The sequence below is a fragment of the Schistocerca serialis genome, chromosome 3 (assembly GCF_023864345.2).
Source record: "Schistocerca serialis cubense isolate TAMUIC-IGC-003099 chromosome 3, iqSchSeri2.2, whole genome shotgun sequence".
NCBI lineage: Eukaryota > Metazoa > Arthropoda > Insecta > Orthoptera > Acrididae > Schistocerca > Schistocerca serialis.
Window position 1 is genome coordinate 313,153,733 of NC_064640.1, and position 280,816 is coordinate 313,434,548.

Sequence of the window (280,816 nt, forward strand, 5' to 3'; positions counted from 1 at the left end):
AGTTATTTGTATGTTTGGTTCAAAATTTAGCTAAAACCTCATTCCTACAGTCCCATTAGGTTTCACATTCTCACATTAGTGCGCTGACACAAGTAGTATGACAGGGCGGTTTCCAGGACATCTTTATCTAATTTTCGATCTTCACTCACGACCAGTGATAAGATATCAACTTAATTAATTGCTCTCTTGCATAATTGGGCTTTGTCTGTCGCTCCCTCCCCCACTCCCCTTTCCTAGTGTCTTTTTTTTTTGGGGCGGGGGGCGGTCCAATAGCGTTTGAGTGTCGACACCTTTCGGCCAATGGGCTCCCGAGACCGGGGACTACGTGTGGAGTAGCATTTCATATTATCAAATGCCTGAGCAGCGCCAGCGCCAATAGTCCGCCAGCAGCATCATCAGCGGCAGCAAGCGGCCAGTGTGTGTCAGCAAAAAATATTGGTATTTGCCAAATATTGATATTGTGACAAATATATTGTCACTATTATAATTGTTTATTTCAGCACCTGTACATCGTGTGTTAGGATGAGGAGAGGCTCGTGTAGAGCAAGGAGGAATTCGACCAGGCCGTTTGTTGAAAAAGTCAAGCACAAAAATGTGATCACAGCTCTTTACATCGAGAATGGAAGGACATGATAGTGGCGGAGTGTAAGACCGCAGGTAGGCAAAATATTGTTCTGCAAATAATGGACATGCAGCAGAATGCCAAGAAGCTGCATTACGTTACCGACACACTGTGATGCACATGTTGAATTTGCAGACCCTTCTCATTTACCGACCAAATATTAGAATCCATGAACAGAAGGATGTCTCTTATTGGAATTTTGTGGTCTAAGGTCTTACACCATGTCAATCATCAGATTGTTTCATGAAAGGCACAGTTTTATGGGTTAAGTGGTCAAGCTATGATGTCGATTCACTCCTTTCTGACTGGCAGGAAGCAGACATCATGAAAGTAATACCTTTCTCACGTACATGGGACTCCACCAACTGTGCATAATCCCATCCTGTACCTCACCTTTATTAATTACCTCTAGTGTCAATGTGTACCTGTTTTGAGTCTTATTTTATGCTTTTTTCTGCTGTCAAGATCACTATGATTAACAAAGCAGCCACTGTAGCTCTGGTTAAATGTAAAAAAAAAAAAAAAAAATACCTCTTGGCGCATCAATCTCATTGAAGAGTTCTAGTTACTGTTTTTTGAAGTATTAGATATTAGGTGTAGGCCGTATTACCTTGTCCAAAGTTGTCGTAACCAAGGCTCGTACTGATTGCTAACAATTATTACCACTCCAGTCTCTTTTTCTGCCTTTTTAAGATATCAGTTCTTCGGTAGAGGACATTTTGGCTTACTTGTTCGAGAACATCTCATTCAGCGTATTCTGCACCTCAGAAAAGCCTAATGACTGATAAGATAGATGGCTGGGTGTAGTTTATTCATAAAATATTCTGTTTTTCTGCACTGTTTCCTTCGATGGGTCTGATATTCCCCTTCTTCAACTTGAATGCAAACGGCATATATCACTCACGACAACACTTCTCATTTCTAACATCTAACCAAAAGCATACAAGCTTGTAGTTACAGGGTATTGTGCCTATAGTATTAAGTCACATTAAAGTAAATACGAAAAACTAAATATACAAATATCTCAACATGTTACAGTTCCAACAAATATGCGGGTGGTGTGTGGAAATTCCTATTCTGTCATGTGGGCAGGAAACTGATCTTTACAAAAGCCGACAGCCACTCAGTGCGACATTCATGTAAATGAGAAATAATTATATGAATTATTATGATAACATTCTTTAAAACTAATTTCCAGTAACTGACGGAAAAACACCAAAAAAATGATACTGTTCCGAAACTCGGGAGGGAAAAGGGGAGATGGTACTGGGTTAAAACCGTGTATGAGACCTTGAAACGTGCTCGAATAGTTCAAGTGAAGGAAAGCTCTTTACCAGGTGCAAGTATCCGTGTTGGAAACCTTGTGCGCTAAATAGTTTCAGCCTACCGATAAGTTAATGTGAAACATAACACTTCAAAAGTACCGCGTACCTGGCGAGCATGCGCATTGCAATCCACATGCTGCAGAAGTATCTTCAGCTGACCTTTGTTGCTGATGAAGAGCGATTTGATTGGTCCACAACACCCAGCCGCTATTGGTCGCCTGAGGTATACTGGGATTAAACTATTGCATCATATGCGTATCTGAAGGTTATTAAAATCGAATGCTGTCCCACAGTTCAGTACGTGCTGTCGCGACGAATATACTATGTGAAAGTGACAGTCGGAGAAAGTAGGTAAGTTAAGTAACGTTTTACATGAAGCAGTGTATTCTTGTTGTACTATAATAACATCGTAATCCGTCTCTAGATTTTATTTAACGTGGAATTATTCGCAGCAAATAAAGGAGAACGGGAAACACCTCCGTGAGTACTGTTGCGTGGTGACAATAATAATAGTGTATAAATTTGTAACACGTTCGATGACATGTAATTAGGAATAAATTGTATCAGACGTACTTCTGAGGCAGCTGACGGTGCGTCAAAAAAATAAATAAACTGCAATGCGTGTTTTGATCGAAGTGACAGCTTGTACTTGCAGCAATAGTAGGTGTAGTATAAGCTGTACTAAGACAGGAAGAGCGTGCCCTCGAGAAATATAAAGCAGATTATTTCTTTCTGCCAACAGCAAGTGCTAGTGTCACATCATCGTTTCTTACGAAAAATGATTGTTACGAGTTTCATGAAATCTCATCACCCGCTGTATATACAAAGACAAATTAGTATCAGATATACTCTCCTGGAAGTTTAGCGAACAGTTTAATTGATTTTGTGTAACTGTTTAACTTCATTTTGTGTGAAGGTTAACGTCATCCCCTTTCAAAGGTAATGTCATGGTATCTATTGATTTTTTTTGTAACATAGTTCAGTTATTTTTCTATAACATTAGCCATTTGGTTGGACTGGTGCAATCCTCCCCCACCTCCTCTGTGGTGTCATTTTGATTTCGTTATACATTTTAAAGTGAATTGTTAAATACAAAGTATCAGTCATTTCAGTGTTTACATAAGCCACAATGTCATCCAGCCTTGTTTCCTCTAATGCCTTCAAATTGAGAACGACTCCGGGCAACTTTCTGATACACGGGTTACAATGCCACAAAGACTGAGACAGTTCCTTACATACACATTGTTTTACTCAGTAGTCCATCCGAGCTTGCTATCTGTCAGCAGAGTGATAAATAACTAATATCCACTGTCCTGTCATATTGTTAGTCTCAATAAATGACTCCCTTGATTTAATGCCATTGTTGGTTACTAAAGCATCTGTCAGTCCACAAAATTTGTTTGTATGGCATTCTTTTAATTTATATGTATTGATTATGTGATTCATTTACTACATAGTGAGTCACATCATTTTGATCTCCGAACTATTTCCATAACTTGTTGCAGCAAATGTCGTTTGAAGGTGTAATTCACATTATTTTTTTAGATAGGGTATGATTATGAGAAAAATGCCAACTCAGAAGTTTTTGAGTAACAGAAAAATAATATATATTTGTCCCCACTGAATTTAAGAAAAATTGATGTTTCTCATTGGCTCCTGTTATCTCAAATGCATATAGGTGGTCTGAAGTGCTCTGTAAGTGTATGCAAACTTTTCCTCTTTCATCGAATTTGCTCTTCTCTTGTACTTTTTGATGCTATAAATGTATTCAGGATGTCATTTTAATTTTGAAGAACTCTCCTGCTTTGTATACTGTATTTATTTCATTATTGCAAGGTGAAGCTGTTATTTTTCCCATGTGTTGCATAATTTATGTGGTTAGTGATATCTTTCTAATACATTCTGTAATTTGGCTATTGTTTTTCAACTCTATCAGTTTGTAGATGGTCCCTACTAATTTTCTTATAAATGAATAGTGTTACTCATTACAATGCACACTTTTTCAGGTAATCTGGTGTAGGAAGTTCTTGGAATCCAAAGCGGTCTTTGGTACCCAAACTTTTCATTTATTTTATGACCAGTTTCGAACTGTTAAATCATCAGATGTGTCTACAAAAGGCAAAAAGAATGTGCAAACTTATCAATGAAAGCATTACAGTAGGATGTAACAGTAATGGCAGTAGTGCTAACATAGATCACCTCAGATGCAGCTTTACTAGTTTAGGAAGTCAGGTATGTTGGCTTTTAGCTGCTCTACAGATCATGTATGTTAACACTTCTACCAGTACCGGTACTGTTTTATACCATCACAATGATCTGGTTGGTGTGGTTTCCACATTCTTTTGCTATTTCCTAGACATGTCTGATGATCATCTGACAGATTGAAATCAGTCATGAAATAAAAGAATAATTTTGCAGTTACACTGTTTTGCATTCCACAAGATCTTAAAGAGTGGGTCTCTTTATACATCAATGGATTGTCACACTTCATTATTAATTTGGTTTTCGTCCTTTTTTTATCTTAGGCATGTTCAGAATGTCAAAGGTAGACTTGAAAAATTGAAGAGATATAAATTGTTTTTGTTACTATGTGAATTGTAGGTTTACAGATGCAATACAGGAAATAGTGGTAGATCACACAATTATGAGAAAAGGTGTGGCAACACAAAACTCGTGATTTTCATTTTATAGGTGGTGGGGGGGGGGGGGGGGGGAGGGGAAGGGGCAGAAGCAGAAGCAGCAGCTCTGGTGGGAGATAGACTGATGGGTTAATGGAACACCCAAACTTAACTTCTCACCTTTACTGCATGTACTTTGCATTCTGTAAGTCTCACCTTGACTTTTCATGTATTTGTAAAACTGATAGGCCTAGTACTTTTATTGTTAAATATATTTTACATCATTAGGTATTCTGAGGAAAAAAAGTCACATCACATATGAATAAATAAAGAAATAAGTAAACAGTAGAGCTTTGATGTTTAAGGGCCTCATTTTTCTTCTTCTGGTATGTGACAGAAAGAACACGAGAAACTTTTAATGATATTTCTAGACAGGAGGTGGTAATGCATGAAGAAGGATATCAGAAGTTGACAAAGACAGCTAATGTTTAGTATTATTTTAATACTATTAAGCTTGTAAAATACTCAGTTGTTCTCTGTGCTGAGTGACATTTGTTTCTCTGATGCCTCAGCAAGATCCATAGCTTAGTTTTTTATGCTTAAGTGCTGCACATTTATTAAATTATTAAGCAAAAGCAATTTATTTTCCTCTCTGCTGAAATTACTAATTGCAAAAGCAAGTGAGAGACCACGTTTAAAAATATTTTTATTGTGAAACTGTCACCAGGACACAATGATTTTAAGAAGACATTGCTTGCTCTTACCATTGAAAATGGAATGTAATACCTTTCTTTTTCTACAATTAGTTTGGTACTGTTCTGATTTTATTATTTTGCATAATGTTAATAAACATACAGTGTGTGTCCTTACCGTCAGAGTATTAATTTGTGTGTGTGTGTGTGTGTGGGGTGGGGTTAGAGAAGCTCCAAACAAGCTGTTTTTTGCACTTTTTATTCTGTCTCTTTATGGTATAATAACAACTAAAACTCTCTGTGACTATGTATAGAAGAAGTCAATCACGATGTGCTGTTAGGTTCTGGTGTGTAGATTGTTGATTAATTTGCAATCTTGTACTGGTCAGTTCCACCTAGCGTTACTGTACATCGGGCCTTATACCTGCTGTCATAATGTTGTGATATGTGATACCATATGTGTGTAAACTGAAGTAGAACAGAACACTGACAATATTTATGTGCTTCCATTTTTGATATGTAGGTTGGGGGAACAGCTGATATGTAATTTGCAACATGAAAGTTGGGTTGTGATTTGGCAAAGCCAATGAATGTAATGTCATAGTAATAATTATGATACTTGTTATATTGCAAAATTGATTTCCTTGAGTTCTTTAAATTTTTATTTTTATTTATTCTTTTCTACTGTCACGCATCGGAGAAGATGAGTGCCATTTTTAAGTTATGTACTTCTATAGAGAATTGTCTACACAACATAGAAACTATTGTCATGAATGGTTAATTTATTTTCTGCCAATAGAAATTAACTATGCAAAACAGGGTTAAGAAGTGTGGAGTTGTGTGAACAATGCGAGCCTTAGGTATATTCTTTGAAGTGTACTGTCACGTGTCATGTAGCTGGCATCTGGGATATTTTGGTTAGTATGTTTCATCTGTAAATGTTGCTCATGGTTTTTTGTTTATATGGTAGTATGCCAGTTAGTTTTTGTGGATTGTGGCTTATGTCACATTGTTCACTATATAGGTTTGTAGGAGATAGTGATCCATTGAAGGGAACAAGTTCTTGGAATGTTGTCTAGTGGACCTGTATGGACTCTTTTTGAAGTCGAGGTGGCAGACTGGCATCTAGGTTAAATTGGAAGGTGACAAAGTATGAGTTGGCAAACCCAACAAAAGTTTCACAACAAAGAACTGTCTTTGTTAAACAATATTTATCTGTGTAGTAGTCAAAGAGCAAGGTTGGAAGACGACAGTCTGGTTGCAAGTTGTTGGAGCCAATGAATTTGTTAAGACAGTCCTTTCTTTTTAATACACCTTGTACATTCCAAAGTTACATTTACATCCTTGATGAAATCTGCTATGTTTCCCATTGTGATCTGATATATTCAAGCTTTTAATATGTTTGGAGGCATTAATAGGAAAGCCGTACCCATCCAGAACCCTCTATTCCTATGAGGTCCCATTAATTTTCATTTTGTTAATGCTTTATGTTAGTAATATCATCCATTGCATGTATTTCAGCCATGATAATTGCATTGTTTGTCGAAAGAAGCAGTATCACATTAACTAATCTAGAGACGTGCAGTTTTTGAAAACTTAATTACAAAAAGTATATGAAATTAGTGTGGGGATACTCAAATAGTCAACTGGATGCTGATTGGGGGGGGGGGGGATAAAAATATTTGCCTTGTAAGTACTGATACATTATGAAACCTAACATCTCATTATGCTGCTGTTATTTTATTAATCAAATCCTAAGCATGAGTGAGAAATGGCACATTCATCTCAAAAGAAAAAGTAAATATGTTATATATGAAAAGGAAAGTAATAATAATGAGAACAGCCCTCTTAAAAACTGCTGTAAACTGTAGCAAGCTAGAAGCTCACAGACTGTAGATACTTCTTTAGATTCTTACTTCTGTAATTAGCAGTACACAGTCAGATAACAGGTTGACCAGATGCCTCTTGTGTTATGTATCCCTGAGTTTATAAAATGCTAACACAGGCACTGAGAAAAACCTCTGGTATGGTGCATGATACATTAGTAGATTTGAGAAATATATGCACATCCTTATGTCTTTAATTTTGTGGTATGTTGTTATATCCATTCATATAATGAGTGCCAGTTAATATATGAATTTAAATAAATAAAGTTATTGAAAATAAATAAGTAACTATTACTCTTATCATTAAACACTGGATTAGAAAATGCATTACTGTAAGTCTTAAGAGATGTTTGTGAATAATTTAGAATTTGAGCCCAGTTATTAATTTTTGTTTGCAATTTACAGTGCTCTGCTTCTTAAACATGAAGTCTGAGAAGATTTTGCTGTATTTTACACTAGCCTCGTTCGTACATTTTGCCTTAATAGCACCAATTACAGCAAAAGAGAGAGATTACTATGAAGTCCTTGGTGTCCAGAGGACTGCTTCAGACAGAGAGATAAAAAAAGCATTCCGAAAACTTGCAATTAAGTATCATCCTGATAAAAACAAAGAGAAGGGTGCTGAAGCAAAATTTCAAGAAATTGCACAAGGTTTGTTTTAAGGAAGTAAATTTTTTGACTAATTTCAGCTATAACAGTCAATAAAATGTATGTTGCTGTAATATGCTATATCATGTTGTTACTGTATTTATTTAAATGCCAGAGGATGCCTAAAATAAATTATATATATATATATATATATATATATATATATATATATATATATATATATATATATATATATATTGTTCTTTTTACAGCTTATGAAGTTCTCTCTGACCCAGATAAGAGACGAAAGTATGACCAGTTTGGAAGTGCAGCATTTGCAAGTGCTGGTGCCGGTGGTGGTGGTGGAGGTGGTGCACACCATTTCAATTTTGATGACTTATTCCAAAGTGACTTTGGGAGACATACGTTTAATTTCAATCCGCATTCACATATGTTTCATCATGAGCAGCCACACAACTTCTTTAGCTTCGATGACTTATGGGAAGAGGTATAGTTTCCTGTTACAATGATTCTAAATTAGATATAAAGTATAATTTATCGTGTAGCTGTGCTGCAAGTGTCAATTAGATTTAGTAGTTTGAAAATAGTACTGGCTGGACAATGACACCTTTGAAACTTCCTGGCAGATTAAAACTGTGTGCCCGACCGAGACTCGAACTCGGGACCTTTGCCTTTCGCGGGCAAGTGCTCTACCAACTGAGCTACCGAAGCACGACTCACGCCCGGTACTCACAGCTAAAGGCAAAGGTCCCGAGTTCGAGTCTCGGTCGGGCACACAGTTTTAATCTGCCAGGAAGTTTCATATCAGCGCACACTCCGCTGCAGAGTGAAAATCTCATTCTGGAATGACACCTTTATTTTGGCAGCTATGACTGAAACAGTCCCATTAACTGCTTACCGGTACATATAATGCAAATTTTGAAATGTGCAACAAAATTCAAAATTATCAACTTGTTATTCAAAGGTCGCTAAGTTCTCCCCACAATGTACAAGGTAGAGCAGTGCTTAGGACCCTGGACCAGGAGTCACTGGGTTTAATGAATAACCCAACCATCTCGGTTTTATGTTTTCAGTAGTAGTTTCCCAAATTCACTTTAGGTGAACACTGGGACAGATCCTTCAAAACTGCTTCAGCCAAATCTCTTCTCCACCTTGCCTATCTGAACTAGAAATCCAGTTGAAGTTTACTTGACACTAGCAAGATATTAAACATCAAAGTTATTTATTTCTAGTCTTCACCCTCCTCCCCCTCTTTTGACCATTTGAGTCCCACTTACAAATAAAGGTCTTTTGATGGGGGTAATGCAGGGAAGTTTCCGCACCAATCCACCTAGTGTGTGACTATCTGAAGCATCTTGTGTGTGTGTGTGTGTGTGTGTGTGTGTGTGTGTGTGTGTGTAAAATTAGATACACACAGCGTACATTGGTAGCCAGTCTTTGTGACAGGGTCATCAGGTACCTGCACAGTCAAAACGCAAGACAACACATGGAAATGTTTGTACCACAGTTGAAAACTGCCCATGCATGCCAAGGAATGTGTGCCTGTCAAGTCTGTGGCACGGGTCCTCCAGGTAGCTGCTGTTGCAGTTAGGTGGCACCCATAGGGAGAACTAACGCTTGGAGTGGGTGACTGTGTGATGGATTATCTGCAATAAAGATGATTAACTTTCTCATGCTGATGGTTGCAAGGCCTCGGCAGGCTCCCGAAGAGAACAGATCATTTCAATGGAGAAATGTGTGACCCAAGACTTTTCCTTCCCTGGCTATGCCATAGGTGGAAATCTGATTCAATACCTAGTTTGTACCTCAACTCAGTCTTTTTTTGTCACACACCCATTGATTTTTAATCACAAATCTGGTGCTTATTTAATCACAAATCCCTTGACTTTTCTTAATGAACATGTTGACAAACACTTCTGGGGAGCTAACCTCAGTTAGCAAAATGTGAAACTACCCTATCCAGATTAAAAGGGTGACCCCTACTCAGCCTCGGGCATTACTATTCTGTGAGAATCTTTGGTACTACTATCACCATCTCTCCTCTGAAAAGTCTCAAGGTCGTCTACACTATAATTTTCCATCATGATCTCACATTGCAAACAGATAAAGAACTGCATGCAAATTTGGAACAATGAGGTGTCCACAAGATAAAAAGCAGGCAATGGAGCTGTTATTTTTGCTTATCTATGTTACTCAAAAAGATAAAATTAATGATTCACCTCTTCCGTTTAAAGTTCTGAGTTCTATGTCTATAGCAAGCATAAAGACATCCAAATCTCCTTGAACATTGGGCCTTGGTCATTGTCTAAATGGTATCTATCTGTGAGGGGGACAGGATCCTCTCCACCCCTCTGTTTCTACTGCAACCAGATTGCTGACCACAACTCCAGACTCCTATCAGAAGAGATTCCAACTTGACCTTTCCAACCCGATACCTCCAGCACCCCCCCCCCCCCCCCCCCAAATCCCATCTCCAATCAGAGACAAAACTCTGTAAGGAGCATAAAAATAAATAGGACAGAATACAAGAAAGAACTCTGAAGATCTGGTGGATCCAGCAGCACTAGACCCCCACTCTCCACAAATGATATTGAAATTACACATGTCAATATTGTTTCTATTTAATGTGTGGTGGTGAGCAGAGGCCAAAATGTGACCTGCTATCTTGAATCCTTCCCACCTCACCTGGGCATACACACAGCCATCATTCAGCAGAACTGTAGCGGTTATTTTCACCACCTAGTGTAACTTGAAAAGCTGCTATCATTTTATGCAACAATATGTGTTGCCTTTCAGGAAACTTTGTTCCCTGAAATGTATCCTCAACCCTATGTATTTGCCACATCTATTTAAAAAAAAGAGTTGGCCCTGAATGAGCATTAGCTGGTGTCTCTACATTGGGCCTTCCTAACATTCTTTCTGATCAGTACTGCATTAGATACTGTGGCTGTTCACATAGGGACAACTATCTCTTGGAGTTCCCTCCCTGCAGGTCTGGAGGTTAGAACAGGCCCGAGGTATTCCTGCCTTCGTAAGAGGTGACTAAAAGGAGTCTCACACGTTTCAGCCTTTATGTAATGGTCCCCTGTCGGGTTTGACCTCTATCTTTCTAATTTTTCCAAAAGAGCGAGCCAGTTGGGGACGGACGCCTGAAATGGTGCATTGTGTCATTGTCCATTGAGATCTTTAGCCCACTTTCTCATAGTCGCATTGCAGTCCTGCTCATTCTCCATCTCTTGCGCAAGGACACCTTCCTGGGTGCATTTTCCACCATGCACTATGCAGTGTCGCTTTCTGTGCCAACGATGACCATGGACTTATTAGCACCTCATATCCAGCACTGTAGCCAGTCCGTTGAGGTGGGGCCACCGTGTATCCTGTTGGTTGTAGCCCCCTGACAACACAGGGATTGCTCTGTTGATGCATGCACCGTTAACTCCCCATGTGTGCCATGGAGTAGATGCCCATCTCCCTGGTGCATTGGGACTCCTGGCAATGACCATCCTGCCAGGTGGCCCTTGCTGAGGCTGGGTGGCACCCGTGGGTATGGCACCCGGTCAGAGTGGGTGACATCAGGGCGGATGGCACACCATGAAGCATAGTACGTCATCTCTTGCTGGCGGTCCACCGCCAACAGTCTCTAAGCAGGCGAAGTCTAACTTCAGTGCTAAGAAATATGACCCTAAATTGTTCCCCTCCCTGGCCACACCGCGAGAGGAATACCAGGTTAAGGATGGCAGTGAAGCTTATTCGCCCCAGTACCTCGTATGTACGAGAGTTGATGGGGAATTTTTCATGTCCATGAAGCCTCAGTTTTTTGTGGGTCATTTGGAGGACAAGTTGGGGAGGTGGAGGGCTTGTCCAAAATGCGCTCTCTGTCAGTCTTGATAAAAACAGCATCCTCTGCCCAGTCATGGGCATTATTCGCTTGTGACAAGCGGGGGGGGGGGGATGTTTCTGTAACCATCACGCCCCGTAAGAGCTTAAATATGATCCAGGGTATTATATTCCACCAGGACCTTCTTTTGCAGTCTGATGATGAGCTGCTTACCAATTTAGAGTGGCGAGGTGTTCATTTCATGCGGAGCATCCATCAGGGTCTGAAGGATAATCTGGTTGCCACCAGTGCCTTCATCTTGGCCTTTGAGGGTGACACATCGCTCGAGAAGGTCAAGGTTGTGACGTCAACCCATACATCCCTCCCCTGATGCGCTGCTTTAAGTGCTGGAAGGTCGGCCATATGTCTTCCCACTGTACTTCCAGCGCCACGTTTTGAGATTCTGGATGTCCATCACATCCTCCTACTACATGTGCCCCGCCTCCCATCTGTGTCAACTGTGGAGAGCACCATTTTCCTTGCTCACCAGACTGCAGGATTTCACAGAAAGAGAGGAAATTCATGGAATATAGGCCCCTGGACTGACTGACATACACTGAGGCTAAGAGGAAATATGAGCACCTGCATCCTGTGGCTATGACCTCCTCTTATGCCGTTGCTATGAGAACAGTTGTCACTCCGTCAGTTCCTCGCATTCCTATCGCCTCTCAGAACCAGCAGACTACACCTGCCCCTCTTGATGGTTGGGGGGGGGGGGGGGGCACTTCCCTCCCTGTTGCTCCCACACCACCTACTTCTGGAGCAACACACATGCCACCCCCCCCCCCCCCCCCCCCCCCCACTCCCTCCCAACCATCAGGGATATCAGTCACCACTTCTGAGTCGGAAAAGCATAGGTCTTCTTCGGCTCCTCTCGCTAGAAATGGGTCCCTTGGGTCACTCCCTTCCCAGGTTTCTGCTAGTGGGAAAGATGACACCCATCAGTGGCTGAAGAGCTCAAAAGCAGCTGGTTCTAGGGCTTCACGCTCATCCTAAATTCCAGAGACTGAATCAGTGAAGTCCTCCCAGCCAGAGAAACCCAAGGAGCAGCAAGAGAAATCCAAAAAGGAGGTGCCCAAGACCAAGGGAATTGCGGTGGCACCCACACCACCACTACCGACGAGCTCTGCGTCTGTAGATGAGTTGGAGATTCTGGCGCCCGCTGAGGACTTACATCTCGCCGGACCCTCACACACAATGGATATAGACTGCTCAGGCAAAAAGTTGGTGACAGCTGGTGACCCTGAGGCATAAACTGCCTCATAGAATGTTCCATGCCTTCCCAGTCTCACGATGACGTCATCCTCTAGTGGAATTGTGGTGGTTTTTTCCCACCACTTGGCTGAGGTATGGCAACTTTTAAGCTTTACACCTGCTTTCTGCATTGCCCTCCAGGAAACCTGATTCCCGGCAATGCGGACCCCTGACCTCCGCAGCTATAAGGGATACTACAGGAACTGTAGTGACTGTAATCAAGTGTCGGGTGGAGTTTGCGTTTATGTCCTAAACTCAGTCTGTAGTGAACCTGTGCTCCTTCAAACCCCTCTTGAAGCTGTCGCTGTCAGAACGATGACAACGCATTGTATATCTTCCTCTAGATTGTGCAATATCCCCGAATGTATTAACTGCACTGATTGATCAACTCCCTAAACCTTTCCTACGTTGGGAGATTTTAACCCTCATAAACCCCTTGTAGGGTGGCACCATGCTTAATGGCCGAGGCAGAGATGTCGAAACTTTACTGTCTCAGTTCGACCTCTGCCTCTTAAATACTGGAGCCACCACACATATCAGTGTGGCTCATGGTATTTACTTGGCCATTGATTTATCAATTTGCAGCCCAGGACTTCTCCCATCTATACACCGGAGAGCGCATCACAACCTGTGTGGTAGCGACCACTTCCCAATCTTCCTGTCACTCCCCTAGCGTCGGGCCCATGGACGCCTGCCCAGATGGACTTTAAACAAGGCGGACTGGGAAACTTTCACCTCTGCTGTCACCATTGAATCTCCCCCAGATGGTAACATCGATGTGATGGTTGAGCAGGTGACTACAACAGTCGTTTCTGTGGCAGAAAACGCAATCCCTTGCTCTTTAGGGTGCCCCCGGCGAGAGGCAGTCCCTTAATGATCTCTGGAAGTCGCTGAAGCAATTGAGGAACGTCGGCAAGCTCTCCAGCGGCATAAGCAGCACCCTTTCCTGGAGCACCTCATAGCCTTTAAACAGCTCCGTGCCCGCATTCGCCAACTTATCAAACAACGGAAGCAGGAATGTTGGGAGATATGTCTCAACCATATGTCACCTTCCCAAGTCTGGGAAAAGGTCAAATGTGTTTCCGGGTACCAGACCCCAACAGGTGTTGCCGGTGTTAACATAAATCGCATGTTATCTACTGATGCGAACGCGATTGCCGAGCACTTTCCTAAGCACTATGCTTGAGCCTCTGCATCAGAGAATTAACCCCCAGCCTTTCGCACTCTCAAACGGTGGCTGGAAGGGAAAGTCCTCTCATTCACTACATGCCACAGTGAATCCTATAAAGCCCCATTTACAGGGTGGGAGCTTCTCAGTTCTGAGTGCCCTTGCACAGCTCCTGGGCCAGATCGGATCCACAGTCGTATGATCAAACATTTTTCATCTGACTACAAGCGACATCTAGTCATAATCTTCAACGAGATCTGGCGCGATGGCGTCTTTCCATCCCAATGGCAGGAAAGCACCATCGTTCCGGTGCTCAACCCGGTAAAAACCCACTTGATGTAGATAGCTATCGTCCCATCAGCCTCGCCGACATTCTTTGTAAGCTGCTAGAATGTATGGTGTGTCAGCTGTTGGGTTGGGTCTTGGAGTCACATGGCCTACTGGCTCCATGTCAGGGCGGCTTCCGCCAGGGTCATTCTACCACTGATAGTCTTGTCCCCCTCGAGTCTGCCATCCGAACAGCCTTTTCCAGATGCCAACACCTGGTTACCATCTTTTTTTATTTATGAAAAGTGTATGAAACCACCAGGCGACATCATATCCTTGCCACATCATACGAGTGGGGTCTCCGAGGCTGCTTCCGATTTTTATCCAAAATTTCCTATTGCTTGGTACTTCCTGTGTCCAAGTTGGTGCCTCCCATATTCCCCCCCCCCCATATCCAGGAGAATAGGGTCCTGCAGATCTCTGTATTGAATGTCTCTATTTTCAGTGGCCATTAATGGTCTAGCAGCAGCTGTAGGGCCATCCATCTCACCTTCTCTGTATGCAGATGACTTCTGCATTTCGTAGTACTCCACCAGTACTGGTGTTGCTGAGCGGCGTCTACAGGGAGCCATCCACAAGGCACAGTCTTGGGCTCTAGCCCACAGTTTCCAGTTTTCGGCTGCAAAGTCGTGTGTTATGATGCACTTCTGTCGGTGTCATACCATTCATCCAGAATCAGAATTTTACCTTAATGACAATCCACTCACTGTAATGGAGACATATTGATTCTTTGGAGTGGTTTTCGATGCATACCTGATTGGCTTTGTTTCCTCACCTTCATCAGCTTAAGCGGAAGTGCTGGCAGCACCTCAATACCTTCCACTGACAGAGCAACACCAACTGGGGTGCAGATCGCTCTACACTGCTGCAGCTCTGCAGAGCCCTTGTTCAATCCCACCTTGACTATGGGGGTCTGGTTTATGGCTCGGTGGTGCCATCAGCATTGTGTTTATTTGACCCAGTGCACCACTGTGGCGTTCACCTAGCGACAGGAGCTTTTAGCATGAGTCCAGTGACCAGCACCCTTGGGGAGGCCGGAGTCCTTCCAGTGCAGGTTAGGCATGCACAACTGCTGGCCAGTTATGTTGCACATGTTCGTAGTTCTCCTGCATGTCCAAATGATCGTCTCCTTTTCCCACCCACGGTAGCCCATCTCCCGCATCAGCGGCCCAGGTCAGGGCTTCCAATTGCAGCCCGTGTACGATCCCTTCTTTCCGAACTGGAGTCCTTGTCTTTACCACCAATATTTGAGGTCCATTCACGTACACCTCCATGGAGTACGCCTAGACCACGGCTTTGCCTGCACCTTTCACATGGCCCTAAGGACTTGATTAACCCTGCGGCTCTTCGCTGCCACTTCCTCTCGATTCTTGACATGTACCGAGGCCACGAAGTGGTTTACACCGATGGCTCGATGGCTGATGCTCACGTCGGGTTCACGTATGTCAGTGGAGGGCATATTGAACAGCATTCCTTGCCTGATGGCTGTAGTGTTTTCACTGCAAGCTGATGTCTCTATCTCGTGCTCTTGAGCACATCCGTTCATGCCCTGGCAAGTTGTTTCTTCTCTGTACTGACTCCTTGAGCAGCCTACAGGCTATCGACCAGGGCTACCCTCGTCATCCTTTGGTAGCAACCATCCAGGAGTCCATCTATGCCCTGGAAAACAGTCCAGTCATTCAGTGGTGTTTGTCTGGACCCCAGGTCACATCGGAATCGCAGGCAACAAACTTGCTGACAGGCTGGCCAAACAGGCTATGCGAAAACCGCTTATGGAGATCGCCATCTCTGCAACTGACCTCCGTTCAGTACTATGCTGCAAGGTTTTGCGGCTTTGGGAGATAAAATGGCATAACCTCAGCATGGACAACAAACTGAGTGCCATTAAGGAGACTACAAATGTGTGGCAGTCCTCCATGCAGGCCTCTCGCAGGGACTCTGTGGTTCTCTGCCAGCTCAGCATTGGCCAGCTTAGGTGGCACACGGCTACCTCCTGCGCCATGATGACCCACCTCAGCTGGCTGGTGTGGCCGTGCAGTTCTAGGCGCTTCAGTCTGGAACTGCGAGACCGCTACGGTCGCAGGTTTGAATCCTGCCTTGAGCATGGATGTGTGTGATGTCCTTAGGTTAGTTACGTTTAAGTAGTTCTAAGTTCTAGGGGACTGATGACCTCAGATGTTAATTCCCATAGTGCTCAGAGCCATTTGAACCCATCTCAGTGTCGATGCGGCGCCCAACTAACAGTGGCCCATATCTTGGTGAGCTGTCCTTTTTTGGCTGCCCTGCGACGGACGCTTCAGTTAGCGGACTCATTGGCATTAATTTTAGCTGACCGCACCTCATCGGCTAATTTAGGTTTACGTTTTATACGTGACAGTAAGTTTTATCATTTTATATCAGTTTTAGCGCATGTCCTCTGTCCCTGTGTGTTCTCCATTCTAATGCTGTTAGGGTGGATGTTTTAATGGGTCACAGAGTGACTGGCTTTTCCTTTTTATTCTCATGGTCAGCCAGCCACAATCATCTGCTCTCTTGTTTTTACCCCTTCTACCTGATTCTTGCTTCTCTCTGTGGTTTCCTTTTCCTGTTTTGTCTGTGGTAGTGTTGATTGTCCTTCTGTTGTTCTTCTGGTTCTTCCTTTCTCCTATTATTGTGCTGTATGTCTCCTTTCATTCCTTCTCTCCCTTGTGTAATTATTTTAAAAGGAACAAGGGTCCGATGACCTCACAGTTTGGTCCCCAGTGCCCTTCAGAGCCTCCATGTGCTGTACACCATTCCGCTTTTAGTGCAACGGGTCCAGGAAAGCTGTTACTTGCTCACTCTTGATGGAGCCATTGTGATGTTCATGTGGGTTCCTGATCATGTCGGTCTGATGGGAAACGAGACCCCTGGCGCTGCTGTCAAGGCTGCAGTCTTCGTGCCTCGGCCCGCTAGTTCTTCCATTTTCTCTGAATATCTCTGTGTTGCCGCCTGTCAGCAGGTGGTGTCACTTTGGCATCACCAGAGGCCCTGAAGGGCACTGAAAGAATCTGAGCAGATGATGCAATTAAAAAGCCCATGTCTCCAAATGTAATGTGTGGCCTGATACAGGGTGAAGAGCTATGCTATAAATACTGAGTAGTGTTCTGGAAGCTGATACCAAAAATCATCAGTTCAGTTTAAGTGGTGCTCCCCCATCACTTTGTGCTCATTGCCCTCAACCTTTGATGGTCTGCCATTTCATGATAGAATGCCCTTTTTTGTAACCACTTACATTCTCATTTATGTTTGCCATCTGAGTTATCAGCCATTTTGGCGAATGAAGCATGAACTGTGGACCGCATTTTATTTTTTATGCATCATAGCAATATGGCAAAGGACATTTAATCTTTAGTTCAGGGCCCTTTCTCAAAGTCCCTTTTTCTATCTGTCATTCCTTCCGTCGATTGGGCATAACATGTAGTTGCTTTTAACTTTTTTTTTCTTCATGTTCTGTGGTTCTGACGTGGGTATGTATGACGCTAGTTATTTTTACATCCTAATACAAAACAAAACATAAGGACAACTATTCATTTTACTCCCTTTATTGTTTACCTTTCCCCCCAGATTGGGTGCAACCATATTAATATATTTAACGCTATACATCAGTTACATCTATCTTTCCTCCTCCTTGGATATTTAAATGCCCACAACCCATTGTGGGGTGGTGTTAGGACATCTGACTATGCTATCTAATGCAACAAGTAATCATGGATCTTGATTTATGTTTACTGAGCGATGCCACTCCAACTCATTCTAGTGTGGCACGTGGAACATATTCTCTCAGTGTGTAGCTCCTGTCTCCAGTCAAGCCAACTGATGTTACACAATGACATCTAAGATACTGATCATTTCCAGATTGTCATGTCCCTTCTACAGCATTAACCAGCTAAGTGCACACAATGATAGGCCCTCAAAAAAAAAAAAAAAAAAAGCTAATTGCCATGCTGTCAACACCACAATACTATCCAGTGCTACTCAACAAGGAAATGTCAACAATGTACTACACAATAAAACTACCACAACATTAATAGTAGCAGTGTTGTCTCGAATGCTTTGGAAACAAGTCAAATTGCCAAGACAATATAAGGTTGCAGGCAGGCACTTCAATGACATATGCACTGTCTGCCAATGGGAAACTGTATTGTCTTTAAAAAGCTCTGTGCTCAGCTACACTACCCCATCAAACATCAGAAAAAATGTTGGGAAAGTTATGTTGCTACCATTCAGACCCATACTACTTCTTCATGGGTATGGGCCAAGTTACAGTGTATCTACAACTGCCAGCTAGCAACCAGCATTCCTGATAACCTTCTGCAGCATAATGTTCATACTGTCCGTACTATTATTGCTGAACACCACGCACACCTTGCTATAGAGTCCAAACCATGACCTCTCAGCCTTCTGTGTACAAAAGATACGAGGGCTATCCACAAAGTACATTACGTTTTGGAATTAAAAATAAATAAAGTATTGGAATTTTTTTTATTATATACAGATGAAAGCCACACTTCAATACTACTTTTCTACATAGTTGCCATTTAAATTAAGGCACTTATCGTAGCGATGGACGAGCTTGGAAATTCCTTCGTCGTAAAATTCGGCCGCCTGCACCTTCAACCACATGGTACGTAATGTACTTTGTGGATAGCCCTCGTATTTAGAGAATTACAGCCTGTCCTTCACTACATTATATCTGGAACCATATAATGCTCCTTTCAGTGAATAGGAACTTCTCAGAGCTCGGGAGCTTGGCAACAATGTGGCACTGGGACCTGATAATATACACTATTAAATGCTACAATATGTATCCATGGATTATTGACCCCATGTCTTTGTGGTTTTTAATTGTATCTGGTATGATGATGCGTTCCCAACCCACCGAACTGAAAGCACATTTGTCCCACTCTTGAAACAAGGTGAAACCCCATGAGTTCGGCAATTACAGACCAATCAAACTTATGAATGCTCTATATAATCCACCCAAACAAATAGTGAACCAGTGACTGTCTTGATCGCTTGAGATTAGAAGTCCTTTATCTAATGCCCATTGTGGATTTATGAAGGGCCAGTATACAGCTAACCACATGATTTGCCAGGAGTCCATAATGATGATGGATTTTGTGTCACCAACAGCTCATCAAAGCCGCCTTTGATTTAAAAAAGCCCTATCGTACGTCTTGGCATTACCTCATCTGTATGAAACTATATGAGTGAGGTTTCAGAGACTTCTTCCCAGTTTTTTACCCAGAATTTTTTCGCTCTTCAGTTGTTATGCATTTGAGTTGTCCCATCCTACAGTACCCTTCACACACAAGAATGGAGTCCTACAAAGGTCTGTGCTGAATGTGACACTCTTCTGACAACTACCAATGGTAGAGGTGGTCAGTATATTCCTCAAGCTCATTCAGAACTCATGATCTTGGCAGCCGCTCGGAAGTGGGGCAGTGAGAATCTTGTGGTTCAGGCACAGGTGCTCATGAATGAGGCAACTCAGTCATTCTCATCCGGGAAGGGAAATCAGTAAAGTGTTACAATGAATGACCAGCAATGAAAACTGCAAACATAATATGTACACATTTAATGAATTCATTATTTCATCTTCACAAAGTTTTGATGTTTGCATTTTCTTGCTGTCTTGTTTAGAAACATAGCAGTGCCAGAAAATAGTATGTGCCAAGAAGTTAAACATTTCTCTACTGTAATCGAACTCAAATTATGACTGTTCAGTGGTGGAAATAATATTCTTTGTCATATTCAAATGAAAAATATAAATAAAAATGCAAGATAAATAAGTCATTAAATACTCAGTTATTTTAATGTAGTAGAGATTGAAGCACTGTAACATAGTATATAACAGCCTAGAACACTGAAAAACCCCCGAAGCTCACAACTCTGTAGCGAGTTCATGCTTGGCTACCACAGGGTCCCAGCCTTTGCAGCATCTTTCCTCTTCTGTGCTGCATGTCATGCTCTGGCTATTTTCCCCCCCCCCCCTCCCTTTGGGAACATACCTGGGATGCTTTTGGGAATGTGTTCTGCATTTTCAGTGGCCTGACATCGGAACACTCTCTCCACCTTTTCTTGTTCTTATTACTTTCTTCACTCTGCTTCTCCTATCCTTCCTCCACTTTGGCATTTGAGGTTCCTCTTTTTCTGTTTCCTCTGTGTGCAGTCCTGAAGACCGGCCCACTCATCTGATGCTAACAGGTGACTGGGTAACACATAATTCCCAGCCCTGGGTTGACAGGTAGTGTTCCTGGTACAGGCCAGGCGCAGGGAGGGGTGATGGCCTGCACTGTGACATTCCCAAATTGCTAATTGGTTCCTCTGTCGAGTGTTCGGGATGTGTGACCTGAGGTGTGAACAATCGCCTAAGGGAGGTGTGCCCCCTCTGAAGGAGTCTCCAGTTGGAAGGAGCCCGCCGTCGGTGATGTTGGCAATCATGGGGGATTTTATCACAATTATCCTCTTTACAGTCTACATCTACTAAACTTAAATGGAATGAGGCTAGCGATTCAAAGACCCTCCCAGCTGCACCACTGTTACTCATGCTTTCACGTACTCAAGATGGTCAGTCCTTTGCTACGGTTAAATCCATTTATTATTGAAAAAGTTGTTGTTGTAATTACCGGCCATGTGGAATTGTGCTCTTGTTTACACAATGGCACTTTGCTTTTGGAGGCTACTTCTGATTCTCAAGCACGATTACTACTTGCAGCTTTGCTCCTCCATGGCTATCCTGTTCATGTCGAGGCCCATCAAACACTGAATTCTTTGCATGGTGTTATTTACACTAGGTTGCGCAATGGTCTGACCAACACAGAAACCCAATCTTCCCCCTCTGATCAGTGTGTCATTGCAGGCAATCAGGTGATGAAAAAGATAGATGCATCCTTAGTGCCCACACACATTCTTTTTCTCATATTTGATAGAGTAGTGCTTCCCTCGAATGTCACAGCCAGCTATGAAGTTACCACAGTCAGACCGTACATTCCGAACCCGATGCACTGCTACCACTCTCAAATGTCCTGTTGACACCCGACCAAATGTGTAACCTGTGGTAGGGGTGCTCATGAGAGCTATTATTTGCTTCCTCCTCCTCCTCCTCCTTGCTGTATCAATTGCAATGGTGACCATGCAGCCTCCTCCCGAGATTGTCCCGTGTACCTCGATGAGCAGGCCATCCAGGAGACCTGGATGAAGGAAAAAATGCTTTACCCTGTTGCTTACAAGTTGTTAGTTAGTTGGAAACCCTGTGTTTTACCATCCAGAACTTACAGTACTGTTCCTGCTACGTCTCACTCCATGGAGGACATGGCAATGCAGACATGTGACCTCAAATTCAGCACATAGGTTGTAAGATCACTCAGTGTCACACTAGCATCTGTCTCTCCTCCTCCAAAATTTTGCCGCACAGGGTAAAGTCACCTGCTACACAGCTGGCAGGCTGGAAAGGACAAAAGGTATACTCCCATGAAGACTTCTTAAATCCCTCCAGGCAACAAACATCTGAGCCTTTCTCCACCAACCAGAAAGGCTCCAAGAAATAAAAAAAGGCAAATGGCCTACTCCTTCGCTGACTCAGGGACCTTGTTCAACCATGTCACCACGTGATACTCTCACCCAACTCGACTCCATGTCACTGGTGCACACCACCAACTGTTTTTCTGCCCTTGACTCTTCAGTTCGACAGGGGGAGAATGCTGACACTTCTGTAGATCTTGTGGAGCAGGATCCTACAGCCTCTGCATCCTGTAGGAGAGTGTCTTCGAAGGCTGGCACTTGGCAGCCACCAAGGCTACACCCCTTCATTATTTTCCATCCTCCCCTTTCCCTATCGTGACTTTCCTCCAACGGAATGTTCGTGGCCTTAGATCCAACAAGGAGGAATTATGGCTGCTCTTGGAATCAAAGCGTCCACTTGTTCTCTGCTTCCAGGAAATGAAATTGCGTCCTCATGACCACTTTGACCTTTCTAATTTCTTTCTGGTCCACTTTAACCTTCCATGCTAGGATGGCATCCCATCTTGTGGGGGAGTCGTGCTGCTCATCCAGGATGACATTCATAGTCAAACCACTTCCTTGAGCACCTGGCTTCAAGCTGTTGCATTCCACATTTTCCTTCCTCACGTCACCTTTTCCCTTCGTACTGTTTACATCCCTCCATAATTTAGTGCCACCAGAGCAGACTTCCTCCAGCTTATTGGGCAACTCCTCCACCCCTTTTTGCTGCTCCGTGACTTTAATGTGCACCATCCCCTTTTGGGGCTCTCCCAAAAACCTGTCGGAGAGGTGCCCGCTTGGCTGACCTTCTCAATCAACTCAACCTCATCAGCCTTAACACTGGAGCACCCACATTTCTTTCAGACTCCACACACACGTGTTCACATTTGGACCTCTCCTTTTGCACTGCCCACTTTGCCCATCGTCTCAAGTGGTCCGTTCTCTCTGACATGTACTCCAGCGACCATTTCCCGTGTGTTATCCATTTGCTGACTCCTATCCACCTATTTGCACACCCAAATCACAGCTTTCTAAGACCAACTGGAGGCTTTACTCTTCCCTGGTGACCTTCGACAAATGACATGTCCCCAGTTGCAGTGACCAAGTAGAATACCTTATGAACCTTACCACCACAGAATGTTCCATTCCTCGCACTTCATCTTTACTGCACCATGTCTCAGTCCTTTGGTGGACTGAAGCGTGCCATGACATAGTTCCCACACTGAGATGTGCTCTCCATGTTTTTAACCATCATCCTATGATGGTGAACTGTATATGTTATAAACAGTTGCATGTGCAGTATTGTTGCATTCTTCTGGATTGCTATCTCCGACACCTTGGGCCGGTATTTTGCGGAGATGTTGAGCTCCATCCACTATCACCCTGCCTTCCTCCATCAGAAACAAGTGGAGGCGGCTCAGATGATACATATTTCTTCTCAGAATTGCAAGTGCTGCAATGCCACTTTCACTATGAGGGAGCTAGATCATGCTGTCACTTCATCCCGATCCTCCGGTCCAGGGCCAGATGATAATCACAATCAGGTGTTGCAGCAGCTTAGACTTGCAGGTAAGCACTTTCTCCTTCAGGTGTATGATTGCATCTGGGCAGAGGGCACGTTTCAGAGATGGTGGCGTGAAGCCACTGTGTCATACCCATACCTAAGCCCAGTAAGGACAAAAACCTTCCTTATAGCTATTGCCCCATTTCTCTCTCCAGCTGTGTTTGCAAGGTGATAGAATGTATGATTCATGGCCAGCTACTATGGTGGCTAGAGTCTTGCAATTTACTAACCACTGCACAATGTAGATTTCGAGCATGCCATTCTGCAGTTGACCATCTTGTCACTTTGCCAACCATGTCATGAATGGTTTTTTGCAGAAATACCAGACTGTGGCTGTGTTTTTTGATTTGGAAAAAGGCATACAACACCTGCTCGAGGACTAGTATCCTCTGTACTCTCTACAGGTGGGGCTTCCGAAGCCACTTGCCCTGTTTCCTTCAGGAATTTTTAAAAGTTTTCAAGATATGTGTGGGTTCTGCCTTGCTGGACATCTTTGTCCAGAAAACTGTGTGCCTCAGGAACCTCTTTGCTGTAACTATTAACCACATAATCGCCTGTCTCCCACTGGGCATCTCTGGCTCCTTTGTGTTGATGATTTTGCCATGTACTGTAGTTCTCCACTGACTTTTGTCTTCTTGAGCGGCATCTTCAGCATTATCTCGATCATCTTTACTCGTGGAGCATCGACAATGGATTTCAATTTTCCACTGACAAAACTATTTGTATGAATTTCTGGCAGTGCATTAGGTTTCTTCCACCATCTTTTCATCTTGGGCCTGTTGCTCTTTCGTTCATTGAAACTACAAAATTCCTGGGGCTCATGCTCAATAGGAAACTTTCGTGGTACTCCCACGTCTTACCTGGCTGTCTGCTGTACCTGGTCCCTCAGTGTCATATGCGTCCAATCAGATCACTCTTCTCCATTTTTACCAGTCTCTTGTCTATTCGAAACTAGACTATAAGAATTTTGTTTATGCATCTGCATGTCCATCCCCCTTATGCTGTGTCAATACAATCCACCATCAAGGCACCAGTGCTAGCCCCATTGAGAGTCCGTATGCACAAGCTGCCGAACTACTGCTGTCATACCGATGTGTTGTTCTCCTGGAGTTTGCTTTCGGGTACTGCTTCGGCAGCTTCACTTCACGGTACCTGCTACTCTCCTGATGTGTGTGAACCCTTTACCATCTTGGCTTCGTGTGGTGGCCAGTGTTCACCTTGGATGTCGTTCGCTTTCTAAGGACACTATTCCAGACTCATTCTATCATCATATGTTCCTCGACCTTCACACGCGATTTGACGATAGTACCTTTGTGTACGCTGATGGCTCTCGGACTGACTGTGGTGACAGGTGTGCTTTCATCATTGGCACCAACGGTTTTCGGTTATCAGTTTCAAGAACACTGCTCAGTATTTACAGAGGAGCTGTTTCCCTTGTGGCAGTGCAGTACATCTGGCAACACAGGCTTTTCAATTGTGTCACTTGCTCAACTCTCTCAGTGCACTTCAGAGCCTCTGTGTGCTGTACACTGTCCATCCCTTAGTTCAATTGGTCTAGGAAAGCTGTCACTTGCTCACTCTTGATGGAGCCACTGTGATGTTTATGTGGGTCCCTGGTCATGTTGGTTTGATGGGAAATGAGGCCGCTGATGCTGCTGTTATGGCTGCAATTCTCCTACCTCAGCCTCCTACTTCTTCCATTCCCTTCGATGATCTGTCAGTAGGTGGTGTCACTTTGGCGTCACCACTGGTCTTCCCTTCATGGGGACAAGCTCTGGGTATTAAACCTCTCCCAGCAGCTTGGCTGACACCCTGTCAGCCCTCTGGCCACAAGGAGATTATTTTCTGTAGGTTGCATATTGGGCACTGTCTTTTTAGTCATCTCCATTTGTTAAGTGGTAATCCTCATTGTCCTCAACCTTTGATGCTTCGCCATTTCGTAATGGAATGCCCTTTTTTTAACCACTTACATTCTAATTTATGTTTGCTGACTGAGTTATCGGCCGTTTTGGTGAACAATGTGCAAGGTGTCAATTCTGTTTTACTTTTTATTTTGACATTCACAGACCATCCTCTATCATCGTCACAGCTCCGTAACCAATGGCACTCGAATGTCTGAGTCTTACGAGTGCAGTGGGAAGTAGCAGACTTATCGTGGCAGATGTTGTATCACTTGCTGTTGCCCCATTGCATCTTGTAGCTGTGAGTACAACTCAAGGTGGCGACTAGCTTGCAGGCGAGACTGAAAGCTGAGATGACTGGCTCTAATTAACGGCCTTGCAGGGGCCCCAGCACATGTAGTCTCATTGTTCCTGTGTGTTGATGGCTTTTGTACTTGCTACAGCTAGATTGGGAGTCTTACTGAGCAGCAGCGACAGTGAGCCTCAAGGAAAGTGCAATGCTGGACCCTCACTCATAAATTCTAGTATTCTACTGCCAAAACATGTTATTTATTAAGAGAGAATTTCTCTCCAGTACATACCGTCAGGAGATGAAATGACTAGTACTACCGATAGACATGTGTGAAAGTGTGGGATTAGGACTCTCTCATCCTGTGGACTGGGTGACCTGCCCTTCATTTTTAGCCTTCCTTAAGGTAGTCCTCACCCCTCCCCGACGTGGGACCTATTGGCTCCAAAAGTTAGGAGTGTTGCTGTTTTACTTTTACATGTGTCTATCAGCAGTGCTAGACATTTCATCTGCTGAAAGTAAGTACTGGCCAGCAATTCTGTTTCACAATTTTAGTTTTGTGGACTAAATTTTCCTTTGATCTGAAATGTATATTATGCACTTCTTCTGTCGCAGAATTGTTCATCCAAATCCAGAAGTTTTACCTTTGTAATGATCTGCCCGATGTGGTAGATTCAGCTTGTTTTTTGGAACTTTTATTTGTTGCCTGGTTGACATGGCTACCAAGTATTTGCCAGCTTCAAATGAAGTGCCTGTTGGGACTAGACACTCAGTTACCTTGGTCACACATCCTGGTGTGCAGACCAGTCAACCCTCTTGCATTTTAACAAAGCTCTCATTGTAACTCAACTGGATTCACAAGACAGGCTTATGGATTAGTGATCTCGTCAGCATTATAGCCACTAGATCCAGAGCACCATCACAGGATCCTACTTGCGACTGGCACCTTTTGAACAAGCCCTATGGACAGCCTCCTGGCAGAGGTTGGGATTCCTCCTCCATAGATCAGATGCTGTCAGTTACTATTATATTACACAATAATTTCCCACAGTTTCCCAGAATACTTGCATCACAGTGTCATTTTCCCCAGAAGGGGGATTCATCTTCTACAAACGCAATCAAAGACTGGTGTCCCCATGTCCCCATATCAATTTATTTTGAGTATTTCTGCTCTTTCCTCTTCCTTCGTTTTTGATTATTGAACCTCCTTGTCAGATCATCTTTGCAAACCACCCTGTGGTATGCACCTCATCTGAAGATCCTCCTGAACCTGTCGTGTCGATTAAAAGAAATAGTAGCCCCCCCCCCCCAATATGTCTCAGCATTTATTCGTCTCGGTTCTCGGTGAACTTTCTGATTTTTAAGTCATCTAGAATGATGGCTCAAAGGTTAACAATCACATTGGCTGTGCGTTCACATATTGTAGGGGTCACAAACAACACACTGTACTACAAGGGGTCAGTGTTTTTACAGTTGAATTAGCAGCCATTATTCAGGCATTCCCAAATACTTGGACTCAACCTCGCGAAAACTTCCTAATATACAGCTACTCTCTAATCACCCTGCAAGCCATAAACCAGTGCTGTCCTGAGGACCAGGTGGTATAAACATTGCAATTGTCTTAATAAGCTCCACAGAATTGGGAGCTCTATTACATTCCACAGGGTGCAAAGGCAGCTTTTGATTCCCAGGAATTCGCTTGCCGATGAGTTAGTAGCAGAGCCTACTAAGGTAAGAAGCATGTCATTGGGGTTACGGGGAGCTGACTTGTGGTCGTCATTGTGTCTTTGACTTGTGGAGGCTCTGAAGGGGGGTGGCATGGTGTGGCCACTACAGACAGAGTAAGAGCAATAGAAGGGTTCATTGCCACATGGCAGCCTCCAGTTCACACTTTTTACTGGCCATCTTCTACCTTTCACCAGCTTGGTATCAGCCACAACTGGCTGACTCATGGTCACATCCTTAGACAAGGACAAAGTTATTGTTTCAACACATTTGTCTGTGGCCCATATTCTGGTAGTTAACAAATTTCCTTAATTTGGGTTGAACGCTGAAGCAAGAGGACTCATTGCCTTCGATGTTAGATGTTGTTGTTGTTGTGGTCTTCAGTCCTGAGACTGGTTTGATGCAGCTCTCCATGCTACCTTATCCTGTGCAAGCTTCTTCATCTCCCACTACTTACTGCAACCCACATCCTTCTGAATGTGCTTAGTGTATTCATCTCTTGGTCTCCCTCTACGATTTTTACCCTCCACGCTGCCCTCCAATGCTAAATTTGTGATCCCTTGATGCCTCAGAACATGTCCTACTAACCGGACCCTTCTTTTTGTCAAGTTGTGCCAGATACTCCTCTTCTCCCCAATTCTATTCAATACTTCATCATTAGTTATGTGATCTACCCATCTAATCTTCAGCATTCTTCCGTAGCACCACATTTCGAAAGCTTGTATTCTCTTCTTGTCCAAACTATTTATAGTCCATGTTTCACTTCCATACATGGCTACACTTAATACAAATACTTTCAGAAATGAGTTCCTGACACTTAAATCTATAATCAATGTTAACAAATTTCTCTTCTTCAGAAACGTTTTCCTTGCCATTGCCAGTCTACATTTATATCTTCTCTACTTCGACCATCATCAGTTATTTTGCTCCCCAAATAGCAAAACTCCTTTACTACTTTAAGTGCCTCATTTCCTAATCTAATTCCCTCAGCATCACCCGACTTAATTTGACTACATTCCATTCTTCTCTTTTTGCTTTTGTTGATGTTCATCTTATATCCTCCTTTCAAGACACTGTCCATTCCGTTCAACTGCTCGTCCAAGTCCTTTGCTGTCTCTGATAGAATTACAATGTCATCGGCGAACCTCAAAGTTTTTATTTCTTCTCCATGGATTTTAATACCTACTCCGAATTTTTCTTTTGTTTCCTTTACTGCTTGCTCAATATACAGATTGGATAACATTGGGGATAGGCTACAACCGTGTCTCACTCCCTTCCCAACCACTGCTTCCCTTTCATGGCCCTCAACTCTTACAACTGCCATCTGGTTTCTGTACAAATTGTAAATAGCCTTTCGCTCCCTGTATTTTACCCCTGCCACCTTTAGAATTTGAAAGAGAGTATTCCAGTCAACATTGTCAAAAGCTTTCTCTAAGTCTACAAATGCTAGAAATGTAGGTTTGTCTTTCCTTAATCTTTCTTCTAAGATAAGTCGTAAGGTCAGTATTGCCTCACGTGTTCCAATATTTCTGCGGAATCCAAACTGATCTTCCCCGAGGTTGACTTCTACCACTTTTTCCATTCGTCTGTAAAGAATTCACGTTAGTATTTTGCAGCTGTGACTTATTAAACTGATAGTTTGGTAATTTTCACATCTGTCAACACCTGCTTTCTTTGGGATTGGAATTATTATATTCTTCTTGAAGTCTGAGGGTATTTCGCCTGTCTCGTACATCTTGCTCACCAGATGGTAGAGTTTTGTCAGGACTGGCTCTCCCAAGGCCATCAGTAGTTCTAATGGAATGTTGTCTACTCCCGGGGCCTTGTTTCGACTCAGGTCTTTCAGTGCTCTGTCAAACTCTTCACGCAGTATTGTATCTCCCATTTCACCTTCATCTACATCCTCTTCCATTTCCATAAAATTGTTCTCAAGTACATAGCCCTTGTATAGGCCCTCTATATACTCCTTCCACCTTTCTGCTTTCCCTTCTTTGCTTAGAACTGGGTTTCCATCCGAGCTTTTGATATTCATACAAGTGGTTCTCTTTTCTCCAAAGGTCTCTTTAATTTTCCTGTAGGCAATATCTATCTTACCCCTAGTGAGATAAGCCTCTACATCCTTACATTTGTCCTCTAGCCATGCCTGCTTAGCCATTTTGCACTTCCTGTCGATCTCATTTTTGAGACGTCTGTATTCCTTTTTGCCTGCTTCATTTACTGCATTTTTATATTTCCTCCTTTCGTCAATTAAGTTCAATATTTCTTCTGCTACCCAAGGAGTTCTACTAGCCCTCGTTTTTTTACCTACTTGATCCTCTGCAGCCTTCACTACTTCATCCCTCAGAGCTACCCATGCTTCTTCTACTGTACTTCTTTCCCCCATTCCTGTCAATTGTTCCCTTATGCTCTCCATGGAACTCTGTACAACCTCTGGTTTAGTCAGTTTATCCAGGTCCCATCTCCTTAAATTCCCACCTTTTTGCAGTTTCTTCAGTTTTAATCTACAGTTCATAACCAATAGATTGTGGTCAGAGTCCACATCTGCCCCTGGAAATGTCTTACAATTTAAAACCTGGTTCCTAAATCTCTGTCTTACCATTATATAATCTATCTGATACCTTCTAGTATCTCCAGGATTCTTTCATGTATACAACCTTCTTTCATGATTCTTGAACCAAGTGTTAGCTATGATTAAGTTATACTCTGTGCAAAACTCTACCAGGCGGCTGCCTCTTTCATTTCTTAGCCCCAATCCATATTCACCTACTATGTTTCCTTCTCTTCCTTGTCCTGCTCTCGAGTTCCAGTCACCCATGACTATTAAATTTTCGTCTCCCTTCACTACCTGAATAATTTCTTTTATCTCATCATACATTTCTTCAATTTCTTCATCATCTGCAGAGCTAGTTGGCATATAAACTTGTACTACTGTAGTAGGCGTGGGCTTCGTGTCTATCTTGGCCACAATAATGCGTTCACTATGCTGTTTGTAGTAGCTTACCCGTACTCCTATTTTTTTAATTCATTATTAAACCTACTCCTGCATTACCCCTATTTGATTTTGTGTTTATAACCCTGTAATCACCTGACCAAAACTCTTGTTCCTTCTGCCACCGAACTTCACTAATTCCCACTATATCTAAATTTAACCTATCTATTTCCCTTTTTAAATTTTCTAATCTACCTGCTCGGTTAAGGGATCTGACATTCCACGCTCCGATCCGTAGAACGCCAGTTTTCTTTTTCCTGATAACGACGATGACTATATCTAAATGTCTGATCTGTTTTTATGTTTTGTTAGAGATTGGTTTATTTACCCTGAGTTCACATTTGTCATTGTGGTCTCATCACATCTATTTACCATTTTAGGGTGCTCGCATTCTGCCAGTATTCTACACAGACTGGGGGACTGCCTGTTGGGTACAGAAGTTGACTTCCCACTGCAGGACTAGCCACAGGGAGTCTCCAGCTGCTTCTGGCAGGCCCTACTCACTGTACTTTATTACTTCCTTATGGTTTCTCTGATGAAATTCTGTCCACCATTTTTTCATCGTGGAAGGCTTTAGATGCTGATTATTAAAGAAGAGAGAAATGATTTTTACCTGTCTTATTTTTAAAATTTTCCAGAGCTGCATTATGTCCCTTTCAGGACTAGTATTTTTAAAGTTGTCTTAAGTGTAGTATATAATCAACATATCAGAAAGAAACTAGTGCAAACTGACAATGAAATAATAGGACCAATTGATAAGTTTTTGTTTTTAGGGCAGTTACAGGTAATGCCTGGAAAGATAGTGAAAGAAATTAACAGAAGAGTAAGAATATGAAGTACTTTTTATACATTAAATAGGTTTTTCAGACCTAAGCTTTTGATGTGCCAGAAACAGGTAGCTTACAATTGGTGTATATTATCATTACATGGACTTGTAATGGGAAAACCATGTGCAAACTCATGGTTGCATAGAGGGCAACAGAGAGATTGCTGAGAGGGTAAACTGATGACATTAGAAAACGTCCAGGAGAATGTGGGGGCATGTCACTGACTACTATAAAGCATGGAGGAGTAGTAGTAGTAGTAGTAGTAGTAGTAGTAGTAGTAGTAGTAGTAGTTCCAGTGTCGAGAATTGTCTTCCCCTGTAGACATTCTGTAAAGTCATTTGCAAGTTCATTTTGTATTGCTGTACTTGCAGCTTTGACCACACACATTCAAAGTAGGTGATTTTTAATACATCAAATCTACATCTACATCCATACTCTGCAAGCCACCTGACGGTGTGTGGTGGAGGGTACCTTGAGTACCTCTATCGGTTCTCCCTTCTATTCCAGTCTCGTATTGTTCGTGGATGCCTCTGTGTGGGCTCTAATCTCTCTGATTTTATCCTCATGGTCTCTTCGCGAGATATACGTAGGAGGGAGCAATATACTGCTTGACTCCTCGGTGAAGGTATGTTCTCCAAACTTCAACAAAAGCCCGTACCGAGCTATTGAGCATCTCTCCTGCAGAGTCTTCCTCTGGAGTTTATCTATCATCTCCGTAACACTTTCGCGATTACTAAATGCTCCTGTAATGAAGCGTGCTGCTCTCCGTTGGATCTTCTCTATCTCTTCTATCAACCCTATCTGGTACGGATCCCAAACCGCTGAGCAGTATTCAAGCAGTGGGCGAATAAGCGTACTGTAACCTACTTCCTTTGTTTTAGGAATGCATTTCCTTAGGATTCTTCCAATGAATCTGTCTGGTATCTGCTTTACCGACAATCAACTTTATATGATCATTCCATTTTAAATCACTCCTAATGCGTACTCCCAGATAATTTATGGAATTAACTGCTTCCAGTTGCTGACCTGCTATGCTGTAGCTAAATGATAAGGGATCTTTCTTTCTATGTATTCGTAGCACATTACACTTGTCTACATTGAGATTCAATTGCCATTCCCTGCATCTAGTGTCAGTTCGCTGCAGATCCTCCTGCATTTCAGTACAATTTTCCATTGTTACAACCTCTCGATATACCACAGCATCATCCGCGAAAAGCCTCAGGTCATTTATGTATATTGTGAATAGCAACGGTCCTACGACACTCCCCGGCGGCACACCTGAAATCACTCTTACTTCGGAAGACTTCTGACCATCGAGAATGACATGCTGCGTTCTGTTATCTATGAACTCTTCAATCCAATCACACAATTGGTCTGATGGTCCATATACTCTTACTTTGTTCATTAAACGACTGTAGGGAACTGTATCGAACGCCTTGTGGAAGTCAAGAAACATGGTACCTACCTGGGAACCCGTGTCTATAGCCCTCTGAGTCTCGTGGACGAATAGCGCGAGCTGGGTTTCACATGATTGTCTTTCTCGAAACCCATGCTGATTCCTACAAAGTAGATTTCTAGTCTCCAGAAAAGTCATTATACTCGAACATAATACGTGTTCCAAAATTCTACAACTGATCGACGTTAGAGATATAGGTCTATAGTTCTGCACATCTGTTTGACGTCCCTTCTTGAAAACAGGGATGATCTGTGCCCTTTTCCAAACCTTTGGAACACTACGCTCTTCTAGAGACCTACAGTACACCGCTGCAATGACTTCATACTCGCCAGTTCTTGAATACTATTATTTAAATTATTAACCATCTATGTTTTTGATTCAGCTATTGAACTGTGCAACATTTAAAGAAGTCCGTGATTATTTTTGCAGATTTCTCGCTGTTGGTAATGACCCTATTATAAGTGGTGGAACGTGATATCTATTCAAGATTGTTTTTTCTACTCTTACTCTTTCCTATCATTTCATTAATCAGAGTTAAATCCATCCACATCCCCTCAAAGACGCTACCACGATGTATGTAATCTTGATGGAGTCTGTCCAGTCATGAGTGGTAAATGATGCAGTTCTAGTAATAAAGCAATAAAAAATAATTATTTTCTGGAAGTATGAATTAAAAAAACACCTTCATACTTCTGGTTTATCGAATACAGTCATATTCGAAGCTGCAAAATATGAATAAAATTAAAGTAAATAAATCAATAAATAAATTAGTAAATCAGTTTGATCCAATCATGTTCCTGTTATTCTTTACATGTTGTACTCAGCTTTCCCTTAAATCCTTTGAGCACCAGGTTTCCATCTCAAAACATCATTTTTATTAATTTTGTTTTAAAGTATCAGTACCTTTTGCGTGAAACCACTGATGCTCTTGCAAGACAGACATCCTGTGGTACACTGAGGTACTCTCACAAATGTAGTGCATTGTAGCAGTCACATATAGCATTCAAAGCAACAATCAGCGGGGAGATAGTGCTATGTTATTGCTGGAGATGATGACCTCCCCTTTTTTTATTGTATTAGATCCTTGGCAAAGAAAGTAAGTATATCTGAAGTTATTGTAAAGTAAATTTGATTTTTAGTACTGCTTTTATCAGTGGTTTGGAAATGAAGCCACTGGAGCAGTATGTACTTTTGATGCAAATTTATTAAATTTTTTGACCAGTTTTGCTTGTTATTTAGGACTATAGTTTGTTTTACGCTTTATGAGTTCATGGAAGTTTCAAAATGTGGGATTGTGTCTATAACAAATGTAAAGTTGCTTGTCATATCACATGAACTGATGGGTCGTTGAAAACTGTAAGTCCTAGGTGTTCTAAAGTGAAACTACCTCCTTCAAAGAATTCATTGTTTATTTATTTTTTTTCTATTTCTGGTTTTGTGGATTCTTACTATTAAAAGGTTAATTTTGCAAAAAAAATTAATTTTTTCAATTGTTGGGATACAACGGGTTAATAGTTACCATGTTCCGTTTGAGACTGTTTATCCATGCAGCTTCATAATGCATACAATGTTTTATTGGGTGTTGCAGTATATCTTGGTTAGTTGCTCCCTAAGATATAATTAATAGCTCTCACCCAGCTTCTTAGCAGGCTCACTGTTTACAGCATTTAAATTTGTTTCTTATATAGCACTTGTGACATAATTGTAAAAATCTCAGCTTATTTGCTTCATGTTTACTTAAGTTATTGCTGCAGCACTTTGTCTTCATTACTGTCAAAGGAAAATACAGCTACATGGCACTGAAGCACCACCAAAGCATCCCACATAATATTGTTTAGTAACTTGCCCATAAAAGTAAACTAAATTTCAGGTTCTTCTCATGTTGCGAAATAAAATTAGTGCATTGCTTGATTATTATACCCTTCAGTATCATTGCTGCTCTAATGCACAATCGCTGGCATTTGGTCCAGATTTAGAGGGGACACAATTCGCCTTACTTTACTGTTGAAGTACTTTTTATCCTTCTGCAGTGCAGAGTACCAGCCAGTAAGGCGGTACTTATATTGTCCCAATAGTGGCAACACAGGTGCTAGGTGTCCAGTGCCTAAGTTGAACAGATTGCAGATGGGCAGATCAGTTCTTCATCCATGGAAGATCAACCTGGAACCCATCATCAGTCAGTTACCATTGTGACTGGCAGGAATATGGCTTCTAGGTCAGGAGTGCAGCAGTGGACCCCGAGGTGGCTGCAGCTTATAGACACCTTTTGAATTCGCCATAGCATCAGGTCTTCCATCAGTATCCGTAATTCAGATGGAGTGGCCTACCTCTGAGAATGAGGTTGAGGAGGACAGAGATTTTGTAATGGGTGATGATGTGATCTCCCCCTCCCTCCTCCCAACACACACACACACACACACACACACACACACACACACACACACACACTGATGACCGAATGTGCTCTCATTTTCTGAGCTTGTCAGTGCTCTCAGCTTCTCTAGTGCTCAACTTCAGGGTTTTAGTGTTCCTATATGTGAAGTTTGCATCCTGAAAAGTGTTCTTGTGATATCTCTGAAGTGAAGTTACTTATTTTAGCCTCATTGTGGTAACTTGTTCTGTCTGTTCTGCACTGTTGTTGGAGTGTTGAAGTGTGTTCTTGGCTTCTGTCTTGCAAAGTCTGATAAAATAGACTGCCCCTGTGTTTCTACTTCGGGCATACCTGTGTTGAAATTTGGTTTCATCACCATTGCATAGTCAGCAGACTCAACTCACTTGGCAACATATTGGTTGGTTCTTAACAAAATTTTATTCCTGCACTTACTAACTATTCTGCTGTGCAACATTCCCCAAGCCTTAAAAAATTCGTCCTGTATATTCATGCCTTTGTACTAGTCTACATGTCTTTTTAATCCCTCCGTCTTGGACTATTTCTGTTATAAAAATTGAAGTCAACATCACAAATCTTAATCCTCTTAAAATATTGTACTAATTCCTATTCAGTTCCTTAATCCTACTTTCTAGTGCTTAGACGTATGATTCGCTCTAACTACTCCATTGTGTTTCCTGTTATATTGCTAAACCAAGCAATAGGTAACTCATGCACAGATAATTCTGGGTGTAGTATAGTCTTTCTCATATCATAAATTACACAAATGGCAATCAGAATTGTTAAAGTACTAGTAGCTGAAATGCTTAAGTTTATAACCTGATTCTGCTGCTTCTTGTAGTACTGTTGGACGTGTTGTAACATCTTTTCTGCAGAAATACACTTTCTGTGATTCTAGTAGTTGGTCTACTAAGAGAAGAATATCTAGGTTTATGGTATCATTTAAAAATATCCTGTTTTGGCCTGGCAGTATTTCTCCCCTCTTCCCTGGCCAAAACAGCAAAGAGTTTGACAACTCGATTACTGCTGTACCTGTAATTGTTGCTGGTAAGCGAAATATTGTTCCAGCTATATTGCAAACCATTCCATTTATTAAGATTGTACCATTTTTTAAACTCTGTTTCGGACATACCCAGTGGCTTTCTTTTCTTATTATGATCTCCAAAATGTATAACAAATATATCCGGTGTGCATTTACTCCTTGGAAATGCACACAAGGGGTGAATACTTACCTCCGACACATTGTTGCTTCAGACTTCCCCAGGAACAATTGTACTTTACATGCGCATGTCTCTTGTGACTACTCTGGTCAGATTGACTGTAATATCTTCCACTGGAAGATCTGTAACTCTTCTGTGGACAACAGCACAAATGTTTCTCTGTTCTTCAAAATTATCAGTACTTAACAGTGCGTACTTGTACCCATTTTCTTACTGTGTTTCATTTCACGGTTTAATGGTGATAATACAATTTTGATGTCGGGTGTTTAAACCTGTTACCGGAAAATGTATTGACATGTGTAGTCGCACTACATCTGTTTTCACATCAGTTACTGACACGTAAAATATTGCTAAGTTGCCATAAGTTGGTTCTGCTATATGCTGTAACTCAGTTATAAAATCCTTTTGTGCTTCTTGTAGTGCTGCTAAGAACTGCTGTGGTTACAATATTGTTGTGCTTAGCTGTGCATTTATGGCACGAAAAACAGCTTCTTGCAATGTTTCTGTCACCAATCTTGTTTCATTGTAACTATCTGCCAAAATCCGTAAAAGTCTGGCTACAACTATTTGCCCATCTATTTCCTGTGGTTGGTTCTGTACCCTTCTAAGATTCATTTATAATCTGCTTAATGCTTCTGCTGTACTGCATCAAATCCATTGTCGGTTTCTGTACCACTCTTGTGTTATTTAGTACAGCTTGTTCCAAATTCCTCAGTCGCTTGGTATGCCATTCCACCAAACTCTTCATAATGCCTGCTACTACTTGTACCTGGCCTAGGGTGTTATTTAAATTTTGAATATCCTCATCATCTGCTGTTCCAAACACTGCTTTAAAAGTTTCCCCACTTGTGTTTATCCATCCTCTCTTTTTCCAAATCAATATTCTTGGCGCCAGTCAGTTACCTGCCTCGGTTGCAACCCGCTAGATTCCTCCTCCATCTCTGCTAGAATTCCCTTTTCCTTAGCTTCTTTCTGCAGTTCCCCAAAGGTATCTTCTAACTCTTGCACCTCATTACTCATTTTCCAAATATTCAGAGTTAAACCAAGCATTCACTTATGACTGGTTAACAGGATGTTGGGTCTTGAGAACATAACTGCAGATTTAAGAGGTTGGTTCTATCCACTGTACGAGATAATAGAAGCAGCAAAATCTCTGTATGATGAATGATGAATCCTGGCCACCTGTGCTAGCATACCACCTGAGAAAAAGGAATTTCTCATCATTTTCCCTCCCTCCTTCCAAAAGCTTTGGTGCATAACAAAATACTACTGAATACTACACAATATGAACTCATTAAACTATCCAGCATAAACAAGGGGGGAAAAACAGAAGAAAACAAATCAAATCCCACTGTTTGAAACAAAAACAAATGTGCACAGTTAACAAAAGGAAACTAAACGTGTGGTCTTAACGCATGTGGTACACTGCATGAATCCTAAACAGTTTAAATTCCTGGCTTCTTCACCTTCCTAAAGTTTTGACATCCTGTGATATTGGAATCTGTGGCAAAGTGTTTACCACTCCATTGTATAGTTTGACTCAGTTTACAGAAATGATCAATGTTTTCAAAAGAAACTGTATCTTCACGGTCACTGGAAATATCATCTCTCACCTAATAATGGACGCTGGTACTTAGTTAAAAACTTTTTCATTCTTCCTTTTGATGTGTATTAGTTACAAAAACCCACTGACCACCTTCATACCATTTTAATTTCCCTATACATTGCCCCATCTTCTCTTGATGTTAGAGTGCCTTTATATTCTATTGTTTGACCTTTTGCAAAACATATCTGATCTGTTTCACACAGTTCTTCACTGACTCCACATTTGCATCTATTTTAGGTTTCAGAACCTCGAAAGGAGATTGCATCTTTTTACTGTATACGACCTTTCATGGTGACGGTCCTGTACTACTGTGTATTTGTGAATTATATGCTTAGACAACATATTGCAAATATGTATCCCAATTACTGTGTTCACTTTCACATAATGGCTTATCCTCTTTGAAATCGTACGGTGGACCTGTACAGTACAACCATTTGCTTGTGGATGGAAAGGGCTAATATGTCAGTTATGAAGCAGGCGGGCGGCACATCTGGTTCAGAAGGTGTGGCACAAAATTTGTATCCTGATCTATAATTATAGTGTCAAGAATGTCAAATGTCAATATCCAATTATTAAGGATTGCATTAATGACTGTACTTGCTCACTGGTGTGAAATTGCTGCAATTGCTATGAACCAGGGAAAATGATCCTCTATCATTTGAATTGACTAGTTACTAGCTGCAATTCTATTAAAAGGTCAAAGATATCTAAACCAAATGTTTTAGAAGGTTGTGTCGCTTGTGGTAATCTTTGCAATGGTATGTGTCGGTGACTCAAATCTGCTCTTTGCACACAGAGCACACAGTCTTTCACATACTGGTCAACATCTTGCTCTCTGGTCCTCCATCAAAATTTTTCCGCTGTGTGTGTATTTGTCGTTCTATGTCCTTCATGACCTGCCAACAAACGATCATGAGCCTGTTGCAAAACTTCACATCCAAATGATGAAGGACACGCTACGCATGGTCCGTACTTCTGAACAGTAAACTGTCATGCATCACAAACTGTGGCCGAGACCTAAAAGCCCAACAGTGTATGTCTGTTGCTTCTGCTTTCTGCCACAAGCTTTTGCCTAGTGCTTGCAGAACTCCAATTTTTCTACCTAGCATATATGTGTTAATGTGCACTTGCCAAGGTGGATGCACTATCTCATAATGAAACTGTTTCAATGCCCTCCATGTTAATTTCCTGGAAGTTTTTTTTCAATCCCAATAGCCACTTAGGAGAAACATGATCAGTCACTACCTTAAATGTCTGGCCGTACAAATAACAGTGAAAGTGGGTAACATCGTAAATAACAGCTAACATCTCTTTTTCTATTGTTGAATAATTGCACTCTGCTTTATTCAACTGTCTCAATGCATAAGCCATTGGATATTTCTTATTATCCATGATTTGGCTCAGAACACAACCAGTTGTTGTATCACAAGAAAGGATTAACTCTGGTTCGAAGTTAGAAATACCTGCACAGGATTGGATCCTAAAGCATGCTTCAGTTTTTCTAATGGAGCTTGACACTCTACTGACCACTTGAAATTTACTCCTTTCCTTAGTAGACAGTTCAAGGGCTTAGCAATTTGTGCAAATTTCCTATAATATGACGTCTGTTCAAAAAATTGTGGAACTTTGTGGACAAAGTTCATCTATGCCTACCTTTTAATTATTTTGCATGATCTCCTTTGAAATACTCTGCTCCACCATTGATACACCATTCCCAACACCATTTCTGCTTCCAGAAGCAGTCTTTGTACGCCTCTTGCTGGTTTGTGCGGAGCGCTGTCTGCAGTTTTTCTTTTATCTCGTCCATCATTGCAAATCTTCATCCTTTCAAGGGGGATTTCAACTTTGGAAACGAAAGAAAGAAAGAAAAAGTCTGCAGGGGCCGGGTCTGGACAGTACGGAGGATTAGACAACATAGTGATTTCGTTTTTTGTGCAATAGTCACGCAGGTAACAGGGATGAATGTGTGAGTGCATTATTGTGGTGCAGGAGCCATGAATTGTCTCACCACATTTCAAGCCATTTCCTTCTCACATTTTCTTGTAGTCATTGCGACACGTCCTGATAGTACCATTGATTAACAGTTTTTCCCTGTGGCATGAGTTCATGGACTAATCCTTCAAAGTCAAAGAAAACTATCAGCATGGCTTTGACATTTGACCTGACCTGACAAGCTTTTTAAATCTTGGAGAACATTTCCTGACGCATTGTGAAGATAGGACCTTGGTTTCAATACCATAATTGTAGACCTGCATCTCATCACCAATTATGATTCTGTTAAGGAACATCTCGTTCTCATTTGCATTATCCAAAAGCTCTTCACAGATTGCAGGGCAAAGTTCTTTCTGGTCTTGACTCCTGAACCGTGGGACAAACCTGGCAGCAACACTGCATTCCAAGATGCTGTGAAAGGATTTCATGACATGATCCAACTGAAATGTTACATTCTTCTGCAATCTCTTGGACAGGCAGCCTTCGACTGGCATGCACAATTTCATTGACGTTCCTGACATGATCATTTTCAGTAGACATCAAATGATGTCCTGAACAAGGATCATCTTTAACTTCCATCCCGCCATTTTTAAACGCTGATTATGGCTCAAGTGCTCTTCACCATAGGCTTCTTGCATCATTTGGTATGTCTCTGTAAAGGTTTTCTCAAGTTTCACACAAAATTTAATGCTCCTCTAATTCTGCCACCTCAAAATATGCAAACTGTGTGACACAATTTTCTACTCTATACAGCACTGAACAATAACTAACAGACATGCAACAATGAAACTTCCAGCTGGTACACATTAAATGCAAGCATGTGCAGGGATGCCAACAGCATGCTGCATCAACACACTATTGACGTGAAAATACGATTGTTCTGGAATTTTTTGAACACGCCTCGTAATTACACAGGCCTAAAAACATTGTAACTGTTTTGTAGTTTGTATGGTACAAAATCATGTACTGCTGATAATAAATGTGGATCAACCTTTACTCTTTCTGGCTGATCACATGTTCTAGATAATTTACTTCCGTTTGAGCTAAATGGCACTTATCAGCACTGAGTGTTAAGTTGGCTGTTTGTAGTCATTTAAAGACTCCTTCCAATGATTTCACAAGTTCTTGCGTGTCCTTTGCAAATATGATTATGTCATAAAGATACACCATGCATTTCTAAGTTTCACTCTATGAAGCACTCCATCTAAGAGTTTCTGAAGTGTAGCTAGTGTGTTTTTTTTAGTCCAAGCTGTGTCCTATGATACTGATAATTTCCCTGCGAAAAATGCTGTCTTTGGCAGGTCTTCCAGAACTACCACAAGCTGGTTGTAGTCGCTCTTCAAATCCATAGTCGAAAATTATTTATGTTGAGCAAGATTAGCGAATGTTACCATGATACTTGGGATGGGATATGCATCTGCACTTAAGAAGTGATAATCGCAAGAGAACCTGTATTTTTGGGTACCATCCAATGACTTTTTGGGCACAATGACAATATTTACATTTCAGGGACTATATATCCTCAACGATTCCATCAGGCAACAGCTTGTCAATGAATCAGTAAATTTCCCATCACTGGTTGTAATTGATTTGGGACCCTGTATGGTTTCTTATATATGCTGGAGCATAGCTCCCTGTTGGTTCAAAACGGCTCTGAGCACTATGGGACTTAACTGCTGAGGTCATCAGTCCCCTAGAACTTAGAACTACTTAAACCTAACTAACCTAAGGACATCACACACATCCATGCCCGAGGCAGGATTCGAACCTGCGACCAAAGAAGTCGCGCAGTTCCAGACTGTAGCGTCTACAACCGCTCAGCCACCCTGGCCGGCGCTCCCTGTTGGTGTCCTGTGCTGTGTAATTGATGCCACCAGTAATGGACCCTCTGTATAGAACAAATATGTGAACCTAAACAATAAAGCTTCCATCCCTTCAATATCTTTGTGTTGCAAGTGTTAAACTTTCTCACGTAGTGCAGAATTGTTAACGATATGCTTGTGGCTGCAGCTGCCAACCAATCTGTCGGCATCATAACTGGTGACTATTAGGCCCATTGGAAAACTCACCTAGTTCGTGCCAAAATTGTCTAAACTCATAGTAACTATAAAGCTTCCGAGGTCTTGGCTGCCTGCAATAGCAGGGCTACGGAGCGGCGGCAGTGCCGTGGCGGCCCATGCGGACACGCGGAGAGCCACAGTAGTGGTCGCGAGCACACAAAGCAATGGCACGCCGCAGCCGGCTTCTGGACAGCATGGAAACAGTGTGACGTCACAGCCATCACCTGTTCGCTATTCGTCCGTCTCCTCCAATGGGGTGGATTAATATAAAGACCAATAGAAAACAGCTATTTCAGCCAATAACAGATAATAAAGGAAACACCAATAAAGCATACCTTTCACCCCTCCTCCTCCTCCTAGTACAGCCAATCAAGTAACGACACGGTTTTCTCGTGCAGCTATTTAAGGAATCCAAGTGTGTTCATTTAGCAGTTAACGTAAGGCCCTGATGAAGGCTAGCTGCAACGCTGGCCGAAACGTTGGCGCAATTTAAAATTATGACGATGCGGTCTGATACCCTGAAGAATTTTATTGAAGAGGATAAATTCTTTATCTATAACCGAAATACATACTATGCTCCTGCACACCATACGATGCGACTTATCTAACACTTCATTGCAGATCAGTGGTTCTACTATGTAGAACAGCTCCCTCAATAAGTCTGTACCCCCACTAAACCAGATCAATTTTCTTGTACCTGCTGGTACTTTAACATGCAGATTAACCTTTAGTGTACATATGCACAGTTTAGCTGGTACTGCCTTCATGACAGGTGCACCTTGCAATATTTTTTCACTGCAGCTTCCTCCCCTAACAGAAACAAAGTTCCATCAAGCTCAGTTGTGCGCCACAAAAGCTCAGTTATTGTGCAATGTTTATTCATAAAATCAAGTCTGAGGATTTCACAGTACCCCTTACCAACATGGGGCACCACCTCCAAATGCTCCTTAAACTTTTCAGCACTAATGCTAAAAGTGAATAGTTTTGTCCCCAATGATATTACTTCATTTTTACCCACTCTGTGCAATCTATATTGTGGAAACGAAGTCTCTTCCTACCTAAGAGGTCCAGACTAACAACTGACACATGTGCAACCTTGTCTATCAAGAATTTGTCTCTTATTCGCTACTATAGCAACTTAGCAAGTCTGCAATCATTCTTGCAATGCACTGTTTTATTGGGAATGGCCTCCGATGGTCAAGGCACTCCTGTTAGCATTTAACAAATGCTTCTTCTTCTTCTTGTGCTTCTCCTGCTTACTATTTTTGCAGTCACACAACTTACGCCCATCCTCACCAGATTCAGAGCACTGTGGTTGGTGACACTGCCTCTTCATGTGGTCCTTTTGTCAACATGTGTTGCATTTAACATCAGGGGAGAAAATACCTCAGTCACACCGGTTTTCAAGTTGCAAAACCTGTTTCCTCTGTGTGGCAATTCTGAGAGCAAACAACAAATCACTAGAATTCTCCATTCCTACCCTTCATGACATATCTGCTGAAATACCTCTCACAAATACATCAAAGGCCCTATTCTCTGCTCCCCACCTCTGCATTTTGCATAATTGTGTAAGTCTGTGAGTTCAGCTTAAGGATCATATCAGAGAATGCTCTTACTGATTCATTATGTTTCTGCATTAAATCCATGAGCTTTTCTGTGAACGGAAAAATCCAAGCAATATTTTGCTTACAATAGCATTGGGTTAGTCCTTCAGACCTCACCAATAGTTCCATAGCATGTGACATACATTTTAGCATCACCTGCTAACCGTAACTTAGCCATAGATATACATGTTGCAACGGACCAGTTCCCTAAGCAAGCTGCTTCCTTGACATCATCCAGAAAATCTGACGCACCCTCATATGTTTTCCCACAAAAAGTGTAATGAGACTAGCTACCATTGAATCAATAGATGGAATAGGGATGCTAACTACATTGTTGTTATCTCCTCCATGTGCTTGCATCAGCCCAGTTGCTGCATGTAATGTTTCTAATTCCATTGCATTTCTTCATTAGCATGGCTGTGTTCTGTTTTATCTCTGGTAAAGTGACTACCTGATTTTTCAAAACTTCAATGGTTTCATTCAAAGTTACTGAATGTGTTTGATCATTGTGTAACATCCATTTTAAACTACACCTCACAACACATGGGATCCCTTTATACTGACACATCAATAAGCAAAAATAACTATACTAATCTTTCCTAAGTTCCTTAGCTCAGCAAGATTCATTGCACTGCCATGCTTCATGACCAAATTGTCTAAAAGTTTCACATGTTACTGACATGGTCATAATATACAGTAGCTCGTGCCATGATAAATTACAAAACTGGCACCTAGTCTGGCGTAAATGTTCTTCCCTACAGGTACGCCTGGACTGTGATAGGTTTTCAGGCTGTTGTGGCCTATACAATGTCAATTTCAAATTACTATGCAGATCCTTCTGAATCAACATGGTCCCAAAACAAAAGAAACAGAAAACAGGTCAACAAAAATTTGGTCACTCAAAACCATGTGATGACAAATGCTGGCGGCTGTTAATGTACAGATGTGACTCATTGACGGTGGTGACAGCCAATGTCAGTGCCTCAGGCAATTCAATGTGTAGGACAGCAAGTTCTCCTGACACCACGTGGCATGTTAGAACCACTTTCTGATTCGAATTTAGTATGCCAGAACCACTGCTGACATCAGTGTCATGACCTGAGCCAGGATCGCATTGTTATCAGGAGGTTGACAGAGAGTGTGGACAAGTGGTCTTGTCAAGTGCCAGGATGCTAATGAAAAATCATTAAACATCATTCAATTAACAATCATTTATTGGTGAGAGTTTTCCAGCCACTCCATCTCCTTCCCAGCATTGCCTAGCAGTGACTGTGCTGAGTCTGCGTTGCTTGAAGCACGAGGAACTTGCTGAACATGGGTCCTCCATTGCCTGTGGTAAGTGCTGCGGCCCCGTCACAGGATGATGGAGTGGCTGTGTGTCCTCGCAACCTGGAATGGTTGTGGACTTCCGTAAGAGCCTCACCACTCCTGATGAGTGAGTGAAGCTGCACTGAGGATCGACCCTAGTAATCTGGTTGCCCCTGCTGCTGGTTGTTGAGAGAGACAGTATGCAGGGGGAAGACCCAGCAGCAACACAAAGGACAGCCCAAATGGCAGCCTCGACACCCAGCCAGTAAGGTGGTACAGCTACTGACAGAGTAGTGGTAACATAGGTGGCCCAGCACTTAAGTTGAACAGATTGCAGATGGCAGAATGGTTCTTCATCCACAGAAGATCAACCTGACTCCATTCTCAGTCACACACCATTGTGACCAGCAGGAATCTGGTTTGCAGATCAGAAGTGCAGCAGTGGACTCAAAGTAGGCAGCAGCTTGTAGACACCTGTTAAGTTTGCCAGAGAATCTTGTTACTTAATAGAGTGGGTCTTCCATCAGTATCTGTAATACAGATGGACTGTTGGAATGGCCTAACTCAGAGAACAAGCTTGTGGGGAATAGTGGGGGAAGGGTTGTGAACAGAGCAGAGGTTTTATAGCAGGTGATAATGTGATCTACTCCACACTGATGACCAGATGTGCTCTTGTTTTCTTAGCCTATCAGTGCTCTCGGTTGCTCTGCTGTTTAACTTCAGGGTTTCAGAGCATTCCATTATGCAAAGTTTGCATCCTGAAAGGTGTTCTTTAGCCTCATTACAGGAACACATGCTGTCTATTCTGCACTGTTGCTGAAGTGCTAAATCTGTTCTTCTTGTCTTGGTGTGCCTAGCTTATTTGTACTTTGGACAACTTTGTTGACATTTAGTTAAGACACCATTGTGTAGCCAGTAGACATGCCCCACTTAGCAACATCTCCGTTGTTTTGTAACTAAATTTTATTCCTTTACTTACTATTCTGCTGTGCAACGATGGGAACACACAGGGGTTGTCAGCTGTAAAGCCTCAAGTTCAACAATATATGCCTATGGTGTTCTCCAAAACATGCCGTTGTATTCTGTTGTCAGATCTGCCACAGAGCAGGCATTCTGTGAGGAAGTGTGGACATCCAACACCTTGTCACTTACTTATGGTTTCACCGTCTTTCCACCACTTACCATAGATACTGACAACAGCAGTGTTTGAACAGCAAACTAGCTTTGCCATTTCTGAGATACTACACTCCTGGAAATTGAAATAAGAACACCGTGAATTCATTGTCCCAGGAAGGGGAAACTTTATTGACACATTCCTGGGGTCAGATACATCACATGATCACATTGACAGAACCACAGGCACATAGACACAGACAGCAGAGCATGCACAATGTCGGGGGTACAGTGTATATCCACCTTTCGCAGCAATGCAGGCTGCTATTCTCCCATGGAGACGATCGTAGAGATGCTGGATGTAGTCCTGTGGAACGGCTTGCCATGCCATTTCCACCTGGCGCCTCAGTTGGACCAGCGTTCGTGCTGGACGTGCAGACCGCGTGAGACGACGCTTCATCCAGTCCCAAACATGCTCAATGGGGGACAGATCCGGAGATCTTACTGGCCAGGGTAAGGGTGGCACGGGATACATGCGGACGTGCATTGTCCTGTTGGAACAGCAAGTTCCCTTGCCGGTCTAGGAATGGTAGAACGATGGGTTCGATGACGGTTTGGATGTACCGTGCACTATTCAGTGTCCCCTCGACGATAACCAGTGGTGTACGGCCAGTGTAGGAGATCGCTCCCCACACCATGATGCCGGGTGTTGGCCCTGTGTGCCTCGGTCGTATGCAGTCCTGATTGTGGCGCTCACCTGCACGGCGCCAAACACGCATACGACCATCATTGGCACCAAGGCAGAAGCGACTCTCATCGCTGAAGACGACACGTCTCCATTCGTCCCTCCATTCACGCCTGTCGCGACACCACTGGAGGCGGGCTGCACGATGTTGGGGCGTGAGCGGAAGACGGCCTAATGGTGTGCGGGACCGTAGCCCAGCTTCATGGAGACGGTTGCGAATGGTCCTCGCCGATACCCCAGGAGCAACAGTGTCCCTAATTTGCTGGGAAGTGGCGGTGCGGTCCCCTACGGCACTGCGTAGGATCCTACGGTCTTGGCGTGCATCCGTGCGTCGCTGTGGTCCGGTCCCAGGTCGATGGGCACGTGCACCTTCCGCCGACCACTGGCGACAACATCGATGTACTGTGGAGACCTCACGCCCCACGTGTTGAGCAATTCTGCAGTACGTCCACCCGGCCTCCCGCATGCCCACTATACGCCCTCGCTCAAAGTCCGTCAATTGCACATACGGTTCACGTCCACGCTGTCGCGGCATGCTACCAGTGTTAAAGACTGCGATGGAGCTCCGTATGCCACGGCAAACTGGCTGACACTGACGGCGGTGGTGCACAAATGCTGCGCAGCTAGCGCCATTCGACGGCCAACACCGCGGTTCCTGGTGTGTCCGCTGTGCCGTGCGTGTGATCATTGCTTGTACAGCCCTCTCGCAGTGTCCGGAGCAAGTATGGTGGGTCTGACACACCGGTGTCAATGTGTTCTTTTTTCCATTTCCAGGAGTGTAATTCTCAGGTGCTTGGCCAAAGCAATGTGTCAGAATCACTTATGTAATTGATTTTCCCATTTGTAACCCGAATTGTCAGTAGAATGTTTCTCCATTTGTGTCTGCTCCGCCTATATACTCCCCTTACCGAGTCATGCACACGCATCACCACCAGGTGGCATACAACCTCATGATGAGCAGTTGTAATGTTTTGGCTCATCAGTGTATTATGTACACTCTTTGAGACATTATTTACATTACAGTACCTGTTTTCCACAATTATATTTACATGATTTCTGCATTTGAATTGTGTACAATCTTCAGTTACTGGATAGGGGGTGGGGGAGGCAGAATGTTCACAAGGACAAACGTGTGCAAGTAGGGCCTTGAGGTTGAATCTCTACTTGTTTATTCTGTACACATCATGTACCGTAGTATATATGGACCAGCTCTCACGTGCACTGTGTAGAGCTCAGACTTACCCAACGAGGGTTAAACTTTTAAGCTGTGGGTGACTATCATGACATGAGGTGTTACGTTATTCTAGAACTCAGTCTGTGAACTTATTAACAAATTATGCAATCTGATGTAAATGACTTTTACAGCCCCTGTTTATACACTCGTGCTGGCTTCCTACTCTGGAAGGAGGACATTCCCCAGTCTGTGATACTTGTGCCACGCAAATAACTGTGAGCCATAGTGCGATTTATATTTTGATGTGAGGGGAGAAGCAAATTTAAGTGAGGGCTTGCCTTCTGTTTCAGCTGCTGACAAGACAAGTGTAGTAAAATCTGTCAAAAAGAAACTGTGGAGTGGCTTGCTCATCTTATTTTTATTGCGTTGACCAGTTAGCAAAATGTATCTGTTGTACTATTTTAGATATTTCCATAGAATTTATCTTTTTGTCAAAAGTTGTAGACCTGACAATAAACATGATTTTATTTTTTACTTTCTGTTTGTATGCATCATCATCATGCTGTATCTTCAGAAATGTGCAGTCTAGAGTTACTGATCTACCTCCCTCATTGTGTTGTCATACCTCAAAGCATTGAATATCATAATCCGTATAGAAGGTTCTGATATGTGTAGTAAACAGCTTCATAGTCCTGGATTTTGCTGATAGTTTTTTTCCTGTGACAACTTCTGTCACAGTTTCCTGGCGAAATATGTGTATCAGGTATGCATGCATTGTTCTCCATGTTTGAATTGCATTCATCTCAATAAATGGTTACCAGTACTGTATATTTTGTGCACACTAATAAACTGGTAACACAGTTGTTTTCTGTTGCAGAAACTTCATATTTTGTTGCTTTTCTGTTGGAATGATACTTTGTGCACAACAAGCTATATAATATCAAACTCTTCTCAAATCTCCCCATTCTTGTAACAGAAAAAGCCCTGAACTTTTCTTCTAAACTCCTTCAGTTTCTTGTATAATGCATACACTGAAAGACTTCCCTGATGGATGCAGATAAGCTTCCTCTCTTCATGTTCTGTCATAGGTCCTGCTAATGTGTTTAAACAGTGTCTTTACTGACATATTGATGTTGCATTTTTTGGTAATGGCATTTTAATAGAAGGCTATTTCTTAAAAATATGGTCAAACTAGACAGGACAATGTATTTATTATTCAGGTGATGCATTTTTGTGGACACTGTTCGGACAAAATTTTGTCCAGACGTTCATCATTGGAGATGAAGCAAGACAGCTGCTTTGACTTTTAGCTTTTAACAATTTGCAGATTTTGGAAAAAAATTTGATGCATTAAGTTTCCTGTAATATGGGATATAATGACTGTAACAAGTTGCTAATTAAGTGTAATGGGTTAATGGTGAAAGTATCATTCTCGGAAGTTGTAGACAAGGCTCGAGGTCATATCCTGGCTTTTATGAAGCTCTTTGTTGCATAAAACTTATTTTTTTCACACAACATTCACAAATTCTCCCTATCAGACAAATAAAACTGTACACAATATTGAAATACTGTTTATTTTGTATAAAAAAAAGACGGCAAACAGAAATGCATTGTGGCTTTTGCAAGAGGAAGAACAACAATTTAAAAACATTATTAATTTCGTCTAAAATTTCAGCATACATATCATATGCTTATAAGTTGTTCGCACCATAATTATGTACAATGACCACTCTCCACCATATTAAGTTCTGTAGCAAATAGTAATTGTAATGAATTGTACTGAACCTTTCAGTATATAGTGTCTGAATAAACTACTTTTGGCACATGGCCAATCCCAAACCCATTCAACTCCTCAACAAATTTAATTAGTTCCTAGCTGCTGACATTAATATAATTTTGACATACTTGTTATAAAAATGGAACAGCAAAGAAGAAATTGTTTTCTTCAGGTTTTGAAATCTCTGCATTTCTAAGTCAGGCAGGATTGAAGCAGAAACTTGTAATGTATGTCAGTGAAACATAACAAGAGTACAAAATAAAACATTAACATTAGGAAACTAAGAACAAGCAAGCTGTTAGTATTTGAATTATTCCTGTATGGAAAACTGAGAAACTAAGATGACAGTCACAATTGCAAAATGTGTATATAATGGCTGTAGGGAAAGCTTACCAGGTATACACACACCTTCATGGAATCTGTCTTAAGGATACCACATTATTATGGTAACAGATATGAAAAGAAGAGAGGAAAATACAAAAGAAAATTTGAATGATGAGAATATTTACTGTGGGTATTAAGGTATGAAGAAGGTGAATGCATAGTAAAAAATTTAGTGGATTTCAAATCATTTGAAATGGAAAACAGTGAGAAATGATTTTATTAGGTATTGTATTTAACAGCTAGGGTTAGATATCTTCAGTGATTGATTTCAGATCAGTCATCTTATTTGAATGTAGTTCTTTAGTTTAATATACATAATTTAAAACTTTAAACATTGTAATCATCTAGAAAACAATAACTTTATGCTTTGTTGCAGGATGACACCCCTTTCTTCAGTCATACTGGATTTGACCACAAAGTAGGGAGCTCATTCTTTGGAACTCACTATGGTCACAATCAACAACACTCCCATAGGAGCCATTCAGAGTTTTCTGGTGGTCGCTGTAGGACAGTGACGCAGCGCATTGGCAATATGGTTACCACGTACACTCAGTGTTCATAAGTTCCTGTGATGTGCACATAGCAGCTGTAATTTATTGTTTAAATATTCTGTAAATTTGTTGAGACTTTTTATTATTATTATTATTATTATTATTAATATTATTATTATATTATTAGTATTATTATTGCTCTTCCTTGCCACTATATCACAGTTCCATTTTTTGCACAAGGACTGAAATTAAATTGTTTATTATTGACTGTGTATCATTCTTAGTAAAATAGAAGTATTACCATTGCATCTAAACAAGCATATTTGAAGTTTTTGATGATGTTTTGTTTTACAAGGAATCTTTATGTATGTGCCACAAATTGTGAAATTTGGTTGTATCACTTACAGGTGAAAGTGGAATGTTTCAATGAGAAGTTCCTTGAAAACAACTACAAGAGTATTATTTGTCTGCTTCATCATAATTAAACTGGTCTTTTTGTGTATATTATTGCACCACAGATTGTCAAAGGATTGACAGTAGGTTATTCATTGTGTATTGTTTTGTTTTTGAAGGAGTGAATTTACCATAAGTTAAAATTATGTGGAAGAAGTAACTAAAAATTCATATATCACTGTAAAGTGTGTGTTTCTGCAATGATGTAATTAAATGTTTCGTTGTTCCACATGGTTATAAATGCCTGTTAACTTTGCACACTATCCTCATTTTCCCCCCAAGGAAGGAACTAACAGTTCTGAAAGTTAGGAATAATTTTATCATTTTTAAAGGTGTTTCTGAACAGTACCAGAAATTTGCCACATGAAGGTAAGTAATGGCAGAACATTCTGTCTCACCATAATTTTATAGTTTGGCAGATTTTAAACTCTGATCTTCTTCCTTCAGAGACCATTTGTTCGAGAAAATACTCATGGTATTTACAATAATGGTTCCAGTTTCATATTATACATAGTACTTGCCTGTCCTGTGTTTTATACATTCGGTATAACATCAGAGACTGCAGTCTCTCTAGATTGGTGTGTTTAAGAAAAGATAGAAATCTCCCCAGATATGTCATGAAATAGCATAACGTGATTTGAGACAGGATAGCTTCAGTGAGTGCTCAGTCAATCTGTTGTATTGTCTGATTGTACTCACTGATTATTATGTGCCCAACAGCTGCACCTCTGCTCAGTGTGTAAGTGAGTTAGTTAAATGTTCCATTTATCATGTGCATGATAAATGGTAATGATGTAAAACAAGTTATTTTACATTCACATCATAAATTAATTTGTAAATATGGCTACATGCTGAACAGTTGTAAATTGACACTGCCCCACCCTCCTCTCATCCACCAAGGAGAAACTTTTTCAAATTTTAATTGCAGCATTGTGCACCACTTTTTGTGCTAAAAGCAATCTTAATGTGGAATAAAGTAATGAATGTAAATGTCCCTTCCGGTATTTTAATTATGAACATTGTTGTTTCCTTTTGAATTGCTATGGATTCTTAAAAAAAAAAAAAAATCCATGAGGGAATAAATACACCATGATGCAGCAGCCAGAATGCTCAACTCCTTAAACAGATGTCTACAGGACGAGTGTGGGTAAGCACCACATATTATTCTTAAAACACATTTTGAGCAACAGAACTTTCTTTCTGTAAGACAAGTTAACCCAGAACATTATTCCATATGTTGTTATTGAATGAAAATGTGCAAAATATGTCAAACAGCTGATTTCTCTCTTCCCAACATTTGCAATGATTCTAAGAGCAAATGAACTAAGTTGTTTAAGGAGTTCCAAAATGTGCTTCTTCCAGTTTAAATTCTCATCAATATGGACCCCTAAGAGTTTTGAAGTTTCTAATGTAGTTACACTTACCATTGGTATAGTACCCCAGGCTGTACAGAACCGAATAGGTTGTGACTTTTTAAAATTGAGAATAAGACCATTTGCAGAAAACTAGTCTACACTTTTAAGATCATTCTTTACCATTTCTTCTGTTTCTGTATTTTTGCTTGGATTGATTGCAATATTAGTGTCATCTGCAAAAAGAACTAATTCTGCTTTTTCTATATTAGGTGGAAGATAATTTACAAATATGAGGAACATTAGTGGGCCTAAAATTAAGCCTTGTGGAATCCCATATGTGACTTCTCCGCAGACTACTTTCTGCATTCTTTTGGTTAGACATCCATTGGCCGGCTATACCATCAGTCTCATAAAACTTTAGTTTATGTAGGAGGATCTTTAATGAACACAGTTGAATGCCTTAGATAGGTGACAAAAAAATACCAGCCATCATTATTTTATTATTTAATGCTTATAAAATTTGGTGAGTGAACATGGAAATGGCATTCTCAGTAGAGCAACTCTTGTGATTCAAACAGTGATTTGCTGAGGATACTATTGATGCTCAGGTGAGATACTATTCTAGAATACATCACCATCTCAAAAATTTTGGAAAATGATATCAGCAGTGAAACAGATCAGTAGTTATTGACATCTCTCCTGTCACTTTTCTTAAAGAGGGGTCTGAGAAAGCAGTAAAGCCAAGATTCATTTCAGAGTGCTGGTACTTCCTCATAAATGCTCCTCATGTGTTTCAGGGGAGGTTTCATGCATTCATTGTATTCAGTTTTTAAGTCAAAAGTGACATGAGATACCACTTCAGTATTCTCATCTTTTTGTGTATGGATTACAGGGTAAAGGGTTATACCATATAGCTTCTATTGTTAAATAAATAAAAATAATGCAGTGTATATATAAGCTGATATCTACTGTTAAACATTTACAAACTCATTCAAGCCCTTATTTCTGCATAGATGGTAGTAAAATCTGGCAAGCATTGTATTCAGTCAGTCTTTAAATCTATGTTTTAATTGTGAAAATCTCATAAGTTACAACAGAGTTTATGAATTAGGCTGCTGATGTATTCAGTCTAGAAAATCTGAAATAAGTGTCTTAAATGCTGTCAGGTGACAGAACAGATTGTGGTCAGCATGTAGTGAAAGGCGAATGGGGCAAAATTTTGCATGAGGCTTCTTGTACTTTTGCTCTAGAGTAGTTAGTTCTTGAGAAGAGTGCTGACATGATGGAGAATGCAATTTTAAAATAATATTTAAAGTATTTTGATTCAAATGCATTTGGTATTGGAGTGCAACAATTCTTGGCTTTAATTATGAATTTGTCCTCAAATCTAATTGAGTAACGTCTTGTGGTTGTATCACAGAATAAAGTTTGTGGTCATAGTTACAAGCCTGATGTGCCTCCCCTGCAAAATGAAAGAAAGAATGTCACTGCAGAAGTTGTGGGAAGAATGTATGCAAAAGAGCTAAGTGGAACAAGTTACTGTAAAACAATAATTAATATGTATACAATAGAAATCATTTGTTGGCTTTCCAAAACTTGCAGTTGAGCACTGTAAAGTAAACTGAGACAAACATATGATGATAATGTGACAAGACAGTAATCTTATAGCATGTGCATAAAGCAATAGATAATCAACTAAACAATCTGTTGAACTTCATACTTCAGGTTTCGAAGTGCTTAGTGCTTCCTTTTTCTGTGAGTGGCATTCTCTCTCTCTCATGCCTCTGCATACATTTCACCTAGGATTCATTCAGAGCAACAAACATGTCAACACCATAAACTATACTACAAAGTGACTATGCTGGAACCTGGTATTAGCATTTGGTTGCATATCCAGTTGATTTTCAATATTTCTTGTAGTTGTTGACTGAATTTAAATTTTCTCATCTAATCATTAAGTGATCTAATCCTATGTTAAAAACTTCACAATAAAACAAATACTAGAGGTAGAAAAAGTGTGTTTGTCTTGAAGCAGTGTAACTGAGTGCAAATACCAAGAATTTATTCATCCAGTATTTGAGAATGAGAACACTTAGCAACTTCCAATTTTTGCTTATATTTAAGACCTTTATGAAACGTTTTCTCACATACAGCTCCCCCCCCCCCCCCCCCCCCCCCCACACACACACAAAGGTTGAGATCTGTGAAGAGCTTTCTTTTGCTTAAAATGGAGCCCAGGTCACCACGTTTATATACTTTCAATGTTTCATAATTAGAGCACTTAGTGACTTCAAAAAAGTTTAAAGATAATTTCAAACCACTTCTAAACTTTTTCTTGCTTACATGCTTAATGTCAAATATTTAACACATTAACTCAATTGTAAAGTAATCAGATGTTTGAAGCTGTTTCGTACACGAAAGATAGTTTCTTTAAAGAATTGGGGGTTTACTGATATAAGCTAAAGGATCATTGTTGGAATACCTGTGCACCTTCCGATAAGTTTTTTCATTGTATCACTAACTGTTGGACACTCATGAGCAATACAGAAAAATACCTAGTAGAATGTAGCACCACTTTCCACCCAATGACATAGGCAACACGAAGTGGCATGATGCGAAGAGAGACATGAATCATTGGGGGGGGGGGGAGGAGGGGAGGGGGCAGCATCTTGATTGATGACTGCTCATCACCCACACATGGTTCATGGTGATTAGTCAAAGCTATTACAATTGTGCGTACATGTCTTTATTGTGCCCCTGATGCGTTCAGTAGGACTGAGCTCAGCCAATTTGAAGCAGAGGGTGAGAGTGACTTAGGAGAACCTGTTGTCTTTGGAGGTTTCCTAAATTATTTTGACCTGACGAAAAACCCCACACTTACATAATCACAGAAACCAAGCGTCCCATGTGGTGGGCATTTGCAGTCGGATGCACTGGTATTGCACTTCTTGCTGATTCAGTGCTGTACAGTTACTCTGACAGCCAGTACAAGGTCCAGTGACATTCTAGTCATATGACACATCACAAGAGCACACTGCATCCAACACAGCAGCCCCCCCCCTCTCCCTCTCTCTCTCTCTCTTTCTTTCTTTCTTTCTTTCTTTCTTTCTTTCTTTCTTTCAGTTCCTCATGCATGTAAAAGTACTGTGGCAGATGTCTTTGCTGATGCTGCATCAGGCTGCACAAGTTTATACACAATCTATTGGCCTTTAGACAAAATACTGAAATTATTACATTGTGTGTACTTATTGCTGACTCATAATGCAAATGAGAGAATGTTTGAAAATGTGTCTCAAATGATTTCACTGTACCCATCTACATTTTGAATTTTACACTCAAGAACAAGCAAAGTTGCATTCAACCAGGTAAACTGGGGAAAATGCTGTCTTTACTTTCATTGTAATGAGATCACTTCCTTTGTTCACAGTAATATAGTATATAAATAGTCTGTCATTAAATTTAGATTGAAGACAGGTTGCTGTGTATCTTAACCATTATTAATGGACACTTTTTACTTCTGGTTTGCTTTCTTAGGACAATACTGATACACACAAGATTATTACTATTATCATTATTATTATTATTATTATTATTATTATAACAAGTTTCTGTGGAATGGGTGAAGCTACAGAAGAAACAAGAAAGGAGAAGTCATGCCAGCTTTTTGTAAAATTGTGGAATTACCACTGAAACAGGAAATAACAACATGTTGCTCAAGATGTTAATTTCTGCTATAAATATTAATTACTCTCATGAGTAAATATCTAAATTAATTGTCTTTGCACAAAAGACCAAAGGAAGTTATTGTTAAGCATGTGAAACACAGCCAATGAAATAATCTGTAGGAAAGCTTTTTCAGTTAATCAGTTTTGTGAGTATCATATCTGAATCAGAAACAAAGTAAAAAGAAGTAAAGTATTTAATAAAGAAAATTTAAGGAAATGTTTGTTGCTTGTTGATGACAATGTGACAGGTAAATGAGTTCAAGAAATGCTCACTGAAAGAGCAGCATTTTTATGTAAGATATGTTTCTGGAAAAGGTCACACTTACAATTTTTAATAGAGAATTCTGGGGTAAAAGCTTTCTTGATGGTAAATATAGCAAGTGTATTACCATGAATGAAAACTGATTACATAATATTTGTAAGCTGGTCACTACACAGCAAGATGTTATGAAACAAGCCAGTTTGTATTCAACCTTGAGGAGGGTTTTATATAACAGCCAGGAGTGGCCAGCCAGCAGCACAGAACCCAATTACCAGTATGCAGTTTGAGTGGGGGAGAGAACTGCCAGCAGCGTTCTAGGTCTTCTCATGTTGGTTTCCTGTTTCACTGTGTGTCACATGGGTGTGCATGTCCAGCAACAGGACCCAGCTAGTATTTTGGCCACGAGTTGGCTCAATCGACTCAGAAGAGGAGAAAAGTAGGAGTGATAAGGAAAATATGAGTCGGGATAGGTCACCTGCAGATGAGGGTAGTGAACCAGAAAGTGAAGCTCAATTCTATTCATCTGAACCAAGTGAGTGCTTGTCTTTATTTCAGTAGTTATTAACCTTTTAACACCACCATATGCAGGTTTTTGAATGTGTGTGATCCAAAACAAGAAGTGACAGTTTGCTATAATAACAATGTGATACTAGTGACAGGATATTCTCTGCACATTCTGTTGTATCTTGTAATGTAGAAATGAACATTTTAGTTCTGGTGGTGGTTGTTGGGATCTTTAAGGGGGACTAAACAGCTAAGGCATCAGTCCCTTTTAGTTCTGTTTTTACTGCATTATTAGAATGAAACCAAAGTTTGCTTTCTATGCCAAAGTAAATAAGGGGGTGTGACTTGAAACACAATTTTCATGCTGTATTTCTTTTGACACACTGAAAGTTCATTTAAGTGAGAGTAATACTTAAATTATGGAAGGTGCTTTCTGTTGCAAATTACATTGATGCCAGTCAGTTGTTGGGGACTGTTTTTTTTTTTTTTTTTTTTTTTTTTTTATATAACAGGTTTGGATTGAATTGCTACAGAACAAGTGTTAAAGAGACTTTACCATTGCAGAAAACATTTTTAATTAATCCAGAACTGTAAATGATTTGTATTAGTGAGAGAAGTTAAAAGTACTTTCTCTGTGATGACACACATTTAACTGCTGGTAAATACTGTACAACTGATGCTTTAATTCTTCAGTTTTTGTCACATACAGTGACAGAACAATATTTAATAAGTGGACTGAATAATAAGAAAATATAAGTAGTTTCAGTAACTTGATAAATTCTGGAGTTAAATTTATTTACTCTGGTATTCAGCACAATTTCATTTGGAAAGTCAGATGCTACAAATTTTTCCTTTTAGTGTGTGTGTGTGTGTGTGTGTGTGTGTGTGTGTGTGTGTGTGTGTGTGTGTGTGTGTGTAAGGGGGGCAGGGGGGGGGGGTGCAGATCATTATGCAAGACCAGAAAGACTGAGAATAGTGTAGATTTCTCTTTCCTCTTGTTGTAAAATGTTATGGATATCTGCTACTGCACAGAACCATTATGTTCCTCCTCTGACGATGAATTTATAAGGCTTCAGCATGAAGTACCTTTCACGTCTGCAAATACAAACTATTCAGTACATTAATGTACAAGGTTCTAACAGTTTTTTCGGTGCATAATAACTACTATACTGATGACCATTTGCAGAAAAAGCCATTCAATATTAATAATTTCTTGATGACTTTTTCCTTAAGTTTTGTACCACGACTGACCCCAAAACACACATTTATAGATCCCACTGTATGGGAGCCTGTAGAAAATTTTTGTTGTTATCCACTCTATCACGAAAAAAAACTCTGTACTTCAGATTAGAGGGCTGGGTGGGGGGTAGGAGTGCCCCGCCTCCTGTGGATACCTGTGGCAACATGTGAAACAAAGATAAAAAGAAATACAGAATTTCACTTTTATCTCTTCTGCACTTCACACCTCATTGCGTTCTCATTCTGAAAATGTGTTCCTTCGTGCATTCCTTTCCCAAATGCTATGGTCTTTTTTTTTTTATTTTTTTTTTTTATTTTTTATTTTTTTTTAAATACTTTTGCCATTATTTGACTCTGATCATATTTCACCATCATATGCACAGATGTCCTAGCTGCGCACAGACAAGTTCAGAGATTTCCATACCATCAGTCAATAAGGCTAGGAGAGTGTGTGTACTAGTTACGCAGTTATTAGCATCTCACTTAGACCGTGGATTGGCATCACTTAGTTGCAGTAATATGGATATAGAGGAATTATGGGTAAAGTTAAAGCAGTTTGTAAATCGTGTTCTGGAGAGTTATGAGCCTAGTAAGTGAATAAAGGATGGAGATGACTCACCATGGTTTAATAATGAAATTTGGAGGATGCCGAGGCAGCAGAGGCTGTTGCACTCTTGGTTCAAAAGGGAATGCGCAAGTGACGACAAGGAAAGGTTACTAAACACTTGTGCGCCTATGAAAAGATATATGCACAAAGCCTACAACTACTACTACTGACACACCTTAGCAAAAGACCTGGCAGGGAACCTGAGGAAACTCTGGTCTTGTGTAAAATCGCTAAGTGGGTCTAAGGCTTCCATGCAGTCCCTTGTTGACCAGTCTGGTGTGGCAGCTGAAGGTTGTTGTTGTTGTTGTTGTTGTTGTGGTTTCAGTCCTGAGACTGGTTTGATGCAGCTCTCCATGCTACTCTATCCTGTGCAAGCTTCTTCATCTCCCAGTACTTACTGCAACCTACATCCTTCTGAATCTGCTTAGTGTATTCGTCTCTTGGTCTCCCTCCACGATTTTTACCCTCCATGCTGCCCTCCAATGCTAAATTTGTGATCCCTTGATGCCTCAGAACATGTCCTACCAACCGATCCCTTCTCCTAGTCAAGTTGTGCCACAAACTTCTCTTCTCCCCAATCCTATTCAATACCTTCTCATTAGTTATGTGATCTACCCATATAATCTTCAGCATTCTTCTGTAGCACCACATTTCGAAAGCTTCTATTCTCTTCTTGTCCAAACTATTTATCGTCCATGTTTCACTTCCATACATGGCTACAGAAACGACTTCCTGACACTTAAATCTATACTCAATGTTAACAAATTTCTCTCCTTCAGAAACGCTTTCCTTGCCAGTCTACATTTTATACCTTTGGCGGAGGGCACCTTACGTGCCACTGTCATTACCTCCCTTTCCTGTTCCAGTCACGTATGGTTTGCGGGAAGAACGACTGCCGGAAAGCCTTCGTGCGTGCTAGAATCTCTCTAATTTTACATTCGTGATCTACTCAGGAGGTAGTAAGGGGAAGCAATATATTCAATACCTCGTCCAGAAACGCACCCTCTCGAAACCTGGACAGCAAGCTACACCGCGATGCAGAGTGCCACTCTCGCAGAGTCTGCCACTTGAGTTTGCCAAACATCTCCGTAATGCTATCGCGCTTACCAAATAATCCTTAATGAAATGCACCGTTCTTCTTTGGATCTTCTCTATCTCCTCTGTCAACCCGACTTGGTACGCATTCCACACTGATGAGCAGTACTCAGGTATAGGTTGAATGAGAGTTTTGTAAGCCACCTCCTTTGTTGATGGACTACATTTTCTAAGGACTCTCCCAATGAATCTCAACCTGGCACCCGCCTTACCAACAATTAATTTTATATGATCATTCCACTGCAAATCATTCCGTACGCATACTCCCAGATATTTTACAGAAGTAACTGCTACCAGTGTTTGTTCCGCTATCATATAATCATACAATAAAGGATCCTTCTTTCTGTGTATTTGCATAGTTTCCCAGTTTGATTTTACAAAGAAGTACTCAAAGGCATTGGTCCCGTATCTCTTGCCCAACACAAAGTCCCAAGCGACTGGAAAGAACTATTGAAAAAATTTAGAGAACTGACATAGCTGACTGTCTGTACATTATGTGTAAGGACCACAAAGACAAGATAAAAGAAATTGGGGCTAATATGGAGGCATATAAACAGTCATTTTTCCCTCGCTCTATTTGTGAGTGAAACAGGAAAGAAAAGGTCTAGTAGTGGTACAGGGCACTCTTCTTCATCACTGTACAGTCGCTTGCGGAGTATCTATGTAGATAGATATAGATTTGGATGTAGATGTAAATGTAGATCTGTCTTCTGTACTGTCATCAGTGTATGCTGTCCCTCATCTCTCTCCTTGACTTTAACACTCTTCTCTGAACAATGTGGGAGAAACACCCATTCCCATCAGAGCAAAATTGTTTTCCCCACTCCATCATTCACCCACTTTCTGAAGTCCTTCTCAGTAATGGGAGCCCAACTCTGAAATCACCTCCCACATTATAATTAGATAACTGATTAACATCTCCAGCTTCAAAAGACACTTAATGACATGTCTATTGAAGCAACAATAATGACTACAATTGCCCCTGTATGCACTTGTTACCCCTGTACATCCTATTTTCTAACCAGTTCTCCCTCATTTCCCAGTATTCTTAGCTAGTCTCCTTAAGTTTTCATTCCTCAGAGCTCAATATACCAGAAAACATATATTTTGTACACCTTTAAACCCTTTTTATATCTACCATCACCAACACCACCACCACTACTGTTTGTTACTACTACTACTACTACTACTACTACTACTACTATTATTATTATTATTATTATTATTAGTGGTAGTGGTGCTGGCAGCAGGATGAGTAGAAGTACTGCCAGTATCAACTTCATTAGTTCATAATCAGTATAATTTACTCACATTGTATAGACACTCGAATCATTTTAATATCATCTGTCAAATTTAATTTGTTATTCCTTAGGTAACTGTGGTGTAAAAAGGTACTGTATGTGTGAAAACCTGGTCCAGAGTAAGAGAGGGCCTAACAACCCTAATCAGATTGGGTTAGAGAAATTAATAAATAATTTACTTTTATAGGTAATTAAACTAACATCCTTCCCCAATTTTTCCATGTTTGGTTCCCATTGTTCTGATTTCTGTTCCTCCAATGAACATACCCCCCTTCCGCCAATTGTTTACTATTAACAAGCTCTAAATGAACACAGCAGGTTGAAAAATGACACTTATTGAGGTGAGATACCAAACTGATAGCAGCTTGAAATTTTTATTTAAATACAGAGTTATACTACAGGTGGTTTCATGTATAATGCAAGCACTCTGGCAGTGCACTGGAACTAATACCCCCATAGATAGGCTGTGATCATAGCATTATGCTACAGCCTGTTATTTGGACACTGCATTAGTTAATAAACGAGATGAGTTAGGAGTGCCCTTGGAAGGAAATCCAATAAAATTTTTGCACCATTTAGCACTTTAGACACGTGTCAGTAGCATCTGCTCACAGAGCTGTGCACAAATTCAACATGAAACATTGCAAGTACCGGCACTGCATCAGTTCACCAATTAAGGTGGCAGTACTGTTGCTCAGTGTCAGCACTACAACTGACTATTGCAGGTGCTGTGTGATGGAGAGGATTATCCAGAAATGCTCATTTTCTGATGAAGTTTGAATGCATTTATCAAGGTATGTGAACTTCAGAACAATCATCACTGGAGTTTTCAAAATTCTTGTCCAATTCCTCATGAGCTGTAATTAATGCAGCCAAACTTTATCAGAAAAGCAGAACATTTCAGTGTCAACCTCTCCATCATGCATAAACTGTAATAGGAAGCTGAAGTGCAATAGTATCTGAATTCTTCAACTGATTCACTATTGTTATACAGTCTGAGTTTACACACAGCTCTATGAGCAAATGCTACTGATATACCAGTATGAAATGCTGAATGCTCCAAACATTTTCTTGTATTTCATTCGATGGAAACTCCCAGCTAATCTAATTTTATTACCTACCATATTATCTGAGCAACTGTCTGTAGCGTAATGCAGAGACCGGTCTGCCTATGGGAGTATCAGCTGCTGTGCAACACTGGACATTCTGGACTTGCATCACACATGAAAAACACTGCAATATAGGATAAATCTATACTTAAATAAATATTTCAAGCTGTTAGCATTTTCATTCACTGAGGTGACAAAAATCATGGTACAGCTCCTAATATCATGTCATATTTCCTTTTGTGTAGTGCAGCGTGGATTCCACAAGTTGTTGGAAGGCCCCTGCAGAAATATTGAGCCATGCTGTGTGTATAACCGTCAATAACTGCAAAAGTGCTCCTGGTGCGGGATGTTGTGCACGAACTGACGTCTCCATTATGTCCCATAAATGTTTGATTGGATTCATATTGGGAGATATGGATGTACAAATAATTTGCAGACTGTCCAGAATGTTTTTAAAACCAGTCGTGAATAACTGTGATTTAGTGACATAGTGGATTGTTGGCTATAAAAATTCCATAATTACTTGGGAACATGAAGTCCATGAATGGCTGCAGATGGTCTCCAAGTAGCTGAACATCGAGAACACAGAGTCCATTGCATGTCAACACAGCCCACACTGTTATGGAGCTACCACCAGCTTGCACAGTGCCTTGTTGACAACTTGGGTCCATTGCTTCGTGGGGTCTGTGCCACACTCAAATGCTACCACTGGCTCTTGCTAACTGAAATTGGGACTCATCTGACCCGGTCACATTTTTCCAGTCATCTACGGTCCACCTGATATTGTCACAAGCCCAGAAGAGGCACTGCAGGCGATGTCGTGCTGTTAGCAATCACACTCACATCAATCCTCTGCTGCCGTAGCCCATTAACGCCAAATTTCTCTACAATGACCTAAGGGATGAGTTGGCCGTACGCCTCACATTGATTTCTGCTGTTATTTCACGTAGTGTTGTTTGTCTGTTAGCACTGGTAACTCTACTCAAACACGTCTGCTCTTGGTCGTCAAGTGAAGGCCATCGGCCACACTGCGTTGTATGTGGTGAGAGGTAATGCCTGAAATTTGGTATTCTCGGCATACTCTTGATACTGTGGATCTCGGAATATTGAATTCCCTGTCTAGCTCCAACTACCATTCCGCATCCAGAGTCTGTCAGTTCACATCATGCGGCCATAATCACGTCTGAAACCTTTTCACATGCATCACCTAAGTACACATGACAGCTCCGCCAATGCACTGCCGTTTTATATATAGTGTACGCGATACTGACGCCATCTGTATTTGAACATATCGCTATCCCATGACTTTCATCACCTCAGTGTGTCTCACCACGATATTTTTATTTAATTTTTGGCCTGATTTGTTCAATTACAGCTTGTTATAAATAATTAATGGGACCAAGGGGGATATGTTGGGCGGAGGGTGAGGGGGACTGAAATCAGAAATATGTAAACCATTCACGGAGAAACTGGGAAAATATGGTAGTTTAAGCAAACAATTGCAACCGAGTTAATAAGGTATATGCTTTGGGAAAGGATACGCCTGAGACAACACATTATCATAATGAAGATGAAGTATACAACTACATAATAGCGAAATTGATGTTACCTTTACCCGCATCTCGTGGTCGTGCGGTAGCGTTCTCGCTTCCCACGCCCGGGTTCCCGGGTTCGATTCCCGGCGGGGTCAGGGATTTTCTCTGCCTCGTGATGGCTGGGTGTTGTGTGCTGTCCTTAGGTTGGTTAGGTTTAAGTAGTTCTAAGTTCTAGGGGACTGATGACAATAGATGTTAAGTCCCATAGTGCTCAGAGCCATTGATGTTACCTTTTTATCTTTGATAGTGGGGCTATCAATGTTGTTTTTTTTTTTCAGTCATAGTACAAAACTTAATAGAAAGACAGCAGGGAAGTATTAATGCTGAATTGCTTTTTCTGAAAATGGTCGTCAGAATAGTAGTTTCTATGCACCAAACGAAATTTTTAAATATGTGGAAACTGTTAGAGTTTTTTATGTTAATGTACTGAATATTGTTCGCGCATGCGAAGTTGACACTCGGCGCGGTGGCTGATGGGAGCGACTGTAAATGAGAAATGCCTTTACGGTCGCAGGCATCAGCCACCGCGCCTGAGTGTCAACTTCGATTGCGCGTGTGTTAGTGTGTGTTTACAAAACTTGGCTCGGCTCTACAGTTTGACAAACGTAACATCAGAAGAGGATCATAATTGCTGTGTCTGTTATTAGACATTACATAATATTTTGCAACAAGGAAGAAGAAAAATCTCCACTACTGTGTCTTACTTCAAAGCCACAAAATAAGTTTTCTGACTTGTGATACACTGGTCTGTCCTGCACACCAGTCTGTTGACAGCTATTTGAATCTGCTACGAAGGCACGCTGAAAAGGAATGACTTCAAATTTTCATGTCAAAAATCACAAAGCTTTTTAAATAAATATACAAAAGTTATTGACATTGTATATCTTTATTCTTCTTGTCTATATATTTGCAGCCTTCTGCTCCTAGAGGGCTCCGAACTGTGGCGTGTAACATGGCGATATGTAACGTAACTAAGTCGGTGCGTGAGAAACAGCATGCGTAATCGACCTCCGGATTCGAAGGGTTCATCCACACATGGAGCATCTTCTCTTCCAGCATGAGAACGTCAGACCACACACGAGCACTGTGACATCTGCATCAGCCCGACACCTTGGTTCACTCATCGATAATCCTCCAATACAGTCCCGACTAGACTCAATCCGATTTTCACATGTTTCCAAAATTTATAGAATACCTTTGAGGGCTTCACTTTCATAGTGACGAAATGGTGCAAACAGAGATGAGGTTATAGCTCCGTCAACAAAGTCAAACATTCTACAGTGACGGTATCAACAAACTGGGCTCGTGGTAGAAATGTGTTCGTCGCAAGGGCGAGTATGTTGAGAACTAAATATTTAGATATGAAGTATAGAGATGTAAAATGCTAATAACGTTTGTCTTATTTAAAAAAGCTTTAAGGGTTTTCTCATAAACAAATCGGAGGCATTAGTTTTCAGCACGCCCTCGTATTTCCGTCATCTGCTATACTTTGCACCTAAAATAGACAAACTTTTAATGATAGTATATGGAATTTGTCCAACAGAATCAAAACTACAAAGCAAAAATTTGTAATTATTGACTTTACAAATGAAATTGCGACAACAATACCGATACCGGTGAGTGTAACGTGTAACGTAATTTTAAAGTATTGAGGCACAATTATTTACCATAAATAACTGCTGGTAACTCGTCTAGTTTGTTCAAAGTTAAAACTAATGCGCCACTTGCGACACTGTCCAAGTAATGGCTGGAACGTCTTTCAGCGATCGAAACCTTTCTATTAGGGTACTGGCCTCCAAGCAACGCCAAACAAACTGTATGATATGTACCTGAAGCGTAAGCACACAAAAACGACTGGCATGCAAGTCAGACAGCAGATTTAAATGCTACCAAATTCCAAACATGCTTTGTTATCACCGACCCAGGAGCCAATTATATCGCACTTTTTGTAAAACGTTCAGTTTGTCACTCATATCTATGCAGTCTGCTAATGAAATACTACAAGCCAGTCACGTCTATTTTTATCTAATCTGCCGCCTTTGAATTAATTTCGACATATTGTCTGAGGTAGCTTGTTATTGTAACAATAGCTGACTAGTATGAGTGAAACCCAATCCCACTTACCTTTCTAAGGAAGACAACTGCAGCTGATGCTGCTGCGGGAAGCTAATATGTAGTGACGAGGAATGCTCACGGGGTGGGAGCATGGCAACGGTAATCAGTTGTTTGTTGCGCTTCGAGTGATTGTTATTAAGGATACGTTTGAGTAAGATAATGTTCAACTAAACACTGGATGCTAGTGTACATCACGTCAACATCCTCTCTCGAAGCTGTCATAATACTTCGTCAGGTATCTGGTACAGTAAGTCATAGGTCATGGTACACGAAGTGCGTTTCTCGAAGATGACGCTTGACAAGCAGAATGAGAAATGACGAGATTTTTCTAATTACCTCTTCGTTGCTCCATATTTGCGTAACACTAATTTACGGTCAACTGCCAGTTACAGTAGCTTATTTTTATTGTATGTATGATACACACGAGGATACGCATCGAGTACGTGGGTGTATGTACTGAACGACTCTCTCTCATATAAGCGCAGGTAGTTCATTAGTTGTTCTTACTGGAATGGCGATACTAATAAAACCGATATTTTGCTCCTCTTGCCCTAAGGTAATGTAATATTGAAAACCTGGATGATTTACATTGCACCTCAAGGGCACAGGCAGCTGAGCCATTACATGTTCTCGAAATGAACCTTGCGAGAGAAGAAAAATATGGAATGAAGCGGGCAAAAAGATTTGGTTTTATCCAGGTAATAACAGTTTTGGAGTGGTGAGTTCTTCTTAGTAGGACTTAATGTGCGACGGTCTCATGATGTTGTCACGGGAAGTGCGCATTAGTAAACTCATGTTAACGGTATGATGGAGAATATTACCACCAGAAACGATTTTGCAATTTTTATTTTTTTAGCGATAAGTTTCGATTGATGTTGTAATATGACAATGGAAGGAAACATAAGAGGAAGAGATATCCAGCGAGAGATCGGGTATCGTGAAAAGTGTGACCTCACAGTACAGGTGTCCGCCCCCGGTAGCTGAGTGGTCAGCGCGACAGAACGTCAGTCCTAAGGGCCCGGGTTCGAGTCCCGGCTGGGTCTGAGATTTTCTCCGCTCAGGGACTGGTTGTTGTGTTGTCCTAATCATCATCATTTCATCCCCATCGACGCGCAAGTCGCAGAAGTGGCGCCAAATCGAAAGACTTGCACCCGGCGAACGGTCTACCCGACGGGAGGCCCTAGTCACGCGACGTTTACATTTACAGAACAGGTGTGTCACTTAGCTGTAACTCATTCATTCCGACGAGTTCCGCATTATCATATTGTACTCAAATCTGATGAGATGGCTTGGGGCGCCAGGAGCAGCTGCGTTCGTGCTTATTGCAGAATTGTACAGCTTTCAACAACAATGACGTGAAGATGATCAGGCAGATGTGTAGCGTATCTCTTGCAGTTGTCTACAGAAGCAAGACAAAAGCTGGAAATCAACTCTTCATTCACCACAACCGAAGCAGAAAGCGATCTAAAAGCTATGTAGAGATTGAGTTGACCGATAGCGTCCAGAGACTGAAAATCACACTGCTTCCTAGAACACAACATTTAACAGTGCTCAGCTACAATCAGAGGAGAGCCACATCTTCACAACATCAGTTTGCATTTGATTTTCTCACTGCTACAGCTGGTTAGTTTGGGCTTTCAACGCGTGCAGTGATAAAAGGCTCGCGTCAAGACTCTCTGAAGACTGTAACTTCATCCTGTATGCATCATGTTATTGCATAAGGCATTCTATGATATCTATTATTAGTGTTTTACAAAGCGTTAGACTTATTCTCTCGATCCTGATGGGGAGGACTTTCGTCCCGAACGAGTGACAGCCGAGTAAAAGCTTGTGATAGGCTCGTGTCACATGTACTGAGGACAAGCAAAGATAGGCGCGCCATATATCAGTGTTGGGTGCTACTTGGAACATGCTTGCTGGACAAACATTTGCCTTGCGTCATTCCCTTGCCCTGTAACAATCACTGTTCATACTGGATTTGTCGTTGGAGGAGAAACGGAGTTCAGTTATTCACAAAGACCAAACTCTTAATAACTACCATTTATCTCCGTTTTTATTATTTCAACTTATTACATTTGTTCATTTGGAAGAATATATCTTGGACACTAATGGCCGCGCTGTTGTGCGCCCCAGTCTAAGTAACAACTAAGCTCATTGGACAAAAAATTAGTCACACCTACAGAAATCATTACGCGCATGATTTAATATTGTTGAATTCCACATCTGGAGTTGATAACCGCATGGATTCGGTTAGGAAGTGAGTCCACGGGGTTGTGCAGGAACGTCGCATCCAGGTTAAACCATTGGCTAAAGACTTGATCGCCCAAATCCATCAAATTACGGGCATGCTGATGTCGTCGTTCTACCCGCTGTTCCAACGTGTCTCACAAATTCTCTGTGGTGTTCAAGGCGGGTGATTTTGCAGGCCAGTCGAGATATAATAGGCTGGGGGAGTGTTCGGAAAACCAGTCACATATTCTTGCAGGCTGAAGAACTTCGCTGTTGTCGCTATTGTCTCTTTGAAAAACAGGAGTACCAACAGCATACTGATCATGCAAATGTTGTTAGAAAAACAACAACTGATCATTCACAGTGTTCAAATAAACATGTTGGTTCGTGTTAGTGGTCACCTCAGTGAGCAGGCCCAATTCATGATAATAAAAACACCCCCAAAATATCACAGGCCCGCCTCCGGCTTGAACCTGACCATGCACGCATTCGGAATGAAATCCTTCATTTGTCCTCCGCTCCACTTGACGACGTAAGTCATTTGAATGTAGGCAAAATGTGGTTCGTCAGGCCACACTACGTTCCGCCAGTCGGTTACTGTCCACGTTCGATGATACCTAGCCCATCGAGGACGCTCAGCTTTATGTGCCTATGTGAGTAACGGCCTCTTGCGAAGTGATTCCCTCTAAATGTTCTTTTCGTGCAGTTTCCGTCATAATGTTCTCTCGCAAACAGTTGAGGATGGACCTCCATTCACTTGCCTGCAGCAATTCCTGTCGGGTCTGGAAGCGATTTTAATTCACAAGCCATGAAACACATCTCCGATCCGTCTCAGTCAGGCTATTTTTCCGACGAAAATTTTGACTTACTCTTTTCTGGCCACGTGTCTTACACCACAACTTGTAGACACATTGAACAGTTCGCAGCCAAACACCGACGAAGCCAGCAAATTCACAAACCGTATGGCCAAGGGTACGGACAAACACAATTGCCTCTTTTCGCCACTCTGTCACGTCCTTACATTTACCCATGTTTACGTACAATGTCCGCTTGAAACATTAACTGTCTCACTGCTGCCTTGTCCTCCACGAACAGGCAGTTCGTGCGTGGTGGAGCACATGAGTCGATCGCTGCACTGTCTGTAAAGGCTTAACGATTCATATGTGCGTGCGCACCGGGGTGACTAATTTATTTCCCGGTGTGGTTATTTCTTCTAGCTCTATACCGATCTACATTATTACAAGCCTCAAGAAATATTCAAGCCACAGAAAAAAGCTTTCCGCGTTCTTTTATTTATTTTGCTATTTTTTCTACAACTATAGGGCCGCGAGAACGTTTCTTAGATTTTAATCAGGCATACTTCACTTCTCTGTAAGCGGAACTTCGCACACAGTTCACTGTTTAAAACAAACATCAAACGTTCGGCTGAGGTGGCGCGAAAATTTAAAGGCCGCGAATTGTAAATCCAATAACAGCGTTAATGTTAAAATGAATGTTCTTGAATCAACATTTACATGAAATTACGGTTGCCACTATTTCTGTATGACGAACAGCGACATTTCTCTTAAACTGACTAAAAAATTGTAATTTAGAGAACCGGCATTTGAAGCGGACTGCCGAACGCTTCTACTGACGCCAACGTAAGGTGCCGAAGTTGATTGATTGTAGGAAGACACCAGGCTGTTGCACTCTCTGTTCAAAAGGGAACGCACAAATGACGACAAACGAACGTTAGAGATTCGTGCGCCTGTGAAAAGATCTATGCGTGCAGCATACAACAATTATCACCGTCACACCTTGCACATGATCTGGCAGAAACACGAGAAAATTTTGGTTTAAGTAAAATCGCTAAGTGGGTCTAAGGCTTCCGTTCAGTTCCTTGTTGACCAATCTGGTATGGCAGTTGAAGGTAGCAAAACGAAAGTCGAAGTTTTAAATTCCGCATTCAAGAAGTCGTTCACTCAGGAGAATCGTACAAACATAGCGTCATTTGACCATCGAACAGACTCCCGTATGGACGACATAGTAATAAGCATACCTGGCGTAGAGAAGCAACTGAAAGATTTGAAAGCAAATAAATCACCAGGTCCAGATGGGATCCCGATACGATTTTACAAAGAGTTCTCTACAGCACTGGCCCCTTACCTAGCTTGTATTTATCGTGAATCTCTCGCCCAACACCAAGTCCCAAGCGACTGGAAAAATGACTCCAGTGTATACGTAGGGTAAAAGAACGGACCTGCAAAATTACAGACCAATATCCATAACTACTGTTTTCTGCAGAATCCTTCAACATATTCTCAGTTGGAATATAGCAAACTTTCTTCAGACCGAGAAGCTTATGTCCACGAATCAACATGATTTTAGAAAGCATCACTCGCGTGGAACTCAGCTCGCCCTTTTCTCACGTGATATAATGAGAACTATGGATGAAGGGCAACAGGCAGGTTCCAGTATTTCTAGATTTCCGGAAAGAATTTGACACGGTGCCCCATTGCAGGCTGTTCACGAAGGTAAGAACATGTGGAATAAGTTCACAGATATGTGAGTGGCTCGAAGACTTCTTAAATAATAGAACCCAGTATTTTGTCCTCGGGGGTGAGTGTTCATCAGAGACAAGGGTATCGTCAGAAGTGCCCCAGGGAAGTGTGACAGGCCCGCTGTTGTTCTCTATATACATAAATGATTTGGCGGACAGGGTGAGCAGCAATCTACGGTTGTTTGCTGACGATGCCGTGGTGTACGGTAAGGTGTCGAAGTTGAGTGACTGTAGAAAGGTACAAGACGACTTAAACAAAATTTCCAGTTGGTGTGATGAATGCCAGCTACTCCTACATGTGGAAAAATGTAAGTTAATGAGGATGAGTATGAAGATCAAACCTGTAGTATTCGATACAATACTACTAGCGTCTTGCTTGACACAGTCAAGTCGTTTAAATATCTGGGTGTAACGTTGCAAACCGATATGATGTGGAACGAGCCTATGAGAACAGTGGTAGGGAAGGGGAGTGGTCGACTTCGGTTGATTGGGAGAATTTTAGGACAGAATACCGCATATAGGACACTGGTGCGACCTATTCTTGAGTACTGCTAGAATGTTTGGGATCCGTACCAGGTCAGATTGAAGGAAGACATCGAAGCAATTCAGAGGTGGGCTGCTAGGTTTGTTAGTGGTAGGTTCAAACAACACATAAGTGTTACGGAGCTGTTTCGGGAACTCAAATGGGAATCCCCGGAGAAAAGGTGACGTTCTTTTCGACAAACACTATTGAGAAAATGTAGAGATCCGACATTTTAAGCCGACTGCCGAACAGTTCTACTGCCGCGAATATACATTGCGCGTAAAGGCCACGAAGAGGAGATACCAGAAATTAGGGTTCATACGGAGGCATATAGATAGTCGTTTTTCCCTCGCTCTATTTGCGAGTGAAACAGGAATGGAAATGACAAGTAGTAGTACAGGGTACCCTCCGCCATGCACCGTACGGTGGCTTGCGGAGTATATATGTAGATGCATAAACAGACTCTTCTCTTAAGCTTAAAAACTTCACAACTGCTGATGATTTTTTTCTACCCAACGTCACATTCTTTGCTGCTTCAGAATATTTAAAAAGTTTGGCGCTTAGCATAGGCGTACAGTCCACTGATTTCAAAGACATATGATGTTTAACCTATGATAGCACATTGGTAATTCCGCTAGTGTTACTAGTTTGCCCTATTTAAATGAATTTGAATCAAAATAACTGTCAACTTTTTTAAAGTGCTTGCAGAGTGACCCTTAATATCTATCTGCTTCTCCTCTGTTTACAATGGAAACGTAACACAAACTACACATTCTGCTTCATAGTCACTTCTCCCTCGTTTTATGAAGAGCCATTCTTCTCAATATTTTTCTTGGAACGAGCACTAACTCTTTGGGATTTGAGTTCACTTGAAACAAGCATTTGATAACACATTAACCTCGATACGACTGAGAAAGAGAAACAAATAACCACGTTGGTGCAAAACTTTAACTGAAGTGATATAAGGGGCAATAAGGGAACACTCAGCAGCGTTACTGTGCAAGAATACTCCTTAAGGGAAACAGACAGTTTTCTCTGAAATTCGAAATGCTGGACAAACTGCGTCCCGAAAGAATTTTTCAGGACACCGATTTCTCCAATCTCTGAAACCGGGACTGTCCCGAAAAACCGGGAGATCTGCCAACCCCACATGACATCGCGGAAAACTAATCAAAATGAGAATAACAACGGTAAGTGTGGGTTATAAGACTTGATTACAACAGGAACTGGAGAAACCGCGCCTTTAGAGCAATAACTGATTATTGACGTCTCAGGAAACAGTAAAAGAAGAGAGCAAATACAAGAAGGTTAGAGTTTCGCGTCTCGTCCAAGTGCAGATCAGTAAAACTGGAACATCAGCTCGGATTAGTGAAGGGGACAGAAATGGATTAGTTATTTATGCGTCGATGAAAACTTGCGAATTTCACCTGAAGTGGTTTAGGAAAGGTACTCAAACCTAAATCAGGAATGCCGGATGGGTATTTGATCTCTGCTCAATCCGAATACATGTCCAGTGCCCTAGCCATTGTTCGGTATCATTGGGCAAAGACAGCAAACGGGAAGGACTGTAGCCGGAAGGAAAGGCAGGGGGAAAATGAACGAAAGGAGACACTGGATAGATATGGGGAAGAAAATAAAAATAACTGTCCGTCTAGACATATAGACTTTTCTGTTACTTCCCTAAATGGCAGAGGGCATTCTCTCGAAGTGGATATAGTCGACTTCCTTCGCCATGCTACCCGAATTCAAGCATGAGCTCCATCTTTAATGAGCTCGTCGTCGACGAGACAATAAAACCTTATCTCCTTTCCTTCCTAGCAGCTGTGGAGATCTGTCACTGTTGGACGGTTGAGGGGCTCGTTCACTCACTATCAGAACGAGTTACTGTGAACATAACCCAAAGTATTTTAGGTTTATCTTCGATCAAACGCGATGTTGAATTTTACATTATTATTTTTAGCATCAAGTGGAAAAAAATTAGAGTCTCTGTTTGGTGCACAACTAGAACATGGTACAGGTAACATATTAAATTAAAGTTGTAACGAAATGTCATGTACATGACATGAAAAGAGGAATTGGCGAGTTTTCCTGCTGCCAAAGCAATGAAGGAGAAAATGGCTACAGTTGAGCATATCCAGGTTCACTGAGCACACTGGGTTGGTGAAACAAAACGTGTTTTGCAGATACGAGTGGAATTCAGATGTAAGTTACACATTTTATGACAGTCCAAGCTACTTCTGTGTAGTGATGAACTACTCCTCATAGAGACACCTATACATGACTCTATTTTTCAAGATAGACAACAAGTCTCTATAAACAAGGGCCGGAAATTTCTACCAATCATTCAATTTCTCGAAGATAGAAATGCATTCCTTTGACACGGAGCCATTCGAAATTCGCTGCGTGAACGTCCTCATCAACGGAAAATCTCTTTACACCCAGACGTTCTTTCAGCTTGCCGAAAAGATGTAAATCCACACTGCCGGATCCTCTTTCCTTTCCGATCAGCGTCGCCAGTGCCTGTGTGGCCGTGGTCAAATTATTTGCACCGTTTCACTACGGCTGGACGCGACATTGCATTTGGTCTGCATAGCACCAGAGTTTCACGGCGAATCTGCGTACAATCAGGGCGCTTTACCTACAAGAATACTGTCCCACGTACTTCATGTTTGGAGTACGTTTCCAGTTTTCGCCCTATTTCAATCGCACACTGTGAGGCCCTTGTTATACTCACCAGAGCAGAGCTGTGTCTGCAGGAACCCCGGAAAATGTACTCTCTTCTGATAATGTGCCACTCTTGTTGCACAGTGGACTTAGCATGGGACGACGTGTTTAACTTATTTTCTGGGGTCCCTACAGTGTACCCAGCCTCGTGATGCCAATTGAGGAGCTACTAGACCGAATAGTAGCAGCTCCGGTCACAGAAACCCATCATAACGACCGGGAGAGCGGTGTGCTGACCACACGCCCCTCCTATCCGCATGCTCATCTGAGGATGACACGGCTGTTGGATGGTCCCTGTGGGCCACTTGTGGCCTGAAGACGGAGTGCTGGGGTCCCTACATATTGAAGCATATTTTTCACAAGGCGCGCGCTCTTGATCTGCATTCGAAGTCTACCAGGTTAAGCCCCCCCAGCCTTCAGTGGAAGTGTTACCTGTTCCCTGGCCAGACACAGGAGCATACGACTTCATAGGAACCGCGCTATGTATACTTTTATCCTAGCACCAAATTCATTTTCCAGTGGAAGTATCCGTGAAATTTACCATGCCATTGACAGTACGTAGGTATTAACGCATTCGGCACGTCATTTTACATTTAGTTGTTTTTGATGGAAGCGTATCAAGGCTCTCCCTATCTTCAGCACAATTTCTTTTGCGTTCTCATTCAAGAATTCAGCTATTCCTTTTCTAAATCGAATGTCTAGTATTTTTATTTCGTCACATTCCTCAAAGGGATGAGTGCCGAGGTGTATGCGACTCGTTAACCAGAGGATTTTGCAAACAGCTGCTCAACATGCCGGATTTCAAAATATATTTTGTGCATACTACTTCAGATTTTTTTTTTTACTGTTATGGTTTGGTCATCTGCGTACACATTGATTATGAAGGTGCTGTTTCCAATCTGCTTGCTTCAGTGTGACTATGTAGTGTACATATTAATGGCTCTGACGATATTATAAATAAAGCCATGGACAATGGGCCTCCATGTCTGAAGGATATGTGCACTAGAAGTTCTTCTGATAGGTACCCGTTCACTTGGACCCTTGAAATCATATTTGCAAAATAAGCAGTAAGATTATGTGTAGTACTGATTCCGTGAAACTGAAGTGAACCATCACGTCTCACAAGAACTCGTAGCTCACTTTGTCGGACGCCCTGTCTAAGTCAATACTTAGGCCAGTACTTTGCTGTTGATGTAGGTGGGTGTGTAAAACGCAGTCTCGCAGTATACCGATTCCATTGAGGATGTTTCTACCAGGAACGCTACATGTCTGGCCTGGTCCAGTAGTATAACACAGTACTACCTGTATACTCGCTACGAGAATTTTTGCTATTATCTTGCAATCTATGCAAAGTAATGTAATTGGATGGTAATCGGATCTTGTGCTCACTGTTGGGTTCTTCGGCACAAGTACTATTATTCCTGGACCTGTACCGGTGTATAGCCTCCTGTTTTCTACCTTATCTTTCTTCACTTCGAAAAATTCATGAACTACGATATGCCAGTATTTTGTGCAAAATACGTATGGGATCCCATCAATCCCTGGACTTCCGTTTCTCGGCAAGTTTTTGATCACTGATTTCAATTCGTCTTCCGTCATAGGTTCCATCAACGAATTTCTGCTGTCGTCGCGTCACTTTCGCGATTTTTGTATCTTCAAGATGATAGTAACTCTAGCGCATCTTGAAATGTTTTCTTATGGTCGGAATGTCTGGTGGCGCCTTGCATGTCGTTGGGTGTTCGCCGGCTGTTATGTTTCCTTCGTTTCTTCCCTGTAGCCTTCTTTGTCCTCTTACTAAATGGCAGACACTCCACCTTTCATCTGGGGGCCATGCGTGGTCTTTAGGCCTAACAATATTCGCTTTCAGTCTGTCTGCCTGAATTCGAATATTTTCTTTTTGAGCGTCCTCAGTTCCTGCACTGTCTCATCACCATCATGTATTTCGTATTTCCCGTAAGGCACTGTCACGAAATTCGATGGTATTTTTTCTTTCCCGGTATAGTTTACGCGGAGCATTTTTAAAAGATCTTAAAATACCTTGCTTGGTTATCTACTTCCATAGTACACTGTGACTTCTACAAAAACGTTTCTTTCTTTTCCAGTTGGGGAAATGGCGCTGACGTTTCCTTCAACACGTTTGTCATCAAGGACTCTCATTTCCAGTAGCTCTTACCACAAGGGTTTGGTCTCGGGAATCCTTCGACATTTGATGATCAGTTATACTGAGTGGTAGGCTCCTATGTCTTCATACCCATCTACGTCTATATTTCCTGAAAAATCCACTTGAGCCCCCTTAGTGTATTTATCTCTTTGTTTCTTTCTCTTGTTTTTATCCTCCGCACTTCCCTTCAGAACTAAACTGATAATCCCGTGATGTCTCAGAATGTGTCCTGTCAACCGATCCCTCCGTTTAGCCAAGCTGGGCCACAAATTTCTTTTGTTGCCATTTCTGTTTGTACATTCTCATTAGTTACTTTATCTATCCATCTAATCTCGGCTTTCTTCTGTAAGAAAACGTTTGAAAAGTTTCTGTTCTCTTTTTGTCTGAACCACTTATCGTCCACGTTCCATGCCATACAAGGCCTGACTCCAGACAAATACCTTCAGAAAATATTTCCTAACACTTAAATCTATATTTGGCATCAACAAATGCCTCTTCTTCAGAAACGCTTTTCTTGTCAGTTCCAGTCTACATTTTATCTCCTTCTCTTCTTCGGCCATCATCAGTCATTTTACTTCCAAAGTAGCAAAAATCATCTACTGCTTTCGGGGTCTCATTTCCTAATATAATTCCAGGAGCATCCCTGATTTAATTCGACTACATTCCATGGTCCTTGTTTTACTTTTGTTGGTGGTCATCTAATATTCCACTTTCAAGATATTGTGCATTCCGTCTGTCTCTGACTTAATTATAATGTCACCCACAAACCTCAAAGTTTTTATTTCTTCTCCCCGAACTTTAATTTCTTCTTCAAATTTTTCTTTGGTTACTTTTACTGCTTGCTCAATGTACAGGCTGAATAACGTAGTGGATGCTACAGCCGGCCAGGGTGGCCGAGCTGCCTCGGGCATGGATGTGTGTGATGTCCTTAGGTTAGTTAGGTTTAAGTAGTTCTAAGTTCTAGGGGACTGATGACCTTAGCAGTTAAGTCCCATAGTGCTCAGAGCAATTTGAACCGATTTTTTTTTTTTTTTTTTTTTTTTTTTTTTTTTTTTTTTTTTTTTTTTTTTGAATGTGCTACAAGCCTGTCTCAGTCCCTTGTCAACCACTGCTTCCCTTTCATGCCCCTCGACTCTCTTAACTGTCGTCTGATTTCTGTACAAGTTATAAGTAATCTTGCGATCCCTGTACTTTAGCCCTGCCAGCTTCAGAATTTCAAAGAGTGTATTTCAATCAACATTGTCAAAAACTTTCTCTAAGTCTACAAATACTATGAACATTGTCTAAGAGAAGTCACAGGGTTAGTATTGCGTGGCGTGTTTCTACATTTCTCCTGAATCCAAACTGATCTTGCCCGAAGTCGGCTTCTACCAGTTTTTTCATTCTTCTCTAAATAATTCGTGTCAGTATTTTGCAGCCATGGCTTATTTAAACTGATAGTTAGGTAATTTTCGCACCTGTCGGCACCTGCTGCCATTGGATTTTAAATTATTATATTCTTCTTGAGATATGAGGGTATTTCACCTGTCTCATACAGGGTGTTTCAAAAATGACAGGTATATTTGAAACGGCAATAAAAACTAAACGAGCAGCGATAGAAATACACCGTTTGTTGCAATATGCTTGGGACAACAGTACATTTTCAGGCGGACAAACTTTCGAAATTACAGTAGTTACAATTTTCAACAACAGATGGCGCTGCGGTCTGGGAAACTCTATAGTACGATATTTTCCACATATCCACCATGCGTAGCAATAATATGGCGTAGTCTCTGAATGAAATTACCCGAAAGTTTTGACAACGTGTCTGGCGGAATGGCTTCACATGCAGATGAGATGTACTGCTTCAGCTGTTCAATTGTTTCTGGATTCTGGCGGTACACCTGGTGTTTCAAGTGTCCCCACAGAAAGAAGTCACAGGGGTTCATGCCTGGCGAATAGGGAGGCCAATCCACGCCGCCTCCTGTATGTTTCGGATAGCCCAAAGCAATCACACGATCATCGAAATATTCATTCAGGAAATTAAAGACGTCGGCCGTGCGATGTGGCCGGGCACCATCTTGCATAAACCACAAGGTGTTCGCAGTGTCGTCTAAGGCAGTTTGTACCGCCACAAATTCACGAAGAATGTCCAGATAGCGTGATGCAGTAATCGTTTCGGATCTGAAAAATGGGCCAATGATTCCATTGGAAGAAATGGCGCCCCAGACCAGTACTTTTTGAGGATGCAGGGACGATGGGACTGCAACATGGGGCTTTTCGGTTCCCCATATGCGCCAGTACTGTTTATTGACGAAGCCGTCCAGGTAAAAATAAGCTTCGTCAGTAAACCAAATGCTGCCCACATGCATATCGCCGTCATCAATCCTGTGCACTATATCGTTAGCGAATGTCTCTCGTGCAGCAATGGTAGCGGCGCTGAGGGGTTGCCGCGTTTGAATTTCGTATGGATAGAGGTGTAAACTCTGGCGCATGAGACGATACGTGGACGTTGGCGTCATTTGGACCGCAGCTGCAACATGGCGAACGGAAACCCGAGGCCGCTGTTGGATCACCTGCTGCACTAGCTGCGCGTTGCCCTCTGTGGTTGCCGTACGCGGTCGCCCTACCTTTCCAGCACGTTCATCTGTCACGTTCCCAGTCTGTTGAAATTTTTCAAACAGATCCTTTATTGTATCGCTTTTCGGTCATTTGGTTTCATTAAACATCCGTTGAAAACTTCGTCTTGTTGCAACAACACTGTGTTCTAGGCGGTGGAATTCCAACACCAGAAAAATCCTCTGTTCTAAGGAATAAACCATGTTGTCCACAGCACATGTGCACGTTGTGAACAGCACACGCTTACAGCAGAAAGACGACGTACAGAATCGCGCACCCACAGACTGCGTTGTCTTCTATATCTTTCACATCACTTGCAGCGCCATCTGTTGTTGAAAATTGTAACTACTGTAATTTCGAAAGTTTGTCCGCCTGAAAATATACTGTTGTCCCAAGCATATTGCAACAAACGGTGTATTTCTATCGCTGCTCGTTTAGTTTTTATTGCCGTTTCAAATATACCGGTCATTTTTGAAACACCCTGTATATTCTGCACACCACGTGGAATAGATTTGTCACGATTGGCTCTCCAAAGGATATCCATAGTTTTGACGGAATGTTGTCTACTCCAGGGGCCTTGTTTCGATTTAGGTCTTTCCATGTTCTGTCAAATTCTTCTTACAGTATCGTATCTCCCACCTCATTTTCATCTACGGTCTCTTTCCCTCCTATAATATTGCCTTCAAGTTCATCTCCGTTGTACAGCCGCTCTATATACTCCTTCCACTTATTTGCTTTTCCTGGTTTCCCATCTCAGCTCTTGATATTCATACGGCCGCTTCTCTTTTCTCCGAAGGGCTCTTTAATTTTCCTATAATCGGTATCTGTCTTTCCCCTAATTATATAGCCATTTTGCACTTTCTATCAAACTTATTTTTGGACGCTTATATTCCTTATCTTTTTTACTTTAATCATTTGCCAATTTTTTATATTTTCTCTTTCCATTAATTCAATTCGATATCTTCTGTGATATCTAAGAATTTCTGCGCTGCCTTCATTATTCCTCTCTCAAAGCTACCCATTTGTCTTCTGCTGTATCTCTTTCCGTTGTTTCAGTCAATCGTTACCTAATGCTCCCTCTGAGCCTTTCAGTAACCTCTGGTTCTCCCAACTTATCCAAATCCTATCTCTTTAATTTCTTACCTTTCCGCAATTTATTCACATTTACTCTATAATTCATACTCCATGAATTGTGGTCAGAGTCTATATATGCACCTGGAAGAGACTTATAACTTAAAATCTGGTTCGTAATGACTGTCTTAAAATTATTCAGTCAGTCTGGACCCTCCGTCGTCTCCTAGTCTCTTCTTCGTGTACAGCGTTTTTTCATGATGCTTAAAGCATGTGTTAGCGATGTTTAAATTATGCTTTGTGCAAATTTCTACTAGGCGGCTTCCTGTGTCATTCCATTCCCCCAGTCCATACCCTCCTACTGTTTTTCCTTCTTTTTCTTTCCCTACTATCGAATTCCAGTCCACCGTCGCAATTTAATTTTCCTCTAAACAATTTCTTTTGTCTCATCATACACTCCTTCAATCTCTTCATCGTCTGCGGACCTAGTGGGCATATAAACTTGTACTACTGTGGTGGATGTTGGCTTCGTGTCTATCTTGGTTACGACAATGCTTTCACTAATTTCTTCATAGTAACATGCCGTAATTCCTATTTTCTTATTCATTATTGGACCATTACCTCTATTTGATTTTGTATTTACGACCCTGTATTCACTTGACCAGAAGTCCTGTTCATTCTGTCACCGAACTTCAGTAGTTCCCATTATATCTGACTTCAGCTTATCCCTTTCGCTTTTTAAATTATCTAACTACCTACCCGATTAAGAGATCTAACATTCCACGCTCCGTCCTGTTGAATGCCAGTTTTGTTTCTCCTGATGACGACCTCCTCCTGAATAGTCTCCGCGTGGAGATCCGAATGGGGCACCATTTTACCTCAAAAATATTTTACCCAAGAGGATGCCATCATCATTTAACCATCCAATAGAGCTGCATGTCCCCTCGCTTCCAGCCGCTCGCAGTACCAGTACAGCGAGGCCACGATGGCTGAGGTTACAAAGCCAGATCTGTCAATCATCCAGACTACAACTACTGTAAAGGCTGCTGCCCATGTTCAGGAACCATACGTTTGTCTTGACTCTCAACAAATACTCCTTCGTTGTGGTTGCATCTACGATACGGCTGTCTGTATCGTTGAGGCACTCGAGCCATCCTCCCACGTTCCATGGCTCATAGACATGCAAGAATGATCCTCTCTTAAGATGCTATAAAATTATTTTAAAAAATAAGTTCATACCTTACAGCCGATTGATATCTTAGTAGTTAAAAGAATCTGGTATATTAACCATGTTGCAACTTTCTCTCCACTATATAAATATATATCCGTTGTGCGACATAAACGAAAGTATATATATATATATATATATATATATATATATATATATATATATATATATATATATATATACACGAAGGTTTGAACTTTATTTATTTACAGCTCGTACAAAATAGATACGTGTTTCAAAGTTTACTGACCTTCAGAGTAGTCACCAGCATTGTGTATAGCCCGTTACCAGCGATGTGGAAGTCGTAGGATACTCTTAGCAGTGCCAGCTGTGTTGACAGTTCGAGCGGCGCGGTCTATTGCCCCACGAATTTGTAGCACTTCTGAAGCGAATGCCGTGAAGTGTTTCCTTCAGTTCAGAAATCGAATTGAACTTACCAGGGCTTAAGTCAGGGGAGTGCAGTAGGTCATATAGCACTTAGCAGCCCCAGTCTAACAAATCAGTAGCAGCTTGCACTGTACGTGCTTGAGCATTGTCCTACAAAATGATGGTCAGGTTCAAAAAATGGTTCAAATGGCTCTGAGCACTATGGGACTCAACTGCTGTGGTCATTAGTCCCCTAGAACTTAGAACTATTTAAACCTAACTAACCTAAGGACATCACACACACCCATGCCCGAGGCAGGATTCGAACCTGCGACCGTAGCAGCAGCGCGGCTCCGGATTGGAACGCCTAGAACCGCACGGCCACCGCGGCCGGCTGATGGTCAGGTCCTGCAGAAAGTATCATCACTTCTGTCTCTATGCTGTTCATTTTTGGAACACAACCTACGACCAGCTTAGAGACAAAAGTGATGACACTTTCTGCAGGACCTGGCCATCATTTTGTAGGACAATGCTCAAGCACGTACAGTGCAAGCTGTTACTGATTTGTTTGACTGGTGGGTCTGCTAAGTGCTATACCACCTACTGCACTCCCCTGACTTAAGCCCTGGTAAGTTCAACTCGATTTCTAAACTGAAGGAAACACTTCACGGCATTCGCTTCAGAGCTGCTACAAACTCGTGGGGCAGTAGACCGCGCCGCTCGAACTATCAGCCGGCAGCTGGGCCGAGCGGTCCGGAACAGCGCTGCTGCTGCGGTCACAGGTTCGAATCCTGCCTCGGGCATGGATGTGTGTGATGTCCTTAGGTTAGTTAGGTTTAAGTAGTTCTAAGTCTAGGGGACTGATGACCTCAGTTGTTAAGTCCCATAGTGCTTAGAGCCATTTCAACCATTTTTTTCGAACTTTCAACACAACTGGCACTGCTAAGAGTATCCTACGACTTCCACATCGCTGGTGATACACAATGCTGGTGACTACTTTAGCGCCACTATAAGGATGTAAATAAGGTATGTTTTAAATACACGCTGTAACGGACGTGAGCGTTAGTTGCCTTTGAGACTGGACGTGGTGAAATGATGTCTGTCAAGAATGCCCTTAAGGCGACAAAAACACCATTATCAATTCCTCACTGAGTTTGGACGAGGTTCTTTAATAGGGCTAGAAGAAGCTGGATGTTCCTTTTGCCATATTGTAGAAAGACTTGGCAGGAATGTAGCCACTATATAGGATTGCTGTCACTCGTGGTCACGAGAATGTACGGTCGCAACGAGACCGGGCTCCGGACGGCCGCGTGGCATTACCGAGAGGGAAGACCATTTTGTTTGGCGTATCGCTCTGGCCTGCTCAATCACCAGATCTGTCTCCAATCGAGCACATATGGGACATCATGGGGTGACAACTCCAGCGTCATCCAGGAACAGGAGTAAACTGCATCTGCAGCAGCAATTTATCAGCAGTTGGCACCACAGTGACACAACGAACTGTTACAAATCGGTCACTTGAAGGACAGCTCCGAGCCAGACGTCCTGTAGTGTGGATTCCACAGATCCCAGACCACCGCAGTTTTCGACTTCATGGGTGTCAAACGAGAGTTCATTGGAGGGCAGGGTGGCGATCTGTTGTATTTTCTGATGAAAGTTGGTTCCGATTCGGTGCCAGTGATGGCCGTTTGTTGGTTAGAAGAAGACCAGTTGAGGGCCTGCAACCAACCTGTCTGCGTGCTAGACACACTGGACCTACACTTGGTTTTATGGTCTTGCGTGCGATTTCGTTTGACAGCAGAAGCACTCTCGTGGTTATCCCACGCATCCTGACTGCAAGTTTGTACGTCGGTCTGGAGATTCGACCTGTTGTGCTGCCATTCATGAACAGTTTTCAAGGGAGTTTTTTCCAACAGGATAACACACGCACACATACCGCTGTTGTAACCCAAGATGCTCTACACAGTATCAACATGTTGCCTTGGCCTGCTCAATCACCAGATCTGTCTCCAATCGAGCACATATGGGACATCATGGGGTGACAACTCCAGCGTCATCCAGGAACAGGAGTAACTGACCGATCAAGTGCAGCAGCCACGGAACTCCATCCCACGAACTGACGTCTGGCACCTGTATGACACAATACTTGAGCGTATGCATGTTTGGAGTTAACATTCTGGCGGTTACACTGGTTATTAAAGCGCAGTATTTCAAATTTGCAATAGCTTATCTCGCACTTATATTCACCTGTGATCTTGTAATATTAATCACTTACCACTTAAATATATTACACAGATAATGTATTCCCGAAATACCATTACTCTAGATTAATTAATGTCGTGTGACTAGGGCCTCCCGTCGGGTAGACCGTTCGCCGGGTGCAAGTCTTTCGATTTGACGCCACTTCGGCGACTTTCGCGTCGATGGGGATGAAATGATGATTAGGAGAACACAACACCCAGTCCCTGAGCGGAGAAAAGCTCCAACCCAGCTGGGAGTCGAACCCGGGGCCTTAAGATTGACATTCTGTTGCGCTGACCACTTATTTTTCTTTTTTTTCGGCACGGATGTCCCGCGACACCCGTTCAAGTTTAGTGTTGAGCCGTTGATTCAGTTTTTTATTGCAGAGGGCAGCTAGCCCTCTGACCGAACACGCTGAGCTACCGTGCCGGCTGATTTCTTTTTAATCATTTTATTCATATTGTTCGTTGCATTTGTTCGGGGTGGACATCCCATGCCACCCATTGAAGTTGGTTGTTGATCCCTTCGCTCAGTTTTTTTTTATATTTTTATTACAGAGGGCAGCTAACCCTCTGACCGAACACGCTGAGCTACCGTGCCGACGATCACTCAGCTACCGGTGGCGGACACACACACATACTGATCAGCCAGAACGTTATGATCACCGACCTACTATCGATATAAACCTGTTCAGGCGATAGCAGCGTCACCTGGCGAGGAATGACTACAAGTCAGACACAACGCACGGTGCATGTTGTATCAGTGTGCAAACGGTGAAACCACGCGATCTATCTGAGTTTCCTGTGGGCAGATTGTGATGACCTGGAGGCTCGGCACGAACATTGCGGAAACTGCAAAGACTTGTCGGGTGTTCGAGGAGTGCTGTGTTGAGTGTCTTCAACATGTGGTGAAACCAAGGTGAAATCAAGTCCAGACGTCGTGGGGTTGGGCGGCCACGCCTCATTACAAATGTCGGATGTCATAGGCTGGGCAGATTGGTGGAACAGGACAGGCGGCGAACTGTGGTGGAACTAACATCAGACTTTAATGCTGGGCAGATTGTAAGTGTGTCTGAACACACAGTGCCCTGAACACTCTCAACGTTGGGCCCCCACAGCCGACGACCCATGCATATGCCAATGTTAGCACCATGACATCCTCGACTACGACTGAAATGTGCACGTGATCATCGGCAATAGAAGCTGGAACAGTGGCAAAGAGTTGCATGGTCTGATGAATCATTAATACCTTCTTCATCATGCCGATGGGAGGGGGCAAATCCGTCGTCTTCTAGGGCACAGCTCCTTGACACCTGTAATGCGGGACAGAGACAAACTGGCGACGGCTCCATTATGCTCTAGGGAACGTTCACGTGGGCATCCATAGGTCCAATGTAGTTAGTGCAAAGCACTATGACGGTGAAGGAGTATCGTACACTGGTTGCAGACCACGTCGATCCATTCATGACGATCATGTGATCATGTTTCACAATGGCAGCTGCATTTTTCAAGAAGATAATGCGCCTTGTCACAAGGGCAGGAATGTGATGGAGTAGTTCGAGGAACACAGTTGATGTACTGCTCCAACCCCCCCCCCCCCCAACTAGCCATGTCTGAACCCAATCTGGAATGTGGTGTCAACTCCCTCCAGCGACCTACCAAAATCTCATCGCTTCCCTGCCACATGTCGCCGCTGTTAGCCGTGCCACAGGTGGAGATACGGATTGTTAGGTAGGTGGCCACAATGTTCTGGCTCAAGGCAAAAAAATGACATACCAAGAAGAAATTATCCGAATAGGACTGAAATCGGTAAATGTAATGTACACATACAGAGAAATAAATGATTATAGTGTCAGAATAATTGGATGATTTATTCAAGAGAAAGAGATTCACAAACTGAGCAAGTCAATAATGCGTTGGCCCGCTTCTGGTCCTTATGGAAGCTGTTAATCGGCTTGGCATTTATTGATAGAGATTTTGGATGTCCTCCTGAGAAACGTCGTGCCAAATTATGTTCAATTGGAGCGTTAGATCGTCAGAGTCCCTAGCTGGTTGGGGGGCTCCATCGATACTGCTCCAAATATTCCCTATTGGGGAGAGGTCAGGCGACCTTGCTGGCCGAGGTACGGCTGGGCAAGCAGCAAGACAAATGTTAGAACCTGTTGCCCGTGCGGGTGGGTATTATCTTGCTGAAATGTAAGCCCAGGATGGATTGCCATGAAGGCCAATAAAACGTGGCGTAGAACTTCGTCGACTTACCGCTGTGATGTAAGTGTGCCGCGGACGACAACAGAAGGAGTGCTGCTATGAAAAGAAATGAGACCCCAGGCCATCACGCCCGGCTGTCGGGCCGTATGGTGGAAGACAGTCAGGTTTGTATCCCACTGCTGCTTGGGGCGTCTCCAGACTCATATTCGCTGGTCATTGCAGCTCAGTTCGAAGAAGGACTCATCAGTGAAGACAATTCTACTCCAGTCAATGTGATTCTAAGCCGAATGTGCCCAGCGCCACTGCAAACGGACGTGTTGGTGTACTGAGATCAATGGTAGTCGGCGCATGGGCTGTCGTGAGCTCAGCCCCCTTTTCTTGAGCCGTATATTGTGGTTTACTGAAGTACCAGTTGCACGTCGGATCGATGATAATGAATGTTCGAGTATAATGACTTTTCTGGAGACTAGAAATCTACTCTGTAGGAATCAGCATGGGTTTCGAAAAAGACGGGCGTGTGAAACCCAGCTCGCGCTATTCGTCCACGAGACTCAGAGGGTCATAGACACGGGTTCCCAGGTAGATGCCGTGTTTCTTGACTTCCGCAAGGCGTTCGATACAGTTCCCCACAGTCGTTTAATGAACAAAGTAAGAGCATATGGACTATCAGACCAATTGTGTGATTGGATTGAGGAGTTCCTAGATAGCAGAACGCAGCATGTCATTCTCAATGGAGAGAAGTCTTCCGAAGTAAGCGTGATTTCAGGTGTGCCGCAGGGGAGTGTCGTAGGACCGTTGCTGTTCACAGTATACATAAATGACCTTGTGGATGACATCGGAAGTTCACTGAGGCATTTTGCGGATGATGCTGTGGTATATCGAGAGGTTGTAACAATGGAAAATTGTACTGAAATGCAGGAGGATCTGCAGCGAACTGACACTAGATGCAGGGAATGGCAATTGAATCTCAATGTAGTCAAGTGTAATGTGCTGCAAATACATAGAAAGATAGATCCCTTATCATTTAGCTACAAAATAGCAGGTCAGCAACCGGAAGCAGTTAATTCCATAAATTATCTGGGAGTACGCATTGGGAGTGATTTAAAATGGAATGATCATATAAAGTTAATCGTCGGTAAGACAGATGCTAGACTGAGATTCATTGGAAGAATCCTAAGGAAATGCAATCCTAAAAGGAAGTAGGTTACAGTACGCTTATTCGCCCACTGCTTGAATACTGCTCAGCAGTTTGGGATCCGTACCAGATAGGGTTGATAGAAGAGATAGAGAAGATCCAACGGAGAGCAGCGCGCTTCGCTACAGGATCATTTAGTAATCGCGAAAGCGTTACGGAGATGATAGATAAACTCCAGTGGAAGACTGCAGGAGGGACGCTCATTAGCTCGGTACGGGCTTTTGTTGAAGTTTCGAGAACATACCTTCACCGAAGAGTCAAGCAGTATATTGCTCCCTCCTACGTATATCTCGCGAAGAGACCATGAGGATAAAATCAGAGAGATTAGGGCCCACACAGAAGCATACCGACAATCCTTCTTTCCACGAACAATACGAGACTGGAATAGAAGGGAGAACCGATAGAGGTACTCAAGGTACCCTCCGCCACACACCGTCAGGTGGCTTGCGGAGTATGGATGTAGATGTAGATGTAGATGTAGAATGTGGGGCTCTGAGTGCCTCTCTCATGACTGCTCGGTCATCTCGTTCTGTCATCTCTCTACGTCCACCCCTTCCTTCTTGACGCTGTGCTCAGCCATGGTTCGCCCTTTCCTGCCAACATAGTCGAATAGTAACATCGCTCCTATTCAAATGTCAAGCGATTCGCCGATTACTCCAACCGGCCTTTTTGAGCACAACTACACGTCATCTTACAAATGCTTATATCTGCGTGTGTTGTTGACGTGCCTGTCTGCGAGGAATAGCTACTGTCCAACTGAGTACACGGAATGAAATTCGCAAAGTCTTTCTGCTCTGGTATCGACACGTCCCCTGTTTACTGCCCTGGCCAGCTGGGCGGTGAAATTGCGCTGCAGCGTCACACCTTCATCACCGGCCGCCATTGTTTATAATTTTGTATTTCCCGTCGATACCTATATGAATATTAATTTGCGACCAGTTTCCACAACTCCTTTGTGGTGCATTGTTTTTTGTCTTATAGTATATGATGAAGAGAAAATGGCGCACTTGACGGTCAGCCTACGATTCCTCATTCCAGTTCAAGACAAAACTGTATCTAGCAATACCCAGTCCCGCCAGTAGGTTTAATAGAAATGCGATTTTAGAAATCAAGGCTCTGGGAATGCTGCAACTGCGTGCAGCGTGGCTAAGAACAGGTTGCGTGAACTCTGCGCTCTGTCCGATTAGCACAGTGAGCTGAGATGATGTCATGGAGAACGGATATACTGACTCGCTGATGTTCAAGTCACGTTCGCACCAAACTTTATTTTCAGTTTAAGCATCAAACTGTATCCAGTTTACACCTCCAAAATGCAGTATCTTGTGCATTTCTACTACCTTTATTTAAACATTAAGACATAACATGAACTTCTTACAGATGTAAACGACCACTTTGTTTCGTCCATGATACGTACGAACCCAATAGAAAGTAATAGTGGCTTCATTAACATCGTCCGTATCCAATGAGGCACGACAAAATACAACAGGTAGGCTACACAAGATTGCACATTATGTTACGCATAATAATTCCATTCTGAACGTTTGATATGCAGCCTTACCTTCGCATAGCCGGTACGTACAAGTACGAGAAACGTTCACTTTTGAGAAAATGTTCAAAGTGACCATCTTGCAATTGCGAACACTTAGCCACTCTCTGGGTCATACTATGCTGGACACCACGCAACACACCTGCATCCACCATTGCCGAAGCGACATGCACACGAGCTATTAGGTCGTGTACATCCAGGTGTAGAGTACTAAAGGTATAAACGTGTTGCTTTAAGTGTCAACATAAATAAAAATGTAGTGGATTAAGGTCCGGAAAACGTGAAGACCAGAATATTGACTTTCACGACCAATCCATTGCCTTAGGAACGCTTGATTTAAATAATTACGAACATTCATGCCCAAGTGTCGCGGTGCACCGTCATATTGAAACCATAGTTATCGTCGAACACCAAGTGGAACGTTTTCTAATGCGTCAAACAATATACTGCAAAGAACGTATGATACAGGGACCCATTCAACTTGTCCGGCAATAGGTAAGGATCTAAAAGCAGTCCTACCACAATTTCAGCCCTAGTGGTTTATGCAAAAAGCGTGCCTGAAAGCCTCTTACACAGGTGACAAGTGGGCTGTGTTCTGACCAAGAATGGCTGTTTTGGATGTTGAAAATACCTTCAAGAGTGAAGCTAGATTCTCCAGTCCATATCAGAATATTTATAAAGTGTTAGTTGTCTTCCACTTGGCGCAAAAACCACTCACAAAACTGTACTCTTCGAATGCGGTCTTCTGGTGGCTGGTGTTGAGTCAACGTGTAATGATATGAGTGCAGTTCTCCATCGTGGAACACTTCAACAACCAGTCTTTGAGATATTTGGAACTGCTTTGCAACATCACTGGTACTTTGCCGCGGTGACTGGTGAACTTGGATTGGATTGTTTGAAGGAAGAGCAAACAGGGAGGTCATCGGTCTCATCGGATTAGGGAAGGACGGGGAAGGAAGTCGGCCGTGCCCTTTCAAAGGAACCATCCCGGCATTTGCCTGGAACGATTTAGGGAAATCACGGAAAACCTAAATCAGGATGGCCGGACGCGGGATTGAACCGTCGTCCTCCCGAATGCGAGTCCACTGTGCTAACCACTGCGCCACCCCGCTCGGTGACTGGTGAACTGTTTCAATAATCGCGTCCTCTGTCTGTGCAATATGTGTAGTCCTTGGACGACTTCTTTGCATTACTTGTGGACGAAGATTGCCGGTTTCCCAAAGACGTTGCTCCAGGCGACGAAAAACATTCATATCGGGATGGCGCCTTGAGGGCATCGTGCAGCATACGCACGAGCAGCAGAAGCAGCTTGGTTATCGAATGCACCCAGCACCAAAAGCATATCGATGTATTCATCGTTTGTGTATTGCATGGGGAAGCCACACTACATGAATTGGCAGGATCCGTTACGGTTGTGCACTGCGCAGTTAGTAGACACATGCATGCCTTAAATGGATCCCAGTGTCATGCGATAGGCTATTGTCATATGATAAAATGTCCTGCTTATAAACGACGAGAACTAGGAAACGGACGTCTAAAAAATAAGAAAAAGACTCGGCGAGTATTCGAACCACAGCAGCATGGTGGGTGTAGGTTTGAGGTCTTTGTAGTTTATGCAGAGAGCTACGACGGCTCGTAGGGTAGTGTGGGGTGATACCAACACCGACTCAAAGAAAGGCCTCGGCGCTTGTTCGTGGCGTCACGTCAGCTAGGCACGGCGAACGCCAGGTCTGTTGCAGGCATCCTCATAAAGGTGGTGTCGCCCTCTCTGACAAAGGAAAATGTGAAATTATTGGCGGTAGTTGACCAACACACATTGTTCTGAGAGATTTCTGCAATCAATTAATTGTGCAATTCATTACACTTCTTAACAAATAGTGTACTCCTGAACTTAAATTTCCATCTGTTTTAAGGATTGACATACAGAAACAACTTCATGGTCCAGCAGCAACAGAATTCGTGCTTCTTTACCTTATTTGTAAATCTGAGGAAGTTACGTTTGTACTGGGTTGCTTTTACAAGAAACTGTGAACATATTGGTGCTCTTCTTTAGGTATCTTGGTTGACTATGGGGTGAGGAGCACTGAATGTTAATGAAATATCTTGCGATTGTACACGCTGGGGGAGGGGGTGGGGGACAGAAGAAGAGGCAAAAGAGAGATACTTGTTTTATCGAATAAAATTTTTTTATCTTATAAAGTTTCTCCTTTCAGTTGCAAGAGGGGAATATTTATCTTTTCTAATGTGTATGTTTAAAAAAGTTTAAGCTCAGTAGTATTTTCGATGTATGAAGCTATTTTGTTACCTGTTTAGAATTCCTTTTGTTGAAAACGACTGTAATCTAACGACTGGCAACAGTTGGACATTTACACATGTAAATTGGTTCACATTTCCAGTGACGATGTCAAACGACAATAAATAAATAAATAAAAGAAACTAGTTCATTATAAGGGGGTTGAGGTAAGTTTCGATAGCAAAATGGATCAAGTAAATATAGTTACTTGAATGTAAAATTTCCGAAGCTTGCAATGGGGCAAAGCATCTTCTCAATTTGATCTACGTTTGTTTCGACAGGATTCAGTAATACAGAACTATGATCTTCATTTGTAGCTTTACGATAGTAAAAAAATCTTTCATCTAAATAAAATTGCAGAATCCAAAACAATACCAAACATTTTGTCCAAAAATAAGAGATTTATAGTGATGAGCACGCCCAGGCGTTCCTGCCTGCAACAGACCTGGCGTTCGCCGTGCCTAGCTGACGTGACGTCACGAACAAGCGCCGAGGCCTTCCTTTGAGTCGGTGTTGGTGATACACGTTCCTCTGTACACTCCGATGCGCTGCACGATGTGACAGTGTTGTCAGCTCCCGGTTTTCATACATCTATTTTCAAAATGCACCAGATCTGATTTTGTTACATAAACTTTTGTCTCGAGCCGCGCGGGATTAGCCGAGCGGTCTTAGGCGCTGCAGTCATGGACTGTGCGGCTGGTCCCGGCGGAGGTTCGAGTCCTCGCTCGGGCATGGGTGTGTGCGTTTGTCCTTAGGATAATTTAGGTTAAGTAGTGTGTAAGCTTAGGGACTGATGACCTTAGCAGTCAAGTCCCATAACATTTCACACACATCATTTTTTTTGTCTCGAATCTGGAAGAGGACTCGAATGCCGATCAGTGTGGCATTTTTTCTTCACCTGTGGCTAGCTGCAGTGAAGGAGCCTATGAAAGACTTTAACTTAGACGAAAATTATTTTATCTGAAGTGCTTCCAGCAAAATAACCAGCAAATTACTACGACAGTGTTATAATCTAAGCTCGCTAACTCTCTCATAGTGCTTTGTGATTCAGTTTGCATTATTTAATTGCTGCCACAAAGGTGATAAACTCATCGGAAGGTTTCGTCTTCAGGTGAAGTATTCCCTGTTTTAAATTTTAAACTAGTGATAGTGAAGCTTCAAAATAAATGCTTGTAAATTTCCGGGTTGGTGTTCCACAAACGATGAAATATCGAGAGAACCAGCAGACTTGCCAGAAATACGAAAGGTCCAGGCCGCGACCCGAACCAGGAGGAAGTCCTTGGGCCGTCCTTGCATGCTAGACGTGGCGGTTGAGAGTGCTTCCTCGCCCCGCTAGTACAAATTAAGGTGCGGTTACATGCGCGCCAGAACCTGAAAGCATATCGTGGCGTGAGCAAAATTCTGTGTGTTTGCGCAACAAAAAAGAAGAAGATGTTTTTCAATAAATAACGGTTGCAATTCCTTTCTGAAGCTTTGGATACTGGTCTGTGCGAGTGATGGTGTTTTACCGCTGTGATCCAGATACACGTTGCACACACAGTGGACTTCACTGCTGGAAATACCAAATAAATTCTTAAAATTCTTTTATGGCCGTGGCACTCTATTTATGAATTAGTTCGTCGGGGTACTGATTCAGTACACTATGGTCAAAAGTTCCCGATTACCCATGATAAGAACTATATACTAGTGTACAAAGTCATCGTATAAACTAAATAGACCAACAAAGCAAATGTTTCCTCTCTCTCTATCATTACGTGCAATACAATATGGTTTAGATTTTAACCTCTAAACGTATCCACTCTTTGCTATTAGAATAGCTGCACAAACCCTTGGTTTCTGGAGATAAGATTTTGTAGTGTTTTAGTAGAAGTTGCAGTCCAACATGTCTGTAAATTATTCCTTGGATCCTCAGTATTAAACCTCAGTTTTCTGACCTCCCTGTCAAGTTCATTCCGTAAGAGTTAAGTGGAATTATTAAATTCAGGTGACTGATTTGGTCAAATAATATTCTTCAGTTTTTCTATTGATATGCCCTCTGCACAAGTCAGAAGCACGTTTGCAATCATTGTCCTGCTGTAGAACAAACTCACGACCAATAAGTCTCTTGCCAGATGGAGCTGCACAGTTGATCAGTATCGTGTGATACCTTTCTTGTTTAATGTTCCATTAATCCTCACTAGATCACCGACTTTATCACCCGCAAAACATCGTCACACCCTGACCGACCATCCACCAAGCTTTACTGTTGTTGTCACCCAGTGACTTTTCGTACTTTCTCCACGAAGTCGACGATGGTATGCAAAATACTTCTAACTTAGATTCGTGCGTAAATAATACTTTGGACCATTTGCTGCAAGCTCCAGTTCTTTATGTTGCTTTACCCATTGCTATCTTTTCACCTTATTTTGTTTGTGTAGTAAAGGTTTTTTGGCCACTACGCAATTCTTTAAATCCTGTTCACGAAGACGGCATAGCAGTGCTGAGACAGATTGGAGCAGCTCGCATGCTCCTTACTTCCTCACGAATTTCAGGTGCGGTACGAATCCTCTGACGTTTACTCTGTACATATATAAAATGATCGTCCCTGTACGATCTTATTCAGGGTCTTCCAGATCGCGAAACATTTGCATTGGCACCAGTTTGCTTGAACCACTGCAGCGTATACGCCACTGCAGACTGGGTTACGCCAACTTCTGCTGCTATTGTCCTACTAGAGTAGCATTCCTGGTGCAGAGCTGCAGTTACGGCACGTTCAATTCAAATCTCCTGCTTTCGTCCCATTACGAGGTAATATGGTACGAATATGATTAGGTACATGAACACGCTGCCGGCCGAAGTGGCCGTGCGGTTAAAGGCGCTGCAGTCTGGAACCGCAAGACCGCTCCGGTCGCAGGTTCGAATCCTGCTTCGGGCATGGATGTTTGTGATGTCCTTAGGTTAGTTAGGTTTAACTAGTTCTAAGTTCTAGGGGACTAATGACCTCAGCAGTTGAGTCCCATAGTGCTCAGAGCCATTTGAACCAGCCATGAACACGCTGCTAGATGCACACAATGTATCGTAAGCTAATGCGAACTGATTGGTACACAGACAGCTGAAGATATGGGGCCTATTCAAATGGAACCGAGTTAGGTAAAGGCACGTCAGTGTTGCTGTGTATACTCGACAGCACCCCTCTATGCGAACAACCAGTTAAATATACAACAGAGACACTTAGTTTTTATTTGTTTATACTTGTTTTATTATCAGAACGAAGATTTGATAGGATATTCAAAATGAAATACCTCTTTTAACCACAGATCCACAGATAGGCCATCGAAAACTTATGATCGTTAGTGTATGTTGGCTGTGCGATTGTAAGCGGCGACACTAACTCCAATTGCAACTGTTTCATGCTGTGCCTCAGGCTATAAGCTTCTTATCTAAAGAAATAGCTCGAATTGTTGGAATTTAATTCAACCATAAAAGATAATAATTTAAAAAATGTCAGTTAAATAAACAAATTTTTACTCAGGCGATAGCGATTCAAGGGATTTCCAAGGAAAGTTGCGACATATTTATTTCGAAGTTGCTGCAGTACAGTTGCTGGCCGTGTTTGAATGTCGGATGTGTTCTCCTAAAAGAAGTAATGACCGAAGTTGTATAACGGGACTTCGAGGCAGATATGTAATGAATAGTGTGACTCTTTAAAGAGACATGTTTAGATTTTCACCTTTACAATACAAAACAAATTATAATAAATCGATTAGATTTATTATATCTGAATAATCACTAAAGTAAATTGGTGCAACATAGGCTCGCGACTGTTTATATGCTGGAGACAAAATTTTGCGTGTATTCTCGAAACGTGACTAAAACAACGTGTGTGAGGTATTAACAAATTCCCTATGGGTTACGAACTATACGTCTACGTTGTTACCCACATCAGTCTTCTTTTTCGCAGGTGAGCTCTCAGGAAAAAAGACTCTCAGCGGAAGTGTTTCGTGACTACAAGGACCACGAAGAAGCCTTTGGTTGTCGTCAGCTCCGTGTTCTCAAAGGCTTCTCTTCTTACAAGAACTGGCTCAGCAGTAGTACTGTTACCACCTAAACAGCACAATTACGGTCGATTGTTAACGCTGAAAATATTTTCAAGAAACCTCCCGAAATACATATGTCATTAAAGCTGGCAACGAGTAAGTAGTGCTGCCAGAATCCATTATTAAATACAAATCGTAAGCCAAAATAGATTCTGAATTCGAAACACATATGGTGTAATCTGTCACCTGTTCTATTAAAGCATGTGAATTGTTTCTAACATTCTCGTCTAGTAATCTGCCTGGCCATAATCTAACACACCATACAGTGTTTTGCTCATTAACTTCGATTTTCCTCGATCCCTATTTTACAAGGCACAGCAGGGCGTCACCTAATCTAATGAAATAATGTTTTCTTAGAAGTAAATGAAATTCCAGAAACAGAATTAGAAATAGTATAAAACTGGGCAAATTTGTGACACTTTTAGCACTTTTTGTAACATAACATGGAGTAATCTGTTGTTACGAAGTGATACCTTAGTGACAAAGTTGCCCCGTTTTATGATACTGCAGATCTTGAACCGCACTGCCCTCGGTGAAAGCTATAACTTCTTTTATTACTGTTGTACTAGTTACAGCATCAAAACAGCAAGTAAGTAGACAACGACACTGAGTTCTACTTTATTTGTTAAAATAACGTTCCGAAGTTCACACACCCCAGAAAGTACCCTGAATTAGCACAGGCATGCCCTCGAACAAGATCAGAACGTCCTTGCAAACGCTTCCAACCCCTGGGAAATGAATGTGCTTAAAATGTTTAAACCAAACGAAGCTCTATTTTTCCAGAGGCACGTACATCAACATTGACAATTTCACTCCAAAAGTCACAGTGTACCAGATAAAAACTTCAAAGAAGTCTCAGTTTCTGCGCTGGAGAAAATTATGAAATTTCAATTTTACGTATCATATCACAGTGGGGCGGTATTTCAGTTGAGTAACCGGTAGTATCTCCTTCGAAGCTTCCCAATTTCAGAAAATTGTGCGTTCTTCTGTAACTACACTATAATGTCACGTCTCCAAACTATTCAGCCACGTTATTTTAACCACATTCTGGATGCGATACACCGCTTATAGCTCATGACTCTGCAAGGCACCACTGGGTTACGCTTAAACATAAACAATGCCTTTGATCTGAATCGAATTAATCTGTTTAATATGCAGACCGCCACGCTCCGAATCAGATGTATTTGATAAAATGTGTGCAATGGAAACGGGTTGAAAAAGAGTCAGGGTGTTAGACTGAGAAGTGAGTAGTGGTGTGGTTCTTGTTGAAATTAATAGCGATCACAAGGATAAATATTGAAGTGAGAGATCGTTAACTTAGACAATCGTCTATTACAAAATATTCCATAGGAGGAACAGCACATGATAAAGAACCGTAATAGTTGACTCTCTCTCACATTGGAGACGAGTAGAAATCGAGACATGAAATCCATATAATTAAATAACTGACAGAAACCGAGTGGCAAAGTCCGCGGGGGATCGAAAATACAGTCTTGTAACTAAGGCGTGATATGACACACAACGTGTGCCATACTTGTTCTCGGAAGACAGGCGCGACTGGAACCTTGTCGACGAGTATTCCTGTCCTCACATTCCCATGTAGTACAACACTGTGTCTCTGTCACATCGGAGTCCCCCATAAACCTGGATATTGCACAGTACGAGAAGCTGGCCAAATGGAGATTCACAGTTAGGCCCCTTTCAAACTCAGTCTGGTGCTGATAATGCTGCCTCACACAATGCATGGCACGCCCCTACCCTTCACAGTGATAACTGAACATCTGATACTGTTCAAGCCCCTTATACAGGGTGGTCCATTGACCGTGACCGGGCCAAATATCTCAGGAAATAAGCGTCGAACGAAAAAACTACAAAGTTCGAAACTTGTCTAGCTTGAAGGGGGAAACAAGATGGCGCTAGATGGCGCTGCCACAGGTCAAACGGATGTCAACTGCATTTTTTAAAAATAGGAACCCCCATTTTTTATTACATATTCGTGTAGCACGTAAAGAAATATGAATGTTTTAGTTGGACCACTTTTTTATCTTTGTGATAGATGGCGCTGTAATAGTCACAAACATATGGCTCACAGTTTTAGACGAACAGTTGGTAACAGGTAGGTTTTTAAAATTAAAATACAGAACGTAGGTACGTTTGAACATTTTATTTCGGTTGTTCCAATGTGATACATGTACCCTTGTGAACTTATCATTTCTGAGAACGCATGCTGTTACAGCGTGATTACCTGTAAATACCACATTCATGCAATAAATGCTCAAAATGATGTCCGTCAACCTCAATGCATTTGGCAATACGTGTAACGACATTCCTCTCAACAGCAAGTAGTTCGCCTTCCGTAATGTTCGCACATGCATTGACAATGCGCTGACGCATGTTGTCAGGCGTTGTCGGTGGATCACGATAGCAAATATCCTTCAACTATTCCCACGGAAAGAAATCCGGGGACGTCAGATCCGAAGAACGTGAGTGCTTCGACGACCAATCCACCTGTCATGAAATATGCTATTCAGTACCGCTTCAACCGCAAGAGATCTATGTGCCGGACATCCATCATGTTGGAAGTACATCGCCATTCTGTCATGCAGTGAAACATCTTGTAGTAACATCGGTAGAACATTACGTAGGAAATCAGCATACATTGCACCATTTAGATTGCCATCGATAAAATGGGGGCCAATTATCCTTCCTCTCACAATGCCGCACCATATATTAACATACCAAGGTCGCTGATATTCCACTTGTCGCAGCCATTGTGGATTTTCCGTTGCCCAATAGGGCATATTGTGCCGGTTTACGTTACCACTGTTGGTGAATGACGCTTCGTCGCTAAATAGAACGCGTGCAAAAAATCTGTCATCGTCCCTTAATTTCTCTTGTACCCAGTGGCAGAACTGTACACGACGTTCAAAGTCGTCGTCATGCAAGTCCTGGTACATAGAAATAGGGTACGGGTGCAATCGATGTTGATGTAGCATTCTCAACATCGACGTTTTTGAGATTCCCGATTCTCGCGCAATTTGCCTGCTACTGATGTGCGGATTATCCGCGACGGCAGCTAAAACACCTACTTGGGCATCATCATTTGTTGCAGGTCGTGGTTGACGTTTCGCATGTGGCTGAACACTTCCTGTTTCCTTAAATAACGTAACTATCCGGCGAACGGTCCGGACACTTGGACAACGTCGTCCCGGATACCGAGCAGCATACATAGCACACGCCCGTTGGGCATTTTGATTACAATAGCCATACATCAATACGATATCGACCTTTTCCGCAGTTGGTAAACGGTCCATTTTAAAACGGGTAATGTATCACGAAGCAAATACCGTCCGCACTAGCGGAATGTTACGTGATACCACGTACTTATACGTTTGTGACTATTACAGCGTCATCTATCACAAAGCGAAAAAAGTGGTCCAACTAAAATACTCATATTTCTTTACGTACTGCACGAAAATGTAATAAAAAATGGTGGTTCCTATTTATAAAAAAACGCGGTTGATATCCGTTTGACCTATGGCAGCGTCATCTAGCGGGCCAACCATAGCGCCATCTGGCTCCCCCCTTCAAGTTAGACGAGTTTAGTTCTTCGTAGTTTTTTCGTTTGATGCTTATTTCGTGAGATATTTGGCCCGGTCACTATCAATGGACTACCCTGTATACCCTATCAGGCCTGGTAACAACATTAAAAACGAAGAGCACTAATGCACTCTAGCAGCCCTTCTACATGTCACAGGGAATTGGAACTCCAATCATTTACATAACCGCCAATGGTGTGTATGTTTATAAAGTTACTTTGACATCTGCGCATGTTTTCTGCGTACTCCACAGTTGAATGGAATGGACATTGTCTTGAAAGGAGGATATAAGATGAACATCAACAAAAGCAAAACGAGAGTAATGGAATGTAGTCGAATTAAGTCGGGTGATGCTGAGGGAATTAGATTAGGAAATGAGACACTTAAAGCAGTAAAGGAGTTTTGCTATTTGGGGAGCAAAATAACTGATGATGGTCGAAGTAGAGAGGATTTAAAATGTAGACTGGCAATGGCAAGGAAAGCGTTTCTGAAGAAGAGAAATTTGTTAACATCGGGTATAGATTTAAGTGTCAGGAAGTCGTTTCTGAAATTATATGTATGGAGTGTAGCCACGTATGGAAGTGAAACGTGGACGATAAATAGTTTGGACAAGAAGAGAATAGAAGCTTTCGAAATATGGTGCTACAGAAGAATGCTGAAGATTAGATGGGTAGATCACATAACGAATGAGGAGGTACTGAATATGATTGGGGAGAAGAGGAGTTTGTAGCACAACTTGACTAGAAGAAAGGATCGGTTGGTAGGACACGTTCTGAGGCATCAAGGGATCACAAATTTAGTATTGGAGGGCAGCGTGGAGGGTAAAAATCGTAGAGGGAGATCAAGAGATGAATACACTAAGCAGATTCAGAAGGATGTACGTTGCAGTAGGTACTGGGAGATGAAGAAGCTTGCATAGGATAGAGTAGCGTGGAGAGCTGCATCAAACCAGTCTCAGGACTGAAGACCACAACAACACAACCACCTTTTTGCCAGGCAGTCATGTTCACGCACGTGTGATGACAGTCTTGTAAGCGGAGGATACTATCTTCCGACAAGATTATGATCTTGCCAAATGGCTACAAACATTCTCAAATGGCTGGAGGAAAACGATTAAGATTTGCTGGGCAAGGATTTCCCCGGTTATTAAACCAGCAGACATTTGTGGGACTGCGTCGATCGTCGCGTTCGTTTTTTGAATCCTCCGTCACGCAATTTATAACACATGCGGAACCGCTCTAGTCAGCGATGAGGATCTGTCGGTACATCACTGTGCCTCTTCCATCTTTTCCAGCCTCTCGGTGTTCGTAGCAAACTGTGATAACTATGGGTTCTAACAGGATGTCAGAATTACGTGACCCCCTAGTGTATACTGTTCTCAGAGAAACAGTGATTTTGGTTAAGTGATACTTTCGTCCTATCTCCAATTCTCCACATTCAGTTACTTCTAAGATTTGACTTTCTTTCCTGTTTTTATGGAGAGATGACGTAAGATTTCTGACGAACACGCTAAGGGTAGCTGATTTGGAGCAAAAGGCTTGTTGATAAGCCGGAACGAAATACTGAAAGAAGTGGTGCACTGGTTACTCACACACAGGAGAACGGAGGTTAAAATTCCAGTGTGGCCAATCAGTTCCAAGTTTTCAGTGGTTTCTCTACGTCCCTGAAGGCAAAGTCCGAAATTTTTCATTTGGAGTGACACGACCGATTCCCTCTCCCCCCCCCCCCCCCCCCTAACCCTTACCTCAATACGTGCTTGCGCTCCGTCGTCGTCGAAGGGACGTTAATCCCAAATCTTCCTTACTTAGCACGAGATCATTTCTGCCCTTGTGCGCATTAGCAACGGATGTATGAATTTACGTCTTAATTTTGCCCGTTTTTTAATAAGATGCTGATTAAACGTACGTTTATGAAAAACATGTCTTTTGAGAATCAGCCAATTGTTAATAATACTGAAGTACTAAAGTTTATCGAATTGGCAGTGCGTGTACTAGATCCTCTTGGCCTTCAGTATTGTAAGGACGCTGATAAGCTCGCGGCTGAGCGCCCATAAACCCCCAACACACACACACACACACACACACACACACACACACACACACACACTTGATCTTCACTATCCACTTTCTCTTAACTAAAATAGTTAAAGCTTACGGGCATCTGATTAGTTCTACCTCGCTACACAAGTCTTAAGGGATCGTGTGGCACAATTGTTTCTCGTAGCCTTGTTATAGCGCTTGAAACGAAAGAAGTGGGTGCAGAAAGCAGCTTTAATGTCGAGGCGGCTATAGAAAGTGGTTTCCACTCCACGTGTGTTGGGCCGTCTGGAGAGTAAATGTTACGCAACCTAGGAAGTGAAATCTATCTCCGTGCTCGGTGGTCCAGACGTAAATGAGAGTTTGGCCATAGCTTTAACCGTGACCTACGAATACTTCATATATTGATACCAATTAAAATCAATAATTTATAGGACAAATAAAAAGTTCTACATTCTGTCGACGTTTAGTTAACTAGACAAAGAGCAGAAAGAGTTTAAGAAATCGGCTAGGACTTTGTTTAAGGCATCCCTACATCTAAACCGATTTAGTGAATCCACTGCAAAATAAATAAGTTTTATGCACAGTGCCACTTCGATGGGTTCTTTTTCAAGTCAAGGGCACTAATCACACATTGATGGTCAACCCTGATTTTCCTGTCACGTATTTTTTTTTTAAATTATTGTTCTATATCTCAAAATCAGCGACTCTTTACTTCAAAGTGTCAAATTCTGAGGGAGCTAACACTAGAAGTTGTTTCTAGAGGAGGATAGAAAACGTTCTGTTAATATCAAGGGCGTTAAGGATGGAACATTAGAAACTTGGCTGTGACGCTACTGAACGGTTAAACATGGTCATTTCCACTGCCAAAGATTATTTTTTTTATTTGTTGCAATTACGAGTATTACTCATCCTCAAGCAGCTGGAAGCATACCGCGTATCAGCATGTGCAGTGTTTCACAGAAAGAAACACGTGTTCCATATAAAATACACATAACTCTAGTTAATGGTACTTACAAATCTCAGATGCAGATATGCACATAGACCTAAATACAGCCGTTAGTCCAAATTCTAAGCCAGTACGAACTGTGTCCAAGTCATAGAGTACATAATAAAAACATGATAAAAACATAATTTTAAAAAAAAAACAGGTAAAAACCACGGCAGTAACATTTTCTCACGTTCGTATGTTCCCGCGTGACAGTTAAATAACAAATGCTACAGATGAATACCTTGGAGACAACTTCAAAGACGGTATGACCCTAGCGGCGCAAAGATAGTAAGCCAAGTCGATACAGAGCCTCGCACATAATTTATCGTGCCTGTAACAACACGGAGCAGCAATTTAAACATACTGTCACTTTGAGGCCTAAGAAACCTACGTCAGGTTATTCGGCTAGGGATCTGAACCGCACTTTCACGAGCTAGTGAGGCTCAGAAACGCCTTCTGAACTTCTTTCAGCTGGTGCAGTACTTCTTGCTGGTTCCTATTCTCATATAAAGAGTGGCACCTACGACTTGCTTGTATAGTTTTTATCGCATAGCGTGCTATCTTATGACGTAGGGAGATGACCTGAAGCATATCAAGGGCGCGCATCGGAACGACGACAGATTGTCTGGTAAACGGATCAGCCGCAGCGTTGTTCTAAGGTTGTTGCCTATACTCATCTAGGCAAATGGCGACCTAGTATCTCATGTCCAGTTGATATACTCGATGCACAGCAGTAGACATCTGAATACGTACATTACTGTACCGTGCAGCGTCGCGTGGCGCAGAACGGCGCTGAGCAGTGCAGAATTGAGCATAACGGAACATTATTTATTTAATTAGCGTATGGCATTACATATGAACAGCGACTAGCAACTGTGGATTACATAGTTTTACAAAATTTTACAAAAATATATTGATTTCATAATTTATAATTTAAATATAAGTCAATAAATTAATATCTAATTTGTCGATCCATTCAAAGGCTGCCTCTGTCACTTCAAAGAAATCTTCCAAGTTCACATGGTAAGCTCTTCTGCTACAGCTTGTTGCAATGTGATGGGTCATCTGGTGTTCATTTCCACAATCACACTGAGAAGATGAAGCCCTTCCAATCGGTAGAGGTTTTCAGCACAGATGCCGTGCCCTGTGCGGATCCGGTTAATTGTTTTCCAGGCACGTCACGTTAGTTCCATACCGACTAGTCTTGTGTAAGGTCTATGGAGGGTCTGATGTTCCTCATGGGCAATAGTGTTCCACACTTCTGTCCACTTTTTGTTGATACTGAAAGTAGCTGCCCGTAGCGATTCTGCCAGTAGGACAGATGGCTGCCTAGATTTTAATCGGTTCATTCGGAGTTCATTGGAGCTCGGGGATTTTAAGTAATTTTTGGTATTCCGTGAGGAGGGCGTTCTGTCTTCGGAGGTCTGGTGGCGCAATGTTGCTTAGAGGTGGTAACCAGTATAGAGGAGTAGATTTGATGCAGCCTGTTATTATCCACATTGCTGCATTTAGCTCCACGTCAATTTTTCTCACATGTGTGCTATTGAGCCACACTGGAGCACAGTATTCAGCAACAGAATAGACCAGCCCTAATGCAGCGCATCGCAGTGTCATAGCTCTTGCGCCCCATGAGGTACCACTCAGCTTCTGTATGATATTATTGCGTGATCTCAGCTTTGATGCGGTGTTTTCTATGTGCTTCCTGTGAGAGAGGGTTCTATCAAGAGTGACTCCTAAATATTTTGGAGAGTCTTGGTGGTGAAGGACCTGACAGCCAGACTTATCTACTACAGATCTCCTGTCTTAAACATGAACGCGAAACTACTTCACAACGGTTCTTCTCAGAACCAACCAACCAGACACCTAAGCCATAATGGAACATAATCTTCGTAGGGGCGCAGCAATTTTCCGGTGTTCGTGCGCGCACTTCAATAACAATGGAAAACAAGAAAGAACGAATTCCTTTGCGCGGGACTAGTTCGTTGCTGCGCAAAGCGGCGCAGATCGGCGCGGTTCGACGTCCACACCGGACGCGCCGCGCTCTGCTGAACGTCTTTTATTGGTTTTGCGCGGCGCGCTGGTGTGGACGCGGCTTTGAGATACACTCTTAGAAACAGGGTTCAAATTCCCATTAGACCTCCTAGATTTCGGATTCCAAATCGCTTAAGGCGGGTAGGACGTCAAACGAGTCGACTTGGAGCAGGAGAGGCATCACAGGACATTTTAATTTCCAGTGTCTATACTTTTACAAATAAATTCATAAAACTTTGTCAGCATCTTCAAGAAGGATTCAGGATTCACACTCATTGCAGTGGAAGTTCGAAAACATAACAAAATAAATTTTTTTACGTGTGAAATGTCATCTTTTTTTCACTTACTAATGGCTGCATTTGTTGCTACAGATGCACTTTTTTTTCATAAGTTAGAGAGATTCTTCGATGAATTTTGCTCAGCATACATACCATACTCACAGGTGTATGAGACTCTACAATTTATTTAATTTATGAAAAAACGAATGAACTGTTATATTTTAAACTTCATGTTTAGAAAAAAATACAAATTTTTTAGTTAATTACCTCAATTTTTACCACAGGTTTTAATAGATTTGGAAAATTCTAGAGTTTCATACACCTTAAGTATGGTTTGTATGCTGTGCGAAATTCATCGAAGAATCTCTCTTACTTATGAAGAAAAGTGTACCTATAGCAACAAATGCAGCAATTAGTAAGCGAAAAAAATGATGAAATTGCATAAAAAAAGTGGTTCAAATGGCTCTGAGCACCATGCGACTTAGCTTCTGAGGTCATCAGTCGCCTAGAACTTAGAACTAATTAAACCTAACTAACCTAAGAACATCACACACATCCATGCCCGAGGCGGGATTCGAACCTGTGACCGTAACGGTCGCTTGGTTCCAGACTGTAGCACCTAGAACCGCACGGCCACTCGGGCCGGCGAAATTTCACATGAAAAAAATATTTCGTTATGTTTTCGAACTTCCACTGCTATGGAGGTGAATTCTGAAACTTTCCTGGCCATGCTGACAAAGTTTTATGAATTTATTTGTAAAAGTATAGACAGTGGAAACTAAAGTGTTCTGTGGTGCCTCTCCTGCTCCAAGTCGGCCCGTTTGACGTCCTACCTCCCTTAATGTGAACGTCTGGAAGATTTCTTTGAAAAGAACACGTCTGATTTCCTTTCCAATGCTTGTGCAAACTCAGGAGGTGCTGTGTCCCTAATGACATCATCTTCCACTGAATGGGAAATCTTCCTTTATTTGTCTTAGGGCAATTGACGAAGATATCCACTCACAAATAAAGGAAATAAGCTCTAAATCAATGATGGCCGGCTATCTATTAGCGACTTATGGACACTGTACTCTGCACATGAAAGCGACTTTTTGCTCTGTAGTTGCTAGAAATCTGAAAATGTTTAGTAAAGAACGAAACCGGTGATCGTTGTGAAATTAAATGCGACGGCGAACTACATTAAAAGACTTTGTTATTATTCAGTTGTCGCGGGTTTTCTCCAATGTCTTATACAGGGTGATACCGTGATGCTGTCACAGATTTTCCAGAATGATGGAGACGGGCAAATGTATCATCCTGAGGTAAGGGACCCTGACACGGAAATGACCGAATCGAAAGTTATAAGTGAAAATCGTTCTGACACCTCGACAGTGGAATACCTTTACCGGGACTGGTGTTGCTGTGATTGTGGGATAGGCAACTTTCACAGGTGGTAGTATGGACCAAAGCAAGAGAAAACGTCTAGTAAACATGGGCTGTATAAAACATACCGTAAGAGCTATGGGCAATTCTTCAACAGAAGAAATTTGTTGCACAGTATCGAAGATGAACAAGTGCTCATAGCTCTTAAGCTAAGGTATGCATTTTAGAGTCCATATTTGCTGGGGATTTGTTTCTTATTTTGGTCCATATTGGTTCAAATGGTTCAAATGGCTCTGAGCACTATGGGACTTAACATCTGAGGTCAGCAGTCCCCTACACTTAGAACTACTTAAACCTAACTAACCTAAGGACATCACACACATCCATGTCCGAGGCAGGGTTCGAACCTGCGAGCGTAGAGGTCGCGAGGTTCCAGACTGAAGCGCCTAGAACCGCTCGTTCACTCCTCTAAAAGTTGTCTGTCCTACAGACTTAGTAACAACAGACCTAGAACATGTATCCCACTGTCAGAGGTATCAGAACGATGTCTGCATACAACTTCCGACTCCGTCCTTTCCGGGCCAGAATCCCTTACCTCTAACTGTTACGTTCACCTTTCTCCATCATCCTTGAAAGTTTGTAACATCATCACGGAATCACCCTGCATATTATCGTAGACTAATAAAATATATTTTAGTATACATTATACTCTTTTTCTCTGAGAATAGCATTTGACGTACGCCACAACCCTCAAGTAATTGATATTGTCACATAGTCTAAACCAGTTCTTCAAAGAGCTATTCGCGGATTTGAGACGCAGGACAAAAATGTGAATCTAGAAATAGAAAGCGTTAAAGCTGTAATATATTTTGTGACATGAAAGACATACGAAGCATCAACTTCATTAATTGCTCAACTAATCCTATAACTTTCTCTGCCCCAAAAACGACATTGCTCTAAAGTAGTGGTGACAAACTGCGGCCGCGGGGCGCATGCGACCCGAATCAAGTATTAGTGCGGCCCACGGTTCTCAGTCCTGTTTTATAATAATATGCATCAAGCAACTAACGACGAATCCAAACACGTTAACTAAGGTTAACAACTTCTTAAGAATATATTTTTCTTGCTCAGTAACAAACAAAAATACTTACAGAGACGGTAACATTTTAAGATACTCTGCTTTTAACTGAGGTTGGTGAATTTGGCCGTGAGCTAAATAAACTTTGCTGCTTATGTCAGAGGCGTAGTGGTATGAAGGGCGGCCACTGCATGGTTATTAGAAGTGAGAGGGGGAATATTTTATTACTTGACTTACAGGGCTGACAACTCACGAGCGAGTGCAACTAGCACCGATCAGCTGCTATGGCATTAATGTCAAGCTCCGTCCGCTTACTTAAGGCTAACTTAAATTAGCTGCTTTGTGCAGAGTTTACCTTGCGGGATTTTCTGCTTCTGCTGAGGTGATGTGTGTTTATGTTATCATCTTTATTTTTGTGTGGCATCTGTGGGTGCGAGACGTTGTGGTTTCATCAGTTTTGGGGTTTTCTTGGTCTTCAGGTTATGATGGCGGATGGCAGTGCTTTTCTGCTTTCTAATGTCAAGCGGAAATAACATGGATTCGTCAATGTGCATTATAGAGGCGGTCATCTTCAAATGTGGTACATATTTGTAGCACATAATATGGAATAAAATTAAGGCTGTTGTGAAACAACGCAATGAGTAAAAGAAAAATTACATTCAAAACATTTAATAGACATTTGTGATCGTGCCTCATATTGCAATTTTTGTTATTAATTAATATAAAATATTTATTTATGTAGGTTACCAATTAGTAATGAGATCGGTAGGGGAAGTTTTGGTAAAGTGGCCAGTACGGGAAAAGTGGCCACTGGATATTTTTTCCCTGTATAGTGCCAGTGCCGCCGCCTGCCGAGAAGTGGTCAGACTAGTTCTAATACGCTGTCTATCGCCATTGTTGTCACTGAGATTGACGTGTGTGTGAATGTGTGTGAATTTCTAAGGGACCAAACTGCTGAGGTCATCGGTCCCTAGACTTATACACGACTTAAACTAACTTATGCTAAGAACAACACACACACCAATGCCCGAGGGAGGACTCGAACCTCCGGCGGGAGCAGCTGCGCAATCCGTGACATGACGCCTCAAACCACGCGGCCACTCCGCGCTGCGTCAGTGAGATTGACGGAGGAAATTTGTCCGTTTAGTAAAAACTTTTTTGTTTTTGAGTCGTCTGATGTAAGATAAGTGATTTATATAATTCTTGATACCTCACATGCATTTTTTAAAAAAATCAGTGTTTAAACAACGTCTTTTGCCCTACAAATATAGTTACTTGTTCTTATTTCAGTATGTGAATCACCAATACCGACATAGTGTCAGATCGGGAAAAGTGGTCACACTGCTCGTCGGGTAAAGTGGCCAAGGTGTTCACCCCAGTAAGAGTTAGTTGCTTCCAAAAAAACATGCATAATACAGCAGATAAAACCGATTTCTAAATCCTTTCATATATAAAGCTATCATCCACCATTCTATGACTTCGGGAAAATTTTGAACTCTGATCTATTATATTTGGCTTACTACGGTAATCCGATTGAAAACGCTGTGCTGAAGCCACTTTAAAATAGTAGGGAATGCAGACGCCTAGAAAATGTGCCCGGGAATCAGGAAAACAAACATGGGGTCCTGTTGCAATGGCACTGGCCACAGTAGCGGCTTAGGTATGGAAAATTGGTCACTGTGTAAGTCTTCAGAAAACTGAATGTAGTTCTAGTATATTATTTCCTTGTTCATTCAAAAATATTTGGGGTAAAAGGTTATAATATGTAGCTTCTAAATGTATAAGTGATAAGATTTTATCAGTAACCATAGTTTGGTGAAAACTGAATTTCTCTTCGAGTGGCCACTTTCACGCACTCCGCGCCCCCTCCATACGCGGACAGACGTGTCGCCCTACAGTGTCAGTATTGTCTCTTAAGCGAAAAAGTTAGACGACCACTGCCCTAAAGAGTGTGCATTTCTAAGGAATAATGGTGGGTGAACCGTGCTGAGGTCCCTTGCTGCGAGTCCGGCCACCCTGATTTACGTTTTCCGTGATTTCACTAAAACGTTTCAGGCAAGTGCCGGGATCGTTCCTTTGAAAGGACACGGCCGTTTTCCTTCCCCATTCTTCCCTAATCCGATGGGACCGATGACCTCGCTGTTTGGTTCCCTCCTCCGGATCAACCAACCAACCTTGCCTAGACTACTCCAGACATATAGCGAGTGAGATGGTATTGTGAACAACACAGTGCACTGATATACAGAAAAATCGGCACATAACTCTTCTTCCGGTCATCCAGACTTAGATTTCTCTGGACCCCCTAAGCCGAATGCAGAGCAGGTTTCTGAACAAATGCACATGTTCTTTCTTACGCTTGTTCACATCGACCTCGAACCCGATGTTGGCGAATTGTTAAATACTAGACTTCCATTATTCTTTTTTTCTTTTACGTTTGAACAGGTGTGCATTTACTCACATCACTGACGTCGTTGTCACTGCCAGCTATCTTTTACGAGTCTCAAATGACATCTACATCTACATTGATACTCCGCAAGCCACCCAACGGTGTGTGGCGGAGGGCACTTTACGTGCCACTGTCATTACCTCCCTTTCCTGTTCCAGTCGCGTATGGTTCGCGGGAAGAACGACTGTCTGAAAGCCTCCGTGCGCGCTCTAATCTCTCTAATTTTACATTCGTGATCTCCTCGGGAAGTATAAGTAGGGGGAAGCAATATATTCGATACCTCATCCAGAAACGCACCCTCTCGAAACCTGGCGAGCAAGCTACACCGCGATGCAGAGCGTCTCTCTTGCAGAGTCTGCCACTTGAGTTTATTAAACATCTCCGTAACGCTATCACGGTTACCAAATAACCCAGTGACGAAACGCGCCGCTCTTCTTTGGATCTTCTCTATCTCCTCCGTCAACCCGACCTGGTACGGATCCCACACTGATGAGCAATACTCAAGTATAGGTCGAACGAGTGTTTTGTAAGCCACCTCCTTTGTTGATGGACTACATTTTCTAAGCACTCTCCCAATGAATCTCAACCTGGTACCCGCCTTACCAACAATTAATTTTATATGATCATTCCACTTCAAATCGTTCCGTACGCATACTCCCAGATATTTTACAGAAGTAACTTCTACCAGTGTTTGTTCCGCTATCATATAATCATACAATAAAGGATCCTTCTTTCTATGTATTCGCAATACATTACATTTATCTATATTAAGGGTCAGTTGCCACTCCCTGCACCAAGTGCCTATCCGCTGCAGATCTTCCTGTATTTCGCTACAATTTTCTAATGCAGCAACTTCTCTGTATACTACAGCATCATCCGCGAAAAGCCGCATGGAACTTCCGACACTATCTACTAAGTCATTTATATATATTGTGAAAAGCAATGGCCCCATAACACTCCCCTGTGGCACGCCAGAGGTTACTTTAACGTCTGTAGACGTCTCTCCATTGATAACAACATGCTGTGTTCTGTTTGCTAAAAACTCTTCAATCTAGCCACACAGCTGGTCTGATATTCCGTAGGCTCTTACTTTGTTTATCAGGTGACAGTGCGGAACTGTATCGAACGCCTTCCGGAAGTCAAGAAAAATAGCATCTACCTGGGAGCCTGTATCTAATATTTTCTGGGTCTCATGTACAAATAAGGCGAGTTGGGTCTCACACGATCGCTGTTTCCGGAATCCATGTTGATTCCTACATAGTAGATTCTGGGTTTCCAGAAATGACATGATACGCGAGCAAAAAACATGTTCTAAAATTCTACAAGAGATCGACGTAAGAGATATAGGTCTATAGTTTTGCGCATCTGCTCGACGACCCTTCTTGAAGACTGGGACTATCTGTGCTCTTTTCCAATCATTTGGAACCCTCCGTTCCTCTAGAGACTTGCGGTACACGGCTGTTAGAAGGGGGGCAAGTTCTTTCGCGTACTCTGTGTAGAATCGAATTGGTATCCCGTCAGGTCCAGTGGACTTTCCCCTATTGAGTGATTCCAGTTGCTTTTCTATTCCTTGGACACTTATTTCGATGTCAGCCATTTTTTCGTTTGTGCGAGGATTTAGAGAAGGAACTGCAGTGCGGTCTTCCTCTGTGAAACAGCTTTGGAAAAAGGTGTTTAGTATTTCAGCTTTACGCGTGTCATCCTCTGTTTCAATGCCATCATCATCCCGTAGTGTCTGGATATGCTGTTTCGAGCCACTTACTGATTTAACGTAAGACCAGAACTTCCTAGGATTTTCTGTCAAGTCGGTACATAGAATTTTACTTTCGAATTCAATGAACGCTTCACGCATAGCCCTCCTTACGCTAACTTTGACATCGTTTAGCTTCTGTTTGTCTGAGAGGTTTTGGCTGCGTTTAAACTTGGAGTGGAGCTCTCTTTGCTTTCGCAGTAGTTTCCTAACTTTGTTGTTGTACCACGGTGGGTTTTTCCCGTCCCTCACAGTTTTACTCGGCACGTACCTGTCTAAAACGCATTTTACGATTGCTTTGAACTTTTTCCATAAACACTCAACATTGTCAGTGTCGGAACAGAAATTTTCGTTTTGATCTGTTAGGTAGTCTGAAATCTGCCTTCTATTACTCTTGCTAAACAGATAAACCTTCCTCCCTTTTTTTATATTCCTATTGACTTCCATATTCAGGGACGCTGCAACGGCCTAATGATCACTGATTCCCTGTTCTGTACCTACAGATTCGAAAAGTTCGGGTCTGTTTGTTATCAGTAGGTCCAATATGTTATCTCCACGAGTCGGTTCTCTGTTTAATTGCTCGAGGTAATTTTCGGATAGTGCACTCAGTATAATGTCACTCGATGCTCTGTCCCTACCACCCGTCCTAAACATCTGAGTGTCCCAGTCTATATCTGGTAAATTGAAATCTCCACCTAAGACTATAACATGCTGAGAAAATTTATGTGAAATGTATTCCAAATTTTCTCTCAGTTGTTCTGCCACTAATGCTGCTGAGTCGGGAGGTCGGTAAAAGGAGCCAATTATTAACCTAGTTCGGTTTTTTAGTGTAACCTCCACCCATAATAATTCACAGGAACTATCCACTTGTACTTCACTACAGGATAAACTACTACTAACAGCGATGAACACTCCACCACCGGTTGCATGCAATCTATCCTTTCTAAACACCGTCTGTACCTTTGTAAAAATTTCGGCAGAATTTATCCCTGACTAAACTAGAAACTAGACTAGCATATATCTAGACTAGCATATATCTTTTGCTTTCGTCAGTTCATTTTCAGCTGTCAGAAAAATATTAATTCAAGAATTTAAGTGTGTTTTTAATCCCTAGTGTTCTAATTACTAATTTTCTGAGGATATGTTTGATTTATATAACCTCTCAAAGAGAAGTTAATAACCGCCAGCACGTCAAATGACTTCATAAGACGCGCAATAAGCACCATCACCATTTGCTGGATGTTTATGTAGAGGAAATATTGTTTAAACAATGTTTCAAAACCATTGTCATTTAAGATGCGTCACGAATATTTATTGCATGCGCAGTGTCATAATATTCCTTATTTTTGTGTCTTACTCCCACAGTTGTCGCCGACTTGGCAGACATCAATATTAATTACGCTGAATGTTCTTACAAAACTACAGTGCTCTGCAAAACTTAATACCAGCTACAGTAACATAACATATTAATAACTCGGTGGAAATCGATCAAAATGCGGGAGTATGTTGCCAGCGGTCTTCCAGTCGTGCACAGAAACCTCGATGTCACATGGCATGATACCGGCGTGACTACGAGGTGCGACAATAAAGTAATGAGACTGATTTTCTTTGCAAGATGTGGCAATCCGGTAGACTTGCGTAGGCACAATGTCTTTGACCTTGGCCTATAGCCTGCGTCTAGTCCAAGCGGCACATCGATGCAACTGCTCAGTCGTGCGTTGTGCTGTAATAAGTTAACACATGTTTGCGTCTCTCGTCACGGAAATGGAACCGCATAATATTGCGCAATGGTATGCCATTTCGTTTTGCGTTAAATTTGGTGAAAACGCGACGACAACTTACGGTAAGCTTTAGAAGACTTTTGGAGAGGAGGTCATGTCAAGAACTCAAGTTTTTCGTTGGCATAAAATGTTTAGTGAAGGTAGAACAAATGTTGAAGATGAAGACCGCAGTGGACAACCATCAACCTCCCGGATGGATGTCAACTTGGCCAGGATGCCTGAACTCGTACGATCTGATCGTAGATTATCCATGAAAATGATTGCAGAAGAACTGAACATCAATCGAGAAACGATTCGTCCAATAATAACTGAAGATCTTGGTATGAGAAAGATTTGTGCAAAAATGGTCCCCAAAAAACTTACACCACAACAACGAGAAACACGGAAAAATGTGGCACCTGATCTGTTAGAGCAAACGGAAATCAATCCAGAATTGTTGAGCCGTGTATCAGTGGTGATGAAAGTGTGGTGTTTTCCGTATGATTCAGAGACAAAACGCCAAAGTTCGCAATCGTGCTCAAAGGGATCACCCAGACCAAAAATAGCTCGCATGTCAAAATCAAAAGTGAAATGCATGCTTGTGTGCTTCTTTGATTCCAAGGGAACTCTTCATAAAGAGTGGGTGCCTCCTGGACAGGTAACCAATATTGCTACAATGAAATTTTAGAAAGACTTCGCAAAAGAGTTCTTCGTGTCCGTACCAACATTGCTGATAATTGGATTCTGCACAGTGATAATGCACCATCCCATACTGCTCTGTCAGTACAGCAATTTTTAACCTCAAAACAAATTTCAGTACTACCACAGCCACCTTATTCACCAGATATCGCTCTGTGCCACTTTTTTCTATTTCCAAAAGTCAAAACGGCGGTCAAGGGACACGATTTTCAAACAACACGAGATGTCCAAAAAGCTATGTCGAGGGTCTTGGTGGATATTACAGAAGAAGAGTTCCAGAAATTTTACGATCAATGGCAGAAGCGCTGGAAAAAGTGTGTGCAATGAGAAGGGAACTACTTTGAAGGAGACAACACTAAACTTGACTAAAACGGTAAGCAACATTTTTTTCACATCAGCCTCGTTACTTTATTGTCGTACCTCGTATAGCGCCAAATGAGGCTGGCCGCGCAACACAAGGAGTTGGAGGAATGGGAAAATACAGTGTGTGTCAATCAGCGATCAGTTACTATGATGGTCATCTTCGTTACAATATGGCCCGGAGACAACATCTGGATGCCTTCATACGGGGAAGAATCATCGGGAAACTGGAAGAAGGACGAAATATGACGAGTGTAGCCCACGACTCCGCTATTGCTCACAGCGTTGTTTCACGCGCATTGTGAGCGTTCCGAACCACAGCCATTGCTGCCAGAATTAGTGGAGGTGGTTGACCACAGTCTGTTACAACAGCAAATTACCGCTACATTGTGCGACTGGTTAGAAGGGATTCACTGGAAACAGCGGGAGCAATTGCAACTACATTTAACAGGACTGCAAAGCACGCAGTTTCACGCTCCGCAGTTGTACGGCAAGTGCGTGGGAGTGGTTCCTTGCCCAGCGACCAGTATATTGTATCCCGCTGACGCCCGCAGATCTGCGGCACCGTTTGCGATGGTGCCAAGAGCATAGGGACTAGACCAACGAGGAGAGGTGTCGTTTGCTCTACTCGGATGAGAGCGTATTCAGTCATAATAATGGTTATGGACGTACGCCCATATGGCGAGAGGTCGGAACACTTAATGCATCCACAAACATTGTCGAACATGGTGCACGTTGCATGGACGTACTTACCTCTGAACATGGTACACTAACCTTTCAAAGTTTTTGGACACTGAATTCAAAACTTGAGTTCATTTTTATAGATAACAGTGCGCGACCACATCGAACTGCTCATGTGAAGGGGCCCTTGGAACGAGAGGATATCCGGCGAATGGATTGGCCTGCCCATTCCCCCGACTTAAATCCCATTGTGCACATGTTGGATAGGTTGGGGAGAGGTACTGAATCACATGCCCCAACGATCATTCGGCAGTTGTCAACCGCGCTGGCGGGGGCCTGGAACTCCCTACCACAAGGATACTAACATTATGGCCAGCATGCGAACATGCAGAGGATGCACTGTCATCCGTAGTGATCACACACCCTGTTAAGAACCATGCCCCACCTTTTGTAATGTCCAGGAGACCATCATAAATCGCGGTGACTTCAATCTTTCAGATTCATTCTTTACTATACTGTAGCAGTTATTTCTACGAATGGTCCAAATTTCATGGAGTTATGTCACTTGGCAGAGACACATCACGTGAAAGTTACTTTCGTCCTTAAGTTCTGCACACCAGGGTAAAACAGTAGCTACAGTAGAAGTCGGAGCAGTGATAGTACTGATATCCGTGATATTTCTGTAGCTACAAAACTATCAGTCTATTTTGTCCGTGTCGATGACAGAAGCGTGTAATAATGACAGTCAAAGTTCTCATCACAAATGGCTCTCAGCACTATGCGACTTAATTTCTGAGGTCATCAGTAGCCTAGAACTTAGAACTAATTAAACCTAACTAACCTAAGGACATCACACACACCCATACCCGAGGCAGGATTCGAACCTGCGACCGTAGCGGTCGCTCGGTTCCAGACTGCAGCGCCTAGAACCGCACGGCCACTACGGCAGCCTTCTCATCACAGTTCATGTTAAGCATAAGCTGCTTTTCGTAAGCCTATGGGCGAACGACAATTAAAATAGGGTATTAAGCAGGCCTGAGATGACGCACATCCGCTTCCTGTAACGTGACGTAATCCTCATTGCCGTCCTGCACGGCCATACAAGTAATTATCTCCACCATCAGCCGACTAAGGCTTTTTCGGGGATGCTCCTCCCGTAAACTTTGCCAATCAAAGAAGGTTTATATTTATATTTTACGATGTGGAGGAAAATAATTTCTCCTAAAGACACTTACTAGCGTCGACAGAGTGTATGTTTTGGGAAGTCTAAAGAACATAATTAATAGTGGTGTGCAGAAACATTTATGTCCCTTGTTTTCGTAAAGACTGGTTTGTTAATTTATGGAAGAAGCTCTGTCGGCAAAAAGGCACGACGTATCTCGGATCAAGAAAATATTAATCTAAGGAAATTGGATGGTATTCTTTGACATTATCTTATATGAACAGCTTTTCGGGGGGTTCATCCTTGACCAAGTAGAATATACTGAAGTTAAGCAATCTCCAGCGTCTTCTCTTTAGACGGCGCGTGTTTGAGTACGATTCTCCGGCTTCTACAGCTATTTCCATCTGTTTAACTTGCAACTGTTCGCACTAGATAGAACGTTTAACACTGAATAAAAATTCTTCTTTGAATAATACGTTCCCACAAGCAGGTTACTGCAAATGAAGCGCTACTATTGACCAGCAGGTCATGTTGAGAAACATGTAACTACAGTTAAGTCACTTCACATAATTCAAATCTGTATCACAAGCAGACGCTATGCAGTTAGTTAGTGATCGACTTCCCGTCGATGGTGAGAATATCAGAAATGGAACACAAGCTGAGATTGACGGCGATAGTGCCTCATTCGAAGGTGTCATGTATTGGAGTTGAGCTGAATATTTCATATACATCCTGACTAAAGAATTGCTACAGTTCATTCTAAGAATTCACCGGCGTTAAAATTCTACATCTACATCTACATCGATACTCTGCAAATCACCTTTAAGTGCCTGGCAGAGGGTTCATCGAACCACCTTCACAGTTCTCTAGTATTCCAATCTCGTATAGCGAGCGGAAAGAATGAACACCTATATCTTTCCGTACGAGCTCTGATTTCCCTTATTTTATCGTGATGATCGTTCCTCCCTATGTAGGCCGGTGTTAACAAAATATTTTCGCATTCGGAGGAGAAAGCTGGTGATTGGAATTTCGTGAGAAGATTCCGTCGCAACGAAAAACGCCTTTCTTTTAATGATGTTCAGCCCAAATCCTGTATCATTTCTGTGACACTCTCTCCCATATTTCGCGATAATATAAAACGTGCTGCCTTTATTCAGACTTTTTCGGTGTACTCCGTCAGTCCTATCTGCTAAGGATCCCACACCACGCAGCAATATTCTATAAGAGGACGGACAAGCGTAGTAGGTCTGTTACATTTCCGGCCAATGAAACTTAGTCTTTGGTTAGCCCTCCCCACAACATTTTCTATGTGCTCCTTCCAATTTAAGTTGTTCGTAATTGTAATACCTAGGTATTTAGTTGAATTTACTGCTTTTAGATTAGACTGATTTATCGTGTAACCGAAGTTTAACGAGTACCTTTTAGCACTCATGTGGATGACCTCACACTTTTCATTATTTAGGGTCAACTGCGACTTTTCGCACCATTCAGATATTTTTTTTTAAATTGTTTTGCAGTTTGTTTTGATCTTCTGATGATTTTATTAGTCGATAAACAACAGCGTCATCTGCAAACAACCGAAGACGGCTGTTCAGATTGTCTTCCAAATCGTTTATATCGATAAGGAACAGCAAATGGCCTATAACACTACCTTGGGAATGCCAGAAATCACTTCTGTTTTACTCGATGACTTTCCGTCAATTACTACGAACTGTGACCTCTCTGACAGGAAATCACAAATCCAGTCACATAACTGAGACGATATTCCATAAGCACTCAATTTCACTACAAGCGGCTTGTGTGTACAGTGTCAAAAGCCTTCCAGAAATCCAGAAATATGGAATCGATCTGAAATCTCTTGTTAATAGCACTCAACACTTCACGTGAATAAAGAGCTAGTTGTGTTTCACAGAAACGATGTTTTCTAAACCCATGTTGACTGTGTGTCAATAGACCGTTTTCTTCGAGGCAGTTCATGATGTTCGAACACAATATATGTTCTAAAATCCTGCTGCATATCGACGTTAACGATATGGGCCTGTAATTTAGTGGATTACTCCTACTACCTTTCTTGAATATTGGTGTGACCTGTGCAACTTTCCAGTCTTTGGGTACAGATCTTTCGTCGAGCGAACGGTTGCATATGATTGTTAAATATGGACCTAATGCATCAGCATACTCCGAAAGGAACCTAATTGGTATCCAATGTAGACAGAAGACTTGCTTTTATTAAGTGATTTAAGTTGCTTCACTACTCCGAGGATAGACGGCCGCGGTGGCCGAGCGGTTCTAGGAGCTTCAGTCCGGAACCGCGCGACTGCTGCGGTCGCAGGTTCGAATCCTGCTGCGGTCGCAGGTTCGTATCCTGCCTCGGGCATGGATGTGTGTGATGTCCTTAGGTTTAAGTAGTTCTAAGTTCTAGGGGACTGATGACCTCATATGTTAAGTCCCATAGTGCTCAGAGCCATTTGAACCATTTTGGTTCAAAAATGGTTCAAATGGATCTGAGCACTATGGGACTTAACAGCTATGGTCATCAGTCCCCTAGAACTTAGAACTACTTAAACCTAACTAACCTAAGGATACCACACACATCCATGACCGAGGCAGGATTCGAACCTGCGACCGTAGCAGTCGCGCGGTTCCGGACTGCGCGCCTAGAACCGCGAGACCACCGCGGCCGGCTGAACCATTTTGAACTCCGAGGATATTTACTTCTACGTTACTCATGTTGGTAGCTGTTCTCGATTCGAATTCTGTAATATTTACTTCGACTTCTTTTGTGAAGACATTTCGGAAGGCTGTGTTTAGTAACTTTGGCGAAATAGGAATTGTACTGAAACGCAGGAGGATCTGCAGCGAATTGACGCATGGTGCAGGGAATGGCAATTGAATCTCAATGTAGACAAGTGTAATGTGCTGCGAATACACAGAAAGATAGATCCTTTATCATTTAGCTACAAAATAGCAGGTCAGCAACTGGAAGCAGTTAATACCATAAATTATCTGGGAGTACGCATTAGGAGTGATTTAAAATGGAATGATCATATAATGTTGATCGTCGGTAAAGCAGATGCCAGACTGAGATTCATTGGAAGAATCCTAAGGAAATGCAATCCGAAAACGAAGGAAGTAGGTTACAGTACGCTTGTTCGCCCACTGCTTGAATACTGCTCAGCAGTGTGGGATCCGTACCAGATAGGGTTGATAGAAGATATAGAGAAGATCCAACGGAGAGCAGCGCGCTTCGTTACAGGATCATTTAGTAATCGCGAAAGCATTACGGAGATGATAGATAAACTCCAGTGGAAGACTCTGCAGGAGAGACGCTCAGTAGCTCGGTACGGGCTTTTGTCAAAGATTCGAGAACATACCTTCACCGGAGAGTCAAGCAGTATATTGCTCCCTCCTACGTATATCTCGCGAAGAGACCATGAGGATAAAATCAGAGAGATTAGAGCCCACACAGAGGCATACCGACAATCCTTCTTTCCACGAACAATACGAGACTGGAATAGAAGGGAGAACCGATAGAGGTACTCAAGGTACCCTCCGCCACACACCGTCAGGTGGCTTGCGGAGTATGGATGTAGATGTAGATGTAGACAGATGCTAATGGCTGCCCTCTCCTCAATATCTGACACAATGAGCCACCAATCCACTTCCATCTCTACGCATCACTCTACAAATGGAGTTTATAGATTCTTGACCTTACCTGCGGGATAATCACGCGATACGACTGTATTTGGCTCACATAAAAGACGCCAAAGAACTTACGTTCGAAGGCCCTACAGACCATACTCGATACGCCAATCAGGCCAAATCGCTGTGAACATTGTGGCAATCATCCTACCGACGCACCAGGTTGAAGACGCTCATTTTGTAAAACACCGTGTCCTGATGCTTGAAAAAGTCCGTAACTGTCTGCTGCACGTCCTCGCTCGGCAGGAATCGTCGTCCCTTCAAGATCTTTTTTAGCTGACCAAAGGAGTGATAATCACATGGGGAGAGATGAAGACTATAGTGCGGGTGCTCGAGTGTCTTCCACTTGAGTTTGTGGAACTTCTGCGTTACGACATTTGCGATATGGAGACGTGCGAACAACACGGAACTTGGAGCACCATTCCGCAACGGTGGTTTACGACAGACAAGCTGCCCCATAAACACTCTTCATTCCCCGATGGATGTCTACAGGTGTTTGCCCTTTGGCAGCCAAAAAGGAATGAAAGCACGTTGGTCCTATTTGGGCACAATTGGTAATAACGTAGCCACAGTTCACGTCCGGCATTTACGCACGCGGTGTTTATATACCCGCATCGAAGCCGCGCTTCGTTGCATGTACGCTGTATCAACGCCCTCTAACAGAAACTTTTTGATCGGCCTCTTATAGAAATGAGAAGTGAATGAAGCCGAAAGGTATTCGTCTCTGAAATGACGACCGATAAGGAGATAGATTGCACAGCTCAGTTTTACGTCTTAGTTGATCCAACAGGAAATGAACGAAAGGAGATTGGGATTTAAGATTCCGTCGGCGACGAGGTCACTAAAGACTGTGTATAATCTCGGACTGTGAAGGACTGGGAAGGAAATTATGAGTGTCCTTCTCAAGGGAACCAGCCAGAGTTTGCCTTAACTTATTTGGAGAAATCATAGAAAACTTAAATATGGAAGGTCGGATGGGAATTTGAAATACGCTTCTTCAGAATGCGAACCATGTGTCTGTATCACTGCTTCTTTGGTAACATCAGTTCCGGCGGAAGGCGAGCTCTTTCCCGGTAATTTCGATATGAAACCTGGCGGGACAGTCTTCTTATGTTTATCGTTCATTTTATGTATTGCTCTGTTTAGTGTTTAAATTGAACAGATTGGGCCTCCAAGTCCTTCCTTACGTCGTCTTCTACCGAATTAGGAATTCCAAATATACATAGTTTTTAAAATTTCTATTAAGTGTATGTAATTTATAAAATGGTGATCATTTCTATATCTACAACAACAATAATATTAATAACGGTGTCCAACATTAACAACAAAAATATTACATATAATAACTGAAACAACATTATTACGGGGGATTGTAATGACTAATAATAATAATAATAATAATAATAATAATAATAACAATAAACCCGGTACAACATAACAGGCATGCACGGTGGATACAAGCAGAAACAGACACATACAAGATGATACCACAAATGCCTGAAGTGATAATTTTGCAACATGAAGTCACCCGAGCAATTAATTCTACACACAATTGGAAAGCCCCTGGAAAAGATAAAATAGCAAATTACTGGCTAAAGAAGTTCACCTCAACACATTCACATCTAACTAAATTATTTAACAGTTACATTGCAGACCCATACACATTCCCTGATACACTTGCACATGGAATAACCTATCTGAAACCTAAAGATCAAGCAGACACAGCAAACCCAGCTAAATATCGCCCCATAACATGCCTACCAACAATATACAAAATATTAACTTCAGTCATCACACAGAAATTAATGACACATACAACACAGAACAAAATTATAAATGAAGAACAAAAAGGCTGCTGCAAAGGAGCACGAGGATGTAAAGAGCAACTGATAATAGATACAGAGGTGACATATCAAGCGAAAACTAAACAAAGGTCCCTACACTACGCATACATTCATTACCAAAAAGCCTTTGATAGTGTACCCCACTCATGGTTACTACAGATATTGGAAATATACAAAGTAGATCCTAAATTGATACAGTTTCTAAACACAGTAATGAAAAACTGGAAAACCACACTTAATATCCAAACAAATTCAGATAACATCACATCACAGCCAATACAGATTAAGCGTGGAATATACCAAGGAGACTCATTAAGTCCTTTCTGGTTCTGTCTTGCTCTGAACCCACTATCCAACATGCTAAATAATACAAATTATGGATACAATATTACTGGAACATACCCACACAAAATCACACATTTACTATACATGGATGATCTAAAACTACTGGCAGCAACAAATCAACAACTCAACCAATTACTAAAGATAACAGAAGTATTCAGCAATGATATAAATATGGCTTTTGGAACAGACAAATGTAAGACAAATAGCATAGTCAAGGGCAAACACACTAAACAAGAAGATTACATATTGGATAACCACAGCGACTGCATAGAAGCGATGGAAAAAGCGGATGCCTATAAATATCTAGGATACAGACAAAAAATAGGAATAGATAATACAAATATTAAAGAAGAACTAAAAGAAAAATATAGACAAAGACTAACAAAAATACTGAAAACAGAATTGACAGCAAGAAACAAGACAAAAGCTATAAATACTTATGCCATACCAATATTGACCTACTCATTTGGAGTAGTGAAATGGAGTGACACAGACCTAGAAGCACTCAATACACTTACACGATCACAATGCCACAAATATAGAATACATCACATACATTCAGCAACAGAAAGATTCACATTGAGCAGAAAGGAAGGTGGAAGGGGATTTACAGATATAAAAAACCTACATTATGGACAGGTAGACAATTTAAGAAAATTCTTTCTAGAACGAGCAAAAACTAGCAAAATACACAAAGCAATCACTCATATAAATACATCAGCTACACCATTGCAATTTCATAACCACTTCTACAACCCTTTAGATCACATAACATCAACAGATACAAAGAAAGTAAATTGGAAAAAGAAAACACTACACGGCAAGCACCCGTATCATCTAACACAGCCACACATAGATCAAGACGCATCCAACACATGGCTAAGAAACGGCAATATATACAGTGAGACGGAAGGATTCATGATCGCAATACAGGATCAAACAATAAACACCAGATATTACAGCAAGCATATTATTAAAGATCCCAATACCACAACAGATAAATGCAGACTTTGCAAACAACAAATAGAAACAGTAGATCACATCACAAGCGGATGTACAATACTAGCAAATACAGAATACCCCAGAAGACATGACACTGTAGCAAAAATAATACATCAACAACTTGCCATAAAACATAAACTAATAAAACAACACGTTCCCACATACAAGTACACACCACAAAATGTACTGGAGAATGATGAATACAAATTATACTGGAACAGAACGATTATAACAGATAAAACAACACCACATAACAAGCCTGACATCATACTCACCAATAAAAAGAAGAAATTAACACAACTAATTGAAATATCCATACCCAACACAACAAATATACAGAAGAAAACAGGAGAAAAAATTGAAAAATACATCCAACTGGCTGAGGAAGTCAAGGACATGTGGCATCAGGATAAAGTCGACATTATCCCAATTATACTATCAACTACAGGAGTCATACCTCACAATATCCACCAGTACATCAATGCAATACAGCTACATCCAAACATATATATACAACTACAAAAATCTGTAATTATTGATACATGTTCAATTACCCGAAAGTTCCTAAATGCAATATAACATATACCATACAGTTACAAGGAAGTCACGCTTGACCGAGGTCCGCGTCACGTTTTTAACCAGACTTAAGTCTGAGAAAAAAAAAGATAATAACAATATTAAAATACATTTTAAGAAAGAAAATAACGACGTTCCCCGAAAAAATTATCAGAATGAGACGCGAATCGGTAGGGTAGACGTGATATACATGTAAAGAAAATAAATGATTTGAGAATTTCAGAAAAACTGGATGATTAATTCAAGACAAAGAATTTCAAAAACTGAGCAAGTCAATAATTGAACAGATTGGGCCTCCAAGTCCTTCCTTACGTCGTCTTCTACGAATTAGGAATTCCAAATATAACCTAGTTTTTAAAATTTCTATTAAGTGTATGTAATTTATAAAATGGTGATCATTTCTATATCTACAACAACGATTCCACCTCTGGCCATTATGCAAGCAATATTTCGGCTTGGCATTGATAGACAGAGGTTTTGGATGACCTACTGAACGACATTGTGCCAAATTTTGTCCAATTGGCGAGTGAGATCGTCAAAATCCCGAGCCGGTTGGAGGGCCTGCCCATGATGCTCCAAACGTTATCAGTTGGGGAGAGATCCTGCGACCTTGATGGCCAAGGTAGGGTTTGGCAAGCACGAAGCCGTGTGTAGGCGGAAACGGCTTTACTGAAATTTAAGCTCAGGATGGCTTGCCATGGAGGACAACAAATCGGGACGCACATTATTGTCCGAGTACCGCTACGCAGTAAGGATGCCGCGGATAACAACCAAAGGGGTCCTGCTATGAAATGAAATGGCAACCCAGATCATTCCTCCTCGTTGTCGAACAGTGGCATCGCTTCTATTCAAATTTCAAGCGATTCGTCGTTTACTCCAGCCGACTTCTTTGAGCCCAACTACACGTCCTCTTTCAAATGCTCACATCTGCGTATATTCTTCACGCGCCTGTCTGCGAATCATAGTTACTATCCAACTGAGTACACGGAATGAAATTCGAAAAGACTTTATGCCCTGGTATCGTCATGTCCCCTGTTTACTTCCCTTGCCAGCTGCGTGGTGAAACTGCCCTGCAGCTTCACACATTCATCCATCAGCCGCTAAGTTTACAAGTTTGCTTTTTCCTTCGAAACTTGTATAAATATCAGCATGATGCTGTGGTGTACGGGAAGGTGTCGTCGTTGAGTGACTGTAGGAGGATACAAGATGACTTGGACAGGATTTGTGATTGGTGTAAAGAATGGCAGCTAACTCTAAATATAGATAAATGTAAATTAATGCAGATGAATAGGAAAAAGAATCCCGTAATATTTGAATACTCCATTAGTAGTGTAGCGCTTGGTACAGTCACGTCGATTAAATATTTGGGCGTAACATTGCAGAGCGATATGAAGTGGGACAAGCATGTAATGGCAGTTGTCGGGAAGGCGGATAGTCGTCTTCGGTTCACTGGTAGAATTTTGGGAAGATGTGGTTCGTCTGTAAAGGAGACCGCTTATAAAACACTAATACGACCTATTCTTGAGTACTGCTCGAGCGTTTGGGATCCCTATCAGGTCGGATTGAGGGAGGACATAGAAGCAATTCAGAGGCGGGGTGCTAGATTTGTTACTGGTAGGTTTGATCATCACGCGGGTGTTACGGAAATGCTTCAGGAACTCGGGTGGGAGTCTCTAGAGGAAAGGAGGCGTTCTTTTCGTGAATCGCTACTGAGAACATTTAGAGAACCAGCATTTGAGGCTGACTGCAGTACAATTTTACTGCCGCCAACTTATATTTCGCGGAAAGACCACAAAGATAAGATAAGAGAGATTAGGGCTCGTACAGAGGCATATAGGCAGTCATTTTTCCCTCGTTCTGTTTGGGAGTGGAACAGGGAGAGAAGACGCTAGTTGTGGTACGAGGTACCCTCCGCCACGCACCGTATGGTGGATAGCGGAGTATGTATGTAGATGTAGATGTTGTGATCAGTTTGCATAACTCCTCCGCAGTGTGTCATTTTTTATATTAGAGTGTATGTTAATATTAATGATAATTATCAGATCATCAGCAACAATGGTATTAATGAAAGTAGATTATGTTTGCCTTTTATCGACTTGCTAATCAATTTACACAATAAGTAAAAGCTGATTTAAATTTCGTGGACTATATGCAGATACATTTCCGCGCAAACATAACTCCTTCATTGTCACTTCAAAAACCCCAAGACATCCTTGCTGAGATTTGTATGCTCTGACACATACGCAGATAAATTGCTCTGTTACGTAACTCGGAGTCCACACGTGAGCCGGCCGAAGTGGCCGTGCGGTTAAAGGCGCTGCAGTCTGGAACCGCAAGACCGCTACGGTCGCAGGTTCGAATCCTGCCTCGGGCATGGATGTTTGTGATGTCCTTAGGTTAGTTAGGTTTAACTAGTTCTAAGTTCTAGGGGACTAATGACCTCAGCAGTTGAGTCCCATAGTGCTCAGAGCCATTTGAAACATTTTTTAGTCCACACGTGAGACACGTAAGGGGAACGGGAGGTGGTGCTGTAATTAGGTCTTAAATATGATACAAGCATCCAAGCCGACGCGGAATATACATCGGAGACTCTGGAAATAGGAAAAAAAGAGGTGAAATTGTAAGCGGTTCCTCATTCACCTATTTAAAACTCTCAGAGTGGTTATCAGTCGTTCATAAATAGTTTCCCGTGCATAATCTTTGCATTTATAGATATTCAGCTACTACCTTAAGGTTCATTAAGCAGTCTTTCTACTAATTAGGAATGATTTATGAACTAGGCCTAGAAACAACGAAAATTTAGAGATAATACCCAGTGTAGTGCAGACTACTAAGGTACAAGAAAATGCAAGGGTGATTAGATGCAACGTCCCGTCGGCGATATTGTCATCAGAGACGAAGCACAACCTCAGATTGAGAAAGGACGGAGAAGGAAATCAGTCGTTCTCTTCTCAAGGATCCATTCCGGAATTTGCCTTAAGGGACTTTGGAAAACCACAGAAAATCTAATTCTGAATGGCCAGATGGAGATCTGAACCGCCGTCCACTCGAATGTGAGTCCAGCCTATTGCCAGAGCGCCTTCTCGATCGATTAAGGTATAAGAGGTTCGACATTAATTTAAACCGTAACAAAAAGCGTATTATTAGTCTTATTTCGTAAAATAATAATTAATTGCTCTTTATCTGTTATATTAGTGAATATAAACTGAAAATTAATGAGTTTAGAGAGATATAAGATAGATTTCCCGAAAACCTATGTCATATGCCGTGTTCTGAAGAGATGCTGTTTTCTCTTCAAGACTGTGAAGTGATTAGAAATTTGCTTATAACGTACATGAGAATCACGACCGGTTTAAGAAACCGGTTATATGTAACACCAGTCAATAGATCAATTTAACGAGCACGCTGGATGTAGTAAGCTACAGGAATGTCGTTGCGTCTTCAAAAATGGCTCTGAGCACTATGGGACTCAACTTCTGAGGTCATCAGTCCCCTAGAACTTAGAACTACCTAAACCTAACTAACCTAAGGACATCACACACATCCATGCCCGAGGCAGGATTCGAACCTGCGACCGTAGCGGTCTCGCGGTTCCAGACTGCAGCGCCTAGAACCGCACGGCCACTCCGGCCGGCTCGTTGCGTCTTGGTTCGCCTTTCTTTCGGGAAGTCAGTGGTGCCACACAGTCAGCGGAGTTTACTCGTGCACTCGTTTTTATTTTTCAGAATCACAGGTGTTTCATCTCCAGCAACGGACACTACGTTGTCACATATCAGAGGTACGGACGTGAGTGCTAATTTCGCAGTGACGGCGAATAATGTCGCACTGAGTTTAGTGATGTCAACGCGATCATCACACCCAAGTTTCGTGTTGATTATTTACTTAGCAAAGGAATATATATATATGCAACGCTTGGATATAGCCCATTTCTCTCGAAACCGAAAGGGCTGCCGATCTTGACGTCCCCAGCCCATGAACGAGTTGCCGTTAACAATGTCATATGCTGATATGATGGAATTACATTTTCCTGGAGGCATATGAGTCTCAACTTTATCTTCATTCACTGACAAACTGCGTAGACGAATGTGATTTGACATAAGCACTTGACGCGCAGCCAGATGATTATGATCTCTGAAAAATGCATGCTTAGTGAACAACTTAACCTGAGTGTTTGTCAGACAGGCAAGCAATACCACAGAACAGTGTAATGGCATATAGACAACACACTGGTCCACCCAAAATATCTTCCAGCGACTGTTTTTTTTTTCTCGTGTTCTTGTTTTCACAAACCGCAGAACAACCACAGGGAAAGGCCAAAGGTCGTTACAAAGTCGCGTCGACCACAACAGTATCACGTTACATATGCCGCCTACAGAAATCTGAACGCCCTCAAATATTTTGAAACCATTCTACAGTTCTCCCCAAAAATATTTTCTACTCTTTCGGATGTAGATCGGCTTCGAATAGGACAAGTATACTATAATATTCCTTTGGCCATATTCCTGATTTTTCGAGGTACTCGGGAGCTGGTCACCTGCTCGTTATTTGTTACTAATTTATTTCTGTGGTAGGGCGCCCTTACTGTTGGCACAATGTAATCGTTGCTCTACGAATTACGTGTACTTCGTTAGCCTGTGTACCGTACTAACAATCAATAATCAAACGCGTGACACAGAACAAGACCTGAAGCACGCTTCGAATGGTGGAGCTTTATACATTACGCTATACTAGCAGGTGACTGAACATTCCTAAAAGAGTCTGGAATACGAGGGGTACTTTTTTTTGGCGCAAGCGGAAATTCTGCTTTTGATTTTTCAAAAAGGTTGTGTAGTAATTATAATTACAACACGATATAACAAAAATATTTTTCTTGTTTAAGTAATTTCAAATCAATTGGACCTAAAATATCATTATATTATTAATATTTCTAAATCACTTCCTTTTTACAGAAATGATGGAAGCCGTCCAAAATTTCAGATAATGTCTTCGTTTCCCATAATCTGTATCGCAATGAACTCTTATTTTTAAAGGACGTGGTAGCAGGATATTTATCAGTACTTCACTCCTTGTAATGAACTGCGTGGTCACGTTGGGGTCTCACTTGAAATAGTGTTTCCCTATAATCCAAACAACTAGTAAGTTTCCATCATCGGCTCTTGTAGTAACTTGAATGCAGTTCTTCTACATAATGACGAAAAATGCCTCATTGTTTCTTTTGGTCATTTAGCCAAAAGAGAAAGGAGATAAAAATGTTCGACATCTTCTTAAGGTGATGGGTAATGAGGGACGCCAGTGGGATGTTATGACTAGATGATTTCATGATCATCATTATACTGAGGGATTGCGTAGCTGTTCTAGAAAACATCCATATTTTGTATGCAAAAGTGCTAACAAGAACTACAAAACTGTTGAGGGGCTAACACGAGATGAGTTTGCGATTAATCGTGAATGTGTGAAGTGTCAGCCACTTGTGTTTCAGGATAAGAAGTTCTTCCCACCACTGCATGTGAAACTAGGACTCATTAAGTTATTCATCAAAGCACCAGATCCATGACCTAAAGTTTCAAGTATCTGAAAACTCTCTTCATAAAACTATCGCAAATGAAAACCAAATGTGAAAATTAAGTGAACCCCTAATGTGGAAGCTAATGTATAATGACGAATTGGTGATGAGGTTTTTGCCGTTTCAAAGAAGTGAATGAGTTTCATAGATATTGTAAAAAGATTTTTGGTTAATCGTCATTTAGATAACCACGAAGTGATTAAGCTCCGCCGGCCTTAATGGCCGAGCGGTTCTAGGTGCTGAAGTCTGGAACCGCGCGACCGCTACGGTCGCAGGTTCGAATCTTGCCTCGGGCATGGACGTGTGTGATGTCCTTTGGTTAGCTAGGTTTAAGTAGTTCTAAGTTCTAGGGGACTGATGACCTCAGATGTTAAGTCCCATAGTGCTCAGAGCCATTTGAACCATTTTTGATTAAGCTCCTTTTCTGTACTTATCAGAAGCTTGGATTCAGAATGTAACTCAAATTTGTTCCTACACTATTTGCGGCTAAATGTATTCAAATCGAACTCGATCGCAAGCTCAGAGGAAGAGGACGAACGCTTTCGCCAATACTTTAGTAAATTTAAAAGAATATACCTAGAACAATAAGACGAACGGATGCTTTGTAATTACATTTGGAAAATGATAAGAGAACGTGAACTAACACGCAAGAGGAAGAGTGGAGAAACAAAAAAATTGTAGACTGAATATTGAATTTTTTTATTACATTTTGATGAACAAAGCAGATCTGAAATTAGTTTGAAATTCTAAGTTGTCTTGTTTAATCCTTTTGAACATATTCATTTCTGCTTATGGTTTGCAACAAATTTTATTGGTTGCAATTTCAATATACTAATTTCCGTAACAAGCACGCACAGTGGGTGGTATGGCGTTTACTGATACTGCCATAGGTGCACTACAAGAGCTAAATCGCAATAAATAGCGTTAATGTTATGAATGATCGAGAAAATAACACAACGTCTGAAGTTCGTCACCCATTACACGTTTCGGCGGTTGGGTTATACCAGTAAAATCCTGAAACCGAGATAGCACAGAAGTCTATGGAAACACTTTGAGAACGATATATTTTGTCTATGAAATACGTTCTACACGTCTGTATAAGGAAGTAGCTACAATATCCATGCTTTTCTGTAGTCAAACGTAATTTAAGACGTAGCGATCATAAAGAATGTTTTCGCGTTACGCTATCCAGTAGGATTTTTAAGGTTCCCTCACACGATTTATTAACTCACAGTGAACCTTGTGCAGCTGTAAAAGTCTTCTTTAGTTTAATGACACTTCAAGTTAGTGGAAAGCGTTATATAAGTAAACAGCCTCAAATAGTCTCGCCACGTATTAAGTCCCTCTGTCACTCGCCGTAACATGGCTTGTAGAGTGTAGAAATAGAGGTTTTGTTCTACCCGTAACACTCGTCACTGTACAAGAATTTCTAGAATTAAATAACCAAGAAATAACGATAGATGTGTTACTGCTAAGATATTGATAATCATCAATTGATGTTACCAGTATTAAAAAAATACACTCCTGGAAATTGAAATAAGAACACCGTGAATTCATTGTCCCAGGAAGGGGAAACTTTATTGACACATTCCTGGGGTCAGATACATCACATGATCACACTGACAGAACCACAGGCACATAGACACAGGCAACAGAGCATGCACAATGTCGGCACTAGTACAGTGTATATCCACCTTTCGCAGCAATGCAGGCTGCTATTCTCCCATGGAGACGATCGTAGAGATGCTGGATGTAGTCCTGTGGAACGGCTTGCCATGCCATTTCCACCTGGCACCTCAGTTGGACCAGCGTTCGTGCTGGACGTGCAAACCGCGTGAGACGACGCTTCATACAGTCCCAAACATGCTCAATGGGGGACAGATCCGGAGATCTTGCTGGCCAGGGTAGTTGACTTACACCTTCTAGAGCACGTTGGGTGGCACGGGATACATGCGGACGTGCATTGTCCTGTTGGAACAGCAAGTTCCCTTGTCGGTCTAGGAATGGTAGAACGATGGGTTCGATGACGGTTTGGATGTACCGTGCACTATTCAGTGTCCCCTCGACGATCACCAGTGGTGTACGGCCAGTGTAGGAGATCGCTCCCCACACCATGATGCGGGTGTTAGCCCTGTGTGCCTCGGTCGTATGCAGTCCTGATTGTGGCGCTCACCTGCACGGCGCCAAACACGCATACGACTATCATTGGCACCAAGGCAGAAGCGACTCTCATCGCTGAAGACGACACGTCTCCATTCGTCCCTCCATTCACGCCTGTCGCGACACCATTGGAGGCGGGCTGCGCGATGTTGGGGCGTGAGCGGAAGACGGCCTAACGGTGTGCGGGACCGTAGCCCAGCTTCATGGAGACGGTTGCGAATGGTCCTCGCCGATACCCCAGGAGCAACAGTGTCCCTAATTTGCTGGGAAGTGGCGGTGCGGTCCCCTACGGCACTGCGTAGGATCCTACGGTCTTGGCGTGCATCCGTGCGTCGCTGCGGTCCGGTCCCAGGTCGACGGGCACGTGCACCTTCCGCCGACCACTGGCGACAACATCGATGTACTGTGGAGACCTCACGCCCCACGTGTTGAGCAATTCGGCGGTACGTCCACCCGGCCTCCCGCATGCCCACTATACGCCCTCGCTGAAAGTCCGTCAACTGCACATACGGTTCACGTCCACGCTGTCGCGGCATGCTACCAGTGTTAAAGACTGCGATGGAGCTCCGTATGCCACGGCAAACTGGCTGACATTGACGGCGGCGGTGCACGAATGCTGCGCAGCTAGCGCCATTCGACGGCCAACACCGCGGTTCCTGGTGTGTCCGCTGTGCCGTGCGTGTGATCATTGCTTGTACGGCCCTCTCGCAGTGTCCGGAGCAAGTATGGTGGGTCTGACACACCGGTGTCAATGTGTTTTTTTTTTCCATTTCCAGGAGTGTATTATGTTCCGAAATGAGCAGCGGGAGAGGCCAAAGTTTCGAGGGAACGTCAGAGACACTTTTCGAAACATTCATTGCTTACTTTGCCTCATTAAGTAAAACGAGGAACAGGAAGTGTTCCCGCATAATCAGGTAGTTTCGAGCACATCGTACCGCAATTATTTTGTCTCGTTAATCAATGTGACGTCATTAAAAGTGCCGTGGAAATTTACTGCTTCTTCGAACAAGACGTGGACAGAATGTAGATTACCCCATTCCAACTAGAGCTAGTGTCAAGACACCTTTTTACGTCTAACGTCTTACGAAAGACACTGCATAGCTTGCATACGGTAAACCTGCTTGATAGACGTGTGACAGGCCTGCCTGGAAATTACCAATCCTCGTTGAGCGTTCAGGTGAGTAAAACGCGCGAAATATACAATATGGATACATGACTCACTCGAATTCCAATAGGTAATTTAGTCTTGTGTCACATAGCCAGTGCATATTCAGCTTCTATTCAGTGTATTTACACTTTTCGAGTTTCGCTTCAAATTTATTTCTCAGCTTTATTTATTCTTCTCAGTTCTCGTAAACGATGTTTCATCGCTCAAGAATAACTATACAGGACTTCGAAAACAACATCATCTATAATCTCAGACAGTTTGCACATGATGGAATTTATCACCGCTGAAATTTGGTGACTAGATTCACGTATACAGTTTGGTCCCGAATGAATTGCAACTTGGGGACATTTCATTCGATACATAGACTTTTTCAGTGCTAGATTTATTGCAGCGCACATGAAAACGTTTAATATAATGCTCTTCCCACATTAGTACAAAGAATGAAATTTTCAAAATATAGATACCCTATACCATAAACTTTCCACTTTCCCTTGCCCCTTTAACAGATGTGGCTGCTATGTTTGCATGTCATTCACCATCATTTTTACCGAGATGTTGCTCGGCACTATATGAAGTGCTGATGATGTACATAGGTTGAAAGAAACGAAAACATCCATCGAATGTGATGTAGAGAGCAAAACATTCCCAGTCCTCCAGCTGATCGAAGCATTTGAACGGTGAATGTTAACCTAACGTATTTTCCGGGCAATGAAGCTAATTCAGTTCCTTGAAAAAGGGTAGAATTTGGTATTGGGGTCACGGTTGTTTTTCAGATACAGAATATAATGGATCATTGTATAGACCATTGAAGACATGCTGTTTCATTTTGCTGTTCACCAATCCAGTCTTGGATACTTCCAGCTGTGAGAGTGGAGGCACCATCATCTTGGAGGATGAGATCGCCTGCTACGGATATTGGATACCCTAGTGAATGAACTGTCACCTGCTATGACATATCACCTGCCATGTCTTTCTCTTTGACTCACTGAAAAATCATGAAATTACCGCTGAAGTAGTTCTGTAATTTTTGGAAGAAGATAAACCAATTTCGGAAGATGTTATTAATAAAAAACAAAATCGATTTAGAAAAGAAATATCAACTACATACAATATGTATTACAGCAGATATTAGAGAAAAGAAATGAATTTAATTTCGAAGCGCACATAGCATTTATGGACTTCGATAATGATGTTAGTAAAAGGCCATGTGTCAATAATGGGAATAATGGATATCGTGATAAATTAATAAGTCATAAAAAGTTGTACAAAGGTTAAAAGTTTATTATAAACACAATAAGGCCAAGACAGACGAAATTTTAATAAGTAAAGGTGGAGGACGGCAACGACCTTGCCGCAGTGGCTACACCGGTTCCCGTCTGATCGCCGAAGTTAAGCGCTGTCGGGCTGGGCCGGCACTTGGCTGGGTGACCATGCGGGCCGCCTTGCCATTTTTCGGGATGCACTCAGCCTCGTGATGCCAACTGAGGAGCTACTCGACCGAATAGTAGCGGCTTCGGTCAAGAATACCCTCATTACGACCGGCAGAGCGGTGTGCTGACCCCACGCCCCTCCTCTCTGCATCCTCCCCTGAGGATGACATGGCGGTCGGATGGTCCCAATGGGCCACTTGTGGCCTGTAGAAGGAGTGCTTTTTTTCTTTTTTTTTTTAAGGTGTAGGACAAGGGTACCCAGTCTCACCTATTCTGTTCAACATTAATTTTATATAAATGACGTCAGCTAGATGCAGTTTATATTTATAGTTACTGAAATATCAAAATAAATTTCTAAACATTTGACTATATGCAAAATATAACATCGAAAAATAAAAATGGGAAAACGATTTACAGTGTGCACTCCACCATTTTAATAACTTATGTAAGGAGTATGATGAGAAATTTGCGAAACTTAAATCAAAGGTAATGATGCTCTGTCTACTATCCAGTAAAAAGGAAATTGTTTTAGATGGCATGATATTAGAGCAACTATCATCGTTTTGGTATTCGGGGTTGTCAAGTTCGAAATGATACTAACAAAGTTATTCATTCACAGGTGGCCAGATTTGATTGTAAATGTGACACTATCCAAAACACATACCAAGCAAGCTGGATACCGCAAAAAGAAAAAAATCCGTCAAATCAGAGGCATACAAGAGGATACTCTAGAACATAACATATAAGATATGAAACAATACTACAAGAACTAGAGATGAATGCAGTTCAGGAAAAAATAAACAATTAACACAACAACTGCTATGAACACATACAAAGGATTGACAAAAGCGGCTTTCTAAATCAGCTTTCGATTATAAAATATATGAAAGGAAAAACATCAAAAGATTTAAGAAGGTACGGATAGAATTGTGAACACGGTACAGGCTTAAAGGTAGATTTTCGTACCACACTACCTGTTTCCATTTGTCGGTAATCCACATTTTGTCCATCGTGTACTTTTGATATCTCTTCTTTACATTCACTTGCTTTGAAAGAGATTCGACAAGACCAACTCTACCACGAACGTTTAGTTAAGTATTACCTGTTACACCCTTTCGTTGTCATTGTATTTTGCTAAGACATGCTCTGAGAAAACACTGAAATCCAAAAAGTTGCTGTCTTGGAGTCACTGCTCTCTTGTCACGACAGTGAATAGAACAGTTCGGCGTATCACGTGAATGAGATGTCGTCAAAGCTTGTACTGGCCATCGGCATGACTGTCCGACGGTATAGACAAGGCGCGAGTAGTCAGTGCATTTGATCGTAGTCAGACCATGGTACCCACATAAAGGCCACCTCATCACCGAGGTCGTGCAGCCATTGGGCATTTTTTGTTTTTTAATTCATTGGCTTTCGAGACGTTCCCATCTCAACAGTGAAATGTCAGTTATGACGATACGAACGAGAGCACAACACCCAGTCCCCAAGCGGAGATTCCCGACCCGGTCGGGAATCGAACCTGGACCCCTTCGGTTAGCAATCTGTTGCGCTGACCGCGCAGCTACAGGGGCAGACGAAAGTGGCCATTCATGTGCTACACTGCAAACCGTGTACAGTGGGTACCTCGATTCAAGATAAACTACCGGTGCCAGCGTTAACTACTGTAGACAACACGTGTTGATGAGAACCCCGCCGTGCGGTCTAGGCCACCTTGCCACGGTTCGCGTGGCTACCCCCGTGAGAGGTTCGAGTCCTCCCTCGGGCGTGAGTGTGTGTTGTCCTGTGCGTAGGCTAGTTTAAGTTAGATTAAGTAGGGTGTAAGCCTAGGCACCGATGACCTCAGCAATTTGGTACCATAGGAACTTACCACCAACTTCCAAACTCAGGAAATGTGCACAGGGGAGCAATTGCAGAAATCCTGCTCCGTCGCTATTGGCATGGTCTTAATGGGTGGTTAATACTATTGCCTTCCTCCGTTCTGTTCCGAAGTGTCAAGTTTGTATCTTTGTCGTGTGGATGACAGTGATGAGTGTGTGCACAGTATAAGGTTGGTTTCGTGTTGTTATGTATGAAGGGAAGGGTGATGGTGAAAGCCGGTTCGGAACATAGCCTATTCCTCTCGAGACCGCTGAGCTTAACGTACCATCATGAGACACTGTGGAGAGGTTTGGAATTTAATCCAGGACATTGGTGCAAAGGCTGGTAATCAGGAACTTTACACCACAGCCTCTCCTCTCCTTGCCGGCCAAATACAGGAAGGGAAAATTTTCCACCACCACGATTCGAAACAGCATACCTCCAAGTCGAGCGCAACCGCACAGGCGTGCATTAGCGACCTCTGCTACGGTGGGGAGTGTTCGACTGTTCTGGATAATAATATCGGATAAACATGACACGATAGTGCAAATTACTTTCAATAACGAACGGTACAGGAGCCTAATGTCCAACCACGTGCACCGTGTAGGCGGCCTGTGTCCCCAACAAGACAATGCACACTCCTATTTAAGACTTTACACAACGTACCCAACTGCCCAAGGTAATTTTCAGAAAAAAGTTTTAAAAAATCTCACACACGTCCTTATCTATGACATCTGTGTTAATCATAGGAGTCTCCAGTTTATAACTGGTAAGTTGACATCTCCTGTTACCAGAAAATGAGCAGGAAATTCACGCATGATGTTGCCCTTGTTTTCTCTAAAGCCTTCTGCCACTACAGACATTTAAGGAGGCTGTCTATAAAAGCATTCGGTTACAGTGTTTCCTCTTCTTTTGACGCTTGCCTTCACTCACTCATATTATTTCGCAGAAGGAGTGTGTAATAACCTCATTAGATACGCGTGGACGTCTAAAAAGTAAGTTACACATTATTATGGCAGGCCAAGTAACATTTATCGAATGCTGCACTACACTTCACAATGACACAGATACATGACACTGTTTTTGAACATAGTCAACATATCTTCGTAAACAATGGCTGGAACGTTTTACCACCCGTTCAGCTCCTCGACGATAGAAATCCGCTCCTTGGTCACGAAGCTATTCGAGAAGGGCTGTGTGAATATCCTAGTCGTTGGAAAATCTGCGATTTTTGCGAATCAGTTCATCTGCCATCTGTGGTCGATATCGGTGCCCATCTTTCCCGATCAACATCACCCACGACTATGCGGCCTTGATCGTAGCATTTGGTCCATATACCGCCAGAATTTCACGGTGAACCGATGTGCAATTTACACGTTTTGCCCACAAAAATCGTACTGTCCCGCATAATTCAATTTTGGAGTACGTTTCCAGTTGCCACACCACTTCACTTACATACTGTGATGCACCTGTTATCAGTACCGCAGCAGAACTGCGTCTGCAGGAAACCCAGAGCACGTACTCGCTTCTGACAGTGCGCCACTCCTGTTGAGCAATGATCCTAGAGTGGGACGATATGTGTAACTTAATTTTTTAAAGCCTCCTCGTACTATATGGCATTTACTACCGCACTGAATATTTATTCTGCGACCTTAGCATTAACACCCTTGTAGTTTATCAATATCTAATTAAAATTTCTTATTCTGATCTGTCAGTACGGATAGTCTTCTCCGTGATTAATGAAGTTCATCTACACTTCTCCACGAATACAGAACGTAACTGCCCTTTGAATCCAAACACCAAATTTTCTGTTTTGGATGCGGAAAGAAACAATGGCATCAGTAGAAACTTTTCACATTTCATATAATCGTCTTATTTTTTACACTTTCTGTTTTGGAAGCGGAAAGAAACAATGGCATCAGCAGAAACTTTTCACATTTCATATAATCGTCTTATTTTTTACATTTTCAAACACAGATGGTTTGTAACACTAGCTTGTGTCAAAAACGTAAGGGCCACGACAGCTGCCTTTTTTAATGAACTAATACCGGTATTCTCCTAATGTAATTAAGAAATCCGAGCATTGAAGAACTCCTCAATAATTACGACTCAAAGCCTTTATGACAGCGCCTTCCCGCTCGGTCCAATTTTACTTCTCTACTGCGGCATTGATAATACTGATCTCGTTGAAAAGAAAGTTTAGTTTGCTGTAAAGCCATTTTAACAAAACATGTAATCCGTGCACCAGAGAAAGGTGTTATGTTTCTAGGACGCGCTACGTTTATCTCGACAACTGTTTTGCTGTTCATCGTGTCTTATGAAATGACGTTGCATCCACCGATAAAGACGGGCAGCCCTAGTCGCTGTACGTCGATGAGAGCGTCACGTTGCAGCTCCCAACTAGTTCATCGATTTTGTTTCCTATGTCACATTCTGGAATCAATGTACGCTGCTAATGGGACACCATTGTGCCTCACAACACAGCGAGACCATTGGCCGATTAATGTCATACCAACATAACAGTTACGTATTGCCTTTCAGATTCAGTAGTGTATGTACAGGGTGTTTCAAAAATGACCGGTATATTTGAAACGGCAATAAAAACTAAACGAGCAGCGATAGAAATACACCGTTTGTTGCAATATGCTTGGAACAACAGTACATTTTCAGGCAGACAAACTTTCGAAATTACAGTAGTTACAATTTTCAACAACAGATGGCGCTGCGGTCTGGGAAACTCTATAGTACGATATTTTCCACATATCCACCATGCGTAGCAATAATATGGCGTAGTCTCTGAATGAAATTACCCGAAACCTTTGACAACGTGTCTGGCGGAATGGCTTCACATGCAGATGAGATGTACTGCTTCAGCTGTTCAATTGTTTCTGGATTCTGGCGGTACACCTGGTCTTTCAAGTGTCCCCACAGAAAGAAGTCACAGGGGTTCACGCCTGGCGAATAGGGAGGCCAATCCACGCCGCCTCCTGTATGTTTCGGATAGCCCAAAGCAATCACACGATCATCGAAATATTCATTCAGGAAATTAAAGACGTCGGGCGTGCGATGTGGCCGGGCACCATCTTGCATAAACCACGAGGTGTTCGCAGTGTCGTCTAAGGCAGTTTGTACCGCCACAAATTCACGAAGAATGTCCAGATAGCGTGATGCAGTAATCGTTTCGGATCTGAAAAATGGGCCAATGATTCCTTTGGAAGAAATGGCGGCCCAGACCAGTACTTTTTGAGGATGCAGGAACGATGGGACTGCAACATGGGGCTTTTCGGTTCCCCATATGCGCCAGTTCTGTTTATTGACGAAGCCGTCCAGGTAAAAATAAGCTTCGTCAGTAAACCAAATGCTCCCCACATGCATATCGCCATCATCAATCCTGTGCACTATATCGTTAGCGAATGTCTCTCGTGCAGCAATGGTAGCGGCGCTGAGGGGTTGCCGCATTTGAATTTTGTATGGATAGAGGTGTAAACTCTGGCGCATGAGACGATACGTGGACGTTGGCGTCATTTGGACCGCAGCTGCAACACGGCGAACGGAAACCCGAGGCCGCTGTTGGATCACCTGCTGCACTAGCTGCGCGTTGCCCTCTGTGGTTGCCGTACGCGGTCGCCCTACCTTTTCAGCGTGTTCATCCGTCACGTTCCCAGTCCGTTGAAATTTTTCAAACAGATCCTTTATTGTATCGCTTTTCGGTCCTTTGGTTACATTAAACCTCCGTTGAAAACTTCGTCTTGTTGCAACAACACTGTGTTCTAGGCGGTGGAATTCCAACACCAGAAAAATCCTCTGTTCTAAGGAATAAACCATGTTGTCTACAGCACACTTGCACGTTGTGAACAGCACACGCTTACAGCAGAAAGACGACGTACAGAATGGCGCACCCACAGACTGCGTTGTCTTCTATATCTTTCACATCACTTGCAGCGCCATCTGTTGTTGAAAATTGTAACTACTGTAATTTCGAAAGTTTGTCCGCCTGAAAATGTACTGTTGTCCCAAGCATATTGCAACAAACGGTGTATTTCTATCGCTGCTCGTTTAGTTTTTATTGCCGTTTCAAATATACTGGTCATTTTTGAAACACCCTGTATTTTTGGTAGGAGTGACTTCGCACATCTCAAGAGAGTAGCTTTGTTGTAGCCTGTCAGTTCAAATGTAACGTTTAGATCCGAGTGGGTCGGTGCAGTGTTACGACTAGACACTTTCATAGGATTTGTCGACCTGGAAAAAGCGTTCGACAGTTTAAAACGGTGCAAGCTGTTCGAGATTCTGAAAAAAGTTGGGGTAAGCTATAGGGAGAGACGGGTCATATACAATATGTACAACAACCAAGAGGGAATAATAAGAGTGGACGATCAAGAACGAAGTGCTCGTATTAAGAAGGGTGTAAGACAAGGCTGTAGCCTTTCGCCCCTACTCTTCAATCTGTACATCGAGGAAGCAATGATGGAAATATATCCCGTAATTTGCCTAAATCACTTCAGGCTTTCAACAAGATCAGAGCGGAATCTTTCTCTTGTCCCCATGCAATCAGAGCTAGTTCTTAACGTCATTCCATTATGGCCTCGATGCCAGTTAGAGGTTAAACTCTAACGTTACATTTACTTCGGTGAACAGCATCTTGATCTCAGATTGTTGACTTGGCAGCAACTTGCATTTTACCAAACAAAGAAAGAAAGACTTATATGACACTGTTGGTTGACGAAACAGCACATACGAAAACTGCACCCAGTGAAATTTGCAAGCAACCAGGAATCTGTAAAATTTGCCTTCAGACTACCTGGAAACTACTTCCTCACTACGTCACAGCCTACGTGCACCTCGAACCCTCGCTAACCCCTTCGCTTCGCCCGCAGTGGGGTGCTTTGTGGCCCTGTTCGAGCTCTGTCGACGGTGCCATGCAAATGACCAACGTAAACGAAATATCCAACTGTCGGAAGAAGAAAAAGAGCACCACCAATTGTCCACATTTCCACTAACATACGTATATGACTCTGGTTCCACTTGTTTCAAAGTTTATATCCTGCTTTTCGTTATTTTATGATGCATCCTCTAACCTAGTATGAAAAATCGATATGGATTGTCATCTAAAAAAATTTTGTTTTTTGTTACGTAGGTTATGATGTTATGTAAGTTATGATGAACACTCCGTTCTTTAAAAATGCATCTTACTTAATATCCATACATGCTCTAAAAGGATATGTATGTATGTATGTGTGTACATTCCACATCTTCTCCTAAACCACTAGATAGAATTCAGCCAAACTCGGTACATATATCACTTACCGTGTGGAAAGAACCACTGTCTTGGTAAGTACCACGTACCTCTCAAAAGGGATGGAGTGGTGGGTGAAAAACAAGCATAACTCACGACACACAAATATCCAGACTATATTCATGCAGTACTTGAGAACGAGAGCATTTAGTTACTTGCAACAAACTTTACACATAATTTCAAACCTCTACGAGATTTCTTCTTGCTGAAATCCCACAAAAAATGATGAAATAAAAAAGTTTATCGTTACTACATTTTCGCTGTTCTTTCAGTAAAATTGTCTCATCAGGTAAGACGTTTTAATTTGTTGTTTCTCCATTACTAACTCTATTCATGAAACATTTTGCAGAAAGTATTCACCAGCATCACTTAAGGTACCTGCAAAAATTTACCCTTGTTCGGTGCATAGTTCATGTGATGTGACGTCATAAACACTAAGATGTGAGAAAATCTGCCGTATCATGCATGACGTTTTAATTTATTAGTTCTTTACTACTAAATTTATTCGTAGCACAGATCGCAAGCAGTATCGACTTATACCACTGAATGTAGTTGCAAAAGTATATTATGATACGACAAGTAGTTCAGGAAGCATGATGTCATATAGATTGAGTTGCATGAAAACGAAACTGCAGGGCGAAATTCGCTAGATATAAAGGTGAAACATTTACCCAAAAATGTTTGCAATATGTTAAATGTAAGTAAAATATATGTAACATATATCAAACCGGCCAAAGCCGCTGGTAAACAGCGGAGAGTCAGCAACAGATATACACTCCTGGAAATTGAAATAAGAACACCGTGAATTCATTGTCCCAGGAAGGGGAAACTTTATTGACACATTCCTGGGGTCAGATACAACACATGATCACACTGACAGAACCACAGGCACATAGACACAGGCAACAGAGCATGCACAATGTCGGCACTAGTACAGTGTATATCCACCTTTCGCAGCAATGCAGGCTGCTATTCTCCCATGGAGACGATCGTAGAGATGCTGGATGTAGTCCTGTGGAACGGCTTGCCATGCCATTTCCACCTGGCGCCTCAGTTGGACCAGCGTTCGTGCTGGACGTGCAGACCGCGTGAGACGACGCTTCATCCAGTCCCAAACATGCTCAATGGGGGACGGATCCGGAGATCTTGCTGGCCAGGGTAGTTGACTTACACCTTCTAGAGCACGTTGGGTGGCACGGGATACATGCGGACGTGCATTGTCCTGTTGGAACAGCAAGTTCCCTTGTCGGTCTAGGAATGGTAGAACGATGGGTTCGATGACGGTTTGGATGTACCGTGCACTATTCAGTGTCCCCTCGACGATCACCAGTGGTGTACGGCCAGTGTAGGAGATCGCTCCCCACACCATGATGCCGGGTGTTGGCCCTGTGTGCCTCGGTCGTATGCAGTCCTGATTGTGGCGCTCACCTGCACGGCGCCAAACACGCATACGACCATCATTGGCACCAAGGCAGAAGCGACTCTCATCGCTGAAGACGACACGTCTCCATTCGTCCCTCCATTCACGCCTGTCGCGACACCACTGGAGGCGGGCTGCACGATGTTGGGGCGTGAGCGGAAGACGGCCTAACGGTGTGCGGGACCGTAGCCCAGCTTCATGGAGACGGTTGCGAATGGTCCTCGTCGATACCCCAGGAGCAACAGTGTCCCTAATTTGCTGGGAAGTGGCGGTGCGGTCCCCTACGGCACTGCGTAGGATCCTACGGTCTTGGCGTGCATCCGTGCGTCGCTGCGGTCCGGTCCCAGGTCGACGGGCACGTGCACCTTCCGCCGACCACTGGCGACAACATCGATGTACTGTGGAGACCTCACGCCCCACGTGTTGAGCAATTCGGCGGTACGTCCACCCGGCCTCCCGCATGCCCACTATACGCCCTCGCTGAAAGTCCGTCAACTGCACATACGGTTCACGTCCACGCTGTCGCGGCATGCTACCAGTGTTAAAGACTGTGATGAAGCTCCGTATGCCACGGCAAACTGGCTGACACTGACGGCGGCGGTGCACGAATGCTGCGCAGCTAGCGCCATTCGACGGCCAACACCGCGGTTCCTGGTGTGTCCGCTGTGCCGTGCGTGTGATCATTGCTTGTACAGCCCTCTCGCAGTGTCCGGAGCAAGTATGGTGGGTCTGACACACCGGTGTCAATGTGTTCTTTTTTCCATTTCCAGGAGTGTAGAAGTAACTTCCAGCTCGCCCCAGAGAAGTGTGTTGGGACCCTTTTTGTTAATCTTGTATATTATTGATCTTGAAAACAGCATTTTAATAGCCTCAGACTTTTAGCAGAATATAAAGTTACCTATAATGAGATACTATCTGAAGAAGCTGTACAAATATTCATTTAGTTTTAACAAGGTTTAAAAGTGATGAAAAGGTTGACAACTTGCTTTCAATGTTCAGAAATGTAGAACTGTGCACTTCAGAAAACGTAGACAATGTGGTACCGTTTAACTACAATATCAACGATTTATAACTGGAATCGATCAACTCATACAAATACGTAGACGCAACAAATTGTAGGATTTAAAGTGGAACAATCACATGAGCTGAGTCGTAGGTAAAGCAGGCGGTAGGCTTCAGTTGATTGGTAGAATACTAGGGAAATACAGTCAGGTTACAAAGGAGATCGCTTGCAAAATACTGGTGCGACCCATGGTAGAGAGTTACTCAAGTGTGTGGAACTCGTACCAAATACAGCTACCAGGTGATATTCAACGTATATAGATAAAGGTACCACTAATGGTCACATGTTTATTTGACCCATGGGAGCGTCACGCAGATGCTGCCGAAACTAAACTGGCAGACGCTTGAAGGTCGAGGCAAAATATACCGAGAAAGCCTACTTAAGTTTCAAGAACCAGCTTTAACTGATAAATCTATAAGTATACTACAACTGTCTACCTATCAGCCCATTGGCGATCGCGAGGACATGTTTACAATGTTTACAGTGCCCACTGAGGTGTTTAAGCACTCATTCTTAGCACGCTTCAGTTCATACGTGAATGGAACGTTAAGAATTCTTAATAACTGGTTCAATGTACACTGTACCATGTACTTCATAGTGCTTTGCATAGTATGGATGTAGATGTACAATTATTGTTATGAAGAAAATTATTTTCGTGTATTTAAGTCACATATACATGGTAGGGCAAATAAAAGTGGCTCGGACCTGGACCTGCACGTGCATCCTTACCGAGTGTCTGTTGTGTGGGGAACCCTCAGGTCTAAGGTATATCGCAATAACCGTCATAGCCTTCAAGAATTGCAGCAGAACATTTCGGATGAGATAGGAAAAATTCCAGCAAACCAGCTTCGATCCGCCTTCAGCAACTTGCTGACCAGGGCCCAAAAGTGCCTAGAGATGAAAGGTGGTCACTTTTAACATCTGCTATAGTCAGGTTAGTACTGTATTTCCTTTCGTCTGCTGTGTTTCTTTGTACCCTGCAACTCTATTCTCTGAGCCATTTTTATGTGCCCCACCCTGTACAGGACGAGCACAGGTAGCGTTAGGAGCGTGAGAAGAAGCTATCTACAGCTCTTATCACCTATACAGGGTGAACCATAACTCCACCGACAAAATTTTGAAGGTTGTTCAGGATATTTTCTGAGTATTTTGGTATAAGGGACCATAGCCTCCGGTGGTTCGTTCCAGAGTAATAATGTAATTTTGATTTATTTGGTTTTGTTATGAGAATTATCTTTGTTTCTGTGAAAACACTTTCACAACAGTGAAAAAGCCAGTAATACGCAGTCACTAAACGGTAGTAAGACGAAAGGATCCGGCTATTCATGGGCGCCTATGTAGAGATTCAAAACTACTGTTATGTGGGTGCCATCGCTGCGGAATCAGGGGAATATACCGTCGTCGTGCCGTTTTTCTAATTACATTCAGTGAACCCAAGGACGAGATCCAAAAAATGGTTCAAATGGCACTAAGCACTATGGGACTTAACTGCTGAGGTCATCAGTACCCTAGAACTTAGAACTACTTGAACATAACTAATCTAAGGACATTACACACATCCAAGCCCGAGGCAGGATTCGAACCTGCGACCGTAACAGTAGCGCGGTTGCGGACTGAAGCGCCTAGAACCGCTCGACCACAACGACCGGCGGACGAGATCCATATCGGCCGATTATTCATCAGTAAACCAATCTATACTGTTGTGTATCACTTTTAAGGAACCACTAACTGCCGGAAGAACAAACCAGAGACTGGATCGAACAGTATCGAACCCAAGCTTGATGAGCAAGAGTAAAGTAGGCCTTACTGTTGTCAACAGCAAGTACTGTGAGTGAAAGGAACAAGTTTGTTTCCAAACAAGACACACGGCGCATGCCGTCGACAATTTCACTCCTGTGTACATGTTTTAAGTGCAATAACGATACAAGGGGTAAGAAATCAAAACAAATCCAATTACTCTGTAATGAGCCACGGGAGAGCAGCGTCTCTCATACCAAACTACTCGGAAAAGTCCTCGAAAACTTCAGAAGATTTGTCGGCGTGGTTCCACTTTACCCTGTGTACATGCATAATGGGCTTTTCGTTAGAATGACAACGCATCTTATGGATATTATATTTGCCATAAGCTGAACCACGGGTATGGACTATATTTTATTTTAAAGTAAGCCTTGTCAAGTAGATGAGATATGTTTTTAACAATCTGTGCTTGTAATTCGATTTTCATGCTTTCCACGATATTTTTTGAAGTTGAAGTCGCTAGAAAAAGAATTATTGCTGGGTCAAATAGAAAATGAACAAAATTTTAATCACTTCCAAAGGTAAAAATGAAGGCATTATGGCTCTTGTTCGAACAGCTTCTGTCATCTCCATCAGCACACCACGTAAGTGCGGGTCGGCGCGTGCCCTCGGCTCTTCCACCTGGCGGGCAAGTCGTGGTGTTGGGATGGGGGGGATTAGTGGATCCTTCCTCGACCGTTTCTGGGCGCAAATTTCAGTGAGTGCATATTTCACTGGAAGCAGTTTACAGAACACCGATCAAACATCTAATACGAAAGGGGGTTTTTCTTCTGCACATAGTGACCCATTTCCACGCAGTGTACGGGAATTGTGTCTTAAGTGTAGGTGACAGTGATGATTGTGTGTACAGTGTGGCGTCATGTTTGATGATGTTATGATGAGAGAAGGAAGAAGACGAAACACGGTGCTGGCTATGTCAGGGCAGTAACTGCAGCGATAGCTTCAACTAAAAACTGTAAAGAACATATGTGCATTCGACCAGTCAGCTGTGAGCAGTAGTTGGGACTGTGTTAAGTAGTGGACGTGCGGCCGTACTGTGTCAACGTTGTTGTGTCACAAATCGCAATGGATCAACGGCTCTAAATCAAGTCTCCAGGACATTCTCCAAAATGTTTTGAATCAGAGAAAAGTGTATGTAAAAGTTTGTCCCAGGCATGTTGACTTGATGAAGAGACTTGCTGTTATCAGTATAAACCTACCACAAAACTACAAAGTGCAAAATTTCACATGAAGGCCTTGACGACATAACCGACAATCAAGCCAGAGTGAAGCGCGTGTTCACCAACATCCCAAACAAGGACTTTTCTGACAGTTTCACATGGTTATATAAACATTATGAGAGTTGTACTCATGTGAGGGGAGCATATACGAGCATTAAAACCATAAAAAAATTGTTCAAATGACTCTAAGCACTATGGGACTTAACATCTGAGGTCATTAGTCCCCTAGACTTAGAACTACTTAAGCCTAACTAACTCAAGGACATCACACACATCCATGCCCGAGGCAGGATTCGAACCTGCGACCGTAGCGGTCGCGCGGATCCAGACTGAAGCGCTTAGAACCCCTCGGCCACAGAGTTAAAACCATCGCCTCGACTTTATTTTTATTAATCCAATCTCGAAACCTCTTTATCTGGCAGGTTAGCGAAAAATTCTCGAACAGCACAAAATGAACTGCTAGCTTTAATGTCCCCATCTGACAGAGAATCGCAACCAACAGTGTCTCATGTCTTCGCCGCATCAAATACTGCAGAACGGTTTGGAATTAATCCGGTACATTGGCGTAAAAATTTGTTCCACCAACAGAAATCGTAATAGCTACCTCCGAGTCGCCGACCTCGGCTATGGATGGGGGTATTTCACCAAGGCAGCCATAATTAATCAGTGTATGAAGACATTCTTCCATCCATTAATTTAACCAGAAAACGACATGTCTCTGTAGCCGAGTTCACTAACCTATGTCACTGAGAAGTTTGACACGGCAGTCTATTGAGGGATTGGCGCGTCTCATGTACTAATCACAATTGAATTTATAATCGTTAATATCCGAACTTAATTCACATCGCTTAATAAAATAGTTAACAATTGGATAGAATAATGTCAGTGAAGGAAACCGTTTGCCTCTATATACCTTCTCTTTACTGGTGTAGGTTTTGCATGCAATTTTCTTGTTAGCTCAATTGAGTACATGATGAGCCAAGCTGGATGGGCCATACCAGTGACTCAGAGTTAGGAACGATCCTCCTGGTAGCTGCATGTCACCTTTTCAGAGGACTGAGCAAGCTACAGTGCCTGCTAGAAACACGTACTGGGCACCGACCCCCTATTTCTAGGGCTGGCGACGATCAGACACCTTTCTGCCGTTTTCGCATAATGCTTTTGCAGTCTGTGCCACTTGGGTCCAGGACTGCATTCAAAGAAATATTTAAAGAGGCGTGACGAACACCTGCTCTCAGGAGACCGTCGCAGTTTTACAAGTGGAGGCATATGGGCAAAACTTCTAAGGAACTTCGTTTTGCACCGAGAACTCGCCTTCCAGGAATGTTACACGGCGGGCAGTCAGTGGCAGATAAACATCTTGACGCTTCCTGAGAAGAGATTGCCTTGCTTTGCGATTCTCCTTGTACAGTACAGAGCCGGCTCTCTGTCATCACTTTACTCGAAGTGGATGACTTCTGGCCTAAAAAGTAGTAAGAGACCTTCTCATTGGTTGAACTAAACAAATAGCAGAGTAGGGGAAATCAAGACGACGATTTTTGAGAAATGCGTATGTGGAGGTGATCACATTGGCTGAAACATCGAACTCGCCGAAGAGTGGGAGAGAAATTCAGAATTGTTTAAGAGCTGCAACGATTGGTCAATGTTGCAAAACTTTTACATGGGGGAGAGACTGTTGGCCTGATATTAAATACATCACTGGCCTGCACTTTGCAGAGCCATTTCCAGAGGCACACTAGAATTATGGGGACTTGCAGAGTGCACAACGAACTCATTTTCTGTATATAGAGATCAATTCGGTTCGAGGCTCAGTAGGGAACAGCTTGGGACGAGATGCGGAGGAGGACGCTTTGGGACAAGGCATGGTAAAGAACACTTGCGGCAAGATACAGAGGACACTTCTGTTCGAAGCGTGGTAGAGGAAACTTCGTTGCGAGATACTGAGAAGGAGACTTGAATTCGGGAGTCGGAAGGCAACACTTGACTTAGAGACTTCAGCTGATATCTCGCAGTATGCAGCAGATCACGGTGCCCACTTCGCTTCGTGCATCTGAGTACTGAATACGGCGAGAGATCGCAGCGTTGGCGAGCAGGGCCCGAGAATTCAAGTGCGTTTATCTACATGCTGTTAGGACTAGCCACACTTCAGAATCCAGTACTTTTATGAGTGCCTGCAGGCTCATTACGAATCAATCGGAAATGAGAGTTGCATGTGTAGTTCTTTCCTTCTTCCGTCGAACGCAGGATTTACGTCTCCAAAATCATGTGTAGATTACAGTCTTCTCCCATCCATCTGCATTATCCAAACTATGCCAAGGTATTCATGTGTTAGATTTTTACTGACCCATATTAACAATCGATAGTTTTCTCATTCCCTGTATTGCTTGTGATCAAACTGATCCTGTAATAAATTGTTGAAATGTATGTCATTGGAGAACTTTGTAATAAACAGGGATTAATGTGGGCCTCTCATTTCATAATTAGATGAACGCCCTGTTCGTTATCTTTTATGAAGTACAGCATCCGTGTCTCCTCTCTTGCTACTTGTATGTTGCTCATTAAATGCACGTGAGCCCATGGGGAGCGAACTGACTATCGGCAAGTCCAACCGATGCTGATCGTTCTGTACACAGGGTTATGTCAAATGCTCAGACGTGCCCTCACAATAGGCCTTCATTTCATTCCATTCTCGTCTATAACAACACTACATGACCACTCAAAGTTAAAAAAAAAAGACCGAGCGAGGTGGCGCAGTGGTTAGCATTCGGGAGGACGACGGTTGAAACCCTCGTCCGGCCATCAAGATTTAGGTTTTCTGTGATTCCCCTAAATCGCTCCAGGCAAATGGCGGGATGGTTCCTTTGAAAAGGGACACGGGCGATTTCCTTCCCCATCCTTGACACAATCCGCGCTTGCGCGCCGTCTCTAATGACCTCGATGTCGACGGGACGTCAAACCCAATCTTCCTTTCTTCTTTTTTGTTCAAAAGATAAAGAGACACATTCGAAAACACTAAGCTGTATGCCATTAACACCCCTGAAAATCGTTCGTGACATTTCAGTTCGAGCTGTTGACAATGTAAGGTGGCTGAAGGAACAAGATTTTGCAGCCTTTCTGGAAGAAGATTAGTGGATGATTTTATAATCATTGGTAGGCAAGCTACACGCCAAAAGAAAGCATCGGCGCTGGTTCTGAAATCCTGACCAACCACGTTATGTGTAACTTTTGAGCGACCTGAGGACGAGTTAATTAGAAATTCATTCGTCCTTCTAGTAATGACGTTTATGGTTTACAAATGCGAAGTCAGTTTTTAAAGTGTCAGCACTGTCCGAACCACATTAACATTAGAGGTTAATTGTCCGTAGTCTGTGCTAAAATGCTCAGTATAATCAATATAATAGACAATTATAAGCAAAAAGTCGTAATTACGCGAAATGCAAAGTGCAACACTGCGTATCTAGTCGAACGTAAAACGAAGAGACTAACAAAAACCGTGTCCATGTCCCTCGCTATGTTTAATTAGTCCTGCATATTGCACCCACATCAATGGAAAGACGTGGCTATAGCGAACGGCTAGCGTGTAGCCTGCTTCCTTGTCGCCCACTGTGTGCAGCGGGCGTAACTCATCGCATTCGTATCAGGTTTACAACGTTCAAGGCCGACAAGAAATATTCTGTGGCCACGATAATATTCTCGTTTGTAAGTCTCCACGTGAAGTTCTTGTCTCTTAACAGAAAGGAGAAAAGAAAAACTCTTAAGAACTTGGCTCAAATTTTCACTCTGCAGTGGAGTATGCGCTGATATTAAACTTCCTGACAGATTAAAACTGTGTAACGGAGCGAGACTCGAACTCCAGAAAAGCTCTACCGACTTTTTCCCCCCCATTTTCATCGTTATTGTTCTATAGTATTTGGCGTGGGCGGACATCATATGACCCTTGTTCAAGTTAATCGTTGAAGATTTCACTCAGTTTTTATATTACAGAGGGCAACCCATTCTGTGACCGAACACGCTGACCACGTCGCCGAGTGAGCTACCCAAACACGGATGACAGCCGTTCTCACAGCATAACTTCCGCCAGTAACTCGTCTCATAACTTCCAGACTTCACAAAAGCTCTCCTGTGAAACTTGCAAGACTATGCTCCGTTCATCATAAGAATGAACCTCATGTAAACATCACACTATGTATTCTTCCCCGTTTGCTGGAACCTCATTGGATTTCGTTTCACGTGGAGTAGAAGCCAAGCTGTCCCGAGTACAGTCAAGTACGATAATGAGGATACGTTTTATGCTGTGCGTTACGTGTACATCGACTCAGCGATAATACGAGACAACAGTTTTACCGGCGCATTTAACTTGGAAAGCACTGGCCAGCCACTTGGTCCACCTAACCTGCAGTGATGTGAACAGCTGTAATAAAGACGCAAAAAGAAACGAGCAGAGAATAATGTATCACTGAATGCCACTTAATTTTTGAACAGAAGGAAATAATGCTAAAACTCAGGCCATACGCTTCTTAGGTGATCTGCTGGAAAACATAATATACTCTCGATCTTAACTAACATAGTACTGTGATTAAAAACTAGAATGATGAACATTTCTGAATTTAACAAGGGCAATTTTTCTGCATGAGCTATGTGCGGCGCAAAAGCGCACTGCTGGGATTTCACCATGCAGTTGAATATTGAAGCCACTGAAGGTATTACTGCCAGTCGTCTGGTAACCTCCGAACTTCTTCCATCTCGGACTCCGAGGAATGCGTTACATTTCGGTGCTGCTACGCTGATAACGGTTGGTTGGTTGTTTGGGGAAGGAGACCAGACAGCTAGGTCATCGGTCTCATCGGATTAGGGAAGGACGGGGAAGGAAGTCGGCCGTGCCCTTTGAAAGGAACCATTCCGGCATTTGCCTGGAGCGATTTAGGGAAATCACGGAAAACCTAAATCAGGATGGCCGGACGCGGGATTGAACCATTGTCCTCCCGAATGCGAGGGCTCGCTGATAACGAGGCGATCAGCAGTACAATCTCAAGCCACCGAAAAATCCTCACTTCCTCCTCCTCTTTAATGACGGGCTGTACTGCATTTCGCCGTCGCTCGGCAGTGACGTGTCACAAAGCTTCGTGCATTAGTTTCAGAAAGTTTGGCAGCTTAAATGTCTTGTTACTTCTCATGGCATGTCGTTCGCCTTGGCTCCAGGTAAATTCTATTGGATTCAGATTGCAGTGTTAAGGCGACAACTGCGAAATGCAGCATTTGTGCAGTGCGCTCGACTTTGTGAAAAGTGTTTTCCATGTTTTTACGACGCTAATCACTCTAGTTCGTGAGAGACCACATCTTCCCTATAAAACAATGGACATATTGAGGCAAAGAGTATTTGATTTCTCATTTTTCTCCAAAAAATTTAATTGTGTATTGTTTGCTTAACTTCACAATATTTAACAATCATTTATAATATATCGATAATTAAGAATGTGTATTTGCAACGAAAACCATAATTCTGCGTGTGATATGTAATTAGAAACTAGAGAAAGTGTATTTTTCTTGAAATAATGATGGTTAAATATTAGTTAATTACCGCATATTTGATAAATTTCATATTTAAATGATTTAGGTATTCAAACCGAACAAAAATGAATGATCAATGACAATGAGTTTCAAACCGCCGCGCATGGGGCCACTTGGTTATCAACCTCCGACACTACCAATTTCGCTGCGAATACAATTCTTACATCGTATGTTTATTACATCCTGGTTCTCGAAAAACGTCAAAGCTGATTTTTATTTTACTGTTGTGAAAAACATTAAGAACACTTTATTTCTAGCCATGAACGGTGTTCCACGCGCGTGTTTCACTGTGATGCAGAAGGCAGTGTCATCTATTTGCGCGTTACATATGAACAGGGGGGGCATCAGGGCACAAGTAGTCCTTACAGAGACTGTGACTGTACACGATTTTTGAAATACAAATTACGTAGCTTAAGTATGATTAAGAAAAACGTTGATGGCTCTTAATACATCAGAATGTCTTAAAGTTTCATTTAGAGTGAACAGTAATGATATATCTAACATATACGTTGGACCTACTTCCAAGAGTGGAACACCACCAATGTACGAAAGTTACGGCTGCTGACCAATCATGGCGTTTGCGTTTGTTTATATCAGGTTTATTCTTATGATGAACTGAGTATAGCACTTCTGGAAGAAAGAATACTGTGAAGACATTACTTAGCCACAGCTTGGGGAATGTTTCCAGAATGAAATTTTCGCAACTGAGTGTTCGCTGATATGAAATTTCCTGACAGATTAACACTGTGTGCCCGACCGAGACTCGCCTTGGTCATTCAACGATTCATCTCTGAACACAATGTGACGCCCTTGCTGAGGGGGGAAAACACCACTCGTATACACGATTCATCAGTGGCCAACATCTACAACTGGTTTTCGCAGACTTCCTGTAACAGCGATGTTGTCTCTCCATCAGCTATCAACATAGTTCACAGCTTCAGTTTAAAGAAATAGGCCATTTTTTCCACAAACTGAATCGCCTGAAAGAAGCGTTGTTACTGCCGCAGAATTAGCCCTTGCGTTTCACGCTGTCAAACATAATCTGAGCTATTCGAGTACGGATTGTAACAATAAGTTAATAGCTGATATGTTTGACGATTAGAAAATTGCCAAACGAGTTTCATGTGGCAGAACCAAAGCAGAAAGCCTGATTATAAATACAGCTAGCCCCCAGATGTACTGAAGATATTGTGAAAGTACTCAACAGTGAAGATTTGTAGTTTTCTATTACAAGTGATGCCAGTAAATAAGTTAATCGTAAAATGTTCCTGTTAGGTTTAAGATATTTTTCAGTAGAAAATAGAAAACAATGTTATTTCATTTTTACGAAAGTGCAAATGAATCTGCTAATTCTGTTCATGAAAGTATCCCTAATATAATTTATCAGTGTGGTTTAAATACACCTAAGATATCTTCGCATTCTGCCGGAAATACTAACGTAAATGATGGCAGTCATACATCTGTTTTTAAGCTACTTAACTCTGCAAATGGAGATCAGCAGCTGGTGTTCTTGCGGTTAACGTAGCGGCCTGTGTATCACGGGGTTCCGGGTACGATCCCGGCAGCATTGGAGATTTTCTCCATTCGGGACTGGATGTGTGTATTGTCATCGCTATCATTCCTTCATCATCAAATGGTTCAAATGGCTCTGAGCACTATGGGACTCAACTGCTGTGGTCATAAGTCCCCTAGAACTTAGAACTACTTAAACCTAACTAACCTAAGGACATCACACACATCCATGCCCGAGGCAGGATTCGAACCTGCGACGTAGCGGTCGTGCGGTTCCAGACTGTAGCGCCTTTAACCGCTCGGCCACTCCGGCCGGCTCCTTCATCATCGCTGCGCAATTTGCCGAAATGTTGTCAACTAAGAAGACTTGCACCAGGCGGTTGAACAGCTCAGATGGGACTTCCGGCCACTTTTCATTTCATCTACGAATGGAAAAACCTTGGCATCTAACTCTTGTGCGCATATTGTGCATAACACAATGAATCGTTCTAACGTGAAATCTCTTGTTATGAAAATTAATGGCAATTTCTCTGTATCACCTAAGAGAACAGAAGAGTTGAAAGGGTATTTCAAATTTGTGGATGAATGGAAGCATGTAGCAACTCGCTGCCTTTCTTTGGATGCTGCAGTTGAAAGACTAAATCATAACTGAAAAAAATTCTCTCGCACTTCCAACAGCGTCAAGTGGTTTAAAATCCACGAGCTCTCGGCCGAGCACTCGTCGGCAATTATTAAGTGGTGACAACCATTTGAGAATGGCCGAGGAGCGCTCGGCCGAAATCTCGTGGATTTTAAACCACTTGACGAGGCAGGAAGCTCGAGATAATTTATTGTTACCGCTTGACAATGGCGGAGGAGTACTCAGCCGAAAGCTGGTGGATTTTAAACCAACTGACCCGGCTCGAAGCTGGAGAGAATGTTATCAGTACATATCGCCACGAAACCGTGTTTTCGTATACTTCATAACTAGTCTGCCATTAAAAGTTATTTCAAGTCACTCGGGAAGGTTTGCCCTGTAATGTTACAGATATATTTTTATCTGAAGGTATACAAAAGATAAAAGACTTCAGGTGTATTTGTTGTTCTTCAGCAATGCTGCAAAAATATTTGTAGATTGTGTCAAGACCTTGGAAAAAGATTTCACCTCTGTTGTTGAAGCCTGTAAGGGTATGTAAGTATTAAAAATAAATTAGAACAGAGAAGAGAAGACAATTTGTTTGGTTTCTAAGTTAGAAATAATTCGAAACACTTCATAGATTCTGCCAGGAATAAAATCGAGAAATGTTTCTTGCGGGTCTATGCTAAAGTCTTTCAGTACCTCTCACATGCTTATGATTTTTCTGAAAATATTGCCGCCAAAACCTAACAAATAATCAACCTAGAGAATAAAATACAATTCCATGAGATGGCACAAGTAGTGGAGCTGCTACATCTGACAAATGACCCCAATATAGAACACTGATATGAAGAGTTTTACATCTGTAAGGGTGATTTACATTATGTTTGTGGGTTTGAACGAAGTTAGATAGAAAAATGGACTGTTATTTTAAAGAAACATGGTGCCTCTAACCTAAAACACTTCAAGAAGTTAATGTCTTTTATTTCGAGTTTTCCGGGTTCCAACGCTATTGTTGAACGTGTATTTTCTCTCATGATGAATAAGTGTACAAACACAAGAAACAGATCCTCAACTTCCGGGAGTAAGGGTGTGCTTGTGATTAGCATTAACAATATTATGTCCTTCAGAGAATTCTACAATGTGCAGCTAAGTCCGGCACGAAATACTCTTGGTAACATTCATAAACTGAAGGCTGTCAATTCAAGGAACAAAAGAGACATTTTAATGTTAATTTTCCATTATTATTTTCTTCCATTATTCTAATTAATGATGTAAAACTTTTATCTCAATTCTTAAATATCTAAGCTGTATATTTTCTGACATACTGTTGACGATTCCATAACAATTCGGTGCATGTCCCTTTTTTATAAGTTTAAGTCCCTTATATCATTGTTGTAAAGGTGGCAACCCTAGCTGTTGCTAAAGCAGTTCGGTAGTACAGCAAAACTTCCAGAAAGTAAACCATATATTCGGAACACGCACTTCAACCTCGTCCTGTCACATGAACACCGTAGTCACAGAGAGTCAACTACGAGTTTATCGCTCCCCTGAAGCACAAGATCAAAAAATAATTTTGTCAGAGGTACGAAAACAATATACTAGCCTTTTCCTTCCCTAGATGGTGGACGGCGCAAATTGCAGTTGTGATCCCTCATCTTGTGACAAATAGCCATTGCCTGGCAAAAAGTTCGCATTTTACAGTCGGTGTTCAAGAATGAGTAAAAAATCTTTAATGTGATAGAGGAGCAGTACTGGCCAATATTCTAAACAGCCAATAATCGAAACAATTTGTTATATCATCTTATTTATGGAGATGTACAATGTCGTGGTGGATGAATCTGGTGATCAGTTAGGGAATACAGTGAAAAGGGAGAAAGTTGTCACGGACGAGTTTAACTCTGCTGTACCAGTTCCAAGCGTCTACAGGCAGAGCGGCAGGTCCAACTGACCTACAAATTTCTCATGTTGTGTGCGATATTTGAAATATTTTCAGTGGTGATGTATAAGCATCGGTGAATGGTATTTGTTTTCTGTTTTTTTTTTTAATTTTGGTGTTTTCCAATAATTTGTAGACCCCATTCGTTTCTATATATTATTTTCTTGGTATTCCAATACGCTTTCGCCCACTTTTTGCACAAAAACATTTATTATCGTATCGTTCTGCGGCCAAGTATTGTGAAGTCAACAGTACTTTTGGTGCCACAGAAATCGGGTTTTGAAACTTTTAACGTGTACAATAAAACTCAGAAAATTTGACTTACGGAAATGCAATTGTTTAACCGACACCGTAGAGACAAATTTTTTTCCTGTGGTTACTGATAGCCATGTCACCAGCAAGCACATCATTTGACAATTGCTAACAGCTGTACTGAAATATCAAAAGACCGTATGGATACTTAGACGGTATGTCGTCTTATTTATACTTTTAGGCAGGAATGGCCACACTTCATTATCCGTCTCCAGGAAAAGTGAAAACGTAAAGAATCAAAAAGGTAGCAATATCAATAAATAGTATATGCACATCGTGAACAGCAACGCACGATAAACATCCATTTGGGAAGTTGTACGGACGTTCTGTGGGTATATTGCTCCATATTTATCTGAATGCGATTCAGATCCCAACGGAACAGAAATGGTAACATACAGCACATCTATGAGAGCAGCCCATAGATATTCTGTGGAATTCAGGTATTCATATCATGCAGGCTATTTTAAATGTGCAATATCCCCACACTTCAAACCGCTATCAAACACGAAAGATTGTGTGGCGACGATGTTTAGTCTCTTTTCCAAGTCAACAGGAAATTTTCCACGACGGAGAAGTCGAACTTCTCCCTTTTTTTCTGTCTCGGTACAGTACTGTTGCCCTTTGGCTGATGTTGCTGCGAAGATATCTAATAATGTTCTTCGATCTACAGAATTATTATTCACACCCCAACATGGCTACGTCCAACGTAACTGACATATTGCAATAAGCTTTGAGTATGCTTTGACCATTGTAACACGTCCATCGTTCTTTCATGCTTCCTACTGTCCAAAATAGTACATTACACTGAACTAAGAGTCATTGGAGAACCTTGCACCATTGAAGTCTGGTGTCAATCACGATGTTAAATATAGCACTACAGCCTAGCACGGAGGTTTGCAGGAATCAGTGGGACATATCTCACAACAATTCTGAGCACAGGGACCAACTCAGTGAAGTCATCGAGAAACGACTCTTGGGAAACTGGGGAATGGCGGATGCCTGAAGCGTCATATCTCTTCAGTCATCACATCACAGTTTTTGTCACTCCCATTCTATCGCAACGGTGGTGGCACTTTGACCAGTCTGAATCATCACCTACTATATGCGATAATATCGCATTAAAACGGATTGCTCCCGTATTCGATGCCCTCCTGGTGCGATGTAATACGAAATGGCTAAAACAGATTTTTCTTCGTAATTTAGTTCCGGCAGCGCTGCTTTGTGTACCACTGGAACGAAGATGGACTAGAGAGCTAGAGCCTACATGGAAAATACAGGTTCTGTAGGACAGGCCGCTTGTCACGCTGTAACAATAACTTTATGCAGATACATCGCCGCTACGGGTCTATGACTACGGAAATCGGAGATTGATGCAAGAACTCGAAGATGGCCACAAAATAAATAAATTTGATGTAATTCGCGTAAGTACACTGCGAAACGTTATTAATGGCTCAGTTTTCCGATACTTCGTAATTGTCTCTAATTGCGACGCAGGATATTGAAATTTGGCTCAAAGGTGCCTACATTCTTCTTCTGTAATGGTGCAAAAGCATGGCGCCCTGCGACGTCAAACTCGAGCTCGACGACACTTCAAACAGCAAGGTGTCGACACATGCGAAAAAAAGGCCAGAGCTCAGAAGTTCATGCGATGTGTAACGTGTGTTGATTATGTCACATTGGCGCCAAATTTCACCACATTTCTGCCAAGTGGCACCTTGGACGTGTCGCACGATGCAGAGGTCGTCACACGACCTCTCATCCACATTTCACCTCTTCTTTTGAGACCTCTGCGATGGAGGTCACAATCTTGATGACAACCGCCGAAATCACATGATTTTCTTGTGCGGCCAAGGAAAACAATCCAGGCACACTGCCGCTCAGTATCGACAGGAAAAGTGAGTCAACGAAAACACCTTTCCCTTGGATCGTTGATTCCCGCACATTTCGCCGTCGAAAATGACAGTTCGCAGCTCGATGAGCAACAGGATTACGTTATTCACAATTGACACTGTTGACACCCCTCATTGGATTCAACCCTTCTGTAACGACATCGTCGACCTGCAAGCGCATTGAGAGTGATCGCACCCCTATAAATCTTAGCACCACCGTAGTTTTTGCTCTGATATACAGGGGGGAACCATTAGTGACAGTTCAGAATCATTCGACGAAGTCTGAAAGTGAGCCAAAACAGCAAATGGTGTTTATGTTTTGTCAGCCCTTCTGTTTCGCGCCCTACTGTTTGGCGCCTTTCTGTGGCGTGATCACAGGAAGACACTCCCCACCCTCCACCCAGTTTGGCAACACCCTCGGTGCCACCCACGCACCTATACTGAACACTTTAAAAATGAACCTATACAGAGACAACCAGTCACTGATTACTAGGCGCAGGCGTGACAGGGATCCCTTTCAACACTTCTTGGATTTCGCACGCGACCAGCAGTCGCTAGTTCAGCGTCAGAGTGTCTCTCAGCTCAGGTACAGTCAGTTCCACAAAAAAGTGTACGCCATAATGTTAATTGTAACGTCCGCAGCGAGATCTCTGGCAGTGGTCTCGAATCTGCACTCAATGCGCTTTTGCACAGCGTACAGATAAATAGTGTAAGACCTGAATGTTTTGTTTTGTCGGTTGCAGTTTTGACTATCTGCACTTACAAAACGAGGCAAAGACATCAAGCTCCCACAGAATTACAGGCCGATCAGCCTTCTACCGGCAATCTCTAAGATATTCGAACGCCTGTACTCTAAAAGGCTAATGCTGCATGTAAACGCGGAGGAGCTGATCCCGCCGGAACAATTCGGCTTCCGACGCGGACACAGCACCGAGCAACAGCTGCCACGTCTGGCAGAGGACGCGATGAGTGCCCTGGAGAATCGACAGACAGTACGCAGGGGTCGTGCTGCTTGATGTCTCTAGGGTTTTAGACTGTATATGGCACAAGGGCCTCCTACACAAATTGTTCACACTGGGGGTACCGACTCCACACGCCCGTGTTATCGAGTCCTACCTCAGTGGACGAACGTTCAATGTCCGTGCGGGAGCGGGCATATCCACAGCAAGGCCCATACAGGCGGCTGTACCACAGGGTTCTGTTCTCGGACCCCTGCTGTACTCCCTGTACACTTCGGATACGCCAAAGGCCAACAGAGTCTCGCTCACATTATACGCGGACGACACCGCGTTGTATTACCATAAGCGCGAATGCGAACCTCATGCGCCGCCGCCTGCAGACGGCATGTGACGCTCTAGGAATATGGGCCACAAAGTGGCGCCTTAAATACAATGCCGGCGAAAGTGAGGCAATCATCTTCACGAGGAAAAAGATCCCCATCGACCTACAGCCGGTGTGGATCGTGGGAGGCCCCATCCCATGGACACGCACTGTGAAGTGCCTCGGGGTGACCCTCGACAGACGCCTCACGTGGGGGCCACACATAAGGAATATTAGGGGTAAAGCCTATGGAAGATTGAGAACACTTTACCCGATCTTGAACCCGAGGACAACCCTACCCACACGCTGCGGTATTACGCTGTTTCTTGCCGGTAATGGAGTATGCGGCAGTCGTGTGGGGCAATGCGGCAGACTGCCACATCCGAAGATTGCAGGGCCTCCAGGGTAGAATCCTTAGGATGATCATGAAACTCCCGCGCGACTTCCCAACTAGGGAGCTACATAATATCACAGGAGTACAGACAATTAAGGATAGAATCAGACAGACGGCTCGACTATTCTACGAAAAGTCACAGCAGTCCGAAAATAGGCTTGTCTCGAATCTCGGGAACAAACCACACAGAGCCGGCCGAAGTGGCCGTGCGGTTCTAGGCGCTGAAGTCTGGAACCGCGAGACCGCTACGGTCGCAGGTTCGAATCCTGCCTCGGGCATGGATGAGTGTGATGTCCTTAGGTTAGTTAGGTTTAAGTAGTTCTAAGTTCTAGGGGACTAATGATCTCAAAAGTTGAGTCCCATAGTGCTCAGAGTCATTTGAACCATTATTTGAAACCACACAGAAGGGGCAGAACGAGATGGCCCGACCTGCTAAGGCAGTGAAAAACTGCCACAGTGATGTATACTAACCACTTTAAAATGCTCAACACACAATGGGACCAACACAAACAACAGGATCACCTAAAATACACCTTGCCTCGGGCATGGACGTGTGTGATGTCCTTAGGTTAGTTATGTTTAAGTAGTTCTAAGTTCTAGGAGACTGATGACCTGATATGTTAAGTCCCATAGTGCTCAGAGCCATTTGAACCATTAAAATACACATTAGGAAGTGCAGGAATAGTGTAACCTACAGATAGTCAGGCACTATCCAATTAGGTAAAGAGCGAGCGGCACTTACTTACAGCCAATTTAAACACTGCAAAAATGTGCAATATTTATCAAAAATGCCTTCTGGGGTCCGTTAAGAAACTATTTGATTCGAATGAAGCAAACTGGATGCTTCAAGACGATAATGATCGAAAACATCGTAGTCGCCTCTGTAACAGCGTGGAAACAAGACAATGAGGTGACCACGGTGGATTCCCCTGCGATGTCTCCGGATGCAAATCCGATCGATATATTTTGTCGTATATTAAGACGAAGCTTAAAGAAAAGCCAGTATATACTTTGAAGCAGCTGTCATATAAAACCAGGACGATATGGAGATCGTTACCGAGAGAATATGCTGAAAATCTCGTAGAAAACATGCCAGAAAGGCGGCGGCGATTGGATTAACTATTAGGCAGTTTAGCAATTAGTGATAACATGTATTTTCATGCAAACATATATTTGTAATAGTGTCTTTTATTTCGTACAGACTACGGCGTACACTTTCTTGTGGAACTGACTGTATGTCGAAATAGTTGCCTGTCACACAGGCGCCTAGTAATCAAATGGTTGAAATGGCTCTGAGCACTATGGGACTTAACTTCTGAGGTCATCAGTCCCCTAGAACTTAGAACTACTTAAACCTAACTAACCTAAGGACATCACACACATCCATGCCCGAGGCAGGATTTGAACCTGCGACCGTAGCGGTCGCGCGGTTCCAGACTGTAGCGCCTAGAGCCGCTCGGCCACCTCGGCCGGCGCCTAGTAATCAGTGACAGGCTGTCTCCGTCCAGGGACGTTTCTAAAGTGATCAGCACGGGCTCTGGCCTTTTCTTCGCAGCGTCGACACTTGCTGTTCGAAGCGTCACCGAACTCAAGAGTGTCTTTGCAGAGTGCCACGCTTTTGTATCTTTACAGAGGAAGGCTGTAGACACCCTTGGGCGCCTGCGTCACAATGAAAGACAATTACGGAGTTTCGAGAAACTGATCATTTCATTGTTTTGCACAATGTAGATGAAAGGACAAGATACCAGTTGGTTACACGATTGGTGGTCAGTCACTGGAATCAGTAACAATCAGCCGTTATCCCTTAATATCCGTCTGGAGAGAGTAAAGGCGGAGTAATTGAATGTGTGAATATATGCAATACTTATTCAGAAGCTGGAGCTTTATGTGATTGAGAAAAATGTCAACAATGGTTTACTTCATATCTGAAAAGGAGGAAGCAGAAGGTTGCCCTCCAGTGTCAACAAACAGAGAAGGGATTAGAATCTGACTGGAGTCGTGTAAAGTGGGAGCGTCATACGATTCTGTTGAGAGTCCTGAACCTACAACAATGATATGCCTCCAAACATGACAGATGATACCAAAAGATTCTCTTGGCAGATAACAAAAGTGTTACTGTGAAAGACGTGAATTGTAATGTAAATAATTTACCTGATAGGGTAGTCGGGAACACCAGCACGTGGCTTCGAGTGTACAGATTATCTTCAGCAAAACGCAATGTAGCCAGTTTCTTATAAGCACCTCTCGTAAAAGCTAAATTTTGCCCTCCCGATGTGGTCAAACAATCAGCGAATCCTACCATATTAAACTGAGGACTTAAGGCTAGATAAAAACCTTTCTTGAAAGTATCACATTAAAGATCTTGTGCAGAAACTGGATGTTGATATCTTCGCTATAAGAAAAAAATCCACTGCCTCTGTCCATGAAACGCAAAGGCTTGTTTACTTTGCTTGTTTTTCCTCTATTTTCGTCTATGTTATCAGATTTTGGGACAATTCCGTGCAGCCACCAAGAACCAGAAAAGTGCGGTCTCGCAGACATGTGTTGTCATTTGGGAACTTGGTGCAAGTCGTTGTTAAGGTGTCTCGGAATTCTAACTGTATCCACCCCTGCACACATACTTCGTCAGGGGATTTGTTATTGACAATATGAACTCATTCGGGGAAACTGTAACATTCATTCAGAGAACACTAGACGATAATACTATTTGTATTTGAATAACGCATCCTTATGCGTTGTGCAGAAAGATGTATACTGTTCCGTAGGTTTCTTTTCCAATAGAATCCCAGCAGAATTTAAAAAAATTGAAAGATAAATCTCGTGTCTTCAAATCCAAGTTCAATAGTTTCTTTCTCGTTAAGTCATTCTGTTCTGTACAGGAATTCCTCACAGTGGTTGAGAGCTCTTCTCTGTAAGACGTATACTCTCTCACGATTTTATTCATGTTTTATTTATTGTTTCGTTTACAAATTTTCTTTGCGTTGTTGTGTAAACGATATATTTTCTTGTTCCATGAGCAACTACCTTTAGCTCGCATGGTCTCTCGTAACCTGATAAATAAATAGGCGACCGCATAAATCTAGCCACAGGAAAGCTTATGCCGGAATGAAAACCATCAGAAGAATCCCAAGGGAAGTGTAGCTAGCCCATGAACTATTTCACCTACAAAACTTTCTTTCGACCAGTTATGCAGTATTGTTTGTCGGTATGGAACCCTTACAAAGGTGGGTTAACAGAAACCACAGAACATACCATATTCAAAGAAGAGATGGGATGTTCGGGAGCGGTTTGCTTAGTCAGCACGAGAACGTCGCATAAATGCTCAACAAATTCCAATGTAAGTGCGCTGCACGTCGCAAAGTGGCTACTCTACACAGTCCGAGAGCCCACGTTCCAATGAAAATAAAAAAAAACACGTCATTCATTACAACTCCTAGACAAGAGGCTTCGTCACGCCTATTACCAGCAGATATCTCAACCTGCGCTGCGTAGTGAACAGTAGAAGAGTCCTGGAAAGGAAAATGTGCAGTACACACCGGAAGCGATCGCTTGGGCGGCAAACTGTGTTCGCAATGCCTTTTTTTTTTTTAATTTTCTTTCGATTACGTGAAACACTGTGTTCTCCATATCAAAATCCGCTATCTTAGAAATGAATTATCAAAACATATCAGTGAGCAAATCTGAAGAACGAGAATATTAAAAGACCATAGCAGGCTGCCGAAGCGTTCGTAACAACACACCTGAATTAACCTCACCTCAAGGAAGCAAATTTAAAAAAGCATTTACGCGTGAAGATCTTACTACTGTATAACAGTTTCAGTACCGCACGAACTCACAAAAGGGTTATTCTGAAATATTCACTCGCGGTACTGAAAAATAAATGAGCAAAGCGCTAGGTCCCACTGGAATTCCTACGATTTATTCATTGAATGCGCTACGGGACTAGTTTCTTTCTTTGCTGATGTTTATCGACACTGTCTTAAGAAGGGACCGTTGCGTATGGCTGGTAAAGAGCGAAGGTCAGAAGTGTAAAATAATAGATGCACAGTACTAAAGAGCAATAAACTTAAGATTAGAGAAGTGTTTCAAAATCCTAGAATATTTTCTAAACTCGAACAGAGCTAAATTCTTTAAGATAACAAAGCACGTGTGCAGGAAATATCATTAGCATGAATCACAGCGTGCATGTTTCATTTATGACATCCTGTAAATAGTAAACCTAGCCGAATAGGTAGATTCTATGCATCTAGGCAGCCAGTGATCGTACGGCGTTCGAGAATGTAAAACAATGGCATGATCTTATCTTCTCACGTATGTTGTAATCTCATACAAGTTTTGACCGATAGAACTGTGTACGGTATAACTGTAACAACTCGCGAACGCTCCACAGAAACGAAAGTAACACTATGTGTGCATAAAGAAAGGGCCATTACCATTCTCAATATGAGTAAAAAACGATTTACTAGCACGGTCACCATTACTTTGAGTTTAATCACTGACATTATAGTTGCGACGCGGCAAGTATCTTCATTGGATGATTGTAAGGAAATGCAGAACGAGTTAGACGGCACCGTATCTTCACTTATTGAACTGAATGGCCACTCTCTACAAATGCAAGCTAATGCCCCTAAAAAAAGGAAGAACTCCATAGTACCCTGGTACAATATTAGTGATTAACTTCGGGAGCCTACTACAGAAGTTAAACACTGTTGGCCACTAACGCATCTAGGAAAGAGGCGGCATGCAACAAACATCAAACTGGCATGAAGGCAACTTCACGCTTGGATACGCAAATGAGTAGCATTTCAGCACAACCGCACAAATTAGGTAGGAGTACCGCCATTTACATTCATTATACTGTATAAGGAAATATTATAAGGTGGGGTTTCCATTTAGAAACCGCATTTGAATGTTGGTTATGTCTGAGAAGTCACGGGGTGGTTATAATTAAAGTGTAGCTACTCACGGGAGGTCCAGTATGAGCTGTAGCTACAGTATGGCAGTGAAACTTGGTATATACGCAAATGCGTTAATGCGGAACCGATTTATGCTGGAAAAAATAGTTCCAATTTTTGATACCAGGTGCAGAACTGGCTCTGTACAGCATCCCGTTGACGTCTCCAGTGCTCATACTGAGATAATTGTGTGACTGAAAATGATAAAACTAACATCATGCCTTTCTCAGTTGTTTGACCTTTTCTGCCCGCGTCCCGTTCCTCATCCATTACATACGTCTTTCTTGCATTCACATCGCCAAATTTGCACCTGGTGACCAAAACTGTAACTGATTTTTTACATCATAAATAGGTTTCTCATTAACGCGTTAGAATATCAACCAAGTATCGTTGTTATATGATGATTATGGTCCACACTGGATCTCTGTGAATAGCTGTGCTTTAATTACGAGTGGCGTTCAATAAGTAATGCTACACATTCCTTTCCTCGACTAGTTTCGGTTGGAAAATGCGCAATTTGTTGTGAGACATCGGAATATTCTCGTTTCAGCCATTATAGCTTCACGAAATTCCGACATATGGCGACGCTATACGTAGCTCCCGTAACGCAGGTGTGTTCCTATCAGAGCGTTGTCATTGAATTTCTTTTGGCGGAAAACCAGAGCATCGCTGATATCCATAGGCGCTTGCGGGAAGTCTACGGAAACCCGGTAGTGAACAAAAGCACGGTCAATCACTGGGCGAGGCAACAAGGTCGCGGAAACCTGTCCGACCTCCCGCGTGCCGACCGGAGGCACACGGCTGTGACGCCTGGAACGTACGGATACTCATGCGAGGTGATCGACAGATCACAATCAAACACGTCGCTGCTCAACTAGACCTCTCTTTTGGTAGTGCTGACACACTCGTCCACCAGTTATGGTACTCAAGGGTACACTACTGGCCATTAAAACTGCTACACCAAGAAGAAATGCAGATGATAAGCGGGTTTTTATTGTACTAATATATTATACTAGAACTGACATATGATTACATTTTCATGCAATTTGGGTGCATAGATCCTGAGAAATCAGTACCCAGAACAACCACCTCTTTCCGTAATAACGGCCTTGATACGCCTGGGCATTGAGTCAAACACAGCTTGGATGGCGTGTACAGGTACAGCTGCCCATGCAGCTTCAACACAATACCACAGTTCATCGAGAGTAGTGACTGCCGTATTGTGACGAGCCAGTTGCTCGGCCACCATTGACCAGACGTTTTTAATTGGTGAGAGATCTGGAGAATGTGCTGGCCACGGCAGCAGTCCAACATTCTCTGTATCCATAAAGGCCCGTAGAGGACCAGCAACATGCGGTCGTGCATTATCCTGCTGAAATGTAGGGTTGCGCAAGGATCGAATGAAGGGTAGAGCCACGGGTCGTAACACATCTGAAATGTAACGTCCACTGTTCAAAATGCCATCAATGGGAACAAGACGTGACCGAGGCGTGTAACCAACGGCACCCCATACCATCACGGCGGGTGATACGCCAGTATGGCGATGACGAATACACGCTACCAATGTGCGTTCACCGCGATGTCGCCAAACACGGATGCGACCATCATGATGCTGTAAACGAACCTGCATTCATCCGAAAAAATGACGTTTTGCCATTCGTGCACCCAAGTTCGTCGTTGAGTACACCATCACAGGCGCTCCTGTCTGTGATGCATCGTCAAGGGTAACCGCAGCCATGGTCTCCGAGCTGATAGTCCATGCTGCTGCAAACGTCGTCGACCCGTTCGTACAGATGGTTGTTGTCTTGCAAACGTCCCCACCTGTTGACTCAGGGATCGAGACGTGGCTCCACGATCCGTTATAGCCATGCAGATAAGATGCCTGTCATCTCGACTGCTAGTGATACGAGGCCGTTGGGATCCAGCACGGCGTTCCGTATTACCCCCCCTGAAACCACCGATTCCATATTCTGCTAACAGTCATTGGATCTCGACCAAAACGAGCAGCAATGTCGCGATACGATAAACCACAATCGTGATAGGCTACAATCCGATCTTTATCAAAGTCGGAAACGTGATGGTACGCATTTCTCCTCTTTACACGAGGCATCACAACAACGTTTCACCAGGCAACGCCGGTCAACTGCTGTTTGTGTATGAGAAATCGGCTGGAAACTTTCCTCATGTCAGCACGGTGTAGGCGTCGTCACCGGCGCCAACCTTGTGTGAATGCTCTGAAAAGCTAATCATTTGAATATCACAGCATCTTCTTCCTGTCGGTTAAATTTCACGTCTGCAGCACGTTATCTTCGTGGTGTAGCAATTTTAATGACCAGTAGTGTATGTGCCCACTTGGTTCCACGCCACCTAACAGAAGACTATAAAGAGCGACGAAGGACTATGAGCAGAATTGCTTGAGTGTTACGGGGCCAACCGTGAAAATTCTTTGTCGAAAATCGTTACACGCAATGAAACACTGGTTTATCACCTCGGAATGGCAATCCATGGAGTAACGACACATTACCTCTCCTCTGAAGGAAAAGTTAAAAGTCACACCCTCAGCCGGTCAAGTCATGGTGACGGTCTTCTGGGACTCTGAAGGGGTAAAATAAATCTCATGTGACTAGGGCCTTCCGTCGGGTAGACCGTTCGCCGGGTGCAGGTCTTTCGATTTGACGGCACTTCGGCGACTTGCGCGTCAATGGGGATGAAATGGTGATGATTGGGACAACACAACACCCAGTCCCTGATAGGAGTAAATCTCCGACAAAGCCGGGAATCGAACCCGGACCCTGAGGATTTACATTCTGTCGCGCTGACCACTCAGCTACCGGGGGCGGACTCTGAAGGGGTTATTCTGTGTGATGTCTTCCCTCATGGTGCAACGATCGACTTTCAAGTGAATTGCGCTACCCTCGGGAAATTAAAGAAACGACTTCAGCGTGTTCGTTACCATAAAAATGCAAATGAACTTCTCCTTCACCATGACAACACAAGGCTTCACATAGGCCTGTGGAACCGAGAGGAGCTCACAAAACTTCATTGGACTGTTCTTCCTCATCCATCCTACAGCCCTGATTTCGCACCATCCGACTTCCATCTGTTTAGTCCAATGAAGGATGCACTCCGTGGTAAGCAGTACGTGGATGATGAGAGGTCATTGATGCAGCAAGGCGTTGGCTCCGACGTCGATCAGTAGAGTGGGCAAACAAGTCCTCCCAGTAAGGTGGCCTAAGGCAAGCGCATTGAGCGGAGATTATTTTGAAAAATTGGGGTTTATAGCCGAAAGAGTGGGGAGTAATATAGTGTACTGTAATCCTGAATAAATCCAACCTGCTTTCAGAAAAAAAGTGCCAGCAGTATTATACCTTGTGGAAGAAGGAGAAACGTCTACCAGCACTTGTCGGCACTGGACAGCAACAGAATCGTTGTTTATCGAGTCTGTTGTTTATCGTTCCGTGATATTGCTGCTCGCATCGGTCGGCATCCCACGACTTTCATACGAATATGGCACTCCTGGGCTCAGGATTGCAATACGCAACGCCATGCAGGATCTCAACGGATCCACGCGGCTAGCGCCCGAGAAGAAAAACAAATTTTTCGCTCAGCCGTGAAGGAAATGGGCTTGTTTCCAACAAGACGCATATACATATGGACAGTGCGGCGACGTCTGTAACGCCACGGACCGTCAGCACGCCGAGCATTGTGGCGGTTTCCCTCGACGCGGCACTGGCAGGTGCACACTCGACACAAGAGTGGCACCATTAAATCCTTTCATTCCAGTCCAGATTCTGCATACAGTCTCACGATGGATGTGTTAGTCTGTGGAGGCTTTGATGACGACAAATGTTGCGAGTTTACATTTGTCATCTTCATGCGGGCCCATCATCAGTCGTGAGGATATGAGGTGCCGCTGAATGCAAAACCGCATAAGCGGTAATTTGGACAGCAGCGGTCACATTTCTGACTGTTCAGACCTGAGGCAGTACCCTATATTCGACGTCTCTGTGACGTTACCTTTCAACAAGATAATACAAGACCGCATATTGCCCAGGTTGTCGTGAGCTACCTCGGTGCAGATGGTGTTCGACCGTTGCCATGGCCAGCACGTTCTCCAGATGTCTTACCGACTGAAAGACTGGCACCCCCTTGCTCACTAGCCACAGCGACTGATAAATTCTGGCACAGTGTCGAAGCAACATGGAACGATCTACCCGTATCCGTCATCCAAAGTTCAGCATGAGTCGGTGTCCAGTTGCGTTGGAACCATTATTGCTGCCAGAGATGGCAGCCTTGTGTGCTGATTTTATCATCTTTTATCCCTCATATCATCTATACATTCAATCATACATTCTTCCTACTATGCTGTTTATGCACAATAAGTAAATTTTCATTGTTTGTTATCCTTTCTGGTGCTGCAATTTTAATGGCCAACTGTATATTACGAAACGGAACGAACCGGTGAAATCTTAAGTGGCAAAGGCAATTGAAAAAATTATATTGGAAGGATTCTAGAAAAAGTGCACTGCGTCTGTTTAAAGGTACTGCATAGAAGCCTCCATAGCGACAAGTTCTAGAGTAACGCTCATTATGAAATGGAAATCACTGCAGATGTCGAGGGAATTCAGGGACGTGCTTCTAGGCTGATAATCGGTCGGTATAGCACATACAGAAGTGTATCTGAGAGGCTCAAGAGCCTCACGTGCGAGTTGTTGGAGGAAAAGTGACGTTTTTATCGTGAAAAGCTATTGGGTAAATTAAAAGTATGGTATCGTGTACCTCGTTTGGGGATCGTGAAAGTGGGATAAGAGAGACTGTGGCGCATATTGAGATACGCATACAACCCTTCTTCTCCACTCCACGAGGGAATGGACAGGGCGTGTCTAATGTTGGGGCAAAGCACCTATCTTCTTGCATTGTACGCTAGCTTGTGGATTACGTAATTAGATGTACATGCAGATGAAGCACGAATCTCTCCAGTGAGCACAGCCTGAGTACCGTAATACTGTAATTCCATCAAATGAAACATACGGCCTTCCTGGATAGTTTTGGAAATTTGTGGTAAGGTCTTATGGGACCAAACTGCTGAGGTCATCGGTCCCTAAGCTTACGCACTACTTAATCTAACTTAAACAAACTTACGCTAAGAACGACACGCACACCTATGACAGACGGAGGACTCGAACCTTCGACGGGGGGAGCCGCGCGGAACGTGACAAGACGCCTCAGACCATGCGGCTACCCCGCGCGGCTCCTGAATAGTGTTCATGTCAACACATCACTATGAAATCTATGCTGAAGTATTTTTGAGGAAGATTTTGCAGTAGCTATTTCCAAACTTACGCTTTATTTAATAGTTTGTTAAGATTTTGTTCCTTACATCTGCGCTTTCCTTAGAGGTGAGCAATCAGTCGTCATGGGAAAGAAAATAACTCTTAAAATGAAGATCGGACCATTTCGTCAGATGTGAAACGGGCAGGAAACGAAAGCAGTAGGTGTGCGATGTCAAAACGAAAGCGGCACCGATGGAGGTCGACTATGGCCGAAATCTGAGACGTGTGGCGGGACGCAGACCGCGGTCGGCCTCGGCTTGGGTTGCGCAGTTGCAGTGCGTCAGTTGGCAACCCTGCCTCGCAACCGCCACCGCCACCGCCATCGCCGCCGCCGCATTCCACACATGCTAAAACACAGGTACGCTATTAATCAAAGATACTGGCAGCAAGACCAAATGCTATTTCTGTGAAACGGAACATGATTAGAGTTTAGGGAGTGAGCTGAGCTTTGTTGTTCATACAGACCTGTCTGTCATTTTCTACACAACGTGACTAGAGTTTTGCGAGTGAGCTGACGTTTGTTGTTTACTCAGGCCTCTTGTCATCTTCTAGGAGTCTCTTCAAGGTTTTAGGCGTTGTAACAACACCTTCACTAATGTAAGTAATCACTGTAATTTGAAAAGAATGGTACTGTGGATATATTCAATATGAGATGAGGAAATGACCTTTAGTCGTTATTAAAACTGACAGTGGTTCAGAAAGATGTACAATATGCACACGATAATATTTCTTTCAGTTGCCACAAAACATAAAATGTGTAACAGGCAGCAAACTAAATATTAAATCTGGTCCTAAATTAGCTTCTTCCGAATATTTCCTTCTATTCGACAGAAGAATATTAAATTAAAAACTAGTTGCATCTTCAGTCTGGACAGCAAACCCGTTTACTTCTGTTGTTAAATTTAGGTATGTTTTATCAGTAAAAAGAAGTAGTGTTACGAATTTATATATCTGATTTTTATTAAACCTAAGCCACTGTACGATTCAGTAATCTGCAAATAGTCAGCATGTAGCCATACTTACGATTAAGTCATATAGTACAGGATGATTCAAAAGATTGAAGAAGCTGAGAGAGGAGTCGAAATGCAACAATTCTGGAACTGGACCTTATGGTTTTGGAAGTAATCCAAACCAGTGAAAGCTTTGGAATGTCAAGAACAACAAGGACAATTAGTGCGTACGCGCCTTGATTTCAGCAAAGGTAATGTACTGTTTATGTGTACGCACGGCTCTACACAACTAAACGGTACGCCTGCACACTTTTCTGTGCAAGCACGTCGCTAACTTAGTGCCACATATCCCAGGCGTTGAATTGGGAGGTTGCATTGCAATCTCGCACCAGTACCTGAAGATGAAACATTTCTCGCCCAGATACTTAAAGCGTCTGAAGAGGCTTGTGCGCTACCCGCTGTACTTGCTAGAGTACGCCAGAATTTTCTTCGAAGAGTACTCAATGTAGTGGTCAGCATTATGAACACCTTCTGCAGTGTACAAGATTATCGAGTATATCTGCTGAAATTACGACGTGTGTGCATCAGATGCCCTTGTTGTTCCTGTCATCCCAAAGCTCTCACTGGCTAACCATTACATCGAAGACCATAAGTTACTATTCCAAAGCCCTTACGTTTGGACTCTCCTATCAGTTCCTTCGATTTGTGCACAACTTCTTGAATTACCCTGTATACATAATACGTCCCTATATAAGGGCTCCCGTAAAAATGTTACAAACTTTCAAGGAAAGAAGGGTAAATGTACACTACTGGCCATTAAAATTGCTACACCACGAAGATAACGTGCTACAGACGTGAAATTTAACCGACAGGAAGAAGATGTTGTGATATGCAAATGAACAAATGATTAGTTTTTCAGAGCATTCACACAAGGTAGGCGCTGGTGGCGACACCTACACGTGCTGACATTAGAAACGTTTCCAACCGATTTCTCATACACAAACAGCAGTTGACCGGCGTTGCCTGGTGAAACGTTATTCTGATGCCTCGTTTAAGGAGGAGAAATGCGTACCATCACGTTTCCGACTTTGACAAAGGTCGGACTGTAGCCAATCGCGATTGCGGTTTATCGCATCGCGACATTGCTGCTCACGTTGGTCGAGATCCAATGACTGTTAGCAGAATATGGAATCGGTGGGTTCAGGAGGGTAATACGGAACGCCGTGCTGGATCCCAACGGCCTCGTATCACTAGCAGTCGAGATGACAGGCATCGTATCCGCATGGCTGTAACGGATCGTGGAGCCACGTCTCGATCCCTGAGTCAACAGATGGGGACGTTTGCAAGACAACAACCATCTGCACAAACAGGTCGACAGTAGCATGGGCTATCAGCTCGGAGACCATGGCTGCGGTTACCCTTGACGATGCATCACAGACAGGAGCGCCTGCGATGGTGTACTCAACGACGAACTTGGGTGCACGAATGGCAAAACGTCATTTTTTCGGATGAATGCAGGTTCGTTTACAGCATCATGATGGTCGCATCCGTGTTTGGCGACATCGCAGTGAACGAACATTGGAATCGTGTATTCGTCATCGCCATACTGGCATATCACCCGGCTTGACGGTATGGGGTACCATTGGTTACACGTCTCGGTCACCTCTTATTCGCATTGACGGCACTTTGAACAGTGGACGTTACATTTCAGATGTGTTACGACCCGTGGCTCTACCCTTCATTCGATCCTTGCGCAACCCTACATTTCAGCAGGATAATGCACGACCGCATGTTGCAGGTCCTGTACGGGCTTTTCTGGATACAGGAAATGTTCGACTGCTGCCGTGGCCAGCACATTCTCCAGATCTCTCACCAATTGAAAACGTCTGGTCAATGGTGGCCGAGCAACTGGCTCGTCACAATACGGCAGTCACTACTCTCGATGAACTGTGGTATCGTGTTGAAGCTGCATGGGCAGCTGTACCTGTACACTCCATCCAAGCTCTACTTGACTCAATGCCCAGGCGTATCAAGGCCGTTATTACGGAAAGAGGTGGTTGTTCTGGGTACTGATTTCTCAGGATCTATGCACCCAAATTACGTGAAAATGTAATCATATGTCAGTTCTAGTATAATATATTTATCCAATGAGTACCCGTTTATCATCTGCATTTCTTCTTGGTGTAGCAATTTTAATGGCCAGTAGTGTATGAATTTGAGGTAAGGGACCCTGGTCCGAAATCGACCGTGCCGAAACTCATAAGCGAAAATCATTCTGAAACCACTGACAGTGGAATGCATGTACCGGTACTGTTGTTGCTAAAGTTGTAGGGTAGGCAACTTTCAAATATGGTAGTATGGACCAAAACAAGAAAAACATGTCTCGTTTCATGGGCTCTAATAAGCATACCTTAAGAGCTATAGGCACTCGTTCAGTAGAAGAAATATGCAACACTGTGGCTGAGATGAACAAGTGCTCATAGCTTTTAATGTATGCGTTTTAAAACTCATATTTAAGACATTTTTTAATGTTTTTATCCGCACTACATCCTCTAAATATGTGGAAAGCCAAGAGATTGTAGAAAAATAGATGTGTTTCACAGTAATGAAGATGAACAGCTGCACATGGTTCTTAAGGAATAGATTTTAGTACCCATGTTTATTACACATTTTTTCGTGTTTTGGCCCATATTACTACCTCTGAAAGATGCCTACCGTACAGTCTTAGCGATAACAGTACCGCTACATGTATTCCACTGTCAAAGCTATTTGAACGATTTTCACTTATAATTTTCGACTCGGTCGTTTCCGGACCAGGGTCCTTTTGACGCATATTGGTACATTTACCTTTTTCCGTCAGCCCTGAAAGTTTGTAACATCACCACGGAATCGCCCTGTGTATTATAAAAATGTATGTACATGTATTTGTGTATCAACATCTCCCCATAAAATACCGGATCGATTTTAGCCAAATTGACAGACTTATCGCTGACTGTCTGGAAAGAAGTACTGTGGTGTAAGAACCACTTACTTCGCGAATAGGTGGGGGTGAGAAAGAAGCATAACGCCCCGCACGCAACTACCCAGACTATATCCAACAACATTTGGGACTGAGAGCACTTAGCGAATTGCAACAAATTTTACAAATAATATCAAACCCTTAAAAAAATACTTTTTCTCACGAACACCCCACACAAAGTGATCAAAGGAAACAAGTTTATTGCTTACTACAGTTTCGCTGAGAATGCAGTAAAAAAAATGGCACTGAGCAGTATGGGACTTAACATCTGAGGTCATCAGTCCCCTAGAAATTGGAACTACTTAAACCTAACTAACCTAAGGACATCACAGACATCCATGCCCGAGGTCACGCAGCTTCAGACTGTAGCGCCTAGCGGTTCGCTCGGCCACTCCGGGTAAAACTGCCACATCAGGAGTGACGTTTAATTTATTACTTCTTTATTACTAACTCCACTCGCAACACACTTTTCAGCTGGTATTCACATATACCACTAAATTGTATCACTGTACGACATATCTTTCAGGGCGAGGCCCATGAGAAAGACCGCCCGCTTCGCGTACGTCACGAAGGTATGTCTGAACTCTCTCGCTTGCTCAGCTGACCAAACAAAAAGCTTATGTAAACCTGTTAACTCGCAGCTGGGCGTGTGCGTACTAACGAGAATTGCATCTTCTACTGGAATCTGCTATTATGAACTCTTACCGATTAAAAGTAGCACAGCAAAATTTAGTTTAAGATCAATACTCGATATAAATGGTATAACGGCTTGTTTGTTGCATTTAGTGTCTACTGCTCAACAGTCCTCATTTAATACAAGAAGTGGTGCCTAATGCAACTGATAATCATTTTGGCATGATTTTAATTTTATTGTATCCCAGTATAGTCGTTACAAATTATTAGTGGGCCTATGGATTTACAATCATTGTAGGACTAATAACAGTAAGACTCCATGATAGCAGATTTCAGTAGAAGATGCAATTTTCGTTTGTACGTACACACCTAGCTACGTGTTAACAGGTGTAGAAACGTAGTTTGCTGAGTGGAGCGAGGGAGCAAGAGGGCGAGCTCAGGCCTATCTTCGTGATGTAAGCGCCGCGGCCTGTCTTTCTCGTAGGCCCCGGTTCAGGGAAAATGACGTCATAAATAACGATATGCGTGAAAAACTGCCGCATCATGCATGACGTTTTAATTTATTACTTCTTTACTGCTAACTCTATTCGTGATATATTTCACAGACAGTATCCAAATATACTACTGAACGTACCTGCAAAATTATATCATTGCACAACACATAGGTGAGGAGGCATGACGTTATAAGCACTATGCGTGAAAAACTAGGTTTTCTTAAAACGGAACGTAAATTACCCATATTATACTCATCTAGTGTTTCAAAATGTGAGCACTTAGCGACTTCTAACAATCTTTAAACATAATATAAAACATTTTGTAACTTTTCCTACTGCAATTAACACATTAATTCATTTGGAAAGTAATCAGAAGTTTGAAGTTGTTTTATGCAGGTGAGTTCGATTCCTTACAGAATCAGGAGTGTACTCGTTACTTATTGGCTTGGAAAGAAGCACTGTGGGGTAAGAATCACCTGCATCCCATAGGGGATGGGGAAAAAAGGGGGTGGCGTTGAAATATAGCTCAGAAACACCTGGAGCAATTTCAACCAAATTTCTTAGGTACAGGATTTATTATTTGCATAAAAATACCGTAAGTAAGAATCCCCATTGCCCTGGGGATGTGGAAGAGAAGGGGCGACGTAAAATGTTCGTAAACGACCTGTTGATATTTAGTTGACCCGAAATACTTTTAAAAAGTATGAAGTGCAATTTATCTCTCATTTGTGCTATACTTTGTGTCAATCCAATTTCGAGAATGAGTACTGCAGCGAGTCAATATTTTGATCTGTGATCAGGCCATACGGCTGAATAGCACAGATAAATTTAACTCCTTAACTGGAATCTTATGGTGTAAATCAGCAGAGACTCATACCTATTTGTGTGGAATATATATCACATATGTACATGTTCAACATCTCCTCCTAAGCCTCTGGACCGATCTCAACGAAACGTGGTACACATATTACTTACTGTATGGAAAGAACTACTGCAGGGGTAAAAAAACACCAGTCTCACATTAGGATGGGGGTGGAGGTGATAACAGGGTAATAGCCAGACAGAAGGGGGAGCAGGAGGTTAACAGAGGGAGAGGGTGTGAAGATGGACAGAGAGAGGAGGAGGAGAAGACGGAGAGAGAGAGGGGAAAGAGAAGATGGAATAATTGAAGTATGGAATAAATAAACACCCAGGCAACGCCTGGTTTCTCAGCGAGTAGACTACAAACTGATTCGTCCTATATCATTTCGATAGAAATTGGCCAAATGACCAAGGGAACATGGAATTAAGGAAATAACTAATTAACTAAGTAATCACAATACATTATTCACTTGTCCTCAAGATTTGCTCTTTGATGTTTATAATTAGAAGCGAAATGTAACAGCCCGTCGAACCTTTACCGATTCCGCCTCCGTAGCTTTCCAATTAGTCAGTTTTTGTTAGTTGTAAGGTCATATTAAGGACAAACCGTCACTGCTTATTACTTTTGTTTATGAGACTGTTGTTTTCACAGAGAGACGCTGTTGAGTTTTATGTTCTTTGACTGATAGGCTCTCTACATCTTATCCAAGAGCTTAATTTAAATAGCTCGTTCAGATGAGTAGGGTCTACAGAGATCTATAACGACAGCTTTACTTTGCATCATGTACGGCTAATGACACCTCAACTGCTATTTTTATCTCAACTGAACAAAAAAATTGTTTAGTTCGTGTTTCTTTGTCTTTTAACTGAATCTTTTTCGGGCTTTGGGAAGTATTAAGGCAGCGCATTCACAAGAAATAGGATCTTAATCACTGTAGTAATGTACACGACAGCACTATATTAACGAAGCATTCCAGAGGGGACAATTTCCCTCCACAGACGCATCTATTCTGTTACTTCGTTCTCAAGTACAACATGTAGAGGCGCTGGAGATATGATACCAAAGAATAAGGTTCTTGACTTTAGTAACTTCCTCTACAGGTTTGTTGGCTTATTTTTACCCGGATGTACCAAAAGAATGCAAGAGTAAAGCCCACGCCGGCCGGGGAAGCCGAGCGGTTCTAGGCGCTGCAGTCTGGAACCGCGCGACCGCTACGGTCGCAGGTTCGAATCCTGCCGCGGGCATGGATGTGTGTGATGTCCTTAGGTTAGTTAGGTTTAAGTAGTTCCAAGTTCTAGGTGACTGATGACCTCAGATGTTAAGTCCCATAGTACTCAGAGGCATTTTAAGTAAAGCCCACAGTGAAGAGGAAAATCAGGCAAGTGCGTCAACACGGTGAAATAAATACTATGGTTGATAAACTAGATACTTAATGGCTGTTGATGGTGGAATGCTATGGCTGAGAAACTGGCTTCTTAATAGCTCTTGGTTGTGATATGGAACTGCGAGTCAACACAAAAATCTCCGCAGGGGACAAGCTAGTGCTCTTGCCCGAAGGGTTCCATTACCAATTTTCGGGCTATTCTTACTAAATAATAGTATCATTTATGGGAAATTTCTCACGAAAGCAATAACAAAGGTAATACTACTCATTCGTTAATTTGGAGGTCAGTTGTGTCAGTATTCCCATTCTTGCAGCTTTTGGCGCACTAATTAAGATAGTGGACTCGTAGTTAACAATCAATGTGCTTTGCGAAATTTGACTGGCGGCAGTCAGGCATAAATTTTCGCTCTAAAACTATGGGTTGCTCCTTGAACAGGAGCTTCCTTGGTCCATCATAGTTATGTCTCATACACCAGTCTATTTCCTACCCGCCAGGGTAGCCGAGAGCGCTAATGCGCTGCTTCCTGGACTCGGGTAGGCGCGACGGCCCCGGATCGAATCCGCCCGGCGGATTAACGACGAGGGCCGGTGTGCCGGCCAGCCTGGATGTGGATTTTATGCGGTTTTGCACATCCCGCAAGGTGAATACCAGACAGCTGGGGTACACTGCTTCTGTCCCGGGGGGTTCGGGGTGGTGGCAGAAAGGGCATCCAGCCACCCTCTGTAATTAACACTGCCAAATCCGTCATAACAGAGCCGACCCTGCGGTGGAGCAGAACAAAGGCCCGAGAAAGAACGAAAGAAACACTAGTCTATTTCCTCATCTGCGTGCCTGTCGTACTTAGTAATTATCGAGATGCAGGATATGCAGAGACAGGCAAATAGATGAAGAAACATACTGTGATGCGAGTTGTAATCAGAATGAAGCGGAGGTGAGCAGAACATGGACGGCAAATGGACCAAGGAAGCTCTTGCTCAGTGAGCAACTCTTAGTTTTGGAATGATTTTCACAGTAGAAATTTATGCTTCACTGTCACAAGTCAAATGTGGCAATACACATGTGGCAGACACATCTTAAAATTCACTTGTTTGATAATTTATTTCGTTGGCTATCTAGTTATTGTTTCCAACAGCCCTCAGTACAGAAACTCATCAACTGGTTCTAAGATTTTATTCTTAATTTGTAGTATTGTCTTTTCGGTATGTTGGTTATACGTTATTTTTGTCTCACTGTAAATAATTTTCAAGTCTACTCTCATATGTGCCGTATTATGTCATTCCATTATTTGCTGAACTTTATCTGCTCTATGTGGAAATGTAAATGTCGTGTGGCATTGTTGGCTGGGCAATCCCGTGGGGTGGGTTCACTTGGTTCACATGGCACTGAGCACTATGGGACTTAACTTCTGAGGTCATCAGTCCTCTAGAACTTAGAACTACTTAAACCTAAGGACATCACACACATCCATGCCCGAGGCAGGATTCGGACCTGCGACCGTAGCGGTCGCGCGGTTCCAAACTGTAGCGCCTAGAACCGCTCGGCTACCGCGGCCGGCTGGTGGGTTCAGTTGCCTACATGAAAAATTGGAGGCTTTCAACCGGTTTTCCACACCAGGGAAAGCTGCATGGTTTTCAAATAATGAATTAGATGCTGGTCTACAACTACCTTTCCATTTTATTACGAAAATCTTCTGTGAACTGTTTTAAATCTGTAAACAATATGTGACAAAGAAAAAAAAATCGAATAATATTCTAGGACACCCACTGAAGGTACCTTGTTTAAAAGGCGAAACCGGTCTGGGTGCACAAACAAAATAAAAAAATTAATGTGCAGCGTACAAAAGGCGTCTTTTTGTAACCTTCTGCAACTTATATACAGCCGCTGCGAAAATGGCCAGCAAAAGAGACTTACATTGTTAACTTCCCGTACGTTGGATGTTTCTGGACGAACGATGGCTGTTTCAAGAACTATAAGTACGGTTTCGGGTAAAAAAGACTTCATCTAAATAAGTGTCAATTTGTCCTACATGCAAGGAGTTTCAGTTCTTCGAAGCTGGTACTCCCTATACTTCCATAAATGAGATTTGTTGATGGGACGCTCATAACTTTCATAAATACCGTTCACTAATACACTCACAAGCAAATAAATTAGAAATATCTACCTAGCGTAGGGTACTGTAGGCAAATAAGCGGATGCACACTGTTGAAAAGTAGATACTTGTATCACTAGCTAATGAGTAATGATGGTAGACGCATCAAGGACTTAATTTTATCCCTGGTAAACATCTGTCATGCGAGACTAACTTCGCTACCTGCCTCAACAATGTCTTGTTCGCAAGCAGGAAGCATCACTTCAAGCTGTGTTCGAAGTTAACATCTGTCATGCGAGACTAACTTCGCTACCTGCCTCAACAATGTCTTGTTCGCAAGCAGGAAGCATCACTTCAAGCTGTGTTCGAAGTTCTCATATCCTGTCATCAGCGTTTACCACCGGGTATCACACTAGTCCAAGCGACTTTCTTCCATGCTTCCAATGCGTCCACTGACAGTGTTCTTGTGTCCATGACTATCTCTGTGCCATGTGACGGAAAGTGAAAAAAATGTGCACGTGTAGGGGTGTTGCCTCTGCTACCCAGAGTCTAGTGAAAAAGTTAAAATATTTTGAAATAGTAGGCAGAACAGGATCATGGTTTTAACTTACTTCGTTGACAGAAAGCAATGTCTATCAGTTCCATGTCAACTACATAACAATAAACATTCAGAATTTGAAGCAATCACACATGATGTACCACAAGGTCTGTTTGTGGGTCCTCTGTTGTTTCTGATATAGATAAATGATCTTCCAGTTGCAGTTTCAGGAGATGCAAATTTTGTCCCTTTTTGCAGATGACTCAAGTATATTAATAAAAAGTAGTACCATTTCCCTTACTGAAAAGGCGACTAATGAAATATTCGTAAACAGCTGCAAAATAGTTCACGACAAATAATTTATCACTGAATTTTGAGAAGACTCAGTACACACTCTGCTGGACTTCTCACAGAATTCCACAAGATATAGAAATAAGTGTCTCAAACAATGAAATACAAAAAGAAGAAAGTGTTAAGTTTTTAGGGTAGACAAAAATATGGAGACACTACAAATGCAGCGCATTATCATACCCGGTAAAGAGTAGGAAAACCGTTTGCATTCAAAAGAGCCTCCAGTCGTCTTAGAATGGATAAATACAGGTCCTGTAAGGCTTTCGAGGGAATCTCATACCATTCTTCCTGCAAAATAGTGACAAGCTGGCGTAGGTGGATAGCAATCACGCACCATTCTTTCCAAAGTAGATCACAAAGGCTCAATAATATTGAGATCTGGCGACTTTGGTGGCCTGGGGAGGCTGCGACAATTCATCTTCATACTCACAAAACCAGTCCTGGACAATGTGAGCTCTGTAAACAGGTGCTCCGTCGTCTTGGAACAGGGCATCACAACTGGGGAACAAACATTGCACAATGGAATTGATCTGATCGGCCAAAATGGTCACATTGTCCCTGACAGTAATGCAATCTTGCAGAGTAACCTTGCAGCCCATGGACTACCACGATGTGGCTGCCAAAATCATCACTAAACCCCCACCATGTTTCACTCTTGGGACCTAAACTCAGCCAGAAGTTGGAAAGAGTGAGAAATGGGATAAGGGGGCTTCTGCATCTCTTATGATATAGAATTAATTATTCAAATTAATTAATTGATCAATTAATTACCGTCATCCCCTGATAATGTCATGGGTTTTCCCAACCAGCAACTAGACCCCCTCAGGGAACTCTCAACCACCTCCCCTCCCCACCCCATCCCTCGAAATGGCGAGAAACTGAAATTTTGGCGGGAAATTCTAATTTATTGGTGGAAATATCAAATTTTGTGTGTTCACCTTGAGGCATGGAGACCAACTGACCTAGTTCACAACACCACCACCAGAGGGCGCTGTTTGCCATCGCCATCTCCACCTCCACATTATTTTTATAACATCTCCATGATCACCACGATAATAAAATTTGAGATATTCCAGCTTACTCAGAGGGTCACCTACAATATTTCTTACCGCATTTCATCGCTGAATGCAGTAGCAATGGGGCAGAGGGGGAGCAGTTTGGACCCTCTGCTCCACACGCAATTTTATGGCTTGTGGAATACAGACATAGATGTAAACTTAACAACAAAAGTAAACATGTGTGTTTACTGTCCTACACATGTCACTAATTTTTACAATGCCTTGCAAAAAAATGAAGTCAGATGTCAATATAATTTCGTACACATACACACCATCGGCGTGCATGTAAATGGTTAAATTTGCAATTTTCTGTGACAAGTAGGATGCCCATCAGAGCCCGTTAGTGTTGTTCGTGTTAAGTGCTGTAACTGGGCCTGATAGGGTGTATAATGGGCGTGAACAGCGCCAGATGTTGAATGATCTCTGTGAAGGACACGGAGATGCCGTGTACGTATATGAGACAGTGTTATCAGCACCTGGCAGAGTTTGAAAGGGACCTCGTTGTGAATCTCCATTTCACCAGCTGGTCGAATCGTGCAATATCCAGATTTGTAGGACATTTGGGTGTGACAGTGGCCCAGTGTTGGTTTGCATGGGGACCTGAGGAGATGCCTGGGCTATGTGTATTCAAAGTTCCGATCCACTACGTCTGATCATCAGAAGCGAGGATCGCTATATTGTGCACCTAGCACATTGTAACCCCTTCACATCTGCGCCTTCCATCCCAGAACAAGTAATGGACTCCCTACAACATTCTATGTCATCCGACGCCATTGGTCAGCGAATAGCAGCAGCCGGACAAGGAAATTACTGTCCCCTGCGTAGGCTCCAATTAACACCGCAAGAGAGACAGCTGTGTTGGTTGTGGTGCTGGGACTGGAATGTATTGAGGGCCAATGAAAGGTGTAAAAGGTGTCACATTGTTTTCAGCGATGAATCACAGTCCTGCACTACTCACCGTGACCATCGTCGGTGTGTATGGCAGCGACCTGGGATGTGATCCCATTCTTCCAATCTTTTGGAGAGGCACAGTAGTGTTACTCCTGACATCATGATATGGAGAGCCATCAGGCATAACTTCAGGACATGGCTGGTAGTAATTGAAGGAACTCTGATGGCACAATGGTCTGTCATGGATATCCTCCGTTCTCATGTGCTACCTCTCATACAACGGCATTGTGGTGTCATTTTCCAATAGGACAATGTTCGTCCACACATGCCACGCATCTCTACAAATTGTCTGTGTGATCTTGAGATACTACCAAGGCCACCAAGATCCCCAAATGTATCCCTGATACAATATATGTGATACCAGCTTGAATATCAACTTCATCCCACTGCCGGTATCCAGCATATCGAAGAACAGTTGCAACACTTGTGGGTCATCTTGCATCAGGAGAGGACACATCAGCTTTACAATACTTTTCCCAACCAGATCAGTACAAGCATCGAGACCAGAGGAGGGTAGACTCATACTGCCAATTTCTTTGTAAATTTGATTCGATTTTGTAATCACTGCAATATCTCATACCTTCCCAGCCTGGCAGTAATTGAAGGAACTCTGATAGCACAATGGTATGTCATGCATATCCTCCGTCACCTCTCTCGCAACGGTATTGTGGTGCCATTTTTCAACAGGACAATGTTCGTCCACACATGGCACATGTTTCTACAAATTGTCTGTGTGATTTTGAGGTACTGCCAAGGCCACCAAGTTCCCCAAATGGTAGTAATTGAAGGAATTCTCATGGCACAATGCTATGTCATGGATATCCTCCGTGGAGAGCCGTCGGGCACAACTTCAGGTCACCCAAGTTTCATTTCGATTTCCCGTTCCCTTCTGGGCACTTCACTTGTTTTGTCAGGCAGTATAATAAAAAATGTTTTGGGTGAATGATGAATGACTTTTGTAGCTACATATTGTTCACCTTTCTGTGGTATCCATAGCTTTAGTGAGAAGTAATGAAGATATTTTTTCATCTGTTGGTGTAACAGTTGACATAACAATTCTTTCATATTTGTGATGAACCGCGTCAAGGTACAAAATTCATACACTGGTGTTCACAATTAAAGCAAGAAACCACTATTTCCCCGTCTGTGTAATTCACGATATAATCGTACAAACTGTCAACAGATGTTTGTACGATCGTGTTTTGCACGGAAGATAGCATTCCAGTCAACGAACAACCACGCCAATGATGACATCAGAGCACCTATCAAACGGGGTAGTGTTTACCAGGTAGTCCAAATCCACAGTCGCTGTGTACACAGTCAGAGTCGCTGCTATATGGCACAGTGATCAACGGTAGCTAGCACACAACACTGTATTCAGTGTATATAAAGAGCCGGTTCGAGAACTTCTTGCCACACAAGCGGCTTAACATTTAGCGCTCCCCTTCCCACCTACCCCTCTTTTCCCTTATACACTTTAACTGTGTCAGTTTTCGCTACTAATTGTGATACACACTGCACACAAATCTTGCACTTGAGCGCCGCTCTCAGCTCGGCACCCCAAGAATCTTTACTAATTGTGACACGTTCTCTACAGAAACCCTACAATTGCTGCGTCTCACCGCCCCTCTCAGCTTGGGGCCTCAAACTGTGGCTTGTGTCGCTTGGGATTTAAACCGGCCTTGCGTCTATGAACTCGTGAATGAAACCATAGGTAACATGCCTATTTAAAGACAACAGAAATGTAGCGTGTAATTGAATTTTATTTGCTACAAATTTGTTAAAATGTTCGATGAAGGTACTCTTTGCAAACAGCACTAAAAGCTAAGGTTGGTAGCGACTGGAAACAAGTGAATATCGGTCTGAAGTTACAATTCATATTCTGACTTCTATCGAAGCGGCTATTCCCGTCAGCCACTGCTCCGAGAGTCTTCTTAGGGTGAACAGTTAATACCCAGGCTGTTGGCGGTAGCACCACAACGTATAGATGCAAACCGTGAGTCGGCGTTTCATCATCCAATCACATAAATAGGGAAGGTAATTTGCATCTCATGAACGGTAAACAGTATGATGTACACTGACGGAAAAAAATCGCAGCACCAAGAAGAAGTTGTGCGACATAAACGAAAGTTGGTAGGCGTGTTTGTACATTTGAAAGATAATGTGCATTCAAATTTGGCGCGAGTCGCATAAGAGTGGCGCTAGTAGCGCCACTATGAAGATGCAAATCATATTAGCTTTAAAGACACGCTATAATGGCCGTGAGCATTAGTTAGTTACCTTTGAGACCCGAGGTAGTGAGCTGATGTTAGTAAAGAACGCCTCACTCAGTTTGAACGAGGTCGTGTAATAGAACTACAAGAAGCTGTATGTTCCTTCTGCGATATTGCGGAAAGACTTGGCAGGAATGTAGCCACTGCTCATGATTGCTGGTAGCGTTGGTCACGGAAATGTACAGTCGCAAGAAGACCGGACTTTAGACAGTCACAAGGCTCTACTGGGAGGAGAGAACACCGTGTACAGCGTATGGCTATGGCGCAACGTACTGCATCTGCAATAGCAATATGTGCAGCAGATGGCACAACAGTGACACAAAGAATGGGTTACAAATTGGTTACTGCGAGGACAGATCCGAGCAAGACTCCCTGTAACATGTACTCCACTGATCCCTACTTAACAATCATATACTACCGTTCGCTCGACGAAAGATCCGTACCCAAAGACTGGAAAGTTGCACAGGTCACACCAATATTCAAGAAACGTAGTAGGAATAATCCACTAAATTACAGACCCATATCGTTAACGTCGATATGCAGCAGGATTTTAGAACATATATTGTGTTCGAACATAATTAATTACTTCGAAGGAAACTATCTATTGACACACAGTCAACGTGGGTTTAGAAAACATCGTTCCAGTGAAACACAACTAGCTCTTTATTCATATGAAGTGTTGAGTGCTATTACAAGGGATTTCAGATCGATTCCGTATTTCTGGATTTCCGGAAGGCTTTTGACACTGTACCACACAGGCGGCTTGTAGTGAAATTGCGTGCTTATGGAATATCGTCTCAGTTATGTGATTGAATTTGCGATTTCCTGTCAGAGAGGTCACAGTTCGTAGTAACTGGCGGAAAGTCATCGAGTAAAACAGAAGTGATTTCTGGCGTTCCCCAAGGTAGTGTTATAGGCCCTTTGTTGTTCCTTATCTATATAAACGATTTTGGAGACAATCTGAGCAGCCGTCTTCGGTTGTTTGCAGATGACGCTGTCGTTTATCGACTAATAAAGTCATCAGAATATCAAAACAAACTGCAAAACGATTTAGAAAAAAATATCTAAATGGTACGAAAAGTGGCAGTTTACCCTAAATCACGAAAAGTGTGAGGTCATCCACATGAGTGCGAAAAGGAACGCGTTAAACTTCGGTTAAACGATAAATCAGTCTAATCTAAAAGCCATAAGTTATAATACCTAGGTATTATGATACCTAGGTATTACAATTACGAATAACTTCAATTGGAAGGAACACATAGAAAATGTTGTTAGGAAGGCTAATCAAAGAGTGCATTTTATTGGCAGGACACTTAGAAAATGTAACGGACGTACTAAGAAGACTGCCTACACCACGCTTGTCCGTCCTCTTTTAGAATGCTGCTGCGCGGTGTGGGATCCTTACCAGATAGGACTGACGGAGTACATTGAAAAAGTTCGAAGAGAGACAGCAAGTTTTGTATTATTGCGAAATATGGGAGAGAGTGTCACAGAAATGATACACGATTTGGGCTGGACATCATTGAATGAAAGGCGTTTTTCGTTGCGACGGAATCTTCTCACGAAATTCCAATCACCAACTTTCTCCTCCGAATGCGAAAATATTTTGTTGACACCGACCTACATAGGGAGGAACGATCACTAAGATAAAATAAGGGACATCAGAGCTCGTACGGAAAGATATAGGTGTTCGTTCTTTCCGCGCGCTATACGAGATTGGAATAATGGAGAACTGTGAAGGTGGTTCGATGAACCCTCTGCCAGGCACTTAAATGTGATTTGCATAGTATCCATGTAGATGTAGATCCCAAACCACCGTCATTTGCGACTTCGTTGGTGTCAAGCGAGAGTTCATCTGGGGGAAGGGTGGAGGTCTGCTACGTTTTCTGATGAAAGATCATTCTGTCTCGGTACCTGTAATAGCCGTGTATTGGTTAGGAGGTGGCCAGTTGAGGGCCTGGAGTAAACCGGTCTGCATGCTAGACACACTGGATCCACACCTGGAATTACCGTCTGAGGTGCGATTTCATATGACAGCAGGAGCACTGTCGTGGTTGTCCCATGCACCCTTACTGCACGTTTGTACGTCTTTCGTGAACTGCTTTCTAGGGAGTGTTGTCGAGCAGGATAACGTTCGCCCACATACTGCTGTTGTAACCCGACATGCTCTACAGAGTATCGACATCTTGTCTCAGCCTGCTCGGTCACCAGATCTGTCTCCGATCGAGCACGTACGGGACATCATCAGATGACAAGTCCAGCGTCATCCACAAACAGTATTAACCGTCCCTGTATTGCTCGACCAAGTGCAACAGGCGTGGAACTCCATCCCTCAAACTGACACAGAGCACCTGTATAACACCATGCATGCACGTTTGCATGCTTTCAGTCAACATTCTGGCGGCTCATGTGGCCATTAAATTGTGATCTTGCAAAGTTAATCACTTAAATATGTTACTTAGACAAATGTGTTTTCGAAATTTCATTACTCTACCTTAATTATTTTTTGGTGTTGCGATTTTTTTCTATCAGTGTATATTAGAGGCTGCCACTACTCTTATAAGTGTGTGAGTTCTCAGTACAAGACTTTCTCCAATATGGCGCCCAACACGTGGTCCGTTGTAGGTTTCAGGCACACGGTAGACTTCAGTAAATGCTTACATGTATGTATCTGGATGTAATAGCCACTCGTCTTCTCTCTTTTGTCCGGCAGCCAAGAGAACTATTACTTAACAAAGAGGGCGGTTACAAAATGCAGTGACGACAACACTCGGTTTCACTTTTGTCAGTTTTCTTTAGCAGCCATAACATACGTCTCGTGTTGTCTGTGCACACATGTAATAGTTCGCTTGGCTGCCGGACAAAAGAGATAAGACGAGTGGCTATTACATCCAGATACACAGAGGCGTTTATTGAATTCTATCGTGTACCTGTAACATACCTGATGCACTGCTTTCTAAGATTATAGGGATCTATATTTAACGATATTGATGAAATGATAAAAGTCACTCTATGGACACAAAGTTTTTGTAAATAATAGATTTCAGCTATCTGCCGTCCTTTGGAATTTTTATTGGCAGATCTAGATTTTAGCTAGAAACTAGCCATTCTCCGGCAACAACAGGTACATAGTTAGATGATGTCATAAAAAACTTGCAATTAATGGCTTAACTCATATGGTTTATATATTACATACCGCTATCCTTTTTTTGGTCAATGCATGTAATGCCTGTTGGTCTGGCTCTTTACACAGTTGATTCAATACTAATGTTTGAGGAAGGCGGGCTCTGTGGAGAACACATCGGTTGGTTATATATTATTGGTTATATACTATTTACAAATCAGAGTAACGGTCGCTGCGTGCGGCAGCCTCTGAATGGAGCGTAACCTGAGAAACAAAGTCTGTTAACTCTTAAGACAAGAAAATGATCCGAGCGAGGTGGCGCAGTGACTAGTACACTGGACTCGCATTCGGGAGGACGACGGTTCAATCCCGCGTCTGGCCATCCTGATTTAGGTTTTCCGTGATTTCCCTAAATCTCTCCAGGCAAATGCCGGGATGGTTCCTCTGAAAGGGCACGGCTGATTTCCTTCCCCGTCCTTCCCTAATCCGATGAGACCGATGACCTCGCTGTGTGGTATCTTCCCCCAAACAACCCAACCCAACAAGAAAATGGTCCCTAATCTCTCGTATGCAAGTTCACGCCTTTCACTCCGTCTAGCGGCAACGCAAAATTTAACTTGAAAAGTACATTCTGAAGGATTAAATTGACTTATTGACTCACAATATAACTTCTCCGAAGATCGGATAATATCAACGGTCACTTTGTTAATGGTGAACCATCCACGTGGCGTTAATGGCGGCAACACACGTAATATTCGGAGACCTCACTTCCACTTGTAACTTCCATGCCTTGCAAACATAGTTATAAAACTTATTTCTCAGTTGTGGAATTACTTCCTCTATTCGCTGAACTCCTCCAAATTTTAATCATGCGTAGATTTCTTCAAATTAGCATGAACCGTTCCGACGCCGGTGTCGCTGACTAACCGCCATCAATGGTCGCTCATCGCAGACTGAACTGCTTCTCCCGCTTCTGCGTGATCTTAACGGATGAACTCCCCGCCTGTTGGTGCGAACCGTTACGTACTGCAATCTTCCAGAAGACCAGCTATGTGATAGCCACTGGAAGTAGGTGTATATTAGTAAGGGCATCGACAATGGTACTCTTACAAATTCATGATTGTGGTGCATTCTCCCAATTTGTAAGCTCACGTTTTGACCTTAAATATTAAAATTCTTTTTCCAAAATACAGACATAATGCAATTACCATTAAATATAATTACTTTAATCAACCTTTCAGTTGTGTTTGTAAACATGAAATTCACCTATGTCGCAGGGGAGTAGACTTTTCGCTCTCGCCACGGAATTTTGTCGTAGTAGAAGGGAAGAAAGTACATAACAAACCTCTCTCTTCACAGTCCTGGCAGTCTCCAATTGTTCTCACTGATGCCACGCTAGAAAAACACAATAACTAAACCTAAGTATCCTCCCACATGGAGCAAATCTAGCTATACACTTAACACTAGTATAAATCATGATTGACTGAAGCGCCAAAGAAACTGGTATAGGCATGTGTACCCAAATACAGAGATAGTATACGACTATATAAGACAAAAGTGTCTGGCGTAGTTGTTAGATCGTTTACTGCCACTACAGTGGCAGGTCATCAAGTTTTAAGTGAGTCTGAACGTAGTGTTACAGTCGACACACGAGCGGTGGGACACAGCATCTCCGAGGTAGCGATGAAGTGGGGATTTTCCCGTATGACCATTTCACGAGTGAGCCGTAAATATCAGCAGTCCGCTAAAACATCAAATCTCCGACATCGCTGCGGCCCGAAAAAGATCCTGTAAGAACGGGATCAACGACGACAGAAGAGAATCGTTCAACGTGACAGAAGTGCAACCCTTCCACAAATTGCTACAGATTTCAATACTGGGCTATCAACAAGTGACAGCGCGAGAACCATCGATATGGGCTTTCTGGCCCGAAGGCCCACGCATGTACCCTTGATGACCCCACGAGACGGAGCTTCACGCCTCGCCTCGGCCCGTCAACACCGACATTAGACTGTTGATGACTAGAAACATGTTGCCTGGTCGGACGAGTCTCGTTTCAAATTGTATTCAGCAAATGGGCGTGTGTAGGTATGGAGACAACCTCATGAATCCATGGACCCTGCATGTCAGCAGGGGATTGTTCAAGCTGGTGGAGACTCTATAAATGTGTGGGGTGTGTGCATTTGGAGTCATATGGGACCCCTGATACGTCCATATACGACTGCGACAGGTGACACGTGCGTAACCATCCTGTCTGATCACCTGCATCCATTCATGTCCACTGTGCCTTACGACGGACTTGGGCAATTCCAGCAGGACAATGCGACACCCCACGCGTCCATAATTGCAACAGAGTAGCTCCAGGAACACTCTTCTGAGTTTAAACACTTCCGCATGGCCACCAGACTCCCCAGTCATGATCATTATTGAGTATATCTGGGATGTCTTGCAATGTGCTGTTCTGAAGAGAGCTCCAGCCCCTCGTACTCTTCGGATTTATGGACAGCCCTGCAAGATTCTTGATGTCAGTTCCGTCCAGCACGACTTCAGACATTAGTCGAGTCCATGCCCCGTCGTGTTGCTGCACTTCTGCATGCTCGCGGGGGCCCTACACGATATTGGGCAGGTGTACCAATTTCTTTGGCTCTTCAGTGTACGTAAACCTGTGAGTGTTGAATTTGGGGCAAGTCCAGTCCAGCCATACACTGCACTAAAAACGCAAATCGAAAGCTAAGAGTACTTAGACATTACACGACTGGCCATCTAGTGGCCACATTTCTTTGCATACTATTAGCTATGCCTCCTAAGGGCTCCGATTGCTGGCAACTTTGTTGCTAATGTTCAAATGCGATGTGCGAAAAGCTGCTGGCTGTACCGAAGCTACGTTAATGAAAACATCAGTTGTCTGTAGAACTGTGGCAACACTGAGACGTGCTGCCCCGATCCCACTACAGCTGTCAGTGTTCTTCTTTTGCAGTAAGGTCTGTAGGACACAAATGTTTGGATCGTAAGGATGTCAGGCCTTGTTGTAGAATGATCTGATTGTGTGGCGAAAGTGACAAAGAAAGTGCACTCGTGAAGCGCGTTTGTGAGGGAACCCCTTGGGCAGGTGCTTCTTTCGTCTGTTCTGAAGCAACCGGATGCCTGTATGTGCGTGACTGCATTTCTCCACGCTACAGCGGCGTACGCCAATACTGGTCGCAACAGTGTGTGGTACGTCTCGCCGAGCTAAGGGCACAATGTGGACTTACGGGTTATGTTTGGCGGGAGGAGGGGCAGGGGGGTAGGTTTGTGGAGCAGGTGCACAACTATGAGCTGCACTGTGGCATCAATGTGAGATCACTAGGGCCTAGTCACGGATAGCATGGCAGGCTGACACTGAGTGGTCCTGCTGGTTCTGTTTAAAGATTCGGTCGCTACAAGAAAACAGCGTTCAGTCGTAGACGGCACTATTTATTGCCACCACAAGTGGATGCACCTACTAAACACTAGGACATTTTAACGAGCGAGTTGTGAGGGAACTCCAGAGGCCTGTTAGGTTGCCATTAACTGAATGCTCCAAATTCCCAAGTATCTTCCAGCAGAGGTGGCCTGGCTTTACTGACATTTACATCGTCCAGACAGACTTCCTAAACAGTAATATTATCAGTCTCAGGAACATGCAGGGAATCGTTACGCAAATGAGTGAATTAATAAGTACAGTAACGAGAATCACACATCAATTGAAAAAATTGGAAATTTGTGGTAAGTACTATGGGACCAAACTGCTGAGGTCATCGGTTCCTAGGCTTACAAACTACTTAATCTAACTTAAACTAATTTACGCTAAGGACAACACACACACCCATGTCTAAGGCAGTACTCGAACCTCCGACGGGGGTGAGCCGCGCGAACCGTGGCAAGACGCCCCATGACCTCGCGGCTACCACGCGCGGCTCATCAATTGAATAAGTGTCCTTTACTTAGAGATCATATAATTACCGGTACGGTATCGGTATTTTAAAATCTCCACGCTTTTAGCTGCTGCAATACAGTCTGTCGAAATATAACTGTTACATAATGTTTCATCGCAGATTGTATGCTTTTTCAAGCCTGAAATCAATCTGAACACTACGAAGAAATCAGTATTTATCTACCTACATCTTACATTAATTAATTATACGGCACCTGAGACAAGTAGATTAAATGTCGACATCATAGCGTTTGAGCAGGTATGCAAGAATATGTGGAAGAAGATACATTTTACTGTCATGCCATTTTTACAGGAACCAACCTAGCGTTCACCTAAACTAGTTTTGAGAAACTTTGCAAAATTTATATCATTATAGCCGGACGGGAATTTGAATCTCATTTTTCCAAAACACGCGTGCAGTTGATTGCCAGATATCGCTTGATCTGATTTTCATAATGGTTTGTACTATTTCTGTTGAGAACAGTACTAGTAAATGTGACCCATAATTTTCGACGGTTTTCGCATCTCTTGCTTTAGCTTATTTAAGGTCTGTACGGACCAAGTATGTCTGCGTATTAATGACGTCCATCTAACTTTTACTTTTCTGACAGCTGCAGAGTAACGCACAAGAGATCTAGTGAAAGGAAACAGAATTACCACATCATAAAAAAAACACATATACCTTATTTACACATTTCCTACACTATGTTGGTACTTGTGGATCAAAGAGAATATCTTCACATATAAATTATGGCGGGGAAGTTATGTGGTGGGAGCTGTGAATCGAACGTGATAATTGATGAGAGATACTCTTTTAAACGAAGTTAATATTAGGTGATTGCGGTTAAGACTCGAGGATTCCAATATGAAGGCATACATGGGTGAGAAGTTAATGTGTAGACTTTGTGCTGTTCGTTTCTCATTTGTCACAATGCCTCCTGGAGAAGCATATTTGACAGCTACGGGAGACGCTTGTCATTTAAAAGATGTTTGGTACTAAACAGTTTAGAATCGTCTGTTGAGTGTGTGAAGCAATTGCTGTACATTTTTATAATGAATGTCTTCTTAAGAATCAAATTGAAGAAACTTGAACGTAGTAGTTTGTAAATTGATACCCGTGGTGAAAACCAGGGAATTTAGAATAGTTAATTTTTATCCAGTAAATCTGTATAAGGTGACAGAAAAGAATATACGTTTTTCAATTAACGTTAATATTTTTTCAACTGCGTTTGAAGTAAAGTAGGTCCGGTTCACTATGTATATTATTTAGTGCTGTCATGTGAACTGACGTAAAAGGAAACAATTGCAGCGACACTTATTATGATTTTGGACCGACAGGAGAAGTGATGTTTACTCCCCAAATTATCCGGCTGGTTCTAAGAGGCAGTCAGACCCATGAGCTTGTAAATAATATCTTGCAGTTTTGTTGTCTACCTATAAAATTAAGAAGCTTATATTATATGCATTTAGAAAGCTCATGTAGTAGCTCAATAATCTCGAGGGTTAATTTTCTCTTACAGCAAACTGTATCTAACTTTGCCTCTGGCCTCAAATTTTCTTTAGAGACTGTAAGGCGATATTGTTTATTGCAGATTACACTTTAGCGTCATATGTGGTTTGAAAGTATTCAGAATGCTATTTCTTCATGTCTTGCACTTTCAAACCCCAAATTCTCCTACCATGAGAACTTACATTGATTTTTATTTTTTAATATATGTGTAGTACATTGATAACACCACCACTGATGGCATTTTGATTTGGTCCCTATTCATACTAATAACCAGTTACATTTCTCAGAACTTGGAGTTATTTGTGTGTTTTTCATGTTGCCAAGATGCCCTCACATGTAGGAAATTCCATAAGTTTCGAACAGGTGTTCCTTATTGATAATTAGTTTTCTAGAATCTCCACTAAAATCGATTGTATGTGAATGCTCTGTAAAGAGATAAGTACCCCCCACCATTGTAAATTCTATTTTGACGATAAATGTTAAAAGTAATTAGTAACATACTGTACCCTTGCCTTTTCAACTCTTATGCAGTATTCAGAATCAAATGAAGTATCATATTTTGGTGTAATTGTTCATGCTGGTAAGAATTTGATGTTAATCCCACTTGGCTGACTGTAATGTTGCCTGTTAGGTTTTCTTCCGCTGTGCTTTTTTGAGAGGAAAATCTGCATTATTTACACGTGTGTTTGATAATGGTAAGAGATCACGAAGACATAGGGATTGAAGGTTCCTTATGGTAAACAGTGTTCAGGTTTTATTTCTAAATCTGTGTGTTAATGTGCAAAAATGTTGGAGCAGAATATTACTCTTAATAAAGATAAGACGTGACAGGCTTGTCTGGTTAAAGTAAAAGTATTAAAGCTGTTGAAACAAAATATGTGGTGAAATTGCATGAAGAGAAGAGAGAGTCTCAATGCCTATCTGAAATCCATTATACAGTAGGAGAACATAAGCTGAACACTTGCATCATGAGCTTTCATAATGGACTCTTAACCCAAAAAGATTGAGAGAGTTGTAGGTAATGGTGCAAGTCAGTTACTGCACACAAATGTTAAATGATATTATGGTTACATTAAATTGTGTATTGATATTAAGCAGAAACATACTGATGATTGAAAACTAGAAACTTTCATGGATTTCTTCAGCAACTTTTAAATTGTGAATCAGTTTTTAGCATGTTTGGTGACAACTGATTGTCCCAACTGCAAATAATTGAACCACAACACAGACCAAACTAGTATGTAATGCAGAAGTTAAAAAATCATAAATGGAAAGTTTATTTACATGTGGAACTTCTATGCAAAGAACTGAGATTTATCTGCCATATAGTTAACAATTTCTAATATTTACAGTAGTTTCATCTCTTTTTCAGTCTTTCTCAACTGTAAGGACATCGCATTGTGTTCTCTCTCTCTTTCTCTCTCTCTCTCTCTCTCTTTGACACACAATTACCATTTCATTACAGATTTAAATTTGATACTAAATGTAAATAATTCATTATATTTGTTGTTGGGCATAGCTTTACAGTTCAGAGTGACCTCAAATATAAGGTCAAAAGAAAAAAGTTTCTGTGAAATACATAGTGCCAGTGCGCATCCGTCTGCCCTGCCACCCATCGTTAAAAAGTTTCTGTTGTTGGTTTACAGCTTTTATTAAGTTAGGTTGCAGTGCATTATTGTGGATAGCATGGTAAATGAGGAATGAAAATTAATCTTGAGCTACGCTACATACGTGTGTCACTACCACCAGTATTTGGGAGGAGGAGGAGGAGGGAGGATGGCACACTAGCACACTCAAAATTAAAGGCTAATAGCTCTTTGTGTGTCCCTATACAAAAACCTATTTTGCCTTGGTTGGTAATGTACATTGGGGTCGAAATATACAATTACCTTCCAGCATCCCTTGGCAATGAAAATGAAATCTAAGCTAAAAAAAAAAAAAAAAAAAAATGACATCAGTTTTACACTGTAAAGAAGTTCTAGAAACATATCTATAATGTTTGAAATGCATGTCTTTTGTTTGTCTGTATGTATTAATGTGTAACCATTAAGGGTATGAATGGTGTAATCGACAGGGCTATATATTTTCACTTCTGTTGTAATTTATGTGTGTAATTTATTTTAATGAATAGTACTAATGTTGTTGTAATAAAAAATAGTAACCTCATTAGCTGTGCATTTCTGTACTGGTATGGCCTAAGCAATGAATAAAGAATCCATCAGTAGAAGTTGCTAGTATTGCATAAGGATGTTTAAGAATGATATTCCACTTTGAAATTTTCATAGAAATGAAGCCAAATGTAATGATTGTTTGGTAATGTTTACACTCTTCCCTCAAGTGAAATTTACTAGTTGTATAACAATTTTTCAGTATATTTATAGGTTATGAGGAATAAATGGAGAGATGTTTCTCAGAGCTATTCAGTAAATTGTTTTAAACTATATAGTTCCAATAAATGAAAATGTGTAAAATGAGGGCAAGGCAACCATTTACCTATACAGGACTGGTGTGTGGTGCACAGAAGCAGGTAATAGAAAGCAGTTACACTAGCTTTTGAGCTCTTGCTCTTTTCCTAGCGAAGAGTACACAAGTTTGCATATACTGCTTGTTGTGTGATCTGTGTACTCTCACCAGAAAAAGAGCAAGAGCTCAAACGTTAGTGTGAAGTGCTTTCTATTACACATTTCTGTGCGGCAAGTATCAGTCATCTCTAGGTAAGTGGTTGCCTTTTCCTCACTTTACGTATTTTTCCATCCAGGAATTTCCATTATTGCTATACATTTCTGGTAAGTAATTTGCTGGATTTGATATTCTGGTCTAATGTAAAGTGTTTGTAGTGCTCCTGGAAAGCAGTGTAGTTCACATAATACTAGGCAAGAGAAGTGGTTGAAACCTGAAATGGATAGCTGTGAAATTTTGGGAGGAAATTTAAGTGTTTATTGAAAGGCTAGGCTTATGGGAAATGGAGATGTTTTATTTGTTGCAGTAGACAGAAAAAAAAGAAAAGGGGAAACAAAAAACCGGTCTGCCGAGAGAGAAATTGAAGCTGCAGGTGAGATTAACTGTGGAAAACTCATTATCAGGGGTTGGCATAAAATGGTAACTGGATCCTTCTATCACCCACCAGACTTACCTCGTGATGGAATTGAAAACTTTAGAGAAAACCACAGGTCAGTTGTATACAAGTTCTGGCGTCATACAGTAATAATCAGTGGATACATTAATCATCCAACAATCCGTTGGGGAATACTAGTTTTTTCAGTTGTGGGTCTGACAAGACATTCTGTGAAAATTACTAAATGCTTCTCAGAAAAGTACCTATAGCAGACAGTTCTGAAGCCCTCTCATGTGGCAATATCTGAAATCTAATGGCAACAAATAGATCTGACCTCTTTGCAGAGGTCCACAATGCAGTTGTGGCAACAATGATTACCAAAGTACAAAGGACAACTGAAAACAAGTGGAAAGATACACATGGTCAGTAAATGAGATAAAAAAAAAAGGCAGTAGTGTCCCATGTTGATGAGGAACTTGAAACTCGACACATGACAGGAACATGTAGATGAACTGTGACTCAAGTTTAAAAGAACAGTTGACCATGTACTGGATAGATACATACCTAGCAGAACAGTTCATAATGGGAGGGAACCTCCAAGGAATACAGTCACTGTAAAGATACTTCTAAAGAAACAAATGTTACTGCATAGTAGGTGTAAAACAAAGCCTAGGGCTATAGATTGTGAGATGAAATGCATTTGGCTGTCAAGAGAGCAATGCACAAAGCCTTCAGTGATTACCGTAGCAAAATACTGCCAAATGATCTTTCACAAAACAAAGAAATTCTGGTCATGTGTAAAGGCTGTTAGTGGCACCAAAGTTGGTGTCCAGTCACTCATGAATGAGACAAATTGGAATTGATGGTAGAAAAGCAAAAGCTGAAATGCTTAACTCCATTTTCAAATGTTCCTTCAAAAAGGAAAATCCAGGAGGATGGCCTCAATTTAATCATTGTAACATTGAAAAGTTTTAATGTCAGTGGTGTTAAAATTGAAAAAAGTTCCGGGTCCCAATAGAATCCTTATCAAATTCTGTACTGAATTTGTGGCTGAGTTAGCCTGTCTTGTAACTATATTCTATAGCAGAGCTGTCAAACAAAAAACCAGGTCCAGTAGTTGGAAGCAAGCAAGCACACATCACCGTCATTTACAAGAAGGATAGTAGAAGTGATTCACAAAACTGCCATACAGTATCCTTGACATCAATTTTGTTTTAAAATATTAGAAAACGTTCTGAGCTCAACCATAATGATGTGTCTTGAACAGAATGACCTCCTCCATGCCAACCAGATGGGATTCCGCAAACACCAATCATGTGAAACCCAAATTGCACTTATCTCACGTGACATAATGAAAGCTTTGGATCAAGGCAGTAAGGTGGATGTTGTATTTCTTGATTTCCGAAAAGCATTTGACTAAGTAGTACATCTATGCTTATTGTCAAAAGTATGAGAATATGGGGTATCAAGCAACATTTGTGACTGGATTGTGATTTTTTGGTAGGAAGGACACAGCACATTATCTTGGATGATGATCAGATAGAAGTAACTTCAGCTGTGCTCCATACAAGTTATTTGGACCCTTGTTCGTATTTTATATTAATGATCTTGTGATAATATTAATCGTAACCTCAGACTTTATGCAGATGACACAGTTATCTATAGTGGAGTACTGTCTGAATGAACCTGTATAAATATTCAGTCAGATCTAGATAACATTTCAAAGTGGTGCAAAGTTTGGCAACTTGGTTTAAATGTTCAGAATTGTAAAACTATGCATTTCATGAAGAAGAAGAACAACAACATAGTACCCTATGACTATATCAGTGAGTCATGGTTGGAATTGGCCAACTCTTGTAAATACCTGTGTGTAACACTTCGTAAGGGATATGAAATGGAGTGGTCACATAGACTCAGTCAGAGGCAAAGCAAGTGGTAGACGTCAGTTTATTGGTTGAATACCATGAAAATGCAATCTGACTACAAATGAGATTGCTTACAAATCACTGGAATATTGCTCAAGTGTGTGGGGCCCATGCCAATTAGGATTAATGGAATACTAAATGTATCCAAAGAATGGCAGCACGAATGTTAACAGTTTTGTTTGTTCTGTGGGAGAGTGTCACAGAGAGAAGAATCTGAACTGGCTAACTCTTGAAGATGGGCATAAATTTTCCTGAGGTAGCTTGCTGACAGTTTCAAGTACCAGCTTTGAATGATGACTTTAGGAATATTCTACAACCCCTACTTATTACTCGCATAGGAATCGTGAAGACAAGATTGATTAATTAAAGTGCACACACAGGCATTTAAACACTCATTTTTCCCATGCTCCATATGTGGAGGGAATGGGAAAAAAATCATAACTGGTACAGTGGTATGAAAAAATGGTCAAATGGCTCTGAGCACTATGGGACTTAACATCTACGGTCATCAGTCCCCTAGAACTTAGAACTACTTAAACCTAACTAAGTGAAGGACATCACACACATCCATGCCCGAGGCAGGATTTGAACCTGCGACCGTAGCAGTCGCGCGGCTCCGGACTGAGCGCCTAGAACCGCTAGACCACCGCGGCCGGCCAGTGGTATGAACCATCTGCCATGCACTTAAGTGATTTGCAGAGTATAGATGTAGAATGCAGAAATAAGGAAGCAGTGGAAGCATTCCCATTAACCTTCAGCCAGAAAGGCAAAAAGATATAAAAGTGTATTGCCATGATGATTTTACACACTTGAATAAATAGTATAATCTCCGTGCACAGCTTGCATCAAGACCAGTCATTGAGATATTGATGTTTTACATTCACAATTTTCACATGAAATTGTAAAAAAGTCTTCAAGGACACTAGTTCCATGATAGTTTAATTCTCATAAAGAAGGATTTCTTTGAGATCTGACATTTTATGCGAATCAAGAAGGGTAGTATAAGCTGTTTGGATATAATGAAGTGCAGTGGTGAAGGTAAGGTCAGAGTAAGTATTTAGGGATGTACAGCAAAAGTTACGGAATTGATCAACTGTGAGTTTGATAGAATTGAAGCCGTAATTAAATACGTAGTTAATGATTGCTGCTTGAGCAACCGTATTTACTCACTTGAATATATGGTCATGTATTATAAAACCAGTTCTTTCAGGTAAGGCCACTTTGAATAGTTAAATGTTTCTGCAAAGTGTGTGTAACATTTTGTTATTATCATGTCTGTGTAATCTGCTAGGTAACATTGTCAAAGAGCTGGATCTACACAATGTTGTTACAGGAGGAAATAGGCCAGATCTCTCTGAGCAGATCTCTTATGCTGATTTTACTTGCTGTTATGAGTAGAGGAAATATGTGGCAGTTGTGCTTTTACACACGAACATTTCACCACTCTGTTAGGTGTGTTTGTATCTGTTCTTGAAGACACTGAAAAAAGGCAAGAAAGGTTAATGGAAGAAAAATCATGGGCTGAAATTCCCTTATCCCATTAATACAACAAAAGGTATTACCTTCTAGTTACTGATGTAAGTGAAATAATACTGGTGCTTAGAAAAACCTCAGAATGGACTTTTTCTAATATAGTGCTCCCCGCCTCCAGCCTTACTACTCACTAGCAAGAAATGGAAAACAAAAGGTTATAGTCAGCTTAATTCAGATCTTTTATTGGAAGTAATCTTTCCCAAGTGTTAAGGTGAAATGTTTGTTCTACTGTGCTAAAAAGGTAGAAATGCATAAATGTTAAGGGTTTGATCCAACTGGACATAGAGGTGTTAATGATGGAAAACTAATCAGTACAGTTTTGTGTGTAATATGGTGTACATAGAGGGCATTTGTTTTAATGTGGAACAACTAAATATAAAAAAAAACATAATATGAAAAAAATATTCAAGATGAAAAGTTAATATTTTCAAAGTGGACATTTGTCTACGTTAAAAATGGCCACCCCCTAACCCCCCCATGGGGGTCAACTTTTTATTTTCAAATGGGTGCCCCTCCTTTTTAATTGAAGATTCAAGATTATACACCAAAACATACCTAGGGTTTATCCAAAACAATTTTTCCATTGGTAGCAGATGGCACTGTAATAGACATGAGAATTAAGGCAGGTGGATAGGAAACCACAATAAAACCAATCACCCCCATGGTGAGATTCAAGGAGAGTCAACAAAAGCGAGCATCCTGGTGGTGTGGAGGCTTATCGAAATCAACCACGAACGAAACAGAAAACTATGTTACATTGAGGAGGAGCAAAGCATAAAAGCTTTACTGTGCAATCAAATTTCCAAAACTAAATTAAATTTTTAACAATGATATCAACTATTTAGAATGAAAAACCGTAATTTTTTTATTGGAAATGTAATTTAGAGTTAAATGTGTTGGTTCTTAATTAAAAAAACCAGAAAAATTGAATTTTGTTGATTACAGCACAATCTACTACGAATGGAGAAAAATATTTTGACTAAACCATAGGGTTTTCTTTTTTTTCCCCTCGCTGCACCTGATTCTGCAATAAAAATGGGGGTTCCCATTTGAAAATAAAAAGGTTGTGGCAGCTGTGGGTGAGGCCAGTCGTAGAACAGACAGATGTCACCATTAAAAATATTAACTTTTCATCTGAAAATTTTTTTTTTCAGTCAATTTTTATTTTATTATATTTTTTAAAGTCAAGTTAAAACACTCACTCTCTTTTCTCCTCCTCCTCCTCCTCCTCCTCCTCCTTCTCTCTCTCGCTGTGTGAAGTATGTTAATCCATTCCTAATGATGTTTCATGCTGGAATAGGGTGGGAAGGAAAAGTCAGTTGCAGTGCTGGTGTGTTACTTAGGTTAGTAGAGTATTAAAGAAAAAGGTGTTCTTAAGACAAAGTTGCAATACAAATTAAAGTGGCTTTTAGAAATTTGAACTGAATTATGCCCTGCCCTACCAAAGTTTTTACTTTTGGTGTTTGACAAATATAATGCTCTAGTGGAAGGATAATTTTTTATTAAGAACAACAGAGCAAGACAAATTGAGCAGTGATGCTTAAGGAAGGAAACAAAGGGGATGAAAGTATGGTATTATATGATATGAGAATCTGAGAAAGGTAAGTTGATAGCTCAGTTGGTTTTTAATGTAAACTTCTCCACAGCCGGAATCTGCATGCCCAGAGCAGAACTTTATTAGTATCCCTCAAAGGTGACGTCATATTTCCTTATTAAAGTTGCTTGGTGGTGTCTTGATAGTCACTCTTTACTTTCTCCGTATTTTCTTAGATTCCTTCCAGTGTAATATTTTCCATTTGTAAAAGTACAATAAATGTATTTTTCTGCTATATCTGTAATAATTAACACCAAAGCTGGCCATCTTTTGTTTGCAGAACTACCTAATATGCCAGAGAAGCTGTTCAAAGTAATCATCATTGGTGATCCAACTGTTGGGAAAACATCATTTGTGCAGCGTTATGTGCAAAATACATATAAGAAAGACTACAAGGGGACTGTAGGTGTGGACTTTGCTTTGAAAATTCTGAAGTGGTCTGAGACACAGACAATAAAACTTCAGCTTTGGGATATAGCTGGTAAGAATCAGTATTAACAAGTGATAGAATCTATGTAGTATCAGGAAATTCACTGCAGTATTCACAAATGGTTTCCAGGTCGTAAATGAGTTTTCGGTTGCAAATACCTGCATCAGAGTTTCCCCATATAATTTTGGTTTTAACTTACACACTATTTGCCTTGACTTTTGTTATTCCCCTTGGTTCTTTCCTATATATGTGTAATCAAATCTTAACAGCTAATACAGTCACATGAAAAGACTAGTATATCGTACAAATCAACACAAATGCCATGAAGCCATCACATGTTATGGTTTGTGGAAATCACAATACCACATTAGAAGAAAACAAAATGTTTAAATTACTTTCATCACATTCTAAGGAGAGCGTGACATGAAAATGATTAGTCAGTGAGTGCGCATGAGACTGCATTGAACAGTGCAGAGCCAGTGGGGTTTTACATGTGTATACAGGCAGTTATTGTGTGAAGGAACAAATGAGTGCTCACATTACTAAGGAACTATTTGTCTAGACTACTTTGTGTCCTTAAATGTGTTCTTACACTGCAAAGTTTCATAAAAATTCATAAACTTTGAGACATTAGATGAGCAGTTTACTTAGGGGTCTAGCATTTTGTTAATGTGGAACTGCTGTGCAGCATCACTAAAAGACCTGTAGATATATTTTGAACAGTTGAAGCAAATATATATTGTAAGCAAGCCATGGGGATGGCAGTGTGTGGAAGATGCTAGTAATTGGAATCATACTGTTGATAGTGAATAGTCCAGCATCATATAAGAAATGCATCTGTAGGGTTGTCAAAAGGGGAAGTGGGTTGGCATCATTTGGTCATGAGGACCAGTTTGCACTAAACTGTGATAAGCAGGGAAGCTGTGAGGTCTTCAAGTGGTACATATACTTATATTCCTGGGGCTATAATTAAGAAGGGCAATGCTTATACACAAGTGATGCTTTGTAATGATTGTCTCTGTGACCAGCAGTATTCACGACGTATCTTAAATTTCATCATCTAGTGACAGTTCAGAGAAACTTGTGTAATAACCAATACAGTTAAAATCAGGGCTCTGAGAATCCATCTGGAATGATATCCAAAACACATTCAAATCTTGTTTAATTTATGCCATCATGTGAAGAGATTCTTATTTCAGGATGTAATTGATATCCAAATACTACTGATGTTTCCATAGTCCCAGATGGTTGTAAGTGCAAGTACTTGTGGAGGTATAGTGTGGAATGTGATTATCACATGGCAGCGAAACATAATAGTTATTGCAATGCATTAATACAGAACCAACTTATGCTGGGGGGGAAAAAATAGCTTCAATTTTGGCCACCAGGTGCAGCATCTCGTCGTCATCTCTGGTACTCATACTGAACAAACTGTTAAGTGAAGGTTAATAATAAAATCAACATTATGCATTTCTCACTTGTTTGACTTTTCTTCGCACATCCCTTCCTAATACATGACGTATGGAAATATTTCTGTGTATCTTTCTTTCATTCAGTGACAGATTTGCTCCAGGTGGCCAAAATTGGAACTAATTTTTTTTCTGGCATAAATCAGTTATACATTAACACATTAAAATATGTACCAAGTTTTGCTTCCATATGATAATAAGTTAGTAGCTGCACTTTAATTATAATCACCCAATATTTCATGTCTTATTACTGGATTCAGAATATCAAAGTGATCAATACCATGTTTGCAGGATAGTTACGATGCCAACAGCCAGCCAGTGAATGACCTTATTTGCAGCTTCTGTTCTTATTGCTGTTGTAATATCATTCCAATGGGTCTGGTGCAGGTTACCACAATTAATTAAAAGTGATTCTCATGGCTGGCAAAGTAACATGTAACCTTTATTGTGTAGTTCATTTCTGTGTGTGGCATGATTATTTTAAACAGAATGTCTGAAACTTTCTGCAAAAGTGTGCAGAATGTAGGTAAGCCTACTACAATCCTCGAAAGCTAGCTTATTTCTGGGTAATAATGGCAGCTTGGAATCCTATTCAGTATGAAACAGCACAGTTGTTGCTGCCACAACCAGATCACAGTGAACAACCACCATTCAGTCCCTTCCATGCTCACTGAGTTACACTGCAAACAACATTGTTATTCTGGTCTGTGTATAAGTAAATTAATTCATTGTCTCATTTTTAAGTTAAACATGGATTGTATTTCATTAACTTTATTTTATTGTATTACCTTTGTGTGTGTGTGTGTGTGTGTGTGTGTGTGTGTGTGTGTGTGTCAGTCAAAGCTGAGTATGTTTTCTTTCGCTTTGCAGGGCAAGAGCGATTTACATGGATGACCAGAGTTTACTATAAAGATGCTGACGGCTGTGTTATAATGTTTGATTTAACAAACAAAAATTCTTTTGTAAATACACTCAAATGGAAGAGAGATGTTGACTCGAAGTGTAGTCTTCCAGATGGTAGCCCTATTCCATGCATGCTGCTAGCCAACAAGGTACATTACAGTGCTGTATTTTGTTGATGAATAGTTCAAATGTTTTTAATGTTAAATTGCTGCTACCATTACAGTTTAGGTGTTTAAAGGACTGTGTTGTCTTTTGTACAAACTGCACGAATATTCTTTATCAGTCATTGAAATTTTTAGTTCAGTTGGATACAAGCCAATGCACTACCTTGTTAGCTCTTCATACAAGATTTTGATCCTGTCTGTGGTGAAATTGCCATTACTAAAATATTAACTACTGAACTTAGACACCATATTTATTCATGCTCAATACATTATCTTCCTTATTCTGTGAATTTTATGTTTCATAATCAGCTTGCACTGTCAACGATGGAATATGGACAAACAGAAAATAAAAGTGTAGATATGACCCCTCTCTGTTTCATTATAAGGACAATTAAAAATACTGGTGTAATTTGATATTTTTATCATTGTTTGAGGGTGGCAGCAAAATACAAAGACTAATAAATGTTTGAACAGTAACATTATGACTCCTGTGCTATGCTGATTGAAGGCAGTTTCGTTTGGCTCAACTATGAGACAGGACTGTGGAGTCTACTCAGCACTGCAGCTGTAATTTGTCACCTCAGGAAACACCCTTTTCATTTTGCTGCAATCATTGATAAATTTCCTACATAATTTTGCTACACACTAATTTGAGGTTGCTGCATAGATTGGTCACATTATAATGAAATCCAAATTAGCTGAGACTTCCTGGCCGATTAAAACTGTGTGTCGGACTGAGACTCAAACTCAGGACATTCGCCTTTTGCAGGCAAGTGCTCTTCTGACTGAGCTATCAAGGGATGATTCACAACCCATCTTCACAGCTTTACTTCTGCCACTACCTAGTTTCCTACCTTCCAAACTTCACAGAAGTTATTCTGCAATACTTTCAGAGCTAGCAGTCCTGGAAGAAAGGATATTGCGAAGACACTTGACCGTGAAATGCACAGGTCGCAGTTCGTGTCTGGGTCTGCCACACAGTTTTAATTTACCAGTAAGTTTCATATCGACACACACTTCACTGCAGAGGGGAAATTTTACTCTGGAAACATCTCCCAGGCTGTGGCTAAACCATGTGTCAAATATATCCTTTCTTCCAGATGTGTGAGTTCTGCAAGTTTCACGGGTGAATTTGTGTGAAGCCCAGAAGGTATGAGATGAGGTACTGGTGGAAGTAAAGCTGTGAGGACGTGTTGAGTCATGCCTTGGTAGCTCAGTCAGTAGAGCACTTGCCAGTGAAAGACAAAGGTCCTGAGTTCAAGTCATGGTCTGGTACACAGTTTTAATTTGCCAGGAAGGTAATACCAGTGCACACTTTGCTGCAGAATGAATATTTCATTCTGGATCCAAACTGGCTGTCAGTTCTGTGGTAAAGAAATGAGAAATTAATAAAAAAATATCAATATTCACAAGACATCCTCTCTCTTATACAACGATCTTTCATCTGTTGGAAGATCCAGAGAATTCTCAGTTTTCCATTTGCCATGATTACCTGAATAGTTCCCTGGCACACTGCAGTAAAACTGCCTTCATGTTTTAACCACTGTTTGTAAACATGAAACTTTCTCTCTGCAGCGGTGAGTGCACTGTCTTCATTATGGATTATAAAATGAAGTACCAGACAAAGAGTTGAATCCAAAAGATGTGCTGGCTTTAGGTTGCTACTGCATGATAGCTATCTTGAGTATTACAATATTATGAAAAGGATAGTTGCTACTCATCGTATAGCAGAGATGCTGAGTCGCAGGGAGGGACAACAAAAAGCTGTCGGAAAGTGAGTTTTCGGCCAACAAGGCCTTCGTAAACCCCCCCCCCCCCCTCTCTCTCTCTCTCTCTCTCTCTCTCTCTCTCTCTCTCTCTCTCTCTCTCTCTCTCTCTCTCTCTCTCTCTCTCTCTTCCCCCCCCCCCCCCCCCCCCATTGTCCTATGGCTGCTATGAGATAGGTTGCACTGGTTTGTATTATGGCACACAAGGGACAGTTTTAAGCATTAGTGAGAGACTGGAAGTCCATAATGCTTCTACCAGTGATGACTTTGATGGCAAAAGGCTTCATTTCAACTACTAGTGGCTGCAGCTTTTGAAGTATTCCAAAGGACGCTAGGCAGAATGTAAAATTCAGCCTCATTTTGCCATTTTTAAATGTTAAATTAATCATATCCTGTATTTCAAAGAAACTTGCCACACCACTTCTATAAAGTGTACTCGGTTAAAAGTTTTTGCTCGTAGAAAATTCCCATATTTTCAGTAAGTCTGCAATTGTTATAAGAAATCGGTAACATGTGGCAAGATCAGAACTTTAGAGCATGTGCTGAAAAACTTTTAACCCTACAACAGTTGTAATTTACTTTAATAGCTTATGTGCTAGAATGTTGGGATGTGGGAAGTAGCTTTCTGGTGTTTGTCTTAGATAGCTCGGTTTAGGCACCTATGCAAATTGTAAGAGGCATTTGATGTATTCTTTTGCCTTTATAATGTTAGCACCACACATTTCAATTTTACAATACAATACAATACAATACATACCTCCCAGAATCTATGAGATTAGAGTGTAAAGCGTCTCATTCTAAATATAAATAAATAAAACTACACTGGGGTCTTGCATATTCCTGAAAACAACGGTGTATCGTGCAGTTGTGAAGAATACATTACTAGGGAGGCATAGATGTTTGAGAATGCAGATCGCAAAAATTATTGCAAATGGTGTTCATGTTGAAGCAGCACCATCTGGTTATGGTCAGTGGGCATGACAACATTGTGTTAGAATTGAAGCATAAGTGTAAAAGAATTGCTTGATAAACAGAAAGACATTCCATGGCAGTTCAATAGTTGTGAGAATGGACCATTTTCTGGAATCTTGGATGATGAGTAGGCATCCTATACAGTTGGTGACAAATCAAATAGCTGTAGTAGACTATGCTACCATTGGGTCAACTGAACCTATGGACATAAGATGTTGGCTTTGTCCCATAATACAGGGTGTATCAAGAAAAATCATCTGTTTTGGCATGTGGGTAAATCCATACCAAGTGGTCCAGGAAAAAAATAATTGGTTGCTTGACCATCTCAGAAAAATTTTATATTTTCTGAGTAAATTCCCCAATGTTTAGCAGTCACAAAAACATTTTTTAAAACATTTGTTGTTTATTATTTTGAAATGGCGGCCATATTTGTTTGAGGCCGTATGCGTTTTTTTTGTATTTGCAAGCATCTACATTTTTTACAATTATTCTGTAGTGGATTGTCCTAAGCCTTTCAGATAAAATGCATTTAGTTCAACACACTCTGGGCTACAAATTAACATCATTATCACTTAGCTGAATGTATTATTTAGTATATTTTTAATAGTTCAAAGTTATCAGCCACAAATTTAAAAAAAACTCAATTTTTGAACAGTAGTTTTCCAAGAAAAGATTAATTTCTCAGCTTTAATATTTTTTTTCTGCTATTACACTGTATAGTATAGTTACTTTTTATAGAGTATCAATGGTGTGCAGCTTACACTTAAAAAATACACTATTTTAAAAAATGGATTTTTAATTTTTCCATTTTGTGGCCTGCAATTACCTTTGTTGGGGGACCAGATAAAAATTTGAAATTTTCACAGTTAATAGACCTTTATGATATCAAACTTCAGTATAAATTTCAACTTTGAGATTCAATTGGAAGTTATGGGAAAAATTACAAACACGATTCAAAAATGACTGTCACCATTTCAGTTCTGTCTTGTGTGAGCCATTGTTTGTATTTAATATTGTCAGGCATCAAATCGTCTTCTTTGGATTCTTCAAACATGTCAAGTAAGGCTTGTTTGCATGGACAATCTTCACATTTTCCCGTGATCATACAATTGTAACTGTCAATATTGCTTACCATAACTTCCAGAAGATCTTTATAGTCCACTCTAAGATTGGCTCCATCTATCATAAACTTTACATTCTGATAATAAAAACACAAACATTATGGGTGCCAGATGCTCCTGCAACAATACACCATCTTGGTCTCAACTCGCAAAATTTTGATCTTCCAATTTTAATGTCAGGATTTTCTTTTTTAAATTCGGTGAATAGTGCACTTAAATTACACAATATTAACCTTTTTTGTCTTTGAATCTTAGAACCATTTTCTTTCACAGAAACACAGTCTTTTTTTTTTCCAGACATCAATCGACTGTTATTGTCATCCGTCATAATACTTAATAACTTTATTGATTGTGTTTTCATCTACCAAAGTAGATGCACTTTTCTTTTTGTAATGCTGGTAAAATTCTCTGTTCTTTTACTAATTGCCTTGTTAACTTAACAAGACATTGTGATACATTAAATTCGTCACTAACATTTGTTTGACTCCAAGAATTCAGCGGTAAACTGGTAATTTTATCCTCTTTGTTTGAATACTGCACTTAGTTTTTAGTTTTTCTATCTAATCATCATATTCGGTTGGTGAAGTTTCAGAACTTCCATCTGTTTTAGTACAATTTGTGTTTTGAAATGAAACTTCCAAATTCTTTTTGAGTGTAACTGCCACTTTCTCAATTTTTGTAATCAAGGCACTTGGTCTTTTATCTTGACTTAGTTTTCTAATTTTAGTTGCAGGCGATATACCGAGGATTTAGCAAGCAGTATGTACTTTTTTAATGGTTGCTGATAAGTCACAAAATTCTGTATCTGAGGTTTCACTATTCTTTCTCTTGTGAATTACAAATATCTTAGAATAACGTGTTGGACACAATGATTTTCCTGGTATGAGATTGACAAAAGGGCTTTTATTTTTAGAATGATGATCAAATGTTGTTTCTCACAGACCTTTTGTTACAGGTTTCTTATGTTTCTCAAAAGAGTCCATGCAAGACTGACCAAAAAAGTGATGAAATTTTTTTAAGTATTTCATTTCATGGTACTTGCATGTTGATTTGATATCTGGGCTGACTTGTAAGTAAAGTTCCCGAGTTCGATTCCCGGCGGGGTCAGGGATTTTCTGTGCCTCGTGATGACTGGGTGTTGTGTGTTGTCCTTAGGTTAGTTAGGTTTAAGTAGTTCTAAGTTCTAGGGGACTGATGACCATAGATGTTAAGTCCCATAGTGCTCAGAGCCATTTGTAAGTAAAACAACACTTTTTCTTCCTCACTCTAATCTTTGATTCAAGTAATGTCTTTATGATGCATTTCATACACACTTTTATGACATGCTTCATTAATAACAACACCAACAGAACACTGAGACACCACTTTTCAACTGCACACTTGCAAGAACTTCTAGCTAAATAAGTGAGAGTAGACAATTGTTGGTGTAAGGGAGACGACAAGAACCAGACTTGTATAGGATTGCAGATGCAATTGTTAGCCTGCTGAAACAATTACCACAGCATTGTTTTGACAAATAATCATTAGCTAGTGTAATGTGGTGTTATATTATGCAATTGGTATACTTCATTTGATTAGCCTACCAGATATTGCAGATGTTAAAAAATGTATTTTTGACTCGTGTTTATCTTTTTCCCATAACTTCCAGTTGAATCTCAAAGTTGAAATTTATACTGACTTCTGATATCATAAAGGTCTATTAACTGTGAAATTTGCAGATTTTTATTTCGTCCCCCAACAAAGATATTGCAGGCCACAAAATGGAAAAATTTTAAAAAAATCAATTTTTTAAAATGTATTTTTTTAAGTGTAAGCTCTCACCTTTGATACTCTATAAAAAGTAACTGTACTATGCAGTGTAACAGCAGAAAAAATATTGAAGCTGAGAAATTAATCTTTCTTTGGAAAACTACTGTTCAAAAAGTATTTTTAATTCATGGCTGATAACTTTGAACTATTAAAAATATATTAAAGAATACATTCAGCTAAGTGATAATGATGTTAATTTGTAGCCCAGAGTGTGTTGAACTAAATGCATTTTATCTGAAATGCTTAGGACAATCCACTACTGAATAATCGTAAAAAATGTAGATGCTTGCAAATACGAAGAAACGCATGCGGCCTGGAACAAATATGGCCACCATTTCAAAATAATAAACAATAAATGTTTTAAAAAAATAGTTTTGGGACTACTAAACATTGGGGAATTCACCTAGCAAATATAAAATTTTTCTGAGATGGTCAAGCAACCAGTGCTGGACCACTTGGTATGGATTAACCAGAGTCTATATTTCTGAAACTAATAAACATATAGAATGAATTTTGTTTTACGATGAACGGGAAACTCAAAAAGTTTTTTCTCATACATTTTCATTGGTGTTCAGTAGGCTCCCCTCAAGATGCATGGCATATGTCAGTGCTGTATTCAGTTTATTCCCATGCTGCAGCGAGCATGTCTTGAGTTACACCTTCCACAGCTGCTGTTATGCAGTGTCTCAGGTCTTTCATTGTTGTTGGTAACAGAGGCATATAAACAGTCTTTTATAAATCCCTACAAGAAGCAATCACATACAGTCAGGTCCGGTGACCTTGGAGACCAGTAATGTAAGGCTGAATCATTTTGTCCAGTGCGACTGATCCATCATTCAATAATCCTTTGCTTTAAAAATTCCCACTCTTCCAGATGCCAGTGGTGCGGTACCCCATCCTGTTAGTAAACAAAATAGTTTGAATCAGTCTCCAACTGTGGGAAAAGAAAGTTCTCAAGCATATCGAGATATGTGCTTCCTGTAACAGTGTTCTCAGCAAAGAAAAATGGACCATACACCTTTTCCCATAAAACTGCATGAAACGTATTAAATTTTGGAGAGTCCCTCTCATGTTGTACAACTCCATGTGGTTGTTCCGTACCCGATATTCTCACACTGACAGTTCACCTTTCTATTTCAATGGAATGTTGCCCTGTCCCTAAACATTAAGTGTGGAAGAAAACTGTCATCCTCCATTTTGCCAAGAACAAAATTCCAGAACTCTGCATGTTGTGGTCACCTTAACGAGGAGCTTGCAGTAACTAGATTTTGTATGGTTTCACATGTAAACGTCGACGCAACATGTGCGACATGGACATCAGGGGCTTGTTGAGCTGTCGAGCTGCACGGTGAATGGATTTTTATGGACTCCTTGTGAAACTGTGGCGAATGGTTCAACATCTGTGTCAGCCACTCGGGGACGGCCCCGGTGATTTTGCTTTACATGAACAATGTGTTTCTCGAAATTTTTTCATGCCATCGTCTAATGCTCTGTGCTGTAGGAGGATCCACACCATATCTAGTACGAATGTCATGCTGAACAGTTATTACTGATCTGCACTGCGCAAAATGTGGAGCACAAAACCCTTTCTGTTGTCTCAACACCATTTTTACTTGAAGTGAAGTGGGTACACACTGCTCCTACCTAGCAGGAACCACGTAAAACTTGAGAGTTTGCTCTTCCCAACAGTATGTTCATCGCACACATCTTAGAGTGATTTTTATTTTATTTTTATTGGATGATTCTTTTTGATACACCCTGTACAGTAATGTGGGGTGTGACATCATACATATGCAAACAAAAAGAGAACTGAATGATTATGCAATTTCATGTCTCTTTAACTTTTTGAAATGTAGGTTGTGGTGACACTGATCTTCAGCGTAGCCTGGGGTCCACATTAAGTTGGCAGGTGACAGTTTGGCTGTGAATTGGCTAAGCAGTATTGAACGCTTCAGTTAATCCCTGTCATCTTCAGATAGAAAGTTCTAATGAACAATAGTGTGCATACATACTAAAGTGCGCATCATTTATGTTGGCGGCCGAGTTTAGGTTCGTTCTGTGCATCTGACGTCACAAAACACAGTCAGCCAATGAACAGAGAACGACGTTGCCAGATCTCGACTGCAGTGCATAGCATGGACGAGTGTCTTCAGTTTTAGAAATGTTCAGTCAATGTCTTGATAGCAGACTTTCTTTTATAGAAAGTTTGGAAAAAGCGTTCTTTATACTAATTGCTTCATATTCTATTAATTAATTAAACCAAACAAGCAATAAGCCTACTAATTCAGGCGATAGCAAGGAAAGGTGTTCGTATCAATCTCACGAACCGCTTTTTCGCACTAAAGAAGAGCGGTAATTGTTTATCTCCTATTGTACTTCGACGAAGCATGAGTAATTCATAGTCATACCAAAAGAGTTTGTCAGTATTTTGCGTGACGTGTTAGACTCCTCACGGTGTTTCGTAGGCAGACCATCTGCGTTAGTGTAATGGTTAAGGTGTTGGACTTCTACGTGAAAGGTTAAGAGTTCAAACCTTGTGCAGTGCTTAATATTTTAATTATTTAAAAACAATATCGAAATGCCTTACTTCTTGAATTATATTCGTTTGAATGCAATTTTTTGAAACTTCTAGTGTGTTGTCTCTTCATTAACCCTTTCGCTGCTGCAGACACGTGCTCCCCGCATTCCGCGCTGTGCGCAATTTTGTCATCACTGCACTGCTCGCCTATGCAGACACATGGTGTTCCCACTGCTTTGACACACTTATCATTCGATTACACAAAAACTATTTGGCCCAAAAATTTGATTTTTACACGTCTTCTTGACTGATACCTTCCCCCCATAAATGACTTAATTTTGTTTCGATGTTCAACGCAGTTATTATGCAGCATTAAATGTAGTAAACCATTGCACAAAATTTTGAAGAGTTTGCAGAGGTGGAAGTCCATAGCGTATACTTTCCGTATGGTCGATTTTAGTTGGCACAATCTTGAGAATGAAATGTGGACAAGATACCTAAATTTCATATAAAATTTACTGCATAACAATATCTCATTTAATTTAAGTACCACATAGGTGTCGTATGTAATGTTGAGAAATATTCCGTCTTTTGCGACTGTAATAAAAGTTTTATTTACACCGGGCGCGTTTGGCTTTATTTTAAAGCACTTCAATCAATGAAAGGTATGGCACATACACAATGATACTCATGTTCTCTTTCTTGTTTTTGTTCCACAGTCACAGTTTTACCAGTGGTATTGAATTATTCCTCTTCCGCAACTGTAATAAGCGACTTATTTAGACCAGACACGTTTCTCTCTTTTGAAGCATCTTCAGTGGACAGTATTTTGTCTCCTCCATTGCCAAGTCACTTTTCATAGTTTTGTGCTGCGGTAACACAATATTCAACGTTTGTGTTGGCTGATCAGTGTTTTAGCAAATAAATGATGTTTGTGTGTGCCGCACACAAAAATTATATTTGACATAGCTGAGAGCACTTCACTGATAGACAGTATATTCAAGTCCTAATGTTTTTGTAAGTCCACAGTTTTGTTTAATGTATTTTGTCTACTTCCTTTTGATTCATTGAAGTGCTTTAAAATAAAGCCAAACGTGCTCAGTGTAAATAAAACCTTTATTACAGTCGCGAAAGACGGAATATTTCTCAATATTACATACGACACCTATGTGGTACTTAAATTAAATGAGATATTGTTATACAGTAAATTTTATATGAAATTTAGGTATCTTGTCCACATTTCATTCTCAAGATTGTGCCAACTAAAATCGACCATACGGAAAGTATACGCTATGGACTTCTACCTCTGCAAACTCTTCAAAATTTCGTGCAATGGTTTATTACGTTTAATGCTGCATAATAACTGTGTTGAACATCGAAACAAAATTAAGTCATTTATGGGGGGAAGGTATCAGCCAAGAAGACATGTAAAAATCTAATTTTTGGGCCAAATAGTTTTTGTGGAATCGAATGATAAGTGTGTCAAAGCAGTGGGAACACCATGTGTCTGCTCAGGCGAGCAGTGCAGTGACAAAATCGCACACAGCGCGGAATGCAGGGAGCACGTCTTTGTAACAGCGAAAGGGTTAATGCGGCCGTGGTAGCTTTACTTTACGAACTGTGCGCTCCCCCCTAAACATAAGCTTGCAAACTAGCTATACTATGGCGCTGCTTCTATTGGCGCGTGCGTCGTGTGCAACTGGCAACGCAGCAGTCTCCCGCGTCTGGGCGGGCATGCGCGAGCCGCCAAGATAAAAGAATGGAACTATAGCAAATGTGTGTATGTAATAAGTTTGTCAAAGTTATGTTTAGAGTATTCTGCTAAATTTCTATTCTTTTGCATTAATCATTAACATGAAAACAAAACAAAAAGTGCAGATTTATAAAGATCTTTAGTGCAGCATCACATTCAAGAGAATTTCACAGATTTTGATCAGCTTAAATCTTGAAATACTGTCTTGCTCAGTCCAAGAACACAAGTTGCAACTTGACTCTACTGTACTCGCATGAAATTGTCAGATTGCTGATTTATGTATAACTACTACCTGTTGCATTCATTTAATGGCAGTGCAATACTGTGCTATAAACATCTGTGTTTTGTTTGGTGATTGAAGGAATTTGTAACTCCATTTTGGATGCACATACAGGGTGTCCAGAAAAGGACTCCCTGATTTCAAAATTAAATATCTCGAAAACAAAGATCGATAGAGGAATGCAGTAAACGGTATGTTTATTGTGAAAGCTGTAAGAAGTTTATACAGCAGTTTGAAATAATAGTTACAAAAGCTGCTAACAGATGGCGCTGTAATCGCCATACGTAATGCCTAGTATAAATAGTGATACGAAGCCCAGAGCGATCAGTTCCACTATTGAAATGTGAAAGGAGGTTAGCGTTCCGAAGGAAGAGATTAAAACCATGTACTCCATTGAACAATGCGTTTTTCTGGTGCTGGAGTACTACAGGTTAGAAGAGAGCCCTACGGCAACAAGGCGAAGTTTTCAAGCACGATTTAATGTTCCAAAAGGACCCGATGCAAAAACCATTTGTACGCTCTTTGCAAAATTTTAACGAACAGGCAGCATAACTGATGATCTAGTGGGGCATGTTGGTCGCAAGCAAACCGCAGTTATGCCTGAAAATATCGCCACAGTTCCTGGAATTATTCAGCGAAATCCAATGTCATCCGTCCATAGAATTGCATCTGAGACTGGTTTGAAGCGTTCCAGCATGCAGAAAATACTGAGAAAGAGCGTACACGTGTTTCCATTCAAAATTCAAACGCACCAGGCCATACCCGTATGAGCTGTGCAACAAAGGGTTGCCTTTGCTAATCAGATGCTCACAATGATTGATAGTGAAGGATTTGATGTTGGCTGCATCTGGTTTACAGATGAAACACACTTCCACCTGAATGGATACGTGAATAAGCAGAACTGGCGATTTTGGGGTTCCGAAAAGCCATATTGGTGTGAAGCGAAACCCCTGTATTCTCCTAAAGTTACTGTGTGGGCTGCAGTATGCAGCAGAGGCATTATTGGCCCTTTTTTCATTCGAGAAACTGTCACTGGTGCAAGTTACGTTGCAATTTTGGAACAATTTGTTGCCACACAGCAAACGTTAGAGGATCGATTAGGTACTGAATGGTTTATGCAAGATGGAGCCCGACCACATCGGACCGAACAAGTGTTTCGCTTTCTTGAGGAATACTTCGGAAATCGAGTCATCGCTTTGGAATATCCCAAATTTTCTGGTGCAGGCTGGGATTGGCCTCCATATTCGCCGGATTTGACTCCCGGTGACTTTTTTTTTGTGGGGCACAGTGAAAGACATGGTCTACCCGAAGCATTCCGCCACGCTGGACGAGCTTGAATCGGCGATCTCTGTGGCATGTGAATCCATTTCGGTTGAGACACTACGAAATGTGATGGCGAATTTCATTTTTTGTTTGCGCCACCTGTGTAGTGCCAATGGTGAACATCTTGAAAACATTGTGATGTGATTGTTTGCAACGATTGTTTTCGTACGATTTTTTTACTTGTGTATGTTGATATGAGCTGTACTGCGTACAGCGCCATCTGTTAGCAGCTTTTGTAACTATTATTTCAAACTGCTTTATAAACTTCTTACAGCTTTCACAATAAACATACCGTTTACTGCATTCCTGTATCGATCTTTGTTTTCGAGATATTTAATTTTGAAATCGGGGAGCCCTTTTCTGGACACCCTGTAAACAGCGAACATTCAAAACCAGCATAAATTTTTAGTGGACAATGAACACACGAAACAAGGTGGGAAATAGATTCCACCTTCCAGCAGTAACAGGACTTGTACATTATTACTGACACAACAGCTGTCCCTTCATCAGCTGCAGCGCAAGTGAACACTGCGGTCCTTTAGATGCAACTGCATTAACAAGCCAAGAAATTAAAACTTGTCAAGAGTACCTGCTGGAAAGACCAGAATGCTAAATGATTCACTCCAGAATTTGCTTGAGAGCACTAAATAAGAGGCACACACAGCAGACTGCAAACATTGCATGGATAGATGCAAAAATCCTGTTTGAAAGACCAAGGGTGTCTTTAAGAGGAGCAGATGCAGGAGATGTGAATTCTGCTGCTACTTTCATATCATCAGTACTGCACAAACATACCTACATATGAAGCTTCCTGCATTAAATTGAACATATTTTAATGAACACATGGCGTGTAGTTCTGTAAGACAATAAGTTAAGTAAGGAAATTATCCTTGCTAGAGATGTGTTAATTATTGTTTGGTGTGGTGTTCCATCAGTTCTTGAATAAATTGTTACATATGTGGAAGATTTTGGCAGTTTCTCACGCAACTGCTTTCTGTAAGATTGTTTCCCATCATCAAATACTTTTTAATAAGGTCAAAATAATTAGACAATTTCGAATTTGTGCAGGGGTCTGTCTTGTAGAATGAGTGTGTTAGATGTTAATGCCTAGCATGTGGGGTAGAGCCATTCCTTCACCTTGTTTTCCAGACAAGGCAAACAATTGGTTTAAATTTCACAAAATTTGAAAAGCAGTGTTTCAGACAGATCATAAGATCTTAATCTTGTAATTTGAAAATTGTGAAACTTTATTTTTCTGTTCTGTTGTCCTTAAATGTGTCCAATTTGCTGTCCACAAATGTCTGCCAAGATTCTGTCTGTGGTAGATGCAACTATTGACCTATTTGTGGTCTGGTCTCTAACATTTATGAAAACCATATTATATATTTCACATTGCTTTCTTTCTTTTTTTTTTTTTTTTTTTTACAGTGTGATTTACCACATCGCCAAGTTGAGCAAATGGAAATAGAATCATTTTACAAGGAGCACAATTTCATTGGTTGGACAGAAACTTCTGCCAAAGAGGGCCTCATGGTGAATGATTCTATGAAGTAAGCATAACTAGGCATACTAACTATAAGGATCCAGTTAGCTTTTTTTAACTCTCTCTCCATGTATTTGAGTCACAGCCGAGGACACTATTATGCGTGCTGCATATGTCTGCTATCATTTGACCTTTACCCCTTGTGAAATTCAGTGGTTTCCAGGCAGCTTTAGGAGTGAATGCCATGTGGTCTGTGCAGAGGTTTTGTTGTGATCCTGAAGGGCTCCGAAATACTAGTGAATTGTGTGATGTGTGTGGTCCAGTCACTGCACCAGGTTGCGTCCTGCTTAGGTCCCTCTTGGAATTTTCCCTGTGATACTGTAAATGTAGACTGAAGTAATGTGTTGTTGATTCTGTTCCTATTCTCTGACAAAGCCAGAGACTGTGTGGATACTAGGTGGCAAAGTACAGGCTGTGTAAATGTGGTGGTTATTGTTTTCCCCCTTCTCACCCTCCACAACTTTCACTCTGTTCCAGTATCACAGTTATCTGATTCACACTTCTAGGTCTGTTAGTATGGCTTACTGAACATATGAAGAGTGAAAATGGAGAACGTTCAAAGTGTCAACTCTGACACTTGTCTGGAGAAGGAAGAGACAATGTTTCTCTGTTGGTACATAATTCATTTGTATCCAAAAAATTGGGAAGGTATTCTCATACCACAGAATTGTGCTACTCACCATGTCACTGCAAAAAATGAGACAAAAGAAAATTTTCTTATTAAAGTATTTGTTTTTATCTGTTGCCATACTTGGAAACTGACTGATTGTAATGATGGCAAGAAAATTTTCATAAGTTGGTGCTTACAAAGAAGAAAGCAGTAACCAGCCACTGTTAATGCTATTTATTTACACAGTAGCACTATTACTGGTTTCAAACTGACAGGTTTGTCTTTGGATTGTTGTACATGTTTATAATAAATTTGTTGTCCACATTAGTTGTTAGACAAAAACAACTAACAACAAATGCAACCAGTAGCAAATTTAACATAAACATGAATAGCTGTCTGAGAGTGAACCTGTTGGTTGAAAACTGGTAACGGCACTGTTTGTGTAAATAAATTGCATCACCTTTCTTCAGGGGCTGCGGACCTCGTTAGCTGCTGCTCTGGTATTTCCCATGGGCGCTGCAGCCAGCATTCACCGTTGCGGCCTGGACTGTAGCTGGGTCCTAATTACAGATTTTACCACCAACCGGTTCCACTACTTATGCTCCTGCGGACATCTATAGCATGTCAGCAGTGTTTCTGACAGACTTAACAGTTGCTGTTAGGCATTCATGCTAGATGGTTCGTGTCATTATCTGCATTCTGTTTCTGTGGTGTCATTTAGCTTTCTTCCTATTCATCAGGATTTTTAGAGTGCTATATATCACCTTTGAGTTCCACAAACAAATGGCGCATCGGTGTAGTTCCACTGATGAAGAGATACTGGAGATACTCACAAGGAGTGACAGTGACAGTGGCAGTGGCAGTGAGCGAGGCATCTTTGGTGGTGGTGGTGGTGGTGGTGGTGGTGGTTATTATTATTATTATTATTATTATTACTATTATTATTTCTTTACTTTCTCAGACGTTAAGTCTGGTTAAAAATGGGACGTGACGCGGACCTTGATCAAGCGTCACTTCCTTTTAACTGTACGGTATATGTTATATTGCATTTAGGAACTTTCGGGTAATTGAACATGTATCAATAATTACGGATTTCTGTAATTGTATATATAAGTTTGGATGTAGCTGTATTGTATTGATGTAATGGTGGATATTGTGTGGTATGACTCCTGTAGTTGATAGTATGATTGGTATGATGTCAACTTTATTCTGATGCCACATGTCCTTGACTTCCTCAGCCAGTTGGATGTATTTTTCAATTTTTTCTCCTGTTTTCTTTTGTATATTTGTTGTATTGGGTACGGATATTTCGATTAGTTGTGTTAATTTCTTCTTTTTATTGGTGAGTATGATGTCAGGTTTGTTATGTGGTGTTGTTTTATCTGTTATAATGGTTCTGTTCCAGTATAATTTGTATTCATCATTCTCCAGTACATTTTGTGGTGCATACTTGTATGTGGGAACATGTTGTTTTATTAGTTCATGTTGTATGGCGAGTTGTTGATGTATTATTTTTGCTACATTGTCATGTCTTCTGGGGTATTCTGTATTTGCTAGTATTGTACATCCGCTTGTTATGTGATCTACTGTTTCTATTTGTTGTTTGCAAAGTCTGCATTTATCTGTTGTGGCATTGGGATCTTTAATAATATGCTTGCTGTAATATCTGGTGTTTATTGTTTGATCCTGTATTGCAATCATGAATCCTTCCGTCTCACTGTATATATTGCCTTTTCTTAGCCATGTGTTGGATGCGTCTTGATCGATGTGTGGCTGTGTTAGATGATACGGGTGCTTGCCATGTAGTGTTTTCTTTTTCCAATTTACTTTCTTCGTATCTGCTGATGTTACATGATCTAAAGGGTTGTAAAGGTGGTTATGAAATTGCAGTGGTGTAGCCGATGTATTTATATGAGTGATTGCTTTGTGTATTTTGCTAGTTTCTGCTCGTTCTAGAAAGAATTTTCTTAAATTGTCTACCTGTCCATAATGTAGGTTTTTTATGTCGATGAATCCCCGTCCTCCTTCCTTTCTGCTTAATGTGAATCTTTCTGTTGCTGAATGTATGTGATGTATTCTATATTTGTGGCATTATGAACGTGTAAGTGTATTGAGTGCTTCTAGGTCTGTGTTACTCCATTTCACTACTCCAAATGAGTAGGTCAATATTGGTATAGCATAAGTATTTATAGCTTTTGTCTTGTTTCTTGCTGTCAATTCTGTTTTCAGTATTTTTGTTAGCCTTTGTCTATATTTTTCTTTTAGTTCTTCTTTAATATTTGTATTATCTATTCCTATTTTTTGTCTGTATCCTAGATATTTATAGGCATCTGTTTTTTCCATCGCTTCTATGGAGTCACTGTGGTTATTCAATATGTAATCTTCTTGTTTAGTGTGTTTTCCCTTGACTATGCAATTTTTCTTACATTTGTCTGTTCCAAAAGCCATATTTATATCATTGCTGAATACTTCTGTTATCTTTAGTAATTGGTTGAGTTGTTGATTGGTTGCTGCCAGTAGTTTTAGATCATCCATATATAGCAAATGTGTGATTTTGTGTGGGTATGTTCCAGTAATATTATATCCATAATTTGTATTATTTAGCATGTTGGATAGTGGGTTCAGAGCAAGACAGAACCAGAAAGGACTTAATGAGTCTCCTTGGTATATTCCACGCTTAATCTGTATTGGCTGTGATGTGATGTTATCTGAATTTGTTTGAATATTGAGTGTGGTTTTCCAGTTTTTCATTACTATGTTTAGGAACTGTATCAATTTAGGATCTACTTTGTATATTTCCAATATCTGTAGTAACCATGAGTGGGGTACACTATCAAAGGCTTTTTGGTAATCAATGTATGCGTAGTGTAGCGACCTTTGTTTAGTTTTAGCTTGATATGTCACCTCTGTATCTATTATCAGTTGCTCTTTACATCCTCGTGCTCCTTTGCAGCAGCCTTTTTGTTCTTCATTTATAATTTTGTTCTGTGTTGCATGTGTCATTAATTTCTGTGTAATGACTGAAGTTAATATTTTGTAGATTGTTGGTAGGCATGTTATGGGGCGATATTTAGCTGGGTTTGCTGTGTCTGCTTGATCTTTAGGTTTCAGATAGGTTATTCCATGTGCAAGTGTATCAGGGAATGTGTATGGGTCTGCAATGTATCTGTTAAATAATTTAGTTAGATGTGAATGTGTTGAGGTGAACTTCTTTAGCCAGTAATTTGCTATTTTATCATTTCCAGGGGATTTCCAATTGTGTGTAGAATTAATTGCTCGGGTGACTTCATGTTGCAAAATTATCACTTCAGGCATTTGTGGTATCATCTTGTATGTGTCTGTTTCTGCTTGTATCCACCGTGCATGCCTGTTATGTTGTACCGGGTTTGACCATATGTTGCTCCAGAAGTGTTCCATGTCTGTTATGTTTGGTGGATTGTCTGTTTTAATGTGTGTGTTATCTATTGTTTGGTAAAATCTCTTTTGGTTTGTGTTGAATGTTTGGTTTTGTTTCCTTCTATTTTCACTTTTTTTGTATCTTCTAAGTCGTTTGGCCAATGCTTGTAATTTCTGCTTCTTTTCATCTAATTGCTCTATTGCTTCTTGTTGTGAGATTTTACCTAACCTTTTTCGTTTTTTGTCTGATATTTCATTTCTTATAAATTGTGTTAGCTGTCCGATGTCTTTTCTCAGTTTTTCTATTCTGATCTGTAGCCTGTGTTGCCATGCTGGTTTTGTGGGTTTCTTCTGTGTGTTGGTTTGTTCTGATCTCTGCCTAGTGTGTATATTTAGTGTAGTGAGTGCTCCTATATAAACCAGTAGTTGTAACTCTTCCATAGTTGTATTTTCATTTATTTTGTTGTGTATGATTGTGTTGATAGTTTTTATTGTTGTTTCGACTTGTGGGTTATTTGGCGGTCTATGCAAGAATGGTCTGATGTCTGTATTTGTGTCTTTGTATTCTATATATGTCAGCTGAAATTTCTCTTCTATATCTAACACGTGTGTCTCTTCGTGTTCTATTTGTGCTTGTTCTGGTGGCTGTCTTAAGATTTCGTTTTCCTCTGATTGTTTAATTGATGCGTGTTGGTCTTTGTTTGTTTGCTCTGGGATGTTTGAGTCCATTACTGTATTTTCTTCTTCTTCTTCTTCTTCTGACTACATTATTTTGTTCCAGTATTTGTTGCACTTGTTGTTCAATGTTTTCTAATTCTGACTGGGGTATCCTGTTATTTTTGATTATTACACGGATCTGATCAGTTAGTCGTTGTTCTGTTAAAAATTTTAATTCTGGGTATCTGGTAATAAATGTTGTGTATACTTGTGATCTGTATCCAGTTGTGTTGGTTCCTAAGTTTGTTGCTTGGTAATAAAAGAACATGAGGTGTCGGTTAACTTCATCAGACCATCTCAACCTCGGTCTTTGTTTTCCTTCTAGGGTGGTTGCAGGAAGCATGTCCTGCAAAACACCTCTATTTGGATTTAAATCATTTTCCGTGTGGCTAGCAGTGTCGTTACCATTGTGGACGGGCATAGGGTTCAAGCGTCGTCCCCGACCATGACAGCGCTTGTCCGAGGCTTCATTAGTTCTGTCCTGAACCAACTAATCACACTAAAAGGGGGGTTAGCCCTATTAGTGGTTTGTTCTTTTCGTCGCCTTTTACGACTGGCAGAACATACCGGAGGCCTATTCTTTTCCCGGGCCTCCACGGGGTCTATTATTATTATTAATAATAATAATAATAATAATATCTTCACTTTCTCAGACGTTAAGTCCGGTTTGCTTATTATTATTATTATTATTATTATTATTATTATTATTATTATTACTATTATTATTATTCTGAAGAATCTCGTAATACTATGCATCCACATACTACACCTAATAGAGCTCGCCAAGATAGTTGTTCTTCAGATTATTAAAGTGAAGACGAATCAGTCTGTAAAAGTCCAAGCCTTAGTAACAAATTTGAATGGGAAAACCATGATTTCAGTCCAGCACTGCATGCATTTGATGACTCATCTTCAGGACATAGTTGCCAACTAGTGCCTGATTCAAGCATTCTATCCTTCTTTGTGCTATTTCAATCAGAAAATCTGATGGAAATTTATAGCACTTGAAACAAACTGATTTTACACTTTCAGCATGGCAGATACGTCTGAATCAGTTCACCTGTCCACCTGGGAAGATACTGGTCTTGAGGAACTGTACTGCTTCATTGGTTCTTGGCTTCTCATGGCCCGTGTTAAATAGTTGAGAATAAGGGGATATTGGTACAGAAGTGTACTTCTGAGTATTCCAGTTTTTGGCAACATTATGTCCCATGACCGTTTTATGTTACTTTTGAGAATGCTGCATTTTTTGACAACTCTGCCAATTGTGGAGATGACAGTGTATTTTTGATAAAAGCCTATTATTGCTCAAAGGTCGCTTATCTTTTAAACAATTCCTTCCTTTGAAAAGAAGTAGATTTGGAATCAAGACATTTGTGTTGTGCAACTGTAAAACTGGATACATCTTGGATTTCATTGTATACACACACAAACAACAGAAATTAAGTCCACAATTTAGAGAACTCTGGGATATAGTGGCAACATTAATGAAGGCATACTCTGAATATGGACATAGCCTGTATGTTGACAATTTGTATAAAATTCCAGACTTGTTCCTCTGGCTTCACAGCCACAGAACAGCAGCATGCAGTACTGTATGTAGCAACAGCCGCAATTTGGTGAAGCTGCAGAAGAAATTGAAATGAGGAAAAGTTGAATTTATGTCAACTGAGACAATGCTTGCCATCAAGTGGTGCGACAAGAGAGGAGTGTTGATGCTGACTGCCTGTAACAATACAGAAATGCATGACATGGGAAAGTCAAGCAGGAAGACTGGCGAGAAATTAATGAAACTGCAATGTGTTGTTAGCTAAAATGAAAATATGGGTGCATTGGACCACTCTGACATGCTATTAAGCTCAGTTTGATTCGTGTGTAAATCTGTGAAACGGTGCAAAAGTTTTTTTTTTTTTTCTCTCCATGTTGTGGACTTTTGTGTTTTGAATGCTCGCACTCTTCACAGATTGGTGACAGGGAGAAAAATACCATTAGCAGATTTTCATTTAGTCTGGTATGAGAACTTGTGGAAAAATTTGCTACAGAACAGAGAACAGATATAAAAGGAAGATCCTCTGTGCTTTACTGGAAGACACTTTCCAAATTTTGTTCCAAGTGACCAGTCCAAGAAATGTGGACTATGGCATAGATGTGCAGGGTGCTCGAAACAGAATGTGCATCAACAAATGAAATATGAATGCAAAACATGCAACATACCCTTGTATGTTGTACCATGTTTCAAAACATTCCAAACAAAGAACTAATTTTATTCAAGGAGCAATACCTGGAAGATGGAAAAATTATTTAAAAATTTAAAAAAAATGAAAATTAAGTACAAAAATAAAAGAATATTTTTAACTTTGCCTTGTCTGTCCAAATGACGAAGGAGGATGGGCTGATAAACACAGATTTAATGCCTGAAGCACAAGACTATAATGAACAAAACAAGAAAAGAATTATTCATATTGATCATTTCAATTGTGAATAACAAAAATCATGAAAATCAAATAGAAAAAAGCTCTTTCAGTATTTCTAGAATTTTCCAATTTTCTAGGCAACTTTTCCAATCTTTTCTATCATTAAAACTTTGCCTTAACAATTTAAAAAAATCATCCAAATTGGTTAAGCCATTTTTTTAGTTAAGTTTCTGACATTTAAATAGGTAGTGTAGAAACTTTAATTATCCCTTATCGAATTTTTCAAATAAAGCTGTACATCATTGTTTATTTCTACTGTATAATAACAGTTGCGTCCCATATAAAAAGAATTCAGAAACGTTGACTTTTTGATTTTGAAGTTTCCCTGGGAATAATTTATTGGGTTAATGGGTTAATGTCTCAAAATATAGTGATTAGTTTCGAAAGTGTATCTCGGCATGCACATGCTTCCCTCGACAATTGTTTGCAAGCGAATTATTGCGCTCAGATGAATGTCAACATTTGATCATTACGGATCCTCTAGCATTTCATCATAAGTTATGTATAAAAAGTTGATAGTTAGTTATCAGTATGTCCAATAACTTTCTGTCGAGCCATTCATCTCCAGATTCAAAGCTGTGGAATAAGTATCCAGATACATTGTGTTTATTTGTAACATCGGTGATGACACTCAGACTGCCAGACATTCAAGACCGCCCTGGCTCCAGAAATACTTCAGCACAGGGCGAAGTTGGCCAAGTGAAGAGCTCAGGCACAGACAGCAGTCCACGGAGATTGTTGTTTTCGCAGGTAAACGGATTAGGCAATCTCAAGCACGTGTTCGACACAGCCATCTGGACATGCAGCTGCATCAGGCAAAGGGTTAAATCTTGGGACTCCAGAGGGAAACAGAATTTGGCACAGAGGTCTTGCACCATCTACTAATGCATGTTTGAAAAACTTTCTACATGTTTGGCACCTAGATGAAGTCTAGGGACATGCAATAGAGTACCAAGAACAAAATAGCACTGAAAATGCATTTTGTGGGAAAATGACACTTGGAAAGTTTCCCATTCCACTCTTCATTGATAAATTCAGTGTGCTTTTCCATCTCTATCAACTGTCCTTTTGCTCAATAATGGAACAAAAATTGTAGTATAGATTTCTTCATCTCTATTACTGAGAAAACAACCATACAGAATTGATTCTGAACAATTCATGCATTGGGTGTGTCCATCATGCTTCAAAGCACTGTTACAAAATTGATTAAAAGCGCACGCAGGTGCATGTTTGTTTGCAAAGCCGAATTGAACGAGTTTTGAACTGATGACGATGATGACTACTACTACTACTACAATACTGAAAAAATTAATGTGTTGCATTTCTTCAAGCTTCCCCAGCGAGGCGTTGTCATGGAATCAGCACCTGAAGAAGACTGTGAGTCACGTAGTTGAAATGTCGTGCAGGAAAGACGCGAATAACCGGCAGAAACCCGATTAATCAACATGTCAATGTGTTGCATGTTGGTTGTTCAATCTCATTCTTATGCAGTGAGGAGTCACATGCAAGTAGCGTCCTCTAGGTTTTCTGCAGGATTCTAAAATCATCATGACTCAATATTTTAGCAATCTATCTGTCTGTCATCTTCAGGAAAGATTCTGTGTCCACTGAAACTGGTGTTGTGTTTCAATGTAAAATAGTGCATGTCCAGGTAAGAGGGAAACCATTGTCTCTGCTAATTGAATGGTCTATCAGTTTAATTTCAACTACCTCCTTATGAACAGTGTTTCAAAAATACCAGCTATACTAGCAACTATCAGAATATCGTCAATTTCATCCCGTCTCCCTTGTTAAAACCATGTTCCACTGCTGCAAATATTTCAGGCCACTGTAGCCTCATGTGACAGTGCTGTTCCACACACCTGTCCTGCACTGTGCTTCTTGATTGGTCGATCTAAGCCTTTCCACATTGACATGGAAATTTGTATATGCCAGTCTTCCCAAGTCCCAAACAGTCCTTGATAGAGCTGAGTAGTGCTCTAATTTTTCAGGTGGATGAAACACACTCTTTATGTCAATTCACCTTCAAATTCTTCCAATCTTAAAGGATATGATACCACTGTAAGGAATAAAGGATGCAGAGCTATGAACCATCAGGGGTGGTCCTACTCACAGTCTGACGAATCTGCATCTCTGATTTTCCTTAAACGTTGTTGCTGAGTGTGCAAGTTCCTGCCTTAGACTATCTGCATCAGAAATAGCATATGCTCTGTGTAACAGAGTCCTAAGGATGTCACTGCTTTGACAACTCAATTCTTGCAGATATGTCACTTTGGGCTGGTTTTCGATGAATACTGTCCCAGAGTACTACTACGTGTTTTGTTAACCATTATGTCCAAAAATTGATGTTCCCTGTCACTTTCAATCTCTATAATAAATTGATGAGCATGTTCTCTAAGATTGGTATGATTTTAAGGAGATTTGACATTGCGTGCATTCCATTCTTGTGCCAAGATTAAGGCACTATTTGGTTATATCAAGGATGATTTGGGACTTAGGAAGCGTGGCATATACAAAATTCCATGTCAGTATGGAAAGGCTTACATCAGCTGGGTGATTCGCACAGTTCAGGACAGGCAACTGGAATGTCACCATCACATGAGGCTACAACAGCTTGAAAAACTGGTGATAACACAACATTTTTTAAATGAAGGACATGGGATGAAATTTGATGAGACCCTAATACTCGCCAGTACATTTTTTTTCACTAGTGCTTATGAGGAAGCATTTACAATCAGGTTGGCAAGCAACTTAATTAGTAGAGACAAAGGGTTTCCGGTGCTGGTATTCTGCTATGGGTCGCACAACAAGCTCGGTCTTGGGGGTGGCACCTGAGGTGGGCAGCACATGCCTTGTGTAAGGTACAGGGACCTATAAATGATTAGGGACAGGTGATGTGCCAAAATATTGAGTTGTGTTGATTTTAGAATTCAGTGGCAAACCTGAAGAGGCCAAGAATTTTTATGCGAGGCACATACACAGTAGTTTCATTCCGAAAGGTAAAACAGGAGAGAAATTTCACATATCATAATTGTTCTGCGACTCTTAGCGTCCCAACATTAAGAGAGAATGCTGTGGAGGAACTACCCCAACCTCAGAAAACAGTAGAAACAGTTGACATTGACATTTGTGATAGTGGAAAGGGGGTCAGCTCTCCCTTCAAGTTTAACATATAGGTTCAGTTTGTCCTTGTTCTATTTGCAGGTGGCATTTCCAGATATTAGTGATGGAAGAGGATGGAAGGGTGTACACTCATAAGTTATAGTCACACTGATATAGCTTGTGAGGAAAGGTTCTTCGTTGAATTCACTAAAAGCTCATTCAAATGTGTTAATCAACAATCTGTTGAGGACTTGTTATTACACCTCCAATTGGTGGTGATGAAAATATTTCTCTTGTACAATTCGACAAGTGTGGTTTCCAGGAATATCTCAGTAGTGCCTTTCCTTGCACAGCAAATTTTAAAATATTAAAAGTGATGTACTTTCATGCTGTTAGGAGCAAGATAATGGTTTCTCTCTGGGTTAAATTCTAGCTCTCTCTCTTTGCTGCTGTTCATACCATTTGGCACAGGATGTTATTCTACTGTATGCTGTGCACTTGCTATTGAGGTGCATTTGTTGAGCAAATGATTGAGACGTTGGTGTAGTCAATGAAATTTACCAACCAGCCAGTGTGGGTCTTCATTTAAATCCTCTTACAATGGTAAGTTAATCCAGCTTGTCCCAGAATATTGTCCTGTGGTGTGATTCACTCACCTGTTTGTGGTCAAGTTAGTTTGAAGTAGTTGTGATAGGATACTTTCAGTATCACATTTGATTCATAAGTTATTCACATGATGTTTCTAATTACATCATTTTTGAAAAGAATGTGGTGTTAGGAATCCTGACTGAAGAGGAAGGAGGGAAATTATTGCAAAAAAGCAGAGGTTTTAAGGTAAAATAAGTGCACATTCATTTTGGTATAGTTCCTTTCAGGACAACACAAATTTTCTAATAATTTCATAATGAGTGGTTTTCACTGAAATGCAGTTCTGGAAGGTTGTAAAAAAATTTTTTTAAAAAAATCTGACCATAGCTGTTCCAGCTGAAAACATTGACTTCGCCTTTGTGATTCGAGAAACTGCCTCCCACCCCCTCCTTTGGTTGTGGTTTTCTTTCTGGTGTTATGTGGTGGATGTGAATTTCATCCACATGCTCCAAACATGCTGAGAAATTCATTTTTTGTTCGATTTTGGTTTGCATTGATCCAGTTTGGCACTCGGACTATCACAGTGTTTTTTTACAGTTACTTTCTTGTAAAAAGTGCTGATATGCATTTGGGATCAGCCATTTTATACACCTCTAACTGCCCATTATGCAATCTCACATTCACACAGTTTTGTGTTGTCATCTTTGGTTGCAATTCCAACAATTAAGAAATGGACAGCAGAATTCAAATGTAGCCATACTTACATTGAGGGGTTAATTATACACATGTTTGTAAATTTGAATCACCTTCAAGTTCAGTACAGTAAGGTTTGAATTTAGCTTCTTATTTTTTAGTCAGTGAGAACAGTAGACTCCCTATGAAACTAGACACTATTATTATTATTATTATTATTATTATTATTATTATTATTATTTCTATCCTTTCCCAGATGTTATGTCTGCTTAAAAATGGAAAGTGATGCGGACCTTGATCAAGTGTGACTTCCTTTTAACTCTATGGTATATGTTACATTGCATTTAGGAACTTTCGGGTAATTGAACATGTATCAATAATTACAGATTTCTGTAGTTGTATATATACGTTTGGATGTAGCTGTATTGCGTTGATGTACTGGTGGATATTGTATGGTATGACTCCTGTAGTTTGATAGTATAATTGGTATATTATTATTATTATTATTATTATTATTATTATTATTAAATGAAACTCGCTTAATACAGATACTTTAAAATGTTTTATAAACAAAATTATTCCACAAATCAATATTTGTCTCACATTATTGTACAGCATCCTCCCACCCACACAACACCCCAAAAAAAAAAAAAAAAAAAAAAAAAAGTTTGTTGGTGTATGACCTCTTACTAAATAAACTTAAAGTGATAGGGCATTTGATATTCAAAACTGTATCTATGAACATTGCTGTAGTAAATCTGCTGTTATTATTATTATTATTATTATTATTATTATTTTAAATTTTAGGTTTTTGGTTGATGTCATTATGAGACAAGAAGAAATGCCAGGTAGTGCTGCATCGGTGCTTTCAGAAAGTTTGCGGTTGACAGGACCTGTACCACAACCACCAAAAAGTTGTTCATGTTAGTAAGTAAGTAAGTAAGTAAAGCTTACAACAACATCCAATTAAATTATTTAAACACAAATATTTGACTGTTTAATTAGTGTAATATCATTTTACTTTACAGGAGGCCAGTTTGTTCAAGGTATTTAAGAAAACAAATTTTTAAAATCGCCATTCATAAGAAGCAGATGCAGCTGATGATGTCTACTTCAAACTGCCGTGGTGTTCATAACAGCTGAGAACTTTCTGCATTTTGGTGGGCCATGTAGTCATGATACCTTAGTGTACATGACCATGGCCACTGTTGTTCCCAAAGCATTTAATCTAGCAGGAGCTAGTTAATAAATGCTGAACAGCAGTTGTATTGTGTGTGTGGGCACGCACATGCTTGTGCTTTGGAGCATAAAATGCCCATTCAGTCGATGAAATCCAATTCCATACTCCACATTACATAATATTTCCACAGCTGAAACATTAGCTTTCGTTAATGTGAACATTTTTGGTTGTGTGAACAGTATATTTTGAGAAATATAGCTACCTGTCATCATTGGCAGTTAGCATTGTTTGCATAGCGTATTGCTGCTTGCTGTTATGGTAGGAAGGGTGGTTATCAATAGTTATTCAATTCTGGGAGCAATGTGCAGCTGTGTCAGTGTTTTAAGAATTAAGCTACTACTTGTGCCAAAATCATGTATTTGTTGTACTCATTTCTGGTGCAGCGTGTTAAAAGCAAGAATTTTAAGGGTTACCCATAATTGGGACTAATTACATTTTGCTCAGAAATATTACGTTACAAATAAAATTAAAAGCAAATACAGCCTTGCTCAACTACCTCTGTAACTTCTAAATTGGGAAGCATTAGCTAATAAAACATTAATTTTTTAAATTAAAATTGTGATTTGTGGAGGTTTCTTTGCATTTTATAAATGCAGAAAATGGCAAAGAAATTACTTTTAATAGTATCTTATAGTTGAAGCGTGAATAATGTTTTATTTCTGTAAAAGTGACACAACAAAACCTTAGCTACCAGCTGGAAAGTTATGTAGTTATAGAACCTTAAAGCTACATGAGAAATTAGTATTATGGCAAAATTATCATCAAAGAAATAATGCATAGATGGTTATCATTACAAACTGCATTTATTCTGCCATATTTCTGGCTTTGTTACACACCTTTAAATTGGTGATCCTGTCCACCACCCACTTTTGTTACTAGTTTCATAATATATCCAGTCAGTTATAACATGTTACTGCCACACACCAGATTACACCATGGTGTAAAGTGTGGGCCTGTGCTATGGCCACTTGTGGCCTCATGCCAGTCAATATGTCAAATGATGGCATCTTACACAGAACTTAATTTATCTTTGTTTCTCTATTACTTGCTCTTAGAGGTGCCCAATGACAGGTCACATCATTTAACAATTTTTAGCTGCCACTTCCTAGTGCCCCTATGTCATTTGTCAATAACATAAACGACCACTGTGTGTGTATTATTAACCCTTAACATCTTATTAATGCATTAACATGTTTATTCATGGTTTGAATAAAAATGTTCTTCCATTTGTACTTTAAAATACCTTTAACATAAACACATTGAATTATTATCTTTTTAAACTTCCATTAAAATGTTTGGTGGTAGCCATTATTTTCAGATGAGATGGTACTGACTTCTGCAAAAAAGCACCCATCTTCATAATGTAATAGGTATTACACAGTGGTAATTTCATTCAGATATATTCATTAAGTCTATTATTTATAGGCCCTTTTTAAAAATCTGATTTTTCTTTGACTTTCATCTTGTTCAAGTAATAAGAGAATTTATGCATTCAAGATGTTCTTTCTGAGCCACATTTGTAGGAAATTAAGCTAAATTTCCATTAGTGACTCTCTAATATCTTTTTTATGGACTGAGATTATTTAACCAGTTCTTCATTATTTGTTGTATTAATGCAATATATTTTATTTATATCGGTTGTTAATCTTTGTGTGTATTTTAAAAAATCTCTTATTGTCATGTAAATACTTCATTTGATTTATGATAAATGAAATATTCATCTTTTTTCTCTACCAAGCTCAAGAAAAGTTTCTTCATTAATAAAATCATTTGCATTGGTCTGTGTAATTTTATTTTTGTAACAAGAGTGGAGTGTGTTATATTGAATAACAATGCCCATTTTTTTCTCTCATAAGTGTATGCTATCGCCATAGCCCAGGATTTCTGCAAATAATGTGTAAACACAATTGCCACTTCAGCACTCCTGTGATTTCTGAATAATCTGTGATAGCACATTATCTTTTTATACAGATGGCTTGTAAATGTCTCTTACAGAATTTTATACTGTGGTAGAATGCACATAGTGGTATTTGAGGTTAACATGCCATTGTCTTCATTTTCTACTGAGTTCATATTTATGTAGATTGAAACCAGAGACACTGAAAACAGCTCTCTATTTAATGCTTTGCTAGTTGCTTAGATCTGAAGGCACTTTTTAAAAAATTGTGAAAAATTTTGTGCATTTTATACTCTTGTTAATTTTTAATGTTTTTAACAGTTTACATTGTTACAGAGTATTGTGATTTAGATACTTTATATATATTTTGTTAATAAAAATATTGAAAATTTTAGACCCGAGTTAATAATTTTTACCTGTCAGATTCCTATAGGAACATATTTGAATTGCTCGTGTTAGAAATGTAAATTTGTTCTTCAATCTGATAAAAATTGAAGTTTGAATTCAGGTCAGTGTAATTGTTGTGTAATGCGCGTTCAAGTTTATCAAATATTTGTAAAGTGAGAAATAAAGTATTCTTACTGCTTCGCTCTCTCAATTGTACGCTACTCCAGGAGGCAACATATTGTTTTTGGTTTGTGGCGGGATATATTGTGATAAGCATTATCATAGTTGGTGTGACTTTTAAGCAGTTTACTTAGTGTACTGTTTATGATAGAAAAAATATTGAACTGATTAAACATTGTACTCTGGAAAACAGGTCTAGGCCTGTGCAATAGGCTGGAGTTAATAATTTTGATGTAATCTTCATGTTCATGCCTTGTTCAATTCCGAAGCAGAATCGCTTTGAGTGCATAGTACAGCTTATCTCTTCAGTTTAATAATTCAGAGAATTAATAAATTTAGACTTCATCTACAGAGGCACTTCAGCCCTACATGAATTCAAATCTGACACAAAATAACACACAATTTTTCTCAAACCTGTAAAATGCTTATGTCAGTCCTATAAGCAAGGTAATGAGGGGAAGGATGGTCACAGTAGCACCAAAACTTAAATGCTGCTGTTGTGTGATTACAGTACAAACTACTTTTCATGAAATTTGTTGCAAAAATAGAGCTCAAAATTTTATATGGGGGGGGGGGGGGGGGCAGATCTACCAGTGGTGTAGTATCATCTAAGTACAGTTCTGACTGCGCTTCAGGAAACAGAAATTTGTAGCATATTAAGTGATATTTCTAATGAAAGGACACCATTCACCACCTTCAGTCATATTTAGTGAACATAACCTATACCGAAGAGTTGGTGAAACCATCACCCTAACGGTTCTGAAAAGGAGACTGGTGGTGAGGTGACATACTACATCCAAGGTAAATTGAGGTGGTAAGAAGCAAAGGGGTTTAAGAGACAAAACCAAATATTTGGAGAAATGTGCATCATATTATGGTGGCGAAGGATATAGGTTTACAGGGCGATTTGAACAGCTTCCTGGAAGTTATTTGGGAAACTGCTTAAAAACTGTTTTGTCTTTGATGCATATCTATGGTCCCAAATGATTTTTTGAACTGTTCCAATCACGTGATTTGATGCATTATAATTTGTCAGATTAGAGGCTATTTTTGCATTCAAAACATTAAAATAGAAGAATGGAAGAAGGTGAAAACATTAAGAAGAAATGAGGTAATGAACAGGCACGCAGTGAAAATGTTAATAGTGATGGTTTGCTGAGGTATGTAAAACTTTCAGTCTATAAAGACCTCACTGCCTTCAGTGACAATGCAGGAGTCAGAAAAAGAACAAAAACAACATTGTCATTTTGGATTTATCTCATAAAGTTCATCTCACTTAAGACTGCTGACCCCAAGTTCCTGATTCCTGTATGGAATGTTTTATAAGACTGCCCTCAATGACAACATGAATTATGATTCCATTGATGTAAGACAATGAAACCTAGGACACTGAAGTTCAGTGACAATAAAGTTGAATGTACTGTAACCACCTGCTATAATAGAGAAATATCAGAATCTGCAGCAGTTACTTCCATTCTTGGCTCCAGGTCATCATTTCTATACAGATCTTGAGCATAAGTCTAAAACACCAGTTTTCAAAGATCACCAGCAAGTGGAGGGCCAAGTGCACAATCTGTGAATGATGTGGTGCCTCCCAGTAATGCTATTTGGGATTTGGAATAGGCATTTCCCTCAAAGAAAGTGGTTGTTGATTAATTTAATATGTGGAAAGGTGACAAAATATTGTACTACATTGTTGTGGATAATTCCAAACCTAATCTTAATTAGAATCGAAGGAATGTGAGTGACATCCTTGGAGGCAGAGGAGTGTAAATGCTAAATAGATTATTGGTAAAAACATTACTGAGCACAACATTCTGAACTGAAACAACTGATATTGTATGTATAGCTTCATTAATAAGCACTGCTGGCTGCTTGTTAGACCTTTTCCTGAAGTGTGCCATTGTATGCTATAGAGGCCATGGCTGCCTCTTTTGCTGTAACTTCTTTCATCTCAGTACGTGTAGCATAGTGGTAGGATGCAGACCGTGCCTAATGTGCCATTCTGAGTAACCAGTTTTTTTCCAGAATACCATTCCAGTTCCTGGGGGGGGGGGGGGGAATCACTTGTGTACAAGTGTTTTGAGTATCCTACTCCATTGCACAGGGTCACGGCATCTGTCCATGTGCAGATACAGGTCAACATGTGGTTTCTTCAGATATGCACAGTGGCAAAGGGTGCCATCTACTCTTCTGATCATGATGTCTAGTGAATCTGATGTTGGTATGTGTGTGTGCGTGCGTGAAGAAGTCCTACTCTCTCTCATCAGTGGGGCTTGATAATGAATGTATCATCCAGATAACAGAAAAGGCACAAATAGGTTTTCATTTGAATGACTTCAGGGCTCCTGCCTCGAAGTGTTCCACGTACAGACTGGCATTCACAGGTGAGAGTGGGATGCCAATTGTGACTCCCTCTGTCTGTCCACAGTATTCTCCATTAGAGAGAAAAGATGTGTGAGTCAGAACATGTCTGAAAGTATCAGTAGTCTCAGGGTCAAATTTCTGAGTTCTAGTGACTCTTGTAGAGGCACCCTACTGAACAGAGAAACACCAAAACCCACTGGGATGTCAGAGTCCTTCAACCTGAAGCTGTTGATATATTTGACAAAATCCACAGAATTATGGATGTGATCCAGGTGCTTACCCACATGTTGGCAGTGTACATCTTAAGAATTTGGCCAGCAAATAAATAGGAGCTCTAGTGTTGCTGAAAATAGGACATAATGATGTAATCTCTATGTGGAGTCCATAAATTCTTCGCAGTACCAAACCTTGTGGTAATATTTTCTTGCTAACCTCTGCAGGTGAATTCAAGCCCTTGAGAAATGCTTCTACCATCTTAGTGTGATCAGCTTTGCCTTCCTGTGTGATTCATCTAGCAGGCCTCGCATCTTCTCAGTGTATTCCTGATGGGCTAGCACAACCACTGCATTGCCTTTGTAAGCAGGTAAGACAGTATTGTCTGGGCACTCTCTCTCTCTACTGCTGGCATTCGACTATGTAGGTTTAGCTCTTGTCAAAGTGTAACAAATTTAGTGATGTACTTCTTTAGCTACTTCAGGCAGGAGTCGCATTGGGACCTGCTCAACTGTTCTGATGATGGCTATGGCTAGTGTGAACTTAGGAGTGCATCACCAGCCAGCTTCATGTGAATCAAATTGACGAGTTTTGCAAGGAGCCTTCAGTGATTGCTAGTTTATTTGAGAGGCATACAAATTTCGATGTTTGACCTCCCATGGCTTTTCTGTATGTGGAATCAGCTGCTACCAGGTAACACCATCAATTCATTCCCAGACCCAGGAATCAATATAGTTGGCCAGACATAAATGTATTTTAAATAGTTCCTGAGTGTTGTTCTCCAGGCTTAGGTGGGTAAAATGTACCCTCTCATATACCAACACCCACTTCTTGATTCACTTGGTGCCTGCTAACCACCGTTATGTGGGACCTTAGTGAAGTTTGACATCACATCCTCAGTATGTTGTCTCATCAGAAATGCAAGAACACTCAGAAGAAAGTGCACCCTGACCTGTACCAGCACCAGACAGCTGCCATCACTGTGCACAGAGTAGTGGGATGCTCAGAATTTTAGTATGCATGGGATGCACCATCTCTGGATGTAGTGTGTCTCTCCTGAGAACTGGTACACCAGAATGGTATTCTGCACAAATGGTTACTCAGAATGACAGATTAGAAGTGCTCTGCTCCTTACCATACAGTACAATTTGTGGAGATGGCTGAAGTTACTGAGCTTCTATACAATACACTGGTGTGCTGTTGGGGAGAAACCAAATGCATCATGAAAAAGCACAGTGTAAAAATTGTCTTCTGGCTGCCCAATGAAACAGGCATTATTGGGTATTTTCAAAGGGCACCTTCATTTGAGGAAGGTCATCTGGCCACTTCTACTGAATGTAGTTTGTAACTGTAGCATCACATTTATAAGTTCTGTAGTTATTTCTGTACTATGACAGGAAAGTTTTCTTTAACTGATTGTTTCTCTTCATGAATATTTCTCACACCTCTGAACAATGATTGTGAAGTTCACTGTACACAAAAACTACTTTCATTGTAGGATACACTGAGGTGTCGAAGTCATGGGATAGCGATAAGCACATATAAAGATGATGGCAGTATCGCTTATACAAGGTATAAAGGGGCAATGTATTAGCAGAGCTATCATTTGTACTCAGGTGATTCATGTCAAAAAGGTTTCTGACGTGATTATGACCACACGATGGGAGTTAACAGACTGAACACAGAATGGTAGTTGGAGCTATACACATGGGACATCCCATTTCAGAAATCATTAGGGAATTCAATGTTCTGGGATCCATACTGTCAAGAATAAGCCAAGAATACCAAATTTCAGGCATTACCTTGCACCATGGTCAGTTCAGTGGCTGACAGCCTTCATTTAATGACCAAGAACAGCAGCATTTGTGTGGAGTTATCTGTGCTCACAGACAAGCAGTACTGTGTGAAATAACCACAGAAATCAATGTGGAACATACAACAAATGTATCCATTAAGACAGTGTGGCAAAATTTGGCATTATTGGGCTATGGCAGAAGACAACCAACATGAATGCCTTTGGTAATAGCACATCCTTACCTCTCCTGGGCTACTGGCTATATTGGTTGGACCCTAGATGACTGGAAAACCATGCCCTGATTAGATACATTCTGATTTCAATTGGTAAGAGCTGATGGTACGGTTTGGGTGTGGTGCAGACCCCTCAAAGCCATGAACCCAAGTTGTCAACAAGGCACTGTGCCAGCTGGTGGTGGCTCCATAATGGTGTGGGCTTTGTTTCCATGGAATAAACAGGGTCCTCTGGTCCAACTGAACTGATCATTGACTGGAAATGGTTATGTTTGGCTATTTGGAGACCATTTGCATCCATTCATGGACTTTGTGTTCTCAAACAATAATGGAATTTTTATGACAACAAAGCACCCTGTCACCTGGCCACAATTGTTCACAACTGGCTTGAAGAACATTCTGCACAATTTGAGCAAATAATTTGGCCTTGTAAATCGACCAACATGAATCCCATCAAACATTTATGGGACATAATCGAGAGCTCAACTAGTGCATAAAATCCTGCACCGGCAACACTTTCACTGTTATGGATGGCTATAGAAGCAGACATCCAATGACTTGTTGAATCCATGCCGTACTGAGTTGCTATGCTACGCCAGGCAAAATGAAGTCCAGCACGGTATTAGGAGGTATCCCATGACTTTTGTCACATCAGTGTGTATGTGGTTTAACAATGAATACTGAAATATTATTGGGCAGAAAAAAATTAGCAAATAAAAATAGTACTAGACCTGGAATCACTCTCCCCATCTCTGGTACTATAATGTAAAACTACTCACTGCACTGACTGGATGCCATTATTACATCATTTCAAATGATTGTGTAGATAAGATGATTGTCCACCTATTTTTTTAAAAAATCAGTCCATCTGATTCTCCATATAAAACACAAAGTATTGTAGAATACATAGTGTCAATGTCTTTCCCCTCTCTTTTGCCAAATGAGAACCTCATTCTTCCCTCATTGCAATCTATGACTGCATTGTAGATAAGTGGAGGGAGCACACTAGGCAGGAGTTTGGATTTATTTACACATCACCTGGATTTGCTAATGGGTTCTATTCCAATCAAATAATTGCCATTTCTGGTTGTTACAGCCAGGCTCCGATTGCACATAAGCTCCTGTGGTAGTACTGGAGACAACTAGGGGGAGTGCATTACTCAGAACTCTGAACTGCTGACCTATTAACCACATCTGCTGATCATCTATATCTCTCGAAAGACAATGAAGGAAGACTTCATTGTAATATGTGGTGGTGCAAATGACGTCGCACACAACGATGGTTTGCATGCTGTTAATGCCCTAAAATCTGCTCTAAACCATCTAAATGACTCAAACGTCATTGTTCTCAATATTCCACACAGGTATGACTTGCCTCAATTCTCATGTGTAAACAGGGCAGTAGCATATACAAACAGTCAATATGCAGAAATTTGCAACCATTACGCAAACATACAAATGGTTAACGTGCAACATTTTAGTAGAGATCTTTACACCACTCACGGCCTTCACCTCAATCGGCGCGGAAAAAGTCACTTAGCATCCATTATTTGTGAAATTGTCGTAAATGCTAGGAACAACGTATACTCAAAACACACACATTCGAACAATAAGTGCTCCACAACACAAGAAGACTGCAGCAATTGGTATAGACAGACGACATTGGACAAATGGCTGCTGAAAACACCAGGTAAAGCTGATTCTTCCCAGGCTCCCAGTACATGGAAAGAGACCAACTTGAATCAATGGATAGTGAAAAATACCAAACCCACTCTGTCAACTGATATTTCTTTTTTAGGGGTAAATGTATAAGTGGTTCTGGTAGGGTGACACGTCCATCAAGCGTTCAACAATCCAAGCTCACTTTCAAATTAATTCAGCAGAACTTTCAAAGTCTTGGCAATAAGCACAACGAGTTGGATACCATTGCAGCAATTGATAACCCTGATGTTTTGGTTATAAGCGAACACTGGTACACAGATGAGCTAATTAGTGTATGTAAGCCTTTTTCCGTGATCTTTTGCTCTGCCTTCAGTAGAAAAGAGAAACGTGGTGGTGGGGTAGCTATCTTTGCAGCCAGTGGTAGTAATTATAGTGTAATAGATGTAAGTGCTTTCAGCACTGAGGGTGTAATAGAACTAGCAGCAATTAATTATAAGTGGGGGAAAGAGAACTTAATTATTATAGGCCTATACAGACCTCCATCTGGTAGTCTCGATAGTTTCTTTGGTGTTCTTAATGACCTGCTTGTTGACATTGGCAGTAAACACTGCAATAAAAATGGCTGGGTTAACATAATACTAACTGGAGATATAAACATTGACTTGCTGTCCAATGACTCTGTGTCTAAAAAACTAATGCTAATACTAGCTCAATTTAACTTAGCATTTCTGATAAACGAGCCCACTAGAGAGGTCATTAGTGTAAAATCATGCATTGACAACATTATAACTAACATGTCCCACTTTACATGCAGTGCATCAGGTCTGAAGCTTGCCATTTCTGACCACCACGCAGTACAGGTATTGATAGAAGCTGAAAATCTTCATGTCAATAGAAAAGAGAAACAATATATGACAAAAAGAATGACCAATGATGACAATGTTAAAGATTTCAACAGTTTGCTAAAAAGCCTAGAATGGGGTGAAAAAAACAGCATTACTTTCAATGAGTTTTCATCAGATTTTTATTATTGCTTCAATGTCTCATGTCCAGAAATGACCTTTACAGTAAATGACTGCAAAAAGATACAAAAAAATAACTGGATAAATCAAGAAGTAAAAACAGCAAGAGAGAAACTTAGACTTTTCCACTATGCAATTATAAATAATAACAATAATAATAGACTAAAGGTAGAATTTAAGAACTATCAGGATTACTATAAAGATCTTCTGCTAGAAACTAAAAGTAAATATGTAACCACAATGTTAAGAAACTCTACTAACACAGGTTTAGCTGTTTGGAAAGTAATAAATAGCTTTAGGGATTGTAAGGACAGATCAACAAGTGATTTTACTATAAACCATAAAGGGCATATCATGAAATGTCAATGTCAGATTGCAAATGTTTTTAATCAGTACTTTTCTTCTGTTGGAAAATCTGTCAATGACCATTTTAAGAATCTTCAGCATAGATATAGGGGCATTCCAATCAAACAAACCATATACTTGGCCCAACCAATAACAAGGAAGTCAAAACATAGTAAAGTCATTAAAAAATACAAAATTAGCAGGCTGTGATGGATTGTCTATCAGTACACTGAAAAGATGCATAGACAACATATCTGATGCCATGGCCACAGCAGTAAATGATGTAATTGCATCAGGTTGTTTCCCAGATAGTCTAAAGACAGCACAAGTAACCCCAATTCACAAGAAAGGTGATAAATCTAAAATTGAAAACTACCACCCCATTTCAATCTTACCTGCATTTTCTAAGGTAGCTGAGAAAGTTATTTATACTAGACTAATGACATTCCTGAGTCAACACAATTTAATATTTGAAAATCAGAATGGCTTTATGAAAAACAAGTCAACATCAGTAGCAGCAGCACAATTAATAGACAAAATAATAATGGCCATAGAGAACAAGGAGTATGTAACTGGAGTGTTCCTTGATCTAGAAAAAGCTTTTAATTATGTCAACATCACCATATTACTTGACAAGCTGTGGAACCTGGGTATCAGAGGAACTGGCTATGAGCTAATAAAATTGTATATGAGCAATAGAAAACAATTTGTCTTGCTTAAAACAAACAGTGGGTCTTACAAATCTAAAATTACTGATATCAAATATGGAGTGCCTCAAGGTTCTGTCTTGGGACCCCTTCTTTTCTTGATTTATGTTAACGATATACAGTATTGTTCTCCTAACTGTACAAAAATATTGTATGCAGATGACACATCAATAGTGTGTAAACACAAAGACTATGAGAGTCTGTAGGTACAGTGCAACAGTGTAACTAATGAAATAGTCAAGTATTTTAATGAAAGCCATCTAAATGTAAGTGCTTCAAAGACTGCAATGATGGAATTTAACACAAGGAAACAAATAGAATTTGACATGAAATTATCCATAGGAAATGACATTGTAAAAAAGGAAAAATGGACAAAGTTCTTGGGAATTACAATCTAATCCAGGACAGCCTCAAATGGGACATGCATATTGATTCCTTAGCATGTAAGCTGTCGAAGAATGTGTTTGTTATAAATATGATTAGCAAATACTGTAAGGACATGTGTGTACTAAAAACTGCTTATCATGCCCTATTCTCATCAAACTTAAACTATGCTGTAGAGATATGGGGTGCAACAACTCAAGCCAACCTAAGTACATTATTAATACTACAGAAAAAAGTTATCAGAATTATTTGTGGTGCCAAACCTCGAGAATCATGTCGGAATCTGTTCCCAAAATTAGGTGTGCTTACCATTATAGGTGTATACATATTGAAAGTTATATTGCTTGTGAAAACAATAAATCCAAATTTCAACTGTGACCTGCACCAGTATGATACAAGGCAAAAGTTCAGATACCATGTAAATAGCCACAGAACAGATTTATATGAAAAAAATGCACTTCATACTGGGCTGAAGCTAGCCAATGCCCTACCAAGAAGTCTCACAGCCCTTCCTACTAACAAATTAAAAGATCCGCTAAAAATAATTCTAATTGAAAACCCTTTTTATTCCCTAGATGAGTATTATATCCATATGAAAAGTGCTTCACAAGTATGCCAAGCTCATAGTTTTAAGTAACCTACAACTAATATAATGTTGATAAAAACAGTATTTGTAATATCGTGATTGTATACTACCAAATGTAAAATCCATCAAAATGTAAAATTTATTAATACAAATAAATCTTTAGTTTGTAATTTATAAACTGACATATTCAGAAGAATAATCTGTATGATGTCCTGAAACTGTATTATTTCTAGGGATTGTATCTGATTATTTGATGTTGAATAAATATTATTATTATTATTATTATTATTATCTCTTCAAGACTGAAGGATTTCAATCACGTGAAGAAAGAAATGATAATTGTACAAAAAAGTATTAGTAATGGAAAACTGGTGGATATGCTCAGTATTGGTAGCACAAAGAGAACAAATGAAGACAGTACAGGCAAAAAATAACAATACAGATGTGATACTGCTTACTTATCCTGGACTTAAACACCAATGAATGGAAGTCTTCATATGAGGTTGGAAATTTAATTAAAAAAAGAATAATACCTTTTGAATGTGATAGAGAATTTTACACTGTAGTTGGTAATATCTTACTGGGGAAGACCAATAAATTGACAGTAGGTATGAGAAAACTCACTAGCTAGCAGGGTGATATTTTGAAAAGTTTTCAAGCTAATTTTGTGTAATCTGCATAACTGATGGGATTGCAGACTCTAGGAAGATCATGGTAACTGAAAGATCCATTTTATCAAAAACACCTGAATTTCTGCTTTGAAGAAGTCAAGGGCTATGTCAACAGGCCTCAGCAGAGGAGTCAAACCACTCCCAACGTAGGCAAGGAGGATCTCTATATGCAAGGTGGAGAAGAACCATTATGAAAAACCTGGGGGACATCTGCCTCACTGTTCTAGCATATTGTGTGTCCCAATATACCTGAATGAGTGATGATAGAACAGGGAAGATATGAGCAGTATCAGTAAAGGAAATTAAATTTGTAACAGAAATTGAGAAAGTAAGGCTAACAGTTTAAGGTGTGGCAGAGGCAAATAAGAAAGGAGAATCTAAACAGTGACAACACACTCGTGTGCTGTGAAGTTCATAGCATATAGAGACCACTGGCTGTAGTGTTGACAGTGCATAAGACCTTCAAAAGCAGGATTAAAGTGTGGAATTTTCATACAAAATCCTCTGTGTTCTTGTGTGCCTGTACTGAACTGTAAACCAAATGTTGCATTACAGTATTAGATATGACGATGACAAATTCTTGTCTGGAGCCAAGTGGGTGATCCAAACCATATACTTAATCTATTTTGTGGCTAGTTTAAGTTCCAACTGTAGATCCTCAGCCTGTAATGTAGTATTGTAAGTAGCATTGCATCACCAGGTGGGTATTACATATTAGCTATATTTTTTATGGAGGGTGAGAATATTAAAACATTACTATTATTATTATTATTATTATTATTGTTGTTGTTGTTATTATTAACTGCTGTAATATGTGCTATAAATTACCATAACTCATCCCCCCAAGAAAGCAATTACTCTTATACAATATGCTACGGTCGCAGGTTCGAATCCTGCCTCGGGCATGGATGTGTGTGATGTCCTTAGGTTAGTTAGGTTTAAGTAGTTCTAAGTTCTAGGGGACTGATGACCACAGATGTTAAGTCCCATAGTGCTCAGAGCCATTTGAACCATCTTATACAATACTTGTAACTCGTGAGAACTACTTGAAATGTGAGGGAAATTTTCAATATAGTGTGGAACTGTAATGGAAAGCTAGATCAGACTATCCAAAAGCAACAAGCTGAAACATTTGGTCTAACAAGGCCCAAACTGAATCCAACCATGAACTCATATGGGTGAGAGTAACTGGCAGTGGTGCTGTTAAATTAATAATTCAATATTTCTATTGGCTGTTAAATTTTGACAAGTGAGCTATATTCATGCAAAATAATACTGAACATTTCAATAGAAAAGTGCCTTGAACAACTAGTCCAGCAGCCTGTGAACAAGAGAAATATTTTAGACCACATTGGCACAAACAAACTTGATCTTTTCAAGAATATCATCAAAGAGATAGGATAGCAGCCAGGATGGTATTATAATGACAGGTCACTGAAGGCAAAAAGTTTGCCAAGAAAACTAGGAAAATCTTTGTTGCTAGCAGGACTGATAGGGTATCACTAACATCCTTAAAATATATAGAGAATATTTATTTGAATTATAGCAAATGTAGTTGTTATTACAACTTAAATGCATCATAAATTACACTGTAGATAAATATAATATCAGGAAGTTAGCAAAATACTGCATTGACTCACCTTGGACTAATGGCATTGTTTGGAGAATGTGAAGGATGTCAAGAATTTTACAACCTCATTACAAAACAAAATACAGGGAAACTTATAACATCATGGCAACTCATGCACCTGTAAGGAGGACCATTCACAAAGCCTGCAACATCTTTCAATCAAAGTGTGATGAAGGAATCTATTATAAAACCGTAGGAACACATATAAAGTCACCGAAAAACTTCAAACCTTCCATCCAGTCTCTTTTGGCTTTCTAGTTTTGTGACTGAAGCCAAGAGATAGAAAGTTGAAGCATTAAATTCCACATTTAAAAATTCTTGCATACATGAGGATCTTACTATTGTACTGATGTTTCACTTTGCAGACTCTCACACATGAGTACAGAAGGCAAATGAAAACACACATCTCATGAAATTCTCAATGTCTTTCTCAGAAAGCACATATTGTGCAACTTTCAAGAAGATAAATAACTTTCTTATGACAACATTAGGCAACGGCCTCGCCGCAGTGGATACACCGGTTCCTGTCAGATCACCGAAGTTAAGCGCTGTCGGGCGTGGCCGGCACTTGGATGGGTGACTATTCAGCCGCCATGTGCTGTTGCCATTTTTTGGGGTGCACTCAGTCTCTTGATGCCACCTGAGGAGCTACTTGACCAAATAGTAGCGGCTCCAGTCAAAGAAAACCATCATAACGACCGGGAGAGCGGTGTGCTGACCGCACGCCCCTCCTATCTGCATCCTCACTGAGGATGACACGGCAGTCGGATGGTCCCGATGGCCACTTGTGGCCTGAAGATGGAGTGCTATTTTATGACAACGTTATGTAGTACACTGAGAATGATGGAAGGCTTCAACCCCTTGTCCAAAGTGGCCGAACGGTGAGTCACAAATAGAAATACAAAGCGAGGACTCACATCTGGGAGGACAATGGTTCAACAGTCAGCCATCCTGATATAGGTTTCCTGTGATTTCCCTAAGCTGCTTCAGGCAAATGCTGGGATGATTCCTTTGAAAGGGCACATCACATCCGATTTCCTTCCCCATCCTTTCCTCCTCTGATGATCTCACTGTTTGGTCCCCTTCCCCAAATCAACCAACCAACCAACAAACAGGAGTTTTGGCATATATTTGCAGTGAATAGTAGTGCTCAAGCAGTTGGCTCTGCATCACCATACAGTTGTTTCATTTGAGAATGATAATTTGACTGGTCTGAATATAGTAGATGTGCATAGAATCAAAGGAGGGTAACTGGATTGTATAAGTTAATATCACTGGTTGCTGTAGTGGAATTCTACAACTCAATTCCTGCTGAATGCCATACATTTTTATGCCATGGCAAGGTCTACAATGTGGTCCACCCAGCCTCATGAACCGAAATGAGAAGCTACATGAAAAACTTGCCAGAAGATTGTGCAGGCTGCCACAAAGAGGTGTCAAATCAAAAACTTAGCACCAGCCTTGGAGCTACACATTTATTTAATTTCATGGATACAGTACCTTAAGTGCATGTTGATAGCTAAAAGAAGGCATTCATTGGCTGTACAGAAAATAATTGATTCCCCTTATTACAGAAAAACGAAATAAGTTCCAGATGGTAATGAAGACATGTTATTTACATTAAGAACATAGCTTGAAGTATAATCTACATACTGTTTCTCTTTTTATCAACTGAGTAGTTATAATTAGGAACAAAAGATTTAGAATAATAGGAGATAAACATAAGATAATTCAAGGGAAAGTAGCACACAACTTTATTCAATGAAAAAAACACATTGTGTTTATATCTGAAGATTAACTGGGGTCTATTGTATGTCATTCCACAGTTTTGCTCAGATTAATTCAAAGTAGATGTTGCATATGTTACTACAGTAGATTAGTTGAAAAGGTGGTCATTCAAAATAGTCTATCTGCCAAAACAATCTAGTCACTGCACTCCTAGAGAGCACTTCCAACACCAATTGTGAATTGCATACATTATAAAGAGGATACAGCACTACTCACTTTCTCTTGAAATGGTTAATGAGATTACTGAGAACTTGTTTATTTTCCTCAAATGAGAGAAATTTCTGTCACTCCAAATGAGTGTTATTGAAATTAGCACACCCATTGTTTAAAAAGAATTAAGACTACTCAAAGCAAATAAAGCTCCTGGTCTTGATAGAATTCCTGTTAGGTTCTATAGCATATTTGATGTAGAAATAGTTCCTTTTGAAGATCATATTTATAGACAATATCTTGTGCAGTGAATACTCCTGCAAGAGTGGAAAGAAATACAGGTCACTCCTGTCTATAAAAAGGTAAAAGGCCAATGTTTCTAACATCTGTTTGTTGCAGCATTCTACAACATGTTCTCAAGTCCACACATTCTGACATTCCTATGGGGGAACAAATTTCTGAAGAACCAGCATAATTTAAGAAAAAGAAATATGAATCACCTGTTTCTTTGTTCACTCCTGATATGTTGCAAATACACTATGTGATCAAAAGTATCTGGAAACCTGGCTGAAAATGACTTACAAGTTCATGGCACCCTCCATCGGCAATGCTGGAATTCAGTATGGTGTTGGCCCACCCTTAACCTTGATAACAGCTTCCACTCTTGCAGGCATGTATTAAATTAAGTGCTGGAAGGTTTCTTGGGGAATAGTAGTCCATTCTTCACGGAGTGCTGCTTTGAGGAGAGGTATTAATGATGATTGGTGAGGCCTGGCACCAAGTTGGTGTTCCAAAACATCCCAAAGGTGTTCTATAGGATTCAGGTCAGGACTCTTTGATGGCCAGTCCATTACAGGGATGTTACTGATATGTAACCACTCTGCCACAGGCCGTGCATTGTGAACAGGTGCTCGATTGTGTTGAAAGATGCATGTGCCTTCCCCGAATTGCTCTTCAACAGTGGGAAGCAAGAAGGTGCTTAAAATATCAATATAGGCCTGTGCTGTAATAGTGCCACACAAAACAACAAGGAGTGAAAAACATGACCACTGATAACACCACCACCTCCGAATTTCACTGTTGGCACTACACATGCTGGCAGATGACATTCACCAGGCATTCGCCATACCCACACCCTACCATCAGATTGCCACATTGTGTACCATGATTCGTCAGTCCACACAATGTTTTCCCACTGTTCAGTCGTCCAATGTTTATGCTCCTTACATCAAGTGAGGTGTCGTTTGGCATTTACCGGCATGATTTGTGGCTTATGAGCAACCACTCCACCATGAAATCCAAGTTTTCTCACCTCCCGCCTAACTGTCATAGTACTTACAGTGGATCCTGATGCAGTTTGGAATTCCTGTGTCATGGTCTGGATAGATGTCTGACTATTACACGTTATGACCCTCTTCACCTGTTGGCAGTCCCTGTCAGTCAACAGACGAGGTCAGCCTGTACGCTTTTGTGCTGTACATGTCCCTTCACATTTCCACTTCACTATCACATTGGAAGCAATGGATCTAGGGATGTTTAGGAGTGTGGAAATCTCACACACAGACGTATGACACAAGTGACACCCAATCACCTGACCATGTTCAAAGTCCGTGAGTTCCGTGGAGCACACCATTCTGCTCTCTCATGATGTCTAATGACTACTGAGGTCATTGATATGGAGTACCTGGCAGTAGGTGGCAGCACAATGTACCTAATATGAAAAACGTATGTTTTTGGGGGTGTCCAAATACTTTTGATCACATAGTGTAAATTCAGCTGAACTAACAGATTTTGCATTCTTAGATTTTTGAAAGGTTGTCAACACCATACTGCACTGTTCACTTATAACCAAAATATGATCATATGGAGAATATTCACAGTTTCCCACCTGACTTGATGATGTTCTTATCGATCTCTATTATAATGGATAGCAAATGTCCAATAGAAGTGAAACTATCAGACAGAGTTGGTAGAACTCTCAGATTGTTCACTGATGGTGCTGTTACATACAGGAAAGTATTGTCACTGTGCAACTGTAAAGAATTACTGGAAGATCTAGACAGGATCTTCATTTGGTGCACTGAATGACCATTCTCTTTAAACGCAATGCCATGCCCATAATGAAGAGAAAGAACTTAATTACAAAAGCAGTTGTAATTTTATGGAGATTCACACATTTTAAATATTTAGAGTAATAATACAAAGTTATATGAAATGGGACAAACACATGAAATTAGTAGTAGGGAAGGCAAGTGGAAGACTTAGCTGTGTTGAGAAGTTCTGGGAACCCGCTGCACATCTGTAAAAGAAACTACATACACGACATTAGGTTTGTAGTCTTTATTGAGCAGGTATGACAGTAGACATTGAAAGAGTTCAGAGAAGAGCTTCTAGGATCTCAAAAAGCTGGTGCAGTCCATGTGGAAGAGTCACAGAGATGCCTGGTGAACATATGGGAATCATTGGAAGAAAAGTGATGATATTATCTTGAAAAGTTTTACAGAACTGGTATTTTAAGAAGACTGTTTAATAGTTATATTTCTTCCATTGCATACCTTGTACAGGAACCATAAGAATGAGATACAAAAGAATAGGGCATGTACCAAGGCATAATTTTACTCATACTATGCATTAGTGTAATGGGGTAAAAAGTTGCTAATATTTGTACAAAGTACCTTCAACCATGCATTGCACAATGGTTTTTGGATTACACAAGTAGATGTAGATAGCTACTAGAAATACGAGGGCTATTCATAAAGCAATCTCCATTTATGTATTTGAAAAATGTGGATGAAGGATTGTTTTACAATACTATGAAAGTATACACTCTAATTTATTTTTCCACATAGTTTCCAGCCACGTTGAGACATTTGTCATTGTGTTTGATGAACCTTGAAAATAAGCGATCACAGAATTATGACACCTACATCCATCTAGCATTAAATTTCCAGCAGCACATATCCCTAGTAATCACTTTGTGCAGAAGAGTACTGTAGAAAATGAATAAGAAGCTCTGAGATAGTGAATCTGTGGTTTTCTCTAACTTTTTTGTTAACCAAATGAATCAGATCTGCATCCATGATACTTAGTCAACCATTTTTCTCATCATCATGGACACTGAGCCAACCATTTTTGAACATATGGCATCATTGTCTTATGCCACCTTCACTCATTACCAAAGATTTGGGCTACTGGAATTAATGCAAGGTGGGTTCAGCAGGCAGAATTCTATGACTGCAGAGTTTCAAAGCTCATCAGAAGCTACAACAAATGTCTCTATGTGGCTGAGACAATATGGAAAAATAAATTAGTGTGTGTCCTTTCAAAGCATTCTAAAACAAATTGTGTAACTTAACTCAAAAGGTTTCTTTTTTTTTTTTTTTTTTTTTTTAAGTGGAAGTTACTTTCTGAATAGCCTCTGTATTTAAAATGGGAAGGCTGTAGGGCATTATGCTATAACACTAAAAGTGATTAACAGATGCTAGAGTAGAAATGCACAATTGAGACAATTCAGATAAAGGGCAGTATGACTAACAAAAAACTTCTGGAGAGAAACAATACCTATTGTGCTGCCTTTCTGAATGTGTAGCAGACATTCAGTAGGGTTCCAAAAGCTGAACACTAATACCGTCAGGAAGATAACATCAGGTGGGTTACATAGTGTTCCATTAAAAGTCTGTAGAAAAATTTCAGGCACTGCATATTGATGGGAAATATAAATGCACTGCATTCATTATGAGTCAAGAGGTCTGGCAAGTTCATAGTATACCTTGGCCATGTAATAAAAGCATATAAAAACAAAGTGCAAAACTTGACTATTGTAAACTACATGGCGTATTATCAACTCAGATAATCAGTTTCATATTTGCCTCTGCTGAATAAAATCTATAACACATCATCAGAGTCAGATGAGCTGTAGAAAAAAGGAGTAGAAGTGAATGTTGCAATGCCTAAGACCATTATAAATACACAGGTAGAAAAAGAAAACTTTATTTTTGTGACCAAAATGAAAGATGTGGAATTCTATTAGTTTGGGGCTGCAGGAAAACAATCTGATATTAACTTTTTTTATTTGCTATAGTGTCAGAGATATACAATAATACAATACCAGCAAAACGCAATTTTACCTGTGTTATATGAAACCATTACAAATTCTCTGAACACTCAATCAATCAAATGTTATTGTCGTTCAGCTCATAAAGCAATAGACAACATCAAGATAACTTACATTTTTAACATTAATTACTAAATACAATTTAGTTTGGATTACATAAGGCCATCCGCTAGATACAGTGTTGAAAGACAGTATTTTCAGTTTCAAAAAATTCGTCTACTGTATAGAAAGGATTATTTACTAGTATTCTGTACAACTTAGCTTTGAAGATATTGACAGGTAACTCTTTTAAATGTATACTTAACTTATTGTACAACTTAAGTCCAAGAACTAAATATGAATTCTGTGACTTGGATAGTCTTTCATATGGTACATCTAAACATGATTTGTTCCTGGTGTTATGGCTATGTACATCCCTTCTTAATGATATATTTGAAATATTGTTCCTAACATACAATAGAACATTATAGATGTACAAGTTTATTACCGTCAGACATTGCAATTTAACAAACATGGGTTTACAGTGTTCTAACTCATCTGAGTCAGTTATTATTCTTTCAAAGTAGAATGCCCTTCATGTGACTACTATTGCCCCACAATAAGATTCCATATGATATGATACTTTGAAAGAAAGCAAAATATGCTGATCTTATATAACTATTAGGGACATGTCTTTTTAAGTTTCTAATTAAATAGATAACTCTTGAGAGTCTGGCAGATAAATGTTTGACGTGTGGTTCCCATGTCAACTTGTTGTCTACTATAACACCTAAACATTTTATACTTTCTAAGTCATGATTCTCTTTTAAGCTAAAGGAAAGTGCCTGGGTCTTATTTTCATTTAGTAGAAAACCGTTCGCTCTAAACCATAATGAACTCTGAGCAAGGGTATCTTTAACTATATTTTTTAGTGTGTTTAAATCTGAGCTTTTATTTAAAAAAGTTGTGTCATCAGCATACATTATTGTGTGAGAGTTTACAAAAGATGGCAGGTCATTAATCATAAGTAAAAACAATAGAGGTCCAAGTACTGAGCCCTGTGGCACGCCATACCTAACATTAATCAGATCTGACTTCTCCCTATTAATGCATACAACTTGTTGGCGGTTCTCAAGGAAGGATTTAATCATATTTATGCTGCTATTAGCAAAACCATAATACGATAGCACTATTTGTTTCCAAATGAAAATTGTGATTTTAGACAAACTGCATTTAAGTTAACAACAAAAACATAGATCAATGCGGAATAATACATTAAACAAATGGGCTCCTACAGATGTAGGTGCCTTCTCTTTGCTTGTCTACTGTAATCCTGTTCTGGGGCATCTCAGAGCAATGTCCAACAGCAGTCTGTAGGCACAGAACAATCCCATTGACCCTGATATCTTTGTTCCATTGTCTTAGTGGAACCATTCACCATGCTTATCACTCATTATGCTGCAGTTTTCTGGAAAAAAATTTAAATGCAAATGGAGAAAGTGCATTTTGAGCAACATGGTGCAGTCTAAGTGAAGATACTTGTCCAGCAGGTCATTCACCATACAAACATAATTTGAATCTCTTCTGAACCCAAGAAGCAATGTAAAACACTTTTAAAGGTTTCCCAATCTTGTTCCTCATTGCCCTGGAGGAATAAGCCAATGTCGGGATCCACAAGAACCTTACAGATTTCATGATCAATGAAGATTCCTGTCTTCAATTTTGCCTCGGTCAGCTTCAGAAATTTGTCTCTCAGGAGCATAATGGCATCTCCATCTTTGTTCATTCTTTTAAAAAATTCTTTATGAGGCTGAGTTTCACATGCCAACATAGCAGAATAATTTAATTTCAATCTTCCAGAGGAATATGCTGGACATTCTCACACCTGGGCCACAGAGTTTCCCTTGGAGGCCAGTGTTTTCTGTTGTAGTATTTGCACCTGTCCCCACTGTCCCACACATGTATAAAACAGCAGAATTTTGTGTATCCCAATGGCATGCCACAGATCTGCTAGTTGTGGTCTTTGAACTTAATTGTTTACAGAAGCAATTTCATAGTAACATATGTTTCCTTCATATGAATTGCATAGCCCACAGAAATAGAAGCCATACAATTCCCATTATGTAGCAACACAGCTTATATGTGTTTATGAACAGAGTCCATGGGCCCTGCACCACATTCAAAGCTTTCATGAAATCATTCACCAGCAGGCATTTCGGTTATCCTTTTTTAAAAAATAATAAATGAAATCTGTCTCCTGTTAATTGTGGTTCTAGATGATTCCACTGTTTTAGTCTAGAACACACAAGCTCAGTTTTTTTTGTAGCAGTTTCAAGTCCTGAATTAAGTCACTTGAATCACCTTGAGTTTATGTTACTAACTAATAGATTCAGTGGCAAAATTAGTATCCTGTGATGTTGAAGCAAAGGGTATTGTGTGGCCTCCATTTTGGCTTTATCAGCATCTGCACCCAGACACAATCCCTGTGGGATGATTCTCATGGGGATGTGAGAGGATTGCAGATGGTATGTTAGAATCTCATAGATATCATACAGATTAAATCATAGAGATGGTAACAGGCATTCATTGATCCATCCATGTAAATTTGCACCAGGAATTGTAGCATACATCAGGTGCCCACATTTTGTCTTTATCATCTAACTTCATACCAAAATAATGGTGGTAGGTTATCTCCAATAATGAAGTAATATGGTGTTTATGGCTGGCAAATATTACATTTCAAACAATGTAAACACCAGGTAGAAATATCAACAATGTAGTAAAAGACAGGTTGCTACTTACCGTAAAGAAGACATATCAAGTTGCAGACAGGCACAATTAAAAGACACTCACATACAGCTTTTGGCCACAGCCTTTGTCAGTGAAAGACACACACATGCACACGCGTGCAGTGTGTTTACTGGGTTTATGTATTTATGTGACATTATGGATTTTTGGTTGAGTCTGCTCTTAAATTTAAAATGAAACAACAAAAAGACATTTTATTTTCACTACATGCAATGTGCAAACAGATAAGAAAATCAAACAAGTTATATATTGTAGCAGCATCACTGCATAAGTCACTTTTAGTGTGAATCTGAAGCAGGGGATTGCAGCCGTAACTGTAAGTCAGGTACTGGCTTGTTGATAATAACTTTCTGCAATGTGAAGTAGGAAAGTATGTTGGCCCAATATGGGCACAAGAGTTGCCAAAATGGCGGGTTCAGTGGGACTGCAAGTAACTTGCCACAAGCTGCCACTGAAACCAGTGCACTGGCACTAAGCTAGTGCATGTTAGTACATGACTTGAAAAGGCACATTAGCAAAATATATGCACACTGCCAAGTATAAACAGGGGCAGTCAAGTAATACCAGTATCTTTTTGTGCCACAGCTCTTTTGGACAACTGTGAACTGTACTGTGCCATATGAATCTTCCAATGGAGAGTCACAGCTCAGTCTAAGGCGGGGCCTTGAGTTTGCAAGGGACTTGGAGACAGTCATCAGCAGGCCAGAACAGGCCTTCCAGCAGCACGGTCAACTCCTGCCCATAGGCAGGGGCTTGCATCCCGGCTGTTACAGAAGACTTCCTCCCACTAGCATCTGCCTTCCACCATCACGGGGAGCATGTCAGCATGGAACGAATGCCACTTGCCACTGGAGACTAGCACGGACATCATTGTAGGGTTCGCTGCTGGGGTAGTGTGCCTTGCCATGACTGTCACAACTGGACCTCAGCAAAGCAGACAGAACAAGCTGCCAAGTGAGCAGAAGTCAATGTGAGCAGGGCAATGGACACCTGTACTGTCTGAGGCAAGGAAAATTAGAATTTGTACAGATCACCTCATCATTTCTCTGCAGCCGTGAGGTGCCCTGTGCCTCACCCACAGTCTCCACTCTAGCATCCCTATACCTCTGGCAACTTCATCTGATGTTGGAGTAGTAGGTGTCATCTTTGCAGTACAGCACTTAGACCCACTGCCTACATAATCTGGAAGAGCCATTTGGATACAGCAGTTGCAAGGTGTGGTGAGTGATAAACAGTTTTGTCTTAGAATATGTAGGAGGTATGGGAGGTGCAAAGTTAAATTATTATTATTATTATTATTATTATTGGGGAAGGATGTCAAGAAGCATTTAAGTATTGTTTTGTTGTGAACCTTAGTGAGATTTGTAGTATGAGGAACTGGTTGTTTCGTTGTCTCACAGGGGTAGGAATCGTGATTCGTTGGTAACTGTAAGGTGCAGACAGTGTAATTTGTGTACCATTCTGTGTCTTGTACTGAGTTTGTGTTATATTTGCAATTGTTTGGGCCATAACATGAATCAACATATTGAGTCTAACAAGGGAACCTCCCCATCGCACCCCCCTCAGATTTAGTTATAAGTTGGCACAGTGGATAGGCCTTGAAAAACTGAACACAGATCAGTCGAGGAAACAGGAAGAAATTGTATGGAACTATGAAAAAAATAAGAAAATATACAAACTGAGTAGTCCATGCACAAGATATGCAACATCAATGATAATGTGAGCTCAGGAGCGACATGGTCTTGTGGTTTGCGTGAGCAACTGTGGAACTGCAGGTCCTTGGTTCAAGTCTTCCCTCGACCAAAAATATTAATTTTTTATTTCCAGACGATTATTATCTGACAAACTCTTAAGTTTTCATCGCTTTTTGGAGTGATTATCACATCCACAGGAAAACCTAAATCGGGCAAGGTAGAAGAATCTTTTTACCCATTCGCCAAGTGTACAAGTTAGGTGGGTCCACAACATATTCCTGTCATGTGACGCACATGCCGTCACCAGTGTCATATAGAATATATCAGATGTGTTTTCCTGTGAAGGAATCGGTTGACCTATGACCTTGCGATCAAATGTTTTCGATTCCCATTCGAAAGGCACGTCCTTTCGTCTACTAATCGCACGGTTTTGCGGTGTGGTCGCAAAACAGAGACACTGAACTTATTACAGTGAACAGAGATGTCAATGAATGAACGGACACATCATGACTTCGCGAAAATAAAAAAAGTAAACTTTTCACATGAGGGAAGACTTGAACCAAGGACCTCTCAATCCGCAGCTGCTCACGCTAACCACGGGACCACGGCGCTCCTGAACCCACGCTCTCCTTGATTTTGCCTATCTTGCGCATGGACTACTCAGTTTGTATATTTTGCTTATTTTTTTCATAGTTCCACACAACTTCTTCCTGTTTTCTCGATTGATCTGTGTTCAGTTTTTCAAGGCCTATCCACTGCACCAACTTACAACTAAATCTGAGGGGGGTGCAATGGGGAGGTTCCCTTGTAAGTGGTAAGATGTAGGAGTTAAGCTTGTTTTGATCTATGTTGTATGAAAGTGGTTTACTACAGTAAAAGTGAGGAGTAGTGGCATGACCAGGCAGAGGAGTTTTTCTGTTTGTGGTTGTGCGGTTTGTGATTTGGGATATTGCAGAATGAAAGCAGCACAATGGCAGAGTCAGGGACACAAGGCATGCTAGAACCTGAGGCAATGTGGATTTTATAGGAAAATATATCTCCATTAACAGTGGATAATACGCATTTAAGTAATCAGTTAGCAGCCAGAGGTAAGCTGTTGTTGCCTCAAGTGACACAGCAGGAGGCAGCTTTGGCTGCTATAGGGTAGATTGTGCCATTTTTGGTTAGAGCACCTGAGGATGTGCATTCTTTTGTAGGAGATCTAGAGATGTTGGCTGTGATGAATGGTGGGACTGATAATCAGTTGTTGTATGTGGCTAAGTTACGATTAATGGGAGAAGCTAAAATGTATGTGAAGTGTTCTGAGGCCTTGAGAAAGGTGAAGGAATTTGTTAAGTTGAAGGAAGGTTCATTGCAGAGATATAAGAAACAGAATAGCACATGGTACTTTTGGGAGAGGTTGAGTACAGTGGTAAAGAGGCAAGGAGAAATGGTGGAGAAATTCACAGATAGGCTCAGAGAGATAAATGAGCACACTTACGAACTGGGACAAAGTGATGAGAAAAATAAGGTTCTGATACAAGAGGCTGCCTCCCCCCATGAACCATGGACCTTGCCGTTGGTGGGGAGGCTTGGGTGCCTCAGCAATACAGATGGCCGTACCGTAGGTGCAACCACAACGGAGGGGTATCTGTTGAGCGGCCAGACAAACATGTGGTTCCTGAAGAGGGGCAGCAGCCTTTTCAGTAGTTGCAGGGGCAACAGTCTGGATGATTGACTGATCTGGCCTTGTAACACTAACCAAAATGGCCTTGCTGTGCTGGTACTGCGAACGGCTGAAAGCAAGGGGAAACTACAGCCGTAATTTTTCCTAAGGGCATGCAGCTTTACTGTATGATTAAATGATGATGGCGTCCTCTTGGGTAAAATATTCCGGAGGTAAAATAGTCCCCCATTCAGATCTCTGGGTGGGGACTACTCAGGAGGACGACGTTATCAGGAGAAAGAAAACTGGCGTTCTACGGATCGGAGCGTGGAATGTCAGATCCCTCAATCAGGCAGGTAGATTAGAAAATTTAAAAAGGGAAATGGATAGGTTAAAGTTAGATATAGTGGGAATTAGTGAAGTTTGGTGGCAGCAAGAACAAGACTTTTGGTCAGGTGAATACAGGGTTATAAACACAAAATCAAAAAGGGGTAATGCCGGGGTAGGTTTAATAATGAATAAAAAAATAGGAGTGCTGGTAAGCTACTACAAACAGCATAGTGAACACATTATTGTAGCCAAGATAGACACGAAGCCCACGCCTACTACAGTAGTACAAGTTTATATGCCAACTAGCTCTGCAGATGATGAAGAAATTGATGAAATGTATGATGGGATAAAAGAAATTATTCAGGTAGTGAAGGGAGACAAAAATTTAATAGTCATAGGTGACTGGAATTCAAGAGTAGGAAAAGGGAGAGAAGGAAACGTAGTAGGTGAATATGGATTGGGGCTAAGAAATGAAAGAGGAAGCCGTCTGATAGAATTTTGCACAGAGCATAAATTAATCATAGCTAACACTTGGTTCAAGAAGCATGAAAGAAGGTTGTGTACATGGAAGAACCCTGGAGATACTAAAAGGTATCAGATAGATTATATAATGGTAAGACAGAGATTTAGGAACCAGGTTTTAAATTGCAAGACATTTCCAGGGGCAGATGTGGACTCTGACCACAATCTATTGGTTATGAACTGTAGATTAAAACAGAAGAAACTGCAAAAAGGTGGGAATTTAAGGAGATGGGACCTGGATAAACTGACTAAACCAGAGGTTGTACAGAGTTTCAGAGAGAGCATAAGGGAACAATTGACAGGAATGGGGGAAAGAAATACAGTAGAAGAAGAATGGGTAGCTTTGAGGGATGAAATAGTGAAGGCAGCAGACGATCAAGTAGGTAAAAAGACGAGGCCTGGTAGAAATCCTTGGGTAACAGAAGAAATATTGAATTTAATTGATGAAAGGAGAAAATATAAAAATGCAGTAAATGAAGCACGCAAAAAATAATACAAACGTCTCCAAAATGAGATCGACAGGAAGTGCAAAACTGCTAAGCAGGGATGACTAGAGAACAAATGTAAGGATGTAGAGGCTTATCTCACTAGGGGTAAGATAGATACTGCCTACAGGAAAATTAAAGAGACCTTTGGAGAAAAGAGAACCACTTGTATGAATATCAAGAGCTCAGATGGAAACCCAGTTCTAAGCAAAGAAGGGAAAGCAGACGGCAAGAAGGAGTATATAGAGGGTCTATACAAGGGCGATGTACTTGAGGACAATATTATGGAAATGGAAGAGGATGTAGATCAAGATGAAATGGGAGATACGATATTGCGTGAAGAGTTTGACAGAGCACTGAAAGACCTGAGTCGAAACAAGGCCCCGGGAGTAGACAACATTCCATTAGAACTACTGACGGCCTTGGGAGAGCCATTCCTGACAAAACTCTACCATCTGGTGACCAAGATGTATGAGACAGGCGAAATACCCTCAGACTTCAAGAAGAATATAATAATTCCAATCCCAAAGAAAGCAGGTGTTGACAGATGTGAAAATTACCAAACTATCAGTTTAATAAGTCACAGCTGCAAAATACTAACGTGAATTCTTTACAGACGAATGGAAAAAGTGGTAGAAGTCAACCTCGGGGAAGATCAGTTTGGATTCCATAGAAATGTTGTAACACGTGAGGCAATACTGACCTTACGACTTATCTTAGAAGAAAGATTAAGGAAAGGCAAACTGACGTTTCTAGAATTTGTAGACTTAGAGAAAGCTTTTGACAATGTTGACTTGAATACTCTCTTTCAAATTCTAAAGGTGTCAGGGGTAAAATACAGGGAGCGAAAGGCTATTTACAATTTGTACAGAAACCAAATGGCAGTTATAAGAGTCGAGGGGCATGAAAGGGAAGCAGTGGTTGGGCAGGGAGTGAGACAGGGTTGTAGCCTCTCCCCGATGTTATTCAATCTGTATATTGAGCAAGCAGTAAAGGAAACAAAAGAAAAATTCGGAGTAGGTATTAAAATCCATGGAGAAGAAATAAAAACTTTGAGGTTCACCGATGACATTGTAATACTGTCAGAGACAGCAAAGAACTTGGAAGAGCATTTTCCCAGAATGGACAGTGTTTTGAAAGGAGGATATAAGATGAACATCAACAAAAGCAAAACGAGGATCATGGAATGTAGTCGAATTAAGTCGGGTGATGCTGAGTGAATTAGATTAGGAAATGAGACACTTAAAGTAGTAAAGGAGTTCTGCTATTTGGGGAGCAAAATAACTGATGATGGTTGAAGTAGAGAGGATATAAAATATTGACTGGCAATGGCAAGGAAAGCGTTTCTGAAGAAGAGAAATTTGTTAAGATCAAGTCAGGAAGTCGTTTCTGAAAGTATTTGTATGGAGTGTAGCCATGTATGGAAGTGAAACATGGACGAGAAATAGTTTAGACAAGAAGAGAATAGAAGCTTTCAAAATGTGGTGTTACAGAAGAATGCTGAAGATTAGATGGGTAGATCATGTAACTAATGAGGAGGTATTGAATAGAATAGGGGAGAAGAGGAGTTTGTGGCACAGCTTGACATGAAGAAGGGACCAGTTGGTGGGGCATGTTCTGAGGCATCAAAGGATCATAAATTTAGCATTGGAGTACAATGTGGAGGGTAGAAATCATAGAGGGGACCAAGAGAAGAATACACTAAGCAGATTCAGAAGGGTGTAGGTTGCAGTAAGTGCTGGGAGATGAAGAAGCTTGCACAGGATAGAGTAGCATGGAGAGATGCATCAAACCAGTCTCTGTACTGAAGACCACAACAACAACAACAACAACAAGAGGCTGAGCAGAGGGCACTTGTATTTTTGATGGGGTTACTAGTGAATATGTTTAGAAAGGAGTGTGAAGAGATCCTGGGGCGGCCGGAGTGGCCAAGCAGTTCTAGGCGCTGCAGTCGTGGCCACATTATGGAATTGCGAGGATGTTAAGTTGATAAATTGTTATTCCGTCGTCAAGACGTCACTACGTCGTGTGTTCAATAACTACATGACGTAATTCCAGAGATAACATATACTTAAGCAATGTTCAGAATGCGTCGTAATCTTGGGACAAATCGAAGACTGTTCACTGTTAATTTATCATGAATTCACTTTTCACTTCATAATATTCCAATAGTCAATTAATTTTCACTAATACGCATGATAATGTCTATTCCGTTATGTAGGCGAAACGAAGAATTAAAGTTTGAATCCAATGTTATTGTTCCTTGTAATAAATTATCCCTACGCTGAACACACACACCGATTTCTCACTCAGGGAATTGCTTCCGTTTGCATCAGTAATCCTGTCATTGATGACAACTTCTGACAATTCGGAGCAATTTTATGTTCTTTGTGTTGGCCTGTACCTCGTAATCTTTCTTGAGGACTTAACTAAATAAAACTTAATTGTTGCAAGAATTACTTAGCACTAATTCATTGTCCACTAGTTCTGTATAGAAAAATTCATAAATACTGTTGTAATGTCTTCCTGTTTTATGACTTATCCTAGTTTGCATACTTAAATCTAAAGTTTTAATCAACTAAAATATTTCTTTGACTCTAGATGAGGGTACACCCCCTTTATCTTCTTGGTATCTTCATCTTCCGGCAGGTAACTTCCTTCATGTGTAATCTTAATAGGTGTATATGGTCCTTTATACAAATTACACCATTTTCGATTTAATTTTCTTATCTTTAAAGATTTAGTATTATTTTTTAATAAAACACTATCACCAACTTAAAACTGTACTCTTTTTGTCAAATTGACGTTTTATAAGATTTTCTTTATGCTGTAATTTTAAATATACCTTTTTTATAACTTCATTACGATCTTTCAGTTTATTATGCAGCCATGGTAAATTACCAAGCCAATTATTATTTTGATTATTAAATAAGATCTCATTCAGCGAATACCCAGTTGATATATGAGGTAACTCATTGTACATCTCTTCAAAATCTTCAACTAATTCGAACCACCTATGGTGTTGATTAGGTACATAAGTTCTTATAAATCTATTCAATGCTATAAAAACTCTTTCTATTGGGATTCCTAACGAATTAAAGCAGACAATGAATACATGATGAATCCCACGTGTCTTCATTGTATCCTTCCACTATTTACTTCGAAAATATGATGCATTATCTGAAATCATCATTTCAGGGTTCCCTACTTTCACTAAATAATCATCTGTAATCTTTCTCACCATGGGTTTTACATTAGTTGTTCGCATGGTGTATAGCTTCACATATTCTGTGAATAGCTCATACATGGCAAATATATATTTAAAATTTCCTTTAGCTATGGAAAATGCCCCACACGTATCACATGACGCTATAATCAGTGGTTTCCTTCGTATTATGGGATGTAATACACGTTTGACACGGTAATTGACTGGCTTTGCTCTTTGACAAATTCTGCATCTCTTGAGTATCTCCTGAGCTTTTTTCAATAAACCTAGATAGAATCACAGTTGTTGCAATTTCATTACACATTTGTGAGCTCCAAAATATCCCCATCTTACATGTGTGAACCATAATAAGGTCTCAATACACCATGAGGGAATACATATCTTCCACCCATCCTTCTTAGTTCTACGATGAGATAATACACCTGCTTGCACTTGGTAATGATTATTAACTTTACTATGAGTTCCTTATTTTAAGTCACTTCTAATTTTTTTTCCATTTGTCATCCGATTTCTGCATTTGTCCCATTTGCGAACACATTTCGGTAACTTCTTTCCTATACGGAAGTGTTCTGAAAGTCTATTACCCGTTCTTCTCCCACCTCATCTACATTTGTAGTTGGTAACCCTGACAATGTGTCAGTGACAACATTATCCCTTTCTTTAACATGCTTAACAGTTATGTCACATTCTTGTAGCAATAAGGCCCAACATACTAGTCGGCCATGTAGCATTCTACTTGTCATCAAAAACGTCACTGCTTTATGGTCACAATAGATTACAATTCGTTTTCCATATACAAAATACTCGAACCTATTAAGTGCCCAGATAATTTCTAGCATTTCCAGCTCAGTTGTTCTGTACGATCGTTCGCAGCCTGATAAGGTTTGACTAGAAAAGTTGGTAATTTTTATAGTTTCTGTATTATTCTCATCTTCCATTTGGAATAGGGTACCACCTAATCCTGTCTCCGCTGCATCTGTCACTATGCTTTATCCATTTGTGGAAGATGCAACAATGGAGCATTAATCAGAGCATTATGAATGTCATCAAAAGCTTTACCGCAAGATTCTGTCCATTGCCAAGGAACATTTTTCCTTAACAACTGCAACAGATAATCCTTATTTAATAATTGTTGCAACATAAACTTCGTAAAGAAAGATGCGAGACCCAAAAATGACTTTAATTGTTTTTTATTTTGCAGATACGAACAATTTTTTATTGCATCCAACTTTTTTGTTCGGTATAATGCCTTCTGGAGTATTTTGATAAATTTTGATAAATTAATCGTGACCCCATGCTCAAGGAATTTTTTAAATACACGATTCATTAATTCGATATGTTCGTCCCAGGTCTCTGTGGCGATAAGTAAGTCGTCTACATATACAGTGACACGTTCTAGTAAATCAGGTCCGAGCACTGTATCTAACGCAGTTATGAAAACACCACCGCTAATATTAAGACCAAACGGCATTACCTTAAATTGGTAACTCCATCCCAGAAAAATTAATGCCGTATACTTTCTGGATTCCTTTGATATTTTAATTTGTCAGTAAGAACTTCAGAGGTCGAGGGAGGTCAAGAATTTCACGTCGTGAAATTTCTGCAATAGTACTCCAAGTTCTTAGGACGAGTTCTTACAGGTTTGATAACCTTATTAACATCGCGAGCGTCAATAACTAGTCGAATGTCGCCATTCGGTTTAGTCACCGCTAACAATGGACTTGAGTATTCGGAAGTTTAAGTCTCAATTATTCCCCAATCTATCATTTTTTTTATTTCTTTTGTCACAGCTTCTCTTTTTGACCAGGGGACTGAATAAGTAGTTTTACAAAACATCGAGTGGGGGTATGTTTGACTACAATATTCAAAATCCTTAATTACTCCTAGTTTCTTATTAAATACAGGCAAGTATCGATGCAATACTTCTCCCAATTCATCTTGTTGTTCTGTTGATAGACATTCTGATTTGCGTATTTTTTCTACGATGCTTGATACATCTATCTCAACATCAGTTTCTCTAACACAAGCAGCACCCTTCAACCGCATAGCATTCACAGGTAGACAATTAACTGTTATATTTTGGCAATACTTTGCCAAAATAATCTTTTTATTTAATAAGGTTACCCTTAATGGTTTGCCTTTAACTATAAAAGTACGCACACTCTCCTTAATATCAATTACTGCACCATAGTGGCATAAAAAATCCATTTCCCAAATACATGGCGTTGACATTCGCGATAGGCCTACTACCAAGAAAGTGCATTCAATGGCTACTCCTTGTAGTTCTACCGTCACCTGTACCTGTTTAATGATGCGTTGCGCTTTTGCGCTAAACGCCCCTGACACCGTGCAGCCTGTTACTGTTAAGGTGAATATTTTTCGTTGCCGACTAACCACATTCAAGCAACTCATCGTCATCAAACTAAGTGTCGTCCCTGTATCTATAAGTACATTAATTGGTATGTCATTAATTTTTATTTTGACGATTGCTTGCAACGTATATCCACTCTCATTCATTTCCTGTTTTGGTTCCAACATAAGAGCTTCCCAAATATCAGTTTCCTTACTATATTCCAGAATATTTATTAACTCGCGACGTTTGCCTCCCTCGTCAATACCAGCCACCCGAGGAAGGTCTAAAATGACTGGCATTAGTTTGACCGTCCACCTTTTAGGTCTCTCGACTGTTCATGCAGAGCAACTACACCACTGGCCATTAAAATTGCTACACCAAGAAGAAATGCAGATGATAAACGGGTAATCATTGGACAAATATATTATACTAGAACTGACATGTGATTACACTTTCATGCAATTTGGGTGCATAGATCCTGAGAAATCAGTACCCGGAACAACCACCTCTGGCCGTAATAACGGCCTTGATACGCCTGGGCATCGAGTCAAACAGAGCTTGGATGGCGTGTACAGGTACAGCTGCCCATGCCGCTTCAACACGAAACCACAGTTCATCAAGAGCAGTGACTGGCGTATTGTGACGAGCCAGTTGCTCGGCCACTATTGACCAGACGTTTTCAATTGGTGCAAGATCTGGAGAATGTGCTGGCTAGGGCAGCAGGCGAACAAATGGTTCAAATGGCTCTGAGCACTACGCGACTTAACTTCTGAGGTCATCAGTCGCCTAGAACTTAGAACTAATTAGACCTAACTAACCCAAGGACATCACACACATCCATGCCCGAGACGGGATTCGAACCTGCGACCGTAGCGGTCGCTCGGCTCCAGACTGTAGTGCCTAGAAAGAACTGCACGGCCACTCCGGCCGGCGCAGTCGAACATTTTCTGTATCCAGAAAGGCCCGTACAGGACCTGCAACATCTGAAATGTAACGTCCACTGTTCAAAGTGCCGTCAATGCAAACAAGACGTGTAACCAATGGCACCCCATACCATCACGCCGGGTGATATGCCAGTATGGCGATGACAAATACACGCTTCCAACGTGCATTCACCGCGATGTCGCCAAACGCGGATGCGACCATTGTGATGCTGTAAACAGAACCTGGATTCATCCTAAAAAATGACATTTTGTCATTCGTGCACCCAGGTTCGTCATTGAGTACTCCATCGTAGGCGCTCCTGTCTGTGATGCAGCGTCAGGGGTAACTGCAGCTATGGTCTCCGAGCTGATAGTCCATGCTGCTGCAAACGTCGTCGAATTGTTCGTGCAGATGGTTGTTGTCTTGCAAACGTTCCCATCTGTTGAGTCAAGGATCGAGACGTGGCTGAACGATCCGTTACAGCCATGCAGATAAGATGCCTGTCATCTCGACTGCTAGTGATACGAGGCCATTGGGATCCAGCACGGCGTCCCGTATTACCCTCCTGAACCCACCGATTCCATATTCGCCGGCCGCGGTGGTCTCGCGGTTCTAGGCGCGCAGTCCGGAACCGTGCGACTGCTACGGTCGCAGGTTCGAATCCTGCCTGGGGCATGGATGTGTGTGATGTCCTTAGGTTCGTTAGGTTTAAGTAGTTCTAAGTTCTAGGGGACTTATGACCACAGAAGTTGAGTCCCATAGTGCTCAGAGCCATTTGAACCATTCCATATTCTGCCGACAGTCATTGGATCTCGACCAACGCGAGCAGCAATGTTGCAATACGATAAACCGCAATCACGACGGGCTACAATCCGACCTTTATCAAAGTCAGAAACGTGATGGTACGCATTTCTCCTCCTTACACGAGGCTTCACAACAACGTTTCATCAGGCAACGCCGGTGAACTGCTGTTTGTGTATGAGAAATCGGTTGGAAACTTTCCTCATGTCAGCACGTTGTAAGAGTCGCCACCGGTGCCAACCTTGTGTGAATGCTCTGGAAAGCTAATCATTTGCATACCACCGCATCTTCTTCCTGTCGGTTAAATTTTGCGTCTGTAGCACGTCATCTTCGTGGTGTAGCAATTTTAATGGCCAGTAGCGTATAAGAATTTCGTTTCCTGTTTGTGGATATGGATTGTCCACAACTACACCTCTTCCGTCTGATAACGGTATGGGTCTGTTGGACCCAGAAGATGCACCTGTATTATTAGAGTTTCCCCAACTTACATTGTGCATTGGACAATTTCCCCAATTCGATTTATTCTGTGGCTCCATAGGAACGCAATTAGTCCTGCTGCCATCTTCACAACATTGATTGTTCGACGATTGCTGCCCCCCATACTTTCTTTTCCTGTTGGTAATTACGACGTTAACTCGTTGCTCCCATTCCTGGCACTTGGTTATTATTTCCTACAAAATTCCCTTTTGCATATTGATTATTCATATTCCAATTATGATTTTTCTTTTGTCCGCGATCTAAATGATCATTACTGCTCTTAGAATTACCGTTATATCGGTTAAATTCTGGAAGATGATTGTTAATTTGATTTCCAATGTTTCAGTTGTTATTACTAGCGTTATTTCTAGAAAAATAATATTTATTGTTATCACTATGCCATTGTTTAGCATCCTCCATCAGCATGTCGATAGAATCGATTACTGATAGGAATTGCTCTATGTCAGAGTCGGGAACATGAATTAGTTTCTCTCGAATATTAAAAGGTAGTCTGCCCTTCGATATTCGAATCCTTATCTACTCGAAATCAGTTCGGTCCAATAACACGTCTTATTCAAATAGCGTTCGAAATACTGCCTAAGTGTTTCCTTTTTCGAGTTGTAAAATACTGGTTGGTATACTTCCTTCCGCGGTTTCTCTTGTTTACTTAAGGGTCAATATTTAGCTAGAAATAATCTTTCAAACTCAGAACACGTTTTGCAGGTCTCGCTGACTTCAGCGGCCCATAACGCTGCTTCTTCTACAATTTTTGATTATGTAAACTGTAATTTATCATACTCCGTCCAGCTACGGGGAAATATTCTTTTAAAGGAATTGATAAATATTCTTGGGTTGATGTAACTCTTTTCATTCGAAAATGTCGGAAACTGTTGGCTTTTCAAAGTACTATGTTCTACTTTTAATGATGAAATGCATCCTCTTCTGAATGTAAGGATCATCCTCCTCGTCTGATTGGCTGTTCGTTGCCCACTGTTCACCTACACACATGCTATGTTGCACTCGCGGACGTTTTCTCTAGCAGTTAGATTTCATATTGTTACGTATTTGTTCATTTTCCTCCTTGGAATTGCTTCCTGACGGTTGCTCGGAAGACTGAGTGATACTAATGGATGATTGACAGCCTTTAGCACATTCCTGGACAATTTTGTCTTTAATCTGCTGACATTCTGATACAAAGGTCTCTTTCAGAGAATTATCAGTCGTCACCTGTCCCCAAACTTACTTTTGGGCTCTCTCAATAGCTGAACGCACCTTTCCGTCAACTTCTACTATTTTGTTTTCTGTCCATTCAGATAGATCTTATTCTAGTTTCCTAGTTTGATCTAGCATATATGTATCCACTTTACTTAACGATTTTTTCTCTAAATGATTCAAACGACCAGTTAATCCCTCTATTCTTTCTGTGATACAGCTGTTATTCTCAGCTAAGGCATCAACATTTTCACACACAGCCCCGAACTGTTCTGAAAAAGTATTGACACTTTCATTGATTTTATCTACATGGTCAATAATTCTAATCTCCTCCTTCTCTCGATTTGCTAACCTTGACTCTAGATTTTCAAACTTATTATCAACTTTACCCTGTTGTTCGACAAATTTGGTCCCCCAAATGGCAATTTTATTAGCCTGTTGTTCCCCATATTTAGTTTCCAATGCCTCTTCTTGATCACTAAATTTAGCATCAATAGATGCTTGCTGCTCCATTAACCTAGTATCGATGTCAGATAACTTATTCTCTAACATCGCCTGCTGTTCCGCAAACTTACTATTCATTTGAGAGAACTTAACATTTAAATTCTCTTGCTGTTCAGCGAACTTGTTGTTAATATCAGAGAATTTAATATTTAAATCATCCAACATAGTCAATTTTGCTAATATAGCACTAAGGACATCTACATTTCCTGACCCCACTCGTGTAACATTTGTCATGTATTCATTGACTGCTTGCTCCTTCGGATCGGAATTATTACCATCAGATTCCATTTCCTTACTTTCTAACCCAGAGCCAGATACACTAGGGATGTTAATTGTGTCTGACTCGGCAAAAGATTCTATTTCCACATTGACAATCGTTCTATTGATCTCCTCATGGTCTGATACTTCACCCAATTCGTCACAGGATTTCGGAACAGTTTTGTCGAAATCGCTACGCAACTTTCTACCTCTTCTTGACATGACGTAAATTTTGTTAATTACTTTTTACTAATACCCACGCTAACTATAACCACAATTGTCACACAATACTAAACTTACTATATACTTGACACCAGCACAATGAAATTCTGACAATTACCAATTTGGTAAATTAACGAATTCTATCGTACCTGAACAGTCACTTATTTTGAGTAGTGATTACACTTTGTATTCTGCTTGCGTGTTGTTGCAGCCTTGCTCACGTACTACCAGCAGCCGATGTCGCCGTCTCGACCGACGTTCTGCTCTATTCCTGTTCTCCGTCTGCAAATGTCTCGTAGTCGCGAAGCGTCGACCCTCACATTGGAGTCGTGGTGGCGTCGAGCTCCGCACGTTGTTTTTGGCGTCGTCAAGCCCAGCGTTGTAGACGCCAAATAATGTGCCGTCTGCATCTCCTTAGAGTTGACACGACTCAGCGGTGACGGTTGTCCCAGTTGGTATAACGCGAAACGGCGTCCGTCGCTCACGACAACGCCACCCTGTAACTAGTACGAAAACACAAACTCCTCGCATGGTTTGGTCATATTTCAGATACCGTCTTTCGTGATTAATGTCAATATTCGATAGAGAAGCGCGTCAGAATGTATAAGCCACTCTTGCTTCTTCTTTTTATTATGCCCAGCTAGATACTGGATGTTGAATATTAATAATATAAAGTCTTGAATCTTCAATCCATCACCCAAGTCGTGGCCACATTATGGAATTGCGAGGATGTTAAGTTGATAAATTGTTATTCCGTCGTCTAGACGTCGCTACGTCGTGTGTTCAGTAACTACATGGCGTATTTCCAGAGATAACATATACTTAAGCAATGTTCAGAATGCGTCGTAATCTTGGGACAAATCGATGACTGTTCGCTGTTAAATAATCATGAATTCACTTTTCACTTCATAATATTCCAATAGTCAATTAATTTTCACTAATATGCATGATAATGTCTATTCAGTTATGTAAGCGAAACGAAGAATTAAAGTTTGAATCCAATTTTATTGTTCCTTGTAACTAATTGTCGCTACGCTGAGCATGCACACCAATTTCTCACTCAGGGAATTGCTTCGGTTTTCACCAATAATCCTGTCGTTGACGACAACTTCTGACAACTTGGCGCAATTGTACATTCTTCGCGTTGGCGTCTGTATGTTACCTATTCAAGACTAATAATTGTTATTCTGTCAGTGATCTTTCTTTTTCAATGCCCTTGAATGTTCGTGCTTATTCAGCATCACTAAGGCTAAGTCCCATCAAAAATCTCACACAATTTAACTTTCTTGCGAATCTCCGTAGCCCTTTATCTTGCTAAAGGTAAAGATGACTTTGGTTTAGTATGACTTCTGAATAATGCTTCAGTCTATACCGCAAACTTTCAAACTTTCAATTATCTTAAAACACTCTAGCAGTGCTTACATGCATGCTACTATCGCAATAGTACTAGAGAAAGACTAGATAGCAACTGAAGCTAACATTTCCATTTCCAAGTTACATTGTAGTCACATCGAACTTCCTTTTCGATTCAGCTATAACTCTCTTCTATGGTAAATGTTATCTTTGGCCAGTTTACCATCTTGGCTTTAACCTTCATTATTAATTATTTTGCAATTCATTCAGTCTCTATTTCATGATAAATATTATTATTCGCATGACATTCCTGTTGATCAATTTATCAGAAGTGTAAATTTTGTCGTCAATAGCTGCTGTCACTGTCAGAATGACTGATTTTCCTACCTCTTTTACAACAAAGGGTTGTTTATTATGGTTTCTGTAACTGGGGTGTTACAGGTAGTATAGGATATATCCTGAAGCAGTATTGCCAGCCACCAGAGAATAGGGGTAGAGTTGGTAATCAGCAATGTGGAGGATGGAGGGATGGATGTTAAGCAGCCATTTTACGGTAGAGGGAGTCCAAGGTCCACATAAAGGAGATCTGTTTAATTTCAGTGCTACAAATATGTATGCAGGGGTGGAATGTTCTGTCATAAGATTTGTAGGAACCAGGAAATTTAAGTTTTTGTTGGACGCAGAGGTGCATGTGTCCATGGCTGGTAAGAGTCTTGTAAGTCAAAGGAAGTTGAACCCACCATGTTATAGGTTGTGTGGAGTAGGGGATGGGAAGGTCACACCGTTGGGGTCAGTGCACACGGATTTTCAAATAGTGGGGGTTCAATTTGATCAGTGCATGGAGGTTATACTACTTGTGAGTAAAGATTTTGACATGGCTCTAGGGGTAGATTTCTTGTTTCAGCATCATGTCAAAACTGACCTTGGACAGTGAACTGTGGAGCTTATTGGAATGTTATTGCAGCTAGAGGAAACATATATCAATGAGGAACTGTCATGAGGGGGTTCAACATAATGAACAAACCAATTGAACAGCATTCATTAGCATTAAGGCTCAGTTTACACAGATGTGTGTGTAGTGGCACTGTGAAGTTACTTTGGGTGAATGTGGAGTACCCATGAACAAGGATAATTATAGTGCTATAGAAATGAATCCAAGGAAAGGGATGTTGATAGCAAATTTAAATATAAACCACAAGCCACCAAGAGATGGCATTATGCAAGGAAACTGAGCATTTGAAAGGAGTGGGGGAGTTGATGGATGAATCGTTATGGGAATCTGAGGATTTGTTTTTTCGACAAGGTCCATTGCCAGCAACTCTGATAGTTCAGCACAGAACACCAATGGGGAACGGTACACCAGTTTACCATAAACCCTACTGTATACCAAGATATTTTCAACCAATAATGGAGTATTTTATTTACTAGCAGCTAGCTGATGGTATAACAAAACATAACAACAATGCTTTTAGGAGCCAGGATCTTTGTTGTGCCATAAAAGTCTATGGATATTTCAAATATATCTGAGACTTTAGATCACATAGATCACTTGAGATGGTGCCAGTACTTTTTGACCATGGATACTGATGAGCTGTTATCATAATTTAGAAGTGGTTCTGGAGGATCATCCACAAACTGCGTTTGCCATGCCCGGAGATCACTACCAATATAGGTGGATGCCATTCAGTCTGAAGAATGCTCCCATGCTCATCCTCAACTTCTTTACATTCAGTGACTAACGAAGTACCTTCAATAAAGCTGATGTAAAATTGGTGCCCTGGTTGGTAATGTACCTTGCAAAATGGTCTGTTATCATCAGAATGAATCTGTTCCCTGCTGGTGTTTGACTGAATGGTCCCATGATGTCAATCCCTGACACAGAAAATGAGTTATATCTGCTTCTCTAACACAAATTGGCCCTTTTTGCACACTGTATACAACTCCTCACACTGTGGTCTATGTCATTCTTCCTTCCCTTCCACCAGTACCTCTCCACCTCTCTCCTACTCATTGACCTACATCCAACATGACCAGACAATACATGATCATGTGCTTCCCTTAATACTTTCTCTAACTTTGCTGACACCACTCATGGTCCTAACCTCATTTCTCTGCATAGAAGACCATAATACATGGATAGTGTATTGAGAGGTTTGAAACCACAGGAATGTCTCACATACCTAAACATCGGCATAGTAGTTTCGAATCGCATGGAACAGCATAGGCAGCATCTAAGGGAAGTGTTTAAAGGTTGCAAGCAGCACGTTTGACATTGTGCCTGGAGAAGTGTCATTTTGAATTGGAAGAGGTGAGATATTTGGGCCATTTGATATGGCTACCATTTCTATGTACCTTGAAAAATGGTCTGTTATCATCAGGATGAATCTGTTCCCTGCTGGTGTTTGACTGAATGGTACCATGACGTCAATCATCGACACAAAAAATGAGATTGATGCTTCTGGTAATCTCTGTCACTGTATCTGCTTCCAACACAAATTGGCCCTTTTTGCACACTGTATACAACTCCTCATACTGTAGTTTATATCATTCTTCCTTCCATTCCACCAGTACCTCTCCATCTCTCTCCTACTCATTGACCTACATCCACCATGATCATGTGCTTCCCTTAATACTTTCTCCTTTAACTTTGCTGGCACCACTCATGGTCCTAACCTCATTTCTCTGCATAGAAGACCATCATACATGCTAAACTGTGGCTGCCTCTGGTACTGCTTATGGTCACCATCTGTGTCCCGCATTTCCTGCCATACTGCAAGACCGTAACAATGGAGTGCAGATTGATCTGAGGTTGGTACAGGCAGTGCAGGATCTTCCAGAACTGAAAACAATTAAAGAAGTTGACTCCTTTCTCAGGATCTCAAATTTCTATAGAAAATTTGTGAAGGGATTTGCCAACATAACACGGCCACTGAAACGATTGTTATGAAAAGATGTGAAGTTTGAGTGGACAGAGGAGTGTCAGGAAGCATTTGACAAATTAAAGATGGTGTTGCCAACGAGTCCAGTTCTTGTTTTCCCTGATTCTGAGGAGGAGTTTATTCTGACATGTGACTCATCTAATCGGGCACTATGGTGTGTTGTTAGACAGGAAGTTGATGGGAAGGAGCATGCTGTGGCATATGCATCAAGACAATTGAATGCAGCAAATAGGAATCACTAGATGATAGAGAGGGAAATACTTAATGGGTCTACATATTTTACGTGTTATTGGTAAAAGAAAATTTTTTGTGTGGTAACAGACCACGTCACTTTGAAATGGTTACTGGGACTAAAAGATCCATCTGATAGATGCACAAGGTATCTTTAGGGCTTAGTGAGTTTAACTACAAAACCATACACAATCCAGTGAAAAACAGGGTCATGCAGATACACTAAGTAGAAAATGGCAATGGTAAAAGTCTTGGGTCACAGTCTTGTAGTATGGCAGGAAATGCGGAACACAGATGGTGACTGTAAGCAGTACCAGAGACAGCCACAGTTTAGCATGTATGATGGTCTTCTATGCAGAGAAATGAGGTTAGGACCATGAGTCGTGCCAGCAAAGTTAAAGGAGAAAGTATTAAGGGAAGCACATGATCATGGTGGATGTAGGTCAATGAGTAGGAGAGAGATGGAGAGGTACTGGTGGAACGGAAGGAAGAATGATATAAACTACAGTATGAGGAGTTGTATACAGTGTGCAAAAAGGGCCAATTTGTGTTGGAAGCAGATACAGTGACAGAGATTGCCAGAAGCATCAATCTCATTTTTTGTGTCGAGGATTGACGTCATGGTACCATTCAGTCAAACACCAGCAGGGAACAGATTCATCCTGATGATAACAGACCATTTTTCAAGGTACATAGAAATGGTAGCCATATCAAATCAGAAGGCAACGATGTTCACAGAAGTGTTGGTGAACAACTGGATTCTGAAGTTGGGTGTACCTGAAGTGATAATTACCAACCAGGGCACCAATTTTACGTCAGCTTTATTGAAGGAACTTCATCAGTTGCTGAACATGAAGAAGTTGAGGATGAGTGTGCTGCATCTGTAGGCAAATGAGAGGCTGGAACTTGTGCACAGAGCAGATGGGAAGATGCTGGGTTACTATGTAAACTCGCATCATCAGGATTGGGATGAATATCTGGGGTATGTTGTCTGCACTTACAACTCAAAAGTCCACTAGAATACTGGGTTGTTTCCATATGAGACAGTATACAGTCAGAAAACGCCATCTCCATTTGCCTGATAAAGGTAGAAAGGGCAGAAATGGGGAATCAGTGTGAGTTCACAAGAGTGGTTTGGGAGGTATGGAAGAAAGTGCAAAAGACAAATACAAGGGCTTTGGAAATGCAGGAGGAGGCAGTGAGATTAACGATGAGTTTGCCACAGGACAGAGTGGTGGCAGTCAATGATACTGTCCAGCCCCTATACTCCAAAAGACAAGACCAAGAAATTCATCAATAGGTATCAAGGGCCATATCAGGTAGAAGGTCAACGTTGAACTTCAGTTGCCCACCAGAATGACAATTGTGTGCATTAACTAACAAAGAGATAGAGGGGCTGGCCAGTACTTACCTCAGCTCAGTACAGCCGATAGATACACAAAAAACAGAACTGAAAATTTACGTTCCTAGCTTTTGGAACAAATGTTCCTTCATCAGGGAGGAGAGAGGGGAAAGAAAGGGAAGAAGGGAAAGTGGATTCAGTTACTCACAACCCAGGTTATGAAGCAACAGGGAAAGGAAAACAGGGAGGGTAGCAAGGATGGAGGCATGGTTGTCAGAGGGAAGCCAAAGATATTCAACTGTAAGTACTGTGCCAGCTTCAAACCAAAGAGGATGCATACAGAAGTAAAGAGGTATATAGTATAAAGATAAACACAACTATGTAGGATGAAAAGATGCGTGCCATTAAGGAGCTGAAAACAGACCGCTCTATTGTCATCCTCCCGGCGGATAAAGGCTCCACAACTGTGGTGCTTGACCGTGTGGAGTATGTGGCAGAAGGACTGTGTCAACTCTCCAACACCTCAACCTACAAAGCTGTTACCCAGGATCCCATTCCCTCCATCCAGACTGAGCTGCAGAAAATCCTAAAAATCCAAGGTCCCTCACAAGGCCTCACAACGGCTTCCATAGACTTACTCACTCCACCTGAGCCACCTTCTACCTATTACCCAAAATCCACAAAGAGAACCATCCTGGCCGTCCCATTGTAACAGGCTACAAAGCCCCAACAGAATGTATCTCAGCTCTGGTAGACCAACACCTCCAACCTATCACCTGCAGACTCCCATCCTACATCAAAGACACAAACCACTTCCTAGAACGCCTCAAATCCATTCCCACTCCTCTCCCACCTGAAACCTTTCTTGTCACCATAGATGCTACATCCCTTTACACAAACATCCCACATACCCAAGGTCTCTCTGCCCTTGAGCACTACCTCTCCCAACGCCCACCTGAAGATCTTCCAAAAACCTTGTTCCTTATCACACTTACCAACTTCATCCTCACCCATGATTACTTCACTTTTGAAGGCCAGACCTACAAACAAATCAGGGGAACGGCAATAGGAACCAGGATGGCTCCGTCCTATGCCAACCTCTTCATGGGCCTCATGGAGGAGGCTTTCCTGAAGACCCAACAGCTGCTTCCCCTGGCCTGGTATTGGTTTATAGATGACATCTTTGTGGTCTGGACTCATGGTGAAGAAACACTCCTTAATTTCCTCCATAACCTCAACTCCTTTTCGAATCTGAATTTCACCTGGTCCTTCTCCAAAACCCAAGCCACCTTCCTGGATGTTGACCTTCATCTTGTTGTAGCTCACATCCACACCTCTGTCCATATCAAACCCACAAACAAACAACAGTACCTTCACTTTGATAGCTGCCATCCATTCCACATCAAACGCTCCCTTCAAAAATGGCTCTGAGCACTATGGGACTTAACATCTATGGTCATCAGTCCCCTAGAACTTAGAACTACTTAAACCTAACTAACCTAAGGACATCACACAACACCCAGCCATCACGAGGCAGAGAAAATCCCTGACCCCGCCGGGAATCGAACCCGGGAACCCGGGCGTGGGAAGCGAGAACGCTACCGCACGACCACGAGATGCGGGCAAACGCTCCCTTCCCTACATCCTAGGTATTCATGGCAAACGTATCTGCTCCAGTGACGAATCCCTCAACAATTACACCAATAACCTGACCACTGCTTTCCTCTCCCGCAACTATCCTGCAGACCTTGTCCACAAACAGATCTCCCGAGCAATACATTCCTCCCCATCCAACAACAATGTTCCTACCCCCAGACCACACAGAAGCATCCCCCTTGTCACCCAATATTATCCTGGCCTCGAATACATCAACAAATTACTCCGCCAGGGATATGACTTTCTCAAGTCAACCCCTGAAATGAGATCATCCCTTGACAAAATTCTCCCCACACCACCCAGAGTTGCCTTTCGTCACCCCCCTAACCTCCGTAACATCCTTGTTAAACCCTACAATATTCCCAGACTACCTTCTCTACCCAGTGGTTCCTACCCCTGTAACTGACCCCGCTGCAAAACCTGCCCCATGCATCCCCCCACAACCACCTACTCCAGCTCCGCTACTGGTAAAACATACACAATTCAAGGCAGGGCCACGAGTGAAACTACACATGTCATTTATCAGCTGACATGCCTGCACTGCACAGCCTTTTACATCGGTATGACAACAACTAAACTGACTGAACGCATGAACGGACACAGACGAACTGTCCGCCTAGGAGATGTCCATTACCCAGTAGCAGAGCATGCCCTCCAGCATAATTCTAGGGACCTAGGAACCTGCTACATCGTATGTGCCAATTGGCTTCTCCCACCCAACAACAGTCCCTCTGAACTGCGGAGATGGGAACTTGCACTCCAACACATCCTTTCATCCCGCCATCCCCCTGGACTGAACCTACGTTAAACAACCTCACTCCCATTTACTCTTCAGTCTTCTCCTCTTCCCCTTTCCTCTTAGCCATTCACACATCTTTTCATACTACATAGTTGTGTTTATCTTTATACTATATACCTCTTTACTTCTGTATGCATCCTCTTTGGTTTGAAGCTGGCACAGTACTTACAGTTGAATATCTTTGGCTTCCCTCTGACAACCATGCCTCCATCCTTGCTACCCTCCCTGTTTTCCTTTCCCTGTTGCTTCATAACCTGGGTTGTGAGTAACTGAATCCACTTTCCCTTCTTCCCTTTCTTTCCCCTCTCTCCTCCCTGATGAAGGAACATTTGTTCCGAAAGCTAGGAACGTAAATTTTGGTTCTGTTTTTTGTGTATCTATCGGCTGTACTGAGCTGAGGTAAGTACTGGTCAGCCCCTCTATCTCTTTGTTAGTATTTGTTTCACATCTTTATATGAGATTTTCCATTAATCATTTAATTGTGTGCATTAGGCATCTGTGGCCATTTAAGAGTTGTTCGGATGTAATTCCAACTATTTCTTAAGGGAAAAAGAAGAAAAAGAAAAAAGTAGAGTGAAAGGAGAAACAGAAAGACATGATTGCGCCAGAACATAAGGTGACATATGTGTTGAGATTTAGGAAATAGTAGGAAATATGTGTAATTTTTCCTATTAGTTATTAGTGAATGATCATTCCATTTTGTTGTATTTTAGTTATGTTATTTGATTTTATGTGTATTACAGAGCTTACTAGGTGCAGCAGTCTTTTGAAATGGGAGGAAGGGTGAGGGTGATCCCTGTTCTCAGGTTACAAAAATGGGAATCTTGGCAGTGACACATGTTGTGGATGCCTTGCAGGTCCAGCACTTGGACAGAGGAGTGCTACACTCGAGGCAGGAGGGTGTGGTGTTGAAGAGTCACCAGTGGGTGTGAAGGTTAGCACTGAACACATGGGAGATGCAGAATGTAGTGAGGAGATTATAGGAGACACAGGTTGCAGGAAGCAAAGGACTGCTTGGGAAAGTAGCAGGGAATATTAGGAATTGCATTAGGTGTAAGGTATGCTACAGGAACATATGGACAAATGGTGGAAGCTATACTGCATGCAAGGCAAAAAGGGGTTGGTCAGATGCAGGTGGGAAAAGTTTTAAGACAGTGTTTGGAATGGCAGGTGAAAGCAATGTTATGGAACAGAGCAGCATGGTTGAAACTGTAAATAAATTGGCAGAGGACAGTAAAGCAACAGGTGCATGGCACATGACACAGATAAGAGTTGGGGGGGGGGGGGGGGCTGTCCTGAACAACACATGATAACTTCATAAGTTGGTGCAAAAGGTGATGGAGTATGTTAAAACATTAGAGGACATAATGAACCAAAATCTAGGATTTTTGCAGGGATGTTTGGAAGTGCTGGATACCAGGATTGTGTTGAAGAGACTTTTGCAAGGAGTAACTGACAGTGTATGGGATGTACAGTGAGTAATGACAACCCTACAGGTAGCTTTGCATCACACCTTACACAGGCAGCTGAGTACTAATTGGTTACCACCAGGCTGGTACTTGGTGGGATTACATAAAGTGCAAAAAGAACTGCCACCAGGCTTAAGTTTGGTAATGGCACCTAGCAAGAAAAACCTACTATTTTACTATCAGGGTGGCGTCGGTGGAAGTTAAGACTGACCAAGCACAAGTATACATTCTTGTTTCATCTCCAGTAATGGGGAAGCCTGTGAAATTCCAGTGCTATACCATCCATCCACACCTAGTAAGTTGTGGAGCTTTGAGGAGGTCCAAGGAAGTAAGGACTGAGGGAATGTAAGTAATCTCAGCAGGTGGAGGCAGGTGCCACAAAATTTCAAGGGTAGAATTTCAAAATTGCCACAGATGAAGGATAACTGTATGTCCATCCAGTGATACACATCAATCCAAATTCATGTACAGTGCAGTTGTTTCTAGCCCAGTAAAAGGGGATAGATTGCCCAAAGAGTATAGTGGAAAACCAAGCTGAGTCTACAGTGAATCAGGCAGCATTGGGTTTATCCCACCTACGAAAGTCTGGTGGTAGTGGCAATTGCTATGAGCAGGCTGGATTCATGGTAGTTAGGCACATAGAACTTGGAGGAATTGGAATACTGACTAATGGGCTGTGTGCAACATCAGAGGACCAACTTTTCATCTTCCAGCATCAATTTCAGGGATCACACAATTGGACATCACACAGCCACAGCTGTACTGACTGGAGGCAATGTTAGGATTTTTACCTGAAAAAAATTTAATCTTTCTGACTCAGATTTGGAGCCAGGCCTAATACAGTCCATGGATCAATTCCTTGCCAAGCAAGAGGAATGCATCTCAGCTGAGCACCTGATGCAACATGTCACGTGTTACAGAGAAGGACAGCTGCGAGTAACAGTTCTCCTGAGTGCCACTGTAACGAGGGCCATAGTAACCCTGGTTCTGTTATGCATTGCTTTCATTCTTATAAGACAGAAAGTCAGAAAGCAAAGGAAACCATCAATGGTACAAATCCTAATGGATTGGATACTTAAGGCATGAGAGGAGAAGTGAACTCCAAAATTCTTGGTGCCTAGTGCTCAAGTAACAGGGTAACTTTAGGATTCATGTGTGTGTGGGTGGAGCAAAATACCTTGAGTGTCACAAAATAACATATGTTATTATGAACACTTGTAGAAGCCATGTAATAGATTAAATTGTGCTTAAGAGAAACCCATGTAACTAAAGAGTATGCAACGGCAGTTAGAGGTTGACACAAGGATCGGGTCTTCCCAAGGGGCAAAATAATGTAGTGACATCACCACATAAACTAGTTTTACTGTGAATTTGTGGCAGTGGATTGCAGCCATACCTGTGAGTTAGATGCAGGCTTGTTGATAATAACTTTGTGCAACGTGAAATAGCAAAGTATGTTGGGATGACACGGGCACAAATGTTATCAAAACAGCATGCTCATTGGGATTGCAAGTAGCTCTCACCACAAGCTGCCATCAAAACCAGTGTACTGGCACTAATCTAATGTGTGTCAGTATGTGACTTGAAGAGGTGCATTCACAAAACAAATGCGCACTACCAAGTATAAATAGGGGGTAGTCAAGTAATACCAGTGTCTTTCCATGTCACAGGTCTCTTGGACAACAGTGCTGTGCTACAGAGGTGGCCCCATGAAGCTTTTGATGGAAGACCACAGCTCCAGTCTGTGGCAGGGCTACGGTTTGACCTTCTGTATTCACAAGGGACACAGAGCCAGCTAGCAGTGCCTTTCAGCAGCATGGTCGATTACTGCCCAGAGACGGGGGTTGCATCCCAGCTGCTGCAGAGGACTTCCTCCCACCAGCATCTGCCTTCCACCATCACAGGGAGTGCATTGGCATGGCTGAGTGCCACTTATCACCTGAGGATGTCATGCGACTGTCACTGAAGAGTTTGCTACTGGGGTAGCGTGCCTCATTGTTGCTATCACAACTGGGCCATGGGCAATGGGGCTTTGTCCTCAGCAAAGCAGAGTGACCAAACCACCAAGTAAGCAGAATTCAACATGAGCGGGTGATTGACACCTGTACTGCCTGAGGCCAAGGAAAATAAAATGTTTACAGACAGCTGCAGCATTTCTCTGCAGTCATGAACTGCCCTGCACCCAGTTCCACAGCTTCCACTCCAGCAGCCCCATAAATCTGGCAACTTCAGTATAATGAAATGAATAACATGTTTTTATAATAACACACTTATATACTTACTGTACCTCGAAGAGTTAATGAAGCATTTTATATGTAACATTCATCTTTTACTGCCCAAAATACATAAGAAATAGCTGTTTCAGCTCAGTCACATTTTTATTGTAGACATGTTATTTGATTATGAACAATGAGCAAAAAGGAATAACATCACAGTGGATGAAAAGCTATTAGATCAGGTAGATTTAACCTCCTTAGAAGTATATTAAGTGCTATGAAAACAGGTTTGTATGATTCCCTTATTTTACATCCATTCATGAGACTATTATACCATAATTTAGGTGAAGCTGAATATAGGCATAGTAGGCACTCATAATTCTTTCCATATTGGCACTAGGTTTAAGAGCTCTCTTGACGCAACAACTTCTGCTAAGTTTGCCATTAACATTAACACTACACTTATCCATTTTATGTCACCTTGCATCCATATAGCTAAGAATTTTATTTCTGTGCTATTCATCACTGGTTCATTCTTAATTGTAACAGCAGGTTTATGTGGATCTGTATTTTGATGTGTGTGAAAATTCAATATGAAAGTCTTGCTATCTGATAACATATGTCCAGCTGCTAATTTGTTTTACGGTTCAGTTTTCTGATTGATAGGCTTACTAAATGTTCAGGAGGTAGCCTGGACAGTCCTCACTTTTTAGTGCTGTCTGGGGTAATGTCTGGGTTTAGATAAATGTATGAGATTTTAGAATTTTATGACTGGTTAGGATTTGTTTTACTTTTAGACCTATAGACATCATGTTTTAAGCATTCTCTTATGGCTGTTCCCCTCTCAGGTGACCTTGGAACAAATGCAAATGTCTATGGGGAGGAGTGCCTACTGGTTTTTCCACAACTTTTGAATTTTGGCAAAATAACAGGGGCACTGTGTTTAGGTTGTTTTCATGTGTGAAATAACTCATCTACAGGTTTTTGAGCATTTTATCTCTATTCATTTTTTGTCTGAGCATTTAGCAACAGGCAAAATAAAGTGTGTTTTTAATGTTAACCTGCAACAGGAATACAAAAATGTGTAATGACAGTAACAACAACTGTGTTTATGTACTGAAGAATTTTCTGTTGCACATAAAGGAAAGGATGATATTAAAGACCTTGTGTAAATAGCTAAACATGGGAGTACTGTTAATTCTAGTGAGTCACCAATCATAAGAGATTTTTTTTTTTAAGAGCAAAACATGGAAATAACAATGATCTCGAGTGTGCTGCTAAAGAGGCTGCATTTATATACCACACTATGAGACATGAACTGAGTTTCAAAACATCAGACTGCAGATGTGAAGCAATTAAAAAATTACATGACCTAGAATTTTCATTGACTAGAACCAAAACCCAGGCAATTATAAGGGGAATGAAAATATGTTCAGAGAAGTTCAGTGATTTAGATAGACCTGTTTTAGGAATTAGCTGTTCGCCTACAATGTGCACAGCTTGATACAAACATCATGTGCTTCTGTATCCCTGGACACAGAAGTTTTTGTTATACACTGAAGCACCAAAGAAACTGATATAGGCATGCATATTCAAATACAGAGATATGTAGACTGGGAGAAGATAGTGCTGCAGTTGACAGTGCCTATATCAGACAACAAGTGTCTGGTGCAACTGTTAGATCGGTAA

At 41.2% G+C, this 280,816-nt stretch overlaps 2 protein-coding genes across 10 annotated transcripts; both read left to right on the plus strand.

Annotated features, from left to right (window-relative positions):
• The first annotated feature begins 2,140 nt into the window (after nucleotides 1–2,140).
• On the plus strand, nucleotides 2,141–51,210 carry LOC126470121 (dnaJ homolog subfamily B member 9-like). The gene is made up of 4 exons (XM_050097725.1): nucleotides 2,141–2,298; nucleotides 7,549–7,794; nucleotides 8,004–8,239; nucleotides 50,402–51,210. Exons 2-4 carry the CDS (start codon nucleotides 7,566–7,568, stop codon nucleotides 50,585–50,587), a joined length of 651 nt encoding a protein of 216 aa, XP_049953682.1. The 5' UTR covers nucleotides 2,141–2,298; nucleotides 7,549–7,565; the 3' UTR covers nucleotides 50,588–51,210.
• Nucleotides 51,211–56,559: 5,349 nt separating this feature from the next.
• Nucleotides 56,560–231,842, plus strand: LOC126470122 (ras-related protein Rab-7L1-like). Of its 9 annotated transcripts, XM_050097734.1 has the most exons (7): nucleotides 56,721–56,843; nucleotides 94,738–94,969; nucleotides 200,961–201,161; nucleotides 203,450–203,631; nucleotides 216,617–216,738; nucleotides 229,119–229,246; nucleotides 229,340–231,842. In XM_050097734.1, exons 2-6 carry the CDS (start codon nucleotides 94,948–94,950, stop codon nucleotides 229,237–229,239), a joined length of 648 nt encoding a protein of 215 aa, XP_049953691.1. In that variant the 5' UTR covers nucleotides 56,721–56,843; nucleotides 94,738–94,947; the 3' UTR covers nucleotides 229,240–229,246; nucleotides 229,340–231,842. The 9 variants fall into 9 exon arrangements, with proteins under 9 accessions (XP_049953689.1, XP_049953690.1, XP_049953686.1 ...); XM_050097732.1 differs by lacking the exon at nucleotides 94,738–94,969 and having other exon boundaries at nucleotides 56,560–56,843; nucleotides 229,119–229,254; XM_050097733.1 differs by lacking the exon at nucleotides 94,738–94,969 and having other exon boundaries at nucleotides 56,560–56,843; nucleotides 229,119–229,250; nucleotides 229,317–231,842.
• Nucleotides 231,843–280,816: the final 48,974 nt, after the last annotated feature.

Coding starts and splice junctions, on each gene's coding strand:
- LOC126470122 (XM_050097732.1), top strand. CDS start 56,678: ATGTCCAGCAACAGGACCCAGCTAGTATTTTGGCCACGAGTTGGCTCA. Junction 56,844..200,960: donor ATTCTATTCATCTGAACCAA/GTGAGTGCTTGT, acceptor TTTTGTTTGCAG/AACTACCTAATATGCCAGAG. Junction 216,739..229,118: donor ATGGTGAATGATTCTATGAA/GTAAGCATAACT, acceptor TTTAAATTTTAG/GTTTTTGGTTGATGTCATTA.
- LOC126470121 (XM_050097725.1), top strand. CDS start 7,566: ATGAAGTCTGAGAAGATTTTGCTGTATTTTACACTAGCCTCGTTCGTA. Junction 7,795..8,003: donor ATTTCAAGAAATTGCACAAG/GTTTGTTTTAAG, acceptor TTCTTTTTACAG/CTTATGAAGTTCTCTCTGAC. Junction 8,240..50,401: donor TCGATGACTTATGGGAAGAG/GTATAGTTTCCT, acceptor GCTTTGTTGCAG/GATGACACCCCTTTCTTCAG.